Source organism: Corythoichthys intestinalis, chromosome 14 (genome assembly GCF_030265065.1).
Source record: "Corythoichthys intestinalis isolate RoL2023-P3 chromosome 14, ASM3026506v1, whole genome shotgun sequence".
NCBI classification, from domain to species: Eukaryota; Metazoa; Chordata; class Actinopteri; order Syngnathiformes; family Syngnathidae; genus Corythoichthys; species Corythoichthys intestinalis.
In genome coordinates, this window is record NC_080408.1 from 39,797,339 (window position 1) to 40,060,194 (window position 262,856).

General features: G+C 39.2%; 1 protein-coding gene across 9 annotated transcripts; it reads left to right on the plus strand.

Annotated features, from left to right (window-relative positions):
- The first annotated feature begins 494 nt into the window (after positions 1-494).
- Positions 495-237,111, plus strand: LOC130930261 (adhesion G protein-coupled receptor L2-like). 9 transcript variants are annotated; one of them, XM_057858094.1, is made up of 23 exons: positions 495-983; positions 50,285-50,482; positions 94,959-95,172; positions 108,716-108,825; positions 118,895-119,695; positions 145,070-145,372; positions 151,099-151,199; positions 160,520-160,705; positions 166,629-166,667; positions 173,723-173,906; positions 183,799-183,921; positions 184,517-184,722; positions 185,179-185,352; positions 191,655-191,864; positions 194,810-195,030; positions 199,053-199,119; positions 206,548-206,639; positions 207,645-207,813; positions 210,649-210,777; positions 215,270-215,366; positions 221,548-221,673; positions 234,102-234,155; positions 235,325-235,451. In XM_057858094.1, the coding sequence occupies exons 2-22, from the start codon at positions 50,407-50,409 to the stop codon at positions 234,137-234,139; spliced, it is 3,666 nt and encodes a 1,221-aa protein (XP_057714077.1). In that variant the 5' UTR covers positions 495-983; positions 50,285-50,406; the 3' UTR covers positions 234,140-234,155; positions 235,325-235,451. The 9 variants fall into 9 exon arrangements, with proteins under 9 accessions (XP_057714077.1, XP_057714079.1, XP_057714078.1 ...); XM_057858096.1 differs by having other exon boundaries at positions 235,330-235,449; XM_057858095.1 differs by having other exon boundaries at positions 234,102-234,140; positions 235,325-235,435.
- Positions 237,112-262,856: the final 25,745 nt, after the last annotated feature.

Sequence of the window (262,856 nt, forward strand, 5' to 3'; positions counted from 1 at the left end):
AGCTTAGCATTTTTTTTTTTTTTTAAACATAGCGTTTTGACAGTTGCTGTCATGTTTTCGGAATCAAAGCACCGTGTACCGGAACAGCATTCCGGCCCTGAATCTTATATCGAAACAGCGTTCCGGCCCTGAATCTTACCCCGGAACTGCGTTCTGGCCCTGAATCTTATATCAGAACTGCGTTCCTGACCGTTCTGGCCCACTTTCACCCCTGCTTAAAATACAGCAGTTTATTTTAAAGAGGAATGCAACAGCAGAAACTAATTTTTCGGTATTTTCTGTGTTTTCTGCCATATATATATTGTCCCTACCAATGTTGAGACCAAACCTACGCTCTTGGACAAAAGTAGTGTTGTGCACTTAATATCCAGGCGGCTGAGATCCCACTGGATTTCAGAAAACTCCACTCCGGATTTTTCTCTTGTCCGCGTCCAGCCAGCTGCTGCTGAACGTTGGACGACTGCTCCTTGTTCGTCTGCTCAGTCGTCCTCTCGACTGCTCGCGAGTCGTGTGGATGCGAGACGCTCCGGCGGTCGTGCAACTAAACCCCGACGCTCACCGAAGATCTCATCTTGACACTGTCCGGCTGAAGTGTGCCACTGTTGTGCTTCAACGACTATCCAGACCCACTTCGTCGCGACCTGCTCTGGACTTTTTCCAATTCCACCTCTTCTCATCCGAGCGTCCCAGCTCCAACCTTCTCTTTTTAAGCTGCACGCGGTCATGGTGCTTTACTTTTGAGTTCCCATTTCCTCTCCTTGCGTATGGAGCTATTCAACCCGACCTGGATGTATCGACCTAAGGGGGTGAGTCTACCTGCCACCGCCGCCTGTCAACAGTGAGGAGACCCGAACATGCATCCGGGCATAGTCTGCATTTGTGCGACACGGAGCTCAGTTTACGGGGACCTCCTCGTCTGAACCAGGCCAGCCGAGTTAAAACTGGGTGCCAATCCGAAATTCACACTCCTTCCTTCTACCACAGTGAGTAGCACCTACTCATTCAATAAAGTAGCGTTTATCACGTTGAGGAAGAAGTAACCTATTGCCTGATTAAGAGCAATATCAGCAACAAAGAGTTTCTATAATTTAAAAAAAAAAATCTTTATTAATTTGCGCATTGAAAGAATTGAATGCACGCATTTGGGGCTTGGCCAAGTGCAATAATTGTGCATCTCCTTACACCGACTTTGAACTGCAGTCTAAATAGCTGGATGTCAGTTACTGTCTCCATTTACCTCTCCATTTTACAGCTATAAAATAAGATCATTGCACAGCGCATGTATAATTCACGGAGCCCCATGCCAGCCATGCGAGATGATGACCCGCACATGCACGCACGCACACATGCAGACAGATCCACAGTTTTTTTCAGGCTGGGGAACAATATCTGCCAGCCCCTCTTACGTGAGGCTTTTCAGAGGCTGGGATTCTCCTGAGAGCACGGGACCGCTGACACATCAAGGTTAAACCACATTTGCACCTAATTCGCGTGGATGATGTTCAATCGTGGTATCGTGCTGCAACGTTATATAAGGCAAACGCCGTCAAGTGTTGGATCACGAATTAGAACATATCCACTCTTTTACAAGATGTTAGTGTTTTCATCCAGACGCAGCCAGTTTTATAATAGTGAAATTTACAGTAGTTAAAGAAAATAACTCTTATAGTGGCTGGTTATCGCCACAAGACGATGACTTTGATGGTCTCGCACGCCAAATTAATCAAAACATGCCTTTTTGAGCACTGGGGCACAAAAGAGAAGAGTGCGATTTTCCAATCAACGAGCCCCAATATACCTAATGTACTTTGTGCCATACAGTAACTGTTAAGTTTCCAAAAATGACCACTTAATTGCTAAAATAGATACCTTACAAGAGCTATGAAAAAAATAAACCAATATGATTTTTAAATGGTAACTTGGATACATACATACATACATACATACATACATACATACATACATACATACATACATACATACATACGTACAGCACACTTCAATTTTTTTTTATTTTTTAAATGTTGTAATATTTTGATATTCCATAAATTTTCATGCATGCAAGTTGTTTGTCCAAAAGGTGTTGGCGGTTAACCCTGAATGCAACTAATATGGATACATTTATATTTAATGCACCAAAAGAGTTGTATAGTTGATGTTAAACTAAGTTCTATAAACTTGAGTGTAAATTGATGCCACATGGCACTATAAAAGCAATAACAATGACAAAACGTTTTGTTTAATTCAGCACAAGACAATTCAGTTGCTGGCTATACATTATAAAGATTTTTTGTTAAGTTATAGCACATGATGGACTACAATAATCAACAAATGCTTATGTGATTTAGACTTTCAAAGCATTTAAACATTTAAATGTGTGCAATGCGATGTCTAAAAACTGTGTTTGACGTAAAAGTTTTATGCAACTCACATGTGTACAGCTATTGTTTGATATAATTTGTAGGGTCTATTTCTAAACCAGTTTTGATAACTTGCGTGGAAATGGGCATAAAACAGCCGTTAAAAAACAATCACATTAGTGGAGAAACAATCAAGGCAAAAGGCACATCATGGTAACAATTAAGATAAGGCAATTAAAAGGGGAAAAAAAGCACACAAAAAAGTTTCTCATGGTCATTTTTTTACATATAGTTCGAAAAAAAAATTTTTTTTGAAGGTGTTTTAATAGATTCAGGAGAGAAATCACACATTTTCTTGGTATATAGCTTTCGTAAGCTCACTGTGCAATCATTTTGTTAGCATATTTTGCTGAAATATTGATGCATTGCGTCAAGTTGTTAGAATGAAATCTGTAAATCTGGGTCATACCAAGGGCCATACTGAATTTATGAAGAAATACGATGCAACAGAGTCACTGATTGTGCTGTATATTGGTTCAATCTGGGCTGAATTTGGTGCATGCCACATGGGTTCAGTTTCCATGCAGTGGTGGTGTAAGTGTGAGTTTGATGGGTGTCTGCCTTTTGCTGGTTGTCTGCTGAGATACACATGTGGACAAAATAGTGGGTACCCCTCTGTTAATGAAAGAAAAACCAACAATGATCACTGAAACCCTTTGAAACATCATAAAGTAACTATAAACACAATTTTATTAAAAATCAAATGATTAAAATCATAACAAAGCGAGACCGGAATTCGTGAAAAAGCATATCAACAAGCTTCTGGGAGAATGTCAATGACAGATTAGACAAAACTGGAGCTCTTTGGAAAGGCACATACACTCATGTTCATAGACAAAACAATGAAGCATCCTAATAAAAGAACACGGTCTTTACTGTGAAACATGGAGGCGGTTCAGTTATCTATTGAGGATGCTTTGGTGCATCTGGCGCAAGCTTTCTTGAATCTGTGAAAGCTACAATGAAATCTCAAGACTAGCAAGGCATTCTGGAGAGAATTGTGGTGCCTAGTGTAAGAAAGCTTGGTCTCAGTGGGAGGTCATGGGTCTCCCAAAAGAATAATGACCGAAAAGACAGCCCAAAACACCTAAGAATGGCCAAGAGAAATGCATTGGACTATTCTGAAGTGGCTTTCTACGAGTCTAGATCGAAATCCAATTGAACATCTGTAGAAAGAGCTGAAATATGCCATCTGGAGTGCGCACCCTTCAAACCTGAGACAGCTGGAGAGGTTTGCTCACAAGGAGCGGGTCAAAATAGCTGTTGAGAGGTACAGAAGTCTTATTGACACTTTCAGAAATTGTTTGATTGTAGTGATTACCTCAAAAGATTTTGCAGTAAAATATTAATGTATGGGCACCATCATGTGTTTTGCTAGTGTGTTTCATTACTTTGTTTTTAAAAGGAATTATGTTAAACAGAAATTTAAAAGTAATGGCTGAATTTGTTTGCTTGATTTTCAGAAGTTTTTTTTCCCCAGACTTTTGCCCAGTTATGTAGTCTTTAACGCTAGTTTTTTGACATTTCATACATCCTACTAATTTTCTTCATTAAAATTTCACGGCAGGCTAAATTAAATGCTTCAATGGGCCATGTATGGACCACTGGTCTTAGGTTCCCCTATCTAGTGATTAGATTATGTCGATTTACCCATCTCCAGTTGTCAATGTAAGGTTCGGAATTAAGGAGGGTGTATATGCCAGCCTGTAATGGATCATTCCATTGATTAAGAGGTGTGTCCCAATACTTGTGGCGCAAGTAATGTATGTAACAGCTGTCAGGGTGTGGAAAAGAGGCGTGGTTGTTTTTATCTGGGTGGTTCTAAGCTAGCTCATGTATTATTATTACATCATCTGCATGTTGGGAGATGACAAATCTGGGTGGATTTTTGAAGTTTTATGTTTTAGCTTGAACCAAAAGTCCTCCTTGCTTGGTGGGTGGAGGGACGGAGGGATGGAGGAGGAGGAGGAGGAGGAGTAGAAGTAAGGGCCATTCTTTGATGATTGTGTTTGAAAAATCCTGCTTTTCAGCTCGCAATGAATTGTGGGACAGTAGGAATTGAAAGAGAGAGAGCAGGAGGAGGACAAATGTTCTGTTACATTCTCACCACATACACACACATGCACTCTCTGCTGCCACTCCATCTCTCACACAAGCTAGGCATGTTGCTCGGGTCCATTTGTCTGTGTTGTCCTGGGAAGGAAGTGCCATCTCATCTCGCCTCGTGCAAATGGTTTCAATGCAGGCGAGTGTGAATTCTAGCAGCTTTTTGTAACTTGCCATTTCCATATCAAAGTGTCTGCATTTCAATAGGGAGAACATGAGCTACCAGCTGCCCCCCCAACTCAGCTCCCCTCATTCCCTTCTCCACTCTCCTTCACCCTCCTCTTCCTCTCAAGCAGCCTTATACTTCTTTCTGCCTGTGGATGATACAGACGATGGCTTCTTCTTTCTTTCTTTTTTTTTTTTAACAGTCTGCAGTTTATTTGTGATTGTGATTCAGTGAGAGAATTTGTCCATCTTAATTTAAACCAGCAAAAACCTTTGTCGTTTAGGGAGAATGTTGGCCACCCTGGTATCTGATCTTCAAGGGAAATGATAAAGCATCCAGTGTGTGCATATATGAGTTGATGAAAATGTGTTTACCCACTTTCACTGGTAGTTTGGCCACAGAAATCTAAAATAGCCAGAGGGAATTTTCTCCCCACTTGTCTTGGCTGCACAGCTTTAAAGCTTGGCGCGACACTGAGCAACCCATTGGCTCAGTGGTCGGACAGTAGAAATAATATTTATTTCACTTTGTGTCCAACCATTGTGAGGAAAAAGACTGTGACAAGACATTTTTTTTCCCCCCCATATATTTGGGGGGAGGTGGAATCATAGGAAATATGTTCACAGAGAAGCAGCACAGTGAACTAAACAATGGGTTCACATGTCTGATTCATAGTGTAGTTCTGGGTGTAAATTTCTGGTCTTTCTGTGTTGACTTTGTTTGTTCTCCCCTTGCGTCAATTTTCCCCAGCTAGGCTAGTTATGTCAAAAACATGCACGTTGGGCTCATTCAAGACTTGAAATTGTCGATAGGTTTGAATGTGAGTGTGAACACTTGTCTTTATATGTTCGCTGCAATTGACTGCTGGCAAACAGTCTAGGGTGTACCCTGTCCTAGTGAGAATGAGCGCTACAGAATATGTATGAATGGGTGCTACCATTGAAACAACCCCCCTAGCCTTTGTGCACGTTTTAACTTGGAGAAAGAGGTCCGAAGTGAAATATCTCTCTTGTGGTACAACTGCCAGTTCAACAAATATTTGAATGAAACATCAAATACAGCTTAAAAAATATCTGCAGATGTCAGATTTAAAACTTTAAAGTATTAAACTCCCCATTTGTGTTTTCCACTTTGTTTTTGTTTTTTTGCAGCGCCACCACATACATTACCTAATGAGTGGGAAGAGGATATGTGAGGATAATCATAGAAAAAGAAATTATGCCTACTGTTAAATAGCGACGTGTTGCAGGATTACCCCCAAAATGTTGGAAAAATTTTGTTCCAAAGATCGTCAATTAACCTGTTTCAAAACGCCACACTCTCGAACAGTGTTGTCTAGAGGCGTGCGAAATTTCCGATTCTTAGAATATTCGCGATTCGCCTGTGGAAGATTCGAAAACGATTCACAAATATCCAAATTCCAATTATTGAATTATAACAGGTAAAGCGGAAGTAGAACACAGTCAGCGCGGTTTTTGGGACGCAATGAGGAACAGACTGAGAATAAATATCATGTTCAACTCATGCCGCTAGATAAAAAAAAAACAATCATACCTGACTGTTGCCGACAGCCGCTACAAACAACGCCCAGTTGCTAGTTGCTACAAACATACGGCTACAGTAGATATCATGTATATGTAGAACTAGATGCAAAATGACAGACGACGTCGGTGTTAAACATGTATTATTGAGCAGAGATGCGAAATGACACTTTCCGGCGTAAGTAAACTGCCGCCATCTTAAAGCAATAGACCTCTCTAGAAGGCTCTGTTGTAGCGAACCTAATTAACTTTTTATCTAAAATACTCCTAAATCGGCGGAATCTTGTCTTGAATCTGTCTTTAAATGATGAAATAGTTTTAAAACTTTGACAAAAGTAGACAGAAGGGAAATTATGGAATAACGGGAGTAATTTTAACAACTGTAAAAGTTGATTCACAACATTAAATTAATTGAATGTTGTTTAAAGCTGCTGATACAGAATGGGGACTGGAGTTTTTTTATTTACTGTTATTTTTGTATATTTGTTTACTGTTATATGTTAACTTGATACTGAAATAGTAGTTTGGTTTAGCCTGAGAGGATTTTTGAACAATTTTGGAAGTAATGTACAAAACATTAAAAAAAAAAAAAAACAGGAGGGGGGTGCTTCAATAATCGTTTTATAATCGAATCGGAGCCTCTGAATCGTAATCGTAATCAAATCGTTAGGTGCCCAAAGATTCCCAGCTCTAGTGTTGTCACAGATTACCTGAAAAAGTAATTTAATTAGTGATTACGCCTCAAAAGAGTAATCTAGTTACTTTACTGCTTACTTTATTACCACAATAACTAAGTTACTTTAAAAGTAATTTATCGGTTACTTGAAAAAAAATTCTCCATTTGCCACCTCAACATATGAATGACAACAGAAATATGTTATCACATGTAATTGACTTTAAGATCATTGAACTTAAAGGGGAAGATCAGAATTTTTCACATAAGGCTTAATCTTCGAGTTAGCGGAGATTTAATTAGTCGGTGGAGTTGATTTCAACCACCATTTACTCGCGCTAGCTTGGCCTTTCCGGAGCCCTGAAACTAACAAATAACTGACAAATTGCATGGAATTTGTTGAAATCAACTTCACCGACTAATTAAACATTGCTACCTCGAAGATAAGCCTAATGTCAACAATTCTGAATTTCGGGTTGAGGTTTAAGGGGTTAGGGTTAACAGCATATCAGTGCCAATGTAAAACAATGCAAATTGACAGCACAATAATCAACAACACACAAATGAATTGCACAGTGCAATAAACACAAAGGTGGGGTCGGGTACGTTGTACACACACGCGGTCATGTTGACCACAAAACGTGGCAGAAACTGAGCACTATGCACTCAATCGGACCTACAGCACATCCCAAAGATGCTAAACAAACACGTCACCGCACGGCATAAATGTGCAACATAAATATGATGTAAACAAGAGTAGCCGATGACTACCCGCCGTTGCAACGGCAAAGCTACTAAACGGACGCGCATGTAGCAGCTCCAACCTATCGCTGGAACCCTCCAAAATGAAGGAAAAATACCCACGTTCATTCATGGACGCACACAGATAAACGAACCCTCGCACATCTCCACAGGTGGCTGCACTCGGCTTGAATGTGCACCCGCGCTGCCACACGCCTTTCTCAGTCCCAAATCACTTTGCACGTGTGACTCAAGACCAAAACAGGAAGTAACTGTGAGCAGTTACCATGGAAACGAACATGTAGTGCAAACCTGTCTAACATTTTCTATTCAAAAGGACTACAATATTCTTCATTCTACATACATTATGAGGCAATAACAAAATAGTAACGCACAGACACTAAAGAAACTAACTTTAGAACGGTTTAGAGAAGTCGTTACTGAAAAAAAGTCATCAGATTACAGTAACGCGTTTGTGACAACACTGCTCTCGAAGTAGTAAAGATGTAGTTTCAGGAAATATATTACAAACACTTGCCGGCCGTAACAGTCGAATGAAAAACAGTACGGTGGTAACTTATCTGGTCTTCTCATACCCTACATGCTCTGCAGAAAAGTTCAGCATGCACTTAGTAACCTAGCAACCATGTATGTTAGTACTGTCGTAAACCTTGGGCCCCCCTGTATCTTCAAACGCATTCCTGTTCTTTCTTCAGTGTGTTAGGTCTTTAGTAAATAAATTCAGGTTTTAAAGCGCTCTTCATACTTGGTGATAAGAAAATCAAAATGTTGCTTAAAATATTACCTGTACCAAGTTAAAAAGGTGTTAATATGCCAAATGCAACCTGGACACCGTTAATTTGCTTGACAGTGTTTCTATTTTAAAATGAGAATAAATTATAGGTTAACAAGTGTCACATAACCCAGCATTTGTGCCTTTTGACTCCTATCGTGCCACTCTGCAGACTATTTACAGGGTCAAAAATCTCTAAAATGAACATCAAACAACGACTTACATAACTAAAACATGTCCTTGAGTTTAATACAGCTAAGTGCATGCATGTGTGATATAGGGGAGAGCTAAGGCCGGCAGTCTTTTTGGTCAGAGCAGTTTGAACTATGAGAAGGAGTGGGGGAAAACACGACAGAAGCTCACCTGCCATCTTCACTCACTGGGCGTGGGGTTTGACAGCTGTCTTGTCTAATTCCTTTTGACGCGCTCACACTGAAACGCCGGACAACAAATGGGGAAAAAAAGCAAGGAGGAGGGCCCGCCATGAATCATCTGGTCAAGACGGGACACTTCTGTTCCGATAACAGCATGAGCAATCGAGCACACTTAAAGGTTGACCCCCGATTTGCTGGGGTTCGAAATTCAGTGGGAATTGAACACATCTTTTGCCAACATAAAACATTTATCAAACTTTAAGGCATTGCATTAAGTAACATCTGAACATGCAGTACTATGGTGAATGGTGTTATACTTATATAGCGCTTTTCCACCTTTCAAGGCGCTCAAAGCGCTTTACACTATCTCGCCAACTAGAGTAGTTGTCCCCCAACCCAGAGGTTGTGGGTTCAATTCTCCGCCCTGATGAACTCGTCTAAGTGTCCTTGAGCAAGACACTGAACCCCACGTTGCTCCTGGTGCTGCGTCACCAGTAGGTGGATGGTGAGATAGTGTAAAGCGCTTTGAGCGCCTTGAAAGGTGGAAAAGCGCTATACAAGAATAACACCATTTACCATAAACAGCATATCTAACTGTAGTGTCTATAAACTGAGTGAACAATAGAGGTAGGAGTCTTGGGGCACCTAACGATTCGATTACGATTCGATTATAAATCGATTATTGATGCACCCCCCGCCCAGCTATATTAGCTGCTTTTAATGTTTCGTACATTAGTTACAAAAATTGTACAAAAATCTTCTCAGGCTTAAACAAACTACTATTTCAGTATCAACTAACAGTTCAAAACAGTAAATGAAATACTAAAGCCCCCATTCTTTATCGGCAGCTTTAAACTACATTCAATTAATTTAATGTTCAATCAATGAAAATGTAAAATCAATGAATCAACCATTAAAGTTGTTAAAATCGCTCCTGTTATTTCATAATTTCCCTTCCGTATACTTTCGACATGTGAAAGTTTTAAAAACTGTTTCATCATTTAAAGATAGATTCAAGTCAAGATTTTGCCAATTTAGGAGTATTTTAGATAAAAAGTTTATTGGGTTCGCTCGGAAGGTTTGCTTTGACAGCCTTTCAGAGAAGTCTACTGCTTTAAGATGGCGGCTGTTTACTAACGTCTGCGAGTCTGTCATTTGGCATCTAGTTTTCTATACATGTGTGAACGCCGGCGAGTCTGTCATTTCGCATTTAGTTCTATGTATATATATGATATCTACAGTAGCATTATGTCGGCGTCGTGTGTTGTGGCTGTCGGTCGCAGTCAGGTATTATTGTTTTTTTTGTTGTTTTTTTTGTTTTTTTGTTTACATCTTTTTATTTGAGTTTTTTAACAGTAGTCAATACATCTCAGCCAAAACAAAGGTAACAGAATAATCTTATTCATGGTCCATTTGGTAACAGCAGTATTCCATCCATCCATCCATTATCTTCCGCTTATTCCGGGGTCGGGTCGCGGGGGCAGCAGCTTCAGCAGGGAAGCCCAGACTTCCCTCTCCCCAGCCACTTCAGCCAGCTCCTCCGGCGGGATTCCAAGGCGTTCCCAGGCCAGCCGAGCGACATAGTCTCTCCAGCGTGTCCTGGGTCGACCCCGGGGCCTCCCGCCAGTGGGACATGCCCGGAACACCTCTCCAGGGAGGCGTCCAGGAGCCATCCGAACCAGATGCCCGAGCCACCTCAACTGGCTCCTCTCAACGCGGAGGTGTAGCGGCTCGACACCAAGCCCCTCCCGGATGACCGAGCTTCTCACCCGATCTCTAAGGGAGAGCCCGGACACCCTGCGGAGGAAACTCATTTCGGCCGCTTGTATCCGTGATCGTGTTCTTTCGGTCACGACCCACAGCTCGTGACCATAGGTGAGGGTAGGAACGTAGATCGACCGGTAAATCGAGAGCTTCGCCTTTTGGCTCAGCTCCTTCTTCACCACAACGGACCGGTGCAGAGTCCGCATCACTGCAGACGCTGCACCGATCCGCCTATCAATCTCCCGCTCCCTCCTACCTCACTCGTGAACAAGACCCCAAGATACTTAAACTCCTCTACTTGGGGCAGGATCTCATCCCCGACCCGGAGAGGGCATGCCACTCTTTTCCGGCTGAGGACCATGGTCTCGGATTTGGAGGTGCTGAACAGCAGTATTATTGTTTTTTTTTTTTTTTTTTTTATCTACATAGCGGCTTGAGTTAAGAATGATGTTCCAAGAGAGCTGGCTGCAGCCTGCCTCTCTCAGGACCCTGTGCCGCTCGTGCTTACTCTCGGTCCGTTCCTCATTGCATCCCAAAGACCGCGCTGACAGTGTTTTCTACTTTACTTGGCATATTCCAATAATTGGATGTTTGTGAATCACTCTTGTATCTTCAATGGCCGAATCGCGAATAATCTAAGAAACGGAAATTTCGCACACCTCTAGTGAACAATACAGCTGCTTCAGAACAACTTTTGTTCAAACATCTGTAAAGTGCACATGATACCAGAAAGCATATTTATTTCATATTACACGCGATATAATGTTCCTGAATGAAATGGACCTCTTGGATGTGTGAGGAAGTGATCAATATATTTATTGAACTTTTTGAATCTCGCGCTGTGAAAATGAGTGACTTCGGCTAGAGCAGGGGTGGGCAAGCTATTCCATAAAGGGCCGCAGTGGGTGCGGGTTTTTGTTCAAATCCATTAAGAGGACACCTTTTCACCAATCTGGTATTTTACAAGTGCAATCAGTTGATAACAGTCAGGTACTTCTTGTTTTTGCCAAAACCTAATTGGTTAAACAGTCTGTGCTGGATCGGTTTGAACAAAGACCAGGACCCACTGCGGCCCTCGAGGACGGGTTTGCCCACCCCTGGGCTAGAGTCTCGGGTTGAATGAGATCATTTCCACTATACAGCCATTCTATTGTATGCAGAAGGACTGCGGATTTAGCAGATTTTGCTTTTGATAAATTCTTTTTTTTTTGCGTCCCACTAGCCCAACCCGGTTCTGGTTAGCATGTAGCCTATCTCTCACGCTTCCTTATTTGTTTACACTCCTTCCTTTAAGACTAAAATCGCTCATTCTCTGACGTCCTCACCAAGATGGAGGCCCCAGAGCGTTATAATGACAGACGGCAGACTTAAAGACGCATTTCTCATCATCTGCGCTTTGCCAAATTGTTGTATATCGTTGAATTGTAACAAAATATGATTTTAATTTAATTAATGCTGCTATTTAAGATTTTTTTTTGTCATGTCATACCCACTTTAAGCTTTTACCTATTTTGGCTTTTTTTTCCTTTGAAATACTTTTTGTTTAGCCTTTCTACACCACCAAAAATGTCTAACATGCGCTAGCTCACGCTCTTTCTCTCTTGAAGGTGAAAAAAAAAAAGATTCTGAAATTTTATGATTCTGCGTCGGGGCTACGCCATCGACGGCGTACCCTGCTTGGACCCTCAGCCTCCCAAAAATCCTGACTACACGTCACATTGCTACGTGAATGGCAAGGACTGTGATTGGTCCACACAAAACGTCATTTCCGTGATTGCTATTGCTGGTGTGATATTAAAGGTTGAATTCGGCGAAGAAAATCGTCAAATCTGCCCGCTGACATCCGAAAATATAGAAAGTACTTCTCTTCGTCCATGCCCTTCAGTGGGTGGACGAGTGTGACAATTTTACCCGTTCTCTGCCTCGACTGGTTGAGTGGTCGGACAGACCATCTCCGCAAATATTTTCTACGTCTCTTGCATTTCAACATTTGGATTAAAAGCAATTATTTTGTGATGAGCTCCAGCTTCAGAAACAGCTGCACCGTCTCTGACATGAAAGAACTCAAGGAGTGCTACATAAAGCTCCGAAAAGCCCGCAAAACCACTTAAAGATAGTGCCGTAAAAGCATAAACAATGCATGATTACTCACGGCGGTAATAGTAATGACTTAAATTTACACAGCGCCTTTCAAGAACCCCAGGGACACTAAACAATATCTCATGGAGGTAATTAACACATTGAATATGTTAGGAGTGCCATATTAGTGGAGGAGTGGCTAGTGTTGGCCACCAGCTGATAGCTGGCCGTCTTGACAGTGAACAACAGCTTGATGATGAAAGCTTCCATTTAAGGACCAACCGGCAGGCGAGACTCCCTGTGGGGTTGATGGTGGAGAAAACAGAAGATGCAAAAAAATAGTTTGGCTTGTTAATTGGCTGACATTGATGCTATACCTGAAAAAGTACTATATTACCAATAATAGAATTGTATGGCCCACACTGAATTCAGGGAAATGCACACTACACCATCAGTGTCTCTTCATTATATCTTAATACTTCAAAGTAATATTTCACAGTGGAAACTGGAAACAGAAAAAAAAACAAATACATTTTGCAGCTGCTGAGGGGTGTGGCTCTGTTTAAAATATTGAAATATTGTTGTCCCAAACTGGAAACTAGCATTTCCCTTTTTGTCACACTCACTTATTGTTATTATAGTTCATAACTGTCTCAGTAGAAATCGTATAATCTATGCTTACTATTGCGCAGAGGTGCATTTATTCATTGTGACATCTACATGTAGTAATGCAATGAATGCTTGTTTTCTGTTGTTTGTGTAGCATTGAAAGGCAAAAGACTGGATTTGAATTTGCTGTCTATGTATCATAGAAACGTTGGTCATTGTTCAAGTAACTGCTCGCTTTGTGCCAGGGATCCACCAGCTCAACTCAATTGAGAAGCCACACAGATGTGAAACCTGTCAACCTCAGAGAAGGTGAAGAAGAAATGGCTTTAAAAATTTTGGCATGACCTTTAAGCCAAACTCTCTCACTATATAGTTATTTTTCTGAATGATACAGCATCAGTGGAGTTTTAAGGCTCTTCAATATGTTTGTGTTGTGCATCTACTCCTGCTGTAAGCAAGCCCCTAGTATACTATTATCTACAGTGACTTTTGACATAGGCAAGTGTTCCGTCCCCCTCGTTCATGTGTGGGAGGGTCAGGGCCGTAACATGCTGCTCAAACATGATTGTTCACTTTATCGAAGACAAAAACGTCCGGCTAATAACATTTGTCCACCCGCAAACTCAATCAATGAACATCAATTGAGTGTAGTATTAACCAAAGGAATTGTGGAGCTGGATTAAAATTTTAAGTACTTAAAGCTGCTTAAATCACACACAAGCACAACAAAGTACAACATTGCCTGTTGACATTATGCAGAGATACAAACATCAGAACAAACTGTGATGTTAGGCACTCCCATCACTATCAAATTCTCAACCTGTATCAGTTACAGACTAGTTTTGACTTTAATTTGACATTAATCCATTTGACATTGCATGACAGCAAATATATCCCAAATTGGATTGCACAATTATTTTTAAATGATTTCCCCCAAAGAGTTGCCCATTAATGCATGTTTTTTTAAACTTCATTTTAAATGTGGAGAATACCATCATTTGATAATATTTTGTTCCAATTGTATGGCAGGGATTTCCCCTTAGTTTAGGTATTTAACTCATCAAGATTCGGAGGCTACATACTGTATGTTATTTCATACGTTTACTGAACATGTCCTAAGTATCTACCATCTTTACAAACTCCTTTTTAACTGCGTATGAGGATATGTTTGTTTGACAAACAATACACATATTAATACTAGGGCTGTCAAACGATTACAATTTTTAATCGAGTTAGTCGAGTTAATTAATTGTAAATAATTGCAATTCAAACTATCTCTAAAATATGCCATATTTTTCTGTAAATTATTGTTGGAATGGAAAGATAAGACACAAGACAGACATAAACATTCAACATACTGTATATAAGTACTGTATTTGTTTATTATAACAATAAATCCACAAGATGGCATTAACATTATTAACATTGTTTCTGTTAAAGGGATCCTCTGATAGAAAGACTTGTAGTTCTTAAAAGATAAATTTGAGTACAAGTTATAGTAATTTTATATTAAAACCCCTCTTAATGTTTTCGTTTTAATAAAATTTGTAAAATTTTCAATCAAAAAAATAAATAGCTCGCCATTGGGATGTCACATGGGCTCCCTGCCATTCTTCCACAGTTTCTTTAACTACGTATGGTAGTGATTGAAATACAGCACAAGGCGTCAATGGTGAGTTTTAAATTAATTAGAGATCTAGCCAAGGCAAAGTCTGAGTACGTTTTATGTGTATTTTGCAAAGCTATTTTGATTGGGAATGCCAATTCTCTTTGCATTGAGTGCTTTTCTTTTTGTGAACATTATTTTTTTTTGAGATAGGAATATTATTTGTGTTGTGCTTTCACTAAATGATACTGTAGTGACTTAACTGTTCTGCCCAAATGTATGATGGGAAGTTGGGCAACCATGACTGTCAGTGGTGGCTGCAAATGGTATAGAGCAGGGGTGTCCAAACTTTTTGCAAAGGGGGCCAGATTTGGTGTGGTAAAAATGTGGGGGGCCGACCTTGGCTGACGTCCTATACGTAGAACAATATATTTAAGCAAATTTTAGCAAGCCATTCTGTGTGTCACATTTGCTTTATTATTTTTTTAAATTAATAATTTCAACAATCTCACAACTACCCTTTGTGGCGTTCTCTTTCGACTCTCGGGCTCTTGCGAAATACTGCTGCTGTGAAATTAAACTAGCGTCAAGTTGCTTCAATTTCTCGCTGCGTATCTTCCCTGTAGTCTTGTCTTACATGTCAGCGTGTCTTGTTTGGTAATATCGCCTCATATTGAACTCTTTAAAAACAGCGGCTGTCTCTTTGCAAATGAGGCAGAAACAGTTGTTGCGTATTTTAGTGAAGAAATAGTCCAATTTCCACCGATCCTTGAAGCGTCGGCCGTCGCTGTCAACTTTTTTTTTTTTTTTTGTCGATTATTCCCATTTTAGAAAATTGAAAGTAAAGGATCACAAGGGGTAATGTTGCTTACAGTGCTGCTGCCGTTTAGTGGGTAAATGAGGAGCAGCATTTATCGTGTAAGCTACTTCATATTCTGGTAGCAGTACTGCTGACTAATTTATTAAGTCTGTGTGCGGGCCAGACGTTATTGATTTTATGACAGGGGCTGGGGGCCAGATGAAATTTGACCACGGGCCGCATTTGGCCCCCGGGCCGGACTTTGGACATGTCTGGTATAGAGTATGATCTACGTTGTGTTCAATTAAGTGTGTTAAGAAATAGATCGTCTCCTGTCATTCTTCCCCACGTCGTGCGCCACAATACTTATATTTGTTGTGAAAGAGTTGCAAAAGCATAAGCCAATATAAGGCGCGGTCCAATGAACGCCTTTGTCCACTTGCATTTCTCTGCCTTTTCGCTCTGAATGTGCTAAAAGGGCGTCATTTTAAACTGTTTGAGGCAACGCATGAACTGGTCGTTCCGTGCATGCGTTAATTATGTTAAATATTTTAACTTGATTAATTAAAAAAATTACCGCCCGTTAACGCAATAAATCTGACAGCACTAATTAATACATACAGGCGTTTCTTCTGCTGCTTCTGCAAGAGTTCACAAAGTTTCCTACTGCATACAACATCTATGTGCTTGTTACACACTGGCCAAACACTTCTGGTTCTATGTTAAAAATAACGAAATGGTAAATAGAGAGTACTTATATAGTGCATTTATCTCCATGGTTACCATGCCCAAAGCAATATACATTAGCACACTTACACACACCAATGGTACTGCTGCCATGCAAGGCGCTGCCAACGTATTGGGGACAAATTAGGGTTCAGTGTCTTGCCCAAAGGCACTTCGACAGTGGAAAGTCATAGCTCATAGCTCATGAAAAGAGTTTCAAAGAGAGAGTCTGTACTCTGTATATGCGTAAAAAATAAAGTAAAACCTGCCCAACTGGCAGAACAAACCCCACAGGCGAGATGGGGTTACTTGACGGTCTGGTTCAGGCACACGGGCTGAATGTTTGACAACTGTGGTGTTTTTAAATCACTGTTCATAAAAGTACATGGTGTAAACATTAGGGATTGATGAAACTGTAATATGTTAACTTCCCGACTTGAGAGAGCATCAGTCATTACTGCAAATAGTGATTCTTTTTTCTTGATATGCAGATGCAGGAAAGGTGATAATTATAAAATTATTACTAAACAATTATTAACGTAAACCTACTCAATATTAAAGTGACTGTTGTGGTGAAAATTTACAGAAATTCAAGAATGATACAGAGACTAAGGCCATGTCTACACGTAGCAGGTCATTTGGCAAAAAGATGAACTTTTTCCACGGTTTGGCCTATCATCCACACGGACACGCACATTTATCGAAGGTTCTTGAAAACTGCGCCGAAAGTGAAGATGTGCGAATTCTGCGACTGTGGCGCCGTTATGTGGACACTGATAACCGAAGATTTAACTGGAAACGTCACTGACTGCGACAAACTACGTCACATATGAGACCAATGTTTACATTTGGAGTAAATCAGACGGGTGTTTGTTTATTTTCATTTATTTACAAACTCATGCAGTGCTTCATAAGACCACATGCGAAAGGTGGGGGTATTATTGACAATTATTTTTCACCCATTGTTTTGAATGTACTTAAAAATGAATGAATGCTGTTGGCAGTGGAAGCCTTTTTTTCTACAAATGTGCTGATGTGCACGTAATTATTTTTTCCTGACGTATAAAGGCTGGACTACACCAGGTGCGTCTGTGGCGCGTCAGCGTTGCCGCGGCCGCGTCTCACTGTGTGGACGCGGCCATTAAAGACAAGCAGCGAATGCACGCTAACTGTAAAGCGGCTGCGTCTCAGACGCGTCCCAGAAGTGGTTGAGCGTGTCACACTCGAAACGAACGGCAGAGTTAATTATTTGTCGCAAGACGCAAGCCTCCTGCGTCAATACTACTTGGTAGGATCGGGCAGACCGGAAATCACTCATGTAAAAATACCGTGGATCCGGTCGATTTTGAAAATAATATGCAATTAATTTTATTAATTTCTGCGTGGCGCTTTAACTTGAGAAAATTAATCAATAAAGCTTTTTAAAACGGTTCAAGAGAAAAAAATATTCATTGAGGCATTTCATTTGGAAGATACATGTTATAATATTTTGTCATTGCAATTGTTTTTCTCTTCAGCACAGAACTTTTTATCTTCTTTCTTTCATAAAAGAAAGCTGACCCATACGCAGGGTCTGAAAGGCAAATGGTTGATATAGTTATCTTTAAATACTCGCTACTCTCGCACGAGCTTACAATCCTCACGTGAACCGATCAAGCCGCTCCACACACGCCCTTCTGGTAAAAACGCGTCCTGTGGAAATTCGTGGTGAGCGTCAGCGGTGTGTTGGCGCGCCGGCCCCTCTGACACGCCACAGATGCGCCTGGTGTATTACCGGAGTTAGGGTAGGATTCTCGGTTTTAAAAAAGCCTGCTAGGTGTAGACATGGCCTAAGACTAAATGATCTTATACTGCTCATTTATAGTATTGCTTGGGCAAAGACTTCACATAAGAGGGTCTACACAAAAAAACCCAATTGGTACATATTACACGTTTTCCATAGAATTAACGATAAAAAATTCTTAAATCCATTCATCACTGTTGTTTCTTTGTCTTTTTGCATTTTGAAACAAATGCTCCGTTTTCTCCATGTTTAGCTCCTGTTTACATCGACCTTTATAAGCTGGCAACTATTTGGGTCTGAATTAATGGTTTGTTGATCATTGCCAAATTTTTGAGACATAGCAATTCTAGAACATAAGCTTATCAGTATAAACTCAAATTGGCTTCCCAATGAAGAAAAATCCTCAGTTTATCATAACCGTCCATGCTTCTCAGTGAAAAATGATCCACGTTCACCAAATGTTTTCATCCTGTTTACTTCCTGTTTGGGTTGTCACCAACCTGTTTAGGCAGCCAGCTAGTTGTGTCTAAATTGATTGCTCACCCTGTAAGCTGCTGCACAATTGTGTATAACAAAGCAGCTGCACAACCATAACTCCACATTCCACTTGAATTCTTAATGATGAAAAATCCGCAAGTCCATTTGTCAGACCCTTTTCGACCTCTAATGTTGTTATGTTAGAGTAATTGTACAGGCATGAGCATGCATTTTCGTCAAATAACCATTAAAGACCATTTGGAGCCTGCTCCATGTTGTTTTGGGGTGATGCCAGCATACTTTTCAAGGTGAGAGGTTATTTTACAAGTCCTTATCTATTTTCAGGAGGCGTGATTGGCTGGTGAAGCTTGATGAAAAGACAGCTGTGAATATATGCTGCTTGGCAGAAGCCATTTTGTTTATTCAACCAAGTGGTGCTCGGTGAGATTTTCATTCAACTGTGAATCCCCAACATGGCTGTTATGTGGATCCCATATCCAAATACAAGGAGACAAATGACTAGAATGATTACGTGTGAGGGTAGTTAACTTGATGGATGAGTGCATGGTGGCGAGGACATCGATGGCAGCGAGGGAAGGAAATCCACTCCTGTACTACCACCTCCTGCGTTTGAAATGACAGTTAACTTTCCCCCACTGCTTTTAAAATGGATATTTAATGATCAACAGAGCCTCGGAGCTTAAGGTCTTAAATCGGAACGCTCCCATGCACTCCTTCACAACCCCTCGGTGTTGTCAAAGGGGGCGATACGCTTTAAAAAGGAGCTTGTTGCCTTGAGTGATGGATCATCACAGATCTGTTTGGGCGTGTTAACCCTTTGCTGTTTGCAAATCTCTCCCAGTTGGGGAGCCGTCGGCTGCGTGTGATGGATGTGTCCCGGGTCTTTAGGCTCCATCTATCAGAAGATTAGCACTGACCTGTGAGTTGTCCGGGCCGCCCTCAGTGCTCCGTTTGCCCAACTCTCTCCCCTGCCATTAGCACATGAGCACATAGCTTTTGTCTCAAGGGGAGTAGGGGGTTTAGGATAGTAAGCCTGTATGCTTCATGAGTTGCCGCCGCAGGTCGCAGGAAGTGTGCGCATTAAAAAAGGTCGGCATGAGGCGCATCCGACAGGTCATCCATCTTCCTGTGCTTTGTCTCGTCCCCCAAATTCCAAAATAATTTCATGTAATTATCAAAGAAATTGAGGTTTCAGTTCATGCTCCACTGCAGAGGAATGTCTCTCGTTGATCTCCCTCCCTCTATCTAGCTCACCCCTCACCCTTCCCGCGGCATTCTCCATATCATATAAAAATGTAAATCACTCTGCTGATGTAGTGTGACGGTATTATTTCTCATTTGGAGCAGAAAAGTGGGAAAATGGAAGCAGGTACATTGTCTGCTCATGCCCAGGTTTCATTTCCCACATGCGCAGTCTGAAGCCCGCTGTGCTTTGATTGACAGCTCGTATTCTTCTGTCAGAGTCTTTCATGTGCAAAGTTACTCAGTCGAATTAATGCTAAAATAATTTAACTGGAATCACTGTTTTGCTTCCATGTTGTGCTGCCATGCTTAAATGTCACCTCCCACGTTATAGACCTGCTGGCACTTTTTTAATGCTTTCTCTATTACAGAAATAGTACTTTTGTTTTCGTGCTGCTTGTAGAAATGTCTTTTTGTCGTAATGCTCAAATAAAATACACCTGAAAACTAAGTTTTAGTTCAAAAGTATTAACTTTGTTTTAAAAGAAAAAAAAAAAAAAAAAAGAAAAAAAAGTGCCTTGCGGAATGGAATGCTGAGGCTACCAGCTAATCCTCTTTCAAATGCAAAGGCCATTTGTATAAATTGAAGAGTAACGTCATCATCCTTTTCTTCTGAAGCTTGTATACATGAATGCAGTCAGTCCTCTGACAAAAAACTCACAGGGTTCTACAGTATCTTTACCAGACAGGAGACAGGAGAGATTATTCAATTTTCAATTCAGTTTTTGTGAAAACTTCGAATTGTAATACTTTCAACACACATTACTTGTAATTTAGATTATGGTCAATAAATTGTCATTTCTGTAAAATAGGTTGAGTTGTTATGTGCCACCAACTTTTTTCTTATTTACATTTGTCTTGCAGCCAGTTTCGGCAGTCAACTAAATCTTTATGTGAACTAGGCATGTGCCGCTTACCGTTTTCAAGGTATGCTGTGGTATGAAAGCGTCAAGGATTCAAAACCGCAAGAATTTTCTGTCATACCGTCCCTACAGTATTGGCTCATTTTTATGTCCCAAAAATGCAGGGAGAAATCCCTCGCTTGCAGCTGCAAGGCTTAACTACTCTGGCTTGTTGCTCAGTGTCAGTGAGTCAGCTGTGCTACACGATGGCTGCAGGAGGTGAAACTCCTGAACTTTTGCCCCCCACTGAAGAAAACGAAATCGTTAGTATGGGAATACTTCAGCTACAGAAAAGTTACAGACGGCCGCGGCTTAGAGGAGAGGGCCAACCGACATGTAAAACAACATGTTTGCGGAGGGTGCCTGCCGGGGAGGCAATACCTCCAATGTGATTTCGCATTTATACAAAATTAAAGGTTCATAAACACTGCATGAATGTTTCCCACCAGCTATGAGAGTTAACTCCAGTGTGTTTAGTGTATCTAGCGGTGGTAAAACATGGTGTTTTATCCTCCCTCTGGCAACTGTATATTGAGAAAGAGAGTGTGTGTATAATATAAACATGATACGAGTCATACACATGTGCTTTTTATGGAAAATTATTCAATTATTTTTGTTATGATAGTAATAATGTTGAGGTTTGGCTGTGGGTTTAGGCTCACCTAAAGGATTGCATTCATTTTATTAATTTTATTTTAACTCAACTTCATACTTATGTTCCAACTTGCTAATATGTTTTGAAAAATAAAAATCCTGTTCAATGGAAAAAAGTCTTATTTAAAAAAAAAAAAAAAAAAAATCGTTATTTTTTTAAAAACCCATATATCTAAAAGTAACATTTTAGATCTCTAATTTTTAGAGCTGGGAATCTTTGGGCACCTAACGATTCGATTACGATTACGATTCAGAGGGTCCGATTCGATTATAAAACGATTATCGATGCACCCCCCTCCTGCTCCCGTTATTCCATAATTTCCCTTCTGTCTACTTTTGTCAAAGTTTTAAAACTATTTCATCATTTAAAGATAGATTCAAGACAAGATTCCGCCGATTTAGGAGTATTTTAGATAAAAAGTTAATTAGGTTTGCTACAACATAGCCTTCTAGAGAGGTCTACTGCTTTAGGATGGCTGCTGTTTACTTACGGCGGAAAGTCTGTCATTCTGCATCTCTGTTCAAAAATACATGTTCTAACACTGACGTCGTCTGTCATTTTGCATCTTTTTCTACATATATATGATATCTACTGTAGCCGTATGTTTGTAGCAACTAGCAACTGGGCGTTGTTTGTAGCAGCTGTCAGCCGCAGTCAGGTATGATTGTTTTTTTTATCTAGCGGCATGAGTTGAACAAGATATTTACTCTCGGTCCGTTCCTCATTGCGTCCGAAAGACCGCGCTGACTGTGTTTTACTTCCGCTTTACCTGGTATAATTCAATAATCGGAATTTGGATATTTGTGAATAGAGCTGTCCCGACTAGTCGACATAGTCGACGTCATCGATGACGTAAATCCGTCGACGAGCACAACATCCCGTCGACGGTTAATGAAGGGTTAAAAAAATATATGCACGGAAAGTTCAGAATGTCGGATGCTCTATATGCAAGCGGGGAAAGCGGCACAAAGCCAAAAAACTGCACCAGAGTGTCCAAAACATTGACTTATTTCAAAGAAACAAAGGAGCGTACACTCTTCCGTCCTGTCTCTTCAATGGCAAGCTTGGCTAAACGTCGGCCGTGAAAAAAAAACCTCAAGCGCCGTAACCCAGTTTGTAATTTTGTTTTTTTGTTTTTTCATTTTTTGTACACCAGAGGGTGCTGTCGCCTTACTAAATAATAATGTTTCATTGACAATGGGCCTGTAAGCGCTATTAGTATTGTTCTTAATGCTAACTGAAAGGTTTATTTCATGTTATGGTTTATTTTATAGTATAGAAAATTATATAAGGTTAAAAGGTCATAAATATATACAGTATATACAGTGATTGCACTTAAGGGAGAGATTGTCAATGATAAATTAATAAATTAAGGTAAAGGCAATTCATATAGGCAATTCATTGATATATAAATAAGGTTTAAAAGGAAAAAGGTGAAAAGTTTTCGTTAATTTCTAATTGTGTTGTTTTATTTGTGTGCACCGTAGCTTTTACAGTGTGATTACATCAAGGATGGAATAAAAGTTGTAAACCATCAGTTTAAGAGACCATCTTTTCAATCAGGATGCTACACTAGTTAATTCTATCAGCATTTCAACTCATTGTTTATTTGTGATTTATTATTGTTATTTATGTGTTTATTTGTACTTTAATAAATAATTTAAGTGTTCCAATATGTTTTTTGTGAATTGATAAGCGTCAACAAAAATTTCATTGCTAAATTAGAAAACAAAACAAAAACAAAAAAATTTTTTTTTTTTAATTATTAGATTAGTGGACTAATCGTAAAAATAGTCGGCTGACTAATCGGGAGAAAATTAGTCGTTTGGGACAGCCCTATTTGTGAATACCCAAGTGAATGTGCATCCGAACAATAAATAAAATTCTGCATGATCAACAATATTCATAACGATAAAAAATTCACGGGTCAATTTAACATACCTGCCTTGACCTCTAATGTTTGATTTTAAGGTGCGTGTTTTCTTCCAATAGCCATTTGAAATACGCATGTTATCTTGGGGTGACGCCAGCATTTTTTTTCAAGGTGAGAGGTTATCTTCTTAGCCCCTGAAGGTTCCCAGGGGGACATGATTGGCAGGCGTTGTCACATAGGATAGGAAATTGCAGCAGGATGTATGGCCCGGAATGGCACAGCTTGCTTTCACATTGCCTCAGTTCACTCAGCCGTCTTGTGTCGGCTGAGTCGTCCTTCCACGACGCCACTGGGGAGCAGCTTTCAAGGGTAATTTTGGCAGTTGCTGTTAGCGAAGTTTTAAATCTGGGTTTGATCCTATGAAACATTAAGTTTAAGACACCTTTAAAAACACAATATAATGAATATATGGAATAAAATATGGCTATACTGAGTTAATTTGTTCCATTTGATAATTTTTCAAATGCTAAGGGTCACCAATGATCATCATCTTGATATTTAGAGAGTTCTGATGAAGTTGTTTACTAATTGCTTCACAGCAGAGTTTTAATTTGGAGCTTTATAATTATTGTGTCAGTCAAAAGCTGAACATAATCACGATCAAATCAAGACATGTTTTTAAAAGGAAAACTAATTATGTGTCCTTGTTGCCAGGGCTAAACACAAGCATAATTTTCTCCTGAATGCTACACTTTGTTAAAATTGGTGGTTATGCGCTCCACTGATTTGATTCAAATGTTTTGGTGTTTTATAGGTTGAACATAATCTTGTTTTAATTTATGCTTTCCCCTATATGAAAGGTAAGTTCTCTGTCCCAGGGTAAAACCATCAGTTCATGGCAAACACATTCAACATTACCTTCCATGCCACTGTACAAAATAAATCTTCAACCTTAATGTTTTTGGGTGGCAACAAAACCTAACCTTGTACATGCTTTAACTCATAACATACCATAGTTTATCACTAAATTACATGTCCTAATGCAGTGTTAAAACCTTGTAAAACATATGCATTATGAGCATGTTGCTAGTAGAGGTGGGAATCTTGGGGCACCTTACGTTTCGATTATGATTCAGAGGCTACGATTCGATTCTAAATTGACTCTTGATGCACCCACCCTCCACCTCCCTGCATTTAATGTTTCGTACATTAGTTCCAAAATTGTTCAAAAATCCTCTCAGGCTAAACCAAACTACTATTTCAGAATCGTGTTAACAGTTCAAAACAATAAATAAAATATTCAAGTCCCCATTCTGTATCGGCAGCTTTAAACTACATTCAATTGATTTAATGTTGTGAATCAACCGTTAAAGTTGTTAAAATTGCTCACGTTATTCCATAATTTCCCTTCTGTCAACTTTCGACAAGTGAAAGTTTTAAAACTGCTTCATCCTTTAAAGATAGATTTAAGTCAAGATTTTGCCGATTTAGGAGTATTTTAGATAAAATGTTAATTAGGTTCGCCTTCCAGAGCCTTCAGAGCCTTCCAGAGAAGTTTACTGCTTTAAGATGGAGGCTGTTTACTAACGCCAACAAGTCTATCATTTCGAATCTAGTTCTCTATACATGTTCTAACGCAGCCGTCGTCTGTCATTTCACAACTAGTTCTATATATATATATGTGATATCTACCGTAGCATGTGGCCGTATGTTTGTGGCAACAAGCAACTGGGCATTTTTTGAAGCGGCTGTCGGCCACAGTCAGATATTATTCTTTTTTTTATGTAACGGCATGAGCTTAACAGGATCTTCACTCTCATTGCGTCCTGAAGACCGCGCTGACTGTGTTTTAGTTCCGTTTTACCTGGTGTAATTAAATATCATAATTTGGATGTTTGTTAATCGTTCTCGAATCTTCCATGGCCGAAGAGATAGCCAGAGATCTCACTATTAGAATAGTATATGTTGTCAAATATTATGTGCAATTACTTTGGTAACCGGATGCTTATCGGTGATTGGTTACCACAAAAACGCTTACTTCTGCTATAAACTAGTACTTTTTGTTTATATTTGGTAGGGACATACAACTAAAAGAAACAAACATTTTTATTGATTATTTAAAAAAAAAAAAAAAAAAAAGTTGGCGATGGCAACTGGTAGTGTCCAATAAGGATTCAGCTGTCAATAACTTGAATTTTAAACCCATAATTTCTAAATACTCAATCAGATTAATCAGCATCACCTTCTTTATAAATGTGAAAAGACTGAAGAAAATATTAAAACATTCTCAAGTTGTAGCAACATTTATAGAGAAAGGCATAAAATCATTGTGTGGAAATGTATCCATACACAAAATGTATACAATTGTGTTGCTGGGATCTCTAGCAACATGCCTTTATAATTGATTGAGGTTGAATTACATTTTCATGAAAAAAAGGTAAAAATTATGATATTGTCGCCATTTTCAATGTTCCTGGCATAGTGCCCTTGAAGGCGCAATATTGTCCTGGAGAGAGTTCCACAGATAGAGGCCTTGCTTCCTTTCATTGGTAAGGTGCTTCTAAGACCTTTGTCAGGGCTTTTTAATTACAGCAGCACAGGCTGTAATTGATCCTGGCTTAGAGGGATTTAACTGTCAATGAGAGTGAACCTTACGTTAATACAGCCTAGCTAACGCTTCCACCTTTGTGTTGTATTTTTTTCACTTTTGACTCGCATCTGTTGGCGTTGCGGTTAAATGGGACTCATTGGGCGCCGTCTGGATCCACTTGAACATGTCTGTGCTGGGGGTCGCCGCCACTGCCCGGCTATGTCCTCATGCGGCACATTCACGACTTCTTGTGTTGTCACCCAGAAGCTTTAAATTTTCATAAGGCTGTTAGATAATGCTTCCCGATGAGGGTGAATTATTGATGGTCTTGTATGAGTGGGACTGGGCAGGCAAGCTTTTAACTCTCCGGAGCTGCTGCTGCTGGCTTGCTTATCCGGTAACTAAGGGACGCAGAACAAACACTCAAGGAATGATGTAGTGTAGTAGAGTGGGGGGTTGGGTTTGGGGGGGGGGGGAATCATGCAAAGCAGCTGAAAATAAAAGTAGAAAAAATACCTTGCATTCTTTACAAAGACTGTTGGGTTGAGCCTCATCTTGGCAGCACTGAAAAGCTTTACATCAACACAACAGGCCTGCCCTGTTTTTTTAAAGTACAGACAAGCAGTATGGTGGCCTTTTTTTTATTTGTTGATTTCACAGTCGTTTCTCTATTTAGTTGGAATGACAAATGTTCCCAGTTAGGCACCTAAATTAAAACAGGACACCACCCCATCTGTGAGTTATGTATGTCATTTATTGGTGCTTGAATGGACATTTGTTGAAGAGGTCCAGTAAATGTTTGTACATTTGGCCAGTTCACACTTTTTAAATTGCTATTTAATGTAGTCCCTTAAGTCGGTTATGCACATACCGACAATCGAATTTGATTATTTTCTTCACCTTGCAGCAAGCTCTTAGCAAGGCCTGATCCAAAAAAAAAAAAAGAGAGAGAATCCTGTGGTGTGGGAGTACCTGTATAATTCCCCCCACCCCCTCCTTGTTGATATGATCACAAACAGACGGTCCCACACATACTGTAAATGGTAAACCAATTGAATGCTTCCAATGGCAAATCCTCACATATGTGGTCTGAACCAGGAACACTTTGATTGTGTTGTGAAACGTAATGATAGCCAAATACGAAGCAACCTGAAGCAAAGAGTGTCCACTAGATCAGTGGTCCCCAACTACCGGGCCGCGGACCGGTACTAGTCGGTGGCGCATTTGCTACCGGGCGGCAGATAAATAAATAATTTATTAATGACTGCAATCTGGCCCGTGGCACTTGATATATCAATATTGTTTGTATATTGTGACTAAATATTGCCATCCAGTGTATTTGTTGAGATAAAGGATTGAAGCGCTTTTCTTTTTGTGAACATTATTTTTTTTTTTTTAGAGCCAGGAATATTATTTTTTGTGCTTTCACTAAATGATACTTATGTTTGTTGTGAACAGTGTTGTTAATAACGGCGTTAGAATATAACGGCGTTGCTAACGGCGTTATGTTTTTCAGTAGTGAGTAATCTAATTAAGTACTTTTCTCATCTTGGCAACGCCGTTACCGTTACTGAGGCGGGAAAGGCGTGCGTTACTATGCGTTACTATGTTGGTTGAAAGACGCGAGAAAAGTCTGAGAGAGACGGCCTCACAGAGACGAGAAGGCAGAGCAGGAGTGGGGAGAAGGCAAGGGAGTTGTGACGGCGTTGCAAACGCGATGCTAGGTGGCTCCAGTAATACCTGACTGTAGCCGATAGCTTACAAACTACGCCCATATGATGCTACGGTAGACATCACATAATATAGAACTGGATGCAAATGACAGACACGGCGGCATTAGCAACGTATAAAGAACTACATGCGTTAGTAGACAGCTGCCATCTTAAAGCAGTAGAACTCTCAGAAAGGCTCTGTTGTAGAGGAACTTCTCAGCGAACCTAAGTGTTTTTATCTAAAATGCTCCTAAATCGGCAAAGGCATGACTTAAATCTATCTTTAAATGATGAAACATTTTTAAAACTTACACATGTCGAAAGTAGACAGAAGGGAACTAATGCAATAACGGGAGCAATTTTAACAACTTTAACAGTTGATTCACAACATTAAATGACTTCCACACATAGCAAAGGTTACTATCTAGTTATCACAATATCTGCAATACCCCTGTGTCTAGTTAAGTTTAGGGTAAAGAATTAGGCTAGGGCCAATTGTCCCAAAAACCCTTTAAACTTCACATTGTGTGACCTGTTTTTTTGTTGTTTAAATTTTTTTTTTTTTTTTTTTTTTTTTTGAGGGGAAAAAAACATGAAAATTATCACCAGTTACTTTGTCAAATAACTAATTACTCTTACATTCAACTGAGTTACTAACGCAATTACTTTTTGGGATAAGCTATTTGTAACTGTAATTAATTACTTTTTTAAGGTAAGATTAACAACACTGGTTGTGAAGGAGTGAAGTTTATGGCAATAAACGGCACGGTCCAATGAACGCCTGTGTCCACTCGCCTTTCTTTGCCTCTTAGCTCTCAATGTGCAAAAAAACGGCGTCATTGTAATCTGTTAGAGGCAATGTATGAACGGGTCATTCTGTGCATGCTTTAAATGCAGCAAAAATTTTAACGTGATTAAATAAAAAAATTAAATACCGCCCATTAACGCGATAAATTTGACAGCACTAGTTATTTTATATTTACTGTCATTTTCTGCCACACATTGCTGGTCCGTGAAAAAAAGGCCCATATTACACCGGTCCGTGGTGCAAAAGACCACAGCACTAGATGCCCCCGAACTGCACAGACACACTTGCACTACATAGTTGAACTTCCCTCAATTTAGTCCACAGTGTGTCCAACACACATTTAGCAGGTGGCACACTGTTGCCAGGTTTTTGGGGCCCACGTCAAACTAATGCCTGTACTGTCAGTTCAGTCTATTGACCACATTCAAAGCAATAATATTAATGCTACAAATCCAAGTCGTTTTTTTTTTTTTTTTTTTAAGTTATATTAATCACTCATGTGGGCTGCAATGTTTGAGTTTTTCTTTGTAGTTCTGTTTACTATATGTACCTTTTAAAATATTACCTTTTGATTTAAAAGGGAATGCATTTTCTCCAAAGTAGGAAGGTCTTCATTAGCGTCATGGAACTAATAAAATAATAGGTTGTAATTATCTCAGTTCATATTTGTTCAAACCTGTTGCGAATCAAAACAGCAGCACCTTCTAGAGCCTGTGCCCATTCTTTGATTAACTCATTCACTGTAATTGACAGTAATAGACATCAAAACCATTCAAACTGGAAAGCCTGGCAGTGCCAACCCTCTCAGAGAGTTAGTCAATCTCAGTCATGTATATGAGAGCCATGCACTATTGCAGTTTATCTTGGGTCCCATAGACAAAGTGTAGTTGTCCCTGTTTACATTTTTCTTTAAAGGTTTCTCTTATTTTGCTTTGATGCTCCAGTTTTCACTAGATGGAAAATTTTATTACGTTGGGACCTTTGTGTTGTATCAAAAAAAAAATAAAATAAAATAAAGAATTACATTACTACTGTGAGGATGTTTAACATGAGTTGATATGAAGTCATTTTGTTGTTGGCCGATCCTCAAGTTCATTAACACTTGGAAATTAGTATTAGCCAATTAGCATTCAATAGTGTTTTCTGTCACTACTAGTTCAACAATATGACAAATTGTCAGATTAGTCGCCGCAATGGAGTCTTAATTAACAATGAGTACAGCTCCCACGATACTGTGCGTGCCATCAAATTGCACTTGAGAGACTGCAGCGGTGCAAGTTATGTCAAGGATTGTGTTTTCAGGTGGTTCTTTTTCACACAAATGCGTTCATTTGGCATAAAGGCGGAGACATGGTAGATAAATATGCTCAGGGTCAACTTTGAACAAGAAAAAAAAGTAATGAAGAGCTTAGAAACGATTGCAAGGGAACAAGGTGGTAATTTTGGTGCACTGAATGGCGAGAAAGGAATCCGACTGGTTCTGTTTTCCGCTGCTAATGCAGCAGATTGATTGCCTGTGTCTTGTTTCCAAAGAAACACAGAGCTGTTGGCCAAATGAATAGTCCATCAACGTTCCGGCCAGCACCATGTGTTTGGCTGCATATATCAAGTCCATGCATCATTTCCTCAATACAGGCGTACTTTAGAGGCGGGCTGTATGGGCGAAATTGCATTTCCTACTTGTTTTGATTAAATGTGGAACGGTAATTCAGAATAATCATACAAATTAAACGCTAATAAATTAACCGGGATACATTTTCGGAAAATATCATTATAAGACCCATTTGGATGATGGCTTAATTTGTTGTAATTTAATACAAGGGAAAATGATAAACTGATACCATTTATGCCTTCGTGTGCTTTTTCAAGCATTCAAATTAGAAGTTCTCATGCGAGGATACAATTAAAAGGAAAAAAAAAAAAGAATTGAAATGAGTACAAATAATCACCAGATATTTCAGAAAAAATAAGCATGGAATTTTTTTTTCCCTCTATAAAAAGCTTCTTTTTCCCCAAAGAGTAATAATTAATTTTGTTAATGATTAGAAAAAACTAAAATTGGGGAAAAAATAGTTGCCTTTTTATGTTAGAATAATTTAACATTTGTGGTAACCAGTGGCAGACCTTTCAATTTTCCCTTTTAATTTTAGTTTTTTGGACAATAATACTTATTAGTCTTGGTCATGTTTTAGTCATTTCAAAATGTGTTTGTCTTCATCTCGTTTTTGTGGACAAAAACTCAGACAAATTTCGTTTAGTTGGTCGACGTTCACTCATAGTATTTTCGTCTTTAAAAATTCAAAAGTCTTACTCAAGTAAAATAAATAAATAAAGGTTTCGAACTATTTCGAATGAACATTGACAGACGAGCATATTTTGTGGCTTCTACAAAGACGACGCCAACCTGGTAATAATACACACTCAGCAGGAAAACAGTACATTATTTTCAATTATACCCACTTGGACGCCACGAACTACGTCAAAAAAAAAAAAAAAAGAAAAAGTCAGAGTTTAAGAGGACGCTCGCCTTTAGCAGTAGCCTAATGCTAACGCAAACGTTAATGCTATGCTAATGCTACGAGATACATTTAGTGTGTAATGATCACTCAGCACGGACCTTAAAGCAACATTACATGTTCTCTCTTGCCAAGATAAGAAAAAAAAATCTTACTGCGTGTGTTTCAACAGTCAACACAAGTAAGCCTGGAGAGGATACTTTCACACTGGTGAGTTAAGGGGGCGCAGCATGTTACATACACAACCAGACATTGCTACGATACAGGCTAACTACACATGAAAATTTCACACATTGTGAACATGTGACAGAAACGATGGCGCATTTTCGTCTCGTTCTCGTCTCATCAGACGAAAACTGACAATCGTCTCATTATGTTTTAGTCCCCCTCGATATCGTCTCCTCGTTGTCGTGAAAAAATGTTCTTTGCTGAAATATTTTCGTTATAGTCACCGTTGCCGAAAACAACTCTGATGGTAACATTGTTTTCATGCGTTTTGAAGAAAAGAAAGAAAAATAAAACAACCCTGCAAACATTAATAAATGTTAAAATCTATTATGTTTGAACTTTGAACTACCGTACTTTTATGTAATACACAGACTGCACGTATAATGCTCTACATTATCCTAAAGGAATTTGATCACGCTAATTTCTCACTTCATAATGGCAGGTTAAAATATGAAAACCCTGTCGAGAGTTAAAACACAGAGATGGAAGGGCCGTAATAGTATCGGCAGCTGTCCCATAGGACTCATTCGGCCCAACTATTACCCCGCAACGTTGTGTAATGGCCACGAGATATGAGGCAATTTTACACAATGACGGCTTCGCTCCGTATTGCCTCGGTGTCATGAATTAAATCCAATTCCGAGTGTGGTTTACCGTCGTTAAACATCACAGGAAATCTATTGAGACTTACAGAGAGAGCGATCTAATAATTTTCTCATGAGAAAAAACACACGCCTCAGGTCTTGTATTTGTTGTAAAGATATTGCTGTTTTTATTAGCAGGTGTTTTATGTGTTCACTCAATGCTACTTTACCTATTGCTTTTGTGTTCAACACCCGCTGGAAACAAAACAATAATGCATAAATAAATTAACCATTTAATTATACCTTATTTTAGTCTAATTTTAGTCCCACTGTTTTAGAAAATTAGTCAATGTCACGGCCATTTTGGTAACTACCGTAGTTTTTACTGCTGATTGAATTGTGAGTGGACCAGCTCTAACGGCCTTTGCCCCCCACCCCCAAAAAAGCGCAACAACGATATGTGCTACAGTGCCTCCGTGTTTAGACCTTAAATGTAATTGTTTGTTTATTTTCCAGGAACACAGCAGCGTTACTAATTAGCTTGCGAGCCCCAAAATAAGGTGAGCGAAAGCACTGAAGACGCTTAATGAGCAGAGACCGCACGTAGCCGCTCAATAAACTCCATGAAGCTGATTGGCTGAAGCAGTGGGGAAAAAATTGTACCCTCGGGTGAAACTAAACTTTGAATATACAATGAATGCGCGCCGTCCGCCAAGGTGATGAAACCAAGCTGTAACTGCGTTTGAGTGGCATTGGCGGAACATATAAATTCTGAGGAGAATATATGTTGTGAAAACCTGATGAAATTGGAATGGAATATATGTGATAGTAACCTCTTAACTCCCAGATCGGAAAATGTTCGCATTTTGTGTGTTTTAAAACAAGTCTTGAATAATTGAAACGAGTCAAAACATAACTACTTTTTCCAGAGTTTTTAAACACTTGCTGTCAGAAATTCCGCTGATATTTTTTTCCGCCAGCGTGAGCATTTCCTATGAGTGATATTGGTTTGTCACCATTTCTAAATGTCTTTATCTACCGTAGTGTTTTAAGTTTTGTAATTATTTTTGGTCAGCAATTTAGTTTATTAACGTGTTTGGAGTGACATTCTTTCATCAAAAAAATTTCCGCATACCGTATTTTTCAGACTATAAGTCGGACCTGAGTATTTAAATCGCACCAGCCCAAAAATGCACAATGGAAAGGAAAAAAAAACATATAAGTCGCACCGCAATATAAGTCGCATTTTTGGGGGAAATTTACTTGATAAAATCCAACGCAAAGAACAGATATGTACAGTATGTCATCTTGAAAGGCAATTTAAAATAAAGATACAGTAGAGAACAACATGCTGAATAAGCGTGCAGTATGATAATGTTACATGATGCATGAACAACGAAATGCGAACGTGGCCGGTATCTTATTCTAACATAGCTATTAAGAGTTATTCAGATAACTATAGCATAAAGAACATGCTAACAAGTTTACTAAACCATTAGTGCCACTCCAAAACACCAAAATAACATGTGAAATGATATAATAATGTGGTAATAATTTCACACATAAGTCGCTTCAGAGTATAAGTTGCACCCACAGCCAAACTATGAAAAAAACTGCGACTTATAGTCCGAAAAATACGGCACATTGTATGCTGACATTTATTGGAGACCATTATGTGTCGCAGTTGGTGTTTTATTAGCTTGGTATTGTTCCACTGTTAAAGGAAAAAATATATGATGCCAGCTAACATTAGCGGACACAGGTTTGGCAGAACTATGGCATTTCAGTCTGTAACTTGTATATGAACTGCCATGGCACAAGGACAAAAGTTCAAATTTAACATTGCAGTCTGACGCCATCATGGCATATCAAGTAGGTGAAATTACGGCCATGTGATTTCCAAACAGGTTTTGGCAGACTTTTACTGTGAAAACAGCATGGGGAGGAAAATGCACTAATCTGTAATGAAATCATTCTCAAATGGCCAGGTGTTTAGTTTAAGATTGGCTTAATGTTTGTTTTCTTCATCCCGAGGCATGGACCAATAGTTTCTGTCCAACACAGTGTCAAACTGCTCCCAGCTCAGCCCGAAGTACACCTTGAAGCAGCTTTCATTGAGCTGTAGCTCCCTAAACACCCCAGAACTTGCTGTATAATTAGAATTTCATCAATCCATAGCTGCCTTCTACCATCTCTGGTCTGCTTTACATCCAAAACAACAGAAAAAACGTACAGGTTACTTCTGGTTTGAGTTGCTTAGCAAAATGGTGACAAATTTGGCCAAGCATGAGCGGTTTTTCCCCCGGTGTCCCTGCGCTGCCTTAAGGCTGAGTTATGCATCTGCGGCAGACCTACGCCCTCAAGGCAGACCCGATTTACGACCCTCCGCCGTAGCCTGACGTGCACCTCCACAAAATCCTGACTAGGCATCGCGTCAACACGTGGTAACGTGATGCAAATGGACTGTGATTGGACCGCTCAAATTTTTTTTTCCGGTTCAGCGCGAGATCACCACCATTTTCAAAGATTGTTGTGTTACACACTAAAATGAACCAAGCCGACGTGAGTGTCATCGAAGAACAACCTCTACAAGGTCTCGTCAAGACATTATAAAGATTGCCAAATTGCAATTCATGGAAGGAGATTGCTAAAAATACTGGGCTGGAGGTCAGCAAATGCATAAAAAAAAAATGGAAGAACCTCCGAGACAAGTATGTGTGTGTTTGGAAGCGAATGGACACACGAAGTGGTGACCCAGCCGGCCAAAACCTGCCAGCTTTTTATCAGTTTATGTCGTATTTTTTGTTGGTGCACGTTATCATTTTATGTTTACATATGATTCAAGTTTATGAAGAATAAAGCAGAAGTTCGGCGTCAAAAGAGTTGTTTTGATGTTTTATTTTCAACAACAGACATTTCACTCATCATCACTGATTGAGCGTGCCATCAAGGCTTCCAATGCAGTTTGGGAAGTTCCATTGCCGACAGAAACCTGTTATTGCTTCCTACTGACTGGTTGTAGGACAAGGCAAAGAAATCGGACAAAACGCTGGACAATAGAGCTGGGAATCTTTGGGCACCTAACGATTCGATTACGATTACGATTCAGAGGCTCCGATTCGATTATAAAACGATTATTGATGCACCCCCCTCCTTTTTTTTCTCTCTTTTTTTTTTTAATGTTTTGTACATTAGTTCCAAAATTGTTCAAAAATACTCTCAGGCTAAACCACACTACTATTTCAGTATCAAGTTAACATATAGCAGTAAACAAATACTGTATACAAAAATAACATTAAATAAAAAACTCCAGTCCCCATTCTGTATCAGCAGCTTTAAACTACATTCAATTAATTTAATGTTGTGAATCAACCGTTAAATTTATTAAAATTGCTCCCGTTATTCCATAATTTCCCTTTTGTCTACTTTCGACATGTGAAAGTTTTAAAACTATTTTAAAGATAGATTTAAGTCAGTATTTTACCGATTTAGGAGTATTTTAGATAAAAAGTTAATTAGGTTTGCTTGGAAGGTTCGCTACAACAGCCTTGCAGGGAAGTGTACTGCTTTAAGATGGCAGCCGTTTATAACGTCCGCATCTAGCTTTTTGTAGATGTGCTGCTAACACTACCAAATCTATAGTACATCTAGTCCTATATAAATGATATCCACCGTAACATATGGGTGTACTTTGCAGCAGCTTATCGGCAGCAGTCAGGTATGTTGTTGTGTTTTTTTTTTTTTTTTTTATCTCGTTGCATGAGTTGAGCTAGAGCCGTGAGTTGAGCATTCACATTACCCGAGGGGCCGGGTAATGGGAAGCATGATGTTTAGCTACTCTCGCTCCGTTCCTTCCCGAAGACCGCGCGGCGCGCTGAGTGTTGTGTACTTCCGCTTTACTTCGCATATTTCAATAATCGGAATTTGGATGTTTGTGAATCGTTCTCGAATCTTCCACGGCCGAATCGCGAATAGTCTAAGAATCGGAAATTTTGCACACCTCTACTGGACAACGCAGCTTGCTGGGTTCCACCCGATACTAGAATTTGTAATGTGACTGCCAGTCTCTGTGCGGCATCAACAGTCAAACAGACCACCTCCGCGACCTTCTCCTGCGTTGCCTGCGCCTCAAAATTTGTATGATCAACATTTGTTGTTCAATGTTGATGAGTTGAAGATCTACATTAAAGCATTCCATCTCAGTTGACATTGTTGTCTAACCGGAAGAAAACTCAAGGAATTCAACAAGAGTCCTCCAAAACCGCACAAACACAATGCAACACCCCTATAGTGGCTTGGCGGTGAATTACAGAACAACGCGTTCCCTTGCCGCAGAACTATCAAATGCTCATCATGTCACCGCAACGCAGAAGCGTAACTCAGGCTTTAAGCCCTACTGTACGACGTGTGCTGCAGGATTTAAGTGCTCTGAGTACTCAGAATATTCTCAAAACCAATAAAAAATAACTCATGAACTGACTTGATCGTCCTGTTTTGAATATAGTCAAATGCCATCCCAAAATATCATTGCACTAGAAAAATCCAGATGATGTCTGGTGGAATGCATACTACTCTCCTCTGTAGGCGTTCATGCTCATTCCTCATATGACGGCTGGAGAGGCAGAAATTGTTATCGAGTCGGTCATATCTGCGTATGCTCTCAATTCTTGCTGGCTCAGAGCCTGTAGTGAAAGGACTGTGGTTCAATTTTATGTTTAGTCTTTTTTAGTACATGTTACTGTTTTTTGACCTCTGTAAATATAGCTGATTCACTTTGAAAGCTGAGGATCAGTGTGGAATCATACCTTCCCAAGGTATGAGCACAACATGTCTCATAGCAAAGAGCTCATGTAGTGAAGAGTGGTATGTTTGTGTTGTGGTTTGAAGTAGGGGTGAGGAAGCTCACGTATTCCTTGTAATGATGCGATTAAACGTTAGAGCAAGATGGAGGTTAGCCGTTTGTGTGCACAGGGGACACTTTGAGTGTGGTTAATGAGTGCTGAGGAAACAGTTAGGACTAATAGTGTAGCAAGGAGGTTTTCTTGGACATTTTGGAGATAATTCATGGTGATTTTGTGCGTGTGTGCCATGCCACAGTTGTTTTTGACAATTTTTGGGTCAGTTGTGCATGTTTCTGGTCCAAATTTATGTAGAAAGGTTTTTGTGAGTTTTTTTTTTTTTTTGTGTGGTATTTTTGGGGGCAGTTTATCAATTTATGATTTTTAGAATTTCTGTTACATTTGTTATTTGTTGTTTCAGCATAGCTTTAATTTCACATTCTTTTTGATTTGCTGTTTTTTTTTTTTTTTCTTTTTTTCATCATTGCTGATTCATGGTGATATTTATTCATGATTTCTTTGGTCAGAAGATCTGATGAAAGTTTTGGTCTCATTTGTATTGTCAATCCCAGGTTTCCAAAGTCAAATTTTCGTGTCGTAAGGGTCCCAATTTTTGGGTTACATTTTTCTCAATGTATTTTTAGATATACTGCAACATATGAATATACAACATCCTACAGTTGACTCACAGTAGATTTTCAATGTTCAATAATAAGTGAGTTGCTTGTGTTCACAAGGAGGTGAGGCTGCGTGCGTGTAGCTAATGAGCTCAACAGAAAATGTGAGAATGAAGTGTGGAGGAGGTGACAAATGTTTTTTTTTCTGTAAAATGCCTGATGGAAAATATACACAACAATCTTCCCTTTGTTATTCCATTTCGACAAGAAGCAACTAGGCGCTAGTCTCTGGCGACCCCACGGCTTTGTTGACTGCCTCCAAGGTCAGTGCATTCATGTCGAGTGCGGCTACAGAATTTGGCGTGACCAGCCTGCGAATGTTTGTAAACCAACCTGACATTTGCTTTATGAAAGGACTTGTTCAACTGTGTTTGCTGATCTTACAAAGCCTAAACCGCCATTACAAGACACCTACAAATGTCTCCACAAAAGCCTTCTGCTGCGAGAATCTGTTTAAAATGTCACATTTATTTACAGTTCTTAAATAAAGCAACTATTTCAAAATGAAGGTTAAAAGAGTAGCAGCACCCTCTCAAATGGTTTTAATGGGTAATTAGAAGAAACCTTATGCCTCTTTTTCCTCGATCCTCCACACCCTTCTCTTGAATGTGCTCGACGCGACCATGCCACTTCATTTGAGGTCGTCTTTGTTCACTTGACTTTATAGAGTTTCTTTGGTCAGCCTTACTGTGTTTCACCATGTCCATCTGGCCCGCTTGTTCTCGCTTTGTCTTATCTTCAGCCTCCATCATTTGGCCGAGAGCCCCAAACACACCAACTGTGGTGTGTGCTTTCAATAAAAGAACGCAAGTCTGCAGGCTTCAGGGTCTCGAGCAGCATCAGAGAACATTTAGCAGCACTTTTGCTCCAAGGTGTTCTTTCTTTGTCTGGGAAGAAAAAACAAAAGCACAAGAGCTGCAAGTGTTTTTAATTTAAGCTTGAAACATGTCAGAACATAATATTGAATAATAAGGGATAAGAAGTTCCGGGAACATCCTAAAACACCTGTTGGAATGTAACTTATTGCTTTTGGAATGATCCAAGGCGGCTTCACATGCATTGAGTTGAAAGTGAAATTCACTTAGAATGAATTTCTACAAGTATGTTTTGGAGAGCCGTTTGACATTTCATGGTTATGATTTTGTTGTTGTTTTTCTTGACATTTGCCAGTTTTTCCCCATGAGTTTTATATATTATTTTACCCTTAAATAAAGATGCTGAGATGCTCTTTTTTTAAGTGAAACTCAATAACTTGAGTCAGACTGGGTGGAACTAATAAAATGCAAAGCCTACCAGGGCATAAACTTTGTTACGCGATTCTGTGTCAGTTGTTATTGAAGCCGTTTTCACATAACTTAAGAGCATCTTTAATACTGCGCAGGGAACTCTTTCATGGTATTAATGCCACAATTCATGTAATATACTGTAATGTTTACTTTCCTAGACACTGTTGTTTTTGTTAGCAACAAAGTTCAAATACGGTCAAAAATAAACTGTAAAACCTTTGCAGACCCTCAGAGGTCTTCTACTGTCCAACCAGAAGTCCAACAGGCATTCGTCATTGCGAAAGTCAGCTGTGTTCAGGTTTTTTTTTTTTTTTTTTTTGTTCTTTCTCTTTTCGTTCCAATGTGAGCAATCCTGCACCTACATTTTCTGTTGAAACGGATCTACCTTTGTAAATATTGTAATGGGAAAATTCAAACTGCCTTATGAAAGTTCTCTACTTGCATCCCCTGTCAGTTGTGACATCACAAAGGGGTCTCCAGGAGCAAAAATATCTGTGTGGCTGTTCATTTTTGTTGTTGTTGTAAATAATTCTTTTGTAATATTTTTTTAAAGACTTTTTAGTCTCAATTTTTCATTGATAGCAGTTAGGGCTGCAAGTAACAATTTTTTTTTTTATATTCAATTAATCGGACGATTGAATAAACGATTATCGATTCATCGGATATATGTCACTTTTTTTCAATTAAGTTCACAATTTAACTTGTTGTTTAAGGCATGTTGTAAGTAACAATGAAGACAAAATGGATGACTATTTCCTTCAAAAATATTTTATTACAGCTTCCTGACTTAACTGAACTATAGTCTACATCTACTGTTTAAAGTACATAAAACTTAAAAAGTTTTAATAAAAGTTCTGTGTATATAATATAAAAATAATAATAATAATTTAAAAAATTCTGAGTACACAAATCAGACAAAAGTCCACGTCATTCAAATAAAAAAAGTGCTGCTGATTGACATTTTTTTGTTGGAGGCAAAGTGCTGTTGTAAGTTGTGTCAATGACTCAGGGCTGCAGCTATCGATTATTTTAGTAGTCGATTAATCAATGAACTAGTTAGATCGAATAATCGAGTAATCGGATAAGGAACATAAAAAATTTAAATACCTGAGCCTCAAACGGTATTAAAAATAAATAAATAAATAAATAAATGAGGATATATGTATAACAAAAAAACAATTGGCTAACTTACATAACAAATGTCCGCTAGCTTAAATGCTGTAAAATGCTAACGTTTTTTTTTTTTTTTTTTTTTTTTACAATGCTCTTCACAAATAGTTCAAACACATATTCCCACAAAAAAAACGGCAAAAAAAATATACCTTTAAACAAAATTACGAATGCATTAAAGAAAAACATTAGCTCGAACAAAAATGTAGCTTGTGTTGGTCTTAACAGGGAGCAGCTGCATTCAGCCATGTGAAATGAGGCGGACTGGAGGGCAGTGTATCCACCCAAATTAATAAAGCTAAATGCAAACACTTTCAAAACAAACCATTACCACACCACTTTTAATCAAACGAATATTCGAAGCAGCAAAATTTAATTCAAATATTTTTCTTACAATCGAATACTCGAGTTAATTGATTCATCGTTGCAGCACTAGACTCATTAATTTTCTTGAACCAAAATCAAACAAAATCAAATAAGGAAGAGGCAGACTGTAATGTAATGAATCAGTTTCTTTTATCAAACAGTTGAACATAAATACAACTCAAATCTAATTTCAAAGCACACTCTCTTGTATGACAGTTTACAGTTTGAATGGGAGTTTGTTTTGAAAGGGGACTCTAAGCTGTTATATGTATGGGTTTATGTGTGCAGTTTGTTTATAAAAAGACAAGAGACAACTTTACTATCTAACAATAACTCAAATGTTAATACGCTTCTCCAACACACAATACACCCGGACACTTAAAACACAAATTGGCATAATCGCTACCTAGCTTAGCACGCTGTGCTAAGTAGTAGCATCTCATCAACACAGAATACAAACCATACAATTGGCTTCATTTACTCACCTCACACACTGGCACACTGGATCTATCAACACAAAAGACAATCTAACTCTCGACACTTTGTGATATTATTGATTTAGCAACCCAGGAGCAGAAGTTGCAGCAGTGAACTCTTTCTCTCTTGCTCTAATCACTGCCGCGCGCACAGACTCATTTTACATACAAACAAGGACCCAAACGGGACCAGTGTTGTTAATAACGGCGTTACAATATAACGGCGTTAATAACGGCGTTATGTTTTTTCAGTAGTGAGTAATCTAATTATTTACTTTTCTCATCTTGGCAAAGCCGTTACCGTTACTGAGGCGGGAAAGGCGTGCGTTACTATGCGTTACTAAGTTGGTTGAATAAAAAAAAGTCAGAGAGACGGACTCACGGAGACAAGCGAGCACAGCAGGAGTGGGGAAGACGCCGTTGCAAACGCGATGCTAGGTGGCTCCAATAATACCTGACTGTAGCCTACAAACTACGCCCACATGATACGGTAGATATCACATATTATAGAATTAGATGCAAATGATAGACACGGCTGCATTGGCAACATGTTTTAAGGACTACATGCGTTAGTAAACAGTGACCATCTTAAAGCAGTAGACCTCTCAGGAAGGCTCTGTTGTAGAGATCCTTCCTAGCGAACCTACTTTTTTATTTATTTATTTATTTTATCTAAAATGGTCCTAAATCGGCAAAATCTTGACTTAAATCTATCTTTAAATTATGAAACAGTTTTAAAACTTACACATGTTGAAAGTAGAAGGGAACTAATGCAATAGCGGGAGCAATTTTAACAACTTTAACGGTTGATTCACAACATTAAATGACTTCCACACATAGCAAAGGTTACTATCTAGTTATCGCAATACCCTTGTGTCTAGTTAAGTGGAGGGTAAAGAATTGGGCTAGGGCCAATTGTCCCAAAAACCCTTTAAACTTCACATTGTGTGACGTTTTTTTTTTTTTTTTTTTTTTGAGAAAAAAAAATAAAACATGAAAATTATCACTAGTTACTTTGCCAAGTAACTAATTACTCTTAAATTCAGGTAACTGAGTTACTAACGCAATTACTTTTTGGGAGAAGTAATTTGTAACTGTAATTAATCACTTTTTTAAAGTAAAATTGACAACACTGAACGGAACTGCTCATAGCTGCCGGCAAAAATAGAATATTAAATTAGCTAGCAACTAATCTAATTAATTTTAGTCGATTAGTTGTTGCAGCCTTAGTGTCATCACCTTTTTGGTGACGTTTTGTCCATAATATAGGGTCACTAATTTGGAGGTAGTTTGTCCACAATTTCTAAGGACAAATATTTTTAAACCTATTGGTTACTCTTTGCTGGTGACAGTTTTTTAATCACAATTTCGGCTACATTGTACAACCAAAGAGTTGATAGTACGCCCCCAATTTTTAAAAAAAGAATATACTTTAATTAAAGATATGAAAGACACATACCGCACGAGTCAGCTGCATTCACTTTATTTTTCGTTTTATTGTTCCAATACCAGGAACCCTACACCACCATTTACAACTGCGGTTCCTCCCTCGTAACATATATCTCATCAGCTGTGTTGAGAAAATGCAAACTGACGCGAGATGTTTCTGGCAAGTTCTCTGGTGGAGATGAGGAAATGACACCCTATCCCCTGCAGGGCTTGGAAGCTGCATCCTGACAGTCATGACATGACAAAGGACTGTCTCGGGAAAAGTATCCACGGGGTGTTCAACAACTATTTTCTGAAGTTCCGTCTCACATGTGTTGCATGTAGGGTATGGGGGTGGGGCAGAATGTTAAATTAGTAGTCATTCAAAGAGTTGAGGAAGAAAACTAGTGTGGAAGCACGTCTCTATTTCAACTGGTGTGAGCATTACACTTGGACTTGCACATAAGTTTTGTGCCTAGTCCCACTTGATTATGCATGTATGCCCTCTTTATCTCCGTCCTTCTTGGTGCTGACAATTGAAAATGAATTAACATTCCCCGGGCTTTATTTTGGTCCCCTCTAAGCCTTTGGAGAAAACTTGGAAGCAAAGCCAGGGGGGTCAAGCCGTACTCATAGGCTGTCAATCCTCCTCGGCGACCCTTCCGCCCCTTTTCTTTCTGCAACCTCCCACCTCAATTTTTTTTCTTTTTGCATTCCCTCTCCAGTTGCCAAACCTTCCTTTTCTCTTTCTCTGGATGATTCCAGCTCGAGCAAGGCCGAGCTTTGTCTTGCACGTAAAGACCCCACACACCCCCACTCGCGTCCGTGCAGTTGTTTTAATTATCTTTTAATCGGTCGTCGTTCTTCTTTTTTTGATGCTTAGCTTATTTTTCCTATCAGGTGGATGTGAAAAATTCATCACTGGCGGCAACTTAACCCATTTATCTCCAGCGATGATAGATCTCCCTTCTTATATTACAGCAGAAGACAAAAGGAAAACAGATGTCGGGAATGTTTGCGTATCATTACTCATTTTTTTTAGTGATTTAAAAAAAAGAATAGAAAATTGTGTCGTCGTTTTCTACAAAAATACACTGTTAAGTGAAATCTCAAGGGGATCTCTACAGTATGAACCTCTTTATTCAGGGAACATATGAAACAGAAGATTTTTTCATTTGACCAGTTATGCAGTTTAGTTCATTAGAGTGAGGCAGAAAGCAATGGCAGTTACTCATAAATCTTTTTTATAACTTAAGCTGCCCGGATAGCAATTAGCAACAATATGGTGCTTTAGCGTCATATTTTGACACGCTCGTTTGTAATGTAGAGATTAGCATTTGCTATTCATCATAGTTCTGGTACCCCAAAAAATATGACTTCAGTGATTTGCTATGTTGGCTTGCATATTGATCGTGTTAAATTAAGTGATTGGCCGAGTCCCATTCTGGAAAAAAAATGAACAGTTTTTACCTCTCGAGTGAGCATGACAGCCACCATTCTGATTATTCCTTACCTCTGCTTTAATGAAATGGCAAACTGGAATGAATCCCAGGTGTAGATAATTTCTTAGCACCGTTGTGGAAGTGTTAGCAATGCTCCACTTACCTTTTAAACTAGATTTTCTGCTTGAGAAGCTCTGAGCCCCACCCTAACTTGACAACGCCCTATCCCTCCGATGTGAATGATGCATCTGTCACTATTCTACTTGTTTAAAGCATCTTGATGTTAATCACCTAATCCCTTTTCCCTAAATCCTACTGAAATACTACCAAACAAAAACAGTATTTTTAGGAAGATAGGCTCCGGCCAGCTTAAGGGAGAATGGAGACATGTTACTCAGCGGGATGATGTCGCATGCGGGGGCTAATCGGGAGAAAAGGGACCCCAGGGTTGTGAGGGCAAGCCTGCATTGGCTGGTTCTCACCCCCTAGTGTTTGGAGGGGCTCCTGGACTCAGCAGGGTGGAAGGGACGGGGGAAGTTCCCTCTATATTTTCCCATCTCCTCCGTCAACTACCATTAAAATAAGCACGTGGCTCCCGGCGGGTTGTGTATTTGAGATAAATGGGCATGTGCATATGTAGGAAGTAGTGCATCTTGAGAGAATTGGTGCCATGCCCACCACTGAACTAATGGCTTAGCGGGAATATCTAACTGTTGAGCAGCCAACTTGAATGGCAAATGAAACCATAACCACCCGAGTTGAACCGATGCCTTGGCTGGGAGTCTGCTTCACTGCCACCGGGGCGTGATGAAAAAAAAAAAAAAATCAATAAATAAGCCCTCTGCGTCACGCTGTATGGCGATCCAGCTGGCAGTTGGACATTGATCACGTAAAGGATGACTTTAGTGGTGACTTAAAATGTGGTAATATGGGGTTTTAGAGACATTTCTTTTGAGTTGCCAAAAATATTCAGGCGCATTTGGAATAAAGGCTTAAAGAGCCATGGGTAATTATAATAGAAGTGTACAAACGTTGGGTTTTGGACGACTGCTGTGTATACCACCCACATATTCTTGTGCATTCCAAAGAAGAAATGGTTGAATTTCTATATTATAAACCGCTAATTTCATCTATACTTCATCTCTGCTATTACCCATTTTCTGGCCATTATAGGCAGCCATTAAGCATTTTGCTTTTTAACCATTAAATATACTAACAAAACCCAACTGGTGACATTATCCTGTATACCACAGTAGGGGTTATACCGGCTAGTCGATTTGAATACTCCAGAATATCGTTTAAAGAATAACTTTTAGCTTGTAGAGAAGGCAGAACTACTTACCTCAACAGATGAGTGCGCTGAGTGAAATTAGTCAGTCCATGTAATTGATTTGAATTGTCTTCCATGACTCAAACATTCTCAAGCAGCTTTGGTAAATGAGAGAAAATCAGTAGAGAGGAAGAAGCCATGGCTGAGCAGGATTTTCAACAACATTTCAACCACAAGTTAGTGAAAACAGAGTTCAGAATTAGCTGCTGCTGTTGTAGCCCCAGAGTAAGGCCGCAACAATCAAACGACTAATCGACACTTAATCGACTATCAAATTAATTGACAACTCTTTCGGTAATCAAATAATCGTTTAGAGACCTTGTTTGCCACAAAAATTGTCCAAGTTCTCTTCTTTGAGCTTCTAAAAAGTGGTTTTATTTATATAGTCGTCAATGTAAGCAAACTAATAATCAAATACTGTATTAAGTATTGCTATTAAAAGTAACACTAAAGTTTTATTTATTTACTTTACTATATTTTTCATAACCTTGGATGCTATTTTACCAAGTTTGCACACTAATATGAGAAGAAAGTGCCAAGAATTTTATTTTTCAAGCTTTTTAGTTGGTCCTCTTGAATATGGTTGCTACAAAAGTTGAATCTTCATAAATAAGCAGCTGACAGAAGTTAATTTGCGTACACTTTGCCCTGATTGACCGTTGGTGTAGTGTGTGGAAATGCCTCGCAGCCAGGTAAATGGCGAATAGTAGTGGAGAGGAAAAGTGACAGGAGTTGGTGGTCCGACATACTAGTAATTTTGTACTAAACAACAACAAAATCAAATCTACAGATTTATAAAAATGCTGTTTTTTATAAACTGTATGCTTAATGCACCACATTTTAGTACCAGGGAGTTCAAACTTCACTTTTTTCAGTGCTTAGCTTTCCCAATATTAATGAGCATGCATGTACAGTGGTACCTCGACAGAACCTGGTTTGTATGTCGAAATGGGTCGTATGTCGAGATGGATTTCCCCATAACCTACAATAAAACCTTAATAAATACTGCAGGTTCAATTACAAATAGCAATTACAAATAGCGAAACAAATTTATTATAAAATAAAATATGGATTTTCATTTTGACCTTAACTTGTAGAGACTGGCAAACGGAGGTCAAAGGAGACAGCGGGTGTGGAGGGAGGGGAGAATGCGGTGAGCAGTGTTGCATCCAATTTAACTAATGCATTAAATTGGACACATTTAAAACAAATAAATTATGAATATGAAAGAAATAAAAAGAAAGTGTTTTTATTGTCACCCTAACTTCCTGGCGAACGGAGGTCAGAGGAGACGATGGATGTGGGGATACAGGAGGGTATGGTCAGCCGTATTCTGTCTATTGCCGGTTCCAGTTCACTCACACGCACACCACACTCATATTTTTTTCAATATCATTTCTTTCTTCATTTCAGTAGTAAGTGTCACCCTCTTCCTTTTTTGAACCTTCTTGGGGACCCACGATGATTTCTCTCGCAAGAAAATAGGGAAAACGATTAAATTGCAACACTGTCGTAAATCGTTTAATTTCAACCATGTTGTAATATGTCGAGACAGATGAAAGTCTAATTTCAAAGTCAAAGTCAAATTTAACGTTGTATGTTGAAAGAATCGTATAACGATGCACTCATTTGTCAAGGTACCACTTTTATTGTATGGTACAGTGTAACTTTTCATTTCATTTCATTTCAAAATCTACCGTTTGCAAAATGATTTAACTTGCAAACGTGATTGCAATCAAAAAAAAAAAAAACTACACTGATAACATAGTTCAACCAGGGCACTCTTATTTCCTAATTATGCATGAAACAGTTCAAAATATTTGAAAATAATGTATGCCCTTTTAAAAAAATACATCCGTAAATGTCTTAGTTTGCTTTGGAAAACAATGATAGTTGCATTTTTACTTTGTATTTGTAGTCAAAATTTGTATTTGTAGTCAAAATTTCGGAGTGTCTGTTTTTTGTTACAATGTACAATGCAATTACTAAAATATCAAGGAGGTCATCAGCAACTAGTCAACCAGTAAATTAGACTTAAATCACATTAGTGCCGATTTGAAAAAATCTGGACTCATGTACCCCCAACTTTAACACCTGTATTGGTAGTAGTCAAGCTTGGGGAGGCACTGTTTACAAATAACAAAAATGTATTTCATACCTAACCATTGTGACCGAGTTTAATTTATTCAGACGGATGACTACACATCCAAAGTAATGCCCAGGTGGTAAAGAATAATCATGAAGGTTGATGGGGTTAGAGCACATTAACAAGCCTTATGTCTTTGCACAGTGACAGCTACCATGTGGCCTGTTTTGTTGGGACACAAGGGAATAAACAAGACGCAATATGTAAATGCATTTATGTATCCCTGCTAGCAGATACAGCATGTACGCGCCTATATGTGTCAAGTCAATGTGTGGCATTTGACTAGTGCTTGCTGTTTGACTCCGGTAAGCAGCTTATCTGTCTGCTGTTAGTTTGTCGCATGCTGCAACCTTTTGCCGCTTCTACACACAAAGCCCCCCCCCCCACACACACACACACAAGCACCTTACACTGTGCCTGATAAGGAAGAAGACAAAACGTAAGCAGACAAAGCAGCCGTGTCTGTGTTGCTGGAGCGACTGCCATGTTTGTTTTCTTTTTCTTGAAGAAATGTATAACCGGGACGAATGGGAGAGTGAAGCATTCATTAGTGGCGCGTTGGCGAGTGTCTAATAAGTGCCAAGAACACCATTTACTTTGTGTTTATTTTGTGCCCTCAAGGGTGGAAAATGCGAAGGTTTTTACATTTTCTTCTTAATTTCTTCTGTTTAGCCAAGCAGCAGGTATGTTCTTTGTTTCGGTAGGAAGAGGAAGTTCTGAACAATTATTGCAAGCTTTCGAGTATTGTGTGCACCACAAAATAATTCTTCAAAAGCAGTTTTTCTATGTTCCTCTACACTCTCCTATTTTGCTGCTAACCATGTTTCAAAAATAAAGAATGGTACTTTTTCAAAGAATTACAGTGATCCCTAGTTTTTCGCAGAAATGGGGACGAGAACCCGGCGCGATAAGTGAAAAACCGCGAAGTAGCGCATCCCCCACACACATTTTTTTTTTTGTGTGTGTTCAATACATTTATTCAGATTTAAGATTGAAAAGAGATTAGAGCTGTCCTGACTAGTCGACAGTCATCGATGCGTAAAAGTCGTCGACTTTTAATGAAGGGTTAAACTAACTAACTAACTAACTAACTAACTAACTAACTAACTAACTAACTAACTAACTAACTAACTACATGATTTATTGAAGTTGCTAAGCCTGTCGCGATATGCAATGAGTCCACTTATTGCACAGTAAATAAAAATGAGGGCGGTAATTTTCACGGCTGCGTTTTACCGCCGCGTGTATGCATGCATCCGTACATTTGTGCGTGCGTGTTGATGGCATATGAGACTCCTTCCTTTCACAGATGTTTATTGGTCATCAACACATCGTAGAATTAAAGTTGAGACATACAGAATAAGGAAGCACATATATTAAACACTGTAAATGTGAGCATTGCTACATTGAGGCTAATGGGGAAAAAAGACAACCTACTTTAGCCTGCTATTAAACATTGGCAGTCTTCTCCAAAATGCAAACTTGCGATGAAAAGGTCGAACTTGAAACATGAAACTTGAAACATGAAAAATCGCTGGTTAACAGCATTTGCAAACGAAAAAACGAAACGAAACAAAACGCTTACGGTTAGCGGTTTAGCGAACGTACTTCCAGTGAACATTTCAGAATAAAAGCACGTCATGTTCGTCTTATATATAGCGATTTCTGGAGTTAATCCCACATACTTCAGAATTCAGATTCTAGACTAAGCATCGCAGTAAAATGACACCTTTTATGAAAAATCTGATTGGCAATGAATAATCATTATAATACTATTATATATATAGTAGTATACTATAATATTGCTAGATTTTTTTTTTTTTAAAGAATTTATTATTGTTATTTACGTGTTAATTTGTTCTTTAATTAAGAATTTAAGTGTTCCAAAATGTTTTTGTGAATTAATAAGCGTCAACAAAAACCTAATTGTTAAATTAGTGTTAAAAATATATATATATTAGATTAGTCGACTAATCGTAGAAATAGTCGGCTGACCAATCGGGAGAAAATTTGTCGTTTGGGACTGCCCTTAAAAGAGATACATATGAGACAGGCTTTTTCACTTTTCCCCCAAAGTATACTTAAAAAAAAAACTTAAATGCATATGTATTTTAATAAATACTTTTTAAGCACTTTAAATGTAATTATTAGGATAGGTTCTCAGCATGTTACTGTCCCACTGAATTATTTTTAAACAAAAATCAAGTAGAAAACTGTCTTTAGTAATTGCTTCATTTAGTGAGTCCACTCAAATCCGCTCAAACTGCTCACTTACACACAGTTAGTTGTCACACATACTGTTTAACAAGATAAATGATGACTGACGCATGCGGCGCTTTGAAGTTATGGTTTACAAGCATCTCTGGTGAGATTAAATCATAACATCTGTCAATCATCGGTAACTTTAAGAAGCAACTCCGGTGCACTGCCAGACCGAAAAAAGCAGCAGGAGGGAGAGAGAGACTAAGTGATCGTATTGGGACAGCTCATATCTATTTATTTATTTATTTATTTTTAAATCGAGAAAAAAAAAAAAAAATCCGCGATGGACTGAGGCCGCAAAGTTTGAAGCGCGGAGCGAGGGACCACTGTACTATTTATTAAGGTTGTCACATATCTGATCACATGATTAAAATCGGGCCCAATCATGCTATTTTAAGAGGATCGTAATCTGCTGTAAAAGTTTTTGAAATGTATTTATTTGTTTTTATTTTTAAGTTTTGACTCATTGGCTGCCACCGATGGCTATAGACGTCCAATGCTTTTTGACATGGAGGCCTGCCAGAGATCGGTCGATCGATCACAAACCTGCACAGTTTAATACTTCTATAGAACAAAATGAATTTGTGCCAATAGTTGTAATATTTTCTGTAGCTGGAGTTAGACTGAGCAATTTATACGTGTCCATATGAATTTTGAGGATAATTGGTAGTTGTTTTCAGACAATAAGCCTCGCTGAAATGTAATAGCAGAAATATCCATACAACGTTCAAGTTCAAGATCCAGGCATAGCATATTATCGGTCAGTAGTATTGCTAGGAGAAACCTCGACACCTCAAATCCTGACTTTGAAGATCTCTTAACGCACTGCAGCTGGGCGTGCGTCCGATAGCTGACAGTCGAGCGGACGTAACACCATTAAGCGGCATCAAGTGTGCAAATGTTAAATCCAGATTAGTGTTCTGCGATTAATGTGGACAAGGCCCGCACATTACAGTAAAGCCCAATGCAACATGACACACTGTGGCATCGTAAATCCATGGCTGGGAGGATAATCATGACATCATCGCCCAATTTGCTCTGTTTTAATGCAGTCTTTTTTTTCGTATTTCCGCAGATGTGAAGATGACTGGTGATGCTTTGCAGAGAACCACCCGTCGTTAACTTTTCTCCAGCTTCCTGATCTCATCTCTGAAAAAAACCCAACTTTTATTGGACAGCTCACCTACTCGAAGCACAATGGCCTCATCTTCGTGGAGGTGTCCAGCCTTCTCCTGCCTGCTGCTCCTTCTTTGCTGCTGCCACTGTTCACTAGGTGAGTTACCACAGAGGCGTGTGGCGTTAATGAGATTCCGGCCAACCTTTAAGACTAACCATATTATTCTGCTTAAGGAATGCATTGAATTTGTTAGGCTGATTTGTAGAGGCAGTACAAAAAGAAGGACTGGGGAGCTGTTCAGCAGCAAGGTTATGTTTAAGTTCTACTTCAATGCTTTCAGCCTTGGAGATGAGAAAAAAAAAGTGTTTCAAACTTGTTGTGTTAAAGTCATTAAAGGAGAAGTGCAAGTATTACAGCACAATTTACTCCCTATATACACCTTTTCTGGGGGTGTTCTTATGTTGTCTTGGAGCTAGGGAGTGACTACAAGCGTGAACGACTATAAAAGCATAATTTGTACTTTTCTAATGTATAGTATTTCACTTTTATGATTGGCATGCAATGAAATATTCCGCAGTGTAAGAACAGTCATTAAGCTAAAGAAATATTATGAAACAGTAATTTCATGGTATCATATATGTATAGCCTTCCAGGAGAGTTTATCCTACAAATATAAAAAGCTACAAATATTTATTGTTAATTATAACTTCAACAGGGCTGAACGATTCTGAAAAATAATCTATGAAGAATTTTTCTCCCTTGTGGTTGTAATTATTATTTTTTTCAAGGTCCTTTTTTAATGTAATTATTACCAAACCATTAAAATTAATGTCCCTTGTAAGTATTTGTAAAATTCAATGACTCTTGTACATAATGTGTAATGTCAAACTCTTTTCCCCCATTCCATCAGGTACATAACAGATTGTCAGTGTTCTTCGAGAACCTGAACCCTCTGAGGAATAACTTATTTTACTGCTGCTCAATCAAATTCTTTGCAGCACATATAACTGTCACCCTCAAAAGTAAAGTAGGGCCCTTGATTCGGTGCCAGAGTCGTGAAAGGAACGCCTCAGTGTTTTTAATTGTCCTCGGCGGCACTTCAGAGCCTGTTTTTGCCTCCTTGCTTCACTTCTGATGGCTGCATTTGGCTGTAATTACAAGGATTGTCACAAAACACTCCCGTCTACTACATGCCCATCAAAACCACCAATGCTGCTGCTAAGGCTGTTTGATGACAAGCATCACACCTCCCCCACACCTCTTTTTGTTCCCGTTGTACCTGCAACAAAGTAAGCCAAAATCACATGCTTTTGTGTACAACATTGATTGCAGGTTATATAGTGCATTCTTTATGGTGTTGCTTGCTTTTCCATTTGAATTTTGTCATTGCCTTTCCTATTCTTTGATAGATTTATCTCTAGATGTCATTATAAAACAGCCATGAAGGAGCAGGCGATCCAAGCAGTCATTGATTTGTGGATTTATTGACGGCAATACTGTTTTACACAGAAATGGCGCGCCGGCTCTTGAAGAAGAGATGTCAGCTTTTGGCTTCAAGGTTGAGTTCCGTAGACCTGGAGAAAAGCTTAAAAGGAGAAAATAGAGCTTTGGTATGCAAAATTGCCAGGTTTTGGGTTACATCTGACGTGAGGGCCCACAGCGCAAAGAATGCATATTATTAACCATTTTTCAATAGGGAATGTGTATGTGGATTGCTTTTGAAAACCAAATAGAAACTATATTTTTTCCACGTACTTGCAGCTGTTGGGACCCTGAGGATTCCCATGCCAGGCTGATTCAATCAAAAGTCCCTCCTTTGTTTGCTAATGACCTCCTGGCCTTTGAAAGCTAAGACACTAATCAGCTTTTCTCCCAAAACAAAGCTCACCCACATCCCTGCTATTACTAACTGTGCAGGTGAATGAAGCTGAGCACAAAGTTTTTTGTGTGCATACATTGCGTGCGTATATATGCACCAATGTATCGACTTACCAGGTGAGATTTTTGCAAATTTTAATAGGTCTTAAATTGGACAATGAATATATATGATGTGAGGTTCATTCGAGGTTCAATTAAGGATCACGTGAGAGTGAAGAAAAACAGCCCATGGAATTTTTGTTGTTTTTAATGGATTATTTGTCGATTAACCATCCACTTTAGGAAGAAAACAATTCAGGACTTGTGTCATATGACTTTGGTCACGTGACTGAGGGAATATTATATATAAATTCTTCATCTCGGATAAAAATAAATAAATAAATAAATAATGGTCTCTGACCCGTGGAGCTCCACTACTTGCCATCTTCTCTGCACCCAATAAAATTGATGTGTTCTCGAGATGCAAAAATTATTAGATTAATCGACAACTATTTTGATAACCAATTAATCATTTAGGGACCTTCTTCACCGTAAACTTGAAATTATAACATACATACTGTTGTTTTTGGTAGCCCTTTTAATTTTCATCTTAGTCTTTTGGATGAAAATACTTATTAGTTTTAGTCATATTTTAGTGATTTTAAAATGTATTTGTCTTTGTCTAGTTTCAGTCAACCAAAACTGAGACAAATTTCGTCTAGTTTCAGTCGACAGTTACTGAAAATGTTTTCATCTATAAACTTAAAAAGCTTTAGTCCATGAATAAATAAATAAATAAACGTTTCCAACAATTTTGAATGAACATTGACAGAACAGCACATATTTCCCTACAAGGACATACAGCATCTACATGATGATAATACACACTCAATAGGAAAACAGCACGTTATTTTGCAAGTAATTGAACTCACTTGGACGTCACAAACTGTAATTAAAAAGTTTTTCAAGAGTTTAAAAAGACTCACAGAGTCACCGCGCTAAATACTAATGCTAACACGAACGCTATGCTATCACGACAAGTTCAGTGTGTGGTGATCACTCAGCACAGACATATCAAGGCTAAAGCAACATGGCATAGCAAAAAAAAAAAAAAAAAAAACTTACCAAGAACCACCTGACACATGTGTTTCACAAAAGGAGCCTGGAATTGGCACACGCTTACTTACCGGCCGGTGAGTAAGCCTGTGTGCGGGGCAGGGAGGTCTGAGGGAGGCGCAGCACGTTACTTGAGTGACACTACCAAACAGATAAGATGCGTGCTAACTTCACATACGATAATAAAATATCGCACATCGTCAACTTAAGACGGAAACTAAGGCAAATTTTAATCTTGTTCTCATCTCATCAGATGACAACTGGCATCCCTCTCGTTATGTTTGTATCCCAAGACACGTTTTTAACTTATCGTCGTGATGTCATCGTAATGAAAAAAATTGTTCATTGACTAATTATTTTCGTTATCGGCATCGTTGACGAAAACAACACTGCATACATATAACTTCTCTATATTTTTGTTAAGTCAAAGTAGGACCATAGACTGTAGGACATGAACAAAAATCTGCCTTTACTTTGGAAAACAACAATTCACATTTTTGCCAATTTTAGGAAATCTTACTGTCTAAATTAGCTTCCTAATAAAGCTGCAACAAATAATCAATTAAAATCGATTAATTTTGATAATCGATACAGTTGTAGACTACCATTAAGTTAGGAAGCTGTAATAAAATATTATTTTTGAAGGAAATAATCACCCATTTTGTCTTCACTGTTACTTACAACATTACCAAAGCAACTTCAAGGTAAATTGTGAAGGTAATTGAAAAAAGTGACATTTATTCGATGATTCGATTAATCGTTTAATTAATTGCTCGATTAATCTTACTTTGGTAAATGACGGGAGAAATGGTATGAAAATCACTCAATACAACTAGTGAGATTCAGGGGCTTGAACAAAATCAGATGTTTATCAGACACACATTTTTATATATATATTCATATATATATATATATATATATATATATATATATATATATATATATATATCAGGGGTCGCGTTAACTGAATATTTTCCGTCGTTGACCGGTTTTTTAAAACGGTGACGGAAAAAACTGAAGTCCGTCCGTCATTTTGACATGTTGCAATTCACACCCCAGACCACACGGTGGCGAGTGAGCATATTAATTAGCTATTGTCTCTCTTAATGCATGATGTCGTTGGCTATTCTGTCAGAATATTGTAGCGTCACCGGGGTCTGGCGGCGGCACCGTGATTGACACATCAACGCGAGGTTCTTATTGGTGCCCTCGGTGTGCCAGCGCGTCATCCAATTGGTGGACTAGATTGCCGCCTGTGTATAGACCCCAATCACATGACGTCACAACTCCGCCCCCCTGACTGGAGCCGCCATATTGTGTGTCGGCTGTGTTTACACATTACCGCTACGTACATGCCTCCTATTACGGCGTGTTTTTCTGCTCGTTAACATTAATAATCAAAATGGTGAAGGCGTGTGTGGCGGTTGGTTGCAGTAACAGAGAAGATAGACGGAGAGACTTGAAGTTCTACCGTATTCTGAGAGACCCGAAGAGGAGAGCGAGACGGACTGCTGTAATTCGACAAGAAATCTGGGCACCAAACGATCACCACAGACTATGTAGTAGTCATTTTATATCTGGTAAGATGCATTTAATATATATTTAGAAGATTTTGGGCTGACAACCACAATTAAGATCATAGTGTGACGTTGGTGATTGGGGTCTATATAGTTGCCTCTTTTTCTTTGGGGGCGGAGTTGTTGTTTTGTTGGTGTTGGCGGTAAGCAGAGTAAAAAGAGGGAGAAAAATACCACGACTTCTTTTTTCGCCGCCAAGCAAGCGTTACAATATTAATTAAAAATGAATGAAAACTAAATACTATTGAATATGCCATCATTATCATTTAAAAAATTTAAGTGACGGGTAAAAATAGATTATGACCGGATTTTTATGACCGTCAGTCAAAATGACAGACAACGAAAATGTCTAGCGCAACCTCTGATATATATATATATATATATATATATATATATATATATATATATATATAATGTATTGAACAAAGTTTATTCATAATTGTTGGTTGAAGCACATTAGGATTACTGTATAATCTCTCTAAGCACACCACAGGATAATCACTCAGTTTATTCTTTTACATATATTGGTAAATCTGGCCCTTGCTGACTTTGATGAGGAGAGAAAAAATTCCCCTCGGTTTCTGATGTATGTGTGCCGTTCTTTAAAGGTTGAGTGTAAAAAAATGGCTTCAAGTTCTAACACTTACTCAAGTGGAAAATTGCCGGGTGGTCCCCACATTCCTTGTGTATGGCATTGATATAGAAAAGTTACCCTGAAAAAGAGGCGTCAAACCCATGTCTTTATTGGGGCCACTCTCATGCCCGTGCTCGTAAGGTGTCTCAACAAACATTTGTTCTTTATTCTGCTGCTATGACACAACAATCGAACCGTTTGCTATTTAAACACTGGAGCTGACCAAGAATGTTGACAAAGACCACAGGAAGTAATCCCCCTAAATCTGCCCTTTCTTTAGTTGTAAGTCTCCGATTTCAGCTTTCATTGGCTCACAATAGGTATGCGCCTGTGCACTTGTGAGCTGCCGCCGCACACTCTGTCTGGCTTCTTTCATCATCAGACCCAAACAGACCTGATACCTGCATGGCCTACTTTCGTGCGGCGGAGTCTGCGTTTGGTACGTTTCTTATATAAAGGCAGAAGGATGTGACAGGCATCGAATATAAATAATGAGCGTACTAGGCTAGAATTTAAACAGACGTCTCTATAAAGTCACGGTCCTCCAAAGTCGTAAGCACAAAAGTACCCGTACTTAGCATTTGATAGACTCCTGTGGCTGTAAAAAATGTGATGAAGCAAAGAGGACAACCATATTTTTACTGTCTGGGAAGGCAGCTGTTGGGATTTTTATACTACTTTTAAAGAAAACAAAAGTGCCTCCAGTAGGTGCTTATGATACAGTCTTCTTTCAAAAGTGGTGACCTTTGTCACTGCAGTTACTCTGATGAAGAGAATCACGGTTACGCAAAAATATAGAGGGAAAAAAAAGCATTTACACTAAACTTTATACAAGGTGGGTGCATTACAATGTGGAGGCTTTTGCACACTGCCTAACAAAGCTGTGTTTATACCTGAAAAAAAGTTTTGAACGAACAACATAGATATGGAATAGAGGGAAAGATTCAATTTTCAGTGTTATTGGCTTAGTGATGTAAAAGTCTTGATGACATTGTCTTTTTTATCTCATCATCATATAATGGCAAGATAATGTGTTGCTGTAAGTTAGTAAACTCTCACGCTATTTCTCAAAACTAGGGATGCACGATATCCATTTTTTGAAAACGATACCGATATCGATAACTTCCTGCTCCTCAAGGCCGATACCGATATGATAACCGATAACATATATACTTTTTTAATGTATATCAATCAGTCAATATCGATGACGATGTGTTCCCCTGAACAATGAGCACTGATCTAAAACAAACATAAACCCAACAGGTATTGTGCTTTGTCAGCAGATAAAACATTTGGTGCAACGGGAGAAGAGACTTTTGTGGTCTTGGTCCATGAAACAACCTTCTTAGCCTGGCAATTATAGAACAGCAAGCTTATCAATAACCAAAAGGCCTCTCAATAACTTGTAAACATAACACTGTAAAATGCAAACATTTGCTAATTGCCATAGAAATTTTTATACGTAACGAAAAATACGGCCTGTAGAACAGTAACAAAACTTTGCATACTGGCAAAACAGGAGTGGAAACAAACGCACACATCCCAATCCGACACTAAAAAATATTATTAAAAGGACCGATAACATATATTGTTATTGGATTTATTGGGATGACGTCATAATTCCTATTAATTTCCTATAATTATCGTGCGCCTCTACTCAAAACCATCTATTTCCTGTGTCACTGTTACTGCTTTGTTAAAAATTGACTGATTAGGGGGACGTTAGTGAAATTTATAGCATTTTTTTCAGGCTTTTCAGGCAATTTCTGGACAGAAGCTCTTTATTTTCGCAGCCATTCCGATAGATTGACTTGGATCGATATATCGATTGGTCGACGCCACTGTGGTGAGTGGTTAGCACGTCTGCTTAACAGTTCTCAGATTAAGGGTTCAATCCCAGGCTCTGGCCTTCCTGTGTGGAGTTTTCATGTTCGTGCCTGTGTGCTCCGGTTTTCTCCCACATCCCGATAACATGCAAGGTAGGGAGGCAAATTGTCAATAGGTTAAGCGTGTCGCGATATGCAATAATTCCGTTTATCGCACGGTAGATAAAAATGAAGGCGGTAATTTTCCCGCTGTGATTTATCGCCTTGCAAGCACATACGTGCGTGCGTGCGCGTGCGGCAGATGTGCGGCAGACGTGCTTTTAAAAGTTCGGCTTCTTCCTTACCAACTACGCAATATGCTGTGAGAGGACTCACTCTGTTTTATCGACTTTTGGGTATGTTCGTTTTATACATTTGAGTTTGAGTGACCATCATTTAATGGAAGGAGGCGCTGCCAAGTGCACTGTCGGCGCACAGCAATGAGCGAGCAGAGTGAGGAAGACGAAAATGGACGGAAAATCCTGAATTCCAAGCCAAACACCACAGCCCCGGTGTTGGAATATTTTGATTTTAACCAAATGAAAATGGCGAGGCGAACAAAAGGGATGAACCAGTCTGCAAAATGTGTTTGGAGGTTGTTTCAACAAAGAGGGCCAACACAACAAATCTACAAGCTCATTTGAAACACTCTTTAGTTTTCACTGCTTGGTAGGAAAACTGCATTGCAACAAGCTTAGCCTTCCTCGTCACGTCAATCGACAATTACAGAGATGTTTGCTTGATGTGAGAAATAAACAAGACCGAGCAAAATGGCGTTCCCTCACGGAAAGTGTAGTCCGCTACATTGCTGAAGAAATGAGACCGTTTTACCTCTGTTTAATGTTGCTTGATACTTATTGAAACCAAATTTTTGTTACTGCTACTTAATTACTCTATTTTTCTCTGTTGTCGGTCAAGTGCAATTGTTTGTGTTCCTACAACCTTATACCTCTGTGCATAAATGCTTGTTATGGAAGTGCAATTTTCTTGAAAAAGATATTTTATTTATTCTGTGTTTCTGTGCAGAATTAATATTGTTGTCTTTTACTTAAAAGAGGCATGGTCTATTTTTGGTTGTGATTCCTTAAAGAGTATTTTTGAATTTAAGAGTAAACATTTATTGCGTTTAAATGTGCATTTGATCTATTAATATATACTGTATTCTCACTGTGTTATTGTAAATTTGTTAAATTATTTTTTTGGGGGGGTGGGGCGCAATAATATTGCATATCGCAATAATTTATGAGATTATTTATCGCACACTAGAATTTGGAATCGCGACAGGCCTACCATAGGTATAAGTGTGCATGGATGTTTGCTTGACTTATTGCGCCCTGCGATTGGCTCGCATCCAATTCAGGGTGTTCCCTGTCTACTGCCTATAGTGAGCTGGGATGGGATGGGATTCAACACCCTGTGAACCTCCTAAGCACAGTGGAATCGAAATGAATCCAAATTCAGAAGATCGGTCAACATCATCTTTTAGATATTCTTTATGTGAAAAAGAATGGTTTTCACTGAAATGTCTGACATGTTTCAGCAGTAAAATTGGCAAAAATTTGCTTTCGGTAATATTCATGATTTGTATAAATATGTAGGAAGTGAATGTTTAAAGAAACTACAGTTTAAACAAAATAAGAAGGACTATTATAGAGGAATAACAAACATTGTGCAGTTTAATGAAACACCCCTATATTGCAAGATCAGCTGTATTATTGCCTAGAGAAGGCCTTAATAATGTGGTGTGTTTTCACATCTGATAAAAGAGTTTGGGATAACAAATTCATGAAATAAAGTTGTGAAACCTCATAGTCCGATATTTCCATCCTGCCAATTCTCCTGATATAGTACAAGAAATGAGATAACCAGCTCTGTCTGAGGGAATTTCACAAAGGTGGGGTAGGAGTATAAAGGAGTATAAAGTTTAATCCTCAATCCCCTATCCTGTTTTCACTGTCTCCACGTATAGAGTATTTTATGTTTCGTACTAGAGGTTGGCTTTGTAACACATCCTATTATCAAATTGCAAGACGCCATATTGCTGTGCCCCACTCACCTTGTCTGCTTTAACTGGCTTTTCCCCACCGTGTTGCTGTTGGGTGTAAAAAGTACAGATGTGAAACAGGGGGTCAGTGTTGCCCTGGTCATTTTTCAATAGGCGGAAAGACTACAGATCGGAGAGGAAAAATCACCCTTAACGCACTTGACTAGAGAGGAAAATCGCTGAGAATAATCTTTAAAGGACATGACTTATAGTTAGGCTTTTGCTGAATTTGATCGGAAGAGGAGTAATTTGCTCAAATTGGCCACAATCATCATATTGTAAATGATAAATTCTTGGTCTTCTTTTACAGCATGTGCTGTTGCAATTTAGCAGGGTCAGTCTTTAAAGCAGGCTAGTGTGACACCCGAAATGTAGTGCTACTATGATTTAAAAATCTTAATCTGTTCTATAAAGAAGCCCCAAACTAAAAGTTACTCAAATTAATTTTAAATGTGATTAATCTGTTCCATACTCAAACTTAATCTAATAATTTAGTCAAGAAAAACTGTATTGCATTGCAATATATTAAGAAAAGAAAGAAACGGTAAGAAATAAACTGGTTTTGTTAGATGCAATTACTGTATTGCCAAAATCATGACATAGGCGCATTACAGGATTTCCAAATGCAGAGACTCTAGAATGCATGGCAGTATAGTGGCTGTAAACTTCAAACATTATTGATAAAAATATTCAAAAAGCAAACATGAGAATAAAAGTAAGTACAGGTAGTCCCCGGGTTAAGAACGAGTTCTGTTGTTACGCTGGCTACGTAACCCGAATTTCCGTGTAAATCAGAATTAACCCTTTAAGTATCCCTAAATCTCAAAATTACGATCCAAAAAAATGTATTATATGTCATTTACTGTTCTCGCAAAGACATTGGAGTCCTAGTTAAACAGCGAGCTATGCTATAATCTTTTCCCTCACTTTTTTTCACTCAACTCTGCGACTTCTTCGTGTGTGCGCTCTTCTTCCTATGCGCAAATACTTTCTTTGTTTATACATGCGTTTATACCGCTCTACCAATAAAAATAAAAAGATAAAAGAAATAAAATAAAATAAAATAAAATAAATAAAAGCTTGCATCACAAAACAACGCATTTCGCCAAAGGGCATAACAGTCATATTAATAAGATATTGTAAAAAATAAGATACTGTGAGCTACAGTCAGCGTTGTCACAGATTACTTGAAAAAGTAATTTAATTACCAATTACTGATTACGCTAATAAAAAAAACTAATCTAGTTACTTTACTGATTACTTTATCATCAAAGTAACTAAGTTACTTTAAGTAATTTATCAGTTATTTTTGAACAATTTTTCTCCCTTTGCTGCCTCCACATAAGAATGAAAACAGAAAAATGTCATCGGATGTAACTGACTTTCTGATAACTGAATTTAAAGAGAAATATGAGAATTTTTCACATAAGGCTTAATCTTCGAGTTAGCGATGGATTTGATTTCAACCTCCATTGACTCGCGCTAGCTATCCATTCAGGAGCCCTGAAACTAACAAATAACGGATAAACTTAATGGAATCTGTTAAAATCAACTCCACCGACTAATTAGACCACCGCTAACTCGAAGATTAAGCCTAATGTCAAAAATTCTGAACTCTGTGTTTGGGTTTAGGGTTAACAGCATTTCATTGCCAATGTAATACAATGAAAATTGACTGCACAATAATCAACAACACACACATGAATTGTGCAATAAACAGTGCAACAAACACAAAGCGCGCACAACCTGGAAGTACGCCGTACACACACACACAGTCATTTGCCACAAAACGTGGCTGCGACTCAGCACTTTACACTCAGTCGGACTTACAACACATCCCAAAGATGCTAAACGAACACGTCACCTCACGGCATAAATGTGCAACACGAATATGATGTAAACAATGCTTGCGGACTTGGAGCGATGACTACTCGCCGTTGCAACGGCAGAGCTACGAAATGGCCGCACGTGTAGCGGCTTCAACCTATCGCTGGAACCCTCCTGATTTGTTTTTTTTTTTTAATATTCACGTTCATTCATGAACGTACACGGATCAACATTTACTTGCACATCTCAACAGGTGGCTGCACTTGGCATGAATGTGCACCCGATTTCGTCGCGCCTTTCTCAGTCCCAAAACACTAGCACGTGTGACTCGAGACCAAAACAGGAAGTAACTATGAGCGGTTGCCATGGAAACGAACCTTTTGGAATCTTTCTAACATTTTTCTATTCAAAATCTACATGATTCTTCGTACATGATTACAATATTCTTCATTCTACATACATTATGAAGCAATAACAAAATAGTTACGCACAGACACTAAGGAAAATAACTTTAATCAGATTACTGTTTGGGAAAATGAACGCGTTAGATTGCTCGTTACTGAAAGACAGTAATTAGATTACAGTAACGCGTTAGTTCAACATTACTGACAGCACTGGGTATAATAAGGTACTATTTTGAAAAATAACACAATAATAATATAATGTAATAACACAAGTTTTCAAAACACAGGAAAAACATACTCGCGGAAAGAAAACACGACATCCCAATGAACTGACAAAGATTGTAAGAAAGCAGTGAACTAAATACAAACAAAATCATCTGACAAGTGATAGGATTGGCTGGAGGAAGATGATTTGTTATCACGAAGACAGGGCTAAAGAAATGGTGGAAATAATTCAACAATAAAACACATATCATAATAGATTACACATTAGTACAACAATGAGTAAATTTGCATCGTTTCAGCAGCCTCCATCCTTTATTGATGAAAGACTAGGAACCACTGACATTACTTAATTAACCTTAATTAATTTAGCAAAGCATCGATCAAGATCTCCAAAAACAAGTAACACCTTAAAAAGTGGAGTGTTTTTTGCTTTTCTTCTGCTTTAAGTCTCCCACAGCTTGCACACTATATCTTTCTGGATTCTGACCAGCGCACATACCAGCTTGCTGGCATTTCTCCCCTAAAAAGGTGGTAAAGGTTAACAACACTTTTTGTTTTGACTCAAGCAGTGCCATGCATTGTGACGATTGAAGAGCCTCCCTTGTGCCACACTGGTATTTCCAGTCCTGGGCTTCCACTCAATGAGTGGTGGTGGTGACGGGGTGGGGGGGCTATTGTGCGCTAAATCCTCTCTGGCTCGGGGCCATGCACAGCCAGTCTGTCGTCCATTGATATGCTTGGCTTGCCATTTCATAATTCATATTGAGCGTCGCCGCCGCCGCCGCTTCATTGCGGGGCGATCATGAATTATCGGGCAAACCATTGGAGAGTCACAGATGAGTGGTCAATCTGTGTTCCGTGATACATCATGCAACTGTACACGTTTCAAGCCATGAGGCAGGAGTTCATCATGCAGATTTAGTACCATGTTGAGACTTTAGTTATTATATTTTTTTTCTCTTCTTTATTTACCCATCGGCTTCTGTCAGCCCGCCAGCCAACATGCGGCAATAACAAGAAGCCATTTTAATAATAGCAGGGCGAGACGGAAAGTTTTGAATCAAAACACGACAGCAAATTGAAATGAGGCGGAGAAGCATGAATCTCCGGGATCAGCATTTCAGGCCGACTCCGAGGAAATGAAATACAACGTCAGCCATGATGGGGTCGCCCGACGTTTACGACAGCGATTTGTTTGCGTTCAACGAAGTGCAAGCAGCAATTATATTTCAGTCCAGAATGTAAAATCAAGCTCCTTTGCCCCAGACCTCTGCTTTTATTACGTTTACACGATTCCCTGTTATGAGACCTTAATCTATCAGGGTCGAAACTGCATTTTCTGACAGTTTGATTCCATTTTCCTCCCCTCTTAATCTCACATAGCCCGTCTAGTCACAAGTTGTGCAAGCACCCAAACAGATGCCTGCTTCAATCGTTTCCCTCTCCTAAAAGCTGCCTGCACTTGTTTTTCTCCGCAGGCAGCCTAATTCAAATAATAGATGAGTCCGGCATACACCCCAAAAGTAGTTTACTTCGGAATTTTTGTATTTGCTCTCTAAGTCGCCGCAGGGTTCAGCTGTCATAACATGGTGGTGCATTCAACCAAGAAGGAACATGGGATTCAAATGATAACAGGTTATTTTTTTTTCTGTTAAGACAAACATATTGGGGTTGATCAAGGAAAAAAATGAAGTAAGAATCTACTCAGTTTAGTCATGTATATTTAATAAAGGCAGAGCTGTAGAAAACAAGTTCAACACGCAAATGAAGGACTGTTCGACTTCTAGATTCCCTCAAAGACACCTATTTTTGTCTGCTATTATCAACACACTTACTGAACTACTAGATGTAGGGGACCTTCACAGATATTCACAGATTGGGACCAGTGGCTTCATCTATTCGGGGATTTCTTTTTCTTTTCTTTTTTTCTTAGCGTTTTGAAAATAAATAACTTTGTGTAACTGTGGAGGTCAGCGAAGACTTTGGATTGATGGTTCATGGGTACCTGCATGTCCTTAACATACATCTTTCTGATTTCTTGTCTATTCTCGGCTGTGTGACATATGAGAATAAAGCGGCCCATGAATTCTGCCTATCAAAGAGTGGTCATACAAACCTCTAACAATGAGTTCTTCATATTAGAGCTGAAACGAATACTCGAGCAACTCGAGTAATTCGACTTTAAAAACTGATCCGAGTAATTTTATTCACCTCGCGTAATCGTTTATTTTGACAGCTCTAAGCATCACGTTTTGCTCGGACTACTTTTAAATGCGGGACAACGCGCTGATGTTACGTGCGGAGAGGAAGAAGGGGAAAAAAACTTACTGCAGCCTACAGCCGCTACAAACGACGCCGACGTTGCTAAATACTAGCCCGCACGATGCTACGTTGGTTGCAGGTAGCGTCTGATGCGTCTCATAGAGATCTCGTGTATGTTGAACTAGATGCGAAATGACAGACTCGGGCACGTCTGGGCAGCGTTAGTAAACAGCCACCATCTTAAAGCAGTAGAGCGCTAAGCACTAATAAAGAGCGCTAAGCGCTAATAAATAAGATTGACGTTACTGTCACTACTAGCTCACGTAACGTTAGCCCTGCGGAGGGCTAGGTTTCTATTAATTATGACCACTGTCGATGCGTGGCTCACGTGTCTTACATACAGGCTTTAACATAACATAGCATTGTGGAGTGATGAGGGTGTAAAATAAAAACTTAATAATGCTAACTATCAATTTTAGCTCAGTAGTCATTGCTGGATAAAACACCAATTAGCACTGGTCCCTAATGTGCTCCAATACAGCCTGTATTATACATTTATTTTGAACACTGCAAAAACTCAAAATCGTATCAGGACTTACAGTTTAGACTAACTTAAAACTTAACTAGAACTTTAAAATGGCTTGACACGAATAGAAATTCAATTGAAACACGTGGTAAAAAATCCTAACTTTTAAGTGATTTTAAGTGTGTTATCACGCGTAACAGCATTTTTAGGTAAGATATATATATATATATATATATATATATATATATATATTTTAATAAGATCTAAAAGTTTTTTGAGTGAAAGCAGTGAATGTCTTTTTTTATTCTAGTTACATCTGAGATGCAATTGTTGGCTGTTTTAAACAATATACAGTACATCGAAAATAAAGACATTGATTGACCGAAAATGGTTCAAGATTAGATGAAATGTCTTGTTTTCTCATGTATATCTGGGATGGCGTGGCTCAGTGGTAGAGTAGTTGTCCCCCAAACCAGAGGTTGTGGGTTCAATTCTCCACCCTGATGAACTCGCCTAAGTGTCCTTGAGCAAGATACTGAACCCCATGTTGCTCCTGGTGCTGCGTCACCAGTAGGTGGATGGCGATATAGTGTAAAGCACCTAGAGAGGTGGAAAAGCGCTATATAAGTATAACACCATTTACCATCTATAATTGCTCTTCACCTAAAAATGTATTTGTTTTATTCGATTAATCGATAGAATTTTCAGTCGATTACTTGATTTCTAAAATATTCAATAGCTGCAGCCCAGTTCATATGTTTTTCATCGTATTTTCTCTGCATTTAAAAAAAGCACATTTTGCATTAATGGAGAGTTGTAGAGTGTTCGTATTATGTGGCCTCCCACGGTTTCCCCTTCTATAGTGGATAATAACATCACCTGCAGAGGAGGAAATGCTGTAAATACACCTTTGTAACATCAAGATGGTGTTTGTCGACTTCTGCTTTTCATTTAATTGCGTCTTCTCCTTGCTGGACGAAGCTATATAATATGAATCAAACGATGTGAGTTGGTTGGGTTTCTGTCTTTCTTAGCAGGGTGTTGCTCAGCCCCACCAGCAATGAATGCAGCACTGTTGCATTCACTGTATTAGTAATCTCCTCAGGCCATGAGAGCCTGTGCCTAAGAGCATGGCCACACTTTTTTTTGTCCAGGAATTAAATGTCACCTCAGGGGTAGGTCACCTGCAAACAAAAGGCCACTAGCGATTTGGAGGTCTAAACAGTCCCAGATAAGGAAGCCCTCTCCTGCTGTGCAGGAAATTGAATAAGTATGCTGCATAGAAGAAAAAGTGGAGCACAAAGACTGGTTTTGTTTGCATCACGCTATCGCTATTGACCCTCTCATGTAGCGTCTCTCCCCATTGAGCGTGCGGGGAGCCACAATGGCTTCATCCAGGTTGAGAGGCAGGAAACTGTCCGTCATCAAGACAAGATCCCCAACCCCCCCAAACTGTGTATCTATCTCCTTATCAACACTCCCGTTTCTGCCTCCATCGAGCGGAATGCCGATGGAAGGGAAACGGGGCAAGGTCATCATGCTCAAGTCAGTCAAAGTGCTCAGCGGTGCATAGATAGTGGTGAGATTTAGGAATGCCTCGGCATTTTCCTCCCCTTACCTAGCACAACAGACAGTGAAGTAAAACACACTGTATGACAAGATATCATGTTTAAGTTTAGGGCAAGAATACCCGGGTGAAATGCAAAATTGGATGGGCACAGTGAAATCTGAAGGACCTATGTCCGAAATCAAACAAATTCCATGGAAAATATGCAGGTGGTTGCATTGCTGGTAGGCAAAAATATTACTACATATGCAGTGTATAGACATACATACGCCAAGGCTGCATCCTTATAGATCGACAGTCGGTTTTCCTACATATGGCAGAATTCGGTGACTAACACTTAAGCCGTATTCACTATTATGCCTTTTGTCTCACTGCACAATATGTTCTTCTCCAAGCGTTATACCACACCAAGTCCAATTGCACAGTTTTGCACATGACTGCTGCTGTTTTCCTTATTTAACAGCAGTTGCTCAGTATAGTACTAATGGCGCTCAATCTACAACAGGACTCTTTTACTGTTGAAGTAACATAGTGCTTCTTAGTTATTTTCTGTTACGTCCCCCTCCACCCTCACGAAGACGTAAACATTTGCATTTGTCTCTAAAATTATAATAATAAGCATAGCATTGTCCCTTATATATTATTTATATATATAAGGAAAAAAGTAATACAAATCAACTTGGAATAATGTATAACTTTATTGAGATATTTTTGTCAGAACAGAAAAGAGTTAAAGCGCATCAATTTGCCTGAAGAAAAAAAAAAAAAAAAAAAAGTCACATCCAAACAGCAAAAATACACTCAAGGTACATATTTTTTTAAATGTAATTCAGAAAAATAAAACCTAATAAAATTAAATTCAAATTGATTAGCAACATTAACTTACGAAGACAATGTGCCAAAAAGTTGACCGAAAAAATAAAAATGGAATGAAAACGACATCGTCATTGGACAGAGGGACAGTTTTTATTTTTGCTGCAGGCAGTATCAGCTCCTTTACTCTGGTGTGGGGTTATTTTGCACTGAGCATGCTAACAGTGCATGCTGGTTTACTGATGTAACATTGATAAAGAGGGAAGATTGTTGGCAATATTCGGCACGTTTTCGCTGGAAAAAAAAAATGAAGTGGCTTATCAATGTGATCGGGGTCTAATGTCTTTAAATGACGTCTTCATTGATTTGGCTTCCCACTGTCCACTGCAAACATTTTTTGACACTGTAAGCCCACTGGTCTTTCCTCTTCTCCTACTGTATTTTTCTGCTGCGTGCTCGTTTGGTTCAAAACTACTTCGCACACTCTGAAAATGAGAGCGCCACTGCCACCTACTGAGCGAGTGTGTAAGTACACTTTATTCTCGTACGGCAAAAAATATGTTTCCCTGAGGTCACATGCGCTACCCCCGGCATGGCTCTGCGCCCCACTATTTGAGAAGTGCTGAAGTAACATAACAGATTTATATGCGATTTGGAACAACTGTAATCTCACGAACATGCAAAAGTTATATTTGTATCAACACAATTTTTATTCCATAAATGTATAACAATCAATTGTAATATTGGGAATTTGATGGTAACTTTAAAATGATTGGTAGTATTAGCTACAGCTAATGTTTTCTGGAATCTTTTATCTTCCCTCAGCTCCACATTTGCATAACGGTCGGTAACCCAGTTAACTGTTATAAATGTAGCCTAGATGTGCAGATGCAAAACCCAAATCAGATCTCCAACAATTTTGAATGTTCTCCCCCAAACCAGATGTTCTTGCATCATACCAACATTGGACCACACTATAGGATAACCACTAAGGATAAACTTTTCGACACATCCCACAATCATCCTTGACCAACTGGCTGGAAAGTACCATGGTACCTCGACATACGATCCCTTCGACATCCAACGTAAAATTTGACTCGTCATTTGTCTCGGCATATGACGACAATCTCGAAATACGACGATTTATGACAGCGCCGGAATGTTATTGTTTTCCCGCAAGACGGACGCACGGCAGAATTTCTTGTAAGAGAAATCAACATGGGTCTCAAGAAGGTTAATGCAGGTGGTGAAAAAAAGGGAAAGAGTGACGCTTACCATTGAAATTAAGGAGGAAATGATAGAAAAATATGAGCGTGAACTGGCTCGAGGACTATTCTGATTATTATTATACGTCAGGTTTTTAATCATTTATCTCAGAATTTGTGCAACATAACACAGATACTGTTCGCTGTAGCCGACGCCAACAACGACAGAACATGGAAAGAGAAAGTCAAATCTCTGCCGCACCTCTTTCACTCTCTCGACAGTCACAAAACCAGCCAAATTAGAAACCAATTCGTTACATTATTATTATTCCAATTTGTATTTATATGTATTTGTTTTGCTATGTGTAATTGCTATTTGTAGTTGTACCTGCAGTATTTATCAAGGATTTGGCATAGGTTTTGTGACTGTAAAATGAATTAATCAGATTATAATGTATCCTTATGGGAAAATCCCGCTTGACATACGACCATTTCGACATACAAACCAGGTCCTGGAACGAAATATATTCGTATGTAAAGGTACCACTGTACTTAAATTTGACCCAATCACGGGTTTATGTGCCCCACATTAGACATCATTAAAAACACATCGTTTGTGGATGTAATGAATGGTCACATATTGTCTCTCCTATTGTTAGCCCATAAACCAAAGAAAGCAATTGGGAGCTGCGGTTGAACACAGGCAGGACTAGACAATTAACAGGTCGGTGGGACTTTGTTGTGTCCAGAGACCCTTTCTCCCCCATTCCGTCAAAGAAAGACGAACTGTGAAAAATCACGGTGTGAATTTCAGCTGTGACTTACAGAATGATGAATGAAAAGCTGCTTGGTGAATATGCAAAACATGTGTTGTTGCTGTTTCTCTTTGCCCTTTTGCGCTCTTGATCTGTGTTCAATTTGCGACGTGTGCCGAGGCCCTGGCAAGCAGGTGGTCGGTGTCCTGGTTATGATTCATGAGCAGAGGGCACTTCGGTAGGTGGAGGAAGGGGACGTGAGTATGCGAATAAGATACAACTCAATCACTCCTCCTCATTCCTAGTTATCATCATCTTACCGCTCCATCCTCCAACCCGAGGAAACACCTTAAGCAGAAAATTCAGCTGGGCTTTTAAGTGGTGGGGCAAGGAAAAAAAAAACATAAAAGGGAGTCGAGGGCAGCTCAAGCCTGTAAAGAAGAGTATAGCCACGCCACACTTTGGGGAGTTTGTATGAACTCACCTCTTTCGGTGTGTTTCATCAACTCCCTACACAGAAAAAAGGCATGGATGTCGAGCGAGCAATGAACTAATTCTGTCAGAATGGCGCTCGCCTCAGAGCATTTGTGCTTTTCATCTTTCCAGCATCATCTTCCTTTCACCTGCTTAGCCTCAGTGACAGTTATTTGTCTCTTGGTAAAGGTTTGTTTTCTTCGTAGACAATAACACGGCGTCGAATTAGACACTCTCCTCAGCTTGACTGACGTGTCAACGGACAGCACGTCGAAGACCATTAGATCCTGTCTTTGAAACTAAATTACCTTACCTGCAATGACTGGTTATAAGGTTTATGAAGCCAGTTGTAAACTGAGTAGTATACTGAACTCAAATATAGTGTACAATTTTTCACGATTGGATATAAAGACGATATTTTTAAAGATGACAAATTCTTAAACAAAGGTGCAGTTCATTTGTCAGCCAGCCAAGAGCCAGCTTGCCACAACAATGATATAGGAAGCACTCAGCCTGTGCACTGTTAAAACCAACGTCAAAATAAAAGCCAAAGCAGTACCTAGCGTAGTTTTGTTTTTATTTTGAAATTAGTATATGCAAACAATGTGAAGCATCAGACAACCAATTCCTAACTTTGTGACAGTGCACAGCTGGTGCACAGGTGGACACTCGAGCGCATGATTACGGGTAGATTGATCAGTGAGCTTGCTATTGATACTTTTGTATCTTCCGCCTCTACAAATGAATGGAAATTCGGCTGAATCGGATCATCGTCCCCTCTAAGAAAAAAAACATCCTATTGTATGGAATTTTACGATAACCCAGGGATTGCGAAAAAAGTGTATTTTCATTCAAATATGATGTTTTATATATATATAATGTGATGTACATTATTGAACGCTATGAGTCTTTATCCTGTATGGAATGCTTTCCACTGTGTATCCATCAAGCTTCTTTTCTGTTGTAACATCTCAGTCTACTTATTTTTCAAATATTCAGATATTCATTGGTATAATGCTCTTCTGCTATTTAGCTGCCAAAGTGCAAATACTTCCTTAGGTATATTGATAATGAATTGCATGCTCCAAGAAACGGGGGATGGGGGTGGGAGGTTGGTTTAAATCATATTACCCTGAGGAAATAATGTGGCTTTTGACATTTTCGGCGACAAGAGATTTATTAAAAGAAAAAGAAAAAAATTAAATCCTTAATCATACAACCTCAAGACCTTCAACTGTATTTGATTCAGATATGATAATATAATCCTTTTACAATCTTTGAGAGGGAATCCAGTTATTACGGGAGCACCACTGTTCATCAGATATGAACAGGCACTTAGTTAATGCTTAATCATTGAGTCTATTAATTGATATTCGTAGGGATGTACTGAAATCCAAATTATTGGCCAAAACCGAATATTAGAAACACTTGGCGGAAAACCGAAAGGCCAAATAATACATTTATATACAATTCTTTTTTCTTTTTTCTTTAAATTATTTCATTTCATTTTATTTCGATTAATGCCCTTTGCCTTGGCACTATACGAGGAAAGTCGGTATGCTGGGAGTGACTTCTTTTTTTTTCTCCGTTTCTCCAAACTTCTTTTCCTCGCAGTATTGTTCTGCGTGTTTGTCAGACAAATTGCTGATTAAACCCCACAGACGCAGGGTTCGTACACCTTTTTCATAGCCAAATTCAAACACTTTTTAAGGACTTTCAAGACCAACTTTCCAGTCCCCTTATAAACAATATGCCAATGTTTAATTATTTTATTTTTTTTCCAATTTTTTTATTTGGAAAATAAAATATGGTGCCTTCTCACAAGAACGCAAACATCTTCCGAATTGTTCTACGATCCTGGCGGCTCGAGAAATTTAGTTTGAAAGGTGCCAATTGTATAACCCCATGGGAGGGTGTGTTCCCGGTGGCAGTGAGCGTTTTAAAGTCTGAAGCGTCCTATAGCAGAGCAGCTGGCGTCGTCATAGCATTTTAGGTGGTCATTTAATAATTTATATATTTGTTTGATACCTCAAAATACGTCCAAACCGGGGAAATGTTGGCTGTGAGCCAGTAGTGTTAGCGAGACAACGTCAGCTAACGTGTTGCTTCTTGCCGTGTTTTGATTAATTCATCGCAAGAGGACTAAGGTTCCTCACACTATTCGGTGGTAAACTTTCAGTCTTCAGAACTGAAAACCGCTAATGCATTTTTAGCTTTTTTCGGCCGATAGTTTTCAGCGCCGAATTTTCGGTCGCATCTCGAGATGTTAGAGATAAGAACCACCGTTCCCCAATGGTAGGTTAGTCATTATCCGTCTGTATTGTGATTGTAGTGACTGAAATTACTTTTTTTTATCAATAATTTGATTTTCTTTTTTTTTTTTCAAATAAAAATGAAAAACAGCTTGTATTTAAAGCATTCACAAATCATAAAAATGGTTTAGGCAATTTGTCACATTCTAGACGCATTTTAAAGTACAGTAATCACATTGGAAACACATTCCAATATCGAATGATATTTTGAGCAAAAAATCCCCACAATTATTATATTATGGAAAATGAGCAGTGTCCTTGCGTCAGTTTGGAAGGGACTGGAAAAACAACATCACTCATATAAATAACTATAAACTTCTTACTGCACCAGGCGTGTTTTTCTAACCCTGAATCAAATGTTTTTATGATCATGATTCATGGTGTCATTGCTTGGCTGACGACCATGCTCAAAACCATAAAATGAGTGTCATAGTAGATATGTGTTGTAATATCCCATCTAGCGATATTAAAAACACATTGTGGTGTTTTTTTATTTATATATTTTGCCTGAGTCTGAGTGGAACTTGATTTTCAGTTCAAGATTTTCACTGGTGACAAAGGCAGTGGGCCTCAACTCAAGCAGCTGCTTTGACCGCTTTAACGCTTATTTTCTGCCTCAACAACCGCAAGTGCTTCCAAACCTAAAACACGCCCCCTGCCTCTGAAGCCCTATTGCAGCTAAGCCGACAGGTTCTCATGACTGTGGTTGTTGCGCTGTAGTCAAAAAAGTATCCGTTGAACAAACTGTCAAAGAATAGTCTTTTCTTCCATGATGGTATGTGCAAGACAGAAAAAAAATAGAACATCATAGATATTCCAGTTAGGACCACCTGAGGAATTTGCATATCATTTGTTCTTTCCATTTTCAATTGAAAATCAGATGATTAGAAGTGATTGATTTTTTTTCCCTTTTTTTTGTTTAAAAAGGATTAGAAATGGTTGCTTTATTTTTGTAATTCTAGACAAAAAGACAAATTACAAAACAGGAAATGTCTGAGTGATTTTAATTAAACTGGTGATTAGTATTAGTAAAGTTTGACGCCTATGACAATAATCCTTCAAAGGATCCATCAGCCATATCATTAGTTTTATTAATATGGTTGATAGATAGACGGATGTACCAACTCAAAAGATAACATATCTTTTATCATGCTCACTACCAAACTTCTGTGTCATGTTAACCTATCTAATTAAACATTTAAAATCAAAGTCAGCCCTGTTGCTCATATTTCCATTTTAAATATTTGATCTCATCTTAAAACTGGATTGATTATCTGAAGTTATGCACACATACAAATAAAACACATTATTTAGTTATTGTTGTTCAGAGGCGTCACTAGGTTTTAAGAACAGGGTGGTTTATCCCCCAGGAGTTACACGGGATTTAAGTGAACGTTGCGTACAAGCACAAAACTTCACAAACACCTAAAGCCACTGATAATATATAAATATATATATGAAAAAAAAAAATCGTCATCTCGCCCACCCGGGCGGTATGGTCTCTCCTTTCAAGCTCGGGACCTCTACCAGAGGCCTGGGAGCTTGAGGGTTCTGCGCAGGATCTTAGCTGTCCCTAGGATTGCGCTCTTCTGAAGGGAGACGTCGGACGTTGTTCCTGGTATCTGTTGGAGCCATGCACCCAGCTTGAGAGTTACTGCCCCTAATAGCACTACTGGCACCACTGTTGCCTTCACTCCCCACATTTTCTTCAACTCTTCCTTTAACCCTTGATATTTCTCCAGCTTTTCGTGATCTTTTTTCCTGATGTTGCTATCGCTTGGGATTGCTACATCCATCACTACTGCTGTCTTCTGATGTTAATCTACCACCACTATGTCAGGCTGTATATATATATGTAAAATCATAGAGGCTAATGCCATGACTTTCACTAACAACACAGTAATTGTTTGTTACAAAATATTTGCAAATCGAACAGATTACATTTTGGGCAAATATGTAAGAAAATGGCTGGAAATTCAAACCCTGAAAAATGCTACTAATTACTTGAATTTCCGTAATATCTGGGTCATGCTAATTTGCCTTAAACACTGGCACACAAAAGTGCTCATATATTCAAATATTATACGTGACATATTTACAGAAATGCATTCATACAGAACTGTACATGCCAAAAGTCTGGACACAACTCATTCAATGCAACACAAATGAAGTTCCCAACCCCATTGATAAGGCATACAGTGGGGAGAACAAGTATTTAATACACTGCCAATGGGCATTGGCAGTGTATCAAATACTTGTTCTCCCCACTGTACCTTTGAAGTAAAATAAATAAATAACTAAATAATAAACATTCGAGGTGACTCCCTCTTAAAGCTCATCAAGAGAATGGAAAGAGTGTGCAAAAACTACTTTGAGGATACTAGAATGATATACATGGTTTTCGTTATTTCACCTTTTTTGCTAAATACATCATTCCACACGATTATTTATATTTTTATTACCTTCAGTGAGAGTTAACAATGAGAATAGTCATGAAAATAAAGAAAACGCACGAATGAGAAAGTGTGTCAAAACCTTTGGCCTGTACTGTATATGTGTGTGTAGGGGTGGGGGTGTATGTATGCTATGTATAATCATCATCTTGGCTTTCTCCACTTTCTAATCATTAGTCTCCTACTCACTTTTTCAGTAGAGGTCTCTCCCCTGTTGCCCTCTTTGCTCCTCAGCTCTGACTCCAACAGGTCAATAAAGGAGGTCGAGTGATTGTTACTAGTGTATTATTATGACTATCCACTGATGATAATCATACGTGAATGAGCTCAGCTCCTGTACCCATCTATTCGTAAAGTGAGAAAGACAGCTGATGCTCCAGAAGGAAGTCACCCCAAAGATAGTGGTAACAGGAGTACAGACTTAACTCTACTAGGACCTTCACAATGCATTTCAGACTAACTAGCTAGCAGCAGTTAAGTAGCAACGTTATTTTAGAGCTGGGATGTAGCTTTTGACTGTAAAACAACAAAAGAAGACATGAGCAAAGACCAACTGCGGAAAAAAAAAGGTAGTAATATTACAGGGACGCAGACTGGATTTTCAGTGATGTGGAATGGATTGGATAGCAACGCACAAAGGGGAACTCTACCTTACTATAGGAAGTAAGGGGAAACTGACAGATTTATGATCATATTTAAGTTAATAATGACAGGTTGCATGGTTATTTATTCAAAGTAATATTCTGGCAACTTTATAGTGAATTTATCAGCATTTTTATAATGTTTTTTTCCTTTTTTTTCTTCTTCTTTTTTTTTTTTTTAAATAAAAGCAATACCAAATTACCTAAAATAGGTCTAACAACGCCACTTTTTTAAAATTACTTTTCAATGGTCAACTGAAAGAAAAGTGAAAGAACAATTGTCATACAATTAAGAGTTAAAAGCATAGTCTGCAAAGTGATGGTCTGATGTGTTCCCTTTCAACAAGATGTTCCAATATGCCAGTTTCTGTACTGCATTTGAATTAGCGAACCTTTACGTCACGATGTAAACATCACAGAAGACAGCTCCGCATCAAACCCCAAATGGACTAGATGGCTTTGTAAATAGCAGGTTTCTATTTTAGAATCCTTCTCTTGCAATCTAAAGTGTCTGATAGCAGCCGTCTGGGAAAGGGCGGGCGTGGCTGCGGCTATTGTGGTCTTGTCTGACACCATCTTTAGAAACAATTCCCAACAAGACCGGCCCGGAGCGGATGGACTTAAGTGTCATGGAAAACACTGGCAAAATGTCTACTACTATTCCGTGAGTGTTTGGCCGCATGTCAACTCTGAAATGAAATAGGAGATATTGTGTTTTTGGTATTTGAAAAGCAGGTGTTGTTTTCCTCCCAAATCTCCAGGCTCATCTCACACCCTGCCACTGGGCGTCACTCACATGCGGCGGCCGCTCATGCATGGCAGCGGCGGCAGATTTCTAGTAAACGTGGGTTACTGTATCAGCAGTCGCAGCTTTCGTGTGTTGTTTGGACTGTGACGTGTGAGACTTCTGCTACAATTCGTCAATTTACTCCTTTGGGATCAAAGTCAGCAGAAGCCTGATTAGCCAATGTCTGTAAAAGATTATTCTGAGTTGTTATCCTGTAGTGTGGGGTTGTGTTAAGAGTACTGGATGTCTACATGCTCCAAGCCTCCAACCCGTGGACTGTTTTGGTTTTCTGACATTTTGGCTGATTCTTGAGCGTTTAGTGAACTTTATTGCTTGGAGTGAAGACTTGGCATGTGCCGGTATGAGATTCTGACAGTATGATAACCTCAAGCAAAAATTTCACAATATCACGGTATTGCAATTACAGCTCTAAAATGTGTTACTTTGAGATATCTGGGTTTAAAAAAAATAAATTATAAAATAAAGTAAAATTCCATTCAACAGGATTTTTATTTTTGAAAACATATTAGCAAATTGGAACATAAGTATAATTTTAAGTTAAAATAAAAAAAAATATATATTCTAAACAAACTAAAATAAATGCAGTCCCTTAGGTGAGCCACAGCTCAACATTATTGCCATCAGACCGAAAAATAATTGAATTATTTATTGTTTGTGTGTTCGTTATTGTTTATGACTTGTATCATATTTACATTGTACACACACTTTCTCAACACAGACAGGTGCCAGAGAGAAAAGGGCATCTAACAATTAGATTACGATACAGAGGCTACGACTCGATTATTAATCGATTATTGATGCAACCCACCCAGCTATTAGCTGCATTTAATGTTTCGTACATTCATTCCAAAAGTCCTCTCAGGCTTAAATAAACCACTATTTCACTGTCAAGTTAACAGTTCAAAACAGTAAATACAATACTCAAGTCCCCATTCTGTATCAGCAGCTTTAAAGTGCCTGTGACACGAAAAAGCATGTTTATTTCATAATACACGCGGTATTTTATGCCCCTGAATGATATGGACCGCTTGGATGTGTGTGGAAGCGATCGCTATATTTATTTAGTTTTTTGAATCCCGCGCCATGAAAATGAGTGACTTCCGGCTTCGGTCTCTCATTGAGGAGGAGGGCGCTGTGACGTGTACGGTAGAAGACGTTCTCTTCACTATACAGTGTACTGTTGTGTATGAGGACGAAGGATTCAGCTGATTTTGCGGATTAATACTTTTATTTTTTGCATCACGCCAGCCAAACGGCTGCAGAAAAATCATTTTGTATGCGGGAGAGGCGTATGCGCCTTTTTGGAGTTTCAAAATGTTCCCATTCACCGTGGATATTTACTGTGGGACCATTGGACTTACAAGGAAGTGAGTAAACATCTTGTTTTGTATTATGTCAAATACGAATACAGTGATTACAAAGTAAACACTATAAAATTCCTTTAAATAAAGGACTACTTACGTTTGATCATTGATAGGCATGTAAAAAGCTATCCTCATGTTCATTAGCAGTTAGCTGTTAGCACGTTAGCTGCACAACAACTCCAGCCACCCTCCTCCAGGGAACGAACTGTAAATTGCTCTCCGCCGGGCGGTTTGCCGATCCGCAAAGAAACTCGACAACCGGGTCGTCATGTCAAATAATCCAGGCTAGTTATGTGTGATTTTCCACTTCGAAGACTTTGAAATGTCCCTCGGTTCGGGTTAGCATGTCGGCTAGCTGTCACTCCTTCTGGTCTGTTTACATTCTCTGAAGCCGGGGAAGGGAAATTACATATGTCCGATTTAGGTGTCATAAAATATCGTTCGGGAGGTGTGACAGTAAAGGTGAAGTCGACTGTTTTGACCATTATGGAGTAATTTTGCCATGTCGTCTTGAATAAATGGATTTTTATTATTTTATATTCCATTTAGCACAAGATTGTTATTTGTCATGACCATGCCATTTATTTAGCAATTGGGGAAAGTACTTGGGTAAAAAGAATATCCTGTAAAAATATTGAAGTAAAGAGACAGAAACAATGACATTTTGCCGCTCTCTTCGTCGCGTTTTCCTCATTGTGAATAGTTCCCCCTCGACGGGCTGACTGGTCCTTCTCAAGCCATTTATATAGCCATTGGGGAAAAATACTTGGATAAAAAGAATATCCTGTAAAAATATTGGGAGTAGAGAGACTGAAACAATTACATTTTGCGGCTCTCTTCGTCGCGTTTTCCTTGTTCTGAACAATTCCCCCTCAATGGGCTGAATAGTAAAACCGATGAGCCCAGTCTACCGCTGACGTCATCCACCTGTTGGGGACGCTAAAGCCCTATAATGGTAGGCGTGGCTAACCGGCAGATTAAAAGACTAATTTCTCGTCATCTGCGCTTTGCTAAATTGTTGTATATAGTCGAATCGTCTCAAAATATGATTCTAATTCACATAATAATGCCATTTAAGACTTTTTTTCTGGTGTCATATGCTCTTTAAACTACATTCAATTAATTTAATGTTGTGAATCAACAGTTAAAGTTGTTAAAATTGCTTCCCTTATTCCATAATTTCCCTTCGACATGTAAAAGTTTTTAAATTGTTTCATCATTTAAAGATAGATTCAAGTCAAGGATTTGCCGATTTCAGAGTATTTTAGATAAATAATTATGGCGTTTGCTCGGAAGGTTCGCTACAACAGCCAGAAGTCTACTGCTTTAAGATGGTGGCTGTTTACTAACGCTGGCAAGTTTGTCATTTTGCATCTAGTTCTTCATACTTGTGCTAACGCCGCCGAGTCCTTCATTTTGCATCTAGTTTTAGATACATGGGATATCTACTGTAGTATTATGTCGACCTAGTTTGTAGACATGTGGGTGTTGTTTGAAGCGGCTGTCGGCCACAGTCAGGTATTTTTTATCTTGCGGCATAAGTTGTCGGTGCGTTCCTCACTGCGTCCCGAAGACCGCTCTACTGTGTTTTAGTTCCGCTTTATTTGCCATATTTCGATAATCGGAATTTGGATGTTTGTGAATTGTTTTCGAATCTTCCACGACTGAATCGCGAATAATCCAAGATTCGGAAATTTCGCACGCCTCTACGTTTTACCACCGCTAGACACACTAAACACGCTGAAGCTAACTCCCGTAGCTGGTGGGAAGCCATCATCATAGTGTTTACCAACCTTAAATTTGTATGAATGCGAAATCATGTTGGAGGTATTGCCTCCTTGGCAGCCACCCTCCGCAAACATGTTTTACATGTTGGTTGGGCCTCCTCCTCTAAGTCGCGGCCGTCTGTAACTTTTCTGTAGCCGAAGTATTCCCTTAACAGCGATTTTGTTTTTTTTCAATGGGGGAAAAAAGTTCAAAAGTGTAGCACAGCTGACTCACTGACACTGAGCAACAACCGGTGGGGGGAGGGTTGAGCCTTGCAGCTTCAACCGAGGGATTTCTCCATGCATTTTTGGGAAATAAAAAATAGCTAAGACCTTAGGGACGGTATGACGGAAGTTTTGTGGTTTTGAAACCTTGACGTTTTCATACCACGGTATACCTTGAAACCGGTAATCGGCATATGTCAAGTGAAGACATGTATTTTTTTCGTGTATTTGTATCCATTAAGATTTGCATTGCCCGGACCTGGAAAGTTGATTCTTTTTGTGCACCTATTGCGAGGTTTAACATCGTGTTTTGGACGAACTTTTGTTTCCCATGAATGAGGTGAAGCCATATAACTGGTTAAGTTAGCTACTTCCTGATTTTGTTCAGATGACAGGATTCTCCAACAAACCTTTTGTCACTTGATGGCTTTTTAGCTGCCATATTATACTCATTTATTAACTAACGAGAGTGTTACATCATGTATGATGGTTATTATCGTCATTTTCGGACTAGAGCCCCCACCCACCTTCTTGTACAAACCGGTCCTCAAGGGTCGCTGTGGGTCCTGTTTTTTAGTTCCTACCGATCAAGTACAAAAAGTTTTAGCAATGAAGTTTCTGTGGAATAGTTTTGACACCCCTGCTGTAACCTGTAGTCCAGACATTTTTTTTTACATAATGCAATGTTAACACCTGTGACTTAGTGTGTCTAGTGCAGACATGTCCAAAGTCCGGCCCGGGGGCCAAATGCGGCCCGTGGTCAAATTTCATTCGGCCTCCAGCCTCCTTCATAAAATCAATAACATCTGGCCCGCACACAGACTTAATAAATTGGTCAGCAGTACTGCAACCAGCATATGAAGTAGCTTACACACGAAATGCTGCTCCTCATTTACCCACTAAAAGGCAGCAGCAGTTTAACCCTTTATTGCCAAATGTATCGCATTTGATACATATAAAATTTCATGATTTTCAGAGTAATTCATAATTTTGACATTTCTTTTTGGGGAAAAAAAAAAAATGATGGATGCAAGTCGACACATGCATCTGCAGGTTCCATGAGAAAAAAACATGATTTAGCATGGGTTATAGATATTAGAGCGCTTATTACACATATTCATTTTGACTTTTCACAAATTTGAAAAAAAGGTTTCATTAAGACCTTATTTTTCAAATTTGGGGATGCTCTGATAATTGGTTCATGTTGCAGGTATTTAAGGGCTAAGCAACATTACTCCGTGTGACCCTCTACTTCCAATTTTCTAAAATGGCAACAATCAACTAAAAAAAGTTGACTGTGACGGCTGACGCTTCAAGGATTGGTGGAAATTGGACTATTTCTTCACTAAAATATGCAACAACTATGTCTTGCCTCATTTGCAAAGAGACAGTTGCTGTTTTTAAAGATTTCAATGTGAGGCGATATTACCAAACAAGACACGCTGACATGTACGACAAGATTACAGGGAAGATACGACGCGAGAAATTGAAGCAACTTGAAGCCAGTTTAATTTCACAGCAGTAGTATTTCGCAAGAGCCCGAGAGTCAAAAGACAACGCCGCAAAGGCTAGTTGCGAGATTGTTGAAATTATTCATTAAAAAAATAAAGCAAATGTGACACACTGAATGGCTTGCTAAATTTTGCTTAAATATATTGTTCTACGTAAAGGACGTCAGTCAAGGTCGGCCCCCCACATTTTTACCACGCCAAATCTGGCCCCCTTTGCAAAAAGTTTGGACACCCCTGGTCTAGTGTGTCTTGGATATGAACAAAGACAGGTTTCCTGTAACATTTGGTGGGTGTGGTTTATAGTCAGGTTAACCTTATAGTCCAAAAATTACAGTACATTGTAGACGAGCAACAGGTATGAACTGACATCAAATTGCTAATTAAATTAACTTTTTTAAAAACTGATGAAGACCTTGGTTCATTTAATATTGTTCAAATCTTCTCTCAGTAGTAAATGTTCTGAGATTATCTGATTCTTGTTTCATTGTTAAAAAAAAAAAACAGCAGAAAATTTAGAAAAATAAACCCGAGTAGAAGCACTACCTCATACGTTTTGATGATAGCTGTTTCTCAGGTAAATAACACATTAGGTCAGAGACAAAAATTGTAACAAGTGTGTGGACACAGTGCACCAAATACAGTTCTAGCATACGCCATGGTGAGCGTTGTTTAAAAAACGACAATATAAATGCTTTTATTATTGTATTTTTTCCAGCATAATACGCAATTTATAATTTTACTGCTGTACTCACACGCAATATTTATTTCCCCAAAAAGACAGAAAAGACATAAACTGTTGACATTTCATTTGATATTTCGCCAAAAGTGTTTCTGCTCATTTACGCATAAGTAGTTTGTTTTTGATGTGTTAGGATTTTATTTTACCCACTGAACCTGAAACCCAAAATTAATATTAAAACCCCCATATGTTTTGAATTTTCAAAATAGCAAGGGAAAAATTTAGTTTTGATACCCGATGGCATCATTGTAGCTTCTCGATCTTACTGTTGTCTGGTGAGCCATCATATGTTTGCTATTTGTAAATTAATGAAGTTTTTTATAGAATTTATACTAATATCCAGGAAGTAGAATGTGTTCGTGTTTTGAGGTATAGCCGCACAAATCAGCTTCGCCGCTTTATTCTCCTATCTCATAAGAATTCAATCATGTTTGTCCTACTTTTCAAATTCCCTTTGGGAAACTCCATTCTAAAAGAAAAAAAATACTCTCTGACCACTCCGGATATGGGATTATGGAGGCATTCCCGGGCCGTTGGAGGCCAAGCTTGACTCTCAGATCTCCTCTTGGGCTCCCAGTATTATTGTGAAGCAAACAACATAAAAAGACAAACAATCTTCAAGTGCCCCCGCTGTGGCCGCGGTGGGGACGCTCTTATTTGACTAAAGGCTACACCCTCCTTTATGCCTGCAAAGAGAGTGTCTCCGTCAAAGGAACAATGGGGGCCAGACACGGGGGGAAACGGGACCCATTTGCATGCAGCTGTTTGCCGTTTCCAAGACCACAAAGGCCAATCAAAGGAAGCTTAATAGGGGATGACAAGCGTCAAGCAACGCCTCTGCGCTCCGTCTGTGTCAGTCCTCGTCTGTCTGTCTAACTTCCAAAAACTGTCCCACTTTTTTTTCTTGTTCTTCAAATTCCACTCTTCCGCTATTATTTTATATCCTAAGGCAGTTAGGTTTAAAAGGTCGGTGATGACTATAACTACGATGAACTTCCAGATTTGCTTCACGGTCTGGCGACCACACTGGCCAAATGGCAATATTTCGACATTCGTTATCTTTTCATTTTCACTTTCGGGGGTTTTAAACGCCCCACGGTGTATGCGGGATGTTTCAGATGAGCCAGTCTGAGCTGCCTTGCCATTGCCAATTTCAAGGGTGTTGATCGAAAACAAAATATGTATTCGAAGCAGGGATTTTCAGCTGTGAATTATAGTGTGTCAACTGAAGAAGTAGTGGGGAAAACAACATATTGAGGAGCTTTCCTAGGCCTGCCTTGGCTCTCTGTCGAGCTCAATAGAAGGCTTAGCAGGCAGGTCAGAGGGAGGAATTTGAAAAGCTACTTTGCTCACAGTCACTCACTGACCAGAATGCGTGATAAGGCTTCATGTCAACAGGGCCGCGAATAGGGATCACAGCCAATTATGGCCAAGGCAAAGTAGTTGCTATGGAGATTAGACAAAATGCTCTGTATGAAGCAGTATTCAATTCCCTCACTGATTGTGTAAATTCATGTTAATCTGGGATACAGATAAAGATTGACCAACCATTTTACTTTCATTTTTCCACCTACACTCAAAGGGATTACGCTATGGATTTTTAGCCCCCGCAGTCATCTTGATAGCGTTTCTCCTTAAAGCTTTTGACCTTCATCATCTAGCATCTCCAACTCGAACAGTCAAACAAAACGCCAGCTGAAAGGTGTTTCATACGTTGCCGAGATGCTGCAATTTTGCACGCATCATCTTGTCCACCTTTTTAAAAGTCTTATTGAACTGGAACACAGACACACTGCATGAGCTCGAGAACTGTTACTTAAAAAAAACTGGAATAACTGCCAAGGTGAAAATTCTTAGCTGAAAGCTCGATAGATAATCGTTTACAAATGCCGAAGGACAAATGTAAGATTTCAAGATGTGCATCAAAATCTTTGACTGCTTTGGTAAGCAACAGATCCAGTCATGAATGTGTTTGTGTGAACTAAGGTAGGAAATGGAGTGGATTTATTTGTTCGAATGAATGCACAAGGGCGGCTAAATCAAGCCAGTGCTTTTCAAGCTTAAACTGAATACACTGAAATAATGATCTCAATTTCCTCACAAATGTATTTACTCAGTGTGAAATCTCAACCTGTTTTGTATTGTAGGAACGTCAACAAGGGGTACTATACTGCCAGCTGTTTTATAGCCTTTTGACCTTTTATGATGCACACGATGTCAAGAATCACTACCAAAAGATAGAGGAGACTTTGGGGGCGGGCTGACTAGACAGAAGGAATCATGTCTGGTGACCAACTATAACTAGAAAATGCAATTTTTGGAGAAATTGCAATCGGAGCTTTGCTGTGATAGATACAGACCGAAGATCCGCTCAGTTGTTTTGGGGGTGGTTTGGAGTCACCTTCTGTTGATTTGGGGGCATTTAGGGATTATAATAAGGAAAGCATAAATGTTAACTGTATGCACAATAATTCCAACAGAGACTCTTTAATTTTTTGGACATTTGTTTCGAGCTTTAGTAATCAACATAGGTCCGGTTTATATGAAACAGTATTTTCTGACTAAAAAGTGAAGAAATGTTACTTTAATGTGACTTTATTGCTAATATTTGCTTTACGAATCCTCAAAGTATGCGTACAAAAACTTACATTCAGAATATTATTCAAAATATACTATATGTCTCTCGCAAAACACTTTTTTTAAAACTGTCACGAGATACTACATTTATGCAGTACATATTCGAATGTGAGGTGCTTAAACTCTTCCGGTTTCCAACATGTTGTTTCTTTCCCCCATAAGCTAAGGCTCCTGATACTGCTGCAACAATTAATCGATTAACTCGAGTAATTTGATTAGAAAAAGATTCAATTAAATTTTGCTGCTTCCAATAATCGTTTAATTAAAGCAGCGTTGTAATGGTTTGTTTTGAAAGTGTTTGCATGTAGTTTTATTGATTTGGGTGGATACACTGCTGTCTAGTGGTGGCAGTGAACATGACATAACTCATTTCACATGGCTACTCCCTGTTAAGTCAAACATAAGCTAAGTTTTTGTTGGAGCTAATGTTTTTTTAATGCATTCGTAATTTAATTTATTGGTATATTTAGCTGTTTTCTTGTGGAAGTATGTGTTTGAACCATTTGTTAAGAGTTTTGTGGAAAAAAAAGTTAGCATTTTATAGCCTTTAAGCTAGGGGACTTTTGCTATGTAAGTTAGCCAATTGTTCTTTTGTTGTACTTAGATCATCATTTATATGTATTTTTTATACCGTTTGAGGCTCAGCTCAGGTATTTTAATTTTCTATGTTCCTTATCCGATCACTCGATTATTCGAACTAACTAGTTCATCGATTAATCGACTACTAAAATAATCGATAGCCGCAGCCCTGGTTCCTAATATTAGTCGTCAATTCAAAATTCTGAATGATGTAAGACGGCCATCTGTTGGCTTCTGTTTGTCACTAAACGTTTTCCAAAGCTACAGTTTCACAGACAAGAACTTATAGCTAGCTATTCGTTGACTGCGCCCCAAAAATGTTTGTCAGTGGCAGTATATGTTTGAATTAAGTTTTAAAATACAAACATCCACGGCAGTGAATATCTTCATTGTTCTGCTTGTCACGATATGTCACTTAGTAGATAGGTTAGTTACATTGTTAATGGTACATAATTTATTTTTGGATCAACAAGTTGAAATTTTATCTGCCGCAGCACACCAAGCTAGTAAATAAGCGTGGCAAGGATGTAGGTTCAGGTGCATGTCAAACCAATATTTTATAGTGTTGAGCTTTTTCACTGCCCTTGAAAGTGAAAAAGAGTCGAAGGTTATGGAATTATTCTCAAGCATGCAACATATTTTTATGCCATGTTTGTCACACTACACTTTTCAGTACAGGTCAACAAGAAAGTCATTATTGAAGTACAGATGAGGGAGAATCAATTTGTCCTTTAGACGGCGAGTACCCTCCCCTTATCTGATCCAGCGTTAGCCTCTGACCAGAATGATTCACACAAGTGAGGAGGGGCCAGCGAGACACTGAGATAATCAATAGCTGGACCTCTGTTGACGATAGCCGTGCCATCTTGCCTTAGTTCTCTGATAGATGTGTCGAATCGTGAGTGGACAGGCCTGAGAAAAGAGGTCACAAAGGCAGATGACGTACGTTCCCTCGTGCGACGGATTCCCTTTCGAATTTTAATACCCTGTGAAATGCATTCCTTCCCTGGATGCTGTGATAAACCCGTCACTCCCTCCGTGAGGAATGGCAGGCGCGATGATCATTAGTCTTGGCGGTTAAGCCGCTGACTCCACTCTGTGTTTTATCAGCCGCCATCCCGCCCGGGTTCTGCGGACGCTTCGGGTAATTGTGGTTGTTATTGGGATAGATGGAGTGACCCTGCAGCTCTCCACGTACTGTTCGGCTCTACTGACGTCTCCTAATGAGGTGATAAACAGCGGAGTTAAGCAGAATCTACTGGCCTTGACACACATCATGTTATTTTTAAGAAGCAGCCATTGGTTAAATGCAAGGGCTTGATTTGTCGCTGTTGTTGGTAGACTAGTACAAGTGATGTCAACGAAAAATGTAAAGCAACCTAAAAAGGTGATTATTGAGAAATACAACCAAATTGCTCGAAGCAAACTTGTCTTTACAGGGTATGACAACACCTGGGGAAATGCTAATATTCCATCATTTATCCATCAACGCATGCCTTTTGAATTCATATCATGCCACTTCGTGTAATTACACACATCGCAACACCAAGAAAATGATAGAAATTAGGTCGATTGTCAAGCTAAAAGGACCCGCCCCCGAGATGCCGGAAATCTAGCATATTGTGTGCGTGACGTCACTATAGGGAAACAGCCGGCTCAGTGCTTAGTACTGAATGGAGGCGATGATGGCGGACAATTTTGTTTCTGTTTGCAGCGAAGAATCCGACGAAACGAACATTCTTCTAATATTGACGAGGATAGTTATGAACCTTTCTTTGGTGTTTTGGGTTATCAATTTGAGCCCAAACAAAAGCCTGTAAAATTGCAAAATAGCCCTCTTAGCACTGACGAACTTTACTCATTGTCTGCGTAATCCAGCTCTTTTTCTCGCGTTCTGGAACTCATGGGTACTACATTGCGACAAATGGCTATTTGTAAGCCACATAGCATGACAGGTTTGAACCATTTTAGCGATTTTTTGATAAAACACGAACGCAACTCTCTCGTCGATAAACAACGATGGCACCTGCCTCGACCTTTTGTTTCCTTGTTATGACGTCTCCGCCCCATTCGGCTGTTTCCGGATCACTTTCGGAAATGTTCGTCATTTTCGATTTATTTTCGATAATTGCTAATTAATGTGATTGATTTTTTTGTTAACTTTATCAATATTTGTTATCTTGGCACATAACGGTTCTATTGATGTCTCACACCCCCTTTGCGTTTTCATACCCTTTAAGTTACCATCCCCAAATAACGAAAAGTCATCATCTTTTGCAATATACAAATTTGGGAGAGTTACAAAGCAATGCTTGGTACAGTATTTACTAGGGGTGTAACAGTACACAAAAATCTCGGTTCGGTACGTACCTCGGTTTTGAGGTCACGGTTCGGTTCATTTTCGGTACAGTAAGAAAACAAAATGCAAAATATAAATGTGCTAGTTGTTTATTACACACCTTTGTGCTTTCAACAATAGGAACATTAACCTATACAAAGCTAGAATTCTGCTCAAAAAGTAGCGTGTATTTAAAGATAATCCAACAATAATTTGCCTTTCAGACCCCGCGTATTGGTCAGCTTTCTTTCTGAAAGAAAGAAGAAAAAAGTCCTGTGCTAAAGAGAAAAGCAATCCCAATGACAAAGATTTTAACATGTATTTTACAAATGAATGCCTCAATGAAACATTTTTTTTCTCATGAACGGTTTTCAAAAGCTTTAATGGTGGATTTTCTCAAGTTAAAGCGCCACACAGAAATTGATAAATTTAATTGTGTAAGCAGGATATGTGTATTATTCTTATTATTTAATTACAGGTGTTTTCGCTCATTTCAATATATTTTATTTCACTGGGCTGTTATTTATTTTATTATGTGTTTATTATTTTACAAATGTGATGCAGTATTCATTTATATTATATATTTTATGTTGTATAACTTTAGTTCCTATGTGAATATTAGTTCGTACTTGTTTTTTTGTGGTAGGAGGGTTTTGTATTGAACACGGGGCCATGTTGGTTATTATTATAGCAGAGAAGACAGCAGTAAATCAACAAAGACAAGTCAACTGGTTCCCGATCTACCACTCAAGAGATCTGATGGACTCAAAAAGTAGGTTACGATTGCATATTAGTAAGAAAATCGATTGGATCCACCGTATTTTTACACGAGTGACTTTCGGCCCAATCCTAGCTACCAGTAGTAGTATTGACGCAGGAGGGCCGCGTCTCGCTTCAAATAATAAACTCTGCCGTTCTTTTCGCGTGCGTTGCGTTGAGCCGCTTCTGGGACGCATCTAACACGTGGCCGCACTGCGACTGGTGTGCATTGGCTGATTGACTCCAACGCCCGCGCAGACCCGGCGGCATGGGCGGGCATTAGGGGGCCGTGCCCGCCTCGAGGGACGGCTGTGCCCGCCCTAGCTCGATTAAACTGTACGGTGTAATTTTTTAAATTTTTTATTTTAAATCTTCCACAAAAACACACACACACACGGGGAGAATGAACCCTATATTCCAGTGTTTTTCAATCGATTGTGCCGCCGCCGCGAGAAATTATCCAATGTCGCTTTTTTTTAACATCGTCGGGTAAAGTTGCAGTAGGAAGGAAGGAAGGAATGTGGGAAAAGTTCTCAGTTGTGTGCAGATGAGTCGTGTTGCGTTCAAGAACTGCTCGGATTTCTAGCCGTCAGCCACCTTGCTCTCCGTAACAATGTGGACCCCAGCACTTCTACTGTTCATTATTTGACTCGTCAAGTGTCGATATATACAAAAGTGTCGTTTCCATTTTATCCATATGTGACGACCGTTAATCCTCCCTCTTTGTTTTATTCCAACACATTATCGAAGACAGCTAGGTGGGAGATACCTAGAAATCCGAGCAGTTCTTGAACGCGACACGAGCGGCTATCTAGCGCCATGGCGCCATACAAGCTTAAACTCATCTCCAAATGAACCCCCGTCGCTTCAGAACAAGTCGATGGATTATTTTGTACGCCTTCGTGAAAACACAGAGAAATGGGCAACTTTTTTGAGGAAAACTACAAAGGTAAATAAGAACGCCCTGAAAGCCAGTTACTTTGATGCTAAATCCCAAAAGTCCCAAACTGTGGCAGAGACGTTAATACTACCTGTCTGTGTGTGTGTGTGCTTAAATGCATTGCTCAAGTCCCCTGTCTGATAGTTTTTCAAACCTAATTGCTCAACGTTTCACACTGAGTAAGTATAAATACTGAGAAATTGTTTTATAATTAAATATACTATACAGAAAGTAATTTTGGAACATTTTGGTGTGGTGTGCCGCGAGATTTTTTCCAACGTAAAAACGTCCCGTGACTCAGAAAAGGTTGAAAAACACTGCTCTAGTCATCCTATCTTGATCTGTCGTCACAATCACAGCAGCGAATGTAGGCAATTTCTAACCAATCACAGATAAGGGGGGCGGGCTGAGTAGCCGGTGCTGTGCCGAAAAATAGCCGCCCGTCCCCCTCTGACGGGAACGCTTATTTATAACGCTTTATTGAGCGTTTATTTGATTTATTTATTTTATTGTTGAGCGCCCACACGTCACTCGTACAGCTTTTTCTTACCAATCGATGGACATGGAAACGATTTTCTTATACCGTGAATATATGTATTATTTTACTCTGCTTGAACTAAATGTCATAACTGTGTGATTGTCATTGAGATATGGTCGTGAAAACCTGTTGACTAATACATTTCTGTTCAAAGATGGTTATGTGGCCCAGTCCACAATTTGTTTGTAAAATAAAGTACTAGTATTTTGTCTAATTTATTTATTTAAAAGTGATTTTACAGTCGTAAATCCATTACTGTAACGAGTCCATGAAAACATTTGATGTTTTCACCTCAATAAAGCGTTATAAATAAGCGTTCCCGTCAGGGGGGACATTTCACGCGGGGCGGCTATTTTTCGGCACAACACCTGCTATTGTGTACTGCGATTGGACAGGGATTGCTCCGGTTACAGAAATGGCGATTGAACGGCTCCTCCGTTGCTAATTCAAATTGGAATGGACATCCGTGTTTTTTTTTTCAAGAAACTAAAGACGAACTCAAGCCATGACAAAGACGCGGCCGAAAGTCAACATGAAGGGATAGCGCTGCCACCTCCTGCAGTTTCACTGACTGACACTATCATCAGAAAATATAACGGGTAAAAACGCCACTGTTACGGCTAAATTTACATTGAAGTAGTGTGCCCCCCCAAAAAAATGTAATGCCCCCCCTGTAATTTCTTTCTGCAGCCGGGTCTGCGCCCGCGTTTCACTGCGTTGTCCCGGCGGCCACGTTGTCGCGCCGTTGACGTTTCTGGGTTATACTGTCCTACTGTGTTGGTCCTCATTATAGTACAGAAGATGGGGTAAATGTACACAAAGAAACTGTAACCTGATCGACTCACAGCCTCGAAAAGTAAGGGTTATATTACGTCAGAAACTCGTTCGGTACGTGTCCGTTCCGAACGGAGCACCACGTACCGAAACGGTTCAATACTATTACATATACTGTTACACCCTTAGTATTTACTTTGCTTCATGGAGCAACCTAATGTTGAGTAATAAGCTTGTGTCCGATAGACTGATGCTGCAAAAAACAAATAGCAGCGCTACAGTTGTTCGCCCTGACTTGAACACAGCCAGGAATCCAAACTAGGCATGTGGCAGTTACCGGTTTCAAGGTTTACCGTGGTATGAAAATGTCACAGTTTCAAAACCACAAAAATTTCCCGTCATACCGTCGTAATACAGTATTACCTATTTTTTATGTCCCAAAAAAGTGGCCAGAAATGGCTTGGAGCGGCAGCGCTTACCTCTCCCCCTCCGGTTTTTGCTAATTCCTGTGTGTCGGTGACACACTGTTGCTGTCAAAACTACACCTGAGCTTTTTCACCCCTTAAAAAAGACAGTCGCTAGTATGGTATTAGGATTTCGGCTACCAAAAAGCTAGACGGCCGCGTCTTAGGTGAGGAAGGACAGCCAACGTGCAGGCAACACATCCAACATGATTTCACATTAAAGTGACCATTCTTCCACAATTGTAAACATCTGTTCAAAATAAAATGTTCATAATCCAGCCTGTGGTGTTTTTTGTCTCGGGCGACTTTCTGTTTTGAGAGAGGGTGTGTGGGGGGTGTCTGTGAGTATAATGTGTAAATAATGATACTAGTCATACACACGCGCTCCGTCTCTTACTCTCGCTCTCCATTAATATTCAAGTAATTAATTTTAATAGTAGTATTGGTATATTATCCCAGAAGAGGTGAACATACTCATATTCCTGCATCATAACTTGGACTGAGAGAGGAATATGTTGAAATTGAAAGTTTGTCAAAATGTTGAGATGAAGTTTTAAAGTCAGTGAAGTGCCTGATATAATTTCTATTTTTTTTTTTTCACTTTTATTTAAAAGTGTTATTACTTTTTTATGGAAAATAATTATTTTTGTTCTAATGTTTAGCAACTTGAGCTGTGGCTGTTGTTTTAGTTTATACATTCTATTCATTTAAATTTTATTTAAAATATTTGTTATGCATTTTTTTTGTTATTTTCTTTATTTAACGTTATATTGATGCCGATGTTCCAATTTGCAAATATTTTGTGAAAAATTAAACAATCCTGTTCAACGGATTTTGTTTTTAACCCATACATCTCAAAACAACACATTTCAGAGTTATAATTGCAATACCATGATACCGTGAAACCACGGTTGCTTAAGGTTATCATACCGTCAAAATCTCATACCGGCACATGCCTAATCCAAACAGAAAATAAACAAACTTGAAAACAAAAACAGCCCTAAATAGAAACCAGTAGTCATGTGGTGTCGACCCAGGTGATCGCATCCAAATGAAGCAATGAGACTGAGCTTTTAGCCAGTTGGATGCGCTATTTTGATTGGCCAAAATGAACCTGTATATTCCCCAGCATCCGACCATTCCACTACTGCTTTAGGTTTGCACCTTTTCGAGCACAATCTTTGGTGCAAATCCTCTCTAGAAGCTGTTGTTTATGATGGCTATAGAGTCAGCTCAGCAGTTAACTCGAGTATGAACCAAGATGTTTCTTCATGAGGTGTTAAACAGCAAAAGATCGAATCTACTTGCGTTTTTGTCATTTTCAAGAAATGTTGGCCTTCTTCCATGATGAACATGTGCAGTCTTCTTCGTCATCGCTACAACTTGATCTGTATATTCTCCACCGTGTACGTTTAGCAGCCGTCTGTGTTTATTACGGCGACAGACGGAAAAGCGTCTGGCATTTTTAGAGGGAATTGCAAGCCGGAGTCACTTGAAAACTTTGAGCGTTTCAGCAACTCTAATTGTGTTGGGCTGCGGCTGTCAAACGCGTGAGGGTAATTAGAGTGAGGGGGCAAAATGAACCCGGGGTGGTAAGTGTTGCTGCGTGACAAAGCTCCGGTTAGCCAATGGGGCTTCGCTAAAGGTAGCAGACTGAAGGAAAGGCTAATTAGGAGAGAGAGAAAATACCGACGCCGGCTGCCCCCTCGGGAGCTTACGATTGCAGTGAACAGCGGCGATTATTGACAGTTCACGCAGCTCTCTGCATGCACTCCGTAAATGGAACACATTTACATGTTCTACTTAGACGCTACCTAATTGTTTTTTTCTTCTTCTCAGAGTTGCAGACAGCTGCATTTTTTAAAAACTTTGAATCATTTCAACCCCAGATAATAGATTATCTATTCCTTTTTTTTCTGGCATCTTTCTTCTTTCTCTGCAAAGGCCACCCTCTCTTTGTGAAATTGTGTTTTATTATTCAGACAAGAGAATACTCCGTAATAGCCTATTTCACTCTAATGTCCTGGAAGGAGGGTCATTTTTGCAATGAAAAAGCTCATTTTCTCCCCCGCTTAGCATACTTACTTGGCCACACTCACACCTTCAATTCCATGTATGGATTTTTGTCTTGTGTGGACTCCACTTTTATTTGACCACCCTGTGAAATAATGAGGATCTTACACTCTGGTCTCCATGTTTTTTACTCTTCTCTCTATCTTGCATTGCACAGAAAACAAACCCTTTACACTTGAAGTCCAGAGTTGGCGATCGAATGAGGTCATCTTGAGACACCCTCTATTTACTCAACATTTTGTGAGGTTTACCCTCCAGTGACTTAATGGATGTACCAAAAGTAAAATTCTTGCCAGAAACCGAAAACTTGGAAACACTTGGGTGCATTCTCGGCTGCAGTGGGCGTTTTGTGGAAAAATCTGAACGCATCCTATAGCAGAGGTGCTGCTGTCATCATAGCATTCTCTTAGGTGGACGGAGACACACATGTCACAGCCGATGAAACCTTGATAAATATGCTTTCTTGCAAGTTTAGAACACTCGAACAATAGGTTGAATGCCTAAAATTGCTAATATAAACGAAATCTCGATGTCCGTTTGTGTGGAACTGTAGTTCACATCAACAACAAAAATTACTCTGTTCTCGCCAAAATTTGTAAAGGTCTTTACAAGTATTACAATATCTCTTACTCCTTAACTCTTTAACACCGAACATGTCGGCGGCAAAATTTTCACACATATCATCTTTGAAGCCTCGTCACGCTGTAACTACGTCACCCACGTGCCGCTGGTTGGTCTCATATGAAAGTGCGAAAGTTGAGGTCCACTGACCAAGTAAAGTGGGAGATGATGTCATTTGAGTTTTATAGTTTTATTGCCTTCATAAAAAAAAAAAAAGCATTCAAACGCTGCAATGACCATGTGTTTATGTCCATATTTCCAGCATTTCTTGTCCTTTTTCAAAACCGAAAGTACCACGAAAGACTACATAGCCCAGGAGCCAATATGAGTTCACAAAGGATGGACATCATCCGAAAACTTTTAATATATTACGGAGCAAGGCACCATCTAAAGAGAGGGAGGTGAGGTAATGAGCGATGGCCGGTTGGATTGAGTGAATGACTTTGAAACGTGCGGAATGAATCAGAAACTAAATTTAACGCAAGCTAATGCATTATTTCATCAACTCAAGGATGAGGATAAGCCGGATTGGTCGTTGTTTTCTTCAAATGAGTCAGCGTCTCGGCGAGTGAGAAGTTACAGCAGCGCGCAAATGGCGAAAGAGTGGGCTGTGTGAAATAGCTCTATGTCCTGTTCAAGAGGAAACTTGAGTAGCATGCCTGAAAAAATAAAACTGAACTAGTTTATTGTCAATATTTTTGAAAATACTTTTTTTTAGTTGTTATATATATATATTTTTTTCTTAACTATATACAGTATATATCTTTTCAATTTATAAATAGATGTGTCCGTTGGAGAAGCTTGATTGCAAGTATATACTTTTGATAAAGTGATGGGTACAATACCTAACCTCACAAAGGGATATCCTCCAAACCTTTTGTGTGTTAGATGATATATATGTATATATATATATATATATATATATATATATATATATTCTTTCACTATTTTGCACTGTATATAACCTGGTTTGAGCATAGTATGTGTAAAGGCCAAAAGCGCCTTTGACCATACCTGCTGTTTGTGTTGAATTTTCAAACATAAAACTTTTCAGTCTTATTTTTTTCTGTTGAATGTTTATCTAGTTGAATAAATATTATCAAGCTTCAAAACGGTTGGTCGAGCATATTTGGTTGTCAATAGGACAGCAACATTACAAATTTTGACAAAAGATTTGGGATTTTTTTTGTCGTTTTGGGTCCAAAATCTTGATTACAATTGGTCAGTGAAGAAAACAACAGTTCAGACATGAAGGTTATGGTGTCCTGAAGAAAAGGGACCCAACCTGGCCATTATGAACAGTTTTTTCTTTGAAATATAAAGGCAACATCAAACGCATGCAAATTCGGCCGAAAGAGGCTTAGGTGTTAATAATAATTAGTTTTCTTGTGCAAGAAGTGGAATCAATGAAGAGCCAGGCGAGTGGGCTGAGTTCGAAGCCAAGCGAAGTCGCTGCCAGCCAGATTAAACGGCAACTGGCAAACGCATTGTGGAAGTCGCGGGAAAAAAATGTGACACAAAGAGGAAGTGGTCGTGCCATAATTCGATTGTATAAAAGCACAGCAAATACTCATGAATGCATTTAAATTCTACTTTATTTTTATGCTGTTCGCTTGATTAAACTCCAAAGTACTCACGGCAGCATTGGCTAGGGTGTTGCTTCTCGCCGTGTTTTGATTACGTCATCACAAGAGGAATAAGGTTCTTCACACTATTCGGTGGTAACTTTCGGTCTTCAAAATCGAAAACCGATAATGCATTTTTAGCTATTTTCGGCAGATGGTTTTCAGCGCCAAATTTTCGGTCACATCCCTAAGTGACTTACATCTTGATCTTTTAGCCAACAATTATTTTTTTTCTAATGCCCGCATTGCCTTCAAGGACCCAACAACACTAAATGCCAAGATTGTACATAATTTTGGATCATGTTTCTTCTCAGGGTTTAGCCGCGCCGCACTGCCCTTTGGCCTGGTTCGACGGGAACTCTCATGCGAGGGCTACGCCATCGACCTACGGTGCCCTGGCAGCGACGTCATCATGATCGAGACGGCCAACTACGGGCGGACTGATGACAAGATCTGCGACGCCGACCCATTCCAAATGGAGAACGTCAACTGCTACCTTCCCGACGCCTACAAGATTATATCACAAAGGTGCCTGAGAGGATTGAGTTTGACATGAAATGCATGTAAACATTTTGCCCCCACAGAAATACATCAGCTAGGGAAGTATAAACACCTGCGTCTGCCTCAACAATTCAAGTAAACAAGGCAAAAGACAATCATCACAGTCTAAATTTGCTACATCAGATGTGTGTCTAGTAAGTGTAGCGAAAGGAAAAAGAATTGTACATCAACTTCTTGAAAATGAAATACATATTGGCTCACAACTTGTTAAGATGGCATTCCTGATCATAGTTCTTCATGATGCAGATTTTGTTCTCAGCAATATGTGTCATTGCATTCAAGGTGTCAAACTCTAAATTTGCAGATACCTTTATACCGGGGTCCCCAAACTTTTTCCTGTGAGGGCCACATAACTTTTACCTTCTCTGATGAGGAGCAGGGGTCAGTTTGCAACAGAAAAGGTGTGACGATTGCAGGAGTGCCTAAATGTAAAAATGTATTGTTTTTCCAGAAAGCCACAATCAAATAACCCTTTTTGGATTCTTCACGGAATGAAAGTAAATAAAATTAAAATAATAATAATAATAACATTATAATACAATATGATATAATATATAGAGCTGTCAAAATTACCGCGTTAACGGGCGGTTATTAATTTTTAAAAATTAATCACGTTAAAATATTTGACGCATTTAACGCACATGCCCCGCTCAAACAGATTAAAATGACAGCACAATGTCATGTGCACTTGTTACTTGTGTTTTTGGGTGTTTTGTCGCCCTCTGCTGGCGCTTGGGTGCGACTGATTTTATGGGTTTCAGCACCATTGTGTAATTATTGACATCAACAATGGCGAGCTACTAGTTTATTTTTTGATTGAAAGTTTTACAAATTTTATTAAAACGAAAACATTAAGAGGGGTTTTAATATACAATTTCTATAACTTGTACTAACATTTATCTTTTAAGAACTACAAGTCTTTCTATCCATGGATCACTTTAACAGTTAATAATGTTATTGCTATTTTGTTGATTTATTGTTATAATAAACAAATACAGTACTTACAGTGCTGCTCAAAAGTTTGTGAACCCCCTCAACATTTTGGAATTTTCTATTATTTCAACCTGATTTCCTAATCAATCAATTCAGTAGTTTTTTTTTGTTTTTTTAACAGTTGTGTTGTCGAGACTAAATTAAAAAGAGTTTTCATCAACTGATGTAGGTGCAAAATTGAACTGTTTGGTCACAACCAAAACCGCCATGTCTGGCGAAAAGTCAACACTGCATACCACCAAAAGAACCTTCTCCCAACAGTGAAGCATGGAGGTGGGAATGTCAAGATCTGGGCTTGCTTTTCATCCTCAGGACCTGGACAACTCCACATAGTCCAGGGAATCATGAATTCTGAGGAATATTGTCAAATCCTAGAACATAACCTGACGCCATCTGTTTTGAAGTTAAAGCTTGGCAGAAGGTGGATCATGCAACATGATAATGATCCAAAGCATTCCAGCAATACAACCAAGGAATGGCTGAAAAAGAAGAAGATTCGTGTTCTGGACTGGCCCAGTCAAAGTCCTGACCTAAATCCCATTGAAATGCTGTGGCGGGACCTGAAGCGAGCAGTTCATGCCAGACGCCCATCAAACCTCTCTCAACTGACTGCGTTCTGCAAGGAAGAATGGGCAAAAATCCCCCAAAGTAGATGTGAGAGGCTGATTAGTCACTACAGAAACCGTTTGGTTGAGGTAATCTCTGCAAAAGGAGGCGCAATATCCTATTAACTGAAGGGGTTCACATACTTTTGCACACATGATATCTGAGTTTTTCTTAAATCAACCACTTTTGCTAAATAAAGAATGACAATATAACTATTTATTTTGTTTCAGTCCATTATTTGGAATGTCAGTATTGTGGATTTGGGTATAATTTAACATTTAATAAGGTTATTTGAGTTTTTTTTACAAAAAATCTGACCATTGCTGTGGGGTTCACAAACTTTCGAGCAGCACTGTATGTACTCTATGTTGAATATATATATCCGTCTTCTGTCTTATCTTTACATTCCAACAATTTACAGAAAAATATGGCATATTTTATAGATGGTTTGAATTGCGATTAATTACGATTAATTCATTTTTAAGCTGTGATTAACTCGATTAAAATTTTTAATCGTTTCACAGCCCTAATAATAAATTACAATATAATATAATATAATATAATATAATATAATATAATATAATATAATATAGTATAATATAATAACACTATTAGTAATATAATATAATATAATAAATAATGATAACACTATTAATAAAATCGATAATAACCAAATAACCCTCTCTAGGTTCTTCACAGAAAAAAAGCCAGGAAATAAATAACACTATTGGGGGGGGGGATAAATAATAATAATATTTTTATTTTTTATTTTTTTTGTTCAAGGGGCCGGACCAAATGTGGAGGCGGGCCGTATCTGGCCCGCGGGTCGTAGTTTGGTGACCCCTGCTTTATACTGTATGAAGTACAGTATAAAGGGGGGTAATGTTTTAATTTATTGTTGCCCGTAGTTATCTGGGATAGGCTCCAGCACCCCTGTGACCCTCGTGAGAATGAGCAGAACAGAAAATGAATGAATGTTTGCAATTATTAGCTCATTAGCTGCCAATGACAAAAGTACATATCCAATCAATTTGACCTGGGATGTGCCCCTTCAAACACAACCTTTCACTGCCATGAATTAACCTACAATTTGTGCGTCTGCATATGCATTTTTCCCACCATCAGTGTTAATGCAGGCATATTGTATAGTTGTCACTTGAAATGTACATGACAGACATTGGTATTAAGGCATTACATCTGAATTGGGCAGGTGGATCTGTCGTGTAATTCTAGGCTTTGATGTCCACTGATACACTATTCATTGGTGTTTTATGAAGATAGCATTCAAATTCTTCCCCCATCAAAACTGATGGGATTAATTCTAGACAGGCAGGAACTGCCATCCGTTTGCAGCGTGCTGCTTCTACCGACGTTGAGTTATTAAAATTAGTGCAACTCCTACAGACTGTGAGTCACCCAAAAGCCTCCTAATTCCCCATCTGGGGCACCGGGCTTGCTTTGTTCAAACACTTGTACCGCATTGATGTGGTTGTGCCTCAGGTAGCAGGCAATGCTCATCACGGCGCCTTTCATCCCCGTTACCCTCTCACAGGATGTTGCCTCACTGTCAAACGGTGGCGGCGACGGCAACACTTCACTGCGCTCGCCCCCGAAAGGTGTGTGTATTTTTCAAGGCCAGCGGATGAACTATTCATAAATAGTAACCGGCAAAAGTTCAGCCTGTTTGCACAGAGTGCTGGCTTCCTGCTATCTCCCACCTTTATTTATGACGCCACACCATCGCTTGGGAATAGAGCCGAGCCCCACTGTCTCACCCTGTCCTTCTAAATTTACATCCAGAGTCTGCGATCTCCCCTCAGGATGACCGTAGCCCGCCACACCGCACACCTCATCTGTCGACGAATTAAACTCTCGCCTTCACTTCGAAACGATATCCCTGATGAAGCCCCCCTCGGGAGCGGGTGAGCGATGGCAAGAAACAACCAACAGATTTATTCTGACGACTGAGATCATTGGGATCAGAGGGAGTGTGAATTGTGGCTGATGCGATGACAACAGCACAGAAGGATTTGCTCGACTTTGCTCCGTCTTCCTTAGAGCTAAGCAAACAAGAATTTCTAAAAGAAAACAAACAATATGGTGATGATTAGTGTTGGAGAAAAAAGAAAGCCATCAAATGAGAAACATTTCCATTCCTAGCTAATGATCAAACGCTAAGTCCCATCCTTTTTGGCTGGGAGGACTGGCAATTATGAGTAAAGTTTCGATCAATATGTGTTTTTCAGGACCAATACCGATTATTAGTAGTTAGAGCGGCTGATAACCGATTTTTGGAGCCAATATTGATCTGCAGTAAGAGTGAAACTTGGCGTAAAAAAAATTGAATGAACTTCATTGAAATGCCTAAAGCATGTTTATTGAATCACAGAAATAGACAAAAGCTCCAGAAGTGCCTGAATTTCCTAGACTCGGAAACATGTCTTAAAAAGTTGAATAAAATGTTAAATGAATAGCTCTCTGAAGATTTTCGACAGAAAAGAAAGCCCTGATGACCTCGTCTAAGTATCCTTGACCAAGATACCCAAGTTGCTCCTGGTGCTGCGTCACCAGTAGGTAGATTAAGAAATAGTGTGAAGCGCTTTGAGGGCCTTAAAAAGGTGGAAATGGGAAATACTAGTGCAACTCCATATACCATTACGATTTAATCAGAGGACGGGGTGAATACTAGTGCAGGAGAGATAAGCTTGGCTGCATGTGAACCGAAATAACAGTTTTAAATTGATTTTTTTCGTATCGGCCAGTCGGAATAAAAATGGCCAAAACTGATTCACGTCAAATTTCCAAATATCGGCGCTGTTAATCGGCCCGGCCGATAATCGGATCTAACTCTAATTATGAGTCATTCCCTCCTAGTTCTAATGAATGACATGTTTATCTTTCTCAATGCCACCCAATGTTAGCACTGCCTTTGGTGTCTTTGTCGCAAAGTGTGGGAAAATACACACATTTGTTCCGGTGTTTGATATGTGGGTACTCCGCTGAATACTTTACTTAAGTAGGGCTCTTAAAAAAAAAGTCTTAAAGGGATCCACGGATAGAAAGACTTGCAGTTCTTTAAAGATAAACGTCATTATGAGTTAAAATAATTTGATATTGAAACCCCTCTTGATGTTTTCTTTTTTATACAAAATATTAAAATTAGTTTAACTCGTAGGTCGCCATTGTTGTTGACGTCGGAGGGTGGTGATGTCACATGGTTATGCTGCCGGGCTTCTCGAGTATGACTCAAGTGACATATGGCGGAAAACACTAAGGAGACTTGAAGTTCCACTCTGAGACCCCCAATTTGGCCAAATTTCAAAACTGTCCGATATGCATGTGTGATACTCATTGGAAAGCTTAAAATCTCAATTTTCTGGAGGAAGAAAAATTTTGAACAGGATGGCATTTAAAAAATAAAAAAATAAAAAAAAATAAACAGCAAAACCCTAACTGGGGGCAAGAGCAGAATTAAAGACACCACAACTGTAACGAGATATTATCGCGTACTTACCTTGTTTCAACCCAAAAACTCCATGTAGCATGTATCACCAAGTGTCAAGACACAACTATGAATGGCCACATTCGGATTTTTTTTTTTTTTTTTTAATGGGTGAAACATGGTGATATAACAAGGGTCGCGATGCAGAAACCGCAGACAACAAGGAGTGGTTGAGATTTTCTTTTTAATATAGTTACCCTTTTAAACGTTATTTTTCAATTTTTCTTTGTTTGGATCAATTATTTATCATCTAACATATTGGGGAAAATGCGACAGTGACAAAAAAAAAAAAAACAATTAAGCGATAGTTATGAGGTAGATATCCGTGACTTTTTTACAGACGCCAAATTTTTCATTGTGACGTAATTTGACATATTGTTCTATCAAACACAACAGTTCTTTTGGCTTAAAATACAGCAGTTTGTTTTAAAGAGGGGTGCAAGAGCACAAACTGCTTTTTCAGTCTTGTCTGTGTTTTCCGCCATAAACATGTCATCTGTTCAACCCTTTCAATTTGAACCCGAGAGGAATTTTAATGAGCATGACAACACTGTCGATATTTCACAAAGCGACCAGCAAAGGCAAAATGAACTGGAAAGAAGGGGTGAGACTATACGAGAGTAGAAAAAAAAGTTCTGCAAAAATTTGCTACTCACGCGAAACCTCTTACAAGAGGCGGAGTTAACACCCTAAGTACTACCGTGCACTTTTAACTTGTTTTGTTTAGATACATAGAGACAGAACATACTAAAGATGCCTTAAGAAAATACTTAAACGTAGTAATATCAAATAAGTGTGGTTTAAGTATGCTACGTGACTAATGTGGTCAACAGATCAACAATCTGCTTTAAAGCTACGACAACAAAACACAATCCTTAAAAGTATGAGAGGAAAACACATGCAAAAAGTATTTTGAGGCAATGAAAAGGTAATAAAAGGTTCAATAAAAACACAAATAGTATAGACTCGCTGCTTTTAGCCGATGAGCGAATGTGTTGGACGGAATTGCAGTAACCCGGTAGTATTCGTCAAGTGACTGTGACAATCTACGTCATCACCCCGAGCGTTCATTTCACGCCTAAAACATGGCGTCCTCCGTAGGTCAAAACATGTACTAAATATTATAGATTTTTAAATAAATGGCAATATTTTATGTGTTTGTAATAACATATTTTAGTAAGAGCTTATTAGAGCTTACAAGTCTTTAAGTCCGAGGTTTGCTTTAAACGTCTTAAATTTACTTATCTTGACAAAATATCACCAACAGGCATTGACTTTTATTATGACAGATCATAAATTCCTTAAATTTAAACTCCTTTCACAAAATTGTCTGAGAAATTTGCCTAACACTAAAAAATGTTCCATTAACCCAAATACGGTATGTGCGCGCTTTTTAATGCCGTCTGGTATTTGCCACCCCTTCCCTGACCCACTCATAAAGCAGCTGAATAAATCCTCCCCTGCCTGGTCAGAGGTGCAAAAGGACAGCGGAGATTGAAAAGATGTTTTTTTTTTTTTCTTCTTCCCCCACCACGAGAATGAGCTCAGTGCAATAGAGCTGCAATCACATGCAACAGAGGCCAAGTAGGAACAACCCAAGTTCGATAAAGAGTGGACGATTTTAAGTCTTGAAAACGGCAATTAAAGTTCTTTATGTAACAAGCGACAAATGTAACACCACAGCAAATACTATAAGTAATAAAATTGTGAGCTGTACTTATAAGAAGTATTTCATATATTCTAATGTTTTTGTTGGATGGTTTGTCAGCCTTTACGTTGTGGTGAGAAAGTTGTTGCTGTCGATTCGAGTATAGTGATTAAAATCCGCGGCTCAAAAGTGAATTTTTAAATGCCAAATGCTTTTAATCAGTAATCAGTTGGAGAAATCAGCTCATGATGATATGTGACTTTACAAGTTTTGCATTTTCTTTAGTTTTTTTGTTTTTGGAAGAAAATGTTTCTTCTGTGATTCCACCCCAAATATGTGTGAGTAACGGCAAACTAATGACAGCCAAAGAACAGACAATATACCGTAATTTTCACACTACAGTATAAGCCGCACTGGACTATAAGCCACAGCTGTCTTCACTGAATTATGGGATATTTACAACAAAAGATATTAACCGGTAACACTTTATTTGACAGCGGCATCATTTGACTGTCATAAGATCCAATGAACCACTATGAAGCTTTGAACCAATTGGCTGCAAAGCTTCATTGCTTCAAAAAGCTTCATTTAGCAGTCACTGCTCCCACAGGGGAGACAGTCAACCTCTGCTGCCACTTGCTGTCAACACTGTTGTTGTCCAACATGCCTCCGAGCGTGCACTGCAGCGCTACAGATGTAAATAACAATCAAAATTCATGTTCTGTGCTAATTATTTCTTCAGTAACTGTTTCAGTTGTTTCATTAATTGCTATTTATAGTATTTGGTAACACTTTATGTGACAATGGTGCCACAGGACTGTTATTAGACAATCATAATTATGAAATGACATTGTCATTACCATTTATGAATGCTTATAACAGATCTCATCTAGTGTTATTCAGCAAATTATGTCATTTTTGAATGGATGTAACGGATCCAAGCGGTACATAAACAGCGTTAAGGACATAAGGTGCTGGATAGTGTCATGTCATAATTATGACGGTCTTATGACAGTGTTATGACACCGCTGTCAAACAAAGTGTTACCTATTAACACAAATAAATTAACAAATAAGCTGCACTGGGCTATAAGGCGCAGGATTCAAAATGAAGGAAAAAAGTAGCGGCTTATCTTCCGAAAATTGTGGCTATATCAGAGTGATCTAGCAAAGTCATACATCTGTCCTGTAAGCAAAGTAAAATTCCATGTGGGTGTGTAAATTTCAATTTGGTAGGAAGGCACTCCAGCAACTCAACCATTTGCGCACGAGCAATTTGATTTTCCACAAACACTACTCACAAAAGGTGGAGTTATTTGGCTTTCCAGTAAAATGTAAGTTAACTTTTATTGTTGATCTAAAAAGTGTTAATTACATATGTCATTTGTTTTATTGTCTTTTTTCTTTCTTTCTTTCTTTCTTTCTTCCTCTTTTTATTTTTATTTTTTTTGAGACTGTCAAATTATTTATGCATGCATGTATTCGCAAGTGTTGTGAATTTACATTCTCTCGAAGTACACAGAGTACATTGACCTATATACTGCAAACAGTATTGTGCCACAAAAAAAACTAACTAAGTGCAGATTTTTTTAGTAGGGGTAGTAGTAGTAGGGGTTATCTATAGATAGGGAATGATCTGAAAAAAATAATACATTTGCTGAATGGTGAAATTTTTGCAGAAAGCCAAATAGCCCAAACTTTTTCTGAGTAGCAGATGTATTTTAATGCAAATGAAGCGTGTTTGAAAAGTGCTCTTTTTTTTTGATAAATGCATGTCTCTTTATAAATGGCATTTATATGCATCTCGCATATAAAAGCCCACCGTTCGCCCTTTGCTGTAATTATTGTGCAGAACGATCCCATTTGTGAGGCCTCTTGAATGACTAACGGCTCTTTTAAACATGCCCTCCAATGTTTAAATGTATGTCCGGCTTGTGCAGCAGCGGCTGACCTTGTGAAATATTCATCTCGGCCTCACATTTTTTTTTCCATCGTCTTTGCACCTCTGTTACACTCACATTATCCCCTCGCCATCCCTCTTCCTCAAATGAACTCGTTTGAAGTGCAACCCCCCCTACCTCCTCCCCTCCTCTCTTTTCAACTCCCTCTGCCTCTTAACTTGAACTTTACTTGCACCCAGAAACATTTGCGAAAAAGGCAAACTTTAACAATTGGCTCAGTGCGCTGTTGCAGATCTTTTTTTCCTCATTGATGTGTTTTGTTGCACACGAGCAGGGGGAGCGTCTTCGCTCGCTTGTCTGTCTGTTACATGTCATAGCCACCTGCCGTGTGACGCTTTAACGAATGTCTTCCCTCTCCATAGACGCAGACGTTAGCGGAAATGCCAACTCTAATACCTGACATGCCTTTAGCTGCTGTTTTTCATAAGCGCTCAACCTGCAATGTCCGCATTTATGCACACGCGACAGGCCTTTTACAGTGGTACCTCCAAGTTTCCCATTGACATCAATCATAGTCATGCCGCATTTACAATGATTTAATTACTGTTACCATTACACGAGAGGCAGATACACCTTGGTTGGACACCAGCCAATTGCAGGGAGCAAACACTGTGTATAAAGGCGCATTTGCACTCAAGATTCACACCTCAAAACAAGTTACGCTTCAATTAACCTCATGATGCTATTTTCGGAAGCTAGAGTACCCAGAGAAAACCCAGGCGAGCACAGGTTTAAAATGTAAACTCTCCACAGGAAGTTCAGATTCAAATATCCTCAACTTCAGAACTGTGAGGCAGATGTGCTAACCACAAGACCACTGCTCTGCAGTTAAATATTATGATGTGAAAAATAATAAAACAGTCTTTAAACGTGTTTTATGACGAACAAGCGGTGGTTGCACCTGAATGAATTTTACTTTTAAGTAGGGCTGTCAAACGATTAAAGTTTTTAATCGAGTTAATTAAAGCTAAAAAATTAATTAATCGTAATTAATCGTAATTCAAACCATCTATAAAATATGCCATATTTTTCTGTAAATTATTGTTGGAATGGAAAGATAAGACACCAGACGGATATATACATTCAACATACGGTACATAAGTATATTTTTTTATTATAACAATAAATCAACAAGATGGCATTAACATTATTAACAATCTCTTAAAGCGATCCATGATAAAAAGACTTGTAGTTCTTAAAAGATAAAAGTTAGTACAAGTTATAAAAATTTTATATTAAAACCCCTCTTAATTTTTTTTTTATTCAAAATTTTCAATCAAAAAATAAACTAGTAGCTTGCCATTGTTTATGTCAATAATTACACCAGCTCGCTCATTGTACTGAAACCTATAAAATCATTTGGGCAGAAGCGCCAGCAGAGGGCGCCAAACACCAAAAAACAAGTAACAAGCGGCCATTACTCTGCTGTGATTTTAATCTGTTTGAGCGGGGCATGTGCGTTAGTTGCGTCAAATATTTTACCGTGATTAATTTAAAAAATTAATTGCCGCCCGTTAACGCGATAATTTTGACAGCCCTACTTTTAAGTCATGCAAGAAACGACACACGCAATGGTGAGTAGCTAATGCAGCAGGCTACATTGTCACTGTTACTAGAGGTCGACCGATATATCTGCCGGGCAATATATCGGGCCGTTATATGGACTTTTTTCCAACATTGGCCATCGGCCAATTGGCAACAAAAAAAAAAAAGTCGATAAAAAATGATTTTGATCAGGCATCTGTGTGGGCAACTGTGGCCTCAGCTGACTGACGGTAAGACCTCGGAAGGACCCCGCAGCAGTTTAAAGGAGAAGGGTCTGACTGCGGCCGCAGCCACGCTACAAACCACTCCTCATCCAAACTACGCCCCTCCAAACCACGCCTGCTATTAGTACGGTGGCGCGAAGAATTTGTTTACTGTACTGTGTGAAGTTCAAAGGGTTTTTGGGACAATAGGACCTAGCCTAAATCTTTACCCTAAACTTAACTAGACACAGGAGTTTGCGGATATCGCGATAACTAGATTGTAACCTTTGCTGTGTTTGGTAGTCATTTAATGTTGTGAATCAACCGTTAAATTTATGCATTATTTCCCTTCTGTCTACTTTCGACATGTTTTCACATGTTTTAAAACTGTTTCATCTTTAATGATAAGTCAAGATTTTTCTGGTTTAGGAGTATTTTATATAAAAAGTTACTTTGGTTCGCTAGGAAGGTTCACAACAACAGAGCCTTCCTGAGAAGTCTACTGCTTTAAGATAGCGGCTGTTTACGAACGTCGGTGAGTCTGTCATTTTTGCAACTAGTCCTCTATACATGTGCTAACACCGCTGAGTCTTTCATTTCCCATGTAGTTCTATTTACATGTGATATCTAACGTAGCATCATATGGGCATAGTTTGTAGCAACTTGGCGTTGTTTGTAGTGGCTGTCAGCTGCAGGCAGGTATTATTGCCCGTAACAGCTTGAAGGCAGGCTGCTACAGGAAGCCTCAGGCCTGCGTGTTTTGTAAATATGATAGGATTTTTTTTTTTTTATCGTGCATGAGAGAATATGCAATGTTGCTTTATTTATCCTCTAAAGGTGTTTATGGAGTGATGCTTTCACTCTAAATGTAACTTAGTGTTAGCATTAGCTTTAGCCATGCGAGTATCCTCTTAAAGTGCCTGTGACACGGAAAAGCATGTTTATTTCATAATACACGCGGTATTTTATGCCCCTGAATGATATGGACCGCTTGGATGTGTGTGGAAGCGATCGCTATATTTATTTAGTTTTTTGAATCCCGCGCCATGAAAATGAGTGACTTCCGGCTTCGGTCTCTCATTGAGGAGGAGGGCGCTGTGACGTGTACGGTAGAAGACGTTCTCTTCACTATACAGTGTACTGTTGTGTATGAGGACGAAGGATTCAGCTGATTTTGCGGATTAATACTTTTATTTTTTGCATCACGCCAGCCAAACGGCTGCAGAAAAATCATTCTGTGTGCGGGAGAGGCGTATGCGCCTTTTTGGAGTTTCAAAAGGTTCCCATTCACCGTGGATATTTACTGTGGGACCATTGGACTTACAAGGAAGTGAGTAAACATCTTGTTTTGTATTATGTCAAATACGAATACAGTGATTACAAAGTAAACACTATAAAATTCCTTTAAATAAAGGACTACTTACGTTTGATCATTGATAGGCATGTAAAAAGCTATCCTCATGCTCATTAGCAGTTAGCTGTTAGCACGTTAGCTCCACAACAACTCCAGCCACCCTCCTCCAGGGAACGAACTGTAAATTGCTCTCCGCCGGGCGGTTTGCCGATCCGCAAAGAAACTCGACAACCGGGTCGTCATGTCAAATAATCCAGGCTAGTTATGTGTGATTTTCCACTTCGAAGACTTTGAAACGTCCCTCGGTTCGGGTTAGCATGTCGGCTAGCTGTCACTCCTTCTGGTCTGTTTACATTCTCCGAAGCCGGGGAAGGGAAATTACATATGTCCGATTTAGGTGTCATAAAATATCGTTAGGGAGGTGTGACAGTAAAGGTGAAGTCGACTGTTTTGACCATTATGGAGTAATTTTGCCATGTCGTCTTGAATAAATGGATTTTTATTATTTTATATTCCATTTAGCACAAGATTGTTATTTGTCATGACCATGCCATTTATTTAGCAATTGGGGAAAGTACTTGGGTAAAAAGAATATCCTGTAAAAATATTGAAGTAAAGAGACAGAAACAATGACATTTTGCCGCTCTCGTCGTCGCGTTTTCCTCATTGTGAATAGTTCCCCCTCGACGGGCTGACTGGTCCTTCTCAAGCCATTTATATAGCTATTGGGGAAAAATACTTGGATAAAAAGAATATCCTGTAAAAATATTGGGAGTAGAGAGACTGAAACAATGACATTTTCCGGCTCTCTTCGTCGCGTTTTCCTCGTTCTGAACAATTCCCCCTCAATGGGCTGAATAGTAAAACCGATGAGCCCAGTCTACTGCTGACGTCATCCACCTGTTGGGGACGCTAAAGCCCTATAATGGTAGGCGTGGCTAACCGGCAGATTAAAAGACTAATTTCTCGTCATCTGCGCTTTGCTAAATTGTTGTATATAGTCGAATCGTCTCAAAATATGATTCTAATTCACATAATAATGCCATTTAAGACTTTTTTTCTGGTGTCATATGCTCTTTAAACTCTCACTTGTTAACATCTCGCCATGACGTCCTGGTGGGTTTAATTGTTTGAAAATAATGTACTGTTCTTGTGGAGTGATTATATTCATAAAAAGAAGCGCTGCGTTCGTTGGTTTGGTAGCACAAGACTGAATTCATCCGTTACGTCTCAGGTGATTATAAATTTGAAGCTGTTGAAGCAATTTTTGGAAAAATTGCCTTTATAATTTACGTTCTATTAAACCATGAGTATATCGGCCTCAAATATCGCCTTTCAAAATCTGCTTTGATATCGGCAATCAGCTGAAAAATGTTTTTCGATATCGGTATCGGCATCGACATTTGAGTATCCCATATCGGTCGACCACTACTCCTTACAGTATGAAACATACATCATCAAACACTTACACGAGCAATACGAGGCATACAGGTTCACAATCAAATCAATCTTTTTTTTTTTTTTTTTTAACAAAGATTTTCCTGTCAGGCCGCATTCAACTTTTAGGATGTGCAAACTTGAAGGTAGCGCTACACGTCGCCCTAATGACGAGCTACGGCTGCTCATGACCGCTGCCTGTGCCGACTGATCTCCCTGCGGGTGATGACATCTGTGGTCAATCTTGTCTTATTCCCTCTAGGTGCAACAACCGTACGCAGTGTGTGGTTGTCACTGGCTCTGATGTCTTTCCCGATCCATGCCCCGGCACCTACAAGTACTTAGAGGTCCAGTATGAGTGTGTTCCCTATAGTAAGTATTACCACCATGATGAATGACGCTGTTGATGTTGTTATTGTGTGTTGTTTTTTTCTTAAACGCATGTCACAGAGCACTGCGTGTCAATTTATGTGTTATGGCGCCAACATTACAAGCTGTACAGCGCTGATGTAATTTTATGGCAATTATTGGCAATGGCTCGCCAAGGGACCACTGTGACAAAATGCAGCATTGCGAGAAAAAAAAAATGCTCGTATCACAGCTGATTTAGTTAGTGCTAAATATAATGTAATTTATTTTCAAGTTGAAACTGGAGGGTTGTAAAACTGAACTGCAAATATAAATGGACCCTATTTCTGTTATTCAAAAATACTGAATAAAAATAAGATTAAGTTGAATATTTTTTTTTTTAAATGTCTTTTTTTTAAGTAACTACAACGATACATGTATGCATTTTCTTTAATTACTGAAACCGACATACGACTTAGTATTTTTTTTTTAGTATTTTTTATAGTGGTAGTAGTATTGTTCTAATAATGTCTTTTACCTGTGATTGACTAACTACATTATTTTCATTTTTAGTAATCATGTATCTTTAATAATATATAAGCAGAGTTTCCACGGATCAGTCTTAAAAGACATTGAAATCATTATTTTAAAAATAAGGCATAGACTTCATAATGTATTGACGGGGCGCGGGGCCGATTCCTAGGGGGCCTATATCCGTCAAAGCCGACCGAGTAGAAACACAGACAAAGAGCTTTTCTGTTGAAAATTCTTGTGAATAAATGCTTAAATCCCTGAATTCTTCGTAGATATGGACGTAAAAGAGTCTTGATTCTTGGTTAAAAGCAAAAAAAAACAAAGTGAATGTAGCATTTATTTTACGTAAATATTGCGGAGTATAATGCCAATGCTGTAGCGGCTAATTTCGCCCATTGATTTTTTTCACAACATTTCAAAATGCATGCATGATACGAAAAATATAATAATTACCTCGAACAAATCACTCCTGAGACAATCCTTCCTGTTTGTATGCAGTACAGCTTCCGTACTTTTTCAACTGAAATCCGGCGTTAGATCGCTGCATGTGACCGACTGCCATTAAATGAAGCGGAGTATGGGATTGCCTCCTTCGGGAGGGCGTGAAGCAGTGAATGGCGAATGTGTCACATCAATGAAGTCTATGAATAAGGCTTTAAAAACCCTGTAATAACCGTTAACCCAATTTTAGAAGTCTTAAAAATGTGAAAGAGGATTATTTAGTAATCAGACAAAAACTTTTGTAAGGAATGTATACAGTGATCCCTCGCTATATCGCGCTTCAAACTTCGGGCCTTCAGTCTATTTTTTTCAATTAATAAAAAAAATGCAGCATTTTATTTAAAAATGTTGATATATGCATGTATACATGTATAGATCACTTTTTCTTTTATATACAGTATATGTAATTTATATCATATTTATTACATTTGCAGTGCTTAAAACCAAAAATTAAATTATATATACATATAGTTTTAAAAAAAATTTTTTTTAAACATGTCCTATATGTATCTCTTTCCAATGCTGTTAAATCTGAATAAATACATTGAACACACCCAAACACATATATTTATGTATATATGAATATATGAATAAGCCCCGCCTCTACTTCGCGGATTTTCGATTTTCGAGGGATCACTTTCTTGTGGTAAGAATGAAACAGATACCTATAAATGATGTCATTTCTTGATTCTCTGCGTTGTTGCCGTGGCTTCACTTCCGGGTATTTCATATAACAACGACTAAACCACTCTACCCGATGTCCCGTTTTTTTTGTTTTTGTTTTTTGTTTTTTTGTTTTTTTTTTTATTTTAATTTGTCTAGTTGGTCTTAAAGGCCTGAAATATGAAGCAATTGTTAGAGGACCCTACCCTATAATTTGATAAATAAGGTCTTAATGGGAAACTATTTTTCAAATTTGTAAAAAAGACAAATCAAAATGATGCGTAATAAGCACTCTAATACCTATAACCCTTGCAAAATCCTGATTCATAATTTTTTTCGTGGAACCTGCAGATGCATGTGTTGACTTGTATCCATCAATTTTTTTGAGAAAGAACTTTTAAATTTTAAGTTAGTCTCAAAATCATGAAATTCTTAGTGTATCCAATGTGATATATTTGGCGATAAAGGGTTACATTTTAAGACTTTAACTTACCTTGAGTTTTTGGAACCCCGATAAGGAAATATGTTTTTTTTGTTGTTGTTGTTGTTTTAATATTATATTGTGTATTTTTTCTTTTGTGTTGCCATTTCTACCTGAAAATCAACATTTATTTGTTCATTTTGACCAAATTAAAATGTTTGAAATAATCACACATCATAATGTAATTTGGCAATTGTTATCATAATATCATAAATATTTTGCCAAGATAATAGTTTGTCTTTTAATATATCGCTATATTTAATTAACATACACATTTTAATGGAAAAATGAAAGATGATCATTTTTCTTATTATTTATGTTTTATTCATGTTTAAATGGAAAAAATACATTCCCACATATTGTTCAATGACAAGATGTGATCCCTTTCATTTTGCTATTTTTGTCTTATGCAGCTAAATCTCTTTATTGTTGTCATTGTAAGACCATTTGAAAGCCTCTGATCAAACGTCTACTACGTTGCAAAATCATCGAAGCAAGAGAGAATTTTGTTCCTTGGTAAATAAAATGACACGCTATACTCAGGACGTCACTTGCATTTTGCCAGGTTTCCATTTCATATGTATCCATTCAATTCACTTTCGCGTTCTAAACGCCGTCTGCGTTTATGACGAGCGTAAATCCTGCTTGAAAGCTTGTTTGAGACGAGTTTATTAGAGCGTAGCCAAGATTCATGTGCGCCCCTGTGAAAGTGCTTAGTGTTGATGAATTGTAAACACTTGCAAGAAATATTCATTTTTGGTGTGCATTCCCCTTTCTTTCAAACAGACCTCCCTTTCACCTCCTGCCACTAACCTCCTCTGCTGTCTAACGTGCAATTTTTCATGCAGTCTCTCCTCTGCCCAGCAGCTGCGACCGATCATAAATATAACTTGCACCATAGCCCCCTTTTTCAAAGCTTGTATCATTAGCACTGCATTGTTATGGCGCCTCTGTGTGTAGAGTCGTTTTTTTGTTGTTGTCATCGTTGCTTTTTAAATCGTCAGTTTAAGACATAAGGGAGCGAGCACATGACTGTTCATTAACTAACATCTTCGTTTTTTCCCCATAGTTCTTCTTCTCCTAAAAGCAGACTATGCGCAGTTCATGTCAGGGTCGCATCCTATCACAGCTAATTCTCTTCTTGTACCTGCCAGATGACTCATGATAACCTTTCTCTCCCAATTTTACTTTTTTTTTCTTTCTTTCTTTTTCACCGCCTGAAATAGAAGTGGAGCAAAAAGGTAAAAATCAGTGGTTCAATAAACCGCCACTAACCTCCTCCTCCCTCCTTCCTTCTCTTGTCTTCTCCTTGTTCTGTGGTGTTGACTACAGCCCCCAACCTCGCCCCACTACAAGTCCCCCACCTCCCACTGACAAATCTACACCCGTAGGAGGATTGTTTGCACATATGGACTCCCAAATTTTTCATTGATGAAACAAATGGAGCGTTTTCTAGATAAATGAAACACACGTACAAAAACAGACGGTTGGGTGCTGATTTTTCCAGGGTCTCTGGATTTTGCATCATATGAACCCTTGAAAAATGAGCTAGCTTTCCTATGTACAGGGTTCACATGGGTGAATGCAGTTTCTAAAAATTGCGCAATCTGAAAAAGTAGAAAAGAAGTAACAATACGGACCCTTAAACGCTCGTTTTTCATGACGAGTCCTGAAGTTTACTTTGTTATTTAGCATCACTAAATGTCAAGAATTTTGAGTGATCATGTCCCAATCTGAAAAAAGAGGAACAAAAGATACACAAGTTACAATAAATTGGCTCTTGCGTTCCTGTTTTCATGGTGATGAAACTTAAACATTACACCCTCGCAACAGTCCATGGCTTGGACGAAAAGGATTCAGCATTTAGAGTCTTTCTTTGATAGCAACATTTATTGGGCAAGTTTTCTTGTAAGAGGTACACTGGAATAGCGTACTGCACGTCACAGGTCACCTTTGCTCATTAATATTCATGACGTTTGCAACTGTTGCTAGGGGGGTCAAACTCGAGTTTGTCCCTCATGCTAGATGCATGTAAATATTGTACGAACTAGATGTTTACCCGGAAAATTATGTCCCTGATGTGAAATTAACTGTTAAAAGATGTGGAGGAACATACGAATGGCTTGAGTGTTGAGGACTGAAAAAGACAGGGAAAAAGCTGACCTGATCATATATACAGTGCCTTGCAAATGTATTCGGCCCCCTTGAATCCTGCAACCTTTCGCCACATTTCAGGCTTCAAACATGAAGATATGAAATTTAATTTTTTTGTCAAGAATCAACAACAAGTGGGACACAATCGTGAAGTGGAACAACATTTATTGGATAATTTAAACTTTTTTAACAAATAAAAAACTGAAAAGTGGGGCGTGCAATATTATTCGGCCCCTTTACTTTCAGTGCAGCAAACTCACTCCAGAAGTTCAGTGAGGATCTCTGAATGATCCAATGTTGTCCTAAATGACCGATGATGATAAATAGAATCCACCTGTGTGTAATCAAGTCTCCGTATAAATGCACCTGCTCTGTGATAGTCTCAGGGTTCTGTTTAAAGTGCAGAGAGCATTATGAAAACCAAGGAACACACCAGGCAGGTCCGAGATACTGTTGTGGAGAAGTTTAAAGCCAGATTTGGATACAAAAAGATTTCCCAAGCTTTAAACATCTCAAGCAGCACTGTGCAAGCCATCATATTGAAAAGGAAGGAGCATCAGACCACTGCAAATCTACCAAGACCCGGCCGTCCTTCCAAACTTTCTTCTCAAACAAGGAGAAAACTGATCAGAGATGCAGCCAAGAGGCCCATGATCACTCTGGATGAACTGCAGAGATCTACAGCTGAGGTGGGAGAGTCTGTCCATAGGACAACAATCAGTCGTACACTGCACAAATCTGGCCTTTATGGAAGAGTGGCAAGAAGAAAGCCATTTCTCAAAAATATCCATAAAAAGTCTCGTTTAAAGTTTACCACAAGCCACCTGGGAGACACACCAAACATGTGGAAGAAGATGCTCTGGTCAGATGGAACAAAAATTGAACTTTTTGGCCACAATGCAAAACGATATGTTTGGCGTAAAAGCAACACAGCTCATCACCCTGAACACACCATCCCCATTGTCAAACATGGTGGTGGCAGCATCATGGTTTGGGCCTGCTTTTCTTCAGCAGGGACAGGGAAGATGGTTAAAATTGACGGGAAGACGGATGCAGCCAAATACAGGAACATTCTGGAAGAAAACCTGTTGTTATCTGCACAAGACCTGAGACTGGGACGGAGATTTATCTTCCAACAGGAAAATGATCCAAAACATAAAGCCAAATCTACAATGGAATGGTTCAAAAATAAACGTATCCAGGTGTTACAATGGCCAAGTCAAAGTCCAGACCTGAATCCAATCGAGAATCTGTGGAAAGAGCTGAAGACTGCTGTTCACAAACACTCTCCATCCAACCTCACTGAGCTCGAGCTGTTTTGCAAGGAAGAATGGGCAAGAATGTCAGTCTCTCGATGTGCAAAACTGATAGAAACATACCCCAAGCGACTTGCAGCTGTAATTGGAGCAAAAGGTGGCGCTACAAAGTATTAACGCAAGGGGGCCAAATAATATTGCACGCCCCACTTTTCAGTTTTTTATTTGTTAAAAAAGTTTAAATTATCCAATAAATTTTGTTCCACTTCACGATTGTGTCCCACTTGTTGTTGATTCTTGACAAAAAATTAAAATTTTATATCTTTATGTTTGAAGCCTGAAATGTGGCGAAAGGTTGCAAGGTTCAAGGGGGCCGAATACTTTTGCAAGGCACTGTGTATATATATAATCATGTGGTTGTCTACATCTCTGACTGTTCTTGGGGGTAATTTATATTGCTTTTTAAAAAAAAAAAAAATTATAGTGATTGCAAATGCTACTCAGTGACAGCCAACGAACACTTTTTGTTTTTTCATTAATAACAAATCTTAATTCTATTAATTTTATTTACACTTCCCCCTTACTAAGGTTGTTTCTTTACACCAGAAAAGGGAAAGCTGGTAAATATAAAGCCTACCTATAAGCATGAACAGGCTTTCTACAAAAAGACCAAGGCCAAACATGGCTAATTTATTTAAATATCCTTAATTTAGAAAAATAGGCCTACACGACTGTTGTGATATACAGTGTATCACAAAAGTGAGTAAACCCCTCACATTTCTGCAGATATTTAAGTATATATTTTCATGGGACAACACTGACAAAATAACACTTTGACACAATGAAAAGTAGTCTGTGTGCAGCTTATATAATAGAGTTAATTTATTTTCCCCTGAAAATAACTCAAAATATAGCCGTTAATATCTAAACCCCTGGCAACAAAGGTTACAGGAGTCATGTCAGCATTGCTGCAGATATTGAAGAGGTCGGGGGTCAGCATGTTAGTGCTCAGACCATTCGCCACACTCTACATCAAATTGGTGTGTATGGCTGTCACCCCAGGAGGAAGCCTCTTCTGAAGACGGTACACAAGAAAGCCCGCAAACAGTTTGCTGAAGACATGTTAACAAAGCACATGGATTACTGGAACCATGTCCTATGGTCTGATGAGACGGGCGGGCTTTCTTGTGTACCGTCTTCAGAAGAGACTTCCTCCTGGGGTGACAGCCATGCACAGTTGCACACCAATTTGATGTAGAGTGCGGCGTATGGTCTGAGCACTAACAGGCTGACCTCCCATCACTTCAATATCTGCAGCAATGCTGACAACACTCCTGTAACAAGTCACATGACATTTTGGAGGGAAAATGACAAGCGGTACTCAATTTGGACATTTAGGGATGTACGTAGTTTCTAAGGGGTGTAGTCACTTTTGTTGCCAGGGGTTTAGATATTAATGACTATATTTTGAGGGGTTTTTTTTGAGGGGAAAATAAATGAACTCTATTATATAAGCCAGGGGTCCCCAACCTATTCCACTAAGGCACACTGTGGGTGCAGGATTTCATTCTTACCAAACAAGATGACAACACTTTTTCCCCAATCTGGTGTTTTACAAGTGCAATCAGTTGATTGCAGTCAGGTGTGGCTTGTTTTAGCAGAAGCCTCATTGGTTCAACTGTCTCTGCTGGATCGGCTGGAACAAAAACCAGGACCCACAGTGTGCCTTGAGGACTGGGTTGAAAACCCCTGATATAAGCTGTACACAGACTACTTTTCATTGTGTCAAAGTGTCATTTTGTCAGTGTTGTCCAATGAAAAGATATACTTAAATATCTGCAGAAGTGCGAGGGGTGTACTCACTTTTGTGATACACTGTAAAAATAAAAATAAAATTCCGGTCATTCTTGGTCAGACAGAAGCAGCATGGCAAAACGCCACGCTAAAAAATAAGTAAAAATATCAAAATGGCTTACCTCTTCGGGGCTGGCAATGGATCAGCCCCAACAAAATGTTTAATGCATATGAAGTTGATGAACGGCTTCACCTTGCTGGCGTTAAACTGATCTTTTGGGCGTCCGCATAAGTTGATCCATTGTTCACATTTTTCCCATCTGAGTTTTTGGCTTTGGGAAACGTTTGAAGAAAACATCCTTCATATGTGGACGGTCTTAATGTCTAGAGTTGTTTCTGCAAGTACCATAGCAGCAGTGTTTAATCGGCATGTTCTTTTTGGAAAGATTACCAGCTGAAAACAAGCAGCACTAGCATGGGTTGTATGCGAGCGCGCTTCTATGTTGACCCCCTTCCGGTTTACGATGGTGACGTCATGCAGCCTTGCAGTCTAAGCATAGCATACGTGCATACGCTATTCACACAAACTTTGTTTTGAAACAAAATGGTCGACCTCCCCTCCAATTTCTTGCATGGGCCTTAAAGCAACACTAGGTAACGTTTCAACCTTTCTAAAATATTTTCATAACATTTGTAATGTATAGGATTGACAACTAGTTGAATGACACCACTTTTATATCTTGAGGAGGTCTGTATGACTTTCACCAGCACTAATTAACTTTGAGGAGGGTGGCAGGAACCCTGCCACATAAAAAACTACAAATGTGCTGACTGCTTTTACAGCATACGTCACTTCCCCTTTCTCCATAACGCTTTTGTGCGAATTCTGCAAAGATGGCAGAGCAACAAAAGAGAGGAAAAAAATGGAGGCTACCAGGATACTAAAAAATAAACATTGGCCCGGCTTTCACTTGCTGGTGTAACACCGCCCCCCCCCCCCCCCCCAACTGAACTAGTCAACGCTTGCTAACCGTCATATGCTAATGTTTAGCCATAACTGGATTCATTACCTTATTACTATTCATCCTTCACACACGAGCTGGAAACAGAAATGTTGTTTAATCCATCTGCAGGCGACAGGGAGATCATGATTTTATGACACTGGGTCTGCACTCATCCTCATGGAAAAAAGTCTTCCTTTAGGCAAAACACTACGCTTTTGTCCAATGGCGACGTTAAAATCAACCAAAACTGAAAAGTCGCCTAGTGTTGCTTTAAGACGTTTACTGCAGCCTGCAGTGATCATCAGTGTGTACACCAAAATGTGTATTGATCACTGTAAACTGGTCAGACTTGGGGTACCTGGCTTGAGCTTTATCGGCTATGATTTAGATTTTTAAGAAATGGCACCAATTAAAATAAATAAATAAAAAAGCAAAAAAATATCCATTGGGAAAAAAGTGTGAATCCTGTATTTAGTATAGTATATTTCACACGTCATGTGTGCTAGCAGTGATGGCTGGCTGAGACTCATGATTACAAGAATCCACAAAGTGCTAAACAGCAAAACTTGAATATATAGGGCTCTGGCCAGCCATCAGTGCTACTTTTTGTTCCCAAAGATGTGGTGACAATCCTGTGCTGCTGTTCAATTCCCGCTGCCTCATTTTCATCTGCTTTGCTGCCATTGACGACGTGTTGTTCGTTTTTTCTTCACAAAAACGTAAAGCCTCATTATTTTTGGTTCATGCATGTCACCAAATACACAACATATTGAAATAATCCCTTTATGTGGTATTCGATGTCAGACACAAGCCCCTTTCACACAGTAATTCCTGAAAGATTTGAGCAGTAGAGGTGTCATTTATTTCCACACCTGTGTCTTTAAATTACCACTCGCTAAAGTGGGATATTGTGACGGCTTTTTAACAAAGCCGTTGTATTTGCCGCATTTAGATAATTAGATGCCTTGGGCCTAACTTCACAGCCTGGTCTCAGCTCACTACACACATGCGGAAAACACCTGTCATGCTGGAAGCTGTAAAAGTTGTATGCCAACTTAATACCTTACACACAGCACAGCGAGGCAGGGAAATAAATGAAATGGCCAATTTGCTGTACGTTCTACATTTGCTCATTTGTCCTTTCTCTCACGACTTGTCATGATAAAAATCCCCTCCAAATTTTTTAAAAGTGAATCCTTTAAAAGAATTGTCAAACATTGACATTTTGCCTTTTCCATTCTGTGGCGTTGGCAAAAAGGTCACAAATCTGTATGTAAGTGCTTTCAAGAGCTCATTTTAGCAAATTCTTTAGTCGCGATTAAAGCGCTTAAATTCCTGCAATATGGCTGCTTTCAAGCAAAATTGTGAACTTTCTGTTCGGTTTCGGGCATGGGACCTTAAAATCTTTAAAGATCCCCACTTTAGGTTAAGAATCATCAAATTCTTCATGTTCTTCCCACATTGGAAAAAAAAAAATGGGAACCTCATGACATGCACTGTATGAAAGGGGCTATAGGCTGATTATAGAAACAAAGCGTCAAAATCCATTTGTGGTGCCTTTTGTTTACAGGATTCTTAATGTTTTCCACGTAATTTCGTTCTATTTGGAAGTATCAAGATTACTCCAAACTCTAGTGAACAGCAGCAAAAGTGATGCTACTGTTTTTTGATTGTCACTAGCATTATTTTCTTCTCTCTTCTGCTAGTCTTCATTTGTCCTGGGACTCTAAAGGGCATCGGCGACGCCACCTTCTTGTACGAGGCAGAGCAACAAGCGGGATCGTGGTGCAAAGACCCGCTACAAGCTGGGGATAAGGTCTTCTTCATGCCTTGGACCCCATACCGCACTGACACTCTCATCGAGTACGCTTCTCTTGAGGACTTCCAAAACAACCGACAGACCACCACATACAAATTGCCCCACCGGGTAGACGGCACTGGCTTCGTGGCCTATGATGGCGCCATCTTCTTTAACAAGGAGCGTACACGCAACATTGTCAAGTTCGATCTTCGCACGCGCATCAAAAGCGGCGAAGCCATTGTCAACAATGCAAACTACCATGACACATCTCCATATCGCTGGGGCGGCAAGACTGACATTGACTTAGCTGTGGATGAGAGGGGCCTCTGGGTCATCTACGCCACGGAACAGAACAACGGCCGCATCGTAGTGAGCCAGCTCAACCCATACACGCTGCGCTTTGAGGCCTCATGGGACACAGCCTATGACAAACGCTCGGCATCCAATGCCTTTATGGTGTGCGGCGTGCTCCACGTGGTGCGCTCCACCTATGAGGAGAGTGAGAACGAGGGCGGCGGTAGCCAGATCGATTACATATACAACACCAAGCTCAGCCAAGGCGAGTACACAGACATAGGCTTCCCCAACCAGTACCAGTACATCACGGCTGTGGATTACAACCCCCGAGACAACCAGCTATACGTGTGGAATAACTTTTACATCCTTCGCTACGACCTCAACTTCGCACCGCCTGATCCTGTTGAAGGTAAGTGAAATTGTTTTGTATTTGATTATTTTCTCACACGTGATCAAGAGTTTTATGTTTCATTCCCAAAACCCCAATCTAACCCTGGCTCTAGATAAAGCTATGAGGTTGTCAGCACACCATGGTCATTTTAATCCTTAACCTTTGTTTTCCTAACCGGTGGAAGGGAAGTTATTTAACAGTAACAGGGAATTTAATGAATCTCTAACTAATCGGGTTCTTGATTAATCTATAAGTTATTTACCAGTAATCGGTAACCGATAATTTAAATGAATCTCAAACTAACCTGGTTCTTGATTAATCTATGCCGTCTTTGGCATAGAACTTTCTAATTAAAAAAATAAATGTTACATGATTATCTTGGTTACACACGTTATCCAGGGAGAGTTATTTCCATAATGTCTATACAGGGTATGAAAAAAATTGTGAACTTTTTGGAATTTGTCACATTTCTGCATATAATCACCATCAACTGTGATCTGATCTTTGTCAAAATCACACGGATGAAAAAACTGTCTGCTTTAACTAAAACCACCCAAACATTTATAGGTTTTCATATTTTAATGAGGATAGTATGCAAACAATGACAGAAGAGGGCAAATAAGTCAGTGAACCATCACATTTAATATTTTGTGCCCCCCCCCCCTTTGGCAGCAATAACTTAAAGGCCAAATGTGAACTAAGGTTGGCCAACCATGTTTTTGAATAATATCAATGGCTAAACAATTATAAGCATATTTTCATTATTTTTTTTAACGCAACCCTTCCAGATTCTTTGTTTAACCCATAGCAACGCCCTTGACAACGAAAATGCTTTTCTTCGGCAATCTTCGGAAATCTTCGGAAATTACGTCACACCGGGAAGTGCGAGGGAAGTCCGCCATAGAACAGTATTGTTTGTTGCATTGCTTCTCGGTAAAATGCCATGGCGGTGTGTGGCGATGTTTTGTTCTCACTCAAACAAAAAGTTGTATGAGTGGCCAAAGGATAGCAGGGCACGTAAATGGACATCTTTCGTTCGCACGAAGCGAATGAATTTCATGCCATCATCGAGTAGTGTTCTCTGCTGCAAACACTTCGAAGATGCCTGCTTCCTTAACTGATCTGCTTATGATGAAGGATTTGCCAAAAAGTAATTTGTGTGTGATTTTTGGATAGATGACTGATGACTTTGACAAAGCAGAGCTGCCAACTGTTGTGGAATGAACAGTATAAGCTAGCGACGTTAGCCAAGGCTATCCCCGATCATAGTTGTTGTTGCGTTCGCTATGTTAAGCGTGTTTAAATTGTGCGTCATCTACGATCTTGCCCGAAAGGGTTAATCCACTGTCAATCGGGAAAGGGGTGTGGATGTGCACATAAGCGGGTCGGCGTCGCGTAATTCACGGTCGTGTTGCAGTAAGAGACACACCGTCGGTGAGTTTGTTTATTTATTTTTTATTTATCTGTATTTGTATTATGTATTTCCACCTTCATGCTTCAAGCATTGCATTGCATTTGTACGGTTCGCCGTTTCTTTCACGGTGATCGCTTTGAAGCCTTCTAGTTTGTGCTTCGCCGCTTTGCGAGAGCCGCTGACAGGTGACAAATGTTGCTTTTAATGACTGGCAGCGAATCAGCGAGCGCCCAGGCCATGCAGTGAAATATGGGAAATGTAGTCTCGGGACAACACTGAAGTGGTGCTTTGTAATCTGTTCGCTTGTGTGAAAAAACTACATTTCCTCACGCCATTAGACGCCACTTTGTTTTCTTATTGTTGCCACAATAAAGTGGAGAAAGCAATCGGCGACTGTGATATAGTGGATTTTATTTAGTTGTAGTATGGGAGTTCACCAGTAGAGTGTGCGCATGTCATTTAGATGTGTTATTGTTTTTGCCTTACTCCTTAACTAAAATAAGAGAAAAGTTGTTCAGAGTCACTTGGCAAGACGTTGATTAAAGTTGTAAAAGCCAATAAAGGTGTCGTGTGGGTCACTCGGTCAAGATATAACAATGACTCATCTCCTTCTTTCCCCCCAACGTTTTTATATTATTATTTTATATGCACGAGAGCTGCCGGATCTGCCAAAATGAACATGAAGTCTGATTTTTTTTTTTTTTTTTTAAACAATGTCATCAGATAGACAAAAACATAAAATTGTGTGCAAATATCTGCATCTTCAAATCATGAAAATAATAACAGCCTATATCTTACCAATGTTGTAATCTCGATGGGTCTTGTATCCATTCCATGTCAGGAAGTCTAGGCACATTGTTTGCATCATGATTAGCGTCTGGCTAATGACATGAAATTCCAATCTCCTCTTCTTCCTCCAACTCTTCAAAAACTTGGATCTCCTCCCTTGCGCTTGATCTATCGCTTATATCGCTGTTTGAATCATTGTTTGAAGGGCTTTGTGTGGCGGCCGTATGTATGGAGGTGCCATCGCGTTCCCGGTGTGACGTATCACTTCCGGGTTTGTCCCCTTTCAGGCTCGAACTTCGGAAACACGATTATTTTGTCAAATATACAACATATGAATTATTTTTTCATGCTTTATTTGTTGGACAATGTTTAATTACTTGTGACCCTATTTGGCATGTGAAGAAATTACTTCACATTACTGCTTTAACCAGACGCTTCCTGTAGCTGCAGATCAGTCTGGCACATCGATCAGGACTAATCTTGGTCCATTGTTCTCTACAAAACTCCTGTAGTTCAGTCAGATTCCTGGGATGTCTCACATGAATCGCTGACGTTAGGTCATGCCGGAGCATCTCAATGGGGTTCAAGTCTGGACTTTGACTTGGCCACTCCAGAACGTGTTTTTTTTTTTTTTTTCTGAAACCATTTTGAAGTTGATTTACTTCTGTTTTTGGATCATTGTCTTGTTGCAGCATCCATCCTCTTTTTAGCTTCAACTGTCTTACAGACAGCCTCAGGTTTTGCTGCAAAACATCCTGATAAACTTTTGAATTAATTCTTCCATTAATGATTGCAAGTTGTCCAGGCCCTCTGGCGGCAGAGCAGCCCCAAATCATGATGTTCCCTCCACCATGTTTCATGGTGGGATGAGGTGTTGATGTTTGTGAGCTGTTCCATTTTTCCTCCAAACTTGACGATGTGTGTTATTCCCAAACAATTCAACTTTGGTTTCATCAGTCCACAAACTATTTTACCAAAACTTCTGTGGAGTGTCCAAGTGCCTTTTTGCAAACATTAAGCGGGCAACATTTTTTATTTTATTTTTTTTTTTTGTTAAGACAGCAGCGGGTTCCTCCGTGGGATCCTCCCATGAACACAATTCTTAGCCATAGCTTTACATATTCAGTAGTTCATGTGTGCACAGAGATATTGGACTGTGCCAGTGATTTCTGTAAGTCTTTGGCAGACACTCTAGGGTTCTTTTTTACCTCTCTGAGTATTCTGAGCTGAACTCTTGGCGTCATCTTTGGTGAACGGCCACTCCTTGGGAGAGAAGCAACAGTGCCAAACTCTCTCCATTTATAGGCAACTTTTCTGACTGTCGATTGATGAACATTCGGACTTTTGGAGATGGTTTTATATCCATTTCCACCCTTATACAAATCAACAGTCCTCCATCACAGGTCTTCAGACAGCTCTTTTGAATGAGCCATGATGCACGTCAGACAATTCTTCTCATCAAGACATTTCTTACCAGGTTTGTGTTTTATAGTGGGCAGGGCAGCTTTAAACCACTCATCAGTGATTGGGCACACACCTGACTTAAAATGTTTGGTTACAATTGGTTTCAATTGCTCTTTAAGTCTCCTTAGGTAGAGGGTTCACTTACTTATTTCCCCCTTTCTGTCATTGTTTGCATGTTATCCTCATTAAAATATGAAAACCTATCAATGTTTTGGTGGTTTTAGTTAAAACAGACGCTGTATTTTCATCTCTGTGATTCTGACAAAGATCAGATGACATTTGATGGTGCTTTTATGCAGAAATGTGAGAAATTCTAAAAGGTTCAGATACTTTTTCATACCACTGTATCAGGGGTGGGCAGACCGGTCCTTGAGGGCCGCAGTGGGTCCTAGTCTTTATTTCAACTGATCCAGCACAGTTTAACCAATGAAGTTTCAGCAGAAACAAGAAGCACCTGACTGCAATCATCTGCTTGCACTTGTATAACACCAGATTGGTTAAAAGGTGTCCTCTTAATGGGTTGGAACAAAAACCTGCACCCACTGCGGCCATTAGTTTGCCCACCCCTGGTCTATATAGTCATCTGTATAGTCATTTGACTCCCCCAAGAATCAACAAGCATATCTTTTGTCAACTCAAAGGTAGGAAATGCACCACTAATAGCTTTTATGGCATGCTCTTGTGAGCTTGTTAATGTTGTCCTACCAGCATGAGGCCCAGTTAATTTGTGGCCAGTTTTGCTTATGTGATCAACATTTGTATGACCCTATAGCTGTTCTCTTTTAAATGATTGCAGTTGTGCAAAGAGCAAACTAGCCAGTTTTACATGAACAGTGCTGCTCCTTAATATAGTTGTCCTCCAATATGATGCTCCACTTTTGCTCCAGGGTTAGGTTTTTGATTTGTTTTGCATGATTTCCTTTTGTCAGTTGACACTGACACGGTGGCTGTAACCTTGAAAAGTACACACAACCGTATGCCTGTGTCTGTCCAAAATGTCCTTTTTCCAACGACTGGCTATTTCTCCAAGGAGACAGCAGAAAGCAGATTTTTTATGCTGAAGGTTTACCAGACTCACGGCGGTACAAACGTACTGATTTATGTGATGTATGCAACGCTTAAGAATTGAGAGACTCGAGATAAGGGAAGCAAAATGTATGTGACATCACTAGCGTTATAACACAACCCTGAACCACCAACAATTGAGTCTCCTCTCTGAAACCAGGTGTTTGTCTTAGTACCGAGACTGATTGATGCCAAAGGGCATCCAGACTGCAAATAGAAGAAGATAAGTTGTTAACTGGTAAATAACCTGTGTTTACATATGCTTTTATCATTTTAAAATCGGGAAGTCCATCTTTGTGTTGACCACACAAATAAGGACCTTACTCCTTAAAATAATTGTTTCCTGCCAAATTACTTCTTGATCAGATGGGGGAGGAGAAAAAAAGTCTCTGTGGAAACACCTGATGAGATAACTGCCGAAGATAATCTTTTACAGACATCTGATAAACTAAACTTCGCTCATTATGATCGCAAGTGAGGGAAAGTCCTCCAATTTGGCCCAATTGTCACTATGTGTGTACGCCAATTTAAGCATCAATAACTAAACTGGGGATGGTTTGGTGTGTCAGACATCTAGTCAGAAATGACAGATTCACCCGGCAATGAGAACTGTCTCTCAGAGCAATTGCATCGCTACCAAAACCCTCTTCTTTATTACCATGAGGCTCGCCAAGGCACTCGCCCTCGCAAAGGCTGGGTCGCTATCACATTCCTTAATCCCCAGGCTTATCCAATACCATTATCGTCACTGGCCTCTTGAACTGTGCCTCTCATGCCAGGAATATGTCTGAGAAGTATTGGTGAGCAGTGTGACACAGGTTATCCTCTTCTCCTGAACGTCGAGTTTGGTTGCCATAGCAGCGACAGTGGCACCACAGGAACTGTATACCTTACTCTTGTAACACTATATTTTGTGACCAGTGATTTTCGAGATTTATTGTTTAATTTAGTGCCTCAAAGTGGGACCTTTAAATACATGAACATCCATATATACTGTATAATGCCTGTGATGATCTATTCTCATTCAGCTGAGCTTCTATCATTTCAATAGAAAGTCACCCTTGCAGGATATAAAGGCATGAATTTTGCTGCATGCTTTGTATTGACAACATTTTGCCACATGGTAGATGAATAGGACCTTTAACATGAATAGATCAAATAGTCTGTGAATATTTCTTTTTGTAATATTTGAGGAAACAAAAACAATTTTAATACATCTTAGTTATTATGACCTGCCAAATTTTATACAAATTCATTCAAGAAAACTTCATGGAATCACATTCTTGGCGTTACTATAACTAAAGTTGTGTTCAAAATTATTCAACCCCCACAGTGAATAAGTGTTTTTGTAAGTTTGACATTCATTTTTCATCTTGTTTATGATCACGTCAAATACAACTGAGATAACAAAAATATTTTTGGGAATATTCCAATTAATGGCTTTTCTGTGATTACCTCATTGACAAAATTATTCAACCCCCCAAGTCCACCACTCTTATGAACAAAGGTTTCCTTCAAACAGCTGTTGAAAAAATGTGAACGGAACCCTAATGAGCAGCAATTAAGCAGATTTAAAAGGACTGTGACACATGGCTCTTGTTGGTAGTTAATGACATCTTTACAACATGGTGAAGTCCAAGGAATGGTCAAAAACGTTCAGAGAGGAGGTCATTTCACTTCATAAGCAAGGATATGGATGTAAAAAGATAGCAAAAGGACTAAAAATTTCAAGAGACACAATTGGGAGCATAGTCCGCAAATTTAAAGCTAAAGGCACAGTGGAAACGCTATCTGGGCGTGGTAGTAAGAGGTTACTGTCTGCAACTGCTTTGCGATACCTGAAGCAAAGGGTGGAGAAAATTCCCAAGGAGACAGCTGAGAAACTACGACAGGACATGTCATAGGAAGGTATTTGGGTTTCATCCCAGACAATAAGACGCACACTGCAAAATGATGGCTTCCATGCAAGATCTTCCAGGCGCGCCGCCCTGCTGACTACAAAGCACAAGAAGTATGCCAAAAACCATTTGGACAAACCACAAAGGTATTGGGGATACTGTTTTCTGGAGTGATTAGACCAAACTGAAACTTTTTGGGCCAATTGATCAACAGTATGTGTGGAGGAGAAAGACTGATCCTATAAAGAAAAGAACACCCTATCTACTGTAAAGCACGGAGGGGGGTCAGTCATGCTCTGGGGTTGTTTTGCTTCTTCAGGTACAGGGAATCTTCAGCGTGTGCAAGATGTTATGACTTCAGTTCAACACCAGGAGATCTTGGATGCAAATGTCATTCAGTCATTGACAAAGCTGAGGCTTGGGTGAGGTTGGACCTTCAACGGGACAATGATCCAAAGCATACCTCAACATCTACCACATCTTGGTTGCAAAAGAAGTGCTGGAAGATTTTGGAGTGGCCATCACAATCACCAGACTTAAAGTGCCTGTGACACTAAAAAGCATGTTTATTTCATAATACACGTGGTATTTTATGCCCCTAAATGATATGGATGTGTGTGGAAGCGATCGTTATTTTTATTTAGTTTTTTTAATCCCGCGCCATGAAAATGAGTGACTTCCGGCTTCGGTCTTGCATTGAGGAGGAGGGCGCTGTGACGTGTACGGTAGAAGACGTCCTCTTCACGCTACAGTGTACTGTTGTGTATGAGGACGAAGGATTCAGCTGATTTTGCAGATTAATACGTTTATTTTTCGCATCACGCCAGCCAAACGGCTGCAGAAAAATCATTCTGTATGAGGGAGAGGCGTATGCGCCTTTTTGGAGTTTCAAAAGGTTCCCATTCACCGTGGATATTTACTGTGGGACCAGTGGAGGAAGTGAGTAAACATCTTGTTTTGTATAATGTCAAATACGAATACAGCGATTACAAAGTAAACACTACAAACTTCCTTTAAATAAAGGACTACTTACGTTTGATCATTGATAGGCATGTAAAAAGCTCTCCTAATGCTCATTAGCAGCAGCACGTTAGCTGCACAACAACTCCAGCCACCCTCCTCCGGGAACGAACTGTAAATTTCCCTCAGCCGGGCGGTTTGCCGATCCGCGAAGACAATCGACAACCGGGTCGTCATGTCAAATAATCCAGGATAGTTATATGTGATTTTCCGCTTCGAAGACTTTGAAACATCACTTGGTCCGGGTTAGCATGTCGGCTAGCTGTCACGCCTTCTGGTTTGTTTACATTCTCCGAAGCCGGGGAAGGGAAATGACATATGTCCGATTTAGGTGTCAAAAAAATATCGTTTGGGAGGTGCGACAGTAAAGGTGAAGTCGACAGTTGTGACCATTATGGAGTAATTTTGCCATGTCGTCCTGAATAAATGCATTTTTATTATTTCATATTCCATTCAGCGCAAGACTGTTATTTGTCATGACCATGCCATTTATTTAGCAATTGGGGAAAATACTTGGATAAAAAGAATATCCTGTAAAAATATTGAAGTAAAGAGACAGAAACACTGACATTTTGCCGCTCTCTTCATCGCGTTTTCCTCGTTGTGAATAGTTCCCCCTTGACGGGCTGACTGGTCCTTCTCAAGCCATTTATATAGCTATTGGGGGAAAAATACTTGGATAAAAAGAATATCCTGTAAAAATATTGGAGAGACTGAAACAATGACATTTTGCGGCTCTCTTCGTCGCGTTTTCCTCGTTCTGAATAATTCCCCCTCAATGGGCTGAATAGTAAAACCGATGAGCCCAGTCTACCGCTGATGTCATCCACCTTTTGGGGACGCTAAAGCCCTATAATGGTAGGCGTGGCTAAACGGCAGATTAAAATACTAATTTCTCATCATCTGTGCTTTGCTAAATTGTTGTATATAGTCGAATCGTCTCAAAATATGATTCTAATTCACATAATAATGCCATTTAAGACTTTTTTTCTCATGTCATATGCTCTTTAAATCCCATTGAAAGTATCTGGTGGTACCTGAAGAAGGCCGTTGCAGTACTCAAGCCCAAAAATGTTAATGAACTAGAGGCCATTGACTATAAGGAATGGGCAAACATACCTGTGGATCACTGCAAGGAACTTGTGTCAAGCTATGCTTCTTGTCTAAAAGGATTTTGTTGTTGCAAAGGATGTTGTACTAAGTACTAAAGTTATACATACCTAAGGGGTTGAATAATTTTGTCAATAAAGTAATCACAGAAAGGTCATAAATTGGAATATTCCCAAAAATATTTTTATTTCAGTTGTATTTGTCTATTTGACAAGTCATTATTTAATGTTATTATAAACAAGATGAAAAATAAATGTCAAACTTGCAAAAAGACTTTATCTACTTTGGGGGTTGAATAATTTTGAACACAACTATAAGGCTTGCAAAAAAATCAATAAAAGATTGGGAGTATTGCTGTTAGATGCGATTAAAAAAAAAAAAGACATTTTCATTAATTTTCCATTTTGTGTGTTTGGTGTTAAGTCTAATTTAAGGAACAGAAAACTGACTTTACATCTGACTGATTAAAGCCGAAATTATCTGCCCTTATTGCTCAAAGCTTGCTTGGTGGACAAAAAAAAAAAAAAAAAAAAAAAAAAACACTTCTTGACCCGACTTGACGTCATAGTCATGTATCAGGTTGCGCTTCCACATTATGAACCGGCACCTCTGGATGCCAGCTGGAAATGTGATTGTGGACGCGGCCTTGTCGAAGGGTCTTGTCGTCGAAGCCTCAATGGGGGCTGTGTGCTCCTGAACTCTGGCCTCTTGTCAACACGTCTGTTTGTTTTCCCGCTGGAGCCTGGAATCTGTCCAGCACCATAACTCCACACGCCCGGTGGGGGCTGTGGGGGAGGGTCTTCAATTTTGAATCTGCATTTGCTGCACAAAGCGGTTTCTCCATTACCAGTTTAATGATGTGGATGTTGTGTAAAATACTCAGTTCTTCTGCCTGCTCAACTGTTAGCCTTCTGATGTATCTTAATGTAATTAACTAGTGAATCATAATCATCCTCTTCGCTTCAAAAGAGCCTACGGGAAGGAAGAAACTGGCCATTGCGGAGCTTTTCCAATGACTGCTTTATATGCTCTCTCAGCTACTGTTATGCCTCGGTAAACATAAATACCACATTACCTTGCAACGGCAGGAACAGTGCATTCCGTCAAAGAAGATGACTGAACATACTTCCTTAGTTTATTCATTCACCTAAGTAGGAGTGCCACGTTTATTGTTTTAACTAAAAAATGCATATTTGCGGAGTGCTATGTCCCTTGCTGCGGTTCTTTTTTCAAGGCCACGTATTTTTTTAAATGTTGTGAGATGGAGTCTTTTCTCAGTGGACCACCATTTGAAAATAATTGGCCCGTCAGATGTACACCTATGTCTTTAGGATTTATGGCAGCCTGCGACGTTCCCCTGCGTAGAACGACCTATTCTGCAGCGTAATCTAATGGCGGAGAAATAATGTCAGTGCCTGGAACCAGGGGGCACTCCAGGCGTAAAGGAAATTAATTGTAGTCGTTAAGATTCATTGACAATGAAACTCGGTAGTGCATTTCTCTTTTTCTTTGCTCAAATGTCATTACAATGCGACAGCGAGTCATTTTGTCACAAGCACCTACAGTAATTTGAGTGTGATGCAGTTGTTTTTTTTTTTGGTTGGAAAAATCCAATCCAATGAGTGTGGCTCTTGTGTATTGTTTTCACTTCATGGTAGTGACTCTCCATATTTGTGCTAACCTCTCAGATAAAATGTCTCCTTGCCGATAAAGCAAATAAAGGAGACCTTAATACCCTCAGTTGTTTTTTTTGAGGGTCTGCAGTCCAATTTATTTGTTTTTACAGTTTAGTATACAGTATAGAAGTAGCAATCAGACCTACAACAATGAGTCAGGCAACCACTAGATTGCTCTCCTTTTAGTCTCCTCTCGGATAATATTGTTTTTTGCCAGAAAGTAAATCTACAGAACTCAACTTGCATGCATGTCCCAATTGGCAATACAAATTTGAAGTGGACTTGGTCAGGTAAAGTTGTTGTTAATTTGTTTGCTTTGGAGATGAAATTACAGATGACCTCTTCTTGTAATGCAATGGTTAGATGAAATACATGTCCTTGCAGGTACGTAAATACTGAAGTCCCTCGTTATTTTCCATTATTTGTAAGGTTTTCATGTTCTGACTGATAGATTTTATACTTTATAAATACCCGACTTGAGCTGTATTATCTGAGAGCTTTGTAAGACAAATTTGTCAGAGGAAGGACAACATTCTGTGAATTGCACCTTTATCCTAAGACATTTGATTTCATGGTCATTCCTTGTTCACGCTTCACCTTTCACAAAGTTAGATAGCTTTAACATAATCAGGTCTGTGATGACAACAAAGCCTCTTTGGTAAAGTTAATCATTGCTCACCTTGTTGGTATTGCTTTGCACTTGTGTTTGTAACCGTGCTATCATCCTAATTCCGTTCTTGATTGATGTCATTAGCAAACATCAGTCACCTTATCGATCACACTGCGTATTGTTCCAGATAGTTCACACATCATTAAAAGAAATGTCTGCAAATGAATTGCAAACACAAAATGACGCTGATTGATCAATTGATCTTTAAAAGCAGGCCAGTAAACACCAAAGGCAGGCAGCATCTGTGGAGCCTCCTCTGTAGTGTACAAGGAAATGAACTAGTTTCTTTAGAGACAAAATAACTCAGAAGAGCCAATAATTGGCAGGAGTGTGCCAAGCTAACAAGGAGCAAAAGGGGAAAAAAGTATAATTTGTCTTCCAGGTAGCATTCTGATTTGGGTCTTCAAAATGAACATGCCGGAAGCCGGCAACATGTCATAAGCATGAAAGGGGTGTCCGCTTTGAATTGAAATGTCAAACAAGGCCCAACTTTCCCTGCGTGAGTCTTCCAGCTGATGGTTTTCACAGCCACTGTGCATGCCATCCCGCTGCACTCTGATTTACTTTCACATCCCTGAATGATGCCTCCAGGTGAGCATTCGAGTTGCATGAATGCATTAAGCTTCACAGCCGATATGCTTTTGGTCCCTACAATTTGATCGCAGCGGGATATGTCATACTTCATATAGTGGTCCCTACTGTAAGGCTAGGTTCAAACCGCAGGTGTTAATGCACAGATCTGATTTTTTTCGTGTTTTTCCAACTCCAGTGAGGCATTAAAGCATACGACACCAGAAAAAAAGTCTTAAATGGCATTATTATGTGAATTAGAATCATATTTTGAGACGATTCGACTATATACAACAATTTAGCAAAGCGCAGATGACGAGAAATTAGTCTTTTAATCTGCCGGTTAGCCACGCCTACAATTATAGGGCTTTAGCGTCCCCAACAGGTGGATGACGTCAGCGGTAGACTAGGCTCATCGGTTTTACTATTCAGCCCATTGAGGGGGAATTGTTCAGAACGAGGAAAACGCGACGAAGAGAGCTGCAAAATGTCATTGTTTCAGTCTCTCTACTCCCAATATTTTTACAGGATATTCTTTTTATCCAAGTATTTTTCCCCAATAGCTATATAAATGGCTTGAGAAGGACCAGTCAGCCCGTCGAGGGGGAACTATTCACAATGAGGAAAACGCGACGAAGAGAGCGGCAAAATGTCATTGTTTCTGTCTCTTTACTTCAATATTTTTACAGGATATTCTTTTTATCCAAGTATTTTTCCCCAATAGCTACATAAATGGCTTGAGAAGGACCAGTCAGCCCGTCGAGGGGGAACTATTCACAATGAGGAAAACGCGACGAAGAGAGCGGCAAAATGTCATTGTTTCTGTCTCTTTACTTCAATATTTTTACAGGATATTCTTTTTACCCAAGTACTTTCCCCAATTGCTAAATAAATGGCATGGTCATGACAAATAACTTGTGCTAAATGGAATATAAAATAATAAAAATCCATTTATTCAAGACGACATGGCAAAATTACTCCATAATGGTCAAAACAGTCGACTTTACCTTTACTGTCACACCTGCCGAACGATATTTTATGACACCTAAATCGGACATATGTCATTTCCCTTCCCCGGCTTCGGAGAATGTAAACAGACCAGAAGGAGTGACAGCTAGCCGACATGCTAACCGGAACCGAGGGATGTTTCAAAGTCTTCGAAGTGGAAAATCACACATAACTAGCCTGGATTATTTGACATGACGACCCGGTTGTCGAGTTTCTTTGCGGATCGGCAAACCGCCCGGCGGAGAGCAATTTACAGTTCGTTCCCTGGAGGAGGGTGGCTGGAATTATTGTGTAGCTAACGTGCTAACAGCTAACTGCTAATGAGCGTGAGGATAGCTTTTTACATGCCTATCAATGATCAAACGTAAGTAGTCCTTTATTTAAAGGAATTTTATAGTGTTTACTTTGTAATCACTGTATTCGTATTTGACATAATACAAAACAAGATGTTTACTCACTTCCTTGTAAGTCCAATGGTCCCACAGTAAATATCCACGGTGAATGGGAACCTTTTGAAACTCCAAAAAGGCGCATACGCCTCTCCCGCATACAGAATGATTTTTCTGCAGCCGTTTGGCTGGCGTGATGCAAAAAATAAAAGTATTAATCCGCAAAATCAGCTGAATCCTTCGTCCTCATACACAACAGTACACTGTAGCGTGAAGAGGACGTCTTCTACCGTACACGTCACAGCGCCCTCCTCCTCAATGCGAGACCGAAGCCGGAAGTCACTCATTTTCCTGGCGCGGGATTCAAAAAACTAAATAAATATAGCGATCGCTTCCACACACATCCAAGCGGTCCATATCATTCAGGAGCATAAAATACCGCGTGTATTATGAAATAAACATGCTTTTTCGTGTCACAAGCACTTTAAGGTCTTACTTGGACAAATCGTACAGAACGGGACCATTTCAAATCCGCTCTGGATCACTTTTGTATGTGGTTTAAATCGATCTGGGACACATTTTTCCAGAATGTGCCGGCAGTCTGAACTGTCAAGTCTCCCAAATCAGAGTTCATGCAGCAATTATGTTGAATATAAGACTAAACTGAGAATATTCATGTCTGTTATTTTTGTTTTCTTTTTGGAAAACAAAGTATGATCACCCTGGAATGACGGACAGCCAGCATGTGTAGTCATTTGTTCTGATGCGTCTGCGCATGCGGGTCAGTTTGCTAAGTGCGTGTCGGACTGCGAGTTAGTGCGCATGCGGAATACTTGAACGGGCTCAATGGACAAAGGCATTCTGAACGGGCACGCCAAAAAAGTGACAAAAATTTGGAATTGTGCATTAAGACCTCCAGTATGAACCTAGCCTAATTGATACATTTGTCACATTTAGTCGCTCGGTAGGTCATCAACTTATGACATAAATACACGCTCGCCTTACATCTGGAAATCAAATAAACAATTTTGAACTCTGTTGCTATCAAAACACCAACACTCTTACCACGATGTTGAAAATTAACATGCTGAACAGGACTAAAAAAAAAAAAAGCTTTTGTGTGTGGACAAGGCATCTTTAAAGACAATTCACGTTACAGTAGACTCACACGTGGTAGTGCCACAATGATGATGACGCACATTCTTCAGGTCTTATCACAGTGAGCCACTGTAGTGTGAAAGTAATAAACACCTCGCTTTACCTCACCTCACATTGCACGTTGATAATGAAAAGTAGAATGAGAAACCCATTTGAACACCACTGCTAACCAAAAGAGCAGCACTTTCTTCAAGTAAACAATTTCACACATTTACGGTATAAACACAAGTTTCATCTTAAGGATATACAGTGATCACTTGTTTTTCCCGGTTAAAGGGGACCAGAACCCGCCCCGATAAGTGAAAAAACGCGTGAAAAAGTAAGAAGTGAAAAAAAATATGTGTATAAATGGTTTTTAAGCACTTCAAATGCAATAATCATAAGTTTTAAACATGTTAATGTCTCAACAAATTATTTTTAAACAACAATACATTACTATACTGTAGTCAAAGTGCTTGGCTTTATTAAATGCTTCTGTTACCTCCCTTGCTGTGACTCTTGGAGTGACATATGGAAATTACAAACTGCTCAAAATCACTTTGAACATTTGGTGCCGTTTATTGCCACGATCACAACACGTCCGGCTGCCTCGAACGTCGCCACACACACACACATTCATTCCAGCGCCTGCCACCCCCCACAATGCGCACACAGTCTCGCATCAAATCTTCTCACATACACACAATGAGTTGCCAAAATAACTGTTAAACAAGTTAAACGATGATTGATGTGTGCGCCGCTTCAGAAGCACGTGACTCTGAAAAAATCAAGCACAATCATCTGTCAACATCGTTAACTTTAACAATGCATGTTTATGGGATATGGGAGGAAGCCAGAGTGCCCGGTGGGAACCCTCACTGGCACGGGGTGCACATGCAAACTTCACAACGGACATGCTAACCACTTCACTACACCGTGCCGCCTATAAGGAATATACCAAATATATACAGTATATATATACAGATTTGTATATTGTAAATGGACTGTTTCCACCCACCTGCAGTTGAGTAAATGCTCAGCCACCATTTGTGGACATGTATTTCTGCCTCTTTGTATGCGTTTTTATTCTGAGTCGGTAATCCCTTTTTCTTGAAAGTGCTACGTCTGCGACTCCACCAAATTCACTTTCAGGCCTCATAAATTACGTGTGCAAGAAAACCAGATTCAGGTCCAGAGGAGCTTTTTCTGTCTGCCACTCTTTAAAAATGTGTCGTGACCGTTGGACAGGCCACTTTTTCATCTCCAGAAATAATATTCCTAAGTTAGCAGCGGCACATGAATCGTCGTGTCTCTTGCTGCCTTCCACGCCGCAAAACCTCGACTGAAAAGCGGAACGGCATTGAAGATAGAGAAAGGCCTGATGTAAAATTCATGTCTTGTGGGATTTGTTTCGCTGTCATTAATTACCAGCTCTGGCCTGAGGTGAAAAAGCCAAAAAGAGCAATTGTAGATACTTTTTTTTTATTTTTTTTTATATCAACACATAAAGGCTAACCAACAACCATCTTTACTCTCTGCTGTGGTTTTAACATTAGCAATCATTTTCAATCATTTTTAATTTAATGCTGAGTTATTTGGATTATTGACATGTCATTGTAGAAATACATTTGAATCAAATCAAAGTCTAACTTGTATTAAAGAGTATTACAACACCTGGGGAAATGCTAATATTCCATCATTTTTCCATAAACGCATGCCTTTTGGATTCATATCATGCCACTTCGTGTAATTACACACATCGCAACACCAAGAAAATGATAGAAATTTGTATCGATTGTCAAGCTAAAACGACTGGCGCCCGAGATCCCCGAAACTAGCATATTGTGTGCGTGACGTCACAACTAGGAAACACCCGGCTCGGTGCTTGGGTCTTGACAAAGTACTGAATGGCGGCGATGATGGCGGACAATTTTTTTTCTAGTTGCAGCGACGAATCCAACGTAACGAACGTTCTTCTAATAGTGACGAGGAGAGTTATGAACCTTTCTTTGGTGTTTTGGGTTATCAATTTGAGCCCAAACAAAAGCCAATGCAGCCTAATGAAAGGATCATTGAGTGTAGCAATCACACTGATGAAACACCGGCAACAGATCGTGTGGGAAACACCAAATGGTTTGTTTTGCATTTCTTTTTGTGAAGCTGATACACCGTGACCCCAAAATAAAATATTGTATAGAATAATTATCATTTATTGTGCTATCATAGGTTTTCGCTCTGCCAACAAACACAAATATGAATGGGATTAAAGGATTTGTTGTATATATTTTACGAGCGATAATTTATACATGTGTCCAGTCCTATATCCAATGTGTGATATGTTTTTTATTATAAAAGACTACTCACTCTGGCCATTTCGAGCTTGGCTGCTCCCCTGCTTTGCTTTGCCTGGTGTGGTGGGGTGGTCTCCCCAGTACCAGTCATCGTCCTCTTTCTTGATATCTCGGTGGCTGCGCGTGTATGGTAGGCACCGCATCTGCTTTCAGCACCAATTTCTTCGCAAAACCTGATTTCATTTGTCCATAGTTCAAATAGCTTTCAGGTGTAAATGTTACACAAAACCGTGCCGGAGGCTGGCTCTTCAAAATTAGCCCTCTTTGCAAGGACGAACTTTCCTCATTGTCTGCGTAGTCCAGCTCTTTTTCTCGCGTTCGGGAACTCATGGGTACTACATTGCGACAAATGGCGATTTGTACACCACATAGCATGACAGGTTTGAACCATTTTAGCGATCTTTTTTTTTTTTTTTTTTGATAAAACACGAACGCAACTCTCTCGTTGATAAACAACGATGGCACATGCCTCGAACCTTTGTTTCCTGGCTGTGACGTGACAGCCCCATTCAGCTGTTTCCGGGCTACGTTCGGAAATGTTTGTAATTTTCTATCTATTTTTGATAATTGCTCATGCATGTGATTTATTTTTTTGTTAACTTTATTACTATGTTATCTTGCCACATAACTGTTCTATTGATATCTCACAGCCCCTTAGTATTATAATTCTCTTTAAGCAACATGCTACCTTTGCTTCAGTTTTGAAACTAGCCAGAAAAGCAAATGCAGTCTTAAGCCTGCTGAGCGACACTGAAATGACGTATATCACCGTCAATAGCTGCAAATGAGTTAACTTGCGACTAGAATGAACACAACAATTTAAAAAAAAAAATTCTTAATTTCAACTGTTGTTGGACTCTGAGTTTTTTTTTTTTCTTTCATTCTGTTAAATTGTCTGACATTTTTTGTCTTGTGTAATGAATTTTTCTTTATTGTAAGAATGCCAATTTCACAGATGACAAAACATAATGTTACTATTATTGACTACTTTGAGTGTCAATGCTACTAATTAAATATGGTTAATATTTGCCATTACACCAAGAGGATTAGTCCTGATTAGTCTCGAGCCATTTATTATGGTGTCTGGTCAGAAAGGTTGCCAATGTTGACAGCATGTCAGAGAAAATTAGAATGCTGCTTTAGCACATCCTCCACACTAAACCCGAGACGTGGAACATGGATTGCTCTGAAATGTTTTGTCATCGTCATAAATGACTGCGGGGAGCCTAAAAAGAGATAAACCCTCATCATGCTTCATCGTTCAAACCCTATAATTCCCCTTGCCTTTAGATGTCAGGACATTCCTTCTAGTTGAGTGACATTCATATGGCGTCTAACTCCTACATTATTCACAAGTGGTACACTATTGGGCGTGTGGCTTTGGTGTCGCATTGCACATGAAAGAGTGACTTCACAGCCTCTTGCTTGCGACGGCCGCTAAATTGGCGCCCTTCTCTCGAACACGACTGTGATGGAATTGTGATCCTTGCCGTTAAAAAGAAATTTCATATGTACCCTAATAGTTCGTAAGTGCAATCATCAGATGTCCACCGAATTGCTGAACATGTCAAATGGAGTATGTTCAGCTAATTTAGTTGGAAAGGTCGCAGTGCACTTTCACACAGTTGCTGCAGCTTTGCTTATCCAGATAATCAGGTGTGCATAAACGTTTGCTTCAACACAAAAGGGCTCGATGCGTTCTGATCTTGCTCAGGGAAAAAGTTGCGTTGACCACAACATAATGATATAATCGCTAGATCGATTTGTATGGCCCCCATTTTAGATTAATATGATGAAATTTAGAGTGAAACTGAATAAGTAGCTTATTCCATTTTCAGTTCCGTACCATCAATATCATTCTTAAAGGGACAGACAACACCTTTATCATGTGTATCCCCATTTTATTAGTGCCGATATTATCTTAGCCAATAAATTCTAGTTTCCCAGAATCCCCACTATGGCTGCAGCTAACGAATATTTTAGTAATCGAGTACCCTATTGAAAATTCCATCGATTGAGTAATCGGATAAAACATTTTTTTTTAGGCAAAGAGCAATTATAAACATCATTTTACCTAATATTGAACCATTTATAGAACTATCAATGTCTTTATTTTCGATGTACATTGTTCAAAACAGCCAACAATTGCATCTCCGATGTGACTAGAAAACCCCCCACAACAAATTCACTGCTTTCTCTCAAAAAACCTAATATCTTTTTTTTTTTTTTTTTTTTTAAATCTACCGTATTTTTCAGAGTACAAGTCGCACTTGAGTATAAGTCGCACCAGCCATAAAATGCCCAACGAAGAGAAAAAAAACATATACAAGTCGCACCGGAGTATAAGTCACATTTTGGGGGGAAATTTACTAGATAAAATCCAACACATAGAACAGACATTTCATCTTGAAAGGCAAATTAATATAAAAATATTATAGAGAACAACATGCTGAATAAGTGTACAGTGCATGAACAACGAAATGTGATTATACTGTCCTCACCAGGACGCTACGGCTAGGTTCCGGCTATTCAGCGGGCTAAACTCCCAAATGACGATGCTGGACGTCCGTATAATTTGCTGAATCAATTTCGGCCTCCATACCAAACGGGTTCCCATCGACGTAAATAAATGATAATTAGGTGCTTTTACAGCAATGACAAGACACAAACGGTTAGCATGCGCATCGTTCAAACAACCACACAACTGGCTCTAAGTGTCCGTTCGCGGGTGGAAAACACACAACAACAACAGAAAAGATGATACACACAGGCGTTGCCTCTGTAGAGATATTATACAAGCATAAACAATGAACGTAGGTTCGCAGCAGTGTTTCTCTCTCGCAAACTCGCCCACTCACTCAGAGCTATGTAGCTGTCGGCATTCTTCTGGCGTGTGAGCGCTCTTCTTCACGTAAAGAAGTGCAAGTGCGCCCCCACATGGGCGTGAAAGTGCCACAAACTAAAAGCATGCATTTCAATATAAAAAAGTCAATAATACAATTCAACACACATTGCCAAAGGCAGAATGCGAAGGTGGCCGTAGCTATTAAGTTATTCAGATAACTATAGCATAAAGAACATGCTAACAAGTTTACCAAACCATCAGTGTCACTCCAAAACACCAAAATAACATGTGAAATGATATCATAATGTGTTAATAATTTCACACATAAGTCGCTCCTGAGTATAAGTCGCACCCCCAGCCAAACTATGGAAAAAAACTGCGACTTAGTCCGAAAAATACGGTAATTTCTTACCTAAAAATGTCATTAAGCTTGATAACGCACATCACTTAAAATTTAGGTGTTTTTCCCACGTTTCAATTGAATTTCCATTTGTGTCAAGCTATTTTTAAGTTCTAGTTAAGTTTGAAATTTAAGTCTAAATTGTAAGTCCTGATAGGATTTTTTGAGTGTTCAAACTGAATGTACGATACATGCTGTATTGGAGTACATTAAGCACCAATGCTACTTGGTGTTTTATCCATCAATGACTAACTAGCTAAAAGTGACAGTTGGCTTTATTATGTTTTTATTTTACACATACATCACTCTACGGCCCTGTGTTTTTACAGATTAAATAAAGCCTGTAATGAAAGACACGTTAGCCAGTTATCAACACTAGTCTTAATAGAAACCTAGCCCTCCGCAGGGCTAATGTTATGTTAGCAATGTACGGTAACGTTAATCTTAAGTGCTACGTTAACTTAATTTTACCATTTATCACTCCTCCGCTCTCGGAGTAAACGTGCTGCCTTTTGAGGAAAGGGGGCTCGGCGGACAGGTTGCGCGGTGGCGCCCGGGTTTTGGGGGCGGTCATCGGTCGCAGGGTCCAGCTGGGGGTGCGGACGCATCGGCGAGGCTGCAGGTAGCCGCTGCCGGGTAGGTGTAGTGTTATGCAAGCGCTGTCTTACAGTGAATACATGAAACCGTGTTCGCCTTGGTCTCCAGCTTGAAATGCTCCCACACTTTTAACACTTTTCTACTTTTTCTTGGTGCCTTTCTCTTCGCTTTTTTGGGTTGGAATCAAATCTATCCGCCGCCACTCCCTTCTTCCTCTACGGACGTGACCTTTTGCCACATTAAAAGAAGTCCGGGGAAAATGTCATGCTTAGACCTGGCAAAACTAAACAATTCCTCGAGGCAGAGAAAATTTCTCGATCAAAGTTTTAAAATCGAGTTTCTCGAACTATTCGAGTAATCGTTTTAGCTCTAATCCCCGCCCTTCATCGTGATGTCAGTAATGCCCGTTGTCCCATGCGCCTGTGTTCACGTTAATCAATGTTTATGCACATAGGTAAAACTGACGCCACAATTTGGCTGCGCTTATGACCGGTGTCATTTTTTGAGTGTCTAAACATTGCAAATTGCATATTTAAATACTTGGAACATCTGTCCCTTTAAATCAACCAGCAACTGTCAAGACCACTATAAATTTCCACACTCTAGTACATTTTTCCTACTTTGTTGCACCATCATGTTGCCATACATAGACCAGGACAAAGAAAAGCAACACAGTAAATTATGATTTGCAAGTTTGTATGGGTCTAAACTTATTCCAAGGCAAGGCTGGGAGATTTGCTTTTATTCCTCAAGGTTGACAGACTCCATTAGCTTTTCTTTATCCACTTTGTTTTACAAGCAGTTTGCAATTACATGTTGCACTTTTACCGGCCTCCTTTCTGGAAATCCGGTACGAGATCTAAAACACAGCAGTACAGGAAGAAGTCCGTCATAAAACACTGCGTAGATTTATCAGAAAATAAAAGAAAAAAACATTTCCGAAGACTAATCGATCCGACCCATAAATAGCTTTGGGCAGCAGCTGGGCTCGTACGGTAAACACATACTGTTAGAGAGGCAGCCTGCCGCTTACGTCTGCTGTGGAGGTAAAAGAATGCCAAGTATTGACATATTGTCGAGCTGCGCACAGCACACTCATCTCAACCATTACCTCGCTCAGCGACAGGATGTGGACTTCTGCTAGGCTTGCACTAATGGAAAAATTACTCAACAGACAGGAAAACGAAACAAAATAAAAGATGTGCAAATGCGTGCTTCGCTTTGTGTTTACAAGATAACTTTATCAAATCTGGAATGTTAAATGTTTCTTCAAATGCAAGCCTACTTCTCATAGAGCCATGCAAATGACAGAAAAATGTATCATATCAATAAATGCCAAGTCCAGTAGTTGCTGATAACTGGCCACTGGGCAATGTCATGGGTTGAAAAAGTTGTCATGAAATAAATATGCACAACAACACAATCTTCAACCCTCTGTTGTGCATATACATTGTAACCTTTTTTAAATTATTGCCAAAGTCAGTTTTTACAAAAGTGATTAACATTTTTTGTAAATATTAAAAAAATAACAAATGGTTCAGGTTTTTGTGTTTCCTGAGACATCAGAAAAATGAGTGCGGAGACGGAGAGGGTCCTCAAACTATTCCACACTGGGCCACAATGGATGCTGGATTTCTATCCAACAAAACAGGATGACACTTTTGCATCAATCTGGAGTTTTACAAGTGTAATCAGTTGATTGTACTCAGCAGTGTTGTTAATAACGACGTTAGAGTATAACAGCGTTATTTTTGTCAGTAGTGAGTAATCTAATTAGTTACTTTTCCCATCTTTGCAACGCCATTACCGTTACTGAGGACGGGATTGCGTGCGTAACTAGTGTTGCAACTCGACAGAAGAAAGAAGTCTGCCAAGTTATCTCTTGAGATTTCAACTTTTATTTGCTGTTTTATGTTGAGTCCGCAAGTTCACAACTGCTCTCTCCTTTCTCGCTCCTTGGTGCTCTCAGAAGTCTCACAAACGATACTTCAATTGCAATGCGGAAACACAAAAGAATTTGACAGAGCACAAAAATGTATTAAAACTTATGAAAATCAAATACACAGAGGGGGGTGCATGTCAACCAATTACTATCGACCACACTACAATTTGGTTGAATGACGAGAGATTTCTGAGAGACACAGACAGAACAGAGTGGGAGAGGGGAGGAGGAGAAAGGTGTTTTGTGCAAACGCGATGCTAGGTGGCTTGGAGCGTTAGCATAGCATTCGCGTTCTTGCTAGCATTAGCATTAGCATTTTTTTTTTTTTTTTTACATGCAGTTAGTGTTCAGGTGGGTACAATTAATTGAAAATAATGGACTGTTTTCCTGTTTAGTATGCATTATCATCACCAAGTGGGCGTTGTCCTTGTAGATGCTACAATATAATGATAATTTGTTTTGTTTTTTATTACCAAAAATAGTCACTTGCCCTAAACTTTTCTTGTATCACGTATCCATAAACCGAGCGTGATTTTTTTTTATTTTTTATTTTTTAATCAAAACAACTAGAGCAAAGATAGAAGAGGACTGAGTTTCAGAGCCTGCTTATTGAAAAATAAATCTATCTCTATAAATTAGGGGTGTGACCGTACACACAAGTCACTGTTCAGTACACCATGAAAAAGGCTTTTTTTTTTTTTCCTTGTATGACGTATCCATAAACCGCACGTGATTATTATTATTATTATTTTTTTTTTAATCAAAACAACTAGAGCAAAGATAGAAGATACGGTGTGACCGTACACACAAGTCACTGTTCAGTACACCATGAAAAATGTTTTTTTTTCCCACAGCATTTGAAAGTTACCATTATACTCTTATAGGCTATAGTTGAAATTAAAAAAAAAAAAAAAAGGTTGACCTATGGTTTTTTTGGGAATGAAAAAGACAGTTCAATCCAATCATGTAATATAAACATATTTGATGTGAAATAAGTTATGCAGGGGTTTTCAACCCAGTCCTCAAGGCACACTGTGGGTCCTGGTTTTTGTTCCAGCCGATCCAGCAGAGACAGTTGAACCAATGAGGCTTCTGCTAAAACAAGCCACACCTGACTGCAATCAACTGATTGCACTTGTAAAACACCAGATTGGGGAAAAAGTGTTGTCATCTTGTTTGGTAAGAATGAAATCCTGCACCCACAGTGTGCCTTAGTGGAATAGGTTGGGAACCCCTGAGTTATAGAATGGATCATGTAATAACATGTAGAACATGAAAAGTAACGTCAGTTACTTTGCCGAGTAACTGATTACTCTAACGTTGAGCTAACTGAGTTACTAACTCAATTACTTTTTAAAGTAAGATTTACAACACTGGTTGTCAGGTGCTGCTTGTTTTAGCAGAAACCTCATTGGTTCAACAGTCCGTGCTCGATCGGTAGGGACAAAAACCAGGACCCGGTTTGGACACCCATGCTTTAGGGTTTAGGCACTTGTTGAAACTTACTAAAGACTTGCAGATGTGTGACCATCTATGTTAGTAATAATTCTGGGGATCAAACATAGGTTCCATGTCATTCCTGACCTAATATTGGAATTTTTTTTTTTTTTTTTTTTTTTTAATTAATAACAAAATATAGAGCTAGATGCTATATCAACTCACCATAAAGTTGAGAATGACATTGGGGCTGTTTACCACTATGTTTGTGGAGTACAGTTTGTCCACAGTACGATTAAATCTCTGACAAGTTCGGCCGTTTTCTTGATGTTATTTAGTAATACTCACCTCATTCCGCCCAGGCTTTTCTTTTACACTGTTATCAGTTCTAACTGAAGAGTTTTACTACGGTAACCCTCACCTCCTCCGCACACAGGCTTTCATGGCGGCCACATTTGGCAAGGCCAACCTGCGAGAGTGTGGCTGACACACACACAATGACTGAATGAGCGTAAGGTAATTAGCCAAAGCTCCCGCCAAGCAGAAAGGTTGCTGTGGGGAAATGTCACAACTGTGACTTTCTATGGGGTGGTCCGGGGATTTTTTATTTATTTTCCTCATAGCGAACAGCTGTGGCCTCGTGACCGGTACCGCCACCACCCATCGGCTTTGTAATAAACTCATATATTTCACTTTGAATGAAAAAGCAAATATTCCCCTGCCAGGCTGATTAGTGTGAATGCAACGGTGGGCCTCGTCCCCCAGGAAATGGAGATATGTGTGTGATAATGGAGTGTCAGATAGCATGATATTGCATTTTCACACAATCGTCTTGGGAAGCTGAAGATGGCACCCGTGGCCAGACCTCATTGTGGAAAGCTGCTTTTATCTGCCAATACAATCTGCTTGTTGTAGCTAGAAAGAGACAAGTGACCATCCACATGCCTCTTGTCTTCATATCGGCCAATCCGACTGCTTTCCACCCTTTTCTGCCCCAATTTCTGCTCTCATTTCCTGTTTATCTCCAGGCTCTCTGCAGGAGATAGCATCTCATCTTGGCGGCACCTGCGCCATGCGGCAAACAAATCGCCTTAGCATGCATGTTGCGCACTTGTAATGCATAGATTGACTTTGCAGACTCAATACTATGCAATCATGTAGATGCTGTTGTTTGAGGCGTACTTTTTTAAAGGGTGGGTGGGGTTTGGAGCATTGCATTTGCCAGTACAGAAAGAGAAAAAGAAGCAAAAAACTAAAAGCAAGCCCGCTTTGTCTTCACTGCTGACATTTAATCAATTCAAGGTAGCGAATCTTGTCAGGGAAGTATTCACTTTTATGTGTCAAAAATATCTTATTTATTGGTTGAAATGAAAAAATGTCAGATGATGGATGGGGAGCATTTACCGTCCTTCAAATAAACACTTCCCTTCCAACAGCTTCAAAAATGGATAGTGACTGTAATTATCTCTGTTGAAACACGTTTAAGAATAACAACAAAGTAACAACAGTCATTTCTGATTCATAAAAACAAAACAAAAACTCCAAAAATGTGTACAATTAAAGGCCAGTATACTCTTCGACCTCTAAAATCATCATTTTTCTCAATTCAGTGTCACCAGTGGGTGAATTTCCGGTCTCTAAACCACCGGCCAGAACCACCACCTTCCTGGCGGCCACAGCTGCGCCCACAGCAAAGAGCCAAGGTGACCCTACCTTAGAGGGTGGAGCGGACCCCAGGGATGGCAGGGATCCGTTCGAGGACATCCGAGGCTCGGCTACGGCGGAACCTGCCGTGCCGGACTTACCCCCCACACCCAGGCGCTTCTGTGAGGCCACCCGGCGGCGGGGTATCGACTGGCCACAGTCCCATACAGGCTCAACGGTGGAAAGGCCCTGCCCTAAAGGAACCAAAGGTTAGTCCATCATGTGCTATTGTTGACTTTGCTGCAAGAAGTTTTATTCTCTTGTTCTGCTTCAAAACCTATTTTAGTTTTTTTTTTTTTTTTTTTTTTTTAAACCACCCATGGCCCACGCGGGTGGCCTAGGACTCACCACTTGCCACTTGAATTGTTTTCCTTCTTTCTAGCAACACCAAAGCACACTGTGATGGATGATAACAGGACTGATTCAGTTTCTGCTGGTTAGAAGTGTTGATGGCTTTGGTTCCTGAGCAGCCACAGAAAGTACATCCTCTGCTGGTCCTTTCACAGTAATAATTGTGGATGTCCCGATCACATATTTTTCCACCCAAGTGGTCCCTAAGTAAAGTTGTAGCTTATTTACAGAAAAAAAAGTTCCGCTCTGAGACCCCCAATTTGGCCAAATTTCAAAATTGTTCTATATGCATGTGTGATACATCATTGGAAAGCTTAAAATCTCAATTTTCTGGGGGAAGAAAAATTTTGAACGGGAGGGCATTTTTAATTTTTTTTTTTTTTTTAACCGCAAAACCCTAACTGGAGGTGAGAGCATGGTTAAAGAGGCCATGATTTTAACGAGATATGATCGCATACTTGCCTCTTCCACCAAAAACTCACCGAGTGTCAAGACACAGCTGTGAATGGCCACAGCCAGATTTTTGGGGGGATTTTAGTGGTGAAACATGGTAATGTAACAAGGGTCGCGATGCAGACATCGCAGACATCAAGGAGTGGTCGAGAGTTTCTTTTTCATATATTTACCCTTTTAAACTTTTTTTTTAATTTTTCTTTGTTTGGATCGATTATTTATCATCTAAAATATTGGGGAAAATGCAACAGTAATAAAAAAATATATTTAAGCGATAGTTATGAGGTAGATATCCGTGACTTATTTATAGACACAATTTTTTAATTTTTTTTAATTATTGTAACATAATTTGTTTAAACGTTTAAATGCAAGTGAATAATTTTATTTGTTTATTTTTTTTAATAAACTAAATATTAGACATCAATTAATGATTCCAAGCTAAAAATGACAGACATTTCGAAGAACAAATATAACTACTTACCTTCTTTTTATGGCTGGGTTGAAACAAAAGCAGTTGTGCGACGTCTGTAAACTGGGGTTGTCAGGGTAAAACGGACAAATTAAAAACAGTTTGGGGGCTTAATGCGCCATGAATCTGCTATGGCAGCATATAGACATGTTGTTCTATCAAACACAACAGTTCTTATGGCTTAAAATACAGCATTGGAAAGAGATACATTTAAGACGTTTTTTTTTTTTTCCATTTTTTTCCCCAAAGTATAATTCTTTATTAAATTCTTCATCGAGTGCGTCCTCTCAAATCAGCTCATGCTGCTTAGACCAACACACGACACAACACAATGAGTTACCATAGAGGCTACAGCCAATGTTTAAAAAGCTAAATGAGGCGGCGGCCTTTGAAATGTAGTTGTCTGGCTACTTTGAAGCAGCTCCCTTGTCACTCATCGTTTACTTTAACAACCTGGAGCTGCCTGGTGAGAAAGAAACGCTTCAGCAGGGAGAGTGAGAGGCTGTACATGATTGGATGGGACATCTCTATAAAATCCTGTTTTTTTTTTTTTTTTTTTAAATTAAAAAAAAAAAAAATCCGCGATGGACAGAGGGTGCGATGTTTTAAGCATCAAGTAGCAAGGGATCACTGGAACTAATTTGAGTCTTTTTTTTTTTTTTTTTTTTTTGCATCTAAGCATTGCATCTAAGATGTGACTAGAAAAAAAATCACTTCTTTCACTCAAAAAACTTCTAGATCTTATAAAAAAAAATTTTAAAAAAACATATTTCTTACCTAAAAATGTAATCACGCTTGATAACACACATTACTTGAAAGCTACGTGTTTTTCCCACGTGTTTCAATTTAATTTCCATTTGTGTCAACTTGTCAAGCTATTTTTAAGTTCTAGTTAAGTTTTAAGTTAGTCTAAACTGTAAGTACTGATAGGATTTTTGCAGTGTTCAAAATAAATATATGATAGCTGCTGTATTGAAGCACATTAGGGACCAGTGCTACTTGGTGTGTTATTCAGCAATGACTACTGAGCCAAAACTGACAGTTAGCTTTTTTTTTTCTTTTTTTTTTTTTTTTTTTTTTTTTTTTTTTTTTTTTTTTTAAAACCTGTCCTGTTCAGCTGTTTGACACAGAGAATGGAAGTCTAAGTGCCCGGATTCTGAACAGTTTTATTGTTTCACATTGAGAGTCTGACATACTCCCATTGTGATCATTCAAAATACCTTTTTATTATGACAAAGCAGCGAACAGGAAGGGATTATGGGGGGACAGAAGAAAAGAAATACAAGAGAAGAAGGAAAAGAAACACATACACAAACAACAACTAGAAATACATTGAACATCTAAACTAGTTACTAATATGCTGGTGCTATCGTCAGCGAGATGTATTTCCGGTTTACACCATGTGGGGGCCTATTGGCCAGTGAAAGAGGAGAATGGGGGTGGGGGTGTCTATAAGCCTATAAGCTAAGTGATTGAAAGGGGTAGAGTGTACACAAATCAGTTCTGTGATCTAGAACCCAGTAATCGTGTGAATCTCTTATGAGTGTAAGCCCGTTGGCGACCAACCCTACGCCGCCGCATCGCCAATCCCGGCACCGGGACCCCCAACCCGAGCATGCCCTACCACATCCAGCAGCACGCAGGCCCCACCGGGCGCGCGACAGCCACGCAGACGGGCGGAGAAGCCGCGCGGGCGCCAACCCAGGGCCAAGGCCCCCACCCAGCCAGCCCGGGGAGGGCGGGGGGGTGGGGGGCCATGCGCAGCCCATCCCTCCTCCCGCAGCCCAGCTTTATTATGTTTTAATTTTATACCCTCATCACTCTACAGCGCTTTGTTTTTACAGATAAAATAAAGCCTGTATGTAAGACACGAGAGCCACGCATCGACAGTGGTCATAATCAATAGAAACCTAGCCCTCCGAAGGGCTAACGTTACATGAGCGAGTGACAGTAACGTTATATTTATTTGTGATGAGAAGTCTACTGCTTAAAGATGGCGGCTGTTTACTAACGCTGCCAGGACGCGGCCAAGTCTGTCATTTCGCATCTAGTCCTAAATGCATGCGATATCTATGAGACGCATTGGACACTACCTGCTACCAAACTAGCATCATGTGGGCGTAGTTTTTAGCAACGTCGGCGTAGTTTGTTGTGGCTGTCCGCTACAATAATTTTTTTTTTTTTTTGTATTGCTTCTTTCCTCTACGCACGTGACGTCAGCGGGCAAAACATGATGCTTAGAGCTGGTAAAATTAAACGATTCCTCGAGGTGAATAAAATTACTCGGATCAGTTTTTAAACTCAAGTCACTCGAGTTGCTCGAGTATTCGTTTCAGCTCTGTATTTTTGTTTCTTTTGGCAATGCAATTGTATTTCTGGATTATTTTGTTATTTTTAGCCCTTAAAAATAAATTGTATACATATTTTCTTAAAAAAACATATATACATGTACAGTGTGTATGTGTATATATATATATATATATATATATATATATATATATATATATATATATATATATATATATATATATATATATATATATATATATATATATTAGGGCTGTCAAACGATTAAAATTTTTTAATCGAGTTAATTACAGCTTAAAAATTAATTAATCGTAATTAATCGCAATTAATCGCAATTCAAACCATCTATAAAATATGCCATATTTTTCTGTAAATTATTGTTGGAATTGAAAGATAAGACACAAGATGGATATATACATTCAAAATACAGTACATAAGGACTATTTGTTTATTATAACAATAAATCAACAAGATGGCATTAACATTATTAACATTCTGTTAAAGCGATCCATGGATAGAAAGACTTGTAGTTCTTAAAAGAAAAATGTTAGTACAAGTTATGGAAATTTTATATTAAAACCCCTCTTAATGTTTTTGTTTTAATAAAATTTGTAAAATTTTCAATCAAAAAATAAACTAGTAGCCCGCCATTGTTGATGTCAATAATTACTTACACAATGCTCATAGGTGCTGAAGCCTATAAAATCAGTCGCACCCAAGCGCCAGCAGAGGGTGGCAAAACTCCATAAAACACAATTAACAAGCAGTTCACTGTACTGTCATTTAAATCTGTCTGAGCGGGGGGAGCGCGTTAATTAATTGCGTCAAAAATTTTAGCGTGATAATTAATAAAATTAATTAACGCCCGTTAACGTGATAATTTTGACAGCCCTAATATATACATATATGTATACTGTATATTCTTCATTTAATTAAAACCCAGTCCTTTTCATCCAATTCCGCTCCTCTGAAAAATGGCCCAATCGGCCCGATTTCCGATCACGTAATCGAATCGAGGACATCCATTGCAATAATTGATCATCATAATTTTAAAAAATGAAATACAGTTAAAGGTAATTGGAGTGGAAAATGTGTTAATTTCAAAAGAGTGTATCAAAATTGCAGCCTTTTGCATTAATCAGTCGTCAATAAATAAATACCTCTCAGTTTTAAAAAGGATAGTGACCCGTAATGTTAGGCATGAACCATCATTTAAATATGCATACTGAAAATATGGAAACAGTTGGATGTCTAATGCACCTGAGGTTGCACAGCATGATAGTCATTGTTTTAGCATATAAAATAAAAACATGGCATGATATGACTCATTTAATAACAGTATCTATTGGCAGTTTTGTTAAAATAAACAACAGCTGGCAATGGTTTAGTATAACAAATCAACAACATTTAAATGTTGTGATAAAACTATACCATTTATTTTATTTCTTGCTTGTTTTAAAAGATGTTTACATTTGACATGTTTTCTAAAATGTATTATTTTCCGTTGGAATAATGGTTGTCGCCTTTCACTGTAAAGCAAATGTCTCCATTTAGATGCAATAAAAATGACTCTGATGCTGAGACATTCCCTAAAAAAATGTCTGCACAGTGCGCAGTTAATAAAGGTTTTATAATAGCAACAGCTTTACCCTGGTAACGATATCCTTTGGGAGAAAATGTAAATTGGGTAAAAATAACGCAGCAGTGCGTGGACAGAAAACCGCAGCCTCGTGATAAGCGCCATTAATTCTGCTATCTGGGAGACGTAATTGCATGAGTGTATCCGCACGGTCATATTAGATAAGAATTAGTTCCAGTTGCTAAAAGTGTCCGACATCAAAGCCAGCAGCGATGGAGCGCTGATGGCCATTATGCGGCTGGGCTGACAATCAAGTTAGCCGCGCAGAAAGTTACCTTCGCACCCCGTTACACACACACACTCACTGACAGCACTGTCAAATTAAAAATCGCCAGATCAAAGCCGGATTGAGATTTGTTTTGACTGACGAGGGTTAAAAAGGGAAAAGGACTACACATGTTGTCATTGTTGTCAGAGAATAGGCACTCATTAGCTGTAATCTCGTGTTTTTATTCCCATATTGAAGCGTGGAAACTGTTGGGGTTTCTCCCTCTGCTTCACTTAAAGCAGACTGGTGAAGAATACCCCCTCTGTGATTATTTTCCCTTACCTTACAAAGCTGCCTAGGCTTTAACAATGTTTGCAAATGAACACTTAGTTTCCTGCAGCAACGTGTGTGATCAGTGTGTCTGTGTGTGAATGAAAGCTAAGCGAGAATATCCGAGCGTTGCCGTTTTGGCCTCCTTCCAATGTCTGTTTGCTCTCTGCTACCTCAGGTGTTGCCTCCTTCCTGTGCACGGTGGCGGGGAGCTGGTGCTCCAAGGGCCCGGACCTCAGCAACTGCACTTCCCACTGGGTGACTCAAGTGGCACAAAAAGTAAGGGAAAGAAAAAAGAACACCAGTCGCCCTAGATAACTGTAAATGAAATAATGTTTCACCGCTGAAGAACAAACAAAAAGGGATGTATTCTGAAAAAGGAAAAGATGGAAGCAGTAACTGAATTTTCATATGCCATCAGGATCACAGCAAGTGAAAAAGTAATGTTGGAAGGCAGGGTTTTTCTCTCGATTGTTTTTGTTATCACACCAATTTTAAAATAATCATCCCTGGTTTATGAAGCAATAATCTTTTTTAAACGCCAATGTAACACCAATCGTCTCCCGGTACTTAAAGCAAAGTTATTCCAATCAACCTTAGTTTAATAACACCAGTCAGTCCTGGTTTAATCAAACATATTAACGATAATAACCCAAGGTTTAACAAAACTGATTTGTTGAACAAAATAGTCCTGTTTATTAAAACTAATGCAGCACAAATCACTCCACTCCTGAGTCATAAAGACAGAGCAAAACATAATCTTCTCAGGGGTTTTGTTTTATTATTTTATTTTTTGCAATATAACATCAACTAGTTGTAAAAACCTTAACTAGGGTATCTGTCTAAAAAAAAAAAAATGTCTCAAATCCAGTCATTTGAATTTAAGGCCTTAAGATGTATGAAATTTAGGATTGTTCCGATCATGTTTTTTTGCTCCCGATCCGATCCCGATCGTTTTAGTTTGAGTCTCTGCCGATCCCGATATTTCCCGATCCGATTGCTTTTTTTTGCTCCCGATTCAATTCCAATCATTCCCGATAATTTTTCCCGATCATATACATTTTGGCAATGCATTAACAAAAAAATGAATAAAACTCGGACGAATATATACATTCAACATACAGTACTGTACTATGTAATATGTACTGTATTTGTTTATTATGACAATAAATCCTCAAGATGGTATTTACATTATTACCATTCTTTCTGTGAGAGGGATCCACGGATAGAAAGACTTGTGACTTTGTATATTGTGACTAAATATTGCCATCTAGTGTATTTGTTGAGCTTTCAGTAAGTGATACTGTGGCCGTCCCAAATGCATGATGGGAAGTGGAACCATGAGTGTGCAACGTGCTACCAATTGCTATATCTTCTCTGCGTTGGGAAATAACATTAGGTGTTAAGACAATGATCAATTGCCACCTTGCTTCCCCACTTTGCTTACCATGATATTCCTAATCATAGGGAGAGGGATTGCAAGGCTTTTGCCAATTAATAAAAGGCTCCAAAGGCTGCCAAAGTTCACTTTACTCAGTTTGCGCTGCCTTTTATCTCTCTATATAAGTAAAACGGATTGAGCGCGACAATGAGTGAGAGGGTCATGCAGCGCATGTATTATTTTCGTTAAATATTTTAATGTGACACATTTTTTAAAAAATTAATTGCCGCCGTTATCGGGATAAATTCGATAATCCTATCTTAAGCCTAAACTAAAGACTCTGGATGAGTGTAACATATTATGTCTGTGACATTAAATACAATTAGAAAACGATTTAATAAAAAAAAATAATAATAATAAAAAACTATATGTATACTGGACTGTCTCAGAAAATTAGAATACACAATATTCTAATTTTTTGAGACAGTCCTGTGTATATATACAGGACTGTCTCAGGAAATTAGAATACACAATATTCTAATTTCCTGACTGTCTCAGGAAATTAGAATATTGTTATTTTTAGCCCTTTCCTGAGACAGTCAGGAAATTAGAATATTGTGTATTCTAATTTCCTGAGACAGTCCTGTATATATACACAGGACTGTCTCAAAAAATTAGAATATTGTGTATTCTAATTTTCTGAGACAGTCCAGTATATATATTAAAAAAGGCATGGCCGATATTTTTTTGCCGATCCCGATACTTTGAAAATGACGTGATCGGACCCGATCGATCTCTACTGAAATTCTCATAAAATCTCATAAAAGTTCCTAAATACAATTTTGGAAAGGTTTTAAAAATCTGTTGAAGTTATTTTTATTTAGAACATCCAAAAAATTCAGTCTCGCTTTTAAATGTTTCAATCTTTGAGGACACTATAACGTACCGTAATTTTCGGACTAAAAGGCACACCTGACTATAAGCTGCCACCCACCAAATTTGACACGAAAACGACATTTGTTCATGGATAAGCCGCAGCTGTCCTCACTGTATTATGGGATATTTACACCAAAAGATATTAACCAGTAAACTTTATTTGACAGCGCCATCATAAGACTGTCATAAGACCAAATCATCCACCAAATTTCCAAATGTAATTACTAGAGTATGACACAATTCACCATTGTCTGAAGTTTGGTTCACTTCTGCGCAGCCGTTTGGGAGTTATCATCAATATTAAATTTCTCTGCCAAAGTGATTAGATCTCTCTTCTTGCTTCAAGAAGCTTCATTTGGCCATCAATGCTCCCTTAGGGGAGCCGGTCAACATCTGCTGTCATCTGCTGTCAACACTGTTGTCGTCCAACATGCCTCCTAGCATGCATTGCAGCACTACAAATGTAAATAACAATCAATATGTTTTGTGCTAATTATTTTTTCAGTTACTGTTCCAGTTGTTCATTAATTGCTAGTTATGGTATATGGTAACACTTTATTTAACAGTGGCACTACATGACTGTCATTGGACAATCATAATTATGACATGACACTGTCATGAGCATTTTTGAATGCTTATAACAGATGTCATTTAGTGTTATCCGGTAAATTATCTTACTTTTGAATGGATGTAAAAGATCCAAGCTGGACATAAAAGGAGTGAGTGACATAATTTGCCGGATGACACTTAATGACATCTGTCATAAGCATTCAGTAATGCCAATAATAGTGTCATGTCATAATTATGACTGTCTTATGACACTGTTATGACGCCGCGGTCAAATAAAGTGTTACCTTTTAACCCAAATAAACCAACAAATAAGCCGAACTGGACTATGAGCCGCAGGATTCAAAATGAAGGAAAAAAGTAGCAGCTTTTAGTCCTAACATTACGGTTCCTGTGTTGCCCTCTCAGAATTTATCAAACAAAACAGGTTTTGCTGTGCACTCGCGCTGTTGTGTGTTGACAGCTTAGTTAGCTTATTCGTACCGGAGAAAAATGAACAGAACCTATTTGTGGCTTGAGAACGTACAATTCAGTGCATAGTTGAAGCCTGTGGAGGGAAACTCGGAAACTTGGTTCACAAAAGCCTTTGGTTGGGTTAAGCATTTTGTATCACGGTGTGAAACAGCCTTGAAACATAGATTCATATACTTTGCAAATAATTCCAGGCCTCCAATTTTCTTTCAAATCTTTTGTAAGTTTGTTTTCAGTATCGATGTGAACCAGGTCTTAAATTTTAGTCATTGTGGTCTTAAAAAACTCTTTAAAAGTCCTAAATTTGGCTTGTTGAACCCTGCTGAGACCCTCTTAACCGAGCTCCTTACCCTCAAAATGTTTGTTTTTGACCTGCTACTGCACCTGTGTGACATAACAGCACAATACAATACAATTTTAATAAGATTTTTTTTCATTGAGAATCCAACATTGTCTCAACCCCGATTACTCTTTTATAGGTATTACTTTGATATCCCAATGCTTGTATGCTTAGAGCAAAAATAGTATTTTTCCCCTTTAAGGCCTCCATAGGCTTGCAAACATCTGAGAACGATAAATTAGCGATTTCGTAAGCAACAAACGAGGCTCGGTGTCTGGAGTCAAGGAGGCAGTCGTTTGGCGGCGACAATCAAAGCACGACAGCTTATTTCTTCAGTGATTTGTCCTCTTTGATTTTCGACAAAACAATGCACAAAGCCCCGTGCAATTTGACGGAAGCCTCGGTGAGAAAAACACCTCCTGAATGTAGCGAGTTCAGACAGAGTTCCCAAGTGCTGTCAGGAAACATTTTGGCAAACACATCAAATGGGAAGCGCGCTCTCGTTCCATACTGTGTATCAGATTTAAGTAAAGAGGGTGGGGGCGAAAAAGGCAGAGTGACTCATAAAAATCATTTTGTATCTTTTAAACATTTCTTATTCCAAATTCTTTTAATGTTGCCGAGAGTTTTGCAGATGCAAAATAAATTGTAAACGCCGACGACAGCTTCAAAGCTCGCTTGGAGCAACAACAAACACATTTCGCTTCCTTTAATTGCCTGGGAAAATTTGTTCTTATTCCATTGGAAAGGACGTATTTGCATGTGAATCATGTGTGCATCTTCGCAGTTCTTTGCCATAATTAAGCAGTGCCGATTGTTGTTCCTTTGTTATGATAAAACTGGACCGATTGTTGTTACATTTTGGAACCGACTAGGGATGAATGGTATCACTTTGTTCTAATAAGCCCTCGCGGAATGGTGTTTTTTTTTTTTTTTTTAAACAATGCTGGCTGGTGTATGCCTGGCTTAATTTTTTAAACTGCTTCTCTGCATAATGGCTACTTACTTAGCCCAGGTATACAGTATGTATAGTATCGACAGAGTATGTGTTTTGGTAGTAAAAGAAGAAGAAAATATTAAAAACTCACATTGACTGTGATAGACAATACAATTTCAGTTAAAATGAGTTAGACGCCAAGACACAAGTTTCCGAGGTACTTCCGCTTTACTTCCATATTCTGCTTGCGACTTCCATTTTACACGTTCTCTAACCAAAACAAGACTAGAGCGGGAGTGCCATTTCTCATCAAAATCCCTCAAAACAGACAATTTGGACCTACTGCATCCATCTTCCATCATCACGACATGGGAGGACATCATGAAGAAATGGCTAAGAGTGGCCACAACCAAAATAGTTTTATATTTTATTAAATTAATGGCAGTGGATGGAAACTCAATCAGGGCATCTAATGCCTGCGCATCAACAAAGTTGAATGCGTCCAAATACATGAATACGGGAATTTTGTGTTGATGAAGGCAGATGTGGAACCAAGACAGTGCCACCACAAAGCAATAATAGGACAATTACATTATGTTGAATTTGACTGCAATTCTGTGTTGCGTCACAGCTGAGACATCTTAGCTAAATCTGAGCTTAGCTAAATGAGCTTCAACGATAAAGAAATGGAAAACAAACAGTCATCTAGTAGAAGTCATACGCGGGCTTTTTACCCTAAATGTATAAATGCAAGTTTTACACGTTTATTGTTCATTTGTTTACAGGTTGAAATCGCTATTATTACACCTTGTGTTAACACAACAGATGGTTAGATTTTTGTCCACGAACGATCAACAAAGTGATGAGAACAAACATACAATCTTTAAGGTGAATTCTTTCGTTTTAAAGCACATCCTTGTCTGCTGCTTGTTTCTTATAAGGTGTATGGTGAGGTGGGTCCATACTGGCGCTTTGTAGCTACTGGCTGGTTGCTGATCAAAACATTCCACTTCCAACCATATAAATAGGCGCTTCCAGAATTTCACGCACAGCACAAAAAGTCCCAGAGCCTCATCTACGTCATGCTGAATCCATTCTTGGAGATTCCGTGGGTTCCTCTGGTTTAATTTTGCAGTTTTAACTTTGTCTACACACTGCTTACTTCAACTGCACTTCATGTTGGTCTGTCTAAACCGTATCAGAAAATGTCAAAGATGGACGATGGACTGTTTCCCTCAACTCTAAGAAACAGTAGCAATTTAATTTCGTTACATATCCAGTTTAATTTTGCTATCTTTCCAATTTGCAATGTTAGTAAATGCAATGTTTGTTTACGGCTTTTTGCCATGTTAGTAAACGCGATGTTTGTTTACGGCTTTTTGTCTTACTGCGAAGAAAGAGGAAATGACGATCGGCCCACCATGATATTTACGTCGTCAGTCTTCGCGCTGTGACCCAGGAATTAAACGGCTTCTTTCACATTGGACATTGGACATTATACTTGGATGTAAAGGCGTGCAAAATTTCCGATTCTTAGATTATTCGCGATTTGGCTATGGAAGATTCGAGAACCATGGGTGGAGTTTGACTTTGGGGCAGGGGGGCACAACATGTTGATGACCCCAAAACGCAGTGTCAGCAATAAAAGTAACTTACAAGAATATTTATAATACTAAGTTGACATTGAGCGTATTTCTTGAGGAGAATTCTAAATCAGGCTGCTTAGGCAATACTTTTCGCCAAGATTGTCATCCATTGAATATGGTACGCCCGCCGGTGTCGTGACAATGTAGTTACCCCAGTCAAAAATTGTATTCCCTGTGCAGAGCCACATGGAGGTGGATTTGTGTTTTTATTATTCAATCAAACAAGTTGCTTCAATCAAAATTATATATTTTCAACCAGAAAAAAAAAAAATTACTTCAATCCCAAAAAAAAATGTGTTTGAATGCAAAAATAAATTTGTAACTCAAAAAAAAAAAAAAAAAAAAATGCACGTGAAAGCTATTTTTCTTTGATTGAAGCAACTTTTTTGATTGAAGTAATGTTGATTTGTATTAGGGCCACATTTTGGCTAGGACATTTTTGTCTTTATTATTCAATCAAAAAATAAGTTGCTTCAAAAGAAATAATAATAATAATAGAAAAAATTTGCGTTTGAACACTTAATTTTTCATTGAAAAAGTTGATTGGAGCAATCATTTAATCCGAAAAAAAGTTGCTTAAATCAAAAAAATATTTTCAAACAAAAAAATCATTTGAAAAATAAAATTGCCCTCACCTAATTTATTAAGTCTAAGTTGCTAGTCACATGATCTGTTCGAAAAAATAAATTTGACCCATTATAAGAATTTTTTTTTTGGGTCATTTCATTAATTTATGTTGCAGTTTTATTTGCTTTACAACTTTTATATATATATATATATTTATATGTATATAATATAGTATATAGGAAAGTCAATTACATGCAGTGACACTTTTCGGCCACCAGGGGGGCCTGCCCTCCCCCTTAAAATCCGCTTATGTCGAGAACAATTCACAAACATCCAAGTTCCGTTTATTTAATTAGACCAGATAAAGCGGAACTAAAACGCATTCAGCGTGGTCTTGGGGACGCAATGAGCAACGGACCGAGGGTAAATAAATATCATCATATCAACTCGTGGCCCTAGATAAAAAAAAAATAATAATAATATCTGACTTCGGCCAACAGCCGCTATAAACAACGCCCAGTTGCTAGTTGCTACAAACATACGGCCACATAATGCTACGGTAGATATCACATATATATATATATATATATATATATATATATATATATATATATATATATATATATAGAACTAGATGGGAAATGACATACGACGACGGCGTTAGAACATGTATAGAGAACTAGATGTGAAATGACAGACTTGCCGCCGTTAGTAAACAGCCGCCATCTTTAAGTAGTAGACTTCTCTGAAAGGCTGTGTTGTAGCGAACCTAACTAACTTTTTATCTAAAATACTCCTAAATCGGCAAAATCTTGACTTGAATCTATCGTTAAATGATGAAACAGTTTTAAAACTTTCACATGTCCAAAGTAGACAGAAGGGAAATAACTGGAGCAATTTTAACAAGTTTAACGGTTGATTCACAACATTAAATCATTTGAATATAGTTTAAAGCTGCTGATACAGAAATGGGACTTGAGTATTTTATTTACTGTTTTGAACTCTTAACTTGATACTGAAACAGTAGTTTGGTTTAGCCTGAGAGGATTTTTGAACAATTTTGGAACTAATGTACAGAACATTAAAAGCGGGGAGGTGGGGGGAGGTGCATCAAGAATCGATTTAGAATCGAAGCGTAGCCTCTAAATCGTAATGGAATCGTTAGGTGCCCCAAGATTCCCACCTCTACTAGGGTGTGACCAAGTTAACGTCCGTGTCAGTCGACCCGGGAAGTCGCTGTCAGACATAAGGGCTACCCGTTTAAACCCTGGGATTTAACCGGAGTTCACCGAATGTCTGAGAAGGGCATATGGCTGTCATTGGCTGAGACTAGGGGTGTGACAAAATATCGACATGGTGATATATCGTGATACTTTGTATCTCAAAAGGTTATCGATATGCTCCTGCCAAGAATCGAGATATAGTTTCAAAAAGGTGTCAATGTTTTAAAAAAAAAAAAAAAAAAGGAACCAAAAAGTTGCTACCAAAATCTTCCACCATAATAGTGTCTCAGTTAACGCTAAGGCTGCATTGACGGTGCTCGACGCCCAATCCATTTAGACTGGGAATGTTCCTTCATTCGAAACCAGAGCATTCACAGTCATTCTGTCCGATTTTCAGGGCATTTACAGGTCCTTGCTGTTCATTTTAGGGCATTTACAGGTCATTTCCTGTTGAGTTTAAGTCACTGTCTATTCATTTGGGTGATTCCCAGGTCATTTCCTGTTCTGTAACTCAAAATAAACAGGAAGAGACCCCTAAAATACCCCAAAATCAACAGAAAGTAACTGAAAATCAACAGGTAAATGACCTTAAATGGCCCAAAATTACCTCATTGCCTGGCATTGGCTGCCACCGACCGCCATAGACATTCAATTCGTTTGTGGGAGGGATGGCAGCTAATGAACAAATGTTCATTTGCTGCCACCCTCCCGTTTCAAATGGATTGGACGTCTACTAGTGATGAACTCATTCCAATTTACAGCAGAACTTTGTTTTTCTGTTTATTGGTTGTTTGTAGAATATCCTAGAATGATTTCCTGACCAATGTATCGATAATCGCCATATCGTGAGATCATCGTTATCGTGAGCTTTGTATCGCAAATCGTATCGTATCGTGAGGTACCAAGAGGTTCCCAGTCTTAGCAGAGACTATATTAAGGTGACTGACAGTCAGCCCTAGTTTATTTCTACGAAGTAATGACAATAGTACCTGGTTGAGATGGCCATTTTTAAGATGGAAGATTGTAAAAATTTTTAGATCTCAGTGATCTTATTTACCTGACTATATGCGTATGCAAACTTTACTAAATTGGCAGATTTTGAACAGTACCTCAAAAAGACGTTCAATATTGGTGGTTTCCAAGTGGTTCATTATACTCCAGGTGAAGTAAACTGTAAAGCTAAACAAACATAAGAGAAAATAGCACATATTGTGCACTAAAATTCAAAATAATTTCAGTTTTTCATGTGCCCACTAGTTTAATACTAATACACAATGTTATTGTATAAAAACTACCAGCAAAACAAAGCAACAAAATGAAAACCAAGGTTAAAAAAAAATGTGAAAAGAATCGCCTTTTTTTGGCCAGATCGCCCAGCCCTAGTACCTGTTTTTTTTTTTGTATTGTAATGAACTAGAGCCAATTGTGGAGGAATTGTTTTATTTGTGTTGGTGCACAAGCACACGGCACTAACACAATGTGGAAACTCAACCGTGAGCCCTCGCTTACGACATTTAACTCTGTCGTCCAGATCCGAAGCGGAGAGAATGCAGCCAACCTTGCCAACGAGCTATCATTATACACGAAGGGCCCCGTATTCGCCGGTGACGTGAGTTCCTCAGTGCGTCTCATGGAGCAGCTGGTAGACATCCTGGATGCTCAGCTGCAGGAGCTCAGGCCTAGCGAGAAGGACTCTGCAGGACGCAGCTTCAACAAGGTACTGTGACGCGTTATCCTCTTTACGGCCCATTGTGACCATCACGTCTTACCCCAGCAGGGATAAATGGCAGGACGTGGGGCGATAAATTCAAACACAAGGCGACGCGTGCCCTTGTTTTGCATTCAAGCACACACTTGAAGAATAACAGCATAAAATGGGTATCGTCAGTTTGGATGCGGCGAGTCCAAATTGATGCCCAACAGCTCATTTTTAAACCATTAGAAATACAAAGTGTGTGATACCTCATTATGCGTTGTCGTAAAAGGCATTGTTTTAGGTTACGTACTTTAAAAAAATGGAAAATGGATATCAAAAGTCACTACAGGTGATTTGGTGGGATTAAACTGACCAAAGGTAGTAAAACATTGTAATTGTGAAATTAGAAGCACTCGATTTGTCCCATCCCTTTATCAGACATGAAACTACTGGGATTCTTAGAAATGAACTAAAATGGGTGCCTTAGAATTGAACCAAAATGGGTGCCTAGCATCTTACTCTAAAGCAGTATACGGTAACTGTGCAATTCATCCTAGTCTTTCATAGTGTATTAAAATATATGTGGTTGTTTACAACTGACCCAAATCAGGACCGACAACCAAAAGTGGTAATTTCCATTTGGCAAAATGGATTTTGCAATGTGGCAATTTTTTGGCATGTGGCAAAATGGATTTTGCCATGTGGCAATTTTTTTGGCATGTGGCAAAATGGATTTTGCCATGTGGCATTTTTTTTTTGCCTTGTGGCAATTTTTTTGCCATGTGGCATTTTTCTGCCATGCGGCATTTTTTTCCATGTGGCAAAATGGATTTTGCCATGTGGTAATTTTTTTGCCGTGTGGCAAAATGGATTTGCCATGTGGCAATTTTTTGCCATATGGCATTTTTTTTGCCATGTGGCAAAATTGATTTTGCCATGTGGCAAAATGGGTTTTTTTTTGCCTTGTGGCAAAATGGATTCTGCATGTGGCATTTTTCTGCCATGCGGCATTTTTTTGCCATGTGGCAAAATGGATTTTGCCATGTGGCAATTTTTTTGCCATGTGGCAAAATGGATTTTGCCATGTGGCATTTTTTTTGCCATGAGGCTTTTTTTTTTGCCTTGTGGCAAAATGGATTCTGCATGTGGCATTTTTCAAAAAATTTTTTTTGCAAATATCACTTCTGGTTCTCGCTGCCTCTCCCAAATTGGACACAAAGCACCATGTGATTTCGCCGAGCCATTTAGAAGGACCCCTATTTGGTCACATGAAGTTAACCCAAAATGAATGCGCATTATTTATCAATGAACTAAATTTGATTATTTTAGACTAAACAGTCACCCATTGCCTCATTACAAAGCAGTTCAACTATGTTTGGTTGGACAAAAGTGACCCAAAATAGATGCCACATTACAAGGCAGCAGAGTCATGTCATTTCTCACAACTCTTTATAGAGCAAAGAAACACATCTAATTGCATTAATGTGACCCAAAATGTATACTGTAAGCATCAGAACCATGTGTTTTAGGTATCATAATAATAATAACAATAATAATAATAATAGTTTAGATTATGGGTGTATACTGTATGTCAAGGAACCATATTTGATATCTTAAAATCGACCCAAAATAGATTCCAATCTTCTGAGAATTCAAAATTTTAAAGACATTCACTCAATGAATGATGCCACACAAAAGTTGAGCAAGGAGTTGCGCGCCACATTAAACGTAATGTTCCTCCATCTCCACCACATGGCGAGATGATTGACACTTGTGAAGTAACGCATTGTTATTCAGACGCCACTTAATCTGTAAACATTCTTTGGCACCCAGTGACTCCCGTTCCTTTGCGGGATTGCATCTCGTGAGTGAGTCTTCTAATTTTGTGCCATGAACAAACAGGGTGCACTTTATACTGCAAGGAGCCTTATTTGGTAAGTAAAAAAATCAAAGGGCTCACTATAAGGCAGTCAAATCTTCTGGTATGAAAGGAAGCCAAAATCAAAGCCAAATGCCTCAGGACAAAGCACAAGAAATATGTGATTTCTTCTAGGCCAATCAGGTAGTTAAAAAAAAAAAAAAAAAAAGCTAAAACATTTGGGGGAAAAATTTGTCACTTAATAATGGTATCTAACTTTTCTAATCATCTACACTAGTCCTTGTCATTAAAAATGATTTGAAACGAAGTATGAATCTATCGGCATTTTAAGTAGTACAAAATAGGTAACTAGTGAATCACAATTATTTGAATTGAAATTTTTATGATTTTTAGTTTCCCTATTAATTTCAACACTATAACTCGATTTTTCACATAACTAGTTTTAGTAATATGACATCTAACAGTTTTTATTTTACATATTTATTTGTCAATATATTATTCATGTATTTTAGTCAGATTATCGTTGACAAGGACTTCAAGTTGTTAAATAGTGCCAAGTAACACGCCTGTATGTCAGAAACTTTTACACGACCATGTCCCTAAAGAACCAAACACCTACAAATTGTTTGTTAAAAAATGGTAGTGACTCGGACAGTTTGTTATAAGCCATTCTACAAATTTACTATCACACGTTAGTATTTTTTTTTTTTACCTAGTGTATTAAAGTTTATAGAGTTACCGTATTTTCTACTCTACAAGGCGCACCTGAAAGCCTCCAATTTTCTCAAAAGCTAACAGTGCATTTTGTAATCCGATGCACCTTATGAGGGCTGCAGCTATCGATTATTTTAGTAGTCAATTAATCCATCAACTAGTTAGTTCGAATAATTGATTAATCAGATTAGGAACATTTAATGCGTTGCAGAATTGGAGATGTAAAACAAAGGCTTGCTAAGTTTGCACTTTCAAAAGAACACTAAATGCTAATGCAAAATAAAATTCCTGAGTGTTTTTTCAAACGATGCAGGATTGCACTTTCATTTAAAAATAAATTTGAATACCTGAGCTTAGCCTCAAAGGGTTAGGGTTAATAAAACAAGAGAACAATTGGCTAACTCGCTTAGCAAAAGTCTGCTATCTTAAATGCTATAAAATGCTGACTTTTTTTTTTTTTACAATGCTCCTAACAAATCGTTCAAAAACATATTCCCACATAAAACGGCTAAATATACCTTTGAGTTAAATTATGAATGAAGAAATTAAAAAAATAGCTAATACAAAAACTTACTTTATGTTGGTTTTTAACAGGGATCAGCTGGATTTAGCCATGTTAAGGAGTTATGTCATATTCACTGCTGCCACTAGAGGGCATTGTATCCACCCAAAATCAATAAAACTAAATACAAACACTTTGAAAACAAACCATTACAAAGTCACTCTAAATGAATACTCGAAGCAACAAAATGTAAGCTTTTTTATAATCGAATTACTCGAGTTAATCGATTAATCGTTGCAGCACTACACCTTATTTATGGATCAATATTGATTAATCATGACATGACATTCTCTTTAGCGCAGCTCCATCTAGTGGATGTATAACGCAACCCCAAATACTGCAACTACTACCAGTACTGCATCTTATAATACGGTGTGCCCCAAGGTAGTCCCTGGGTTACGAACGAGTGGCGACGTAACCCGAAATTCCGCATAAATCCGAATGAACCCTTTAAGTACCCCTAAAAAAAAAACAAATCACAAAATAACTATCCAGAAACACGGATTATAAGTCATTGCACTGTCCTCGCCAAGACATTGGAGCTAAGTCCTAGCTAGACAGCGAGCTAACCTCTGAAATGACTATGTCAGACGTCCGAGTGGTTTGATTGGTTTATTCAGCTGCTCATGAACGAAAATAAAAATGAAAGTAAATCAGTTTAATCTTAAATAGCAGCAATTCAAATTTGTGTTTATAACTAGCTGCTGATACAGCAATGACAATCCACACAAACGATTAGCACATAATCAAAAACAATCACATAAACTTGCCGCAAGTATTTGACCAAGGACGTAGGTTTGGTCTCGATATTGGTTGGGACGATATAACAGCATAACCTGCATGTACACTTTTTGCTGGGGACGGGATATTAATAAGACTAAACAGATTAGGTGGACGGAGGTCAGGGTTACATTTCTCACAAATATGAACCTAATTAATTGATAAGCATTTTTTTAATTAACATTAACGGTAGAAAACACAAACACACTTTTCTTTAAGCAGCTTCCTACCCGAGTTTTGCAACTTAGCAAATTCACACAGTTTAATGTTATGCTAACTCTGATGCAAGTCGGACTTTCGGTGCGAAAATTAGTGGTGTGTTCCCCAACTCCACAGCAGTAACGTGGCTGCTGCTGCTGCTGGCCGAAAAAGCTTCTAATATCCCTCCTCTCCGAAGAGGGCGGAGGAGGCGCCATAATGTCGACATGTTGCATTTCTATCGGGGCTGTGAATGAGTGAGTATGTGTGTGTTGGGGTGTGAAGTCATCGGCCAATCAAATGTGTGTTTGAGGGAAAAGAAATGGACTGGCACATTCAGCAAGTGAAAAGGGGTAAACGAAAATAATTGACTTAATAATTTTAGGGTTCATTCTATCCTTACAAACATATGGAAAGACAATCTAAATTATCCGTATAACTCAAGTCATTATATAATGCAAATAAGGTTTCTTAAAATTTGGTGGGGACCATTTCAGCATCCTAAAAAGTTGAAAGTGTTATGTCCCTACCGTCTCTATGCAAACTTACGCCCTTGTATTTGACCACAATTGACAATGCACAATAAACAGTACAAAAAGTGTTATATCCAAGTGTTGCCTCTGCGGATGCTTTACAAGCAACAAATGTGCGCGCAGGCTTGCAGCTGTCATTAACTTGACGTCACAACCTCTTAGTGGGAGCAAATTTGATTTTCCTCTTGTGTGCGCGTGTGCTCTCCTTTGTGTGAATTACGTTCTTCGTGTGTACATATGCTCTTACTCGCAAGTGGAAGTACTACCTGCTCTATGCTTCCTGCGTCAAAATAAAAGCATGCATCACAAAACAAAAGTCAACATTATTTAAAAAAAAAACACAAAAAAAAACTGGAGACTAAATGGCGGACAAGACCCCTGCTTCGTAAAGTCAAAATCACATAAGACAGGTACGTCGTAGCCCGGGACTACGAGTAGAGGAAAACTGTTTTAAAATAGGCCATTAATTGAAGGTGCGCCTTATACTCCGATGCGCCTTATAGTGCGGAAAATGCAGTAATTGCTTACATAATGATTTTCTTGTTTTCATTTTCTGTTTGACAGATAAATTGTACCCATGATATATTGCCTGTATCCTCCTTAAATACTACCCTTTAGGCACTTTAAAAACCACAATTAATCTGTGTATTCATAGGTACTGACAGCACAAAGCAGGACATAATGAATAATTTCTGCATTTTGCTCCATTTGGTTTAGTCTCATCCTGCTTAGGATATATTGCCTAGGTTTTTCCGAGTTTGCTGATATAGCAGAATTAATAGTATAACGGTATATTTTCAGACTTAAACACACTTTAGAGAAAGAATATTTTTATCTTGTTGTGTTCCGTGTGTGTTCTGTATACTTGTGTGAGAGTGCCGTTGGTGATTTGTACTCAATTAGGTAAAAGCAGACGAATCATACGTGCCAAAAAGCCACAAAGGAGTTTGTCATGCCATTATTCTCTTCTTGGCATAAGCTACAAATAAGCATGGCACATTGTCATCCTCTGGCTTCCGCCGTATGCTAAAGCCTTCCTAACTAGGAGTGTCCCAAATCCGAATCTCGTCGTTTTTTCCCCCTCACTTCTCACGTCACGGTGTTTAGAGGTGTTGTGTCGTTTTGAGATGATCCCTCTATAAGACGTTCTTTCTTCCACCCTCTTCTTCTCATTAGCACTTGTAATTTATGGTAAGTGGCCTGATGTGGCACTTCCTGTTTCTCACTACCATCTTTCTTTTGTTTGTGCGTGTGTGTGTATGGGGTGGGGTGGAAAAGCTTCAAAAGCGAGAGAAGACATGCAGGGCGTACATGAAGGTACAATCAGAAAGCTTTTACATGTTTTTTTTTTTTTTTTTAACTTTCTTTTTATTTTCTCCCCTAACCCCTTGCTTAGCTGCATGCATCCAACTTACTATATAATTTTCATGATTGTTTTACACTCTGTGTGCCTGGCTTCCTCCCAGTGAACTCTTTCCATCTGCGGATGTCAATATCATTCCATCTTTGTCCTCCTCTGTGCTATCACTACATCTTTCTTTCATTTCTCCTCGTATGCACTCTCGGCACACACGCAAACATGGACACACATTCACTTACTCTAATGCTTCCTTTCTCACAGCGTCTTCTCTCTTCTCTACTCTTTATACGTTGTGTGAATAATTGCCTTCCCACGGTCGTAATTGCGCCAACCTGTCAGCCAGAAGTGTGATCAAAGTCTCATTGTGCTTCACTTTTCACTTGCTTACATTATACAATTCATCTCATCTCACAACCCCTCCTTGTTGCATCAAAACTCAAATGAAAAATTGTCTCTCTGTTCAATGATGCTTTATCTCTGGGATTAATTTCTGGGCCTATTAGGGTTTCTGTTTTATAAAAAATAATGTAAATCTATTTCACCTACCAGACACTAAACAAATTTCTTTTTCTTGTACGAGTTCACTAAGGGTGTAACGGTACATGTATTTGTATTGAACCGTTTCGGTACGTGGTGCTCGGTTCGGAACGGAGGCGTACCGAACGAGTTTCTGATGTAATGTAACCCTTACTTTTCGAGGCTTTGAGTCGATCGGGTTACAGTTTCTTTGTGTAGATTATATTTACTCCGTCTTCTCCACTATGATGGAACCAACACGATAGGACAGTATAACCCAGAAACGTCAACGGCACGACAACATGACCGCCGCGAGAACGCAGTGAAACGAGGGCGTTAAAGTCAATCAGCCAATGCACACCAGTTGCAGTGCGGCCGCGTGTTAGACGCGTCCCAGAAGCGGCTCAACACACGCACGCGAAAAGAATGGCAGAGTTTATTATTTGACGCGAGACGCGACCTTCCTGCGTCAATACTACTACCGGTAGCTAGGATCGGGCAGACCGGAAGTCACTCGTGTAAAAATACGGTGGATCCGGTCGATTTTCAAACTAATATGCAATCGTAACCCACTTTTTGAGTCCATCAGATCTCTTGAGTGGTAGATCGGGGCACAGTTGACTTGTCTTTGTTGATTTACTGCTGTCTTCTCTGCTATAATAATAACCAACACGGCCCCGTTTTCAATACAAAAGCATCCTACCACAACAAAACAAGTAGGAACTAAGGGGCAGTTTACATGGCAACTTTGTGACACAAAGACGCAATGACTGAGTATCGGACTCGCCTCGCGTGCATATGGTGTTGGCGAAGACGAAAAATTCTGAATCCTGCCTCCAAAGTGGAAGAATCCGATTGCGGGGAATTGAGGGGGGAGCTTCCTCGGCATGCATATCAAAGGCTCCTGCGGCGGGAGAACGCGCCGTTAACGTCAGCACTCATACACGTCACATTGGGCGTGCGCAGTGGTTCCACTAAACATTAAAAACAGCAAATATGGCGGAATGTCGGCTTTAATTTATTGTTGTAATAATATTTTTAAATTAAATATGTTGAACGTTTCAATTTTTGTGCCTTTTTGAACAAAAGAAAAATGACATTGCTTCGAGTGGGCGGGCATATTTTTTTCCGGGCTGAGGGAGCTTGGTGGGGTCAAAGTGCATCATTCTTTGTCGCCCTGTAAATCTGTACTGCCCCCTAGGGCCTGGCATGGATACTACATCATTTTCATGCGGAATTGCGACATTGTTCAAATGGAGACGCAAATGCAAATTTGAAATTGTTTGTATTCTCGGAGAGTCACCATGTAAACGGCCCCTAATTTCACATAGAAACTAAAGATATACAACATAAAATATACAATATAAATGAATACTACATCATTTTTGTAAAATATAAACACATAATAAAATAAATAATAGCCCATTTAAATAAAATAAATTGAAATGAGCTAAAACACCTGTAATTAAATAATAAGAATAATACACAGATCCTGCTGACACAATTAAATTTATTAATTTCTGTGTGGCGCTTTAACTTGAGAAAATCCACCAATAAAGCTTTAGAAAACCTTTTTATAAGAAAAAAAAAAAGATTCATTCAGGCATTTTATTTGTAAAATACATGTTAAAATATTTGTCATTGGGATTGCTTTTCTCTGTAGCACAGGACTTCTTTTTTCTTCTTTCTTTCAGAAAGAAAGCTGACCAATATGCGGGGTCTGAAAGGCAAATTGTTGTTGGATTATCTTTAAATACCAGCTACTTTTTGAGCAGAATTCTAGCATTGTATAGGCTAATGTTCCAATTGTTGAAAGCACAAAGGTGTGTAATAAACAACTAGCACATTTATATTTTGCATTTTGTTTTCTTACTGTACCGAAAATGAACTGAACCGGGACCTCAAAACCGAGGTACGTACTGAACCGAGATTTTTGTCTACCGTTACACCCCTAGAGTTCACACAAATGACACAAGCACAGTGTTGAAAAGTTGTGCATCTAATACAGGATAACTCTACATATATTCAGATCTTTCCTACAAAGAAAAGGTAAAGTATAAAAATGTGTAACTGCTTCATGCTCGACCACAAATCTCCGCAAGCAAACCCAGTGCAGCTGAGCCTTTGATGAGCAGACATGGAGGGCTTGTGGTATGCTTTTTGCAAGACTTTAAACTTGTTGAGTCATTTGAAACAAAGCCACAAAAATGCGGTGTTAATTTCATTTTAGCAAGGTCATTAGATAGACAATTACAAATGCCATTATTAGTGTTTTATAGAATATTAGTCTCGTAAACTGTAATTTGTACCTTTTCTGATTGGTTGAATATCTCAAATGAAAACAAACTTTAGGTGTTCTTGGTTTACAATTCATTTTATGGCATGAGCCGAATATCATGCAGAAGAACTTAAACATAAAACAATGCAATGTTTTGATTGTAGGCACAAAGCTTTTCGATTTTACTGTGGTGTTTTCTCTATCATTACATTCAAAAATGCTGTTTGAAAACCTCCAGTTTCCCTTGAGGATGGATCATTACCAGTGGGGGGCATACTGTAAATCCGCCTGGTTGTCTCCAACCTTGTAATCAAGCCTGACTCCCCAGAACACACACTCGCACCCAAGAACACACAGCTAGCTCTCTGCAAGGTCATTCCGAGCTTGAATATCTGGATACAGACGTAGTTAATCATTCATTACAGCAGACTTTTGGTTGATCAGTATTCTCATTATATCCAGGAAAGCGGATGCAACCAAACGTCTGGGGTCATTTTAGTGTTTTGGATAATCACAGCAATGACTAATTGGAATTACGAGCATGGGCTAGTTGGAGTTAATTACTATCATTGTAATGCTCCACGTTGGAGCAAATGGCACTTCGGGTTAAATTGTCACTTGGATGCATGTTGACCCTATGTTGGAAATTTTGTCTTAAATGCAACATAGACAGGTCATGCAATCACTGCGAATGATTGCCCACCCAGCTATATGGATTCGACATTCATTGCTGTCAAGGCAGCGAATGAGTCAAGCTCTTATGTCGACTATTAAAGATAAGGCCCACCTTACACAAATTAGATCTACATAACTACAAGTACGAATAATCAACAAAAAAGTTATTAGATTAATGCACGATAACTGACACCTTGCACAGTAGAAATTAACCGAATGACGAGAGAAAATCCACACAACAGAAAATGTACATTGATGCTCGGACACACAATGCAGAATGTCTTTGAAGTTCATTGGATTGCTTCTCTCAGCACTTATTCATGATAAAGGACACTTTAGACAAAATCGAAATAAACAGGATGTAATGACTAGAAATATTCCACAGAGTCAAGCAAAGGTCTATAGTACACTCAGGCTTCGTCTACTTTAGGATGGATAATTTCATAAACTACGGACCCGCCGCCTAGTGTAGCCCGAGTAGTCGCATAAAAATCAGAGCCAAAGAAAGTGACGTCATGGAGCGCGCCATTGCCATTTTTTGTTTGGCATTGCAGCATCATAAACAATGGAGGTGAATAGTACAGAAGCGGCTTTCTGGCTCCTTTTTTTGCAGCTGTAAAAGCTTGTAAATTTTACGCTTGAATATGTACGGGAAAGACAGCGAACAACGCCGAAAAATGATAAGCCATAGACTACATAATGATATTGACGGGTCACATTCATCATACACTGCGCCACGCCTTCAAGTAGGAGGCCTGCCCACATCAAGAGGAGTTATACTCAAATACACCCACGCAGCGTTCTAACGCCGGATGTAGGTAGAAAAAGTATGAAAGCTGTACCGCATAAAAACAGGAAGGACTGTCTCAGGAGTGGTTTGTTCGAGGATTAAAGGTAATTATTATATTTTTCATACCATGCATGAATTTTGAAACGTTGTGAAAAAAAATCAAAGGAAGAAATTAGCCACCACGGCATTGGCATCATTTTTAGAAATATTTACGTAAAATAAATGCCGAACTGCACGTGTTTTTTGCTTTTAACCAAGAATCGAAACTGTTTTACGTCCATATATATTAATTAAGAATTCAGGGATTTATGCATTTTTTTCACAAGAATTTTCAACGGAAAAAGCTCTTTGTCGTGATAAGGCGGCGCTTCAGTGGCTTAAAGACCAGCAGCATATTTGACATATTTATGTAAAATAAATGCTAACTGTCCGTTTCTTTGCTCTTTTAACAAAGAATCAAGACTGTTTTACGTCCAAATCCATAAAGAACTCGGAGATTTAAACGTTTATTCATAAGAATTTTCAACGTAAAAAGCTCTTTGTCTGTGTTTCCACTCGGTCAGCTTTGATGGAGATACAGTGTATCACAAAAGTGAGTACACCCCTCGCATTTCTGCAGATATTTAAGTATATCTTTTCATGGGACAACACTGACAAAATGACACTTTGACACAGCTTATATAATAGTTAATTTATATTCCCCTCAATATAACTCAAAATATAGCCATTAATATCTAAACCCCTGGCAACAAAAGTGAGTACACCCCATAGTAAATACGTACATCCCTAAATGTCCAATATGAGTACTGCTTGTCATTTCCCCTCTAAAATGTCATGTGACTCGTTACAGGAATGCTGTCAGCATTGCTGCAGAGATTGAAGAGGTGGGGGGTCAGCCTATTAGTGCTCAGACCATACACCGCACTCTCCATCAAATTGGTGTGCAAGGCTGTCACCCCAGGAGGAAGCCTCTTCTGAAGACGGTACACAAGAAAGCCTGCAAACAGTTTGCTGAAGACATGTCAACAAAGCACATGGATTGTTGGAACCATTTCCTATGGTCTGATGAGACGTGTGGGCTTTCTTGTGTAACGTCTTCAGAAGAGGCTTCCTCCTGGGGTGACAGCCATGCACACCAATTTGATGTAGAGTGCAGCGTATGGTCGGAGCACTAAAAGGCTGACCCCCCCACCTCTTCAATCTCTGCAGCAATGCTGACAGCACTCCTGTAATGAGTCACATGACATTTTGGAGGGAAAATGACAAGCAGTACTTAATTTGGACATTTAAGGATGTACGTTTTTTAATAGGGGTGTACTCACTTTTGTTGCCAGGGGTTTAGATATTAATGGCTATATTTTGAGTTATTTTGAGGGGAAAATAAATTAACTCTATTAAATAAGCTGCACGCAGACTACTTTTCATTGTGTCATTTTGTCAGTGTTGTCCCATGAAAAGATATACTTAAATATCTGCAGAAATGCGAAGGGTGTACTCACTTTTGTGATACACTGTTGGCCCCCTTTTAATCGGCCCCGTGCACCGTGTCCCATCAATATCATAATGAAGTTTAGGATAAGCTTCCGGTTCAGAGGTGAGTCGTGCTGACAATGACCTCACACACGAGACTACTCCATTTTGTGCATGCGTAATCTGTGCAAATGCAGTCATCCCGTGCATGAGTGGAGCGTTTATAAACGCACCTTAAACGTAAAATATTGTCCGAATGTACAAAGCAAAAAAATGATCCATCATAGTGTAGACGTAGTCTCAGTCACACATTTATACGCACGTCTTAAAACTATGCGATCACTTACCTTAAAATTCATTCATTAAGCTGCTACCCTGCACAATAGAACTCAACAGAATGAGTAGAAATGATGCACACAGTCAAAAAAAAAAAAAAATTCCCAACGTTTGGTTGCAGCACGCATGTTTTATAAACAACGGCAACATTTGCTCCTCTCGCCAGTGATTCTTGATCACTGTCGTAGTTAACAATAGAAATAAACACAAATTCTTGTGATGATCAACAAGGTAAAAAAAAATAACATCTGTTAGAATGTACATATCATATAAACATTGTTCTTGAGCTTATCAGTTGCTATTTGTGATAAGTGCCACTTTACACAATAGAAATAAATGTTTAAAAAGAAAAAACGAGTGGTGTGAACTGGAGCTGCCAGGGTCAGCATTGTTTTATCAACATACGATACTTGTGTGGAATGTTTATCTTACTTCCAGCTTATCACAAAGCAGGAAATGAAAGGATTGACATTGAAAACAGGGCGATCGCTTTCCAGCGTTTTCCCTCAAACTGCCACTTTGGACACGGATTTGACAGTAATGCCCTCCTTCCTTGGGGGAAAAATAGCTTTCAAGGTCACTACGGGCACAAGAATATTGTTCACAGGGATTTTTTTTTACTAGTGCAGAAAAACACAGTGGGGGTTTTGTTACCCCTCCAACAATTTGTCATTATTATTATTCAATAAACTAATAGAGAAAGGGTAAAAGACGCTTCCTTTTTGTTTTCCTTCAACGGAATGTTGAGCAGTTGAGTTCCCCTCCCCTGAACTCCCATCACATCTCGGGTCATAATTTTGTCGATATATCAGCTGTTGTCACTGTCGGCCATGCATGCCCTTTTTATCATTCACCCCTCCCTCTCTCCCCCGTTTTGTTATTAAATCCCGGCGTTGCGACGGCGAGAATGTGCGTGGCTGACATTTTACGCGTCTCCATGGTTACAGGCCATCGTGGACACCGTGAACAATCTCCTCAGGCCCGAGGCTCTGAAGTCGTGGCGAGACATGAATTCCACAGAACAGACACACGCCGCCACTATGATGCTAGACACCCTGGAGGAAGGCTCCTTCGTCCTCGCCGAGAACCTCATTGAGCCGGCCATCGTCAAAGTGCCCGCCGAGAACATCGGTAAGTGGTGTGCCAATCAGCGAGAACACCTGTCACTCCAGATGCGCTGCCTATTACTTCTCCTGCTGGCTGAGCGCCACTTTAAGTGAAAGGAAATGTCTCTGCCGCTTAAAGACCAGCACAATCTTCCACGGGCGCTTTTTATTTCTCTTTTCCTTTCAAGGTGATATCAGCCAGGTAAGCCTTCTACCTCATTGATTTTCAATCAGGCAAGTCGCCTCATTGAGCGCTGTGTAGCTGGATGAACTGGGAACAGACTCCCAGACCAAACAAAGACACCATTTGAAGGACATTGTTCCACTCGCACGGGATTACTTTCCCTCACAAGCTCCCATAACTGCTAGTTACCCGAGCTGATCGGCGGCTTTGTTCTGTCAAACTCTCATTAATTATTTTTTTTATTCAGTGAGCTGCTGACAGTTTTTTTTATTTCTCTGCAGGGGAGAGAACTTCAGTCAGGGCTCCAGACTAACATTTTTTACTCGGAGCAGAGTGGTCCCTAACTTAAAATTTTAGGGGCACAAGCAGAAGATTCAGGGGCACACACTGTAAATCGATATGCAAAGTTTTCCTGTAATTTTCACGGTTTAACTGATAAATACTTTCCCAATAAATGCATAAAACTACAAACTTATGAATTTACCGTATTGGCCCGAATACAAGACGGCCCTGATTATAAGACGACCCCCTCTTTTTCAAGACTCAAGTTTGAAAAAAGACTTTTTGAACACCGAATTAATTTTTATACAGAAAATAATTACAGTACATCTGAAACAAAAGATTATAACAATATATTTGAGACGAAAACGCATGTTATTTTGCCTCATTCAAATCTTAATAACATTTAAATATGCAAACTAAAGTGCATTCATATTCGTAAATGAATGGCTTCTGGTTTTGAAATGTAAATAAACCAATCTATTGTGACAAAACAACAAAATTGCAATAACTGCATTCACGATCAAAGTGAAGTCTAACTGTAACTGTAGTATTGAAAACAAATCTAAATAAGGAAAAAAAAAAATAATGCAAACTGGTTAAACTTGAGAGTATCTGAGATCTGTCATGACAGAACATTGCTTCAATGATACAGTGGGGAGAACAAGTATTTGATACACTGCCAATGCGCCATCTAGCGTCGTGAATGGGTATAATGTCTAGACCCCGAATATAAGACGACCCCCACTTTTTCAGTCTTATTTCAATTAAAAAAACACTGTCTTATATTCGGGCCAATACGGTATATTTTTTCTCTATCAGTTATGACATCAACCAGTAGATTACTTAGAAACTAGAAAATGCATCATCTGGAGAAATTGCTATGGTAGCTTTGCTATGATAGTTTAGTAAAACGGGTCATTTCATGTTGATTTTCATGTTCATCTCTGACATCCTCTAAATACCTTTGTTTTAATTTGGGGTGTTTTGGGTTCACTTCCTATACATATTTCCTGTTGGTTGCAGGCATTCCAGGATCACTACCTGTTGATTTTGAGGCATTCCAGTGTCACTTCCTGTAGATATCGGGTCACTTCCTATTGATTTTGGGGCATTGAGGGGTAACTTTCTGTTGATATCGGGTCACTTGAGTTGGAAATCAATAGAAGTGAATGGAAGTTTTGTGCCATTGGAGCGAATGGCGAATAGGGTCATTGGGAAAAAAAAAGGAAATGTTGCCTATTGAAAATGAATGGGTATGTTTTTGGCAAATTTTGGCCGCACCGTACGTATTTAACAAACAACTGTTTCGAGCATTTGTGCCCCTCAGTGTCCTGAATTTTTTGATGTATAAAATATGTGATTTGGACGAAAGTTGTAGCACAAGTAGCATTTTGAAATTTCCCTTTTTTTTTCTTTTTAAAAAACCCGCATTTTTGGGTAAAAGGTCATTTTTTTGGGGTGTCAAACCCACTCTTGTTAATAAAAGCATTACTAACGGCGTTATTTTTTCAGTAGTAATCTGATTAATTACTTTTCTCATCTTGGCAACGCTGTTACTGTTACTGAGGATGTAAAGGCGTGCGTTACCATCCGTTATTACGTTGGTTGAATGACGCGCGCAAAGTCTGAGAGACACAGACTCACGGAGACGAGAGAGCAGAGCAGGAGTGGGGAGGAGGTTAGGGAGTTGTGACGTCGTTGCAAACGCGATGCTAGTTGGCTCCAGTAATACCTGATGTAGCCAATAGCCTAAAAACTACGCCCACGTGATGCTACGGTAGAGATAACATGTATATAGAACTAGATTCGAAATGTTAGACTCCCCGGCGTTAGTAAACAGCCGCCATCTTAGAGCATTAGACTTCTCAGGAAGGCTCTGTTGTAGACAACCATCCTAGTGAACCTCAGTAACTTTTTATCTAAAATACTCCTAAATTGGCAAAATCTTGACTTGAATCTATCATTAAATGATGAAACAGTTTTAAAACTTTCACATATTGAAAGTAAGCAGAAGGGAACTAATGCAATAACGGGAGCAATTTTATCAACTTTAACAGTTGATTCACAACATTAACTGACTTCCAAACATAGCAAAGCTTACTGTTTTTTGAATGAAAAAAAAAAAAAAGAAAAGAAAACTAACATCAGTTACTTTGTCAAGTAACTAATTACTCTTACATTAAGGTAACTGAATTTTTTTAAAGTAAGATTAACAACACTGGTCAAACCAAAGAGAACCCGCGTCACGAGAATTCTAGTTGTTTTGGTGTATGAACATTGTCGGTGGGTCAAACGATTTAGGCAATGTGGCATGCCGAAGAAAGGCCATTAAAAACAAAAAAAGGAATATTATAGATGGTAGCTTTTGTATTACATGTAAAATTACAATCTATTAGGTTAATATGGGAATTTTGTTCTATTTCTGTCAGTATTAGCTGGCACTACAACCAATCATCAATGGATTTATTGATCTACAAATCACCTGTGAGGACACTGACGAACCCGGAAGTTGACATCCACACGCCACACTTTGTCAACATGGAGGAGCGTATCATTTAGCAGTGTGCAACCAGCACATAAATCATGATACCTCTCGGCATGATTTTCGGGACATAAATAAAAGAGCAGCAGTATGGAAAGTTGTTGGCACTCAGAAAAGATCAGAAAATTTAAAATGCCCTCCAAATTCATAGCTAATCAGAGACGAGCGATGACGAACAGGCAGAGGGCGGTGCTTCTCACTGTCACTTGCCGTCACATCGCGTCCCATGTGTTGGCTTTCAGCTTAAAGGTAATGACTTTCGCGTTTCGCCGTCGCTGATCGCCTCCTGTTTGTCGAGCCCCGGACCCGCTCCACACATCGCCCACCCCCACCTTCTTTTTCTACTGTTCTATTTTCCTTTGGCAAACCAGCTTGTTACATTACTGCCAACTAGTGGATTTAACCATGAAGGAGTTGGTCAGCAAAAAAAAAAAAAAAAAAAAAAAACTGTACTTGTAATGGTCGCGCATGTGCGAGTAGAAAAAAACACTTGTACTGTCTCTAATTTTAGTCGCAAGATTTGACTATTTGGTCGCAGTCTGTAGCCCTGCTGTTTTTTATGTTAAATGCTAATACTTTCAAAACTCGTCCCATCTAGGATTTCCGAGAGCGATATGGCACTGATTTTGTAAGTTTTTTTGCGAGATTTCACGCAAGTATACCTAAAAAACGGCGCTGTCAAAATGATGGAATTCAAGAAAAGTCTAGACTTTGCAGTTCTATTACAAGGAATGTTTATTTTGTGCTGAGAATAAAACATAAATCAAATGATATCATTTCTCGATACACCCTGTTGTTTATGTGGCTGCACTTGTCGGATGTCATACGATTGATTGGGATTGATTTGTAGCAATGACTAAATCACACTACTTGACATCCTGTTGTGCCTGCCCCTGTCCACAATTTTTGTTTGTTGTCAAGTTGGTCTCAAACAACCTTAATAAGTCCTTAATTTAGCTTCCCATGAGCTGGAGGAACCTGTTGATATGTTCATTTCCACTCATTTTTACTGATCAATGCAATACTTAAGCAACTTATTTGCACATTGCCCTCAACAATTAAGTTCAATGTTTTTAAATAAAATTTAAATCTACAAAAATTCTACACACAGGTGCAAATAGATGACGAATTTACTTGCGTTGTGTCAAATTTTAGGGGTGAAATGCCCCCATTTAGGAGCAGTCTGGAGCCCTGCCAGTAGACAAAAGGTGAATTGAAGAGTCAAAAGCATATTTTTATTCAAACTAACTACCACTACTAACCAACGCAAATGCTTTAGTGAAGTCATATTTATGGTAAATATTTGGATTTTTATTTTTCAAATGAAAAAAAAAAAAAACATTTTAAAAATAAAAAGAGATACTGGAGCATGCCGTGCTACACTTATTTTTATGCCACTGTGGGATCGACTGCATTGTGTGTGTTAATCTTGAAATATCATTTGTTGCAACGGTTGAAAGCTGAGTAGGCTTGTAAAAATGTACTAGTAGTTGCCGTAATATGCTTGTAAGCAAGATGTTCTGATTTCACATTTTTGTTGGTTAAAAGGGTTTTTTTTCCCAGATGAGGAACAAACTCAATTGATAAGTGAACTTGTCAATAGGGTAGAGGTGGTTGGAGGTGGTTTTTTATAGCGGTTGTGTATCCAAGCACTACAATTTTCAGTGTATTGAGAGTTAGTGTATGAACCGCTGCCTCCATTAGAAAAAGGGTTTTATTGTCTTCACGGGTGCTTACTTTTTTTGACACTCTCAGCTCTGCTTCCTTGAGTCGAAGCAGTCTAGAAATGACAAAAACAAACACAGTTGTCTAGCTGCCCTTAGTATCCCCTAAGGAGGAAAATAGAGGAGATGCTTGTTCTACTCTACCGTTGATATCTCCTTTCAACTGGCGTGTGTTGAATTCTAAAGACGATAGCCCAACACACCTTTTTGGCACTGTTCTGTTAGGGCACCAACTGCAGAGCTACAATTTTGACAGGTTGAAGTGAATTCCGATTTGCAGTCAGTTGACTACTTCCTCCTGTTTGGGTATTTCATCTGCAGCCAGCCATCCAACAGGCAATCTGAGCCTATCTCAGCCAACTTTGGGCAAAAGGTGGTGTGGACTCTGCACTGGTCATCGGCCATTCACATTGTGCACAAACTGCTATTCATTATACAGTGGGGCAAATAAGTATTTAGTCAACCACTAATTATGTAAGTTCTCCCACTTGAAAATATTAGAGAGGCCTGTAATTGTCAACATGGGGAAACCTCAACCATGAGAGACAGAATGTGGAAAAAAAAAAAAAAGAAAATCACGTTGTTTGATTTTTAAAGAATTTATTTGCAAATCATGGTGGAAAATAAGTATTTGGTCAATACCAAATTTCATCTCAATACTTTGTTATGTACCCTTTGTTGGCAATAACGGAGGTCAAATGTTTTCTCTAACTCTTCACAAGCTTTTCACACACTGTTGCTGGTATTTTGGCCCATTCCTCCATGCAGATCTCCTCTAGAGCAGTAATGTTTTGGGGCTGTGGTTGGGCAACACGTACTTTCAACTCCCTCCACAGATTTTCTATGGGGTTGAGATCTGGAGACTGGCTAGGCCACTCCAGGAACTTGAAATGCTTCTTACGAAGCCACTCCTTTGTTGCCCTGGCTGTGTGTTTGGGATCATTGTCATGCTGAAAGACCCAGCCACATCTCATCTTCAATGCCCTTGCTGATGGAAGGAGATTTTCACTCAAAATCTCTCGATACATGCCCCCATTCATTCTTTCCTTTACATAGATCAGTCGTCCTGGTCAATTTGCAGAAAAACAACCCCAAAGCATGATATTTCCATCCCCATGCTTCACAGTGGGTATGGTGTTCTTCAGATGCAATTCAGTATTCTTTCTCCTCCAAACACGAGAACCTGTGTTTCTACCAAAAAGTTCTATTTTGGTTTCATCTGACCATAACGCGTTCTCCCAGTCCTCTTCTAGATCATCCAAATGCTCTCTAGCGAACCGCAGACGGGCCTGGACGTGTACTTTCTTCAGCAGGGGGACACGTCTGGCAGTGCAGGATTTGAGTCCCTGGCGGCGCATTCTGTTAGATAGTAGCCTTTGTTACTGTGGTCCCAGCTCTCTGCAGGTCATTCACTAGGTCCCCCCGTGTGGTTCTGGGATTTTTGCTCACCGTTCTTGTTATCATTTTGTCGCCACAAGGTGAGATCTTGCATGGAGCCCCAGATCGAGGGAGATTATCAGTGGTCTTGTATGTCTTCCATTTTCTAATAATTGCTCCCACAGTTGATTTCTTTACACCAAGCGTTTTACCTATTGCAGATTCAATCTTCCCAGCCTGGTGCAGGTCTACAATTTTGTCTCTGGTGTCCTTCGACAGCTCTTTGGTCTTGGCCATTGTGGAGTTTGGAGTGTGACTCACTGAGTTAAAACAGGTGGCATTAATACAGGTAACGAGTGGAGCCTCGTTAGAAGACGTTAGACCTCTTTGACAGCCAGAAATCCTGCTTGTTTGTAGGTGACCAAATACTTATTTTCCACTCTTTTTTGGAAATAAATTCTTTAAAAATCAAACAATGTTATTTTCAGTTTTTTTTTTTCCACATTCTGTCTCTCATGGTTGAGGTTTACCCATGTTGACAATTACAGGCCGCTCTAATCTTTTCAAGTAGGAGAACTTGCACAGTTGGTAGTTGACTAAATACTTATTTGCCCCACTGTATTCACACTTACGGACAATTTAAAGTCCTCAATGACCTTAACATGCATGTTTTTGGAATGTGGGAGGAAACCTGAGTAGTCCTCACGCGTTAACTACGAAGGCAGGCTTTTGTAATCACAGCAGAGTAAGGCTTCTCACTATCCCTGACAAAGAGATTGCTTAGATGCTAGCCTATGTTGCTCCAAAACCTGTGGGTGCCTCACCGGATGAGCAATATACCTATCCCGTGGACACTAACCATAACTGATGCTGGCTTTTGAGGTTTACGCTGATAGCAATCCGTACGGTCTTTTTCCTCTTTAACCCGAGGACATGAAATGTGTGATTTCCAAATTTGAAATATGGACTCGTCAGACCACAACACACTTTTCCACTTTGTGACAGACCATTTGAAATAATCTCAGGCCTAATAGAAGCCGGTGGAATTTCTCATATGTTCTTTCACTTTTCATGTTTGAGTTTTAACTTGCATCTGTTAATGTGAAAACAAACTGTGTTAATTGACAATGGTTTTCTGAAATCTTTCTTAGCGTACATTGCAGGAACATATTACAAATTTATGCAGGTTTTTCAATGCAGTGATCGCCTCAGGGATCAAGGGTCACAGGCATTCAATGTTGGTTTTTGGCCTAGAGTTAAATTTCTCCAGATTTCCTGAAGCTTTTGATGATATTATAGACTAGGGGTCAGGAACCTATGTCTCGCAAGCCATATCTGGCTGTTTTGATGAGTGCATCTGGCTCTCTGCCAACCCGTAATCTTAAATGTGGAACTGCCGGCTCGCTTGATGTGAATGTGCTGTGATGAGCTGATGGTGCATTCACACATTGATCCTGGACACTTCAACCGTGCGTCGCAATAATATGCTTCAATTTGGTGCCCATTGGTTTTCCTCCCTCTGCGGATTGCACGGAAAAGGTTGTTACAGAGCTTGCCTCCCGTGTTAAGTCTCCGCTCAGCTAGCAGCAGGGCTGGCCCCTCCCAACTCAGCGCAGAGCAAACTGGAGTAGATAAAAAAAAATGCGTAGGGAAAATTAAACCACGAAAGTGAACTGTGTTGTACCCCAACTCACACAGACACCCAATCGGTTTCACTTTCACGTCTTTTTCGCCTGTCAAATTGTCGCCACTTCCAGGAGAGTGGCACTCACGAAATGGCTGCCTTGAGAGGCTTTACCTATCTCGGCCACTGTTATGCACACGTCCCCCTGGTTGTCTCTTTGTAGTTTCCACTTGCAGAAAAAATACACGCAACGCTACACCATGTTTCTTATTTGTTATTTTCCAGGCGGTGAGTGTGCAACTGAGCAACGATGGTAACATCCCATCTAACGATGTTAGGCTTTCGTTATTGTTTTCTCAAGATTTATTTCAATCGCAACTCTGCAACTGCTCATAAAAGCTGAGCATGACATCATCACTCTCGTCCCCATGTGATGCGTTCAAATACATTCACAAAATGGACCTGACAAGCTTGGAACAGAACATAGTATATACAGTAGTAATCACATTTTAAAATATGTTGGGTGTTTTGTCTCTCGGTCAAAAAGGTTCCCGACCCCTGTGATAGACTGTATAGAACCTCTAAATTGAGAGACAGCGAGAACCAAAAAGTGGAAATGGCCATGTGGCTAAATGGATTTTAGTTTGTCGCAATTTTTGGGGGGGTATGTGGCATTTTTTGGGGTTTATGGCAGTTTTCCAGGCCATCCACGCCATTGGCGGCTATGCACTTTCAAATTTTCCATTCATTTTAAATGGCATAAAAACATGTGGCTGTGATTTTTGACAATGCACTTAGCGTTACAGTGCATTGTCATTCAACTGGCAACCAAGTCAGGCTATGCCAATGACGGCTATTAACCTCCAAATTTTCCATTCATTTTAAATGGCAGAAAAACATGTGGCTGTGATTTTTGACCATACACTTAGCGTTACTGCGCATTGTCATTCAACTGGCAACCAAGTCAGGCTATGCCAAATGCGCCACATGGCAAAAAAAATGCTACATGGCAAATCCATTTTGCCACATGGCAAAAATAAAATGCCACATGGCAAAATCAATTTTGCCACACGGCAAAATTAATCTAGCCACATGGCCACAAAAAAGCCACATGGCAAAATACATTTTGCCACATGGCAAATACCACTTTTGGTTCTTGGCCCTACTGAAATTTTGTGCAAATCTACGTACAAAATTCTTAAACGTTTGTACAATTTGCTCATGTATTTGTTCACAAAGTAGTGGACCTAGTGGTGAACAGCTGAGCCTTACAAGAATACTCCTTTTGTATAACTGTTCCCAGTTTCCATGTTCACCAGCGGAAAATTTCCCCCAAAGAACAGAATATAAGACGCAAGGTGCAAATACTTTTTCCACGCACTGTACTGAAGTAGATGATGCCTTCGATTCAGTTTACTAATTCCACAGTATCAGGCTGTGAGCTGTTGTGAACATATCATATCCGACCTCTCTTCACAGGGTGAAAAGAAGAGAGTAGGGCTGCTAGTATCCAATTAGCAGGTGGCCCAAACAACACCTCTGGGCAAGAGTCACTCGCAATGGAGACTAGGTGGAAGCGCAATGCTTGAAGTCCAAAAAATCTAGACAGACAGCGAAGGCCAGCGGAGGGCAATCCCTCATCTTTGTCTGTCAGGAGCCATCTATCTGCGGAAAGCCAGGCCATTTTCTGGTGCGAGCGAACGGCGGCGTCCTCCTGACCCCATCGGTAATTTCGCACATCAAAGGCAGCGCCACCCGGCAGCTGGCGCGGCGGAGAGGAGGGGCTGCGGGAATTTGGAGGATTTTCAGAGAGATTTGCTCATGTAGCCCAGAGTTCTCCAAAGCCACAGGGGGGATGGAGGACGTCAAAGTAAAAGCTCAATGATATTTTTGATCCTATGAATATTTGACATTCATGCGGCAGGAAGGCTGCACGCTCATCCTCTCGCAAGCGCACCCCTTGTTGTTATTTATTTCTTTTATCTCCAGCAGCTTACAGGCATATTTGGCGTTAAGTAAATGGCACTCCATGGGGTCTTGTTCTCTCGCTGATACAACGAACCTGAACATGCACCTGACAATTCTCTTGTTGTTGTTGTTTTTTTTTTTTTTATGCTCAATTAAACATTGTTTTATTTTCTCCCTTCTGACTAATGCACCTTTCCCAATCTGCCTTCTCTCTAGTGCTGGATGTATACGTGGTGAGCACAGACGGCCAGGTGCAGGACTTCAGGTTCCCACAGACCAGCAGGGGCGGATCCACGCTTCAGCTCTCCTCTAATACAGTGAAAGTCAATAGTAAAAATGGTGCGAGCACACAATCGCTGCAGAGCTAATTTGCCTTTATTTTACTTTATTGCACTGGAGTAGGTCTTTAAGATCTAAGATGTTGAACTGAAATTTTAGTGGAAACTACCTGCACGCGAGCTACATACACATTATAAAGACTACGTTAAGTGTGAGTTACATTGTACATGCATGTCAATTGGCTGTCTAAAATATGGGTTTCAGTAAGTAAGAATAATTTGCATTATTTCTACTTTTATTTTTATAGTGATTAAAAAAAAAAGGTCGTGCATTATTGGAATTCATGCGGTTGTCTTTATTGTGATAATGATAAAAAATTGTATACTGTATGTCAAACATAGAATAAAAAGCAACAAATAATGATTATTGCAAAAATGGAAAGGAATTGGGGGGGGGGGGGGCATTCATCTACTACAATAAAGTGTCAAATCACAGACAAGTAGCATACAAACTCATGAAAAATATCTACTCCGACCACCAAATGCACATACACAGAGGGGGAAAAAAAGCAAATCCCAGAAGTGTGTTTTTTCTTTGGCTCAATGGTTGATTTCATGCCTGCGTGTGTGTTCTCCTCCCCCGTGATGTGTTACAGGTGTGGCCAAGCTGGTCTTCGTGCTGTACAAACACCTGGGTCAGTTCCTCAGCACGGAGAACGCCACACTGCGGGGCCACGGGGACGCCGGCAGACATAACCTCTCCCTCACGGTCAACTCCCACATCCTCTCCGCCTCCATCACTAAGGAGTCCAGCCGCGTGTTTGTGGCCGACCCCGTGATCTTCACGCTGGAACACCTGGATGTAAGACCCCCTTCCACCTCTCGAGACCCCACGCAAATACGCCTGTGACAGCTGCGCGTCCAAATCCGCCAGTTCTAACCGCAGCCATTAGAATAAAGAGGGAAAACATCAATGTTGTGCTTGTGTGTCACACATAGCAATTAGCGGAGTTAAGACGAACACACAAGTGCGATCGGAGGAGCGAGTTGACTTCCATCTGCGCATTACCATAGTCACCCTCTACACATAATCTTCGTCTCTTTTATTCTCTGATTTGGATCTCTTTCATGCGCTTCCTTCCCACCATCGCATGCACTCAAAGAACATAAATTGATACTTATTTGTACAACACGAGCTCCCTTCGCCGCTGCACATCCTCCGGCACAGTAAGAGGCACGAAAATGTACAAGGGCCCGCCATACATATTGCAGCAAGACGCTCATGTATGATTAATTGTTTCTTTCTTTTTTTGTGCAGAAGGAGCACTACTACAATCCCAACTGTTCTTTCTGGAATTATTCCGAGCGGAGCATGATGGGTTACTGGTCCACTCAGGGCTGCAAGTTGCTGGACACCAACAGGAGCCATACCAAGTGTTCATGCAATCACCTCACCAACTTCGCCATTCTCATGGCTTACCGTGGGAACACGGTGAGTAGGGGGCTGTTGATATACTGTGTGTAGGAACACTAGTACAGTGCTGGCCAAAAGTATTGGCACGCCTGCAATTCTGTCAGATAATGCTCAATTTCTCCCAGAAAATGATTGCAATTACAAATGCTTTGGTAGTAATATCTTCATTTATTTTGCTTGCAATGAAAAAAAATACCAAAGGTGAATGAAAAAAAGAAAAATCATCTTTTTACACAAAACTCCAAAAATGGGCTGAGCAAAAGTATTGGCACCCTCACCCTAATACTTGGTTGCACAACCTTTAGACAAAATAACTGCGAGCAACCGCTTCCGGTATCCATCATTGAGTTTCTTACAATGCTCTGCTGGAATTTTAGACCATTCTTCTTTGGCCAACTGCTCCAGGTCTCTGAGATTTGAAGGGTGCCTTCTCCAAACTGTCATTTTCAGATCTCTCCATAGGTGTTCTATGGGATTCAGATCTGGCCTCATTGCTGGCCACTTTAGAAGTCTCCAGTGCTTTCTCTCAAACCATTTTTTAGTGCTTTTTGAAATGTGTTTTTGGTCATTGTCCTGCTAAAAGACCCATGAGGGAGACCCAGCTTTCTCGCGCTGGGCCCTATATTATGCTGCAAAATTTGTTGGTAGTCTTCAGACTTCATAATGCCATGCACACGATCAAGCAATCCAGTGCCAGAGGCAACAAAGCAAACCCAAAACATCAGGGAACCTCCAACACGTTTGACTGTTGGGACGGTGTTCTTTTCATTGAAGGCCTCATATTTTTTTCCTATAAACTCTATGTTGATGCCTTTTCTGAAAAAGCTTTACTTTTGTCTCATCTGACCAGAGAACATTCTTCCAAAACGTTTTTGGCTTTCTCAGGTAAGTTTTGTCAAACTCCAGCCTGGCTTTTTTATGTCTCTGGGCTGGAAGTGGGGTCTTCCTGGGTATCCTACCATAGAGTCCCTTTTCATTCAGACGCCGACTAATAGTACTAATAGCTCTAAAATGTGTTATTTTGTGATGTATGGGTTTAAAAAAAATTCCATTGAACAAGGTTTTTTTTTTATTTTTCACAACATATTTGCAAATTGCAACATCAACATGAATATAATGTTAAGATAAATAAATAAAATAACAAAAAACAAATAAGTGAAATATTTTAAATAAAACTGAAATAGATAAAACTTATAGACTAACCCCACAGCCACAGCTCAAGTTCCTCAACATTAGACCAAGAATCCTTGGTAATATAGACCTGGACTTAAAAACAATTTTATCATTAATTGTTTATGTAAAAACACATACCACTACTGCTATTAGTATTAATTAAATGAATATTAATGGGAGAGCGAGAGTTAGAAACAGTGCGCGTGTGTTGTCTTACCATCGTTAGAAACACTAAACACGCTGAAGTGAACTCTCGTAGCTGGTGGGAAATGTTCATGACAGTGTTAAATTTTGTGTAAAGTGACGGATGATGGTCACGTAAATGTGAAATCATGTTGGAGGTCCTGCTGTCCCTTCTCCTCTAAGCCACAGCCGTCTGTTTCTTTTCGGTAGCCGAAGTACCCCCATTCTAGTGACTTTTTCAAGGTGTGTGTGTGGGGGGGGGGGGGGGGTACAGGTTTAATGTCAGAAAAAAGGCACAGGACAGAGCAACGACCGGAGAGGCAGGAGTGAGCGGTGCTGCTCCAAGCCACGGATTTCTCTCTACATTTTTGGGACATAAAAAATAGATAATACCGTATTACGATATGATGGAAAAATTACTGGTTTTGAAACCATGACGTTTTCATGCCACAGTAAACCTTGAAACCGGTAACCGGCACAAGCCTATTATTGGCACAATGTTTTGTTGTCTTTAGTTTTCCAAAAAGTATCAGTACTCTTGTTAAGAGAAAGAGTACACACAGTATAACCAATTCAACTTTACTCCAGTGTCTGACTTCTCTTTAGAGCCTGATTTGTTCACTATCTGTCACTTTGTTTACCCACACACACATTGAGAACAGAATAAGTGCTTAATTGGCGCTTTGCGCTTGATCCGGAAAAAAAATCTGTTTGCACTATTTTGATTTTTTATAATAAATATAGTGATGCAATATAGGCATTTTACATTTTTTCATAATTGTTACACATTAAAAAAAAATGATATTCTGTTGTTGTTTTTTTTTTTTTAATTTATCAAACAAGGTCCTTTCCGCTGGAATGCACATGGTTTGTTGTCTTTCCCTTTAATAAAAGTCGGTAATACATTTCCAGAAATCAGCTTACTACAAATTAAATGTAAATGCCTCCTATCTAATAGACTTATCGATCAAATAATGGACTCATACATATCCAGCTTCATTCACATACATCTACAAATGAAGGCATCCTTTCAAATTGCTGCCAAATCTCTGCAATTAATGAAATGGTGGCTTACGCTTTACCTCAATGAGTGCCCACGTTGCATAGATGATTTTATTACCATGTCAAGCTTCTCCAGAAACAATTAACTCATTTACTGACATTGACACTGATAATGGCGCCAAAGCATGATCATTCACTGCGAGACCTCCCAGTTCAAGGGGATTGGACATCTATCGCAGTCAATGGCAGCTAATTTATTTTTGAAATCTTTAGTCCCAACACATCACAAGTAATTAACGCAAACTAGCGTGTCTAGTCTGTTCACCCAGACATAAGCATTTGTACAAATAAAGGCCTCTCTCTCGCAATTAGATGCCAAGTACTCTCTGCGGGCGGGTTGTCGTCCGACCTAGATGATGAAGTTGAGCATGAGAACCGCGCGTCAGCAGGACATAATTCGATTGTTTCCGGAGGATGTGCAGAAATGAAGCAGGCCGTCAATTTAAAAGACTGAAATGGCGTCTCGGGCCGTGGGGGTGTTACGCCGTTATCGGAGCTAATTATATTTCACTGTGGTCACTGTCTAATATTTCATGCATATGTCCCAGAGAGTAGCGCTCAAAACAGGACGACCGCAGCTTAAACTTCCCCCTCGTCCCTCTTGTGAAGTGGTCCGCCAAACATTTTGGTCACAAAATGCAATTACAATTTAATTACATGACGAATGGCAATTGTACCAAGGACGGCGGCCGTCATAAATGCGGGGGATCAGTTTGTGGCTGATTTAATAATACGTCCCCCGCTCGTGAACCCTCTCCCCCGTCATCTGTCTTAACCTCAACCTTAACCGCAGTTTGAAACCAGAGCCCCCCGAGGCAGGGCTTAGCCTTTCGCCAATTGCCTGCGCAGCACCTCCGCCGCGGCCCTCGCCCTCAATAAAAGTGCAAATATCACAGGAGGATTTGCCCGACTTGCAGGAGTGATATTTTGCGCTCCACGATCTGCTATTTTCACATTTGTCTGGAATCATGCTTGCTTTATAGATCTTTGACCTCAGAAAGATGAAACCACCACAAGTAGCTCTGTGTTACAGCTCTCTCAAAATGGCACACGGTGAGCCACGGACTTCAGCCGAGGCCAAACAAGCCTGGCCAAATTTCGCAAATGTGGAGACTAACCGACAGGAATTTTGATATTGTGATACAAATCACAATTTAACTCCACCAATAAATGATCCATGACTCAGCCTTGACAAAAAAAAATTGCTCCACCCGTATAAAGATGTTTGAAAAATGCCATTTTGCAATTATTGACCAGACTTTAGACTTTTTCTTTAGACTTTTATTAGACTTTATTAGATTAGACTTTAGACCTTTTATGTAAGTCAAACGACGACCATGTCAAGCATGACCAATACACAAGCTTTTCTTTTAATAAATTATATTCCAATACTCTCTGGAGATGAATACCGTATTTTCACAACCATAGGGCGCACTGTATCAAAAGGCGCAGGCTAATTTTTGGGTGGAATTTTTATATTTAACACTCGCACAAAGTGCACCACATTATTGGGCACATGAAAAACATACGCTAGCATGCACGTTGTTTTTTTTTTTTTTTTTTTTTTTTTTACTTTTACTTTTTTACTCAAATCAATCCACAAATCAATCAAAGTCCTCATCTGCTGTATCCAAATTGAACAGCTGGGATAGGTCTCCATCAAACACTGCTGCTCAACTTTTCTTTAGGCAGCGTCTTCCTCTTAAAAATTACCATAGGTGGCAGTTTCTTTTTTGTTTCACGTAGGTGATAGCCTTTAGTTTGAACTGGGCTTCATAAGCGTGTCTCTTCGCAGTCGATGCCATTTTTGAGGCTCCTTCGCCAATTCAATGTTGTTAAGCCTAACACACAAACTCGAATTTTAACACAAGTGGGGGCATACCCCATCACATGAAACCTTCTCCCTTCAAGGTTCTCATGCAGCTCTCAGTTACTGTTAGTTAATTAATTGCTCAGTCAGACAGACACATTTTGGTACTCAGTCCACACAATAGGCACACCACATTACTAGGCGTACCGTCCATTTTGGCAAGGGCGTAGGTTTGCATAGGGACGGAGGATGCTTAATTTATCCCCACCAACTTTTAAGCAACCTGCTTCGCATTATATAATGAATTCAGTTATAAAGATAGATTATCTTGCCATATGTTGTAACAACAGAATTGACCCTACCTACCTTTATTAAATGATATTTTTTTCAGTCTTACATTTACCTTTTCACTTGCTGAATGTGCCCGTCCATTTTTGGTGTGTTGCAAAGGCGTCCATTTTTGGTGTGTGCAATGGCGTAGGTTTGTATAGGGACGGTAGGGACATAACAGGATGCTCAAATTGTCCCCACCATCTTTTGAGCTACCTTATTTGCATTATATAATGAGGTCAGTTAAATAAGTATTTTAGGTTGTCTTTCCATATGTTTTAAGGATAGAATTGACCCTACTATTATTTAGTGAATTATTTTCATGATGTTCAGACTTACATTTACCCCTTTTTACTTGCTGAATGTGCCGGTCCATTTTTTTCCCCTCAAACACACGTTCGATTAGCTGATGACTTTTATTTAATTATTTATTTAAAATGTATGAATTTATTTTCTTATACTATTTATTTAAAAAATGATATTTGCAGCCAATGCAGAATTTTTTTCCGATTATTATACATTCATCATAATCGAGGTAAAAGGTTTTGTGCTTGTGGACAAAAGCAGTCGTGTTTTACCTGAAGGAAGGTAAAATACTCTGAGAAGTTTTTTTGTTGTTGTTGTTATTTTTAACTTATTTAGACAACGTTGAGTGGTCTTAAGACAAATGTTTATTATTTTTATTTTTTTTGCCTTCATGGATAGATATTAGAGATGAAGATTATTGACAACTTTGTTTTTATTTCGATTTTAATATAATTAATGTTTAAATATCGCAATTTCAATTTGTAAGTTTTGAAAATTTTTTTGTTTAGTAGTTTTTGAAAACAAAGGTTTGAATCGAACAGTGTAACACCTGAACCAATACACATGAAAGTTAGTATAAGTCAATACAGATTCATTTTGTCATTTAGCCTATCAATTAATTAGGTTCATATTCGTGAGAAATGTAGCCCTGATCTCCGTTCACCCAATTTGTTTGGTCTTATTAATGTACCGTCCACAGCAAATAGTGTAAATGCTGTTATATCGTCCCTACCAATGTTGAGACCAAACCTAGCCCTTGCATTTTGGATATTTTTTATTTTAGGTGCACCTTATCGTCGTGAAAATACGATAAACAAGTAAGTAAATGCCCCTGCCATTTTTAAAGGATTTTAAAGTACTTACATTTTAAAACACCAGTTAACAGATGTGAATATGTTTAGCTCTACCTATACACTAGCAATTGTAAAAATAAATACTTTGACGTCTGTTGACAAAAACTGTAACGAATAAATACCCGAAAACATTTTTTTTTTTAAAAATCTCACTAACATAGAACGGCAAGGAAAACAAAACCTTATTTCTGGAAGATGTCGGAATTGCCTTCCACTCAAATCAACGCCATTTCTCAATCTCTATGCACGAAATAAACACATTCTGTCAAATGGACATTTTCTGTTCTTCTGTCAACCAAACAACAGCCACATCTTGCTTCACTAGTACTCAAGCATTTGCCGAAATAAACACATCTTTTCAAATAGCCGCTTAGGTCTCACTGTAGAAGAGTGATTTAATCTTTTTTTTTTTCTTTTGGGATTTTTTTTTTGCATACTTTGTATAATCCTACCCAACAAAGGAACAAATGTCCTTGGCAGAAGTAATAATAGCCGCTAATTCCTCCCATTGAATTACTCTGAATTGTAACATTTCAACCTTAGAAAATGATTGTATTTGCTTTCAATAAATTTTCTCATGAACTTTGTGTCCTTCTTTACAGGGCAAGGGGAGCGTCCATGAGCTGCTCCTCACCATCATCACGCGGATGGGCATAGCTGTGTCTCTGGTGTGCCTGGCCATCAGCTTGTACACCTTCTGTTTTTTTAAGGGCCTTCAGAGCGACCGCAATACCATCCACAAAAACCTCTGCCTCAACCTCTTCGTCGGGGAGCTTGTCTTTCTCGTAGGCATCAACATGACTGAACCCAAGGTCAGCAAATTCTTAAGATGGGAATGATGTGTTCCAGTGCACAGAATACCTATTTTTTCCTTCACTCCTCTTTTCAGGTTTCTACCAATTAGCAAACAATGAAAATGAAACCTTAAAGTTACTACACTCTTGCTAGTTGACTTCCAAGCATTTCTAAACAAATTTTTCCAAAGGAAAGTTTCAATTCAGTTTTTCAAGCTGATGAGGAGTATGTATGTTTGGTTTTGCATAAGTTTTGTAATGAGTTCTCCATAATTTCTTAGAAATAATAAATTAATAATTATAATTACATTAAAGTTAGAGTTAAGTTTGTGTAACATTTTAACTTTTTAAAATGACATGACCAGTAATTTAATGTTAAAATTAACAATTTCACGTATCCTATAAAAAGGTGATTGCCCTTGTTTTTTTTGTTTTTTGTTTTCTTTTTTCTTTTTGTTTTGTTTTTTTTAAACACACCCATCAAACAGAACCAGCTCATCTGGACACTTTGACAATCAAATGTGGTTTCAGTGTTGTTTTTTGCAGCCATTATAATTTTTGTCTTAGCCTCAGTCTTTTGGACGAAAATACTTACCGGTATTATTCTTAGTCCATAGACTTCACCATCAGTGGACAAGACCGCTCCCACAAACATTGCGCCACGCTTTCCCGTTGGGGCCGACCCAGGCAGAGCGTTTGGCTTTCACTGTGATAAACTCAAACACATGCTGCATTCAAAAGCCGGATTTAGGTGAAAAAAGGACGAATGTTTTACTGCATATAAGCAGGCGGAGTATCTCAAGAGTGATTTGGTTAAGGATTCACGGTAATTATTATATAAAGTAACCCCATGCATGCACTTTGAAACGTTGCGAAAAAAATGCATGGAAAAAATAGCGTAACTTTAGCTCGTACAACCCTTTGAAAAAACATACATCGCTAAATGTCCAAATTGAGTACTGCTTGTCATTTTCCCTCCAAAATGTCATATAACTTGTTACGGGAGTGCTGTCAGCATTGCTGCAGAGATTGAAGAGGTGTGGGGGGGTCAGCCTGTTAGTGCTCAGACCATACGCCGCACTCTACATCTAATTGGTGTGCATGGCTGTCTTCTTAAGATGGTACACAAGAAATCCCGCAAACAGTTTGCTGAAAACATGTCAACAAAGCACATGGATTACTAGAACCATGTCCAATGGTCTGACGGGACGGGCGGGCTTTCATGTGTACCGTCTTCAAAAGAGGCTTCCTCCTGGGGTACAGCCATGCACACCAGTTGGATGTAGAGTGCGGTGTATGGTCTGAGCACTAACAGGCTGACCCCCCACCTCTTCAATCTCTACAACAATGCTGACAGCACTCCTGTAACAAGTCACATGACATTTTGGAGGGAAAATGAAAAGCAATATTCAATTTGGACATTTAGGGATGTAAGTTTTTACAAAGGGGTGTACTTACTTTTGTTGCCAGGGGTTAGATATTAATAGCAATGTTTTGAGTTATTTTGAGGGGAAAATAAATTAACTATTATACTGTATAAGCTGCACACAGACTACTTTTCATTGTGTCACAGTGTAATTTTGTCGGTGTTGTCCCATGAAAAGATATATACTTAAATATCTGCAAAAATAAGAGGGGTGTACTCACTTTTGTGATACACTGTATAATAAACATTTATTTACAAGAATTTTCAACTTAAAAAGCTCTTTGTTTTGTGATGGCCTCCAAGTTGGATTTACACAATAGCGTAATTTTAGCTCGAAATATTTAAATAAAATGAATGATACATGCCTGTTTTTTTTTTTTTGTTTGTTTGTTTTTTTTTTTGCTTTTAACCAAGAATTTAGACTGTTCTGTGTGTTCATATCTGTAGAAATTCTGGGATGTACACATTTATTTACAAGAATTTTCAATTTAAAAAGTTCTTTAATGGCCGGCATGTTGTGTCCATACACAGTAGCCTAACTTTACCTTGAAATGATCAGGTAATTTTCGGCCAATTGCCCACTTTTTGGCAGAAAAGTAGTAATTTAGACATTTCTGTGTCCATACAAAACAAATTCGCCTTTGGAGCGTTTTACTTATGCAACATTCCAATCTAAAAATGACGAGTGCCAGATAGCCGGCAAGACATGCCTCCGTGCTGAGGCAATAGTAACATCGGAATTCAAGCTAAATAAATTGTGATTGTATGTAGAAAATTACTTAAAATATTTTCTTCTGTAAACTTCAAACGTTTTAGTCCAGGAATAAATACATTAATAAAAAGTTTTCAACAATTTCGAATAAACATTGACTGACAACCACATAATGGTAGCGTCTACAAGGACATCACAATCTTCATGACGATAATACACACTCAGCAGGAACTGTCTGTAAAAAGTTTTCCAAGAGTTTAAAACGACACTCACCACGCTAAATGCTGATGCTAGCGCAAATGCTGTGCTAACGATACAAGTTACATTTAGTGTGTGATGATCACTCAGCACAGACCTTTACAGGTGAAATGGCATATGTAGCCAAGATAAGAAAACAAAACTTACCAAGCAGCATCTGACATGTGTTTCACAATAGGCAAGTCTGGAGCCTGGATAGGTCAGCGGTGAGCTAGCGTGTGCGTGAGGCGCATCACGTCACATGAGTGACACAGCCAAACAATGCTATGATGTGTGCTAACCACACATACGATAAGAAAATGTCCCACATTGTGAACTTATGACAGAAAATATGGCAAATTTTAATCTGGTTCTCGTCTCGTCAGACGAAAACTGGCATTCATTTCATTATATTTTAGTCTCCCAAAACACGTTGTTTAGCTCGTCATCATCGAGTCATTGTCATGAAAAAAATAATTCACCGAATTTTTTAGTTTCACTGTCGTTGATTAAAACGACACTGTGGTTCTTCAGATGCTCAATGATCTCAAGTCTCAAGTTATTTTTTTTCTTCTCCTCGCCTGTCAGCTGGTGTGCTCCATCATTGCCGGCATTCTCCACTTCTGCTTCCTGGCCGCCTTTGCCTGGATGTGTCTGGAGGGCGTGCAGCTGTACCTCATGCTGGTGGAGGTCTTCGAAAGCGAGCACTCTCGGCGCAAGTATTACTACGTGGTCGGCTACTTCTTCCCGGCGGCCGTGGTTGGCATCTCGGCGGTCGTCGACTACCGTAGCTATGGAACGCCGCGAGCGTAAGTGCGCTGCCTCCTTAAGCCACGATTGCCCCCCCCCCCCCCCCCCCCCCAAGCTACTCGGTAATAATAGTGATACCACAAAGCGCAGTGTACTTTGCTCTGGCCCGGCAGCAAATTTACACCCTGTCACCGGCTAAGAGCAGAGCTGCAACACTAATGAATGCGCCGGCTTGCTACTCTGACCTGCTGGGCTTTTTATTCTTTGCACGCGGGTAATTGCCGACCTTGTCAGTTAAAAAGTTTATATGTTCTGCTGGCCAGCAGAAGAAGGAAAAAAAAACATGATTTGTAGTGCTTCTACATTCTAATTTAACAGATTTTTTTTTTCGCATCTTCATTCCAACAGATTTAGAACACTTTTGTGGCTACAGTAAAGTATGCTAACCGCTTCCTTTGAGACAAAGGCCAAGGCAACTAAACAATCTTGTCCAAAAGTATTAGAACGGAGATGCCGATTCCCTTTGGGCTTGAAATTCAAAGGAGAATACGAGACAAAACAAACTGCATATCGATTCTGATATGCAACTTTGAAGAGCTTTTGTGTGAAGACGTCTGTTTTCCATGTGAGCAATGGAATATGTTCATCCGGTTTCTTCCGCTCACCAGGAGACAGTTCGCTGGGGCAGCATTTTAAGTAGGGCAGCCAGCACTTCCTATTACCACCCACTTGGTGGGCTCCACTTAACGCTGAGTGTCTATATATAAAGCCCTTCCTGGATGACCAAGCATCTCACTGTCCCATGGTTGTCCTATTCAGTGTTGTTAATGTTTGCAAAGTAATTGGTTACAGTTACAAATTACTTTCCCGAAAAAGTAATTGCGTTAGTAACTCAGTTACCTAATTGTAGGAGTAATTAGTTACTTAGCATAGTAACTGCGTTACTTTTCATGCTCTAAACTGTTTTACATTATACATTCTATCACATCTTTCTCATCAAAGATGTTTATATCAATTGATTGAACTAATTTTTTATTTCAAAAAAAAAAAAACTTTCACACATTTCACTTTTTTTATTTTTTATTTATTTAATTTTTTTATTTTACCTATCTAAGAGTGTAACGGTGTACAAACGTTAACGTTCAAATGCTGCAAGAATAAAACCTTTTTGTTTTTCCTGTTGTACTGAATCTGCACTAAACTGTAAAACCCCGTACCGAGGTGAGTACTGAACCGTGACTTGTGTGTAGTGTCACACCCCTAATATATATATATATATATATATATATATATATATATATATATGGCGGAAAACAAAGACAATACTGGAAAAAGCGTTTCTGCTTTTGCACTCCTCTTTAAAAGAAACTGCTGTATTTTAAGCCAAAACAACTGTTTTGTTTGAGAGAACAATATGTCTATAGGCTGCCATAGCAGATTCATGGCACGTTAAGCCCCCAAACTATTTTTAATTCGTCCGTTTTACCCCAGAAACCCCCGTTTACAGACATCGAGCAACCGCTTTTGTTTCAACCCAGCCATAAAACGAAGGTAATTAATTATATTTATTATTCAAAATGTCTGTCATTTTTAGCTTTGAATCATTAATTGATGTCTCATATTTCATTAAAAAAAAGACTTTAAAAAATTATTCACTCGCATATTTTAAACTTTTAAACAAATTACGTCACATTGAAAAAAATAGTGTCTGTAAAAAAGTCACGGATATCCACCTCGTAACTATCGCTTAATTGTATTTTTTTGTTACTGTCGCATTTTCTCCGAAATGTTAGATGATAAAAAATCGATCCAAACAAAGAAAAATGAAAAGAAAATGTTTAAAAATGTAAATATATGAAAAAGAAAATCATGACCATTCTTTGATGTCTGCGATTTCTGCATCGCGGCCCTTGTTATATTACCATTTTTCACCCATAAAATCCCCCAAAAATCCAGCTGCGGTCATTCACAGCTGTGTCTTGACACTCAGTGATATATGCTACATGGAGTTTTTGGATCAAAACAAGGTACTAAGTACGCGATAATATCTCGTTAAAGTCATGACGTCTGTTATTCTTCTCTCGCGTGCTCTCACCTCCAGATAGGGTTTTGCTGTTTAAAAAACTTTTTTGTTGTTTTTTTTTAAATGCCCTCCTGTTCAAAAATTTTCTTTCCCCAGAAAATTTGGATTTTAAGCTTTCCAATGATGTATCACACATGCATATTGGACAATTTTAAAATTTGGCTGAATTGGGGGTCTCAGAGCGGAACTTCAGGTCACTTGAGTGTTTTCCGCCAGATATATTTTACAATATGCAGGTGAGGCACTGAATCTCCTGCCTCTCCTGTCTTTGCTCAAGTTGTTTTTTTATAAACAAAAAACATCACACAAGGTTCATGGATACTCATTCAAGGAATGTTGAGGGCAAGTGACTATTTTTGCTAATTCAGAAAAAAATATACTACACATATATATTACTATATTGTAGCATCTACAAGGACAATGCCAACTTGGTGATGATAATGCACACTCAGCAGGAAAACGGTACATTATTTTCAACTAATTGTACCCGCCTGGACGCCACGAATTCTACATAAAAGTTTTCCCGAGATTTTAAGATGACACTCGCCACGCTCAATGCTAATGTTAAAGAGAACGTGAATGCTATCATAACGCTGCAAGCCACCTAGCCAATCATCATCGCGTTTGCACCAGCATTACCAGCCCCTTACCTCTTTACTCCTACAGCAATGCTCTCTTCAGGGCAGGCAGGCAGATGTGTGACAAAATCAGACAACTTGCGCTTCATTCAACCAAATTGTAGCAACGCGCCCCTTCACATCCTCAGAAACAGGATTAGCATTGCAAAGATAGGAAAAGTAATTAATTAGATTACTCACTACTGGAAAAAAATAACGCCGTTAAAAGCGCCATTATACTCCAACGCCGTTATTAACAACACTGGTCCTATTACATTATATTTTTTTAAGCAAGTTGAACATCTACATTCATCTCATACTGATGGAAAGTTTTAGCAGTTTTGAAAAGTTTTCAAGACTGCGGTGTTCCTTGAATCCAGTAACCAGCCCATGCTTAGATGCAACATCAAAACCAGACAGCTCTGTGGGTGAAAAGAACAATCTGAAGGGAGTGGGTGGTATTATCTAAACCTAAGCTGTAACTTGACCTCCTTTAAACTCGACAATTTATGTAGTTCCAGAACAGCTGATGCTGTTAGTCTGATTAGCTCTTAGTATGTTCACCTTGAGCTGATTTTGTGGACAGCCACAACAAAAAGACATCGTCACAAACAAGCCCCGATATCGTGTCATGGCAATGGAGGGAAATATGGCAAGTTACTTCATTCCCCCTTGGAATTTGAAGTGCTAATGTATGCTTATAGTGACAAGAGAAGCAACATGGGAATAAAGTGATGCGCAAGTCAATGGTGAAGTTAGGAATGTCGTATGATTTTATGCAGCTAACCACATTTCAAACCATAGAATAAATGAAAAAGCACTATATTGAATAACATCTGATTTTCATTTAGGTGCAATCAGGCATCTGAGAAGCGTACTGGGAAGTAGTCAAGATGAAGTTTAAAAAAAAAAAAAAAAAAAACACCATCCAGATGGCCATGATTGGACTATACTTGGGTTTTATTTCATTTGAACTGACATTTGACAATTGATTAAGTAAATATTCATTCTATATTCAACACATCTTTATTTAGCACAATTCTATCTTGTGCCATTGATTTGTAGTCCAAAATGGAACTGTCTATATGAATTATGTACCGAATAAAATATCAGATTTCAGGTCTACTCACTCAACAGAAAGCATCATGCGTCCTTTCCGTATTATATTAAGAAACCCACTTGACCTCTACTTTACTTAGACAGGAGAAAAAGTTAGTGCTCAAGGAATACATTCAATTTTAAAATGGACAGATGGCCTCATTCATAGCACGTCGTTATTGTAGCTCTGTGTGTTAACTTGTACCACTGCGGCTTGTTATCCTGAGACATAACCTTGATGTGGCATTGAAGAGATTTAATGAGCACCTCTTTTTTCATATAGGTGCTGGCTGAGAGTGGACAACCATTTCATCTGGAGCTTCATCGGGCCCGTCACTTTTGTAATCGTGGTAAGTTGAGTTCCTCCAAAGAAAAGCTTCCAAAACACCTGATGGATTTTTATTTGTAACACAAGCTGTCAAAGGATGAATTTGCATGAAAGCCAAGCTGTGCCATTAGCACCGCTGACATGAGGATATTAGCGGTGTCCAATCAGCTGTGTAAAATCCTCCAGAATCACGAACGGTTTCAGGGGTCGCGCTGAGGAGAAGGAGGAGTAGGGCAGTCTCATCAGGAGTTGTCTCGGGCGTGAAGGTCATTTGCTCGGTGGAAAAACAAGACGGAAGCGCCGTGTGGGTGGGCCGGACGACCTTTAGTGCAGGATAATGTCTCGTCCCCCAGCCACAGACACAATTTAGAAGACCTTTTGTTTAAGCTAGTGTTGTTTTTGGCAGCCCTTTTAATTTTCGTCTTAGCCTTTTGGACGAGAATACTTCTTAGTCTTAAGCTAGGTTCATACCAATTCCGATTTTTTTGTCATATGTGTTTTCTGGCGTGCCCGTTCAGACTGCCTTTGTCCATTGAGCCTGTTCAAGTATCACGCATGCGCACTAATTTGCAGTCCGATATGCGCTGAGCAAACTGCATCAAAGCAAATGACCACATATGACACAAACACACACATACGGACAGTTTGCCCGGAATTCGCCCATGTAAGCATTCTTGACATATTGCTCATTTGGAGCAGAGAGAAAACCGAGCATTCTCAGGCTTATCCTCAACCCATTTTATTTTTTTATACCTTTTGTCAAGCCCGCCCCTTCTTTAAAGCCACGTTCAAGCTAGGCGCTAACGCTAATGCACAGCTGCTCCACTACCGTAGCGCCCTGACTTTCTCGCTTTTTGCTGACGAAAATGCTGCGTGAATTCCAATTTGGGGGACTTGACAGTTCAGACTGCCGCCACATTCTGAAAAAATGTGGCCCAGATTGGATTTAACTAGAACTACCTAGGGTGGATCAGTTGATACAAATCCCTTTTGTATCCAGAGTAGGGTCATCTGACCCTAATCAGCATATCTTTTGTGAGCATTAAAGTCCTCATTAGTCATTTGCATTCACACTCTCAAAACCACAGGGTTGGATTGCTCGAATTAGCATCTTGAGTTCTGCCTTGGCTTTGTCGGACAGTGGACCACTCAGGCAGGCAATTGGGCGGACAACCTTTTTCCAAAAAGTGTGGTTTGCCTACAGTACAAGGGACTGTGTAATAAAAAAACAAACCATTTTTTATGTGGTGACATATGATACTTCGCCCTTTTCCCGGGGCTAGGAGTTGGAGGTTGTTGCCGATGCAAAATTTTTCCTTCTGCGTCTTCTTTGAGCCCACATGAGAGTGAGCCAATTTCTTTGCAAGACCCACCAAGAAGTCCACCCGTCTGTCTTGCCTTCCGGTGCATGCCTGATACAACACATATGCAGTCAATGCTGCCATGTCAATCATATTGTAGAACACAGCGACTGGCCATCTCCGTGTTCCGCCATGTTTGAAAAAGCCATGGGAGCCCTGGATTTGCAAATATTCGAGATGCTAATTGCAGCTATCCAGAGTGAAACGCCCCTTTGCACTATAGGCAGCAACTCCACAGTAGTGTGTAGGGGGGTTGTCTGCTGGATTGCTTGTTTGAGTGGTCTATTGTTTGACAAAGCCAAGTAGTCAGTTTGGTATCGGGGTCATTTGACGACTTTCTGGTTTTTATAGCCAAAAAAAAAAAACAGGACTTCCAGTGTTAAACCACATACGAAAGTGACGCAGATCGGATTTGAAATGGTCCACTTCTGTGAGACTTGTCCCGTTCAGACCGTCAAGTTAATGCCTCAGTTTAGTCTGAAAAACACGAAAAAATCTGATTCATGCTTTAAGACCTGCCGTATGAACCTAGTCTTAGTCATATTTTAGTCATCTCAAAATGATTTGTGTTTGTCTAGTTTTTGTTGACGAAAAATCAACTAATTTCGTGTAGTTTTAGTCAACGTTTACTAAAAATGTTTTCGTCTGTAAAAGTTATTTTTATTTAAATTATACTCCAAAAATAAATAAATAAATTAAGGTTTCCAACTATTTCGAATGAACATTGACTGACGAGCACATATTGTTGTGTCTACATGGACAATGGCAACTTCGTGACAATACACTCTCAGCAAAACGGTACATTATTTTCAAATAATTATACCCACCTAGACGGCACAAACTGTATGTAGAAAAGTTGTCGGAGAGTTTAAGAGGAAGCATTATCCTAATGCTAACGCCAATGCTGTGTTAACGCTACGAGTTACATTTAGTGTATGAGGATCACTCAGCACAAACCTTTTAGAGGCTAAAGCAACCTTGCATAATCTGTCTGGCCAAGATAAGAAAACAAATCTTGCCTGGAGACTGGAGAGCAGCAGCACATCACATGAGTGACACAACCAGACACTGCTACGATGCAGGCTAACTACACATAAAATGTCACACATTGTGAACGTGTGACAGAAACTATAGCGCATTTTCGTCAGACGAAAAACTGGCTTTCTATGTTTTAGTCTTTCAAAATACAATTTTAGCTCATTATCGTTTCGTCGTCATGAAAAAAAGTGTTCGTTGACGAAATATATTCGTTATCATAATCATTGACGAAAACAACACTGGTTTAAACCCAGCGATTTTTAAATTTTTTTTATTAGAACTAAATTATTTAAATGTGATCTCACAGGTGTTTTGTTGTATAGGTGTGTCCTGCTACATTGATTTTGATACCTTCACTCCTGCCCCTCAAGATTGTTGCTAATGTCACTAACAGTTGCTATCACACGCACATGCACACAGTCATCTCCTGATTCCGCACGTGGGCGATGACCGAGAGGAAGCACGGACACGCACCCGTACACAAAACTCCGTGTCCGTCTGTTCATAGCTTGTAAATTCATGCGTAGCCTCAAAGCTCCATATTGGCAGAGATGCTTATTTTCAGATGAATTTGGCAGAGAAGTAAAACAGACCCTCAGAGCCTCCTCCTATCTATTTCAACGGGTGCTGTAGTTGCCGCCTTAAATGCATCATGCAGACATAAGTCAACTGCAGCGGAACCCTGAAAGCAAACCATCCGGAATACAGGGTCCTTGCCTTCCGGTCGTTGGCTTTCCCCGCACGATTCCTTTTTCTTTCAGCTGCAAACAAACTTTTCCGCTTCACAATGCACTCCTGCGGGAATAGACCAGAGGATATTTCAAGGTAGTTAAAGGTTCGATTTGAAATAAGAAAATCCAGCAAAGCTATTTCATCTAAAAAACGATACCCTGATAAAGATGTGAGTTTGTGCAACTGTATAAAATATGTTAGGCTTTAAATAATTTACCCACGAAACACTGGCCAGCTGGTTGTAAAGTTAACATTAAAATGTGTCTTCAAATGAAATCGGTCAGTGATTTAAAAACAAGCACGAGTGTGCTACGGCACACTAAAGGCTGAAGGCCGTGACGAATAGCACGCATGCCTGCACACGTATCCTACAGCAACAATAAGTCCACAAATAATTCATCAGTCCTGATACAAAAAATCGGGATCCGAAGATTGATAGATACGGGCCCATGCTACCAAGATTCAAGAAAATGGTTCACAAATGACAGGGAGTAGGATTTTACGTAATTTTCAGACTGTAAGCCGCTATTTTTTCCCCCTCATTTTGAATCCTGTGGTTTATAGTCCAGTGCGGCATATTTGTTGATTTATTGAGTTGATAGGTAAAACTTTATTTGACACCGGCGTCATGAGACTGCCATAAGACCGTCATAATTATGACATGACACTATCACAAATGTTTATGACATATGTCATTAAGTGTCATCTGGAAAATTATGTCATTAACTCCATTTATGTCCAGTTTGGATCCTTTACATCCATTCAAAAGTGAGATAATTTGCCGAATGACACACAATGATATCTGTCATAACAGCATTTATCAATACTCATGGCAGTTTCATGTCATAATTATGATAGTCTTATAACAGTCTTAAGCCTGAGTTATGCGCTCTGCATTGCGGTGACGGCGAAGCGACTACAGCGTTAATGAGCATTCGATAGTTCTGCGGCAAGGGAATGCGTTGCTCTGTAATTCACCGCCAAGCCACTAGAGTGGTGTGGCGCTGTGTTTGTAGGGTTTTTGGGGACTCTTGTCGTCTTCCTCTAGTTTTCTTCCGGTTACGCAATGCCAACGGAGAAAAAAAAAGTAATGCCAACGGAGATGGAACACTTGAATGTGGATCTTCAGCTCATCACCATTGAACAACAAATGGTGATCATACAAATGTTGAGGCGAAGGCAACACAGAAGACCGTTTCGGAGGTGGTCTGTTGATGCCGCACATAGACTTCTAGTCTCGGGTGGATGCCAGCAAGCTGTGGCGGTTAGTTTCCAACTGGCGTCGAGCACTGTGTCCAGCGTTTTGTCCGAGGTCTGCAAAGAATTGTGGACAGCCCTCCAGCCCGATTTTTTTGTCGTGTCCTACAAACAGCCAGTGGGAAGCCATGATGGTAAACACATTATCATAAAAGCACCAAGGCACTCTCAATCAGTGATGATGTATCAAGTGTGTGAACTGTCTTGTTAAAAATTGAAACATCAAAACAACTCTTTTTGACACAAAACCTGTGTTTTATTCTTCATATAGAAGTGTGACATGTAAAGAGATCACAGACTCACAGCAGACATATGTACGCAATAAATGATGAAGTGCACCAACCAAAATTCTGACATAAGTGATAAAAAGCTGGCAGTTTATGGTCGACTGGGCCACCGCTTCGGGTGGCCATTCGCTTTAGAGCTCACACATACTTGGCTCGGTGGTTCTTCCATTTTTTTATGCAATCGCTGACCTTGCCATTTGGCAATCTCTATAATGTCTTGACGAGACTTGCTCTTCGATGATACTCCCGTCGGCTTGGTCCATTTTTGCGTGTAGCAAAACAATGTTTGAAAATAGCGGTGATTTCTTGCTGAACCGGAAACAACAGTCTGAGCGGACCAATCAGAGTCCATTTGCGCCACGTCACCATGGCTGACGCTGTACAAGTCAACATTTTCCTGAAGTGCACGACAGGCTATGGCGGAGGGTCGTAAATCGTGTCTGCCTTGATGGCGCAGGTCTGCCGCAGAAGCCTTTATGGCGCCACTGTCAAATAAAGTGTTACCAAATACCATAGCTAGCAATTAATCAAACAACTGGAACAGTAAATGAAGAAATAATTGGCATAGAACATGAATTTTGGTTGTTATTTACATCTGTAGCCCTGCAATGCAAGCTATGAGGCATGTTTGATGACAACAATGTTAACAGCAGGTAGCAGCAGATGTTGACTGTTTCCCTCAAGGGAGCAGTGATGGCCAAATGAAGCTTTTTGAAGCAATGAAGCCAATTGGTTCAAAGCTTCATGGTGGTTCATTTGGTCTTTTGACAGTCTTATGATGCTGCTGTCAAATAAAGTGTTACCAGTTAATATCTTTTGGTGTAAATATCCCATAATACAGTGAGGACAGCTGTGGACTTTTATGACAGTTTTATAATGCCGCTGTCAAATACAGTGTTACCAGTTAATATCTTTTGGTGTAAATATCCCATAATACAGTGAGGACAGCTGTGACTTAAAGTCCAGTGCGGCTTATCTATGAACAAATGTCGTTTTTGTGTCAAATGTGGTGGCTGGTAGCTTAAAGTCATGTGTGCCTTATAGTCGGAAAATTACAGTAGTTAAGTTAGTGTCCACATGAAGAAGAAGAACACCAACAACCAACACTGGAGCAGTGACTTGACAGGCCTTTTGTCTTTAAAAAGGTCAGGGACCGCTGAGAGAACAAAATCTATTTTTGCTAAGGTTACTTATGGTTTGGGCCTTTCAAATGACTATTTGTATATGAGATAATATATAAGATACAGTATATATAAGATATATATATATGATATATATATATACTGTATATATAAGACTTATGCCTTTTTTTCTTCTTTATTTTGACAAATTAAAAGTCTTTAAATGGCACTTAATCTTCAGAACTTTTAAGTTTTTTGCCGGGGTAATTGTTTTCAAATGTTTTCTTATTTAAATCCTTTCAAATTAAAAACTTGCTGGGACAAACATTGGTATGACAATAAAACGAAAAATCAAATACATTAATTACAAAGACTCGAATTACATTTTTTTTTCTCAATTTAATCGAGTCCAATCGTTAGTTAATTCATGAAACAAGTTCAAATAACATTTAAGCAGTTAGAGCAGAAAGAAATGTTGATTCCTTAGTTTCAATACTGTAGGTGGTAATATGCCAGTTATTTTATGTTCTATATAAAAACGGTTCATTTTTTAATCGGATCTGGTTCATCCATCACTGTCAATGACAGCTAATTATTTTATAATTCAGCTAATTAATTAATTACTTCAGTTCAGAAAAATACATATCATCCACTAAAAAGAATACCTTGCTCATTTATTCTAAAAGAAAAAAAAATCTCTTTTTGTCTCTATTAGGAATAAACAGGTAGCGAATACACTGACCTCATTTTCCTCACACAGTGCCTCTCTTGTGAACTAGATTTTAATTAGTTGCCATGTCACTGATGCCATTTTTACTTGCAATATGTCAAATGTAGCATTGGTTTTTGTTTGTTAAAAAGAACCTTGAAAAAGAAAAAAAGAAAGCCAAGGCCTCCATTCGAATGGACGCAACCCCACTCCCTCTACTCACACCCCCTCACTAGATGTCTCCACCATCTGCAGCACTGAATAAACATCCCCTGCCACTTTAAGAAAGAATACAGTGGGTGCAGTATATTCCTATCACTCCAGGCAGTTCATCAAGTTTTGAATATGCCTGCATAGTTTGTGCTGGAATTCATTTCTAAGGTGTAATGTGAAAATAAGGCCTGTCTCTTTACCTCTACCCACGGCAGCCACGCACCCTCCGGTGCTTCAGGTGACACACACCCGAAAATGTTGGAAAACATTACGGGATGAATGGCTTGAAAATGATGGCTCCTCCTTCATTCGTTTTCCCTCAAGTGCTTGTCTGGAATCTTTGGTCTACGCCTTTCTGATCATTTTCACTCCCGCACTTGTGTGTGCTCTAGATTAAGCATATTGTCATCTACGTTGAGGATCAGCGCCGCGGGATGTCGAGTACTCGCATTAACCTCTTGTTAACCCCAGCTGCTGTTCCTTTCCTCCTCAGAAATCTTAATGATCTGCTAGGTATTTAATTTTCCACTAGGTAAAGGTCCGCAGCGCAAAATGGTGGTTTTAGCAATTGAAACAAAACCAATACAGACAAGAGCGAGGGGGTCAATGACGGAGTCAATCCGATGCCGACTGATTGTAACGAACCAATATGGATGAGTGGGAGTCGATGGCGGAATCTGACGCCGCTCTAAGTGCATGTTGTAGGAGTCTGACGCCTGTTTGTTTTGACAGGTCAACGTCATCTTCCTTGTGGTCACCATGTACAAGATGGTCAAGCATTCCACCTCCATGAAACCAGACTCCTCCAGGATGGGGGGGATTAGGTAAGGGGCGTTCCCGGTACCATTAAAGAACAGCCAATACCTTAATGCTTTTATACTGCAAAAGGTGTGTTTTTATTTAAAATCTGTCTCGTTGATGAATTTCAGCCAAATCAAACTTTATTTAGACAGTGCCTTTCATACATAAAATATGCAGCTCCAAGCGCTTTGCTAGGGAAAAAAAAAAAAATCACATCCACTGTGGTCATGTGTAAAGGCAAAAATCCCTAGGCAAAATCATAAAAAATAGAAAAAACAACCTCTATTTCTTTCTGCAGACTGTAATTCAAAATCTTTGTATTCTTCACTATACCATTTCATATATTGCGAGTTATTTTTATTTCCTCGTGACAGCATCACTAGACCCTTGGCATCTTTTTATTCGACTTCTCCGAAAAGGGGTTCAACCGCACAAATTGTGGAAGGAAAAGCTCAAAAGTGATCGTCGCAACAAGCCGACATGATTAATGTCCCAATTTTTCTCATTTTTCACATTTTCCTTTTTTATGGATTTCCTAATCAAAGCTTGTTTAGCTCACATTTGACTCCTCATCTCCAGCTGTCACATCTCATTAACTGCCACTAATTTGGGCTCTAACGCAAATCAGCCATGCGTGTACAAAAGTTAAACGGAAGGTTACATCCTGTGTGATTATTAGCTCAAATGCGGTCTTACGAGCGCAATCGGCTGCCTTTCTCCACAACGCATCTCGTTTTTCCTGCTAAGGTTTCTTGGAGTCGTGCTCCCTCTCAAGGGGCGTCTCACTTGACTACGGTATATCCATAAGGAGAAGTGCTCGTCATTGAAACTGACTGCGAAGTGATCGCATTTCCTCCTGGCTTTTACTGGGAGCCGCTGAGGCAAAACATGCAACCTTTGTGGTCTCGGGACTCAAAAGCACAAAAGATTGTACCGTTTTTTACATTCTGAATTCCTCTACAAGACTTGTTCACAATGGAAAATGAAATCTAATGATCATTTTTTTCCCCTCTACTCCTTTTCAACAGGTCATGGGTGTTGGGAGCTTTTGCTCTTCTTTGTCTCTTGGGCCTGACGTGGTCTTTTGGTCTGTTCTTTCTCAACGAGTCCTCTGTTGTGATGGCATACCTCTTCACCATCTTTAACACCCTTCAAGGAATGTTCATCTTCATCTTCCATTGCCTCCTGCAGAAGAAGGTAAGTCTTTGTTGCTATAATACCAAATGCTAATCCTCCAGTGTTATTAATCTTGCTTTAAAAAAGTAATTTGTTACAGTTACAAATTACTTCTCCCAAAAGTAAATGCGTTAGTAACTCAGTTAACTCATTGTAAGAGTAATTAGTTACTCAGCAAAGTAACTGACGTTACTTTTTATGTTCTACACATCATTGCACTATACATTGTATAACAACTTTCACATAAAAAAAATGTTTATATTAACTGACTGAAGACTGAAAACACTATACAGTTATTTTAGAACACTTGGTGTTTATTTGGATCAAATATATGAGTCGGTTAAGAAACCGCAAATGTAAACAGGCCATTAATCCGTGCAATTATCGAACTGCATGTTAGGCCTACTGCACAATAAGCAGAACACTATTCTTAAATATTCCATAAAGTAACAATATTAAATACAGGTAGTCCCCAGGTTACAGCATACCCAATTTGGGTGATTTTGACTTTATGACGCCAAAGTCACATTATTTTTATGTATTTATTTTCTAATAATGTTGACTTTTGGTTTGTGATGCATGTTTTTATCTTGGCGCAGGAAGGGTAGAGCAGGTAGTACTAATGACTCGCGGGTAAGGGCGCATTTACACACGAAGAAGAACGTATTTGCAACCACAAAGAAGAGTGCACGTGTGCACACACGAGGAAGAGTGCATTTGCTCCCACAAAGAAGGCGCGCAGCTGAGTGAGATAAAGGGGAAGATTACAGCTGCAAGCCTGCGCGCAAATGTGTTGCTTGTGAAGCATCCATAGAGGCAACACCTTTCTATAATACCATTTGTACTGTTTGTGCGTTTTCAATTTGGTCAAATACTTGAGGTGAGTTTGTGTGATTGTTTTTGATGATGGGCAGAAGCTAACTGATACTTGCTAATCGTTTGTGTGGATTGTTATCGCTGTATGAGCAGCTAGTTCTAAGTGCACATTTGAATAGCTGTTATTGAAGATTAAACTGATTTAATTTCAGTTTTATTTTAGTTTCATTCTACAAGTGTTGATATCATGAGCAGCTGAATAAAGTCACCAAACCACACGGATGTCTGACATCGTCATTATGGAGCTTGGCTCGCTGTCTAGCTAAGACTTAGCTCCTACATCTTGGCGAAGACAGTACAATAATGTATAATACATGTTTTTGGATTGTTATTTAGCGGTTTAGGCGGTATTTAGGGGTACTTTAATGGTTGATAATGCTGACATTCGCGCAAATTCGGGTTACGTTGCAAGCGTAGGAACGGATCTCGTTCGTAACCCGGGGACTGCCTGTATTGACAATCATTCAAATACAAAAACCAATACCCAAAAACATAAACTTGGGTAAAAGGACTCATTCTTGCCTTTAATTTCAATGAGGGAGAAGTAGTGCCGGTGTTCTGTCGATTTGATCGTTGAATTGATATCCTAAGCGCTAATGAGCATGCGCATGGCAGCCACACCCCCCAAAGGTTTATCACAGGTTAAATGTTCGTCAAGTTGGTCTCCCGTTTTGACTCCGACGTCGTTGCTGTTGTTGTTGCTGCTGCGAGTAATATTTTTGAAGTATATTCATTTTATAGTGCCTTTTGACCACGAAGCCTAATAAAAATGTTAATCATAGTAAAATATTATTTAAACTAACTTATAAGCCTGCTAAAATATGCTTCTCTACTTCTAAGAGTCTTAAAGTACGTTATAAATCTGTTGAAATACACTATAACTATGCTACTGCAATATTATTTACAAGACGTTATATACCTGATAAACTGTCCCACTGCTACCCATAATCCTATTAGTGTTTCGACAGTGGAGTTATCTAATATAAACGTATCAAAACGTGAGGTAGATGTCATTAATGGGATAGCTTACATCGATAGTCTGCTGTCAACAACGGGGAGTTTACTTCGACAGAACACCTGTACTAAGCAGAGTATGATCCACCCACTTAGCCAATCACCATCGCGTTTGCAACAGCCTCATCACCCTTTTTCATCCTGCTCTGCTCTATTCAGGCAGGAGGCAGCTGACAAACCGTGACAAAATCAACTGTGGACAACTCGCACTTCATTCAACCAAATTGTAGTAACGCGCGCCTTCACATCCTCAGTAACGGTAATGGCGTTGCAAAGATGGGAAAAGTAATTAATTAGATTACTCACTACTGAAAAAAATAACGCCGCTATACTCTTAATGCCGTTACTAACAACATTGTAATCCACATAAATGGAAATGCAACTTTGTCAATAACAATACAAAACACTGGTCCAACACTTTCCCGACAATTTATTCTTTTTACCTCTGATTTAATTTTCCATAAGTAACTCAGATAAAGTTGGACGAAGCTATGTTGTTTTTCAACTAGACATTTGAATGAGTCAAAAAGCCACAGCAATCTATGAAAAAGAGCTATTTTATATTTTACTTTTCTAAACACCAAAATGAATATAGATGAACTCAAGCACCGGGTGAAGTTGTCTCGTCGTTGTGTCATGGATCAACAGATACACCTTTGTCTGCTCCAACGTAAGCTCTGCTATTGTGGTCTTTGTAGTGGTAGATGTGGCCTTCAGAGGCACATTGCATCCTGCAGCACCTTTTGTTTGAAACTGACTTTTTTTTTTTTTTTTTTAACAAAAATTTAGTCAAATTTCTGATGTTTTATATAGTCCAGTTTCATTTGTGGTTCTCTTACCTTTCTTTGTGTGGCATTGAAAAAGCTGTCATCTGTTTGTGTCAGCTCTATCATAAAAGATTCAGAACACGCACCTTTCTTGCGTTTTGTCTTGCTGTGCTCCTGACCTGTCCTTTTTCTTGCGCAGGTCCGCAAAGAATACAGCAAATGTTTCCGTCAGTCTCAGTGCCGTGGCACCCTGTCATCCGATGGCCCCCACGGATCGGTCAAGACAGCCACGTCTCGGACTACAGCACGCTACTCCTCTGCCACCCAGGTTGGTAACATTAATACACAAACATCACACAGTTTCCAATGTGATAGCCCACATTTACACCATACAGACACAGTCTCACAAATAGAGTAAAATTGAGATCACCAGCTTGACAAGTCTTTACCGCCTGTTCATCCAACACCCCTCCCCCCTGCGGCGCTTGCCGGATTGATGAGTCCTCAGAGTGAAGCATGTCGACGCAGCGTGAATCAGTCATCTCAGTCAGTGGCGTTGGCTCTTTCAAAGGTCTGGATTCAGGCACAGACCTCCAAGCACAGAAGCACTAAAACTGCTCAATAAGACAAAGTGGAAAGGAGATTAAAGAGTGCATGCGATTGGGTGTTAAGAGGAAGGGAGCTTCGTCTGCATTCAAACATGGTAAAAACAGTAGTAACATCTGGCGTAAGGTATAAAATACTTGTTGGACAGGAGACAGCGAGAGGGGGGAAAAAATGAACATGAAGTATTAAACTTATCTACCCTCCCTTTTTTGCAAAGTAGTCATCCCATTTCTTTAAGCCTTTGATTCTACCTCCAAGTATAGAATGTTGTCGACTTCGCACCCCAGTTTTGTGCTGTTAGGTCGCAGGTTTCAGTAACAAGATCAGCAGGGATTAAAATAACACTTTATGTATTATTTTAATCCTTTCATGCATAAAATATGTTGTATTTTTTTTGTTAACCCTTACAGAACACTCATGTAACTCATTGGAATGCGTTTGTTCATTCGCCCCTCCGAGTCATAATGGTTTGGATGACTAGCAACATCAGTGGCAATGTAACATAAGCATTCACACTCCGTTTTCCTTGTTTAAATGAATTAGATGTCTCTTGCCATCAATGGCCAGTGTTAGCACAGACTACTTGAAAACGTAATTTAATTACTAATTACTGAATACGCCTCAAAAAAAGTAATGTAGTTGCTTTACTGATTACCTTATTATCAAAGCAACTAAGTTACTGAAAAAGTAATTAATCAGTTACTTTATACTAAAGGGATCATCAGAATTTTGCACATAAGACTTAATCTTCGAGTTAGCGGGGGTTTAATTAGCTGATTAAGTTGATTTCAACCACCATAGACTCGCACTAGCTTAGCCACTATGGAGCCCTAAAACTAACAAATATCTGACAAACTGCATGGAATTTCTGGAAAACAACTCCACTGACTAATTAAACCCCCGCTAACTCGAAGATAAAGCCTAATGTCAAAAATTCTGAACTTTGGGTTAGGGTGAACAGCATATCAGTACCAATGTAAAACAATGCAAATTGACTGCACAATATTCAACAACGCACAAATGAATTGCACAGTGCAATAAACAAAAAGGTGGGAGCAGACGCGAATGCGTGCACACAAAACGTGCCGGCAACTAAGCTCTTTACTCATTCGGGTTTACAACACATCCCAGAAATGCTAAATGAATATGTCACCTCACAGCATAACTATGCAACACGAATATGATGTAAACAATGCTCGCCGACTTCACAAGGACGAGCAGGAACGATAACTACCCCCCGTGCAATGGCAAAGCTACGAAACGGCCATACATGTGCGGCGCCAACTGAAAGGTGAAGAAATCAGGGCTGTCAAACAATTAAAAGTTTTAATCGAGTTAATTACAGCTTAAAAATTAATTAATAGTAATTAACCGCAATTCAAACAATCTATAAAATATGCCATATTTTTTCTGTAAATTGTTGTTGGAATGGAAAGATAAGACACAAGACGGATATATACATTCAACATACGGTACATAAGTACTGTATTTGTTTATTATAACAATAAATCAACAAGATGGCATTAACATGATTAACATTCTCTTAAAGCGATCCATGGTTAGAAAGACTTGTAGTTCTTAAAAGATAAATGTTAGTACAAGTTATAGAAATGTTATATAAACACTCCTCTTAATGTTTTCGTTTTATTAAAATTTGTAAAATTTTCAATCCAAAAATAAACTAGTAGCTCGCCATTGTTGATATCAATAATTACACCATGCTCATTCATGGTACTAACCCATAAAATCAGTTGGACCCAAGCGCCAGCAGAGGGCGCCAAACACCAAAAAACAAGTAACAAGCGGAGATTACACTGTACTGTCATTTTAGTCTGTTTGAGCGGGGCATGTGCGTTAAATGTGTCAAATATTCTAACGTGATTAATTTAAAAAATTAATTACCACCTGTTAATGCGATAATTATGACAGCCCTAGAAGAAATGAAGGAAAATACTCACGTACATTCACGAACGCACACAGATAGACATTCCCTCGCAGATCTCAACAGGTGGCTGCACTCGGCTCGAATGTGCACCCACGCTGGCACACGCCTCTCTCAGTCACAAAACACTTAGCACGTGTGACTCGAGACCAAAACAGGAAGTAACTATGAGCGGTTACTATGGAGACGAACGCGTAGTGGGAACTTTTGTAACATTTTCTATTCAAAACGCACAGACACCAAGGAAAATAATCAGATTACTAGTTTGGAAAAATGAACGCATTAGGTTGCTCTTTACTGAAAGAAAATAATCAGATTACAATAATGTGATACTTAGCGAAGCATTTGTAACAACACTGTCAATAGCTAAAATTAGAAAAATACTATGGAGGAAAAAAAAATCATCTTTCGTGTGTTACTTGGGGCTGTAACCATTTGTCCTATCATTCATTTTAATTTCATTTATGAATGTATTTATAACTACAAAAGATACAATAATGATTATTAATGATAAATACCTAACATCATCATAAAAATTGCTAATATTTCAGTTTTTTTTTTTTTTAAGAGGAGTATAAATTGTCACTTGCCCTATAAAGGTTTAAGTCTTAAGTGGATTGTTTTTTGTTTTTGTTTTTTTTTTAATTACCAAAAATAGTGCCCTTTAAAGAGTTAAAATTCTTAAGTGTCAACCTTTGAATAGCTGTTCACTGTTGTGGCCACTTTTCCTGAAAGGTTTAACACTTATATTAGGTAATTTTGAAGTTTTAAATGCATCTTTAAAAGAAATGATACCTTCACCGACCTAAAAACCATATAATTTAGACCAATGTTTCCCAAAATGTATTGAGTCAAGGCACAAAACCAGACACATCAAAAATTTAAATTAAAAAATGAAAGGAACTTTAGCTTCAGATTGTAATTCGTAACTGAGTAATCACATTTTTTGTTCTCGAAATTTGACTACCATAATTATCGGACTATAAGGCGCACCTGACTATAATCCGCCACACACCAAATTTGACATGTCCTCACTGTATTATGGAATATTTACACCAAAAGATATTAACCGGTAACACTTTATTTGACAGCGCCATCAGAAGACTGTCATAAAACCAAATTTGGCCGTCACTGCTCCCTTGGAGGAGAAGGTCAACATCTGCTGCAGCCTGCTGTCAACACTGTTGTCGTGCAACATGCCTCTTAGCATGCATTGCAGCGCAACAGATATAAATAACAATCAAACTCATGTTCTGTGCTAATTATTTCTTAAGTTACTCTTACATTTGGTTCATTAATCGCTAGCTATGGTATTTGGTAACACTTTATTTGACGGTGGCGACATGAAACTGTCATAAGACCATTATAATTATGACATGACACTGTCATGAGCATTAATAAATGCTTATGACAAATGTCATTTTGTGTCATCCAGCAAATTATCTCACTTTTGAATAAATGTAAAAGATCCGAGCTGTACATAAAAATTGAGTTAGTGACATAATTTGCTAGATGATACTTAATTACATCTGTCATAGGCATTCATAAATTCCCATGATAGCTTCATATCATAATTATCAGTCTTATGTTAATCGTATGACGCCGCTGTCAAATAGTGTTACCTATCAACCCAAATAACTTTGCAAATAAGCCACACTGAACAATAAGCCGCAGGATTCAAAATGAGGGAAAAAAGTAGCAGTTTATAATCTGAAAATTACGGTAAATTTAACATCATAAATGCCCAAATAGCCGAGATGCATGTGTGCCTCTCTAAAATCCCTTGCAAATCAAACTTTATTCATTCCTCATCTAATCATTTATGGAAAATTAGCAGCCCAACCCTCTTGTCTAGGTGTTGTTTTTAGCACGTCATTTATTTAATGAAAACTTTTTGGCTATTTTTGTCAGCGTTTCCTCAAGGATATGGTTAATAAAGCACACGGAAGTAAATAAAGGTACATAAACAATGCCACATTTTGTAGTAAATGAATAATAATTTTCAGACCAATTAAGGGAAATTGGCTAATATCCCACAGCACACCTGCTGTTTTCTCATGGAACATAAATGTGCTGCGGGCAGAGTGGCTGAAAATCACTGCTTTAGATTCATTATCGAAATGTGTGGTAAGAGAGAAGCGGGAAGCGTTAAAATCGTATCTATTTTTGGATTCGTCGCGACACGTTTCCAAAGAAATGTTGAATTCGGTGAGCCACTTTAACGCTAACGGCGACACTCTGTTGATCCGTGTCTCCCTTCGTATGCACGCAGAGCCGCATCAGGCGCATGTGGAACGACACGGTGAGGAAGCAGTCGGAGTCCTCCTTCATCTCAGGAGACATAAACAGCACCTCCACGCTCAACCAGGGTAAGCAAGGCACCAGTCGTTATTCTCTTTGAGGAGGAGCCCGCTGTTTGTTGCTTTAATGGAGGCGACGATGGCGAGGAGACAGACATTAATGCTGTTTTTTTTTCTTCTTCTCCTTGCACACAAAAGCATATCACAAATCCAGAACTCTCTCTCCCACTGACTTTTGGATTGACTTTAAAAAAAAAAAAAGTTGGGATATTTTAGGCCTGATGAGTTGAAATGGCGGCACTCCTGACAGGAGAGGCCTCTCCTCACTCATCCGCAGCCTGCAGTGCTTGTCAGGAGGAAGGAGGGGAGGGATGAGTGAGTCAGGCGGAGGTCAGAGCATGTTTTGGGATGGATCCCGGCACTGCGAAAGCTCCCCACTGTGCCGCTGCAGATTTGGAACATAATTAGAAATCTCAAGCTTTTTTTTTCTTTCGTTTTTAGAAAAAGCATGGCACTGCAGAGAAAGGAGGAGATTGTCGACCTAAATCTAAATGAGCGAGAGGACTCGTTATATTCTTTGCATAAGCAGCATGCGGCGGGTGATAAGAATGCTGTTTTGTCTGGCGTCTCGACTGGATGCTTTTTGTACAAGGAGGAATTTGTTTCGTGTAAACGCTGCGGATGATCGCGTTGTCAACACTTGTCGCGCTAATATTGTTTGACTGCTTGTTTGGATAATTTCAGGGTGACGTCTTTATGCTTGCTGAGTGTGCTTTTGGGGTACCTCAACTTTAGGGTGTTGAAAGGAACGAGTTGCATTAAATGCTTTGAAGTGAGACTTCCGCAATGTGAATTTAACATGCGGTAGATACAGTATATAGCTTTACATTAAATGGGATTTGTTTTTAGTATTCAAGTGGCACCAATTTGTTAGTGTATTAACTTTTTCAGTGCCATTGCCGATTATAGGCGTGTAATTTAGTGCTGTCAAATTTATCGCGTTAACGGGCGGTAGTTAATTTTTTAAATTAATCACGTTAAAATATTTGACGCATTTAGGCATGTGCGGAATGACCCGCTCATGCATTGCCTCAAACAGATTACAATGACGCCATTTTTTGCACATTGAGAGCTAAGAGGCAGAGAAAGGCAGTGAACACCGGCGTTCATTGGACCGCGTCGTTTATTGGCATAAGCTTAGGCAACTCCTTCACAACAATCATAAGTATCATTTTGTGAAAGCACAACAAAATAATATTGTTATCTCTCAAAAAAAAAAAATAATGTTCACAAAAAGAAAAGCTGGCATTTCCAATCAAAATAGCTTTGCAAAATACACATAAAGCTTACTCAGACTTTGGTCAAACATTTCATTTAGCTCAACAAATACTGGATAGCTAAATTTAGTCACAATATACAAACTATCAGTCAGTGGTGTCGTACGTTGTGAAGTCAGCACTCAAATGAACATGAATCACAATAGACCCAGTCTAAAAACAAAAAACAAAAAAAAAACAGGGAGCTACAGCGTCAGTTGAGGGACAAAACGCACTCATTGGCTTGATTTCTAAGTAATTTAAAACTTGCCATTGACACCTTGTGTTGTATTTCAATCACTATTTTACGTAGTTAAAGACACTGTGAAAGAACGGCTGTGACGTCACCGCTCAGCGATGTCAACAATGGCGAGCTACTAGTTTATTTTTTGTTTAAAAATTTTACAAATTTTAATAAAACGAAAACAGTAAGAGGGGTTTTAATATAAAATTACTATAACTTGTACTAACAGTTATCTTTTAAGAACTACAAGTCTTTCTATCCGTGGGTCCCTTTAACAGAAAGAACTTTAGTAATGTTAATGCCATTTTGTGGATTTATTGTTATATAAACAAATACAGTACCTACAGTGGGGCAAATAAGTATTTGGTCAACCACCAATTGTGCAAGTTCTCCTACTTGAAAAGATTAGCGAGATGTAATTGTCAACATGGGTAAGCCTCAATCATGAGCGACAGAATGTGGGAAAAAAAACAGAACATCACATTGTACGATTTTTAAAGAATGTATTTCCAAATTAGAGTGGAAAATAAGTATTTGGTCACCTACAAACAAGCAAGATTTCTGGCTGTCAAAGAGGTCTAACTTCGTCTAACGAGGTCTAACTCGAGGCTCCACTCGTTACCTGTATTAATGGCATCTGTTTTAACTCATTATCGGTATGATAATAATAATAATAATACATTTTATTTATAACGCACTTTACATTTGAAAACAAATCTCAAAGTGCACATCGCCAGAAAAAAATAAAATAAATAAAAAGACTAAGAATAAAAGAGGAAAAGCAAAACAGGCAGAAGCACAGATAAAATCAGATACCAATCAGATAAAAATAAGATAGTCAAATAAAATTAGCTAGAATAAGCTTTTTTAAAAAGGTGAGTTTTTAGTCCTTTTTTAAATGCATCCACCGTCTGCGGGGCTCTGAGGTGGTCTGGGAGGGCGTTCCACAGACGGGGAGCAGCAGCTGCAAAGGCCCTGTCGCCCATAGTCTTGAGCCGAGTCCTGGGCGGGAGTAGACGGTGCTGTTGGCCTGACCGGGTTCTAGACCGGGTATAAAAGACACCTGTCCACAACCTCAGTCAATCACACTCGAAACTCCGCTATGGCCAAGACCAAAGAGCTGTCGAAGGGCACCAGAGACAAAATTGTAGACCTGCACCAGGTTTGGAAGACTGAATCTGCAATAGGTAAAACGCTTGGTGTAAAGAAATCAACTGTGGGAGCAATTATTAGAAAATGGAAGACATACAAGACCACCGATAATCTCCCTTGATCTGGGGCTCCATGCAAGATCTAACCCCGTGGTGTCAAAATGATAACAAGAACGGTGAGCAAAAATCCCAGAACCACACGGGGGGACCTAGTTAATGACCTACAGAGAGCTGAGACCACAGTAACAAAGGCTACTATCAGTAAGACAATGCACCATCTGCGGTTCACTAGAATGCATCTGGATGATCCAGAAGATGACTGGGAGAATGTGTTATGGTCAGATGAAACCAAAATAGAACTTTTTGGTAGAAACACAGGTTCTATTGTTTGAAGGAAAAAGAATACTGAATTGCACCATGCCCACTGTGAAGCATTGGGGTGGAAACATCATGCTTTGGGGCTGTTTTTCTGCAAAGGGACCAGGACGACTGATCTGTGTAAAGGAAAGAATGAATGGGGCCATGTATCGAGAGATTTTGAGTTAAAATCTCCTTCCATCAGCAAGGGCATTGAAGATGAGACTTGCCTGGGTCTTTCAGTATGACAATGATCCCAAACACACAGCCAGGGCAAGAAAGGAGTGGCTTCTTAAGAAGCATTTCAAGGTCCTGGAGTGGCCTAGCCAGTCTCCAGATCTCAACCCCATAAAAATCTGTGGAGGGAGTTGAAAGTCCGTATTGCCCAACGACAGTCCCAAAACATCACTGCTCTAGAGGAGATCTGCATGGAGGAATGGGCCAAAATACCAGCAACAGTGTGTGAAAAGCTTGTGAAGAGTTACAGAAAACGTTTGGCCTCCGTTATTGCCAACAAAGGGTACATAACAAAGTATTGAGATGAACTTTTGGTATTGACCAAATACTTATTTTCCATCATGATTTGCAAAAAATTCTTTAAAAATCAAACAATGTGATTTTCTGGGTTTTTTTCCCCACATTCTGTCTCTCATGGTTGAAGTTTACCCATGTTAACAATTACAGGCCTGTCTAATATTTTCAAGTGGGAGAACTTGCACAATTAGTGGTTGACTAAATACTTATTTTCCCCAGTGTATGTACAGTATGTTGAATGTATATATCTGTCTTGTGTCTTATCTTTCCATTCCAACAATAATTTACAGAAAAATATGGCATATTTTAGAAATGGTTTGAATTGCAATTAGTTACGATTTATTCATTTTTAACCTGTGATTAACTTGATTTAAAAATCTTAATCGTTTGACTGCCCTAGTTTAATTCATTTTAACTAGGGTGGCTTGCAGAAAATGAGCAGTCCTCCTAGTTCAAATTGATTAGACCAGTACTTCTCAAATAGCAGGGCGCAGAGCGATGACGGGGGTGGCGCATGTGATCTCGGGGAACATACTTTTTTGCCGTACTAGAGTAAAGTCTAATTGCGCATCCACTCAGTGGGTGGCAGTGGCGCTCTCATTTTCAGAGTGTGCACAGTATTTTTTGAACCAAACAAGAGCACACAGCAAAGAGCATTCGACGTATGAAGAGCTAAGATGAGGAAATATAACAAAATGTATGTTGCGTTTGGCTTTTGGCTTTGACTTTTAAAACAGTGGGAGACAAGTAAAGACCAGTTTGTTTACTGTGTCTAAAAAATGTTTGCAGCGGGCAGCAGGAAGCCAAATCAATTAAGATGTCACTTAGACATTAGACCCCAGTTACATTGATAAGCCACTTGAGTTTTTTTCAGCGAAAACATGCCAAATATTGCCAACAATTGTCCCGCTTTCTCAGTGTTTGATCAGTAAACCAGCAAGCACTGTTAGCATCATATAAGGTGCCATACAAAGTCGCTCAGTGCAAAATATTCCCACACCATAGCAAAGGAGGTGATACTTCCCCTCTGTCCAATGACAGTGTCATTTTTGTTTAATTAATTTTGGGGGCGGGGGGTTTCAGTCAAATTGTTAGGCATATTTCCCTCATAAGTTAATGTTAATAATCAATTTGAATGTATTAATATGTATTGATTTTATTAAATATTATTTTTCAGTATCAAATGGTCAAAAAATGTACCTTGAGTATATTTTTACAGTTTGGATGTGACTTGTATTTGTTTAGGGTTAGTTAAAAAGTCTTTAATGTTACAAATAAAACAATGTTGATAAGGTTATACTTTATTGTAAATTGATAAATATTACGCTTTTTTATTATTTAATATAAAAATGGATGCAATGTTATGCAGATGTGTGCTTATAATAATAATAATAATAATATTTTTAAGACAAATGGTACTATTTACAGTGGCGGTAGAGAGTTGGCTGGTGCAAACGTTTTCGTCTTTCTGGGTGGGTAACAGAAAATAATTGAGAACCACTGGATTAGATGTCTCGCACCATCAATGGCGGCAAATTAATTGACTTATTTTCTCCCATTGACGGCAATATACAACCTATCTATTCTCTACTGCAGTCAACAACATGTGTTACTTTTAAATATTTAGAAATGCTGTTCTACACTGTGACTGTTTTGATTTTCGTTGGTTTGTGGTGTCGGCAATTGGGCCAAGCCAACTTTTTCAGAGTGGTGAAGAAACTGTAGCTTCAACAGTTTGGGAAAGTTTTACTTATGTTAAATTAGTGCAGCGAGACACTAAGTGGACTTTGTGTTGTGTTGATGACGATTGGGTTGTTGGTGTAATTACTTGGCTTAGCGCAAAAGGCGGTTCTACTATCAAAAGTCAAATTGTTATATAGTAAGCATAGCTTTTTTTCCCCTGAATATTAAAAAACAGTAGAGACGGAAAGTTAAATAAGGAAAAATACATTTGTTACTGGATTGTGCACACTGTCATAACTGGCAATGTGGCTGTGCTTAGGATGAGCCTATCATATTCCTACTCAAATTGAAATCAACACAACTGCCACTTTTTAAGGTGCCTCTGATTAACCCTTAATCAAGTTCAGATGTTCAAGCAGCCTGTTCCAGACTTTTTTGAACTTTCTAGCAGAAGCCAGGATGTTTTGTGCCAACACCGGCTACTATTTAGAGCAATTCGCGATTTTAGCTCATGATTCTACCTTAAGTAAGTCAGTTCCAGCTGAAGAAAAACAGCCCCCAAAGCATGATGCTGACACCACCATCATGTTTAACTTTAGGTATGATGTTTCTTTGTAGATGAGTGATGTGCTGCGTTTTGGGACAATGGCCAACATTTCAACCTCGGTATTATCAGACCATAACTCATTTTCCCCACATGAATATAGGAGCATTTAAGTTTAGAGAAAGCCGTTCTACTATCTGTAATCATTCACCAGGCTTTGCCCCAAACAGAGTTTGTTTGGATTTTTGCGGGGTGGGGATCCCCCATTTATTATCCTGACAATGGGGGTGCACTGACTTTATTGAAAGGTTTCTTCAAACATTTGGGAAAGGCTTTCTTACTACATCGGGATGCCTTTCTTCATTTCCTTGACTGACCTTAACACGTTTCCCTCTCTCTTGTTGTTCTTCTGTTATTTCAGGCATGACCGGCAACTACCTTCTAACTAACCCCCTACTCCGCACCCACGACACTAACCCTTATAACAACCTGCTGGCAGAGACGGTGGTGTGCAACACGCCCTCTCCACCAACCTTTCACTCTCCAGGTGTGCACCTACGCCGTCTGCCTGTGCTCTCTCTTTGTTTTCATGTTAACATGTTGGGAGGTGTCTGTGAGAAGATGAAAAGAGAAGTTTATCATAATTACAGCCAGAAGACAGAATTTACTTGAATTTAATCATGTAAAATTATTAACTCAACATACTGTTTATATACTGTATGTCTATAATAATTACAATATGTATGTGTTCAGTTAACTATAATGTGTTTTTTTTTAAACTCCGTTCAAATATGGTTATCCAGGTCCACAACTATTTTTTTTAAATTATTGAATGGGTATTAAATCAGATTAGACATCCTTAAAAGTGGAAATAATTCATATTAAGAAATGTACCCAAATTACAAATTTTTTATGGGAAAAAAAATAGACAAAAAATGGAAGATAATAAAAGAAGTCATCATTTTTTACAACGGAAAACAGAAAACCATTATGTCTGAATGTCTAAATTTCCACAGTATTTCAAGGTAATCCACAAGGATCTTTAAAGTAGGGCTGCCACCAACGATGACTTTTATAATCGATTAATCGGATAAATGTCTTCTTTTTTTCAATTCCAAAACCTTCACAATTTAACTTGATGTTGTTTTAGGCATGTAAATGAATGACTATTTTTTTAGAAAATGATATTTTAGTACTGCTTCCTTACTTAACTGTAGTTTATAACTGTACTGTTTTAACTACATAAAACTTGTTAACATTTTTAAATTTAATTTTTTAATTTTTAAACAAACCAAACAACAACATCGAATAAGTAGGAGGCAGACTGTAATGAATCGGTTTTCTTGATGAAACAGTTGTTCCTAAATACAATCCGAATCCAATTTCAAAGCACACTGCCTTTTATGACAATTTACAGTTTGAATTGGAGTTTTTGTTGAAAGGGGACTCTAAGCTGTTGTATGAATTTATTTATGCGTGTGGTTTCTTTACAAAAAGCTAATGATACAACTTTACTATATAACAATACTTCAAGTGCTAATATGCTTCTCCAAAACACAATACAAACGGACACTTAAGACACGGATTAGCATAATCGCTAACTATCGTAGGGCTCCATACTAAGTAGTAACGTCTCATCAACAAAGAATACAAACAATACAACTGGCTTCATTTACTCACCTATGATGGAGGCACACTTGATCTAACAACACACACGACTCAAGACAATCTAGCTAACTAAACCTGAGTGTGGTAGTGACCACTCTCTCTCTTGCTCTAATCACTGGCATGCCCGCGCAGCTTCACCTTATACAGAAAGCTGCCGGAAAAAGTCGAATTTCAAATTCGTTGGCAACTAATTTATTTTAATCGATTAGTTGTTTCAGCCTTACTTTAAAGTATCCTAAATGTAAACAAAATATGCATAGTAGATAGGCTGATTAAACACTAATTTGTCTATAGGTGTGTTTGTGAGTGAATGGTAGTTTGTCTATATGTGACCTACGATTGATAGTTAGCTGGAATTAGGGTTCAGTACCCGTGCGACCCACGTGAGATGAAGCAGCACAGAAGATGAATGAATGAATTCATTTTTATGGATGGTTTTTCCCTTGTTATTTTGCTGCTAATACACATTTGATTCAGCCTGTTGCACTAAAAAGAAAAGCCGTTTACATCTTTCGTACATGTTTCTGTGTTTCAAGTTTGGCGCACAGCATCAAGTTAACAACAGACACGTTCAAGATAAAAGCTAAGGCCAGCCTTTGTGCTGAGCTAAAGAACTGCCACCTTCTTGTAAAACAAAGCCTTTGCCCGCGGGAATAAGGCACTAACGGCTCAGTCCGCCGCTCGTTAGTGGTGCAAAAGTGGTGAGCAAAATGCTGGAAAATCTCATTTTCCTGTATTGAAATTCAGGACCAATGCAACGTCTTCGGCGCTCACGCTGGGACTAAAAGTTAACAGCGCGATACAACACGTTGGCCATTGTACGTGTCCTGAAGACAAAGCCCAACATACATTAACATTTGACTTAGGCTACGTCTAGACTAGGATGGATAATGGCCTTAAATGTGTAATTAGTTGGACTATACGGCATGTCGGGATTAGTTGTTGGATGGATAACGTAGGCGGGTAATATTATCCGGTGCTTAATATGGACTGCTGTCTCAGTACAACAATCGGATACTAAGGAAGTGACGTCGTGCCGTTGCCAGTTTTAGTGCGGCATGATGGCACACGTAAACAATGGAGGCGGACGATCACGACGTAACATTCCTGCTCCCCTTTTTTTTTTCCTCACATTTTTCTTGAACCTTCAAACTACATCTCAATAATAAGCTTCAATTCAATGCCCATTTGTTGCCCTCCCATCGCAGATGACGCGGAGATGAGCGTTTTTTCACAGAGCTCATCTCCTGCGTAGTCTCCAATCAGCCAGCTGTGGAGCTGGCCCCTCCCAACTCAATGCCGACCGAACATGATTATGTAAAAATGCGTAGAGGAAATTTAAACCCCGAAAAGTGAACTGCGAGGTACCCCCAGTCAAAGAGCGATTCCATGACATTTCTGCCTGTCAAAACTGTCGCCACTTCCGGGATCGCCACTGTTATGCACAAGCACTCCTGGTTGTGGCTTCCGAGAAATATACGCAGCACCACACCATATGCTTCTATTTGTCATTTTCCAAGTGGTGAGAGCACAACTTAGCATCCCATTGTAACATCCCAAGTAACGATGTCAGGCTTTCATTTTTTTTCCCTAAAGATTTATTTCAATCACAACTCGTTCTATGGCGTTCACGAAAAAAACAATGATCACAGAATAATGACAGTCTAGATCAGTGGTTCTTAACCTGTGTAAAGGTACCGAACCCCACAAGTTTCACATGTGGATTGACCGAACCCTTCGGAATTAGATAATAAAGTTTTTTTGTTTTCAAATATAAGACTGATATATCGAATATAGCAAGCCAATAATTTCGCAAATCCCTGTTCAAAATTATTCAAAATTAAAAACAGGTGAAAATTTGAGACCATGCTGCCCATTGGTCTGTTGTATTCCCCTCATATCAAGTGCGAGTCAACCTTCCATTGGGCAAACCAGTTCCTCCTCCCATCAGATCGAAGACTAGCAGTTAAAAGAAATTGATTAATGGTTACCCCTTTTTCAATCCAAACTCAAAACTCATCTTTTCAGACTCGCCTGTCAATAAATATCCCTAATTTCTTTGTGCTTTAGTTTTCTGCTACTTATTTTTTATCTATTTGTATTTCTTGTTTTTACATCTCTTTAGTATTTTAAATTTGCCCTAAATGTTCTATACAGTACTTTATTATTTTTACTGTTTTCAATCTTTAATTTGTTTAAATGTTTTTCTTCCAATGATTGCACGGCGACCTTGAGTGCCAGAAAGGCGCCTTCAAATAAAATGTATTATAATTATTATTGTTATTATTAAGCCTGTAAACCGGGAGTAAACCAGTCAAAAACCTGGTCTAAAAAGCTGCTTTTTCTCCCTTAGACTTACTCACCGAACCCCTGGGGTTCGATCACCCCCAGGTTAAGAACCACTGGTCTAGATGGTGTAGTAATTTCGAAATTTGCCACCGGTGAGTAATGAGTTTCCAGTTCAGAGGTAAACCGCTTGTGCGATGACGTAACATATGAGGCTGCCCCTTTCTACGAATGCGTAGTTTGCGCAAATGCAGGCGTACCTTTCAGAAGCGGGGGGGGGGGGCTTAAACGCACCTTAAACGTAAGTGTGGACAGGTATAAATATAGTTGGCAAAATACCCTGGGAGAAAATAATCTGTTCTTGTGCAGACGTTGCCTCATTGGCTGCCACTGACATCAATATGCATTTAATCCATCTGAATTCAGATTCTTAACATGTTGTATGACTTGGGTATTCGCAATGCCCCTTTAAAAGCATGTCAAAAGGTGTGGCATAACTCATTTGGTAAGCGTTTTTCCCTGATGCTGTGCGGCACTGATCTCCGGTCAGTGACGAGAAATGCTTTGCAACGCTTATCTTTTATTTAGTCGATGTTTACTTGTGTCTGCAGTGACCTAATTCCAAGCTTGCGGAGCCCAAGGATGAAAAAAAGCCAATCAAAGGGAAGAAAAGTAGTGCGTGATGCCGCGCGGGCACACGGTCGTAGCCCTCAGATATTCGGTTCCATTTGATGATAAAAGAGAATGAAAAAAGGCAAACAGCGCTGTGATGAAAGCCCAACTTTGTAACAAATAGAGGATTCAACACTGTTTACATTCGTCCACTGATAGGTCATATTTTTTGCTACGCAATGAAGTCCAAAAGATCAGCAACTTAGTTTAACATAATCTAAAATGTAGTACTTGTCCAGTCAGAGAACCGTCTTTGAACAACATTAGCACCTCTGCCTCACAGTATTGAGAAAAACAATTCAAGCCTGGGGTCCTCTGTGGGTTTCCTCCAGGTACTCTGGTTTCCTCCCACATCTCAAAAACGTGTGGTAGGCTGCTTGAACACACCCAATTGTCGGTAGGTGTGAGTGTGTGCGTAAATGGTTGTCTCATTGTGCTCTGCGATTGGTTGGCAACCAACTCAGGGTGTGCCCCACCTACTGCCCGTAGTTACCATAATTTTCGGACTATAAGGCGCACTATAAACCGCCACCCACCAAATTTGACACGAAAACTGCATTTGTTCATCGATAAACCGCACCGGACTATAAGCCGCAGCTGTCTTCACTGTATTATGGGATATTTACACCAAAACATATTAACCAGTAACACTTTATTTGACAGCGGGGTCATAAAACTGTCATCAGACTATCATAATTATGACATGACACTGTCATGAGCATTAATGAATGCTTATGACAGATATCATTTAGTGTCATCCGGCAAATTGTCTCACTTTTTAATGGATGTAAAAGATCCGAGCTGGACATAAATGGACTTTGCTGGATGACATTTAATGACATCAGTCATAAGCATCCAGTAATGACCATGACAGTGTCATGTCATAATTATGACGGTCTTATGACAGTCTTATAATGCCGCTGTCAATAAGGTGTTACCTAGTAAACCACATAAATCAACAAATATACAATGGGCTATAAGTCGCAGGATTCAAAATGAGGGGAAAAAGAAGCGTCATATAATCCCCAAATCACGGGTAGCTGGGATAGGTCCAGCACCCTCATGAGGATACAGTAAGATTAGGTTCATACCGCAGGTCTTAATTCACGAATCCGATTTTTCCGTGTTTTTCCGACTCGAGTGAGGCATTAACTTGACGGTCTGAATGGGAAAAGTCGCATAAATTTTTCCAGAATGCAGCTGCAGTCTGAACTCTCAATTGCCCAGATCGGAATTCATGCAGCAATAGCTTACCACACGTAACACGTCACCTTTGCTCATTAATATTCATGGCGTTAGCAACGCGTTTGTCCCTCATGCTCGATAAATGTAAATAGTGTACGAACCAGATGTTTACTGAGCTAAACCTACCAATTCTGTCCGAAAATGATGTCCCTGGTGCCAAATTCACTGGTAAAGATGTGGAAGTACATAGAAATGTTCAGTTAAAGAGATGGCATGAGTTTCGAGGGCTGAAAAAGGCGGGGAAAAGAGCTGACCTGATCCAGAGGTAGCTTTTTTATCGACACCTTTTTCTTCTGTGCATTGCCTTACGCCACTGACAATGACATTCTCCTGTTTCAACAAGCTGTCCTTTACCACCATATGCCCTGGGTTTCTTATATATTATATCCTCTGGTTTTCTTACGCCTGACCGTTCTTGGGAGTAATTTATATTGCTGTGTTTGTGTAGCGATCACAAATGCTGCTCATTGACAGCCAACAAACACTTTAGATTTTTTCATTAATAGCAAATCTTAATTCTAATAATTTATTGACAGTTCCCCCTTGCTAAGGTTGCTTCTTTACAACAGAAAACGTAAAGCTGTCAAATCTAGAGCCTACCTGTTGGCATGAATAGGCTTACTACTAAGCGACCAAGGCCAAACATGGCAAATTTGTTTAAATATCCGCACTTTATAAAAATAGGCCTACATGACTGTTGTGATATATAAATAAAATTTTAAAAATGTTCAGGTCATTCATTGTCAGACCGAAGCAGCATAGCAAAACGCCATTCTAAAAAATGAGTAAAAATTAGGGCTGTCGAAAAGCTTAAAAATTAATTAATCGTAATTAATCGCTATTCAAACCATCTATAAAATATGCCATATTTTTCTGTAAATTATTGTTGGAATGTAAAGATAAGACACAAGATGGATATATACATTCAACATACGGTACATAAGTACTGTATTTGTTTATTATAACAATAAATCAACAAGATGGCATTAACATTACTAACATTCTGTTAAAGCAATCCGTGGATAGAAAGACTTGTAGTTCTTAAAAGATAAATGTTAGTACAAGTTATAGAAATGTTATATTAAAATCCCTCTTCATGTTTTCGTTTTAATAAAATTAATTGTAAAATGTTCAATCAAAAAATAAACTAGTAGCCCGCCGTTGTTGATGTCAATAATTACAAAATGCTAATGGGTCCTGAAGCCCATAAAATCAGTCGCACCCAAGCGCCAGCAAAGGGCGACAAAACTCCAAAAAACACAAGTAACAAGTGTACATTGCACTGTTCTGTCATTTTAATCTGTTTGAGCGGGGCATGTGCGTTAACTGCGTCAAATATTTTAAAGTGATTAATTTTAAAAGTTAATTACCGCCCGTTAACGTGATAATTTTGACAGCCCTAGTAAAAATATCAAAATCGCTTACCTTTTTAGGGCAGGCAATGGATCAGTATGGTCATCTGTAGGACCACGGCCACCAACAAAATGTTTACTGCATACGAAGTTGAATGGCTTCACCTTGCTGGCGTTAAACTGGTCTTTTGATCCATTGTTCACATTTTTTCCCTCTAAGTTTTTAGCTTCGGAAAACGTATGAAGAAAACATCGTTCATATGTGGACGTTCTTAATGTCTAGAGTCGTTTCTACAAGTTCCATAGACGCAGTGTTTACTCGGCATGTTCTTTTTTGAAAGATTACCTGCAGAAAACAAGCAGTACTAGCATGGGTTGTATGGAGCCTGCTTCTATGTTCACCCCCTTCAGGTTTACGATGGCGACATCACGCAGCCTTGCCATCCAAAAATAGTATTCGTGCGGTACCCTATTATGTCAGCAAAGAGCGAAAGAGACAGGGCGCTACGGTAGCAGTGCAGCTGTGCATTAGCGTTAGCGCGTACCTTGAACGCAACCCGTCCGTATGTGTGTGTGCGTCATTTGTTTTGATGCTCCTGCGCATACGGGTCAGTTTGCTCAGCGCATCTCGGACTGCGAATTAGTGATACTTGAACAGACTCAGTGGACAAAGGCAGTCTGAACGGGCACACCAAAAAAACAGATGTGAAACGAAATCAGAATTGTGCATAAAGACCTGCTGTATGAACCTAGCCTAAGTGGCATGGCAAACGTCTGGATTGATATCAGTTATATAGCTGTGTTGTAAACTTTTTATGTAAGTCTTAGTCATATTTTAGTCATCTAAAAATGTGTTTGTCTTCGTCTAGTTTTTGTTGATGAAAACTCGAGACTAATTTCTTCTAGTTTTAGTGGACGTTTATTAAAATGTTTTCGTCTATAAAATAAAATTGCCAAATTGATGATTACACACACTCAGCAGGAAAACATTATTTTCAATTAATTATAGCCACCTGTACGCCACGAACTGTATGCCGCAATAAGTTGTTGTTGTAAGTTGTTATTTAGAGGATGCTTGCAGTTAGCATTAGCCTTGTGCTAATGTGAGTGCTATGCTAATGCTACGAGTTACATTTAGTGTGTGAAAATCACTCAGCAAAGACTTTTAAAGGCTTAAGCAGCATTTCATATTCTCTCTAACCAAGTAAACAAATCTTACCGTGTGTAAGCCTGCATAGAGACTGGAGACAACACACTGGTATGTTGGGAAGGGGGGTTGGGCGCAGCACTTCACAAGTGATACAACCAGACACTGCTACATGCAGGCTAACTAAACATAAAATGTCACACATTGAACATATGAAGGTAACTATTGTGCATTTTCGTCTCGTCAGACGAAAACTGGTGTTCGTCTCGTTATGTTTTAGTCTCCCAAAAGACGTTTTCAGCTCGTTATTGTCTCGTGATCGTCATTAAAAAAGTGTTTGTTGACGAAATATTTTTGTTATTGTCATCGTTGACAAAAACAACACTGATTGTATGAATTGCTATTGTTGTTTAGTCTGTTTTTTATGCTACATTGATGGGTTTTCTAGGGGCTTAGACATTCATTTTTACGTTTTTGAAAATATAATGAATATTCTGGCTTATTTATTATTATTTTTGCGTATCAAAAATAGCATTTCAGTACTTCTGCCCAGGTTATAGCTGAAAGACAATTTTACAATCATAGTTTTGCCACCAATTAAACTGAAATGAATTAATTTTCATTGTACAGATGTTTCTTATGACAAGGTTTTGCTCCCGTATTGGTTCATGAAAAAACCTACCTTACCAAATCAAGTGATCAATTTGACATCTATAGTTTTTTACATGCATTTTAAATATTTTTTGACAACTGCGACATATTAAAATATTGCCTGCAATTGACAGTGGTTGATGTCCAAACGAAAACTGTGAGACCTGGCTGTGCATGATCGTTTATTGTCAATGGTAGCCAAGGAGGATATATCTCAGGATATCCAAACCAAACTCAGGTGAATTGTAATTTTCATTACAGTAACGGTAGCTTCAAGTAACGGTTCTACTATGTCATCCATCACCAACCCATCCTAAAGCAATAGGATAGTCATAAATACTGTACAGCTAGGTTATCGTATGTGTTTTATTAAATTACATTTCAACAGAAACTGTTGATTGAGATGAAACAATTCTACATGCTAGCTGTGAAATGCTCTTGCCCCTAGAGGAGCATTAGCCACATTTACGGCCCTATTTATGAGTCGATCGAAAAGCAATCCAACATATGGAGAGCAGTTTTCCAAGAAACCCAACATACGGATTCCCGAGTAAGAACGTCGCGGCGGGAGATGCGAGCTTCTCTTCACATTTGGCCTGCTGTAATCGTTACATTTAGCGCCCTAGGGGAAAAAAAGTCAGATCGTCATGTCTTATGAGTGTATTAATGCTAAGTAATGCTCGGCAGATGTTCCTCCCTGCGCCGTACGAGCATTGTGAACATCCTGGATGAATTTTCCCCTGGAAGAATTCCCAGAGTGCAGCTGTCACGCCGATCACTATTTTCAGTTCCCATCATTCCTTGCCACTCCCATCCCACCACCTGCAAAGCTCCCAGTGGGCAACACCTGAAGTTGCATCAATACATGCAAATTTAGGAGACACATCCAATAATCACCTGACCTCTTTTCACCTCATTCTATTTTTTTCCCCAAGAAATCTCTTTCATGTTAGCTAGCTGTCATCCTTTCATATTTCTATTTGAATAGATTTTTTTTACCGTGCAGCTAGCCACCACGAAAATGTCAACCTCGCCTCATGAAATCCTCTGGTGAAATCTAAGTGCATCAAACGAGAGCGAGCGTATCAAGGTTAGTGCGACTGCTCGGGAAAACAAACAGCTGTAACAAAGAAAACACTCAAGCCGCCTTCTCAAGGTTGGAAAAAGTTCTGGAGGAGCTCACTGAATGCCTATGAAGCCTGTCAAATGAAGCCTAGCAGTTTTGGAGCATCAATTGGATTTGTTCTTTTTTTTTTTTTTTAATCTCACATTGCATTATATTTCTTTTTTTTTCTGTTTTAACTTCTTTGCATATATAGGAATTATTTCTTGTTAACAATGACTAATATTTTTGTTATCATTACTAAGGGTATGATTTTATTTATTGCGGAAAACACTCAGGTGACTTGAAGTTCCGCTCTGAGACCTCCAGTTTGGCCAAATTTCAAAATTGTCCTAAATGCATGTGTGATACATCACTGGAAAGCTTAAAATCTCAATTTTCTGGGGGAAGTAAAATTTTGAACAGGAGGGGATTTAAAAAAAAATAAAATAAAATAAACAGCAAAACTCTAACTAGAGGTGATAGCATGAGAGGGCATAATTAAAGATGCCATGATTTTAACGAGATATTATCGTGTACGTCTTTTCGATCTAAAAACTCCATGTAGCATGTATCCACCGAGTACCAAGACACAGCTGTGAATGGCCACAGCCTGATTGTTGGGGGATTTTATGGGTGAAACATGGTAATATAAGTACGACTGTAGAAATCACAGACATCAACGAGTGGTCGAGATTTTCTTTTTCATATATTTACCGTTTTAAACGTTTTTTTGTTTTGTGTTCAATATTCATTTGGATTGCTTATTTATCATCTAAAATATTGGAGAAATGCGACAGTAACAAAAACAATACAATTAAGCGATAGTTATGAGGTAGATATCTGTGACTTACAGACGCTATTTTTTTCATTGTGACGTAATTTGTTTAGAAGTTTAAAATATGCGAGTGAATAATTTTTTTAGGTCTTTTTTTTTTTTTTAACTAAATATTAGACATCAATTCTTACCTTCTTTTTGTGGCTTGGCTGAAACAAAATCGGTTGCACGACATCTGTAAATGGGGGTCTACAGGGTAAAACGGACAAATTAAAATAGTTTGGGGACTTAATGCGCTATGAATCTGCTATGGCAGCATATAGACATGTTATTCTATCAAACACAACAGTTATTTTGGTTTAAAATACAGCAGTTTATTTTAAAGAGGGGTGCAAGAGCAGAAACTGCTTTTTCAGTCTTGTCTGTGTTTTCCGCCTTATATTTTACTAATTTTATACAACATTTATTACACATATACAGGTAGTCCCCAGGTTACGAACGAGTTGCGTTCCTACGCTGGTGACATATCCGGAATATCCGTGAATCTGAAAATAACTATCCAAAAGTATTTGACAGTGGTACCTCGACATACGACTGCTTCGACACAAGATCTTTTCAACATCCAACGTAAACTTTGACTCAACATTTGTTTCTACATCTATTTCTACAAATACTCGAAATACGACAATTTATGACACCAGTTTCAAAATACGCAAAAATTTTCCGTCATACCGTCCCTATGGTCTTAGATATTTTTATGCCCCAAAAGGCTGGGAGAAATCCCTCGCTTGCAGCTGCAAGGCTCAACCCTCCCCCACCGGTTGTTGCTCAGTGTCAGTGAGTCAGCTGTGCTACACGATGGCTGGAAGAGGTGAAACTCCTGAACTTTTTCCCCCCATTGAAGAAAACGAAATCGCTGGTATGGGAATACTTTGGCTACAGAAAGGTTATAGACTGCTGCGGCTTAGAGGAGGGCCAACCGGCTTGTAAAACATGTTTTCAGAGGGTGGCTACTGAGGAAGCAATACCTCCAATATGATTTCGCATGTATACAAAATTAAAGGTTAATAAATACTGTCATGAAAATTTCCTACTAGCTGGAGTTAACTCCTGTGTGTTTAGTGTTTTTTTTCCTCTCTGGCAACTGTCTGTGTTGAGAAAGACTGTGTGTGTAAATGTAAACATGATATTAGTCATACATACGTGCTATTTTTGTTCTGATGGTAATAATGTTGAGCTGTGGGTTTACGCTCACCTAAGACTGCATTTATTTTCATTAGAATATTTATTTTCTATTTAATGTTTTTTAAAATTTATTTTAACTTAAAATTATACATATGTTCCAGTTTGCTAATGTTTTGAAAAATAACAATTCTGTTCAATGGAAAAAACTTTTTTTCTGTAACCCAGGTATCTCAAAGTAACACATTTTAGAGCTGCAATTGCAATACCGTGAAACTGTGATATAAGGTTATCATACCATCAGACTCTCATACCGGCACATGCCTACTTACAATGCATAATTGTTAGTTATATAACTATAGGGATCACGAGGAAAATGATTATTACAACACTACAATTACTGTTTCACTCTGCCAGCCCAGAACTGTAAGCTGTATAAATATGGAGTTGAGAACTCCGAAAGAATGGGTCTGTAAAGTGCTTAAATGTGATAATGGAAAAGGTATAAGAACTCCAAAATGTGTGTGAGTGCATGTGTATGTGTGTCTTATGAAAAGCAAGTGCGAAGTCACGTCAATCAAAAGTAAGGGTTGGGAGGTTGGAATAATTGAAGCTAGCAGTGCTTGCCGCTGAGCCATTTCCTTCACCTGCTGAGTCTAGGATTCAGTCGTCCTTGCTTTTGTCCTCCTCAAAAAGTGTCCAACACACACAAAATTCTCAACAAAGCATTCTATTATCTTCTATTCCAAGGATACAAGTCGACTGAATCCAGAGCGCTTTTCACTTTTTTTCCCTTTTTTTTTTTTTTGTGTTTGATTCGAGTGATTTTGTTGTTTCTGCTGCAATTTTCAAAACTGGCGTCTTTGTTTTCCACTTTTTTGGGGCACATCAGCTGTGCTTAGGCCAGATAACCTGAGCAGACGCACTTGATGTGAGTGGTGGCGAAGTGAGTCATTGCACCGTGCCTGCGCGTGTCGTGCCATGTATGTGTGTTTGTCGTGGAGGGGGGTGCAAAGAGGTGGTGGGCCATCTGTGTTCCACGGCGCTTATTTTATTTTTTCGTATCTTCTTTTAACGGGTGGAATGTTTTATTCATTGTTCATGTTTAACACGCTTGTACTCATCCTTTTCCTTCTCCAGTCTGTCTTTGGCTGCTTTGTGTGCTGCTGTGTTGTTCACCTACTGCTTCCCATGCTATATTGTATGATCCTTTTTGTTTGTTCACTTCTTGCCATCTCTCTTCATGACGCTGATATTGTTCAGGATCAGCTCTCAGGCTACATCCACAAGTAAATACTGTATAGTTAGTTTATGGATGTGTGTGGGTGTTGGGTTGAATGGGTCAGTGTGTATTTAAATATTATTGTGTAAATACTGTATGTTAATGTGTGAGTGTGTGTGGATATATGTACTGTATGCATGTAAGTCTATAATGTGTGTATGTCTGCGCGTGTATTTACTGTTTGCTATATGTACAAATATATTGTATATAGAATATGTATAACACTCTTATGTAAATACAGTGGTTTGTATGTGTACATATGCAAAACTGCAACTTTATGTGTGTGCGCACACGAATATAAGTATATTTATACATTCATTATGTAGTATACTATATTGTGAAGCAAACTATATAACTTCCTTTTTTAATTACTGCTTTATACCTGTTAACATCACAATTATTTTCATATAACTTTTTTTCATTACATTAATTATTTTGTAAAAAAAAAAAAAAAAAATGGTAGAATGCAAAAGCTCAATAGCAATTCCATTTTATTTTACTAGGTGTCATTTTTTTTTTTTTTAAACACTTTTTTTTAATTACAACCAAGTCACTTTTGTTATTGTATGGACTGCATTTTTTTTCATGATATATAATTGAGTCATTCTGTATTTTATTACCGAGCCATCCACAAATGGCAGGCTGAACATTTATTTTTTTTCCCAAGTGTTTTCTTCGTTTTTGGGCGGAGATGTAGTTTTATGTTGGCTCAGTGGAGAGAGCAAGTGTCCTGAGCAATATCAAGTTCATGTGGATGGTGTATATATCAAGTCGGTTTGGGTATAAGGCAGAAAATGTCATCTCATGTGTTCCTTCTGTGGCATTTTTTGCAGGACAGCAGTCTCTGAGCAACAGCAGGGACATCAGCACCATGGACACCCTCCCCCTCAACGGCAACTTCAACAACAGCTACTCCCTGCGAGACGATGACTATGAAGGCGTCGGCGTGCGCGTCCCCCCGCCGGACTTAGGGGGCCTCAACCTAGACGACGCCGCCTTTGAGAAGATGATCATATCTGAGATCGTGCATAATAACCTGCGCCCTCGCGCTGTCCCCAGAAGCCGTGGTGACGCCAAGCGGGACAGGGGCCCGACGCTGGCCCCGCAGACCCGGGTGGCCGGGGACCGGGGCAGCGGGAGCGGCAGCGAGGACGACGCCATCGAGGCAGATCGCGTCGAGGCCTCGTCCCCGCAGAGAGGAAGCGTGCAAGAAGGCCACGCGCCCCTCGAGCTGCTCCTGCACCCCCACCACAAGGAGGCCCTGGAGGCTCCCCTTCTTCCCCAGAGGACTCACTCTCTGCTCTACAGTGCCCAAAAGGCTCCTAGGCAGCTGGAGGGCCAGGTGGAGACCCTGACACCGGGAGAGGACACGAGCAACAACAACAGAGACTCTCTTTACACCAGCATGCCCAACTTGAGGGACTCACCCTCCGCTTCACCGTACCCTACTGAGGAGGAGGAAGAGGACGAGCTCTCCCCATCCACCCGGAGCGAGAGCGAGGACACGTACCATAAAAGCATGCCCGAGCTCGGCGATGCCCCGCCTCTCTCCTATTACCACATAAACCGAGTGCCCAGCGACGGCTGCGTCCCTCCGGCGGCGCCCGCGACCCAAGAGGGGGACGCAGCCGGCGACGGACAGATGCAGATCATCACCAGCCTCTGAACTCAATACTTGAGCGGGGTGAGTTTTTTTGGTTGATGTCAATTGAGCGGCTGAGTCTGGCTCCGCACTCCACACGCGCCACAGGTACCTGGCGCGTTGTTGAGTGAGTAAAGGAATGGATCGGTGACTTTTTCTTTTCACACGGAATTCGTGGACACTCAAAAACTTGTTCTTCTGAGGCCTGAATGTGGACAGTGAACTCCCTGCTGTAGGATTATGGAGGTGCACAGACTTTGGAAAGGATGGGAACGTTTGAATATTCTCTGTCCTGACACAAGACGAGGCTCTTTCTACAGAACTTCAGTTGCTCCACAGTCGTGATTGTAAAGTAATGAAACCACTAATTCAGACTCAGGCCTTATATTTTCTCTATTGCACAATTATCTGTTGTCAAAGTAACAGCTAAAGAATTTATATTTTGGTGTACCACTTGTGTAAAAAGTAGTAAAAAATGTTTTTTAAAAAATCTGGTTAAAAATATGGAAATAAATAATAATGTATACACAAAAAAAAAAAAAGAAACGCAACCATTCAGTAGTTAACCCTCTCTTCCATGTTAATAGGATTCTTCATATAAGGTTAATAAAAAAGGGAAGGAAATGTGCTTATTTCCCTCCCACACTTGACTTGTTGTATGTTCAAATATGTTTTAAAAGAAGAAAAAAATAGTATTGGGAAAGAGATACGAATTCTTACGCTCACGTCTCTTGCTTGTGAAGTGCTTTTTTGCTTTCATGGACAACTATTTGAAGGAAACGTGTCACCAAGACTTTGTTTGCAGACACTTTCTTTTGAAAGTTTGCTTGTTAATTTATTAACGGACGTATTTGATTTTTAAAAAATGCAAAAGATGTTGGGGCACTGGTTAGGTTCATGTCATTTTTTTTTTTTGTAAGGGCCCTTTGTCAGCAGATATTTAATTCAACTCCTGTTTGATATTAAATAAACGTGACTTTTTTTCTTGTTCACAAATGTCCAGCTGTTTTCCTTGGCAGCAAATTCTCTCTTGCGTGTCCAGTTTCTAAATCCTGCCTCTTAAGTGCAAAAACAAAAATACCGGTACATTGAATTTTAAACCTAAGCAGGTTTGTGGGATACTTGAGAAGTTACTGGACCCTCTGTGCTGTAAAAGCTGGTGGCGGTGCTCAATTTTTCTCCAGTCTGTCGGGGATCTGATCTTGCTTCGATCCCCATTGCTTCAATATCAGGTGGTCTTTTCATTGTTTTTTGGACAGCTTGTTTTCTGGTAATTTGGCATTACTAAAGTCCTATGATGCCAAAGTGAAAAGTGCAGCATGATTGATTTACATAATTCTGTGGAGTACGACGTACTGAACCAAAGAGAACCATGTGACATCGCACCTTGATGTTGACCAATGAAAGCAACAGAGATGGAGACAATGCGTATTTCAAATTAATATAGTTTGATCTAAGCAAATGATGGCGGGCAAGGACCTCCGTGAAGTTGGTCCCCCATCAGACGCAAATTTATATAAAAATGAAAAATGATGTCAATCGTTTGCGCTTGTTTGAGCTCCAAAATTTTTCGTTTGTGCTGTTATCGTTTTATGGATATTAAGATATTACATTCGAGTGATGACGTGCGATACAGCTGACAGAGCATATCAACTCTCTCAACAACAGAGGGGTGTCCCAACAACTAGCGCAAACGTAGCACAAATGGCACTCCGTCGGGTCCATTTTGCAGTAAATGGGACTGCGAGTCACATAATCACTCAAAATTAATATCCCAAGCCCCAATTTACTGCAAAATGGACATATTTTCATGGTGCATGTCCACTGTGAGAGAATCTAAAAGAAAAATTCAGAAATCACAATGCAAGCTTTTTTTTTTTAACTATTTGTGTGCTACAGCTGCAATTAAGAATTTGAACACCTGAGAAAAAAGAATGTATATAGAATATTTGGTAGAGGAGCTTTTGTTTACAATTACAGAGGTCAAACGTTTCCTGTAGTTTTTCACCAGGATTGAACACGCTGCGGGAGGGATCTTAGTCCACCCATCAGTCAGGTTTCTGGACTGTCGCTGAGAAACACGGAGTTTGAACTCCTTCCAAAAGTTTTCTATTGGGTTTAGGTCTGAGACCGGCTAGGCCATGCTAGAACCTTCGTATGCTTCCTATGGAGCCACTGCTCGGTTTTCCTGGCCTTGTGCTTCGGGTCATTGTCATGTTGAAAGACCCGGGCATGACCCATCTTCAGTGCTCTGACTGAAGGAAAGAGGTTGTTCCCCAAAATCTCACAATACAGGGCCGCAGTCATCCTCTCTTTAATACAGCGCACTCGTCCTGCCCCATGCACAGAAAAACACCCTGAAAGCATGATGCTACCACCCCCACGCTTCACAGTAGGGATGGTGTTCTTGAGATAGTACTCATCCTTCTTCCTCCAAACACGGATAGTGGAATTATGACCACAAAGTTCTATTTTACTCTCACCTGACCACAAAATTGGCTCCCATGACTCCTCTGCATCACCCAAATGGTCATAGGCAAACTTAAAACGGGCCTTGACATGTGCTGGTTTAAGAAAGGAACCTACAGTGCCATGCATGATTTCAAATCATGACGTCTTGTGTATTACCAACAGTAATCTTGGAAACGGTGGTCCCAGCTCCTTTCAGGTCATTGACCAACTCCTGTCGTGTAGTTCTGGGCTGATTCCTCACCTTTCTTAGGATCATTGAGACCCCACGAGGTGATATCTTACATGGGGCTCCACCCCGATTGAGACTGACCGTCATTTTAGCTTCTTCCATTTTCTAATGATTGCTCCAACAGTGGACCTTTTTTCACCAAGCTGCTTGGCAATTGCTCCGTAGCTCTTTCCAGCCTTGTGGAGGTGAACAATTTTGTCTCTCGTGTCTTTGGACCACTCTTTGGTCTTCACCATGTTAGAAGTTTGAGTCTTACTGACTGTATGGGGTGGACAGGTGTCTTTATGCTGCTATCGACCTCAAACAAGTGCATCTGGTTCAGGATAATACATGGAGTGGAGGTGGACTTTTCATAGGCGGACTAACAGGTCTTTTTAGGGTCTGAATTCTAGCTGATAGACAGGTGTTCAGATAATTATTTGCAGCTGTATCACACGAATAAATTGTTTTTTTTTGTTTTTTTTTGTTAAAGCATGCATTGTGATTTCTGGATTTTTCATTTACAATAAATTATCTTTTACAGTGGGCATGCACTTATAATGAAAATTTCATACTCCTCCATGATTTTAAGTGGGAGAACATAGAAAATGGCAGGTTGTTGAAGTACTTATTTTCTTCACTGTAAGAATGGTTAATATCTCAAAAACGATAGCAGCACAAACAAAATTATTTTCAGAACAAACGAGCACAAACCTAGCACAAACAAATCACATATTTTTTCTCCAAAGGGGTTCCAAATATTGTACCAATTATTGACATTCATTAAACTTTTTAGAGAACAAAAGACACATTCTTTTTTTATAAGACAAATTGAGAGGAAAGGAGGGGTGACGTAACCAGTTTGTCGAGCATGTCCAATTGAAAACGCTGAGTTTTGGCCAAAGTACTTCAGAGAAACAAAACTCGGAGCAAAAGCCATCTGGCACCAGATCTCCCCATTTTGAAGGGATGTTGTAAATGTATTCTGCAATATTTATTGGCCCTTCCAGCCTTACTGTGGCCAAATGATTGCGTGTTGGAATGTCAAAATTCTCTGCCCAAAAACAAAAAGAACAAAATTAGGAGTGGCACGTTGGACTGATGTACTAGAGAGACACATAAAAATTCCTCTGAGACATCATTTCATGGCTTCGGTAGTGACATTTAGAGTTCAGATTAGATGAATTTGGTGAGATGCCGAAGCCTGACGTAATTAGTGCACTAATAATTTGCTGGCTTTGTCGCTAAGCATTAGTTTCTGCCTGTAGACAAAGGAACACTTAGTCATGGTGAAGTGACACATTCGTCTGACTTTGGAGCTTTGGGTTCATTTATAAATCAGTGATGGTGTGAGAGTGACATAAAAATTTATGGTGTGCTCCATTGACCCCGCAAGTCAGCGCTATAAATGACATCACTGCCAGGTTGGTGCTCCACTTACGAAATTGGAAATCCAAATCGGAACCACTGTGAAAGCTATTCTTGTGCTCACCCTGGCCAAATGTAAACCATTACTGGACAATGTTTGAAGACCCAAGGGAAAGATGGTGAATGAAAGTTTGAATACCAGGGGCTGTAATAGCCAAGCTTTCAGTAATGATTCTGTTTGTGTGTGTGCCAAGTTGAGGAAGTCGACATTGATCTTCCCATCAAAGTTTTGCATAGATATTGAAAAGTAATACATAACTTATTAATTTTTTGTTAATTAATTGTTATGCGTGTTTGCATTTTGTCAATGCCAGCACATGTCGTATGCATATATAAAGTGGCATGGAGAAGTGTAATTTTATTTTCTCTGTGGGTCTTTATAGTGCCCATAGTTAGCTGGAATAGACTCCGACACCCCAGCAACCCTCGTGTGGATAAGCAGCATGGAAGATGAAATAGTCCATTGATTTCATAAAGACAATACTTGGGTAACACTTCATTTTACACTTCAAACACCAGGGGTGAAAGTGGCTAGAACTTCATGCCGGAACTCCATGAAAGAAAGGTTGCCACGGAGGGTAGGGGGAACGGACTACTACCACAGAAAGGTAATAGAGGTTTTTTTTACACATGCATTAGGCTACTGCATTATATGTACTGTAGCAAGGAATACATGAGAAACGGATTTTCGTTCCAAATGGTATTTTTTTAATAATGTGCCAAAATAACAGTGAACCAAAACACCATACAGTAAGCCCAACCTCCATTTTCTAATTTTTGTCCTCACATCTAAATGCAAAACCTCAATTTTAACAACTTACAAACATAGGATCATTTGCAGTACATTAAAATTGAAGACAATGTAAACAGTGACTTATTTTTTATTTAAAAAAAAAAAAAAAAAAAGGTAACATACATTAACAAAAATAAACACAAATGACTCACATTATGCACAGTTAAATGGAATATATTCTGAAGATAATGCAAACAATGACTATATTATATTACAATTATACTACCTGTATTACATACAGAATTTTTAGGTTGAGACAAACCTCAAGGGGAATATTTTGCCTCTTGTTACGAAAGAAATTTCAGGATACATAATTGAAAAATACAGTTTGGCTGGTACTCGCAGCTCTGAGTTTACTGAACATACAGGGGGAAATGAGGAGGCCTACAGGAATGAGGTCCTCAACCTGGAGAGGTGGTGTGCAACCAACAACTTAGCACTTAGCAAAAGAACTCATCCTGTACTTCCGGAGAAACAGCGCTACCCCTGCCCCCCTGTACATCAACGATGAATTTGGTGAGCAAGTGCAGTCATTCAAATTTCTAGGGGTCCATATCTCTGTGGATGTATCCTGGTCAACCAACATATCAGCCTTGGTCAAGAAGGCCTAGCAATGACTACTTTCTCAGAGTGCTCAAAAAGGAACAACTGAGCACAAGCCTGCTGATGACCTTCTACCCTTTCACCATCGAGAGCCTGCTGACCGACGCTGTGTCAGTGTGGAACTCAAGCTGCACAGTGGCAGACAAGAAGAGACTGCAGAGGGTGACCAGCACGGCACAAAAGATCATCGGCAACTCCCTGCCTTCCTTGACTGACATCTACAACTCCAGATGCCTGAACAGAGCAAAAAGCATAATAAAGGACACTACACACCCCTTGTTCTATCTGTTCAACCTGCTACCCTCTGGCAGGCGATACAGGTCCATATCAGCCAGAACAAACAGACTCAGAGACAGCTTCTTCCAAAAGCTGTCACAACGCTCAACTCTAGTTTGCGTTGAAAACATTGTAAACTGCAAACTGTATTTTTGCACTATTAATAACCAATATTTGTTACTGAATGCTATCACACGCCACTTTACCTATACCACTGCGGCGGTCTACAAATGGACGCATTCTGTGAACAGAAATCTGTTTTTTGTTGCACTGTTAATAATGAATATTTATTACTGAATGCTGCTATCAAATGTCACCTTACCTATACCAAAAGAGTATCACCATTACAGGTCATTGACTCCCCACTGATGCATGTATTTTATCTTATGTTGTGTAAATGTATATATACAGTGGGGCAAATATGAATTTAGTCAACCACTAATTGTGCAAGTTCTCCCACTTGAAAATATTACAGAGGCCTGTAATTGTCAACATGGGTAAACCTCAATCATGAGAGACAGAATGTGAAAAAGAAAACAGAAAATCACATTGTTTGATTTTTAAAGAATTTATTTGCAAATCATGGTGGAAAATAAGTATTTGGTCAATACCAAAAGTTCATCTCAATACTTTTGTTATGTACCCTTTGTTGGCAATAACGGAGGCCAAATGTTTTCTGTAACTCTTAACAAGCTTTTCACACACTGTTGCTGATATTTTGGCCCATTCCTCCATGTAGATCTCCTCTACAACAGTGATGTTTTGGGGCTGTCGTTGGGCAACACCGACTTTCAACTCCCTCCACAGATTTTCTATCGGGTTGAGACCTGGAGACTGGCTGGGCCACTCCAGGACCTTGAAATGCTTCTTATGAAGCCACTCCTTTGTTGCTCTGGCTGTGTGTTTGGGATCATTGTCATGCTGAAAGACCCAGCCACGTCTTCGATGCCCTTTCTGATGGAAGGAGATTTTCACTCAAAATCTCTCGATACATGACCCCATTCATTCTTTCCTTTACACAGATCAGTCATCCTGGTCCCTTTGCAGAAAAACAGCCCCAAAGCATGATGTTTCCACCCCCATGCTTCACAGTGGGTATGGTGTTCTTCAGATGTAATTGAGTATTCTTTCTCCTCCAAACACAAGAACCTGTGTTTCTACCAAAAAGTTCTATTTTCGTTTTTGGTTTTTAACACATTCTCCCAGTCCTCTTCTGGATCATCCAAATGCTCTCTAGCGAACAGCAGACGGGCCTGGACATGTGCTTTCTTCAGCAGGGGGACACGTCTGTCAGTGCTGGATTTGAGTCCCTGGCGGCGCATTGTGTTACTGATAGTAGCCTTTGTTACTGTGGTCCCAGCTCTCTGTAGGTCATTCACTAGGTCCCCCCGTGTGGTTCTGGGATTTTTGATCACCATTCTTGTTATCATTTTAACGCCACGGGGTGAGATCTTGCATGGAGCCCCAGATCGAGGGAGATTATCAGTGGTCTTGCATGTCTTCCATTGCTCCCACAGTTGATTTCTTTACACCAAGCATTTTACCTATTGCAGATTCAGTCTTCCCAGCCTGGTGCGGGTCTACAATTTTGTCTCTGGTGTCCTTCGACAGCTCTTTCGTCTTGGCCATAGTGGAGTTTGGAGTGTGACTGACTGAGGTTGTGGATAGGTGTCTTTTATACCGATAATGCATTAAAACAGGTGCCATTAATACAGGTAACGAGTGGAGCCTCATTAGACCTCATTAGAAGAAGTTAGACCTCTTTGACAGCCAGAAATCTTGCTTGTTTATAGGTGACCAAATACTTATTTTCCACTGTAATTTGGAAATAAATTCTTAAATCAAACAATGTGATTTTCTGGGGGGGGGTTTTTCCACATTCTGTCTCTTATGGTTGAGGTTTACCCATGTTGACAATTACAGGCCTCTCTAATCTTTTCAAGTAGGAGAACTTGCACAATTGGTGGTTGACTAAATACTTATTTGTCCCACTGTATTTTTTTCATTTTGCATACTGGAGATTGTACATATTTTTCAATCCATTCTATTTGTAAGTGTGTGTGCACTCTATGGGGCAGCTATAAATTTCATGACACTTTGTGTAATGACAATAAAGGCGTTTTATTCTATTCTCTAACATAATTATAGCTGCTCTGCCATTGGCTATTGCCTAGAATTCCTGGCATCCAATTAGCTAAGAGGGACCTCTACTGTATGTGTAGGTGTGTATCCCAGCGTCCTCTTCATTTGCCCCTCGTGTTCCAACATCTTTACATGAGTATATTAACTTCATTCTTTACTCTAATCTTGTTTTTTACATTATGCACAACTCTGAGTTAATGTTTATTGTGCAATAATCTAGTTGTAACATGTAACATGATCCCCTGTCAAGTATCGTTGAGGGGGAATGGTATCTTTTCTCGTATTTACCACTCGGCTGTTTGTATTACTCTAACACACCTAATATGAAATAAATAGAATTTATATCATAGTTAAAGGAAAACAAGCAGAATATATTTGACATGGAGCACGGAAGCCCAACGCGTGCGTCATGCAACTGACTGAGCAAGATTGACGCTGACGAGGCAAGACATCTACAAGCCCACATCTCCACGTCAGTTCTTCCGGACAGTCCAGAACAAATGGTGGGACGTCCTGTCCCAACACAAGTAACACCGGAGACCGCCTGATATCCAACTGATAACACGACTGATAAGACTCCAAGAGCCCCTTTGACGCCGAGGCAGGCAAAATCTCCCACTGCGGTTGCCCCAGTAACGGTGACTCAACAACTGTGACGAACGAACCAAACAGCCCAAACTGTGACAGAAGATTATCCTAAACACACTCTCTTCCTGCCCAGAGCCCGCCCCGCGAGAGCTTTCAAAAGACTGAATGTTTAACTAAGCATTGTCATTTTTTTCGGGAACCTTTTGTTGACTTGTGATATGGTGACCTTGGAACAATTATGCCTCCTCGTGTGTTTCTGTTTCGCCTTGTCGTTTGTTCGCTGTCGACCTGAATAAATTGTCAACTTGTGCTTCGAAGCTTTTTTCCAGGTTTCAAAATAGAATCGGTACAAGGGGTTAAGACCAGTGTTGGGAGTAACGCCGTTATAAATAATGCCGTTACGTAACGGCTTTATTTTTTCAGTAACGGGGTAATCTAACTACTTACTTTTTCCGCCGTTACCGTTACTGATGGTCAAAAGCGGTGCGTTACTTACTCTGAATAAATTGAAGAAACTATCAGCCGTGTCGATTCAACTCTCTGCTCTGTTGATTTGTCATCCAAGACTTGGGGAGTGCTCAGGTTCGAGAATAGCGCACGTACTTCTGACTCCTAGCTGTTTGTCCCTGCTCATTCAATTAGACAATGCTTTCCAAAGTTTGGTAACGTTTCTGTGTTTGCTACACCTGATGCTAGCCTCGTTCCCATCTCCCACTGTCAGCCAGCAATAATTCTGTTTCCATCTTGAGGACGGCAGACGCTTTGAAGGTGACGTGAATTGTCGGGAAATGAGCCTACCTGAATACATCCCCTCGAGTGATGCGATGAAAGTGATTGTGATTGGCTGAGGGTTTGAGCCATGTGTCGTGGTAAGCCAATCAGAGCCGGTGATTTCACAAGCAAACCGGAACAGCGCGATCGGCAAACACACACACGCAAAACAGATGCACAGGGTCAGGATGGCAGAGTATTCAGAAGAAAATTTTTCCCTTAAGAGGTGGAGATATAGACACTATTTCAAGTTTGTCGAAATTAAAGGAAAGAACCTGCATGTGATATGTAATTTATGTCCCGGGGAAAAGCTTTTGTCGACATCTGTGGTAAGCAATTCAAATCTGCTGAAGCACCTAACAAGTTAACTACCTGTCTGTTCTTCTCTATTCCACTGACTTGAATACTGCTCAGAAAATTTCAAATTCTTTGACATACAACACGTTCTTTTTAAAGTAACGGAAATAGTTACTTTCCCTGGTAACTAGTTACTTTTACTATAGAGTAATTCAGTTACTAACTCAGTTACTTTTTGGAAGAAGTAGTGAGTGATATAACTAATTACTATTTTAAAGTAACGTGCCCAACACTGGTTAAGACTAACGTGAACGCGCGGGGTTTGGCCTTTTGGCCGGGTTTTCGGTGTCTCGCCAGATCTGCACCAGCGTGGGTCTGGTGGTTCGGCTGGCTTGATTCCGGCAATCTGGCTAAAAGGTCAGATTCCTTCAATTTGTTGAGGGGGGCTTGGAACGTATTAGGGCATTTACATGGAAAATGCGTCTACTTACAGATTTTTCAAGTTACGAAATTATTCCCGGAACCAATTAATTTCATAGTAATAAAAAAAAATATTAATAAATATAATATACATTAAAATACATTTTTAAAAACTACTTGTCGCAATCAGCCATCTTTGCTGATTATATTCGCTTGGAACGCTTTGAGGTTGCAACTGGTACCATCCGCTTGGTATAAGTCTGACTTCCCACCTTCCTCGAGTGCAGCATGAGACTGTCGGCATTGGCAAAACTAGAGTCACTATTGAAGGTAAAGTAATTTCAAAATAAGAGAAAACAGTGTTTTACCATGCATAACTTTAATCAACAGTCAAATGTAATGGCAGAGGCATTCCTACAAGTGTCAGGAAATAACATAACAGATGTGTGTGAAGGCACAATTACAGGACTTGCAGAACAAGCCCACAGTCAACCACAACAAGGGGGGCAGACGCTCCCTTTTGTCTCAAAAGGCGGGAAAACAACCCGGCTGTCCCACATACTGAGAGGGACCCCCCGGAGATAAAGATAGAAGACCCCGCCATCCTGCAGGGGAATTTAAACCAATCAGAGCAAGCTAAGAATAATTGCAGAGATCACATAGCCAATCAATAGTCGATAGGAACATGTATTTGCATATTGTGTAGTATGAATCATTCTTGGGCAACTCGGGGTGTGTGCTTCTCCTGATAGACACAGGAAAGTACAAGGCTGTACTGAGAGGGACCGGAGACCCGAGTGCTGTATTAGATTTGCTTGTTAGGAATAAATCCACTCGTGTGTGAAAATGCCGGCTTCCTGACGCCTTTCTTTTCAGAACGAATACGCGTAATTGTTGGAAGAGTGTTTGGTGATAAGGTAAAACTTATATAACACTAAAACGGAGTCAGGTAATTATTGCGTAATATTTTAAGGTATGAATTATTCCCAACACTATGTAGAAAGAGGAAAATGTACTCTTGTGTAGCCCAAAGTAGCAGAGTAGGAGTACTGTTTTTTTTCTTCACAAATCTACTCCAGTAAAAGTAAAAAATATTGTTATGTAAAACTCCTCAAATATGTACATTTTTCTCAAAATGTTACTCAAGTAAATGTAACGGAGTACATGGAATGCGTTACTACCCCCCCAAAAAAAAAAAAAAATTCGTATAAAAATACGAAAAATAATAATTAAATATATGAAAAAGAAAAATCTCGACCACTCCATGATGTCTGCGATTTCTGCATCACGACCCTTGTTATATTACTATGTTTCACCCATAAAATCCCCCAAAAATCCATTCACAGCTGTGTCTTGACACTCAGGGATACATTTGACATGAGTTTTTGGATCGAAACAACGTAAGTACGCAGTAATATCTCGTTAAAGTCATGGCGTCTGTAATTCTGCTCTCGCGTGCTCTCACCTCCAAATGGGGTTTTGCTGTTTAAAAAAACATAAAAAAATAAAATAAAATAAAAAAATGCCCTCCTCTCCAAATGTTTTCTTCCCCCAGAAAATTGAGATTTTAAGCTTTCCAATGATGTATCACACATGCATATCGGACAATTTTGAAATTTGGCCAAATTGAGGGTCTCAGAGCAGAACTTCAAGTCACCTGAGTGTTTCCCACCATATCTATTTTCGTTCGTTTTTGTGGCTGTCCGTGTTTTTTTTTTTTTCTGGGGTAACGGGGAACAAATGGCTCTTTCATTGAAAAAAGGCTAATGACCCCTTGTGTGTGATAAGTGTTTTATCAAATAATTGTTGAATTTCAAACAGAAAGTCAGTCAGTGTATTTATCGTTTGACTTGCTTCCGTATTTAGCAATGATAATGAACTGATCTCACAGGCGCCCATGGAACACCTACTAAATATTATAGATTGACAGATATCACTGAAGCGGACTGCGTGCCAGCCCAGGCAATCGCTGGGGAGTATCCTTAGACTTTTAGATGCATTATTGATGCAACAAAGCACATCCTTACCTGTCTTTATCTTTTGTTGCCAGATGTGCACAGCAGAGCCAATTTGTGAACCCCCTCCAAAGGCATCTTGTATCAGTGTTTGATTAATGAAGCATCCAGCAGACACAGAGACGAATTACGGTATCATTTATTTGTTTCTGTCCGACAGCACAAATCCTAGTCATTTGTTTTACTCATCAAACTCAGGAGGGAAATAAGTGTCTCTTTATGCTCTAAGTGCTCAGATGTGTTCATTGCTGCTCGCTAACTAGGTCTCTTTATTTGGCTTTGTACAGCTAGCCACGCAGCGGATTGTTCGCAATATTTTTTCTTGGGAAAAATAAAGAGCACCGCCAAGAGTGGTCCAAAATAGTAATGATACTGTGGGAGCCCTAAACAATGAACTGAAACATGGACTTAATTTCCCACAGGATGAAGTGGGGGAAAATGTAGCAGATGACAGATTAGCAGCAAAGAAAAGTGCTTTAAAGCTGCAGAGTGCTAAAAAGATCAGTCTTCTGGTTATTTATTATTGAGCAACATTTAACAGGGATGAATTAAATAATCTATTGATTAAATCCTTTAGTTGTCCTTATGTAGCTTCCAACTTTATATAACCACTCTTTACAATGGAGAATCATACTAATCATATCTAGTTTTTTATTTATGGTAATCATAGTACGTTTTCCTTTAGTGTTTTTTTTTTTTTTTTTTTTTTTTTACTCAGACTGAAATAGCTAAACCTCTCTAGATATCGGTGGAAAGAACGTATTTAAACCCTTTGGAATTGCTTACATTTCTGCATTAATAGATAATAATTTGTGGTTTGATCATCTAAATCACAAGAATAAACAAACACAGCCTACATAAGCTAATATTAATTTATTCATATTTGTATTGAAAATAGCATTCACAGACAGGGAAGAAAAAGTAAACCTTGGAATTATTGACTTCAGTTCAGAGTAATTTTGCAACATTCACTTGGTTTTCTGATGTTGCTGATTAGACGTGCAGTTATACCAAGGGCGTAGGTTTGCATAGGAACTGTAGGGACATAACAATACCAACTTTTCAGGATGCTCATATTGTCCCCACCAACTTTTAAGCAACCATATTTGCATTATATATTGACTTCAGTTATTTAGGTAATTAAGATTGTCTTCCTGTATGTTGCAAGGATAGAATTGACCCTACCATTATTAAGTGAATTATTTCATTATGTTCAAGCTTATATTTATCCCTTTGCACTTGCTGAATGTGCCAGTCCATTTTTTTCCCTCGAACGCACGTTTGATTGGCTGATGACTTATGTCCCCCCCGTTCCCTCTGCTCCACCTCTATCATCCACCTTTCAGTCCTCCATGTCTGTCTGTCCGCCTTCCGTTCCAGAGCTTTTAGTCACTGTGCCCCCCAGCTCTGAAACTTCCTACCCTTCAAACTTCGCAATATATCTACTCTCTCACTTTTCCAATCCAGACTCAAAACACACCTGGTACCACTTTCTTACCAACCATGATCCTTATCTCGGTTTTATCCTGATCTCTTAAACTTTTTATTTACTCTTAACCTGCTTTTAATCTAATTTTATGATTCTTTTATTATTCCTGTTGAGCTATTGTGTTCCCATCTTTATTGTAAAGTGTATTTGCGTGTCTTGAAAAGCGCTCTAGAATTTTAATGTATTATTATTATTATTATTATTATAACACACCACTAATTTTGCTATTGAAAGTCCGACTTGCATCAGAGTTAGCATAACATTAAACTGTGTGAATTTGCTAACCTGCAAAACTAGAGTATTAGACTGCTTAGAGAGAAGTGTCCTTCTGTTTGTTTTCTTTTGTTAACGTTTTTTTTTATTTTTTATTCCATTTATGTGGTCTTAAAGCACCCCAAAGAAACTTTCATTTTTTGTTGAGTTTGGCGGCGTTTGTGGACAAAAGCAGTAGTGTTTTACCTGAAGGAAGGCTCTATTTTTTTTTTTTTTTCAGTGATATATGTCTTTATTTAGACAGACAATGTTGAGTGGTCTTATGACAAATGTTTGTTTTTTGCATTCCTGGAAAGTTAAGATATTGTTGGCAAGTTTGTATTCATAGTGTATGTTAATAGGATTTAAGTTATGTTCAAATATTGCAATTTAAAATTGCTAATAAAATCCAGACATTTAATCTGGAAATTTTCTAAATGTTTCTTTAGTAGTTTTGGAAAACAAAGGTTCGAATTCAACGGTGTATCACTTGAAACAATACATTAGAAAGTTAGTATTAGTCAATACAGATTTATTTTGCATTGATCATTTAGCTTATCAATTAATTAGGTTTATATTCGTGACAAATGTAGCCCTGACCCCCGTTCACCCAATCTGTTTGGTTTTATTAATGTCCCGTCCCCAGCAAAAAGTGTACATGCAGGTTATGCTGTTACAGTGGGGCAAATAGTATTTAGTCAACCACTAATTGTGCAAGTTCTCCCACTTGAAAATATTAGAGAGGCCTGTAATTGTCAACTCGTGTAAACCTCAACCATGAGAGACAGAATGTGAAAAAAAAAAAAAAAAACAGAAAATCATATTGTATGAGGGGTACATAACAAAGTATTGAGATGAACTTTTGGTATTGGCCAAATACTTATTTTCCACCATGATTTGCAAATAAATTCTTTAAAAATCAAACAATGTGATTTTCAGGTTTTTTTTTTTTTCCACATTCTGTCTCTCATGGTTGAGGTTTACCCATGTTGACAATTACAGGCCTCTCTAATATTTTCAAGTGGGAGAACTTGCACAATTAGTGGTTGACTAAATACTTATTTGCCCCACTGTATATCGTCTCTACCAATGTTGAGACCAAACCTACAACCTTGAAACATACCACTGGATTTTGGACCATTTTTCTTCACAGAAGTCGCCGTTTAGTAGGATTCAAGGGACTGGTGTGAATTACTTTCCTGAGGTCACTCGTGGTCAGTGGGAAGATGTTTAAAAAATATATATGATAAAGACATATTCATTGCATTGATGTGTGCGTCTTTTTAAAATTATATTTCTTTTCTTTTAGGATTGATTGACTCTTTGACCAACACCTAATGTGGTACGTTAATTTTATTTTATTTTTTTTGTAAATGGCTCAATACTGTCTGCTAAACTAATCTGGCTTGCTTTGGTTATAATACAAAGTGCTGTTTTTCAAAGTAGTTTCCTCTGCTTTTCACACTAGAGCTCGGTATTTTCCAATAAAAAAACATTTACAAGCCAATTCAATCATTTTTTTCCTTTTCTAAACGAATGTTATTTTACACTGATGTCAATGATCCTTTACTGTACAGTTTAGCCTGATAGCATATTTTTGAGCTGTGGCTCAGAATGACCACACACGAGCTCAGTGGGAGCTCTTGGTATGTGCACATGTTGCAGTTGGCGTATTTTATGAGTTTTGATGTCTGGAGACTGATGCAGAGGCCAAAGATGCAGATTTGGGAGTCGTCCGTGGCCTCTCGCAAAAGCTCTTTTTTTAGCTGATAAATCACAGTAAAAGCACAAAGAGAGAGACATTGAAGAAAAGGGACTCTCAAAAAAAGGTTTTGTTTTGTGTGATGTCATTTTCATAAAGGCTGAGGACAGCGTTTGCATGATGCATATATATTGGTTCATTATCGCCCAGTCACCTGTGCTCTGTATTATCTCCTAAAGCACACTGAATTGTGTAATGGAACAATGTAATATACGCAGAAAGATGATCACAGTCCTTTCCTCAATGCGAACGAAAGGACGGTTGACTAGCAAGTTGTGCAAATTCTAATATAATTTACATGAGAAATTCAGATTCTAAAAGAATAAGTACAAATATGACCCCAAAACTTGAAAACTCCCAAAAGTACCCAGAAATTGCCACAAAAATGTGCGGACCTCCCAATAATATCATTAAAAACTTTTGACCCAAAAAATTGTTTGCAATAAAAGTATGTTATTGTAGATTTGTGTCTTTATAATTCAATTTTAAAAAGTTTCAATCAAAATATATATTTTCAATTAAAATTTTTTTTTAAAAACACTTCAATCAGAAAACTTGTTTTTTTAAATGCATTTAAACACGATTTTTCTTTGATTGAATTGAAGTAATGTTTTTGTGTTTCGACCACATTGGACCAGCATAATAAAAAAATTCAAAGTCGTTTCCTGCTAAAATCCTGATTCATTATTTTTTAGATAAGTATAACAAAACTTAAAATGGCTATAAAAGTCTCAGATTTTACGCTAGATGCACAAAAATCACCAAATGCCGAGATCATCATCTACATTTTCAGGATCAATAACAATATTTAACAAATCATATAAGCTTGTGGCCGAAATAGCGACTTAATTTTTCTTAATTTAATGCAATTTTGACATGTTTTCAACAGCTAATAAATGACTCAATTTTCACATCAGAAACTTAATACTTGAGGAAAGCATGCAGAATCATCTTAATTTTACTTAACATAAGCAAATTTTGCATTTTTCTATATACAATCATAACTTATTTACGTTGAATTCCGATGTCACTATTGCCTCAGCACGCCTTGTCGGCCATCGGGCCCTTGTCTAAATCTAAAATCTTCTAAAAAATTGTCATCAAAATCCAAATAGAAGCAACACGATCTATACCCCAGACTACATTTCGCAGATTTGAATGCTAAATTTGATAATCCATCCAATCATTTCCTATGCTGTTGATCTTCATGAGGGTTGCGGTGCAGCTGATCAAGGGAAAGCAAAAGATATTTATTCAACTTTTATTTATCCATGCACAGAATGCATTAGAAAAAAACACAATGGAAAAAAAACACACACAAAAAAAACAAAGCAAAACAAAATGTAAAAAAAATTCTGAGAGATGAAAGCTTGTCTCTTTACCCCGTCTTCGGCGGCAAATTAAAGAGCTGGTGGACGCCAGCGAGGATATTATCAGCTTTTCATTTCAATGCCTTTGATGTTGCAGCCGCCGGTGAGTTTGGACATCATTTCACGTCTAAACTGGTAAAAATAAATAAATAAAAATGTAACACATCAAACATCATGCTGCATTCAGAATCATAGCACACATATTTAAGGCCTGAAAACAGCTGATTATACCACACATTTCATAGTATTGCAAAGCTGCCTGTCTATGATTAGATGCCAATATACGTGTTTACATTTGAGGCCTCTGGACTTATAATTTATTAATTCTATGTGCTACCATAACTTATTTACCCACTTGTGTAATTCATGCTACTTTTCTGAACTTTACCTAAAATTTTACAGTACATCTCTAGGGTCACTTTTTGGTCTTTTTTTTTTTTTTTTTTAATTACCTTACTACTGTAGGAGGTCACAATTTCACAGTTTCACAACACTTTTTTGTCGACTATTTTTTGTCACATTTTGGTTGTTGTTTTTGTGTGTGACCAATTTGGTTGCAATTCCCCTCCAAAAAAGCGCTAATATTTTTGGGTTACTTCGGTGGTTACAATTGTCTACAAAAATATTTGACAGAATGTCCCATATATGTTATGTTTGGTCAGATGTTTAAAACAAAACCATGCAGCTTATACCAGTAAATTAAAAGTCGGATAATAACGGTAATAGTTTTCATCTTGAAGTGGTTAAATTATATTTGCACTTGTATGACAGTTAAGATTTTAAAATTTGACATTAAGCTTGAAAGGGTTTATGATGGCCACAGTTTGACCCTGGAACAGATGATTTCTATTATCTCCTATGGGGAAAAGAATGGCGCTATAGCTTCCTTAGAATGGATTGAGTTCACCTTTGGCGTTTCTGCAGTATCCAAAACTCTTTTTTGTTTACTTTTTGACCTTCTCCACCAAGGTCTTGCTGAGAAAAATAATATTAACATTGTTATTAAAGTAAAAATGGGGCGTTCTTGCAGACATTATATTGCTGGATAGGAATCTTTCCTTTCGCCTAAGCGGGAACTATGCATAATTACATTAGGACAAGCACAATGCAGAAGGGCTATTCTATTTCCTCAGGGCCTGTGTAAATGTACAGCTTACATTCCTTCACGTTTCACTCTGCACAAACAAGATAAAGACTCTCCGACGCTTGCTCGCCGCCGTCCCACAGTGCAACACTGGCGGCCCACTTGGCTGCTCTGGTTTGAATTTGCAGCTCAAGCAAACAGTCAAAACAGCACTGCGAGCTCTAATCTTTCATGCCTGAGGTATGCCCCTCTATATTGGCCTTATTGGACTGTACTCTGTGAGCAGAGGTGGGTAGAGTAGCTAAAAATTTTACTCAAGTAAGAGTAGCATTACTTCTAAATAATATTACTCAAGTAAAAGTAGTCATCCAAAAATTTACTGAAGTACAAGTAAAAAAGTATTTGTTGAAAAGAATACTTAAGTAATGAGTAACATTGTGAGTAAGTGCCACAATGTCTCATTTTTTTTCTTAGCAAAACCTCATCTGTATGAACTGTAATAATTTTACTGTACTATGGCCCAGTGGTCCCCAACCTGTTAAAAAAGCCGGGCAAAGACGTCGCCACCCGCCGCACACAGCCAATAGCAGCTAACGTTACTGTTTACATTGACTGACGCTGGGCTTCTATAGGTGTGCAAACACCCCAGTAATGGCGGCCAACCACGAGAGGGTAACGTATGCAAATCTCTACTCATTTAGTCTAGAGGCACAGGCCAGATTGCGGTCGTTAACAAATGATCTATTATTCTCTGCGGTAGCAAATGTGCCACGGACTGGTACAGGGGTATCCCTGCTAAGTTGCTGAGCCTATTACATGACTGTATAATGCCAAAAAGATGACACAAAAATAAACACATTCAGACCAGCACACTATGACCCATTACCCATCCAAAGATGGAGTCATGTGGTAATTGTTGCAAAACCTCATTGTGAAACTAGTAGCATTACTGTCGGCATCTCTGGCAAAAATAAAGTCAATGTGTACAGTCATGGAAGAAATAGTTGGCACCCCTGGAATTTTTCCAGAAAATACAGCATTTCTCACAGAAATTAATGCAATGACAAATGTTTTCAGTTTGAATGTGTTTTTCTTGGATGTGTATTGGAAAAACGTAAAACAGCGGAGGACAAAACTCAAAATTGACACAATTTAAGACAAAAGTTTAAAAATAGGCTGGACAAAATTGTTGGCACCCTCGCTTCAATATTTGGTTACACATCATTTGGAAGAAATAATAGACAGCATTCGCTTCCTATAACCATCAACAAGTTTCGTGTACCTCTCAGATGGAATTTTGGACCACTCCCCTTTTGCAAACTGTTCCAGGTCTCTCAGATTTGATTTGCAATAGCAATTTTGAGATGTCTACATAGTGTTCAATATGATTTATATCCGGACTTATTGATGGCTACCTCAGAATTCTCCAGCGTTCAATATGATTTAGATCCAGACTCATCGATAGCCACCTCAGAATTCTCCAGCGCTTTGTCTCCAACCATTTCTTGGTGCTATTTGAGGTATGTTTTGGGTCATTGTCCTGTTGGAACACCCATGACCTCTGACACAGACCCCGTTTTCTGACACTACACACTATATTCCAGCCCAAAATATTGTGATAGTTCCCATATTTCATGACTCCTTGCACACTGTCAAGGCAAGCAGTGCCAGAAAAAGAATGAGGCCAACAAAGAAAAGTTCACAGTGCCTATAGTCAAACATGGTGGAGGTCCAATGATGTTTTGGGTTTGTTGTGCTGCCTCTGGCACTGGGTGGCTTGGCAGTGTGCATGGAGTCTTGAAATCTGGAGACCATCAAATGTTTTGTGCCACAATGTAAGGTCTAGTGTAAAAAAACTGGGTCTGCGTCAGAGGTCATGGGTGATCCAACAGGACAATGACCCAAAACATGCCTCAAATAGCACCAAAAAAATGGTTGGAGACAAAGCGCTTGAGAATTCTGAGGTGGCCATCGATGTGTTCGAATCTAAATCCCATTGAACATCTATAGAGATCTCAAAATTGCTGTTGCAAGAAGACAACAAAGACCTGGAACAGTTCGCAACAAACGAGTGGTCCAAAATCTGAGAGGTGCACGAAATTTGTTGATGCTTATAGGAAGCGATTGCTTTCAGTTATTTCTTCTAAAGGATGCGCAACTAAATATTGACTTAAGGGAACCAACAATTTTGTCCAGCCCATTTTTTGCATTCAGTGTAAAATTGTGTACATTTAGGCTTTTCTCCTCAGCTTTTTTGTGTTTTTTCAATGCAAGTCCAAAACTAAACACATTCATACTGAAAACATTGGTAAATGCGTTAATGTCTGGAAGAAACTGTATTTTCTGGAAAAATTCCGAGGGTGCCGATAATTTCGTCCGTGACTGTAGAATAAAGAAGAAAACGTAAAAACTTTTGTGTAGCCCAAAATAATGGAGTAAGACTAGTGTTTCTTCTTTACAATTCTACTCAAGTAAAAAGTATTGTGTGGTAAAACTGCTCGAAGAAATACATTTTCCTCAAAAAGTTACCCAAGTAAATGTAACTTGTTATTAGTGATGGGAATTGATACGATTTTTATGATTCCGATTCCATTATCGATATTGATTAACGATTCGATTAGTTATCGATTCTCTTATCGATTCAAATTTGGTGAAAAAGAACAACTAACATTTTTATTGGCATCGAGTTTGTTTAATCAGAAGTCACCTTACAAACTCACAACGTGGTCAAAAGAGGCCCAAAGCCTCGATGTTAACTGTGTCAATTACATAAGAATGTGTAACATTTTACTGAAACATTTTTCTAATAGAAATAAAAAATCTTCCTTTTTAAAAGGACATATGAGCTGGTAGCACTCAGAAATAGTAAAAAAAAAAAAAAAAAAATAGATAAATACTGTCAAATACAACATTTGCACTATTTGCATAGTGCAAATGTGCAAAATGAACAATTCTTTTGCAGAAAAATAAGCATGTCTGCTTTTTCAGAAAGGATACGTGATCTTTCTGGACTTATGGTGTCTCCAGCAGTGGAGAACACCCTCTCAGATGGATGGGTTGGAGGAAGCCCTCACACACAGAAAATGTTCAGCTAGTCCAGACAGCAGTGATATGGGGATGGCGTGGCTCAGTGGTAGAGTAGTTTTCCCCCAACCCAGAGGTTGTGGGTTCGATGCTGTGCCCTGATGAACTCGCTTAAGTGTCCTTGAGCAAGATACTGAACCCCACATTTCTCCTGGTGCTGCGTCACCAGTAGGTAGCTGACGATGTAGTGTAAAGCGCTTTGAGCGCCTTAAGGTGGAAAAGCGCTATACAAGTATAACACCATTTAGTATCTCTTTTGTTCCACCACCATAGTGTGGCACTATCCTTGGAGGGGACGGAGGGCATGCTTGGGAAGCAAGCGAGGGAAAGCGTAACCTAATCACGTAGTCGTACTTCACATGCGTAAGTTACGTGACGTAATTCGTGCTGGTTGGAATCTATAAGAGAATCATTAGATAAACTGCCAAACGATTCCATGGAATTGAAGCACATGGAACCAATTCTCTATAGCCGGGGTCCTCAATTAGCAGACTACCGTCCACGACCGGACCAGGGCACACCTCTCTGCGGACCAAGATCAAATGGCTTTTTTCCAAAAACATTGGTTTTACAAAGACGTAAGTAGACCATTACTGGCTTTTCTTGATAAACGAGGGGGACTCCTACTGCCTGTTTGTTGAAGTGCGACATTTTTTGTTGTTGCTGTTGGCCTGTCATAAGTAGAAAGGTTTGCTGACAGGTCGTCTACTCATGTGATTTTGTTACTATATCAATAGGTATTATGTAAATTCAAATGTCCCCAGCACCAAATAGGCCCTTGGCTCGTTGTTTTTTGGCCTGTCACAGGGTAAATATAAAGCCTATATATAAAACAATCCACCTGCCAGGCCCTAATGTACCAAATACATCTCAATAAAACAATGACTATTGTACTACAGCATTAACATCAAGGTCTGCCTACTTGAAGAGGGAACAATAGCATCAAATAGATGCTGCTTTGGTTATTATTTGATCACCAGAAATTATTTAAAATTATTAAATTAAAATTAGGATTCATCCAATATTTTCATGCTGCTGTGATTTTTTTTTTCTAGGAAGCCAAACATAAAAAATTAAGCGGCGGAAACCCTCAACACGATGAAAAAAGCGTTGCAAGTCAGTCGCCACCCAGTCGCCACCCAGTGTCCCAAAATCAAGAGAGAGTGGGTCGAGTCATATGATGACACAAGTGATGCAAGTCCAGCGATGACGACTGAAGAGATCCTATGAGGCCTCCCAGATGCTGAATTTCTTCCGTCTGTGACATCAGATGACAATGACTTAGGAGAAATAAATGTAGCAAATTTTGATGAAATGAAATCATAAACTTGTCATATATACAGTACACATTTTTAAAAGAAAAATCTAGTTACCTTCATATTTGAATAATAATGGTTTATCTTTGTATAGAGAACACTTAATGCTACAGAAAAGAGTAAATACATATTTCCCACTCTAAACTGCTTCTCAGCTTCTTTTGCATAATCATTTTTCAATGTTGCGCTAGTCCGTTGCTATCCTAACTTTGTGCTGCTTACTAAATTTATGTTCTTTGATGTGTGCCATTGTTTGCTTTGTATAACTTAGTTTTCTGTGTTGTGTCACAATCTGACAGCAAAAGCTGATGCTGATTCAACATAAATCTGGTATCACTTATTATTGTGGCCTATTAAATATTGTTTCAGAATGTAAAATAATTACAATATATTATATACCAATAGAATACATTAAACAGTCAACAAAATATGTCAATGTTGTTTACAATTTATGGTTTTATTTTTTTAATGTAATTCATGCCCCTGTCAGTGCTTCAGCCTCCTCAAGTTTTTCTCTCACGTCTGGGATCTCCTGACGACACAGGCATACACTTGGAAGGGTAATTACTAGAAGGTTTACAGCAACACCTGGAAAATAAAATCGTTTTGTCATTTATTTTGAAAAATCAATACCATGAATCATTTATTTAGCCACATTTGGGCTAGCTTTACCATATTTAGACCGGATTCGTGTCCCATAACCTAATATCCAGTTTTAGCTATGTGGAGAGCATGGAAAATATATACAACCATGTAATCGCACTCTCTCAAATAGAAATATCACGATGCTGGACTTAGGCTTACCCCTCACTCTCCCGTTCGTGAAGTGTCGCGCTGTCAATTGGCATCACGACGACATCTGCTGTGTCAAGTAAATCGTCGTCATCTGACGTCTCAGGTTCATACATGTAGGGATTAATTGTAGATCATCTTTCCTGGGAGCCTTTGCCAACGGTAGCATCACGAAAGAGCGATCCTGAACGGTAACCTTTGGCGGAAATATCATTGATAGTTGTTGCTGCTATGCTAGCTGTGGATACTAATCTTCTGTTGCGTCAGGGAATTTACGTCACACTTCCGGGTTTGGGAAGGGACATTTAACGGAGTGCAAAAAAACTTAAAAATACGCAAATTATCCTTGCAATTACATGTTGATAATCTCATGGTTGTTTTGACAAACTCGTCCAAAGTTTATATTTGTAAAATTACACCAACATCCGGAAAGCTCTTCAGTTGCCCTTTAAGCAGTGTTTTACAGTTAAAGTAAATATTATATTTGCACCTTAATGACAGAGCTTTTCATTTATGTTCTGTGCATGTGAACATGTACTGTACTACTTGCACATTTTCTTTTTTGTGCAGCAGTGTTTTACAGTTACAAAATGTACTGTCAATAGTTATTGTTTGCACCTTAATGACAGATGGTAAATGGTAAATGGTATCTTGTCAGTTATTTAGTGTACATGTGTAAGCATTGTACTTGCATGTTGTTGTTTTTTTTTGTATTTTTATTTTAGGTCAAGAAAATGTTTTGTTAATTTTTTTTTATTTAATCAGAATGTGCACTGTATTTTTGTTTGGTCAAAGGAAAACCACCTTTACCACCTTTGACCTGCCTTGTACTTGACCGACATTAATAAATGGACCCATGCTTGTATGAAAAAAGTAATTGTGGACCTTCAAGATTTGTATTTGAGGACCCCTGCTCTATAGGAACCGGCTCTCGATTCCCATCCCTACTTGGTACTACCTACCTCTGTCAGTGGGTTGAAAAAAACAAATACACATTTAAAAGTACAAAAATCTTTATTAATTGCTTGCCATTGACTGTGATAGATGACCAATCCATTTGAACTGAGAGGGTTACCAGTGAAAAAAATACTCCCACTTTAGATGGATTGCACGTCTCTCACCTAATGTCAGCTGGGAAAGCCTCCAATACACCCACGCAATGGCATTTTCTCATTGGTCATTATAGTAGCTCTTGGAGAGCTAAGTATTTTTGAAGTAATCATGGAAATAGTATACTGTCTTGTAAGGAGAGTAGGATTTTTTTTATTTTAATTTTTTATTTTTGCAACTCCAACTCTGATTAAACCAGTAGGCTGCCAAACAAAGGTGAAGCTGTCTGCACTGTTGTACAATAAACATACACAGCGACTAGATGTGTTTATGTTGGGTTTCATCTGTTGATATAATAGCAACACATCCCCCCCTTCACCCAGTGACACAACACATGACTGCCATTAGCCCAAAAACTCCGGGGAAGAGGAATTTTCCGATATTTAAGCAATTGTTCCCACAGTTTACGGCCGTTTGGGAGAAGACGTAATGATTGTACTTTTTTTAATGCGCAGCAGAGGGATTGAGAAAAAAAGACGAGATCTAAGTACACTGCGTGACTCTCTGTCAAGCATAAGCAGTACTTCAAACTCGTGAAATTAAATATGAGCATTTGATTTTCCTGTGTTACTTCAAAGTGCCGTTGGATGTCAATTTGAAGACATTGTCAAAAAACAGCCATTATAAAGAGATCTTTTATTTTCCTGAATAATACATAACTGAATTTTGACATGTTTTCATTTAAGTGGCTGTTCGAACCATTTTCCTATTCCAGAATGCACATGGTGCCACCCACACTCTATATTGAGTACTATACTTTTCATTTGCCATGGACAGGAAAGATAAGTGACATATTGAAGGCAACATCCTTTATAATGAAACACTTAAATGAACGATATGGTTCGATATAGCAGCCATCTTGTCAGGCTGCTGTATATCGCCGTCGACTTCCCATTGTGAGCATTACACAGCAGGGGTGCGTGCTCTGATCGATGCTGTATTTAAAAGTTTAATTCACAGCTAATGTACTTACACTATATTAGCAGCGAGCACACCCCAGTGGCGCCCAGCCGGCTTCGTTTTTACAATGAGAAGTGTAGCATGTGGAGATAATTAGGAAGAAAATCAATGTCATGCTTTCACGGAGAGCCAACGTTTTCCCGCGCCGACGCTTTAAAAATAAAAGTGACACACGGGGAAAACGCTGAACCTGTGCACATGTTGACACGTCTTATTTTCAGGCCTTTATTGCAAGCGCTTTAATGCCACTTGTACAACAGACTGCATCATATAGGTCTCCAATTTCAGCCAAATATTTGGCTTAGGAGCAGCGAAAAACTCACCGCCATGCGACAAGAAAAAGGAAATAAACGTTTCATTGTGGCTTTTGATTAGGAGATATACTGCTCTAAATATCCTGGGAACATGTGAACATAAATACTTCAAGATTTTTTTTTAAATGTATTTTTAAACAAGTACCTTCTTGTAGCAAGGAACGACTTTAAAAAAATTTTTTTTGAGAAGAGTCATCTTATTAACTTCCCACCTTCAAACAAGGAATAAAAGAGAGGATCTTTTTTCAAAGTTCTTCGGTAGTCGATCGGACTCAAAACTAAGTTTTCAGGAGAGTGAGTAGAGAGCCGCATATTCCCATCGCAGCCACATCGTGTCACTTTCATGGTGACTCCCTAAGAGAGTGCATCCGAAATGACATACTGTTCTTTAGAAAGTCACATTCAAGACTAAAAAGAGATTTCTCGGTATTAAGCTTTGGTTTCATGCGTCTCTCTGGACAAGATTGAGCTGTAAATTGAATTATTTCTTAGTGTAGAGACAGGGGCATCAAATATCGACATGGGGAACAATTAATATCTTCTCTCATTGACTGCCATTGACAGTGATAGACATGCAATCTATTTGAACTGACAGTAAATGACTTAATGGAATTAATTTACACTGCTGGCCAAAAGTATTGGCACCACTGCAATTCTGTCAGATAATGCTCAATTTCACCCAGAAAGTGATTGCAATTACAAATGCTTTGGTAGTAATATCTTCATTTATTTTGCTTGCAATGAAAAAACACAAAAGAGAATGAAAAAAAAAAAAAAAATCATGATCATTTTACACAAAAATCCATAAAATGAGCCGGACAAAAGTATTGGCACCCTTTGAAAAATCATGTGATGCTTCTCTAATTTGTGTAATTAACAGCAGTCAGTTAAAATGGATTAATGTCGACTCAGTCTCTGCCCTGTGTCCTTGTGTGTACCACATTGAGCATGGAGAAAAGTAAGACAACCAAAGAACTGTCTGAGGACTTGAGAGGCAAAACTGTGAGGAATCATGGGCTCCAAGTCCATCTCCAAAGACCTGAATGTTCCTGTGTCTACCGTGTGCAGTATCATCAATACGTATAAAGCCCATGGCACTGTGGCTAACCTCCCTTGATGCGGACGGAAAAGAAAAATTGACGAAAGATTTCAACAAAAGATTGTGCGGATGGTGGAT

What these genes read in the sequence shown, in the direction of transcription:
- LOC130930261 (XM_057858087.1), top strand. Translation starts at nt 50,407, where the DNA reads ATGGCCTCATCTTCGTGGAGGTGTCCAGCCTTCTCCTGCCTGCTGCTC. An exon ending in CAGGACGCAGCTTCAACAAG is followed by an intron (nt 160,706 to 166,628) that starts GTACTGTGACGC and finishes GGGGTGGAAAAG; the next exon opens with CTTCAAAAGCGAGAGAAGAC. An exon ending in CCGTCACTTTTGTAATCGTG is followed by an intron (nt 199,120 to 206,547) that starts GTAAGTTGAGTT and finishes TTGTTTTGACAG; the next exon opens with GTCAACGTCATCTTCCTTGT.